General features: G+C 35.9%; 1 protein-coding gene and 1 non-coding gene across 11 annotated transcripts, besides 4 other annotated features; both read right to left on the bottom strand.

Moving 5' to 3' along the window:
• Positions 31,771-32,272: an enhancer, noted in NCBI's record as "H3K4me1 hESC enhancer chrX:83239627-83240128 (GRCh37/hg19 assembly coordinates)". NCBI's record gives its function as "activates a minimal SCP1, AML or CMV promoter by ChIP-STARR-seq in primed H9 embryonic stem cells {active_cell/tissue: H9 hESC(primed)}" and the evidence as "EXISTENCE:reporter gene assay evidence [ECO:0000049][PMID:30033119]".
• Positions 32,273-32,772: an enhancer, noted in NCBI's record as "H3K4me1 hESC enhancer chrX:83240129-83240628 (GRCh37/hg19 assembly coordinates)". NCBI's record gives its function as "activates a minimal SCP1, AML or CMV promoter by ChIP-STARR-seq in primed H9 embryonic stem cells {active_cell/tissue: H9 hESC(primed)}" and the evidence as "EXISTENCE:reporter gene assay evidence [ECO:0000049][PMID:30033119]".
• Positions 91,124-91,624: an enhancer, noted in NCBI's record as "H3K27ac hESC enhancer chrX:83298980-83299480 (GRCh37/hg19 assembly coordinates)". NCBI's record gives its function as "activates a minimal SCP1, AML or CMV promoter by ChIP-STARR-seq in naive H9 embryonic stem cells {active_cell/tissue: H9 hESC(naive)}" and the evidence as "EXISTENCE:reporter gene assay evidence [ECO:0000049][PMID:30033119]".
• Positions 93,535-94,101: an enhancer, noted in NCBI's record as "OCT4-NANOG hESC enhancer chrX:83301391-83301957 (GRCh37/hg19 assembly coordinates)". NCBI's record gives its function as "activates a minimal SCP1, AML or CMV promoter by ChIP-STARR-seq in naive H9 embryonic stem cells {active_cell/tissue: H9 hESC(naive)}" and the evidence as "EXISTENCE:reporter gene assay evidence [ECO:0000049][PMID:30033119]".
• On the bottom strand, positions 105,498-235,651 carry RPS6KA6 (ribosomal protein S6 kinase A6). Of its 10 annotated transcripts, XM_011530917.3 has the most exons (25): positions 234,971-235,351; positions 234,516-234,611; positions 233,915-234,026; positions 233,213-233,322; positions 211,480-211,539; positions 203,227-203,343; positions 195,194-195,275; positions 194,130-194,210; positions 192,630-192,709; positions 182,256-182,362; positions 181,934-181,971; positions 167,037-167,179; positions 164,536-164,606; positions 164,212-164,300; positions 163,381-163,439; positions 154,775-154,877; positions 154,062-154,192; positions 153,517-153,639; positions 152,939-153,028; positions 151,651-151,809; positions 149,189-149,350; positions 144,924-145,000; positions 143,346-143,463; positions 112,123-112,263; positions 105,498-111,554 (listed from the first exon to the last, which is right to left on the bottom strand). In XM_011530917.3, exons 4-25 carry the CDS (start codon positions 233,291-233,293, stop codon positions 111,429-111,431), a joined length of 2,238 nt encoding a protein of 745 aa, XP_011529219.1. In that variant the 5' UTR covers positions 233,294-233,322; positions 233,915-234,026; positions 234,516-234,611; positions 234,971-235,351; the 3' UTR covers positions 105,498-111,428. The 10 variants fall into 10 exon arrangements, with proteins under 10 accessions (XP_011529219.1, XP_016884913.1, NP_001317441.1 ...); XM_017029424.2 differs by having other exon boundaries at positions 233,213-234,026; NM_001330512.1 differs by lacking the exon at positions 234,516-234,611 and having other exon boundaries at positions 234,971-235,087.
• On the bottom strand, positions 272,904-272,980 carry MIR548I4 (microRNA 548i-4). Its single transcript, NR_031690.1, has one exon. It is a non-coding gene; the product is annotated as a microRNA 548i-4 (primary transcript).
• Positions 272,981-288,358: the final 15,378 nt, after the last annotated feature.

The raw sequence follows: 288,358 nt of genomic DNA on the forward strand, positions 1-288,358 counted from the left end.
AATCTCACAAATCACCACTAAAAATCTTACTCATTAAACTAAAGACATGTATTTCCCAAAACCTATGGAAATACAAAATTTTAAAAGGGAACATAACTCAAAATAATAAAGGCTATATACAATGAACTAACAACCAACATTATAATAAATGGGGAAAAAAGTAAAAAACATTTCCGCTAAGAACTGGAACCAGTCAAGGTACCATTTCATCAGTCCTATGTAACATAGTACTGGAAGTCCTAGCCAGAGCAATCAGGAAAGATAAAAGATTGAAATTGGAAATGAGAAAGTCAAATTTTCTTGGTTGGCTAATGTTATGATGTTATATGTAGAAAATTTTAAGACTCCTAGATTTTATTCATAAATTCAAAAGAGTTTCATTATACAAAACTCTGTACAAAATTAGTAGCATTTTTATAACCAGTAATAATCTTTCTCAGTACCAAATCAAGAAGACATATCTACATACCATAGCTATGAAAAAACCCCTAGGAATACAATTAACAAAGGAAGTGTAAGATCTCCAAACTACAAAACACTGATGAAATAAATCATACATGAAAAGTGTCTCATGCTCAGTGATTGTAAGTATCAATATTATCAAAATGATCAAACTACTGAAAGAAATATACAGATTCAATCCAATTCCTATCAAAATATACCAATGTTATTTTTTTCTGAATTACACACAACAATAGTAAAATTCATATGGAACCACAAGGAGACAAAATAGTAAAGGAATTCTAACCCAAAAGAACTAATTTGGAGGCATCAAATTTCCTTCATGATACACCACAGGGCAACAGTAACTAAAACAGCAGGTTACTGGTATAAAAATACACACATATTTTACTTGAAAAGAATAGAAAACTCAGAAATGAATTCGCATATTTTTAGCCAACTGATCTTTGGCAAAGTAGACCAAAACCTACACTGAGGAAAGAACACTTGTTTCAATAAATGATGCTAAGAGAATTGGTTAGCTATAAGCAGAAGAATAAAACTGGACTCATCTCTCTGACCATATACAAAAATTAACTCAAAGTTTTAAATGTAACACCTGAAGCTATTACAAATAGATGTGAAAATTTACTTTTGACATAAGTGAAGGCAAATAATTTACAACTCATGCATAAAAAACACAAGTACCAAAAACAGAAATGGACAAATGAGAGTTAATTAAACAAAAGATGCTGCACGGACAAAGATATAATCAACAGAGTGATCAATAATCAACAGAATTAGAGATAATATTTGTAAACTATGCATCTGAAACTACCAACTCAAAGAATCTTCAAAGAACTTAAACAACTCAACAATGGCAGCAACAAAAAACAAATAATCCCTTTGAAAAGGAGGCAAACTCCTGACTTGGAGACAACCACCATCAGGGGTCGATAGAAACCTCATACAGGAGACCTCCAGCTCGCATCAGGTGGGCGCCCCAATGAGATGCAGCTTCTAGAGGAAGGAGCAGGCAGCAATCTTTGCAGTTCTGCAGCCTCCGCTGGTGATACCCAGGCAAACAGGGTTTGGAGTGGACCTCCAGCAAACTCCCACAGACCTGCAGAAGAGGGGCCTGACTATTAGAAGGAAAACTAACAAACAGAAAGCAATAACATCAACATCAACAAAAAGGATTCCCACACAAAAACCCCATCCAAAGGCCATCAGCATCAAAGATCAATGGTAGATAAATCCATGAAGACAAAGAACAAGCACTAAATATATATATGTATATATATATGTGTGTGTATATATATGTGTGTATAAATGTATATATATGTGTGTATATATGTATATATGTGTATATATGTATGTGTATATATGTATATATGTATATATGTGTGTATATATGTATATATATGTGTGTATATATGTGTGTATATATATATACACACACACACATATACATATACACACATATATATACACATATATATACATATATATTTTCTACCTCTGGTAGAATTCAGCTGTGAATCTATCTGGTCCTGGGCCTTTTTTAATTGGTAGGCTATTAATTACTGGCTCAATTTCAGAACTTGTGATTGTTCTATTCGGGGATTCGATTTCATCCTGGTTTAGTCTTGGGAGGGTGTATGTGTCCAGGAGTTTATCCATTTCTTTTAGATTTTCTAATTTATTTGCGTAGAGGTGTTTATCATATTCTCTGGTGGTAGTTTGTATTTCTGTGGGATCAGTGGTAACATACCCTTTATCATTTTTTATTGTGTCTATTTGATTGTTCTCTCTCTTTTCTTCTTTTTTTAGTCTGGCTAGCAATCTATCTATTTTGTTAATCTTTTCAAAAAAACAGCTCCCGGATTCACTGATTTTTTGGAGGGATTTTTGTGTCTATATCTCTTTCAGTTCTGCTCTGATCTTAGTCATTTATTTTCTTCTGCTAACTTTTGAATATGTTTGATCTTGCTTCTCTAGCTCTTTTAATTGTGATGTTAGGGTGTTGACTTTAGATCTTCCTACTTTCTGATGTGGGTATTTAGTGCTATAAATTTTCCTCTTAACACTGATTTTGTTGTGTCCCAGATATTCTGTCACTTTGTTCTCATTGGTTTCAAAGAACTTCTTTATTTCTGACTTAATTTCATTATTTACCCAGAGTCATTCAGGAGCAGCTTGTTCAGTTTCCATGTAGTTATATATATATATATATATATATATATATATATATATATATATGTATACATATGTGTGTATATATATATGTGTGTATATATACATGTATATATACATGTATATATACATATATATATACATATATATATACACACACACATATATATATACATATATATATATAAAAGGGTACCAGCCACTGCAAAAACACACCAAAATATAAAGACCAATGACACTATAAAGAAACTGCATCGACTAATGTGCAAAATAACCAGCTAGCATCATGATGACAGGATCAAATTCACACAAAACAATATTAACCTTAAATGTAAATGGGCTAAATGCCCCAATTAGAAGACACAGACTGGAAAATTTGATAAAGAGTCACGACCCATCAGTGTGCTGTATTCAAAAGACACATCTCATGGGCAAAGACACACATAGGCTCAAAATAAAGGGATGGAGGAATATTTACCAAGCAAATGGAAATAAAGAAAAGCAGGGGTTGCAGTCCTAGTCTCTGATAAAACAGATTTTAAACCAACAAAGATCAAAAGAGACAAAGAAGGGCATTATATAATGGTAAAGGGATCAATGCAACAAGAAGAGCTAAGTATCCTAAATATATAAGAGCCCAATACAGGAGTGTCCAGATTCACAAAGCAAGTTCTTAGAGACCTACAAAGAGACCTAGACTCCCACAAGATAATAGTGGGAGAGTTTAACACCCCACTTTCAATATTAGATGGATCAATGAGACAGAAAATTAACAAGGATATTCAGGACTTAAACTGAACTCTGGGCCAAGCAGACCTAATAGACATCTACAGGACTCTCCACCCCAAATCAACAGAATATATATTCTTCCCAGCACCACATAGCACTTATTCTAAAAACGACCACATAATTAGAGATAAAACACTCCTCAGCAAAATGCAAAAGAATGGAAATCATAACAGTCTCTCCGACCACAGTGCAATCAAATTAGAACTCAGGATTAAGAAACTCACTCAGAACTGCACAACTACATGGAAACTGAACAACCTGCTCCTGAATGACTCTGGGTAAATAATGAAATTAAGTCAGAGATAAAGAAGTTCTTTGAAACCAATGAGAACAAAGAGACAGAATATCTGGAATACAACAAAATCAGTGTTAAGAGGAAAATTTATAGCACTAAGTACCCACATGAGAAAGTAGAAAGATCTAAAGTCGACACCCTAACATCACAATTAAAAGAGCTAGAGAAGCAAGATCAAACATATTCAAAAGCTAGCAGAAGAAAATAAATAAGATCAAAGCAGAACTGAAAGAGATATAGACACAAAAATCCCTCCAAAAAATCAGTGAATCCGGGAGCTGTTTTTTTGAAAAGATTAACAAAATAGATAGATTGCTAGCCAGACTAAAAAAAGAAGAAAAGAGAGAGAACAATCAAATAGACACAATAAAAAATGATAAAGGGTATATTACCACTGATCCCACAGAAACACAAACTACCACCAGAGAATATGATAAACACCTCTACGCAAATAAATTAGAAAATGTAAAAGAAATGGGTAAACTCCTGGACACATACACTCTCCCAAGACTAAACCAGGATGAAATCGAATCCCTGAATAGCACAATCACAAGTTCTGAAATTGAGCCAGTAATTAATAGCCTACCAACCAAAAAAGGCCCAGGACCAGATAGATTCACAGCTGAATTCTACCAGAGGTACAAAGAGGAGCTGATACCGTTCTTTCTGAAAGTACTCCAAAAAATAGCAAAAGAGGAACTCCTTTCTAACTCATTTCATGAGGCCAGCATCATCTAGAAATCAAAACTGGCAGAGACACAACAACAACAAAAATTTCAAGCCAATATCCCTGATGAAAATCATTGCAAAAATCCTCAATAAAATACTTGGAAATTGAATACAACAGCACATCAAAAAGTTTATCCACCACGAACAAGTCGGCTTCATCCCTGGGATGCAAGGCTGGTTGAACATATACAAATAAATAAACATAATACATCACATAAACAGAACCAATGACAAAAACCACATGATTATCTCAATAAATACTGAAAAGACCTTCGATAAAATTCAACACCACTTTATGCTAAAAACAATAAACTAGGTATTGATGGAACATATCTCAAAATAATAAGAGCTATTTATGACAAACCCACAGCCAATATCATACTGAATGGGAAAAACCTGGAAGCACTTCCTTTGGAAACCGGCACAATACAAGGACGCCCTCTCTAACCGCTCCTATTCAACATAGTATTGGAAGTTCTGTCAGGGCAATCAGGCAAGAAGAAGAAATAAAGTGTATTCAAATAGGAAGAGAGGAAGTCAAATTGTCTCTGTTTGCAGAAGACATGATTGTATATTTAAAAAACCCCATCATCTCAGCCCAAAATCTCCTTAAGCTGATAAGCAACTTCAGCAAAATCTCAGGATACAAAATCAATGTGCAAAAACCACAAGTATTCCTATACACCAACAATAGACAGACAAAGTCAAATCATGAGTGAACTCCCATTCACAATTGCACCAAAGAAAATAAAATACTTAGGAATACAACTTACAAGGGACGTGAAGGACCTCTTCAAAGAGAACTACAAAGCACTGCTCAGGAAATAAGAGAGGACACAAACAAATGGAAAAACATTCCATGCTCATGGATAGCAAGAATCAATATTATGAAAATGGCCATATTGCCCAAAGTAATTTATAGATTCAATGCTATTCCCATCAAGCTACCATTGACTTTATTCACAGAACTAGAGAAAACTACTTCACATTTCATATGGAACCAAAAAGGAGCTGTATAGCCAAGACAATCTGAAGCAAAAAGGACAAAGCTGGAGGCATCACACTACCTGACTTCAAATTATACTACAAGGCAATAGTAACAAAAGTAGCATGTTACTGGTACAAAACAGATATATAGACCAATGGAACAGAATAGAGGCCACAGAAATAACACCACACATCCACAACCATCTGATATTTGAGAAACATGACAAAAACAAGCAACAGGGACAGGATTCCCTAATTAGTAAATGGTGCCTTGAAAACTGGCTAGCCATATGCAGAAAACTGAATCTGGACCCCTTCCTTACACCTTATACAAAAATTAACTCAAGATGGATTAAAGACCTAAACATAAAACCAAAAACCATAAAAACGCTAATAGAAAACCTAGGCAATACCATTCAAGACATAGGCATGGGCAATGACTTTATAACTAAAACACCGAAAGCAATTGCAACAGAAGCCAAAATTGACAAATGGGATCTAATCAAACTGAAGAGTTTCTGCACAGCAAAAGAAACTATCATCAGAGTGAACAGGCAACCTACAGAATGGAAGAAAATTTTCACAATCTGTCCAGCTGACAAAGGTCTAATATCCACAATCTACAAGGAACTTAACCAAATTTACAAGAAAATAAAACAAGCAACCCTGTCAAAAAGTTGGCGAAGGATATGAACAGACACTTCTCAAAAGAAGACATTTATGCAGCCAACAAACATATGAAAAAAAGTTCATCATCACTGGTCATTAGAGAAATTCAAGTCAAAGCCACAATGAGATACCATCTCACACCAGTTAGAATAGCGATTATTAAAAAGTCAGGTAACAACAGATACCGGCGAGGCTGTGGACAGATTGAAACAGTTTTACACGGTTTGTGGGAGTGTAAATCAGTAAAATGTAACATATCATATAAACAGAATTAAAAACAAAAATTTTATGATCATCTCAATAGATGCAGAAAAAGCATTTGACAAAAGCTAGCATCCCTTTATGATTAAAACCCCCAGCAAAATCAGCATAGAAAGACATAACTCAAGGTAATAAAAGCCATCTATAAAAAACTCAGCCAATATTATACTGAATGGGGAAAAGTTGAAAGCATTCCCCCTGAGGACTGGAATAAAACAAGGATGCCCACTATCACTTCAATTCAATATAGTACTGGAAGTCCTTGCCAGAGGAATCAGACAAGAAAAATAAATATAGGACATCTAAATCTTTAAAGAGGAATTCAAACTGTTGCTGTTCACTGATGATATGATTGTGTACCTAGAAAAGCTTAAAGACTCATCCAAATTCTCCTAGAACTGATAGATAAATAAAGAAAGTGAAGTCTCAAGATACAAAATCAGTATACACAACTTAGTAGCACTGTTATACACCAGCAAGAAAGAAGCTGAGAGTTAAATAAAAAAAAAATCAATCCCTTTTAAAACATCAGCAAAAAATAATAAAATAAAATACTTGGAAATATACCTAACCAAGGAGATTAGGTACAAGATTTCTACAAGGAAAACTATAAAAAAGTGCTGAAAAAGATCATAGAAGGAACAAATAATTGGAAACACATCCCATGCTCATAGATGGGTAGAATCAATATTCTGAAAATGTCCGCACTCCCAAAATCAATCTACAAATTCAATGCAATTTCCATCAAAGCACTATCATCATTCTTCACAGCACTAGAAAAAAAAATTCTAAAATTCAAATGGAACAAATAAAGAGCCTCCATATTTAAAGCAATTCTAAGCTAAAAAAAACAAATCTACAGGTATCACATAACTCAACTTCAAACTGTACTGCAAGGCTATAGTTACCAAGAGAGCATGGTACTAGTATAGAAATAAGCATATAAGCCAATGGAACAGAATAGAGAAGAGAAACAAAAAATAAAACCAAATACTTACAGCCAACTGACCTTCGACAAAGCAAACAAAAACATAAAGTGGAGAAAGGACATCCTATACAATAAATGGTGCTGGGAAAATTGGCAAGCCAAATGTAGAAGAATGAAGCTGGATACTGATCTCTCACCTTATACAAAAATCAACTCAAGATGGATCAAATAATTAAATCTAAGACATAAAACCATAAAAATTCTATAAGTTAACATTGAAAAAAACTCTTCTAGACATCGGCTTAGGCAAAGAGTTTATGACAAAAACCCCAAAGCAAATGCAACAAAAACAAAACAGATGGGACCTAATTAAACTAAAAAGCTTCAGCACAGCAAAATAAATAATCAGCAGAGTAAACAGACAACCCACAGAGTGGGGAAAAATCTTTGCAAACTATGAATTCTACAAAGGACTAATAATACAGAATCTATGCAGAACTCAAGCAAATCAGCAAGAAAAAAAATCCCATCAAAAAGTGGGCAAAGGACATGAATAGACATTTCTCCAAAGCAGATATACAAATGGCCGACAAACATATGAATAAATGCTCAACATCACTAATTATCAGCGAAATGAAAATTAAAACCACAATGAGATATTACTATACTCCTGCAAAAAAATGGCCATAATTTCAAAAATCAAAAAAATAACAGATGTTAGTGTGAATGTGGTGAAAAGGGAATACTTTTACACTGCTGGTGGGAATGTAAACTAGTACAACCACTATGGAAAACATTATGGAGATTCCTTAAAGTACTAAAAGTAGAACTACTGTTTGATCCAACAATTTCAGTACTGGGAGTCAACCCAAAGGTAAAGAAGTCATTATATGAAAAAGACACTTGCACATGCATGTTTATAGCAGCACAATTCACAATTCAAAAATGTGGAACCAGCCTAAATGCCCATCAACCAACGAGTGGATAAAGAAAATGTGACATATAGGTAGATAGATAGATAGATAGATAGATAGATAGATAGATAGATAGATAGATATCATATATATATACATATTATATACACACACACATACACACACACACACACACACACCATGGGATACTACTCATTCATATAAAGTAACAAAATAATTGTATTTGCAGCAACCTAGATGGAGTTGGAGACCATTATTCTAAGTGAAGTAACACAGAAATGGCAAATCAAACGTATATTCTCACTTATGAGCAGGACCTAAGCTATGAGAATGCAAAGGCATAAGAATGATAAAATGGACTCTGGGAACTCAGCAGGAAGGGTGGGAGGGGGGTGCTGGATAAAAGACTACACATTGGGTACAGTGTACACTGCTTGTGTGATGGATGCACCAAAATCTCAGAAATTACCACTAAAGAACTTTTCCATGCAACCAAACACCACCTGTTTCCCCAAAACTATTGAAATAAAAATAAATATAAAAAATAAATTAAGTAAATAAAATAAAAGGATGGAAATGATTAACAATGGGCAGTGGGAAGAGTCAAGGCAGCAGTGTACACCATTTTTTCAGCTAGATAAGAACTGAAAGGAAAGTGCGTGCAAGGTCTGCTTCATTTAAAAATTTTTAAAAATAAATAAAAATACCTACACATGTATGTTTATCCCAGCACTAGTCACAGTACAAAGATATGGAATCTGATTAAGTGTCCATCAATGGATGATTTGATAAAGTAAATGTGGTATATAATAAAATACTATTCTGCCATAAAAATAACAAAGTTGTGTGTTTTACAGCAACATGTATAATAGTGGTGATCATAATCTTAAGTGAAATTACCCATAAACAGAAAGTCAAATATCACAAGTTCTCACTTCTAGGCAGGAGCTAAATAATGTATACACATTAACACAGAAAGTGGAATAAAAGACACTGGGGACTCCGAAGGGCAGGAAAGTTGGAAGTGGGTGAGAGATTAAAAATTAATTAATATAATGTACCCTTTCAGAGACTTTTCTGCTATGCAATATATACATGCAACAAATCTGCACTTGTATCTGCTGCATCTATAAAAAATTTAAAAACACTTAACTGCAAGTTCCAAAACCTTAAAGTGCCTTTAAAAAACATAGGAAAACATCTCTTTGGCATTGGTCTTGGTAATAAAGTCTTTGATAGGACACCAAAAACACATGCCTCAAAAGCTACAATAAATAAGTGGTACTTAGATTTGACATCAACAAGATGGTGGAGAAGCTGATATCAGTATATATATATATATATATATATATATGTCTATCTTCAAGATGGTGGAGAAGCTGATATCAGCCCTTATCCCCTCCACCAACTATATATATATATACGTGTGTGTGCGTGTGTGTGTGTGTGTGTGTGTGTGTCTATCTTCAAACCAAAATAACCTAGAAATATTTCAAGGGCTTATAAATAATCTACCATAATAAATTAGTGCAAAAAAAATCCAAATAGAAAGTGTCACTGGTGATACTAATATACCTGAGACACCATATGTGCACCAGAAATAAAGAAGAAAAGTTGAGGTTATCATATCAATCACGGGGCAGGAATAACTATTGTCCCCATTTGCCTGTTCCACAGAGCACAGCAGTTCTTTTACCACTGAAGTAACCAACTAGCATCCCCACTGCAGAACCCCAGAGAGGGAGTCATGGCACACCCCATTTCCACATAAACTGTGACCACTGTTGAGTTAATTTTTCAAAGGAGTCAACACTTCTTCCAACCCCACACATGCCCCAATCCCAGAGCTGTGGCTGCTCCAAGAGGGCCTACTCTTGTGTCATTATTAGCTAGCCCATTAAGAATTCCAGGATAGACTAAATAGTAAGGTCTACCATCACCAAAGAATAGCTCCAATAGCTGGAGCAGACGGCAATATACTCAAAGGCTCAGGCATCAATATAAGGGCACGAGAATGATGAAATATTAGGAAAAAAAGATTACACCAAAAGAAAATAATAATACTTCAATAATGGACCCAGAAGAACTAAAAATCTAGAAAATGACTGACAAAGAATTTAGAACAATCCTTTTGAAGAAGTTTAGTGCACCTCAAAAAATAGAAATACAAAATTAAAGAACATTTGAAAAGCAATTCATGAACAAAATTAAAAGTTTGACGAAGAAGTAGAAACAATAAAGAAACAAATATTACCTGGTTGTGGTCTTTACTTTCTACATTTAGTGTTCCTTTCAAGATTTCCTGTAAGGCAGGTCTGCTGGTAATGAACTCTGTCAGCATTTGCATATCTAAAAAGGATCTTATTCCCCCTTCTCTTAGAAAGCTTAGTTCAGCTGGATATGAAGCCCCTGCTTTTTTTTAAGAATGTTGTATATAGGCCTCCAATCTCTTCTGGCTTGTAGGCTGTCAGCTGAGAGGTCCACTGTTAGACTTTTGTAGGTGACCTTCCCTTTCTCTCTAGCTGCCTTTAACATTCTTTTTTTCATTTTGACCTTGGAAAATATAATGATTATGTGTTTCTTGAGGATGATCTTCTTGTGTAGAAACTTGCAGGAGTTCTCTGTATTTTCCTGAATTTTACTGTTGGCCTCTCCATCAAGGTTTGGGAAGTTTTTATGGATGATATTCTGAAATATATTTTCCAAGTAGTTTGCTTTTTTTCCTTCCTTTTCAGGATGCCAATGATTCATACATTTGGCCTCTTTACATAATCTCATACTTCTTGGAGGATTAATTGATTCTTTTTTATTCCCTTTTAAAAATGTTTTTGTCTTATTTCAGAGAACCAGTCTTCAAGTTCTGAAATTCTTTCCTCAGTTTGGTTTATTCTGCAGAAAGTGGAATAAAAGACACTGGATTGATATTTGAGATTGCATTGTGAAATTCTGGTATTGTGTTATTAACCTCTGTCAGACCCATTAGGTTCTTTTGTATACTGATTATTTCATCCTTTAGCTCCCGTATCACTTATTTCATGATTCATATTTTCCTTAGATTAGGTTTTGCCATCCTCCTGAATCACAATTATCTTCATTCCTAACTGTATTCTGAATTCTATTTCTGTCATTTCAGCCAGTCCAGCCTTGTTAAGAAGTCCTGTTAGAGAACTGGTGAAGTCATTTGGAGAATATACAACACTTTGACCATTTGAGTTACTGAAGTTCTTGCATTGGTTCTTTCTCATCTCTATCAGTGTTCCTTTAACTGCCGTGTAGATTGAGTACAGTCAATAGACTTGTTTCCTGGTTGTTTTCACCTGGTCTAGGAATACAGCTATACAGGAAGGAAAAAGGTCTCTACAAAGAGAATTACAAAACACTGCTCAAAATAATCATAAAAGACACAGATGAATGAAAAAACATCTCATGCTCATGGATAGAAAAAATCAATAACATGTAAATGGCCATATTACCCAAAGCAATTTACAGATTCAATGCTACTTTTATCAAGCTACCAATAACATTCTTCACAGAACTGCACAAAAACTATTTAAAAATTAATGTAAAACCCAAAAAGAGCCTGAATAGCCAACAGAATCCTAAGCAAAAATAATAAAGCTGGAATAAACATGTTACCCAACTTCAAATTATACTACAGGGCTACAGTTTCCAAAACAGCATGGTACTGGTACAAAAACCGGTACATAGACCAATAGAACAGAATAGAGAGCCCAGAAATGAGGCCACACACCTACAACCACCTGATCTCTGACAAATCTAACAAAAACAAGAAATAGAGAAAGACTTACTTTTCAATAAATGGTGCTGGAATAACTGACTGGCCATAAGCCAGGAGACTGAAGCTGGACCCCTTCCTTACACCATATACAAAAATAAATTCAGGATGGATTAAAGACTTACATGTAAAATCGAAAACTATAAAACCCTGAAAGATAACCTAGGCAATACCATCCTGGACATAGAGAAGTGCAAATATTTCATGACAAAGACAATAAAAACAATTGTTAAAGAAGCAAAAATTAGTGGGATCCAATTAAATATAACAGCTTCTGCACAGCAAAAAAAAAAAACTATCAACAGAGTAAATGAACAACATACTGAACAGAAGAAAATATTTTCAAACTACATATCTGAAAAAGGTCTAATCTCAAGCATTTATCAGGGATTTAAAAAAATTTACAAGAGAAAAACAAATAATCCCATTAAAAAGCAGACAAAGACATGAGCAGACACTTCTTCAAAGAATATTACATGTGGCTAACAAGCATATGAAAATAAAAAAAGCTCAGTATTACTGATTATTAGAGAAATGCAAATCAAAGCCACCATTAGCAACCATCTCAAAAAAGTCAGAATCTGTTATTCTTTAAAATCAAAAAATAACAGATGATGATGAGGTTGCTGAGAAAAGAGAACACTTATACACTGTTGGTAGGAGTTTAAATTATTTCCATTATTGTCAAAAGCAGTATGATGATTTTTCAAAGAGCTAAAACCAGAATTACCATTTGACCCAGTAATCCCATTACTTGGTACATACTCAAAGAAATATAAATCATTCCACCATAATGCACATGCACACAATGTTTATTGCAGCACTATTCACAATAGCGAAGACATGGATTCAACCTAAATGCCCATAAATGACAGAATGGATTAAAAAAATGTGGTACATATGCACCATGGAACACTATACAGCCATACAAAGAAAAAGATTATGTCTTTTGTAGGAACATGGATGGAGCTGAAGGCTATTATCCTCAGCAAACTAATGCAGGAACGGAAAACCAAATGCTCCTTGTTCTCACTTACAAGTGGGAGCTAAATGATGATAACTTATGAACACGATAAGGAAACAACATACACTGGAGTCTACTTGAGGATAGAGGGTGGGAGGAGGGAGAGAAGCAGAAAAAATAACTATTGGGTACTGCAATTAATTCCTGTGTGGTGAAATAACCTGTACAACAAACCCCCGTGACATGAGTTTACCTATGTAACAAACCTTCACATATACCCCCAAACCTTAAATAAACAAAAGAAATAAATATAAATTCTAGAGATAAAGAATACAATAATTGAAGAAAAAAATAGAAAGCTTTAACATCAGACTTGATCAAGTAGAACAAAGAGTCAATGAACTAAAGATATGACATTTGAAGTTATCTAATCAGAAAAGGAAAAAGAAGAAATAATGAAGAAGGACTACATCAACAATGAAGCACCATCAAGAAAACAAACATTGCATAGTAGAAGTTCCAGGAGAAGCGAGAGACAAAGAACTACAAAGCAAACGTAAAAATAAATAAATAAGCCTAAAAATTTTCCAGACCTGGGAAAAGATGACATTATTTGACTTCAGAAATAAGATTACCTCCTGTTTACCTCTGCTATCAATGTTCCATGCCACCCTGGTGACTCAGGAGATTATGAGCCTGCTCAACTACACAGTATACCTCTACTACAAATGGACTTTAAGTAACACTAAGTTTACTTATAACCAATAAAATCATGCAGTATCTTCACTACTTCAAATATAGCCAAAAGCAAAGCCAAATGCCCTATTCAATAAACAGCATAGTCATATCCTCATGAAATAAAATGTCTTGCCCCAATAAAAGTAAATTTAAAAATAAGAAGTTACTGTTTTTTGAGGTATGAACAAATAAGTGTAATACCAAAAATATGAAAAGTCAAGTATTATGACCCACCAAAAGAAACAGTATTTCTTCAGAAAAAAAATTCTAACCAAAAAGAAAATCCTCAAAATTCCAAATAAATAGTTCAAAATTTTAATTTTAAGAAAGCTCGATGAGATGCAAGTGAAAACTGAAGTCAATAAAAATAAAATAAAATCAATGACAGATGTAAATGAGAAATTTACCAATGAGTTAGATATCTTTTAAAAAATGAAACTTCTGGGAAATAAAAAATTATAGTGGAATTACAAAATACACGAAAAACATCGATAATAGACTGTACCAAGAAGAAGGAGAATATCAGAACTGGAAGAAAGGTCTAGCTTAATTAATTAAATTAATTCAGTTAGACAAAAATAAAGAAAAAAGAATTAAAAGAAATTAACAAAGCCTTCAAGAAGTATGGGACTACGTAAAATGACCAAAGGTGTAAATCATCAGTATTCCTAATGGAGAAGAAAAATAAAGTTTAGAAAACCTACTTAAGTAAATAATTAATGAAAATTCTCTTACTCTAGCAAGAGACTTAGATATCCAGAAACAGGAGGCCCAACAAAAATCAGAAAAAAATACAATTTAAGATGAAATTCACCATGACATTACACAGTCATCAAACTGTGTAATGTCAATGTGCAATTAAAAAAAAAAAAACCTAAAATTGGTGAGGCAAAAATGCCTAGTCACCTATAAAGCAAATCTCATCAGACTAACAGTGGACTTCTCAGCAGAAACCATATAAGGCAGAAAAGGTTGAGACCTTATATTTAAAGCAGTAAATAAAAAACAGTGCCAAGCAAGAATTCTGTTTCATGACAGAAAAAAACTTTATAAGTAAAGGAGAAATAAGGTATCTCCCAGACAAGTAAATGCTGAGAAAATTTATCACCACTAATTCAGCCCTATAAGAAATGCTCAATGGAGTTGTAAGCATAGAAATGAAAGATCAATATTCACCAATACTAAAACACGCAGAGCATAAAACTCAAGGGTCTCATAAAACAATTATAAGGAGAAAGAGAAAGAAATTAAATGGCACCATGACAGAACTCCATCAAACCACAAAGACAGAGAGAAAGCAAAAGAAGAAACAAACAAACAAACAAAAAATACACAAAACAACTAAATAATACTAACAATATAACCGGAACAAAACCCCACATATCAATATTAACCATGAACACAAATAAATTAAATGCCCACTTAAAAATATATACGGGTGGAATGAATTTTAATAATTATCCAATTATATACTTCTAACAAGAAATTCATATTACATGTAAAGACAAATATAAATGAAAGAGTTGAAAATGATAATTCATGCAAGTGGAAATCATAAGTGAGCAGGAGTAGCTAAACTTATATAAAATAAAAGAGAATTTAAATAAAAAAATGGTAAAAAAAACCAACAGGTCATTACATAATAATAAGGTGGTTAATTCAGCAAGACAATATAACAATCCGATATATATATATATATATATATATATATATATATATATATATATGCACTTAACAATGGGGCATGCAGATTCATAAAACAAATGTTACTAGACCTAATGAAAGAGATAGACAGAAATGTAGTAAGAGTAGTGTAGGTAAGGACCTCACTCATAGCAGTAGAAAGATCAAGTCAGAAAACCAAAAAAGAATCCTTGGACTTAACTTGAACTTTAGGCCAAATGGACCTCAGAGACATATACAGAACATTCTAACCAACAGCGGCAGAATACACATTGTTCTCACCAGCACATGAAAGGTATTCCAAGACAGACTACAAGTTAGGTCACAAAACAAATCTTAATACATTTTTGAAAAATCAAGTAATATTAAGTATTTTCTCAGACCATAGACGAATAAAAGTAGAAATCAATTCCAAGCAAAACTTTGAAAAATATACAAATACACAAAAACAGAAAAACATGCTTCATGATCTTTTGGAAAAAAATAAAATTAAAATGGAAATTTAAAACTTTTTGGAAGTGAATAAACATGAAAACACAGGTGAGTTTGAACCAAGATGGCTGCTGCAGTCCATGACTCTCACGGAGAAGAATGAAAACTGAGTGAATTTTGCACCTTCAACTGAGGTATTCAGATTCTCTCATTGGAACTGACTAGATGGGCAGTTCAACCCACAGAGTTAGGAAAAGCGGGGGGGTGTAAGGACCCCACCCACCCCCACCCTGCCAGGAACAGCATGGAGCCAGGGAAGCTTCCATTTTCAGCCAAGGGAGACAGTGAATGGTTGTGCAACTCTGCCTGAAAAACCACGCTTTTCTCACAGATCTTTGTAACCCACAGGGCTTTGGGTTAGAAGCACAGAGCTGTGTGGAGTCTCAGTGGGGTGGCCACTTAGGACTGCATGAAGACCCAGGAGTTGTTTTGCATACTGTGGCCCTGGAAATTTCCAGCAAAATGGAAGATCCATCCATGTATTCCCCTTGGAAGGGGGCTGAATCCAGGAAGCCAAGCAACGTCATTCTGCAGGCCGCACCCCAATGGCATCCCACAAGTTAAGACTCACTGGCTTCGAATTCTAGGTGGCCAGTGGCAGCAGGCAGGAGACTGCCTGAGACAGACCGAGTTCCTAGGGGGAGGGACAGTGGCCATCTCTTCAGTTTGAGTCAGCCGTTCTAGCCTCCTGGCTCCAGGAAGCCCAGTGGTTCTGGAGCAATTCCCCCATAAAATACAGAGAATCCCAATAAGATACTCCAGGAGAATATCAACCATAAGATATATATATAATCATCAGATTCTCCAAGTTTGAAATTAAAAAAAAATGTTAAGGGCAGCCAAAGAGAAAGGCCAGGTCACCTACAAAGCGAAGTCCATCAGACTAACAGCAGACCTCTCAGTGGAAACCATACAAGCCAGAAGAGATTGGGGGACAAAATTCAACATTTTTAAAGAAAAGAATTTTCAACCCAGAATTTCATATTTGGCCAAACGAAGCCTCATAAACAGAGAAATAAAGTCTTTTTCAGACATACAAATGCTGAGGGAATTCATCACCACCAGGCCTGCCTTGCAAGAGCTCCTGGAGGAAGCACGAAATATAGAAAAGAAAAATTGTTAATAGCTACTACAAAAACACATTGAAATACACAGACCAGTGACACTATGAAGCAACTACATAAAGAAGTCTGAAAACTAACAAGCTAGGATCAGGATGACAAAATCAAATTCACATATAACAACACTAACCTTAAATGTAAGTGGGCTAAATGTCCCAATTAAAAGACACAGAATGGCAAGCTGGTTAAAGACTCAAGACCCATTGGATGTTGTCTTGAAGAAACACATCTCATATGCAAAGACACACATAGGCTCAAAATAAAAGAATGGAGGAAAATGTCCAAGCAAATGGAAAACAGAAAAAAAATTGCAATCCTAGTTTCTTACAAAGCAGATTTTAAACCAACAAAGATCAAAAAATACAAAGATGGGCATTAGATAATGGTAAAGGATTCAATGCAACAAGAAAAGCTAACTATCCTAAATACACATGTGCCCAATACAGGAGCACCGAGATTCATAAACCAAGTTCTTAGATACCTACAAAAAGAGTTAGACTTCCACACAATAATAGTGGGAGGCTTTAACACCCCACTGAAAATTTTAGACAGGTCATAGAGACAGAAAATTTAAAAAGATATTCAGGACCTGAACTTAGCTCTGAATCAAGGGAACCTGATAGACATCTACAAAACTTTCCACCAAAAAAAACCAGAATGTACATTTTTTTTTATCGCCACATGGCACTTACTCTAAAATTGATCACATAATTGGAAGTAAAACACTCCTAAGAAAATGTAAATTAAAAACCCAAAATCATAGCAAAATATCTCTCAGACCACAGCACAATCATCAAATGAGAACTCAAAGTAAAGAAACTCACTCAAAACCACACAACTACATGGATATTGAAAAATATGCTTCTGAATGACTCCTGAGTTCATAATAAAATTAAGGCAGAAATCAAGAAGTTCTTTGAAATTAATGGGAACAAAGAGACAGCATACCAGAATCTCTGGGACACAGCTAAAGCAGTGTTAAAATATATATAAAGCACTAAATGCCCACATCAAAAAGCTAGAAATATGTCAAATCAACAACCTAACATCACATATAAAAGAACTAGACAGCCAAGAGCAAACAAACCCAAAGCTAGCAGAAGACAAGAAATAACCAAGATCAGAATAGAACTTACAAAGATAGAATCATAAGAATACTTTCAAAAAATCAAAGAATGCAAGAGCTGTTTTTTTTTTGAAAAAATTAATAAAATAAACCACTAACTAGGCTAATAAGAAAACAGAGAAGAATCAAATAGGCACAATCAGAAATGATAAGGGGGATATTACCACTGACCCCAGAGAAATAAAAACAACCATCACATGAACTAGAAAATCCTGATGAAATGGATAAATTTCTGGACATACACACCCTCCCAAGACTGAACCAGGAAGAAATTCAGGCTCTGAATAGACCAGTAATGTGTTCTAAAATTGAGGCAGTAATAAATAGCCTACCAATGAAAAAGAGCTCACGACCAGGCAGATTCACCAATGAATTGTACCAGAGGTACAAAGAAGAGTTTGTGCCATTTCTACTGAAACCATTCCAAAGAATTAAAAAGAAGAGACTCCTCCCCAATTAATTTTATGAAGCCAGCATCATCCTGATATCAAAACCTGGCAGAGATACAACAAAAAAGAAAACTTCCGGCCATTATTTCTGATAAACATCAATATAAAAATCCTAAGTAAAATACTGGCAAACCAAATCCAGCAGCATATCAAAAAGCTTATCCACAACGATCAAGTTTCATCCCTGGGATGCGAGGTTGGTTCACCATACACAAATCGATAAATAAAATTTATCACATTTACAGAACTAAAGACAAAAACCACACGATTATCTCAATAGATGCAGAAATGGCCGTTGATAAAATTAAACATCCTTCGTGTTAAAATCTCTCAACAAATTAGGTATTCAAGAAACTTACCTCAAAATAATAAGAGCAATATATGACAAACCCACAGCCAGTATCATTCTAAATGGGCAAAAGCTGGAAGCATTCCCCTTGAAAACCAGCAAAAAGCAAGGATGCCTTGTATCATCACTCCTATTCAACATAGTATTGGAAGTTCTGACCAGGTGAATCAGGCAAGATTAAGAAATAAATGGTATTCAGATAGGAAGAGAGGAAGTCAAATTATCTTTGTTTGCAGGTGCAACAACCTTGTGTCTAGAAAACCCCACATTCTCAACCCAAAAGCTTCTTAAGCTGATAAACAACTTCAGCAAAGTCTCAGTATACAAAATTGATGTGCAAAAATTGCTAACATTCCTACACACAAACAACAGGCAAGCAGAGAGCCAAATCATAAAAGAACTCCCATTCACAATTGCTACTAAGAGAATAAAATACCTAGGAATACAGCTAACAAAGGAAGCAAAGAACCTCTTCAAAGAAAACTACAGACCACTGCTCAAGGCAATCAAAGAGGACACAAATAAATACAAAAAAAATCTATGCTCTTAGATAGAAAGAATCAATATTGTGAAAATGGCCATAGTGCCCAAAGTAATTTATAGATTCAATGCTTTCTCCATTAAACCACCATTGACATTCTTCACAGAATTAGAAAAAATTATTCTAATATTCATATGTAACCAAAAATATGCCCAAATAGCCAAGACAATCTTAAGCAAAAAGAACAAAGCTGGAAACATCATGCTACCAGACTTCAAACTATACTACAAGTCTACATAACCAAAATAGCATAGGACAGGTACAAAAACAGACACATAGACCAATGGAACAAAATAGGGAACTCAGAAATAAGACCACACACCTACAATTATATGATCTTTGACAAACCCAACAGAAACAATGAATGAGGAAAGTATTTTCTATTTAATAAATTGTGCTGGAAAAACTGGTTAGCCATATGCAGAAAATTGAAACTGGACTCCTTTCTTACACCGTATACAATAATTAACTTAAGATGGAGTAAAGACTTAAATGTATAATGCCAAATTTAAAAAAAACCCTAGAAGAAAATCTAGGCAATATTTTTCAGGACATAGGCATGGGCAAAGATTTCATAATGAAAATGCCAAATGCAATTACAACAAAAGCTGAAATTGACAAATGGGATCTAATTGAACTAATGAGCTGCTTCATGGCAAAACAAACAAAAAACCTATCATCAGAGTGAACAGGCAACCTACATAATGGGAGAAAATTGTAGCAATCTATTTGTCTGACAAAGGTCTAATATCCAGAGTCTACAAGGAACTTAATATACAAAACAAAACCAAATCTATTAAAAAGTGGGCAAGGGACATGAACGAACACTTCTCAAAAAAAGACATTGATGTTGTTAACAAACATATAAAAAAAAGCTCAATATCACTGATCATTACATATATGTAAATCAAAATCACAATGAGATACTATCTCATGCCAGTCAGAATGGCAATTATTAAAATTTCAAGAAACAACAGATGCAGGTGAGGTTGCAGAGAAAGAGGAACACTTTTATACTCTCAGTGGAAATGTAAATTAGTTCAACCATTGTGGAAGAGAGTGTGGTGATTTTTCAAAGATCTAGAACAAAAAGTACTATTTGACCCAGTATCCCATTATGGGGTATATACCCAAAGGAATATAAATCATTCAATTGTAAAGATACATGCACACACATGTTTATTGCAGCACTATTGATAATAGCAAAGACATGGAATCTACCCAAATTCCCATCAATGATAGACTGCATAAAGAAAATGTAGTATATAAACACCATGGAATACTATGCAGCCATAAAAAGAAAGGAGATGATGTCCTCTGCAGGGACATGGATAAAGCTGGAAACTGTTACCCTCAGCAAACTAACCTAGGAAGAGAAAACCAAACACCGCAAGTTCTAACTTATAAGTGGGAGCTGAATGTTGAGAACACAGGGACACATGGTAGGGGAACAACGCACACTGGAGCCTGTCAGCAGGGTGGTGGGAGAGAGAGCCTCAGAAAGAATAGCAAATAGATGATGGGCTTAATACCTAGGTGATAAGTTGATTGGTGCAGCAAACTACCATGGCACATGTTTACTTATGTAACAAAGCTACCCATCCAGCACATGTACCCCAGAACTTAAAATATAAGTTGAAGAAAAAATGAAATCATTATATAACAAAACCTTTGGGTTTTTTTGCACTACAGTAAAAGTAGTGCTAAAAGGAAATTACATAGTCTTGAACGCCTACATCAAACACATTGAGAAAAACCAAATTAACAACTTAACATGACACCTCAAGGAACTGAATCAACAAAGACAATCAAGCCCAAAGCTAGAAGAGGAAAATAATAATAAAGATAAGAGCAGGACTAAATAATATTGAGTCCAACAAAGTGATACAAAACATAAATGAAGACAAATAAGAAAGAGGTGGAGTAAGATAGCAGAATTGAAAGCCCCACCGATCATCCCCTCCACAAGGACACCAAGTTAACAACCTACACAGAAAAAAACAAACAAACAAAAAACACCTTTATAATAAACAAAAGTCAGGTGAGTACTCATAGTACCTAGATTTAACTTTGTTTTCCTGAAAGGGGCACTGAAGCATATTAAAAGAAAAACTTTAGACAAATTCAGTTTAATTGATTTAATTGAGCAAGAAAGAAATGAATTTGCAAATCAGCCAGCCTCCAGAATCACAGCAGATTCAGAAAGACTCCAGGGATGCTTCATGAAGAGAGCAAATTTATAGACAGAAAAAGAAAAATGACATACAGAAAATGGAGGTAAGTTTCAGAAACAGCTGGATTGGTTACAGTTTGGTGTTTGCCTTATTTGAACACAGTTTGAACAGTCAGTGACCTATGCGTGGTTGAAATATGGCTACTAGGATTGGCTGAGACTCAGCTATTGCCACAAAAGCATACTCCTAAGTTAAGTTACGGTTTGTCCAAAAGGACTCAAGTATGGATGTCTCAGGCCGTATTTAGTTCAATTTAACAATATCCCATTTGGTCAACCTCTCAATTTACAGAGATTGAACAAAAGTTTAGTCATTGATGCCACTCTCTGTCACCATCCTAAAATAGTTGGTCTCAGAATGGAATTCACAAGTCTTCTTTAGCTGCAGTATGTAGTTTACAAGTCTTGTTTTGTGTCATTATGGAATCACAAATCACAGCTTTGTACCAACTGAATGATTCTTTGTATTCTTGCTGACCTAAAGAAATGGGTAGAATGGAGTGAGACCATTCAATTCACAATGGATGGCTGCATGCAAAACATTTAAGACTTGAAAGAATACAGTGCATCAGGAGGACTATTATGATTATCAAGAGGAGAATATGAAAACGCCAAGGTGTATTCCATAACAAGAGTTATGAAAATTAACTGAACCAAATTAAACAAGATAAGATTCAGATAATATAGGCAACTCAACAATACTAGGGTCTAATTGGTCATAGTCCTTGTTTGGAATGTGATAGTGATTAAGGACCATAGTTCACTGTAAAGTGACCTGATTTAAAGAAGTACTCATCTTCATCGTTACTCTGGTAACACAAATCATAATAACCTGGAAACCTACTAAAAGAAATATAATGATTAGAAACACTTGAAAAACCCAAGCTTACCATCCACCACTCAAGATGCCTGCCAACCAACTGTTAGTTGCTCCTGTAAATATATCATGTGTTCCTTTCTCCTGAGCAATTTCTTTAATGTGTTTGGTGGCAGTGTCTAAGAAAACAGCAGTATTAACCACCTTTTTGATTAAGCTTTTTGTAGTAGTAAAATCAGAAGAGAGATAAGTACAACATTTAGTTTTGTTCAACACCAAACATGAGCCCCCAGCTTGGGCTAAAAGAAAATCTAAAGCTGCATGATATTCTATTATGTGTTTTTGTTGAATATATGTGTTATCGTCTACATTTTGGGGAGTAGTTTCTACCAGCCTGAAACCCTGGGAGGTCTGACTTGCTACAAAATCCAAAATTTTTCCCAATTTATAAATTAGCTGTAAATTCCATACAGCTGGCACCCCACTACCACCAAAAATGAGCTCCAAAGGAACCCATTGAGGAAATATTTCCTCAGTGAAAACAAGTTTATCCTCATCTATTTCAAGGCTAGTGATAATTTCAGTTATTGATCATTTTGACTTCCAACTATAAGGGCTATTATGGGAATAATCAGGGGAAGCTATTCGAAAGGCAGGAGTGATCCAGGCCAAATAACAAGATCCAAACCAAAGAAAAGGCAGAATAAATAAACAGATTCTCCACAGACTCAATATAGGCCCTCAGGGGTTGAAAAAGAGGGCCACCTAGTTACATTTGAGCAAGAGTCAGTCAGGTTTGTTCATCCATAAATCTGTAGCTCCTGAACAAGATCAAGTAGGAAATTTACTTTTTTGTGGCCCCTTTATAGCATGTTGTAAGGGTGTATAACAACATCTATTAAAAAAAAAAGACCAATGGATCTAATCTGGTGACAATATACAAGCAATTACTTGTACCAACATAGGTAATACTCAAATCTTGAGTGTGTTATGCCTGAAAGCACAATATATCTTTTGCAGGCATCACTTAAATTGATATTTTATATTTGGTAATAATTGAGTTATCAATTGCAAAAGAGTGTTGTTCTTAGTGAGTATAGGAAAGCAAGTAGCAGTGATGTTTAGAATATCAAGAATAGCTTCCTATTCTTTCCTTGGAGTTTAGGGTGACTTTTACTGGGAACACAGAGAGGCATTTGCATCAGTGGAATTGTTTCCTGATTTTTTGATATTAAGCCATAAACTCAACAATTACTCTGGTTTTGTGCTACAGCATAAGCTTAGCCTAAAAGCATCCACTGATTATGGTCCCATGGATTTTCCTGTAGGGAAAATGAAAGAATTGGGGTGATAAAAAATGAGAAAAAAATAAAGCTTTTATGATGATAGAGAAATCTTGATCTATGATCTTGGGAAAGCGGTCCACCACTAAGATGCCATCTCCTTCTGGGGAGAGATTTCCCTGGTCATCTTTACCTTAAAGTATCTAACAGGTGTACAGATTCAGGAGTCTGAAGGGGCCCTGCTGAGTTGTGAAATGTGGATCCCAGGTTCAAGGAGCTAAGAAATGCTGTGTTTGGTTGGAATTTAATAGATTTTTCACAACATTTGGAGCTTGCAAATTAAGTTCATTTTCTAAGATCTGATCTGATGAAGGTTCTACCAGCTTGGCTGCTGCTGCTACTGCTTTTAAACAATTTATATGCCTTAGCTACTGAGCCTAATTTCATGGTGTAGTATGCACTGGGCCTATGATTACTACCATGATCTTGGGTAAGGACTCCTTATGCCTAATTGTTACATTCATGAACCAACAAAGTAAAAGGTTTTGTGTAATTTGGAAGTCGTAAAGCTGGGGGCTGTTGTAACGTCAATTTTATTTGGATAAAAGCCTGATCATGACTATCTTCCCTAGGTAAAGTCTCTGGTACAACATTTTTAGTGAGCTCATACAATGATGAAGCCATTAAGCAAAAAATTTGGAACCAAGGATTTGCAATATCCTGCAAGACCAAAGAAGCCTCTTAAATGTCTTCTGGTTGCAGGCCAAGGAAAACTTTGAACAGCTTTTATTCTCTTATTTGAGAGGGAAACTCCTTCAGTAGTCAAGTCACGTTTTGAATACTGGACTTTTTCTCTTGAAAACTGAAGTTTTTCCAGTGAAGCCTTGTGACTTTTATATGCAAGTTGCTGTGAAAAGTAAACTGAGTCAATTTCGGAGTGCTCTTTAGTGGGAGAACATAACAATAGCTCATCTACATACTAAACGATAGTAGAATTTTGAGAAAACTGTAGTGTGATTAAGTCCTGATTCAATGCCTGGGAAAAATATAAAATGGCTTCAGTAAACCCCTGTGCCATCACAGTCCAGGTATGCCACTGATATTTCCAAGTAAAGGTAAACAACTATTTATTCTCTTTATAAACTGGAATGCTAAAGGAGACTAAGTAGAGATATATTACAGTACAAGTATGCTTGAAATTAGTGAGTACATTAAACAATAAAGTATTAGAATTTGGGACTACAGGAAACCTTGGTATTATAATTATATTAATTTTACATAAATCTTGAACAAGTATCTAACCTTGTCTATTTGGTTTTTTAACTGATAGGTTTTTAACTGGTAGGGAGTGCTATAAGGCTATTGTAGAAAAATTATGAGTCCCTGTTTAATTAAATTATTTTACAATTGGTGAGAGCCTTTGAATTCATTTGGGTGTTAGTGAGTATTGGGGTAATTTATGCAAAGGTTTAGAATAATCTATTTGGACTCTCACAAGTTCCACACTTTTAATTTTTCCTATATCAGTTGAGGAAGAGGCTCATAAACTTTTAGGTATTTTTGAAAGATTAGGGGTATTACAGGCCTGAGTTTCAATCTTATCAATTTCTGCCTGTAAATAGCATAAAAATTTTGGTTCAAGAGTATCAGGAAACCCTAAGATTATTTCTCCCTTTGAGGAAAATTGTACGTGCCCTTTTAGCTTTGAAAGTAAACCTCACCCTAGAAAATTTATTGGAGCAGCATTACATAGAAAAAAAAAAGGATATTTTTCTGAAAAGATCCCCAAAGTTAATTGGATGGTTTCAGTTATGGGAACCTTTTGAACTTGATTTGAAATCCCCACCACAGAAATGACCTTTTTACTCTGAGGGATTTGCTGGCTCATTAAAGTGGAGCTTATGGTAAATAGGGTAGAGCTGGTATCCACCAGGACTGTACATGACTCCACATTTAACCTCCTGTATAACAATCAACTCAAGATGGAACGAACTCAGATCTAAGACCTGAAACCATAAAAATTCTTGAAGATAGCATTAAGAAAAACTCTTCTAGACATTGGCTTAGGCAAAGAATGTATTACTTAGGACCCAAAAGCAAATACAACAAAAATAAAAATAAATAAATGGGGCCTAATTGAACTAAAAAGCTTCTGCACAGCAAAAGAAATATTTAGGAGAGTAAATAGAAAACCCACAGAGCAGAAGAAAACAGTCACAAACTATCCATCTGACAAAGCACTAATATCCAGAATCTACAAAGAACACAAACAAATCAGAAAAAAAAAAAAACGTATAAAAAATTAGGCAATGGACGTGAAAAGACAGTTCACAAAAGAAGATATACAAACAGCCCAAAAACATATTTAAAAAATACTCAACATCACTAATTATCAGGGAAATGCAAATTAAAACCACAATGAGATACCACCTTACTCCTGCAAGAATGGCCATAATTAAAATGTCAAAAAACAATAGATGTTGGCATGGATGTGGTGAAAAGAGAACACTTTTTTACACTGCTGGTTGAAATGCAAACTAGTACAACCACTATGGAAAACAGTATGGAGAGTCCGTAAACAACTAAAAGTAGAACTACCATTCAATCCAGCAATTTATGTACTGGGTAACTATCCAAAGGAAAATAATTTATTATATGAATAAGACATAAGCACATGCATGTTTATAGCAGCACAATGTGCAATGACAGAGATATGGAACCAACCTAAGTGCCCATTAACCATCAAGTGGATAAAGAAAATGTATATATACACCATGGAATACTACTCAGGCATAAAAAAGAAAAAAATAATGGCATTTGCAGCAATCCGGATGGAGTTGGAGATAATTATTCTAAGTGAAGTAATGCAGGAATGGAAAATCGAATATCATATGTTCTCACTGATAAGTGAGAGCTAAGCTATGAAGATGCAAAAGCATAAGAATAATATAATGGATTTTGGGGACTCAGGGGAATGTGTAAGAGAGGAGTGAGGAATACAAAGCTACACACTGGAGACAGTGGACACTGCTTGGGTGATGGGTGCACCAAAATCTCAGAAATAACCACTAAAGAACATATCTGTGTAACCAAAATCCACCTATTCCCCAAAAACTATTGAAGTAAAAATTTAAACAAAAAGAAAAAAAATCTGTGGAAAACTCTTCTGGAGTTTTCATTGGCCTACACAAGGAAATCATGATTAAGACCTCAGAAGCACAAGCACCAAAACCAAAACACAGATAAATGAGATGTAATTAAAATAAAATGCTTCAGCATAGGAAAGGAAATAATCAGTAGAGTGAACAGACAACCTGCATAATGAGAGAAAATATTTGTAAACTATGCATTCAACAGGAGACTAATATCCAGAATTTATAAGGAATTCAAACAACAACCATAGCAACAACAAAACAATTAACTCCAAATAAATGGTTGAAAGACATGAACAGATATCTTTAAAAAGACATAAAAATAGCCAAAAAGCAGCTGAAAAACTGCTCAATATCACTACATCAGAGAAATGCAAATCAAAACCACAATAAGACATTGTCTTAAACCTGTCAAAATTATATTATTAAATAGTCAAAAGGTAGCAGATGTTGGAAAGGATGTGAAGAAAAGGGAATGCGTATATACTGTTGGTGGGAATATAAACTACTACAACTTCTATGGAAAACAGTATGGCGATTTCTCAAAGAACTAAAAATATAACTATCATTCAATTTAGCAATCCCACTATGGGGTATCCACCCCTCAAAAAATGAAATGTTATATCAAAAAGATACCTTGGCTAGAAACAGTGACTTGTGCCTCTAATTCCAGAAATTTGGGAGAGGCTTGGTGATGGAATATTGTCTGAGCCAGGATTTTGAAACCAGCCTTGGCAACTTACACAGTTTGGACATTTGTCTCCTCCCAATCCCATGTTGAAATGTAATTCCCAGTGTTGAAGTTGGGGCCTGGTGGGAGGTGATTGGATTATGGGGATGGATTCCTCAAGAATGTTTTAGCACCATCCCCTTGGTGATAAGTGAGTTCTCAATCAGTTAGTTTACATAAGATTTGGTTGTTTAAAATGTTTTGAAACCTCCCTCTTCTCTCTCATACTTCCACTCTCGCTATGTGATACAACTACTCTCCCTTTACCTTTCACCATGATTGTAAGCTTCCTGAGGCCCTCAACATATGCAACACCAGCATATGTTGGTGCCATGCTTCCTCTGCAGCCTGCAAAATCATGAACCAATTAAACCTCTTTTTTAATATAAATTACTAGTCTCAAGTATTGCTTTATATCAATGAAAACAAACACAGAAAGATAGCAAGATCTCATCTCTACATGCTGGGCATGTTATTTCACTCCTGTAGTCTTAGTTACTTGGGAGTCTGAGGTGGGAAGATTGATTGAGTGCAGTTGTTTGAGGTTAACAATGAGCTATAATCACATGACTGTCCTGCAGCCTGTGTGACAGAGAAAGACCCTGTGAGAGAGAGAGAAAGAGAGAAAGAGAAAGAAGAAAGAAAGAAAGAGAAAGAAAGAAAGAAAGAAAGAAAGAAAGAAAGAAAGAAAGAAAGAAAGAAAGAAAAAGAAATCTGCACTTGTATGTTTATCACAGTACTATTAACAATAGCACAGATATGGAACCAACCTAAATTTCCATCAATGTTTAATTGGATAAAAAAGTGATCAATCTTTGTATCTAACAATCAATCTATCTAAATACACACACACATGCACACACACACACAGAGACATCTATGTATCTATCTATCCAAACACACGAACGAACACACACACACACACACACACACACACACAGGAATACTATTCAGCCACAAAAAATAAAATCATTTATTTTGCAGAAACATGAGTGGAACTGGAGGCCATTATCTTAGGTAAAAAACTTAGAACAAAATGTCAAATATATATTCCTACTTATAAGTAGTAGGTAAATAACACACACATATGGACATAGAATGTGGAATAATAGACATTGGAGACTCAAAAGTGTTCAGGAGTGGAAGAGAGTAAAGAATGACCTTAAAACTTAAAGTATAATAAAAAAAAGAATGAGAAATTTCTTAGTGAGTACAATATACATGATTTGAGTGATGATTACACAAAAAGCCCAGATTGTACCACTATGCAATGAATCCATGTGACAAAACTATACTTGTACTCCTTAAATTTCTACACAAAAAAAAACTTTTTAAAAGCCAATTTGTTTTCAGTCTTTTATTTTTTATTCAAAAGTAGGTCACCATGTAAATAGTCTTGACCTGTCTCATCCTTGACAATTTAAGTCAAATAAAGTCACCCAAGTACCTTACAACATCTGGTACATAAAAAAAGTTACAAATACCAAGTAACTCATGCAATTTATTCAGTCCCATTTCTACCTTAAAAAAGAGCCCTAGCACCCTGATAGTGACTCGTGTGAGAAGTCCACACAATTCAGTAGCAGAATCATCTCCCACTTAACTCTCAGCAATGGGGACACTACCGCTAGTTCTCTACTGGAGCAGTAAAAGTTACCTTGTGCACAAACTTGCTGAAAATGGGAGATCCAACCAACACCCATTCTCTGCCATCATTGCTCTGGAACTCCCAACTGCAGGATATTTTCAGCCAGACATCCTGAATCCAAAAAGAACTAAATGTAACTAATATCTATATTAAAATTTAAATTCTGATAGATTTAAGAGCAGTGGGTCATTTTATGGACTGGGTTTTGGTCCAGTATTGCCACAAATTTATTCATGCTGTATTCACTCCCACTTAAAATGTAATCTTCTTCATGAAGTAGTACATTTGTCTTTTTCTATTATTTAATCCATGGCATTTAGAAGAGTGTCTAAAGTACTCAATAGCTTCTATTTAGCGGGAATGGTAAAATGCAATGATCAGCTAAATAGCTCCAGTTGAGCTGGGCATGACTGTCTACCCCTCTCCAACCTGTATGTTCATAGTTCCTCTATGATCTTCCACCCCATTTCCTGGAAACCTACACTTTACACTTTACCTGGAAGTACTACCATCAGCACTGTGTGCAGGCCCAAACAAGCCTCCACTTTATTTTACTTCTTTCTTGTCCCTTTTCGTTATTTAAATTATAAACAAACCAGTATCTATTAAATAATTTTTTAAACCAGAAAACAGAGGCCATTACCTCATGCAGTTAGTGTGAATATACAGTGAGCCCTACATCCAGAACATTTGAAACTACCAAAAGGTGCATATTGCAAGTTCAAAGCCAAAGCTTTCAAGATTCTATAAATATAAACAGGTAATATAAGCTAATTTACTACCCTGCTCATCTTGTGCTCTCCATTACCCCTAAACAATCCTGGGGATCTACATTGATACTGCTGCAGATTAAATCCAGTCACTTTTTAAGGCTTTGGGGATCACTACCTCTCCGGTTGATCCCCAATTAATTCTGTAGATCCCAATATTCTGAAAACAAAACTGGAGACATTTACAAGCTTGTATTCAAATAAGGCAGGGTAGAATAAAGCAGATGCCCTTGCCAGAACATCTTGCAGATTTTAAGTACAAAAATAACAATGTTATTACATATTATAATTGTACTAGTTCATTCTCACACTGCTATGAAGTAATATCCAAGACTGGGTAATTACATAAAGGAAAGAGGTTTAATTGACTCACAGTTCCACATTGCTACGGAGGCTTCAGAAAACTTACAATCATGGCAGAAGGCAAAAGAGAAGCAGGCACCTCTTCACAGTGTGGCAGGATGGAGTGAATACAAGCAGTAGAAATGCCAGATGCTTACAAAACCATTAGATCATGTGAGACTCACTTATTATCACGAGAACAGCACAGGGGAAACTGCCCCCATGATCCAATTACTTCCACCTGGTTCTGCCCTTGATATGTGCAGATTATGGAGATTACAATTTAATGTGAGATTTTTGGTGGGGACACAGCTAAACCTTATCAGTTATTATTATTTAAAAATAGTTAAAATTTATTAAACCTTGACTATGCTAGGAACACTTTTGAGCACTTAATATAAATTATGTTTTAAATTTTTAATTGTGCCAAAATATCCATACTATAAAATTGATCATTTTAAGCATGTGGATAATTTTAAAGATGTAGGTCAAAAGGTATGAAATTGTAGTTATGTAGGATAAATAAGTCCAGAAATCTAATGTACTGCATAGAAATTATAGTTATATTCTATAATGATTTGCTAAGAGAGTAGATTTTATGTACTCTTACCCCCCCACACACACACAAAAATAACTTTTTGAGATGATGAATTTGTTAATTGGCTTGATAGTAGTAATCATTTTACTATGTATATGTATATCAAAATATCATATTATACACTTTAAATATATACAGTTACAAATAAAAATGGGGAGCGCACAGCAAAATGGTAGACTAGATGCAGTCAGGAAAAATATCTACCACCAAGAGATTGTGAAATTGTGAAGACTGCATGGCAAGCAGATCTTGAGAAGAAAGGCATTGAGAGTGGACAGAGGAAGTAAACAGATACTGGGCTAAAGATGGAGGAAGCTGGAAACTTTGCCAGGACTACAACACACTGGCCCCCAGTGATTCCTGGGAAAGCAATTAGTGGTACAGGTGTGGAGTGATCTACTCTTGGCATGGACTTCTGGTATCCTAGCAACAGAAGTAGCCATAATCTCCACAAACACTTGGGCTGGCAGGGAGGGCTCCTTAGAGATATGGTACTGCAGGACTTCAGCCTGTGAAGAGCAGACAGGGTTTGGTGTAGGAACATCTGCAGTGGAGCACAGTCTGGAAAACCCATTCCCCAAAGCTTGCCATGCTCTCCTAGAAAACTTTAGCCTTAGGGGAACTGTTGGACCTCAACAGAGCAGGGCAGTCTTGCTCATGAAATGGGTCAAGTCAGATATAAGCACCCCTCTACCCGAGGACCTCTCCTGTGGCCCCATTGTGGCCATGCCCACTTGAAATGGAGCCCTGGATGCTCAACTGGCATTCTTCCATAGCCTGCATCAGTTTCTTCACCAGCAGATTGCACCTGACTATAAGAGAGCATCAGCAAAGTGGCCCTTGTCAACATATACAAGCCTACCAACACATATTTCCCACCACAGCCTGCCCCACACCACTTTGCCCACATGCACTCATCCATAGCCACCTCCTTCACCACTTTCCCCTTTTATGGGCACACAGGGAGACCTTTCCTCTCCTTCCACACTGGCATGCATGTGTGCATGCACTGTACTGCACCACTGACGTTGGCATGAGCACAGACCTCCTCAATGCACAAACATTGCCAAACAAATGTTCACAGAGAGGCCAGCGGCCCTTCTCTCTGCCCACCAAGCCCCTCCCTGCTGCCACCACCAGCACAAATGCACGCACAGAGGCTGACGGCCCTGAGCTCACCAGCTCTCCATCCGCATGCCAATGCCACCACTGGTGTAAACACAACATGGAGATTGCCAGCCCTGCCCCACATTCCATGCCACTAAGTTTACTCATATTAATTTGTACATGGAGGCCAGCAGCCCTGCACCCACTGGCGGCCCACCGCAGCTGGTGGGTGTGCATCCTGCCACACTGCTGCCGTAGCTGGCACATACCAACAAGCATAGATTCCATTGCCACTGCCCTGACAAAGAGCACTTTGGCTAGCGCCACCCTTTGGAGTGTTGTGGCTAGCTTTCTGGGAAACCTTGGCTCATCCAGTGCAGCAAGTTGCTAACCTTGAAGGGCCAGAGAACAAACATGGGAGCCCAACACCAGTGCCACAGAGTTAGAGTTCAAAGCCAGAAGTGCTGACCTGTGCCTTGCCCTCTAAAATATTTAAGAAATGAAGCCAGTTGGCTGAACTAACCCTGTACTGCAATTAAACTCCCAAGGGAATCAAAGAAGATAAAAGCAAAAGAACCCATCCAAAGTACAGCATCTTCAAGATTGACTGAACATCAGCTCATACAGGTGAGAAAAAAATAGTGCAAGAACTCTGGCAACAAAAAAAGCCAAAGTGTCTTCTTACCTCCAAGCAACCACACTAATTCCCCAGCAAAAGTTTTTAACAAGGTTGAGATGGCTGAAAAGACAGAAATAGAATTCAGAATATAGATAGGAACAAAGATCATTGAGATTCAGGAAAAGGTCAAAATCTAATCAAAGAATTCTAGGGAATATAATAAAAATATACAGAAGATGAAAGATGAAATGATCATTTTAGAAATAACCAAACTGATCTGATAAAGCTAAAGAACTTACTTCAAGAATTTCAGAATACAATCACAGGTATTAACAGCAGAATCCACCAAGCTTAGGAAAAAAAATCAGAGTTTCGAAGACCAGTTCTCCAAAATAACGCTGTCAGAAAAAAAATAAGAATAAAAAATTAAAGAAGAATGAGCAAAACCTCTGAGAAATATTAAATTATGTAGAGATACCAAATCTATATCACATTGGGATTCCTGAAGGAGAGAGAGAGAAAGCAAGCAACTTGGAAAACATTTGAGACTATTATACATGAAAATTTATTCAACCTTGCTAAAGAAGCCAACAATTTAAAAATCCAGAAAATGCAGAAAACTCCTCCAAGATACTACATAAGGTGACCATTCCCAAGGAACATAGCTATTAGATTCTCCAAAATTGAAATAAAAGAAAAAAATTGTTAAAGGAAGCTATAGAGAAGGGAAAGATCAGCTACAAAGGGACCCCACCAGGCTAACAGGGAATCTTTTAACAGAAACCCTCCAAGCCAGAAGAGATTGAGGGATTGTATTCAGTATTCTTAAAAAAAACAAATTCCAACCAAATAATTAATATCCATCTAAACTAAGCTTTCTTACTAAAGAAGAAAAAAAAGATCCTTTTCAGCAAGCAAATGCTAAGAGATTTTGCTACCACCAGACCTGCATTACAAGAGGTCCTGAAGAAAATGCTAAATCTGGAAAGAAAAGATTATTCCCAGCCATCTCAAAACACAATTAAATACATAGACAATTAACACTACAAAGCAACCATAAAAACAAGTCTGCATAATGGGCAGCTAACAAGATGAGGACAGGTTGAAATCCCTCTATATCAATATTAACCTTGAGTGTAAATGGGCTAAGCACCTCAATTAAAAGGCATGGAGTTGCAAGTTGGATAACGAAGCAAGACCCAGAGGTATGCTGTCTTCAAGAGACCCATCTTACATGCAGTGACACACATAGACTCAAAGTAATGAGATGGAGAAAAATCTACCAAGTAAACAGAAAACAAACAAACAAAAAAAGGCAGGGATTGCTCTTCTAATTTTAGACAAAACAAACTTTAAATGATCAATGATGAAAAAAACAAAAAGGGGCATTACATGATTGTAAATGGTTTAATTCAACATAAGATCTAAGTATCCTAAATACATATGCACCCAATATTCATAAGAGCACCCAGATTCATAAAGTAAGTTCTTAGAAATCTACAAAAATACTTATATAACCAAATAATAATAGTGAAAGTCTTCAACACACCACAGAGTATTAGTCAGATCATCAAGGCAAAAAGCTAACATAAAGAAATTCAGGACCTGAACCAAATTGACCTAATAGACATCCCCACAATTCATTACCCAAAAACAACAGAATGCACATTCTTCTCATCTGTACATGGCACATATTCTAGAATCTATCACTCAATCAGCCATAAAACAATCCTGAGAAAATTCAAAGAAACCAAAATCAAACCAACCAAATTATCAGATCATAGCACAATAAAAATATAAATTAATGCTTACAAGACTGCTTAAAACCACAGAATTACATACAAATTAAGCAACTTGCTCCTGAATTATTTTGGGGTAAACAATAAAATTAAAGCAGAAATCAAGAAATTCATTGAAGTTAATTAGAACAGAGATAAAATATATCAGAATCTCTGGGACACAGCTAAAGCAGTGTTAAAAAGGAAGTTTATAGGACTAAGCACCTAAATCAAAAGTTAGAAAGATCTCAGATTAACAACCTAATATCATACCTGAAATAACTATAGAAACAAGAGCCAATCAAACCCGTAGATAGCAGAAGACAAAAAATAACCATAATCAGAATTGAACTGAAGAAAATTGAGACAAATAAAACCATAGAAAATATTAATGAATCTAGGATTTGGTTATTTGAAAAAATAAATAAGACAGACCACTAACTATACTAATTTAAAAAGAGAGAAGATTCTAATAACACAATCAGAAATTACAAAGGAGGCAATACCACCAAAGCCCCAAGAATACAAAAAGACCCTCAGATACTACTATAAACACCTCTAGGTTTATTTGCTAGAAAACCTAGAAGAAATTCATAAATTCATGAAAACATGACCTCCTAAGATTCAACCAGGAAGAAATTGAATCCCCAAACAAAGCAATAATGAGTTGCAAAATTAAATTAGTAATAAAAAGCCCACCAACAGACAAAATCCCAGGACCAGACAAATTTCCAGCCCAATTCTACAACGTGTGTAAAGAAGAGCTGCTACCATTCCCACTGCAACTATTCCAAAAAATTAGAAAAATATTGTAATAGTTTCAAAAGGAATTGGACACCTACCTAACGCATTCTATGAGGCCAGCATCATCCTAGTACCAAAACCTGGCAGGGACCCAACAAAAAAAAGACAACCTCATGCCAATATCCTTCATGAAAATAAATGCAAAACACTCAACATATGTAACATGTGCAAATCAATAAACATAATCCATCACATAAACAGGAACAATGATATAAACTACATGATTATCTCAATAGATGCAGAAAAGACAGTCAATAAAATTCAACACCCCTTCATTCTAAAAACGCTCAATAAACTAGGTATTGATGAAACATGTCTCGAAATAGTAAGAGCTATTTATGACAAACCCATAGCCAATATCATACTGAATGGGAAAACTCTGGAAACATTCCCTTTGAATACTGGTACAAGACAAGGATGCCCTCTCTCACCACTCCTATTCAACACAATATTGGAAGCTCCGGCAAGAGCAATCAGGCAAGAGAAAGAAATAAAGGTATTCAAATAGGAAGAGAGGAAGTCAAATTGTCTCTGCTCACAAATGACATAATTGCATATTTAGAAAATCCCATCGTCCCAGCCTAAAAACATCTTAAGCTGATAAGCAACTTCAAAAAAGTCTCAAGATACAAAATCAATGTGCAAAAATCACAAGCATTCCTATACACCAACAACAGACAAGCAGAGAAACAAATCATGAGTGAACTCCCATTCATAATTGCTACAAAGAGAATAAGATACCAAGGAATACAGCTTAAAAAGGTCGTGAAGGACCTCTTCAAGGAAAACTACAAACCACTGCTCAAGGAAATAAGAGAGGACACAAACAAATGGAAAAATATTCCATGTTCATGGATAGGAAGAATCAATATTGTAAAAATGGCAATACTGCCCAAAGTAATTTATAGATTCAATGTTATTCCCATCAAGCTACCAGTGACTTTCTTTGCAGAATTAGAAAAATCTACTTTACATTTCATATGGAACCAAAAAGAGCCCATATAGCCAAGACAGTCCCAAGCAAAGAGAACAAAGCTGGAGACCTCATGCTACTTGACTTCAAACTATGCTACAAGCCTACAGTAACAAAAACAGCATAGTACTGGTACCAAAACAGATATACAGACTAATGGAACAGAACAGAGGTCTCAGAAATAACACCACACATCTACAACCATCTGATCTTTGACAAATCTGACAAAAACAAGCAATGGGGGAAGTAGCCCCTATTTAATAAATGGTGTTGGGAAAATTGGCTAGCCATATGCAGAAAACCGGAACTGGACAACTTCCTTACACTTTATACAAAAATTAACTCAAGATGAATTAAAGACTTAAACGTAAGACCTAAAACCATAAAAACCCTAGAAGAAAAATGAGGCAATACCATTCAGGACATAGGCATGAGCAAAGATGTCATGACTAAAACACCAAAAGCAATGACAACAAAAGCCAAAATTGACAAGTGGGATCTAATTAAACTAAAGAGCTTCTGCACAGCAAAAGAAACTATCATCAAAGTGAACAGGCAACCTACAGAATGGGAGAAAATTTTTGCAATCTACCCATCTGACAAACGGCTAATATCCAGAATCTACAAGAACCTTAAACAAATTTACAAGAAAAAACAAACAACTCCATGAAAAAGTGGATGAAGGATATGAACAGACACTTCTCAAAGGAAGGCATTTATGTGGCCAACAAATGTATGAAAAATAGCTCATCATCACTGGTGATTAGAGAAATGCAAATCAAAACCACTTTGAGATACCATCTCATGCCAGTTAGAATGGCAATCATTAAAAAATCAGGAAGCAACAGATGCTGGAGAGGATGTGGAGAAATAGGAACGCTTTTACACTGTTGGTGGGAGTGTAAATTAGTTCAACCATTGTGGAAGACAGTGTGGTGATTCCTCAAGGATCTACAACCAGAAATACCATTTGACCCAGCAATCCCATTACTGGGTATATACCCAAAGGATTATAAATCATTCTACTATAAAGACATATGCACAAGTATGTTTATTGCAGCACTATTCCCAATAGCAAAGGAACCAACCCAAATGCCCTTCAATGATAGACTGGATAAAGAAAATGTGGCACATATACAACATGGAATACTATGCAGCTATGAAAAAGGATGAGTTCATGTCCTTTTTGCAGGGACATGGACGAAGATGGAAACCATCATTCTCAGCAAACTAACACAGGAACAAAAAACCAAACACTGCATGTTCTCACTCATAAGTGGGAGGTGAACAATGAGAACCCATGGACACAGGGAGGGGAACATCACACACCAGGGTCTGTCGAGGAGTTAGGGGCTAGGGGAGGGATAGCATTAGAAGACATACCTAATATAGATGACAGGTTGATGGGTGAAGCAAACCAGCATGGCACATGTGTACTTATGTAACAAAACTGCCTGTTCTGCACATGTATCCCAGAACTTAAAGTATAATAATAATTTTTTAAAAAACACAATGAGATACCATCTCATACCAGTCAGAATAGCTGTTATTAAAAAGTCAAAAAATAACATATGCTAATGAATTTGCATAGAAAAGGGAACACTTATATCTTGCTGGTGGGAATATCAACTAGTTCAGCCATTGTCGAAAGCAGTTTGATAATTTTTTGAGTAATTTAAAACAGATTCCCCTTTCAACCCAGCAACCTCATTATTGGGTATTTACCCAAAGGAATATAAATGTTTCTGTATAAATACACATACACTCATAGGTTTATTGCAGCACTATTCACAATAGCAAAGACATAGAATCAACCTAAAGGCCCATCAGTGGTAGACTGGATAAACAATGTGGTACATATACACCATGGAATACTACACAGTCATAAGAAAGAACAAGATGAATTCTTTTGCAGCAACATAGATGGAGCTGGAGGCAATTATCCCATGTGAACTAATACAGGAACAGAAAACTAAATACCACATGTTCTCACATATAAGTTGGAGCTAAACCCAAAGAATAGAAAAACAGATGCCAGGGCCTACTCGAGGCCAAAGGTGGGAGAAGGGTGTGGATAGAAAAACTACCTGTTAGATTCTATGTTTATTATCTGTGTGACAAAATAATCTGTTTACCATTTCCCCATGGCATACACTTTACCTACGTAATGAACCTGCCCATGTACCTCTGAACCTAAAATAAAAGTTAAAAATAACAATAATAATAATAAATAAACATAAAAACAACCTTCATAGCAACATCCAGACATGTTTAAACAAATATCTGGATGCTGTTTCCTAGCCAAGGTGATACATGAAATCAAACATCACAAGTTCATCCCTTGTTTACCTGGCACTTACATACATCGTATTAAATTATATTTAACATCAAATAATGATAATTGCAAGATCATGATACCACCTAACGTGATACAACCATTATATACACAACTGAACATACACTAGCCCCTTCTCCAGGAAAGGATGAAAAGTCCTTTAGTTACATTCATTCTTCTACTTCATGGTCTATAAATTATATACTGTGATGTAAAGTTAACAATACTTAAATACTATAGTATAAACTCAAAAATCTTCTAATACACATGCACATGTATTCACAACAAATTAAGAAAGAAATACTCATAACAATTACAGTTCTTTCTGTAACTAATGACTAGCCATAACTGATTTTTATAATTTCCTTCTTCCACTAAACAATCCAAATTCCCTTTTTACTCAGCAAGCACCCCAGCTGGCCATGGCTCTTTACCTGATGGGGTGACACAAACTTTCACTTCTGAAAAACCTTCATTCCTGAAAGAACTGTTTAACAAAATTACAAATCAACATGCCCTTTGACAAACCCAACTTATAAAAATATATTCTATAGATATACTGTCATGATATTAATTATAAATTTATAAGATTATTTATTACAGCATTTTTATAGTAAAGACAACCTAAATTACCATGAATGGGGAACTAGTTAATATGGTTGTACCAAATGCCAATAAAATTAATGGAGTAAAGACCTCTAAAAAGTCTCCACTCAATAAAAGCTATAAGAAACTGGCAAAATTTGTCAGGACAAACTTTTTCCAAATTCTAAAAATTGTTCAGAGGCCTGCAGCAATTTTGGGAGCATTTATTCAGGAAATAACTTTAAATTAGCCATTGTAAGTACTTCTAAAGGACTAAAGAAAACTGTGTCTACAAATCTAGTTAAAATGGCATCAGTCCCCAAATTAATCTACATATTCAAGGCAATCCCTATCTAAATTCCAATGGCAGAGATGTGGAGAAATAGAAAACCTCATACATTGCAGATAGGAACATAAAATAGCACAGTTACTTTAGGAAAAGAGTTTGGCAGCTCCTCAAAGTATTAAACATAGAATTACCATATTCCACACCTAGTTATATACCCACAATAATTTAACACACATGTCTACACAGAAATATTTACACACTGATGCTTATTATAGCATTATTCATAATAGCCAGGAAAAGAAAACAACCTAAATATTAAAACACTAATAAGTGGGTAAGCAAAAAGTAGTGTATCCATACAAAGGAATAATATTCAGCAATAAAAATAAATGAGGTATGATATGTATTGCAACATGGAGAAACCTCAAAAACATTACACCAAGGGAAAAATAAAAATAGCCATTTATGTATGAATTCATTTACATAAAATGTCCAAAATAGGTAACATCATAAATACAAAAAGTAGATTGGTGGTTTCCAGGGACTGTGGGGGCAGGGGAAAAAATACTGAGCATGAAGTTTCTATTTGGGGGGATAAAATATTCTGAAATTAGTGGTAATGCTTGGATAATTTTATAAATACACTAAAACCACTGAATAATACCATTCTAACGGATTTTTTTGATGTATGAATTATATCACAATGAAAATATTCAGAGGAAACATTAATAAATTATTGTACAGCCATATAGTGAAATACTGAGCATCCATAAAAATGAATGACATCATATTCATTATATTGACATCATATCCAAAATGCACTAAGTGTAAAACTTAAAGTGCAGAGGATTTTTACAGAAAAAGTGGGCTAGGGAACATGTACATACATGTATTTATTATATGGATGCATGTACATGTACAATGTATGTAAAAGGAATTGAGAAACTTAACATTGGATGCCTGTGGCAAGGGGAACTGAATAATTTGAGACATATTTGCCATGGGGACTTTTCAATAGACACACTTTTGTTTTTTTTGAAATTTAAATATGTTAATACTTTGGCCTATGCAATACTAACAATTAAAATTCAAATTATCAATTTTATTGTCAAAATATATGCAGTTAAAAGCCAATTATAAAACAGAAAAATATTTGAGCAGTTTATACAAACCAATAGTAATAATATTGACACCCAATAAAAATATATAAAAGATAACAGATAATTTTTAGAAGAGAAAATACAAAAGAGATATACATTTAAAACTCTTAAACATTATTAGTAATCTAAAATCAATAAAGCAACTTATTTTTATCTTTCATGTTTGCAAAGATTTTAAAAATACCACCAATACTACCAATATCAATACCACCAATGTATTCACCAATACAGTAAGGAGTATGAAATCTCGCATACTACTTGATATGGTTTGGATCTGTGTCCCTGCCAAAATCTCATGTTGAATTGTAATATTCAGTGTTGGAGCTGATGCCTGGTGAGAGGTGATTGGATCATGGAAATGGTTTCTCATAGTTAAACACCATCCCACTTGGTGCTGTTATCATGATAGTGAGTTTTTGTAAGATCTGTTTTTTTGTTTTGTTTGTTTGTTTGTTTGTTTTTGAGATGGGTTCTCACTCTGTCACCCAGGCTGGAGTGCAGTGCCTTGATCTTGGCTCATTGCAACCTCTGCCTCCTGGGTTCCAGCAATTCTCCTGCCTCAGCCTCCCGAGTAGCTGGGATAACAGGCATGCACCACCATGCCCAGCTAATTTTTGTATTTTTAGTAGAGACGTGGTTTCTCCATGTTGACCAGGCTGGTCTGGAACTCCTGACCTCAGGTGATCCACCTGCCTTGGCCTCCCAAAGTGCTGGGATTACAGGTGGGAGCCACCATGCCTGTTTTTTTTTATTTTTTTAGACAGAGTCTTGCTCCATCACCCAGGCTGGAGTGCAATGGCGCGACCTCAGATCACCGCAACCTCCATCTCCTGGATTCAAGCAATTCTCATGCCTCAGCCTCCTGAGTAGCTGGGATTACAGGCGCACGCCAGTTTGTAACATTTTTTACATTTTTTTCTTAGAGTTTTTATCTCTCTGCTTACATTACCTATCTGTTTTTTCATTTTGTCTACTTTTTCTATTAGAGGCCTTAGCATGATAATCACAGTTATTTGAAATTTCCAATGTAATGCTTTCAAAATTTCGGCCATATCTGAGTCTGGTTCTGATGCTTACTTTCTCTCTTCAAACTATTTTTTCCTGGTAAAGCAGTTTGTAATTTCATTGTTGTTGAAAGCTAGACATAATGCATTGGGTAAAAGGAACTGAGTTAAATAATATTTGAGTGTGAGGTTTTAAGTTTATCTGTCTAAGAGTAAAGCTGTGTTTAATATTTTCTTTACCTGGAAGGGTCGGATGCTAAAATTTCCTCTGGTATTCTAGTTTTTGCACCCCCCCACCTTTTTTGTCTTTGGATTTATCTAAAGATTCCTTCTTAAATAGCATCTGAGCCTTACATTCTTTCATTTATAATTCCCTATTGTTATATGGGAGGCTTATTGGTATGATGGTAAAGTGTAGGGGAGAGAAAGTAGTCTATAATCCTATGATTAGGTCTCCATCTTTCCATCTTTTAGTAAGCCTGTGCTTCTGGACTGTTTCGTTCACAAGTTCTTCTTGACTGTTCCCCAACATCCAGCCTCAAGTTAAGTAAAAGGCTAGAAGGAATTAGAGTTGAGTATTTTCTTTCTCCCATGTTGGCTATACTCTGGCAAAACCCACCTTGCTTAGGCGCTGATAAAATACTTTTTTTGAGGGCAGGCTTTTTCAAGAAAAACAGATTGCATTTTTAAAAAATGCTTACTTTTCCCCTTCTTCTGACCAAAGCATAAAAGGCTTTTATTCTAATCTTCATGGTGAGCACCAGGTGGGGACCTCCTAAGACCCATTACCTAGAAGTTTTTATCTCTCAAGGTGGTCCATGCTCAATTTCCAGCAATTAATCAATTATGCCTTAAAAGCTCCTACCAGGATCCAGCAGCAACTTTTTATTCCAGGAAGCCAGTATTCTTTGTATACACCAAATTCTCCAGTTTTAGGGGTCATGACTTGCTCTATAACTTCAATTCTCTGACAAATCTAAGAAGAGTTGCTGACATCTGGTTTTTTCAGCTGTTTGCTTGTTGTGAGAAGAGGAGTGACAACTTTCAAGCACTTTGCATTTCAGACCTTACCCATTGTACATTTTATCAGTTTTATTTTTCTATTTTAAAAATAATGTTTCTTTCAAAAAAAATTGGAAAAAACAGGGCTCAAACACCCAACACAAAATAACTGTAAACCTTTCCTTATTTGATAAACGTTTTAAGGGTGCTTTATTTATTTATTTACTTACTTACTTACTAGAGATGAGGTGTGTGTTGCCCAGGATGGAGTCCAATGACTATTCATAGTGTGATCATAGTGCACTACAGCCTCAAACTTCTGGGCTCAAGTGATGCTACTACCCCAGCCTCCTGAGTGGCTGGGACTACAGGGATCCATCACCATTCCTGGCCAGATACTTTACTTTTTAAGTACAAAAGAAATATGCTCATAGAAAAATTTCAAGTGGTACAGAAAATGAAATGTGAAAAGTTAATATCTTCCTCAATTTTCTTTTTTCAGAGATAATTACTATGAGCATTGTATTGTGTGTCCTTCAAAAATTGGTCGGTGCATACATAAGTGTATTTATCATGTTTTATATCAAATGGATTATTCCATATTTAGTCTTCTACAATTTGTTTTTTTTAAAAAAAATTATAGTTGAGATTATAGCATACTTACAGATTTATATTTTGCTTTTTAAATTTTGTATTATAAATATTCCTCTTCATATTTTAACCCTTAATAGGTATCATAATAGTTGTCTTCGTTATATAAATATACTGCAATATACTTAAGCTGTCTCGTTGAGCATTCAGTTTTCTCTTAATGTTTGCTCTTCAATCAATTTAACAAATATTTATTGAGTATTTATCAGGTGCCAGTTCCTGTACATGTCACTGCAAATACAACAGATATATATATCTGTACATGTACACGTGTGTTTGTGTGTGTGCGCATGTATGTGGACTTCATGAAGCTTAAATTCAAACTATTATAAATAATGCTGCAACAAACAACTTTGGGAATAAGTATGCCTCTGCCATGTCTTTCTTTTGCATAGCTACTTAAAAGTGGAATTCCCAAGTTAGAGGATATGAATATTTTAAGGTTTGAATATAAATTGCCAAATATCTCGTTACAAAAGCTGCATCATTTTATGAGCTTGTACAAGTTACACAGGCAGATATCATGTCATTCTTACTATATCACTATATTTCCACCACCTGAGATAGTGCCTGTCACATATTAGGTTGTTAATACTTGTTTGTTTAATAAATGAACAAAATCTCATTAGCAGTCCATAAGAAAGTGGCTATCTCATTTTTCTTTCCAATGATGTGGTTGAATAGTTGAAGGTGTATTTTGGAGACAGTCTACCTGGATGGTATTTCTCCTCTGCTTGATATTAGCTGATAACCTTAGACAATTTACTTGACCTTTCTCTGTCTTAGTTTTCTTATCTATAAAGTGGAGCTAATAATAATATAACGTTATGGGGTAGTTGTAAGGATTAATAGATTAGAATTTTTGTTAATCTATTAATACATATTAATGCATGTGTGTATGTATACGTTCACCAATGTATATTTCCAATATATATTTTGTGAATAATCTATTTATGCCTATATCTTTTTTCCTGTTAAAAAAACAGTATCTTAGGGTTTCTCTTAGTGATTTGTATAAATTCTTCATTTTAAAAAATCAAGCAAACAAACCTTGGGCTCTGATGTCAGAGAATCAGAGTTTGAATTCTGACTGTACCACTAACTTTGTGAGTTTGAGAGAGTTAACTAAACATTCTATGTCTTCATTATGTCATCTCTATCATGAAGATTATAAGAATGTCTACCTCAAAGGGTTTTTATAATTGTTAAATTACTCATACTTACAAAGCACTTTTAGAAGTTCCAAATATGTATTAATGGCTTAATCAATGGTAGTTATTCTCACCTCTTACCAAGATAACTGTGATCTTCCTTCTGTTTCCAAATCACTCTCCGTCCATATTTCATCTTCTATACTGCTTTGAGACTCATCTTCCGAAAGACAGATTTGCTCATTCTCTTTCTCCATCTCTACTAAATAATCTCTATCTCCTCATCACTACTAAATTAAGTCTAAATTCAGCATAGCATTTTAAGGCTTTCCACTCTCTTATTACAAATTACCCTTTCAGCCTTGTCTACATGAATGCCTACTCCTCCAACTTGGGCTCCTTGCTGTTTTGTGAATGTGCTTGTCACTTTCCCTTTTGTACACACTTACTTAAGCTATTCTTTCTTGCTTGAAATACTTCTCATTTTATTTCTACCTAGCAAAATTTATGCAAGTCTGGCTCAAATGCCATCTGTTCCAAGCAAAGTTTCTTGGTTCCTCCAAATGGATGGATGTGCTTAGTGCCTCACCTAAAGTAAAACTGCAGCATTTGCATATGTGTGCTATCCTTTATGAGACAATAAGCTGCTTAAGGCAGGAACATTGTCTTTTTTTTCTCTACAGGGCTAAGCACTCAATAGGTGATCAATATCGACTTGTTAAATTGAAGCCCTGATATTTATAACTAGAATACTAGACTAATTCCTAAGCTTATTTCTTAGAATTCTTTGTTAAGATACTTTGATTGAAGGCAGGGGACTGTTGAATGTGTCCTAGAACAAAGAAGATAGAAAGCTTGCTGAAAATATTTTTAGACATGTATTTCTTTGATCAAAAATATTTATGGAGAACCTACCGTGTATGTATAAAGTGGTTCTTTCATAAGCATAGTCTTTTGTCCTAGGAGCTTACAGGTTTCCAGTCTAATATGTTTCTTTTCATTCGACAGACAAGAGAGAAAGAACAGGTAAGCAGACAAGAAAGAATTAAAAATTGCTGAAAGTTTTACAAAAATGCAATAGAGTTGGAGTAAAACAAACACAAAACAAAAATGTTACTGAGATGCCCAGATACAGAGAAAACCATAAACTTTCTCCCTTTTTTTCCACGTGGTAGCCTAGGCTGAATCACTCGTTCATCTATTATTTATTCATTTGTGCTATTCAACAAACCTTTACTGGGTGACTATTATGTGGAGAGCTGTGCTTAGTGGGTAGGAAAGACAGGGAGCTCATAGTCTGTGAGCTTAGGTAGCTACATTAATAACAATCATACAAGGTAGACAGCATAAAGAGTGTGTATTCTGGGAGGTCAAGAGAAGCAGGACTCACTGGGCTATAGCAAAATCACAGGGAAAAGTAAATCATAAAGGTCATTTTTGCTACCACACGGCTCACTGTGGGAGTTACAGAATTTATTAGAGGCACCTCCAATTGGCATTTGGGCAGTTTCTGATCCTTTTGGCCATCTATTGTCCTGTTAATTGTTCTCCAAAGTGGCATAAAAAGCACTGGAGATAGCATTTTAGTTTTGTTGTTTTCATTCCTAAATTTGAATTCATTATATTTTTTGGCCATGTTTTTCCTGATTCTCTGATTTTCTCAATTTTAAAGTGGTAATCAGTCAGAAAAATATATTTTTATATACTGCACAGCTTTTTTTGCTTCATTGTTGGTGTTTTTGTCATTTATTAGCTCTGTGGCCTTGGATAATTTACTTTACTCTCCCAGTCTGCAAAATGGAGAGAGTAATAACACCTGCTTCATAAGATTGTTTTGAAAATTTAATGGCATGACTATAAAGTGCATGGAAGAGTGTGTACCCAATAAGCATGAGTTATCTTCCTTCTGACTCTTTTCATAAGATTCAAAGAAGACAGCGTTTAGGAGTCAGAAGATGTCAACTACTTATGTGATGCTAGTCAAGTCATCAAACCACTTCAGGTCTCAGTTTTCTCATCTTACAATGTTGTTGGGAAGGCTCCAGGGCAAAATGGATGAGAATTAAAAAGCACTCTGCAAAACCATAGTGCACATGGAAATGTAAGTTGTTATTATTTGAATGCTGAGCAGTGCTTCTGGAATAACAAGGAAGCTATCTGGTAATTGTGATTCTGAAAGTGCCCTTAGTCAGGCTTCTCCCCTACTAAATTTATTTCCTAATAGAATGAGTTAAACCTGCTGTTGTTGCTAATTAAAATGCTCTTATAGCTTAATGAAGATATCAGCTGCCCTGTGTATGTGTTGGGGAGGATAATTGAGGGGTATGAGTGAGTGTCTAGAATGTCAATCCACTGTTTTAAACACTTCATTTATTGGAAAAGTTTGAATTTCAGGCCATTTTTTTCCTCTAAGTTATGAACTCAAAATATCTGAAACAGATCTCAATCAATTTAGAGAGTTTATTATGCCAAGGTTAAGGACATGCCCATGACACAGTGTCAGGAGGTCCTGATGACATGTGCCCAATGTGGTCAGGGTGCAGCTTACTCTTATACATTTTAGGGAGACATGAGACATTAAACAATACATGATGTATATTGGTTCAGTTTAGAAAGACAGGACAACTTGAGGTGGGGGCTTCCAGGTCATATGTAGATAAGAGAAAAAAGTTGCATTCTTTTCAGTCCTTGATCAGCCTTTCACTGAGTACACAACTTAGTCTAGCTCAATGAATCTGTATTTTTACATAAACAGTAGGGCAGAGGAAGCAATCAGATATGCATTTGTCTCAGGTGAGCAGAGTGATGACTTTCTGTCTCACACCTGTGAAGATAAGCTATCAGTTTACATTGCCAGGGTAAAATTCAACAGAATTGTTTTAGGGTAAAGATTTTGAGGCCCACAAGATATTTCCTGTGGGAAAATTGTGAAAGAGTCATGTAGCTTTTTAAAATCTTTGTAGCTATCTTATTTAGGAATAGAGTGGGAGGCAGGTTGGCCCAACCTCGCAGTTCCCAGTTTGACATTTCCTTTTGCTTAGTAATTTATTTTCCTTCTATACCCTAAAATTAACAGCCATTCAGGAAACTTTCTGTGTTTTGTCATTCTGTCCCTTGCTCCTGGGGCAAAGTTTCTCATATGCTCCATGCATTTCTTACAAAATTGCCTCTCAAAATGTAGTCTTAACATTACCTGTATCAAAATCACCTAAGGGCATGTTAAAATGACAATGCACAGGCCCCACCCCAGGCCTACTGAATGAAACCCCCTAGCAGTAGTACTGTCAAAACTGCATTTTAAAGCCTGCCCATTTGATTCTATATATGATAGCACTGATGACTGCCTTAAACTAATTTAATAGAAATAATTTCTTAAAATACACAAACATGGTAAAAAATATTAAACAGTTCAAAAGAGTTTACCCTGAAAGGTAAACCTCCCATATTTTCCCTGCTCCTCTGTCCAGATACAACTGTGAACCCTGAATATCTGAGACAGGTTAATTGAGAAAGTTTATTTTGCCAAGGTTGAGGACATACACCCATGAAAGCTTCAGGAGATTCTAATGACATGTGCCCAAGGTGGTCAGGGCACACCCTGGTTTTATTCATTTTAGAGAGAAATGAGACACCAATAAATATATGTAAGATGTACATTGGTTGCCTCCAGAAAGGCGGGAAAAGCAGAAAGGGGGCTTTCGGGTCACAGGTACCTGAGAGACAAATGGTTGCATTCTTTTGAGTTTCTGATTAGCCTTTCCAAAGGAAGCAATTAGATACACATTTTCTCAGTGAGCAGAGGGATGACTGAATGGAATGGGAGACAGGTATTCCCTAAGCAGTTCCAAGCTTGACTTTACCCTTTAGCTTAGTGATTTGGGGGACCTAAGATTTATTTTCCTTTCACATTTTCCCCATTTAAAGAAAATATTTTGGAAAAAGCATTTTAAAAGAAAATGAGTCACCGGTCTCAGGTTTTGTCTGATCTCTCAAGTCTAGAAAGGTTTATTCCTAGATGGTGTGAAAGAAAATTAAATTTTGGGACCCCAAACTCATTTAGCCAAAGGGAAAGGTCAAGCTGGGAACTGGGTCACACAAACCTGCCTCCATCATTTGGTTCCTAAATAAGATGGCTACAAGATAAAAAGCTACGAGTCTCCCCCATATTTTGCCCACAAGGAAATTCCTGGTGAGATGTTGTAACTTCACTAGGGCAATGCAAATTGATAGCTTATCTTTACAAACACCCTGGCCTGTTAGACACAAATGCATATCTGATTGTTCTGCTGCCCCATTTTGTCTGTGTTATCTTATGTAAAATGCAGATTTCACACATTTTTCCTTTGCCCCTTTTGTTATGTGAAAACTCTTTGCTTTCCAATATCCTGCCCTTTCCCCTTTAAATTTGGAGCCCTCAAAATCATCTTCAAAGAAAGGCATCGATCTGTCTCCCAGGTGTGTCCTTAACCTTGGCAAATAAACCTCCAAAGATGACTGAGACTTGTCTCGACATTTTCTTTGACTGACATCTGGTAACCACGGAGGGATCCTGAGTGAAAGTGACCTGGCCTACAGCTATTAGCCTCTTGGTGCTTCGTACTGGCTTGGGCACCTTATAGCTCGAACCAACAGGATGAATTTGCTGAAGTTTGGGACCTATTTCCTCCAGGGGTTCCTGATCTTCCAACAGTTTTTGATTGGGGGTCTGAAGTTTATTGGCTGTTAAAAAAAATCCTTTTTTTGTGGGAGTTTTTCCACCTGCTTCCACCAAGAAAGGCAAGCTCATCTGCTTCTGCAACGGCAGAGAGTGGTCTCCAGCTTGGAACCCATCACTAGGTAAGAAACTGGTTTGAGATTCTGTCTTGCAAATTCTCTAAATGACTAAAATTAGCATTAACAACCAGCTGGTGTCAATTTCCTGCTTATACTTAGAGTGCTCAGAAATCATACATTTTGTGTGATTATTATAAGTTTTGCTTAACTGCTTTGTTGTTTGTTTCTGTTTTTGTGTATGTGTATATTTGTATGTTTCTGTCCTTTCCCCTATCAGATTTGACCAACTCAGAACACTCTAGCTCATGAGTGTGGAGTCTCCCACTCCAAAGAAATAGAGCACCTTACTCCCTTCATTCAGCCTTTTGGGGCATTCTCAGGCAACTGAGAATCTCATGAGGGTGTCTAGGAGAAATGCTCCCTAAGACATGCAGCAGCTCTAAATAAGTTTCCCTTTCAGAAGAACATATTTAGTGTCTAATCTCAGCCAGCAGGTGCATATAAGGAGCCGACCCCTCTCACACCTTAGCTCCTGGCACATTTGTGCCAGGTAGCCACGACACAGGTGGACCAAACCGGTTCAGAGGGGAACAACCTTGAAAAGCTAAGTTCGCAAGCAGCACATTTTGGGTTTGACACATGTACTGCCTTGGTCAAATCCAAAGAGGAGCTCTAAATTATGGGAAACAAGGCCTCTAAGACCCCAGCAGCTGAGGAACATAAAGTTTCCCCTTTAGAACCTCTGGCCGAGTATATGCAAAATACTTAGGTGAACTGTCATGCAGATATTTAACCAAGTGGACCACTATAACTAAAGCAGATTCTAAGTTACAATGGCCTAAATAGGGATCTTTTGAGATACCCAAATTAGTGTACCTGTGAACCAGTATGGATAATGCAGGCACAAAAACTAAGCAATCAGAATGGAAGAGTTATTTTCAGTGGTATTTGGAGAGTAGTAAGAGGCAAAGGTAAACAAGCAGAAGGTAAACAAGCAACTTGGAAATGCTAATCAAGAACTCTCTAATTTTTCTTCTCTCTTAAAGAAATCCTCAGAGTCCCTTACTTTCCCCTTGGGACCCCTCCCTCCTCCACCTATACTTGCACTCTACCATGACCTCTCTGAACTTCTGGGGCAAGATTTGTTTTCCCCTTCTGCATGTTTAACACTTGCTCAACAGGAGGCAGTTGGGAATCTGACTTCAAAGACCCCATCTGCTGACAATTCCCTGACAGTCCCAATGGCCAGTTTTATCCCAGATATGTGGAAAAGGGGGATTCCACAGGGATTTCTCTCATGATTGCCCCTTTTTGAGAACAACCAGTAACAGATAGGGGAACCCCAGTGACTGTTTACCAACCCTGGTCAAAGGCTGAATTACATGGCATAGTTAAAGCATTTCCTGACCCCCATAAAGATCCAATTGGGTTTGCCCGAGAATTTGAGCTTATTAGAACCTATGACCCAGGTCATTCTGACCTTTATCAGCTAGTCCACATGTTGGTCTTAGAAGCTAAAGCTAAGGAATGGCTGGAGAAAGCAGAATGGTCAGACCCTATAGCAGACTTGACTCCTGAAGGTCCAGTAGAGCCCCCAACAACCAGCGCCCCCCTCCAAATCCAGGAGACAGGCATAAAGATGCGTAGGAACGAGCAGCCACTCTGTTAAATATTATTCCTTCAGTGTTCCAAAGGGTTGTGGATTGGAATAAAATCCAAAAATGCCACCAGAACACAAACAAATCAATTTTATATTATTTCATGTTTTGATAAAACTTTAAGACACTCTTGCGGGATGTCAACTGATTGCTTTGAAAACAACAAAAATATACGTTATCGAATGCAAATTTCTTACATGGACTACATGATGATTTAGCCACCCTTATAAAATGCAACATGACCAGCTGGGCCACAGCCAGAACTAATTAACCAGTTAACTTAGCTGACCAATTATCCTGCACTACAATAAAAAAGAAAAAACAGAAGATTGCTCGAGTTATGCATTTAAAGCTAAAGCAATTAACTTCTCAACCGCTCAGCGTCAGATAGATTTTAGGCTCCCTCGGTCTGAGAACCCTTCCCTCCCAGTCTGCTACTACTGTAAAAGACCAGGACACCTTAAAACAGATGGCCCTAGGTTGAAACAAAAGAAAAGGCAGGAGAATGAAACTCAGGAAGACTAGGCATGCTCTGAGGAAGTACAGGGGTTTCACCTTTCCAAATATTCTACCCTGACAAACAAACTGGGAGAGGTTAGTATAATAATAAACCATGAGCTTACAAATGCCTTAATTGACACAGGCATGACTATATCTCTGATAAATTCCACCTTATTTAGAAACCCCATTCCTCGGAGTAATAGAAGAATTAACATGGTTGGTGTGTCTAATAAAACAATCTTATGTTTTAAGTCAAAACCTATACCTTACTATTTCATCAGGTTCAGCCCCCCCACCACAGGCTCTAAGTGTGACAGGCTCAGTAGGTCTCATATCTTTTTTTTTTTTTTTTTTTTTTTTTTTTTTTGAGACTGAGTTTCACTCTTGTTGCCCAGGCTGGAGTGCAATGGCACAGTCTTGGCTCACCACAATCTCCACCTCCCGGGTGCAGGCAATACTCCTTCCTCAGCCTCCCAAGTAGCTGGGATTACAGGCATCCACCACCATGCCTGGTTAATTTTTGTATTTTTAGTAGAGATGCGGTTTCACCATGTTGGCCAGGCTGGTCTCGAAGTCCTGACCTCAGGTGATCTGCCCGCCTGGCCTCCCAAAGTACTGGAATTACAGGTGTGAGTCACCATGCCCGGCCTCCATATCTTTCTTATATGCCCTTTGGCCCCTGTCAATTTTTTGGGCCATGATCTCCTCAAAATCCATAATGCCCATGTCTCTTTTTCATCAAAAGGTGAACTTTTATTAGAATTTGAACCAGGGGACCAAAAATACCAAATTCAAAAACGTCCTGACATTGTTCCACAGTTTAGCACTAGTAATGTTAAAACATCATCTTGTGACCAGGAAAATAAAATGGAGACAGAGGAGGAAATTTTAGGGGAGAATAAGAGACGCTGGAATAAACATCAGAAAACAATAAAACTCCTTTTAGCTTCCCCAATTTTCCTATTAACACCAGAAGTGGGATACTTGCTCAAGGATGTCCCCTCCCACTTATGGTCTCAGTCAAATACAGATATAGGAAAAATATTCTCACCCACTCAGGTAAAGGTAGAGATAGATAAACCCAAAGAAACCCCTGTCCAAGCTTAAACAATACCTTCTATGAAGAACGCCGTAGATGGAATTACCCCTATCATACAAGATTATCTGAAAAAGCTGCTGGCTCATTATTCCCTGCACAAGCCTCCGCAACTGCCCTATATTCCCCGCAAAGAAACCAAGTGGGAGAGGATGGAGGTTTTTGCAGGACTTGCGTGCAATAAGCTATATCGTAATACCCAGGCTCCCAGTAGTTCCCAACCCACACACCCTTCTATCAGCTATACCCACTACCAGCCAGTATTTCTCAGTTGTGGATCTCTGCGGTGCCTTTTTTAATATTCCTGTAGATCCAGAGAGCCAGTATTTGTTTGCCTTTACTTGGAAAGAATGACAATATACGTGGACTGTAATGCCCCAACGGTATACAGAAAGTCCCACTTATTTTTCCAAATATTAGAAGCTGATTTAGATAATATAATTTTTCCCCAGGGCTCAACAATCATTCAGTACATGGATGACCTTCTTCTTTGTTCAAGCACACTATGTTCCTCCCAGGAAGATAGCCTATATTCACTCAGTCAGCCACCGAGGGACACAAGGTGTGAAAAGACAAACTTCAGCTATGCTTACCTCAATTTAAGTATTTGGGTCATATTATCTCAGTCAAAAGACTGAGTATTAACCCTGACAGAGGGAGAGAAATTGTAGCTCTCCCAGTGCCCGTCACTAGAAAACAACTTAGAAGAATTTTGGGCCTGGCAGGCTATTGTAGAAACTGGATACCGAATTTCTCCCTGATGGCTCAACCTCTGTCTGCATACCTAAAAAATGAACAATATCTGATCCCATCATGTGGACTCCAGAGAAACAATCAGCTGTACAACAAATAAAGGAAATTCTAACTAATGCCCTAACCTTAGGGCACCCAAACTACAAATTGCCTTTCTCTTTTTTTGTACACAAAATTGGAGGTACTGCATCTAGGGTACCGACCCAGAAACACGGTGATCAGCAGAGACATATAGGCTATTATAGCCAACAGCTGGACCCTGTGGCTTGAGGGCTGCCTCCTTGTGTGAGAGCAATAGCAGCCACAGCCCTTCTGTACAAGTCTGTTGAAGAAATAATTATGGGTTCCCCCCTCACCATTTTTGTGCCACATTCTCTTGAGACCCTTTTAACTCTCATCGTACTAACATCTGTCTGTCAAACAGTTAGCCTCTTGTGAAATTTTGCTTTTATCATCTTCCAATATTACTATTTCCTGCTGTAATAATATTAACCTGGTCACTCTAATGCTGGGTCCTGCCGACAAAACCCCTCATGACTGTGTTCTGATGACTGACAGACTTCTCACCCCAGGAAAGACCTACAAGAGACACCACTGGATAATGCTGAGATAGAATGGTATACAGATGGGTCTTATATAAGAGAAGAGGATGGAAATTTTACAGCAGGATATGCTGTGGTTTTATTACTAGAGGTAATTGAAGCCAGTCCTCTTCCCCAAGCCAGATCAGCTCAAGCGGCCAAATTGATTGCCCTGACCCGAGCTTGTCAACTGGCAAAAGACAAGACTGCAAACATTTACACTGACAGCCACTATGGGGTTGCTCATGACTTTGGGATACTATGAAAAGAGAGAGTATATTTAACCTCCTCAGGGCAACCCATAAAAATGGACAACAAGTATCACAGCTGTTAGAAGCTATTCTAAAACCAAAATGTTTGGCAATTATAAAAATTCCAGGTCACTCAAAATTAGACACCACAGAAAGTCATGGTAACAAATTGGGTGATGCCACTGCTAAAAGAGCAGCATCCAAGCCACCAGACCCAATCCAAGAAATGGCCATAAAACCCGAAACACTTAGAAACATGTTGAAAGAAACCAAGAACATAGCTCCTACAAAGGAGAAATCTACTTGGAAACAGGCAGTGGCAGCGGGATACTTGTCTCCTGAAACAAATATGGTGTGGACCTAATAATAAACCCATTATTTCAATGGGATTTCAGGTGCCCCTTATGGAATATGTCCATAATCTAAACCACTGGAATCCAGATAAAATGATATCCTGGTGTAAACAATATTACTGGAAACCATCCTTCACAGTGGCACAAAAAGTTTACTCTCAATGTGTTATTTGTCCCAAATATAACCCAGGAAATCCCCTCCATGGGGCCCAGGGTCATTTTTCCCTCCTGGCTGAAACTTTTGAGGTATGGAAGCTTGATTTTATCCAGCTGCCATCATCTCAAGTTTACAAGTATGTTTTAGTAATGCTCTACATGTTTTCCCATTGGGTTGAACCTTTTCCCTGCAGGCAAACAACAGCCATGGCAGTTGAAAAAATCCTACTAGAAAAAAAGTACCCCACTGTCGGGAGTCCCCTGTGAACTTCACAGTGACAGGACAACTCACTTTACTGGCCAGGTTTTTCAAAATACTTGTAAAATTTGACCCCTATTTCAACATCTCCATTGTGCCTACCATCCCCAATCTTCAGGCCTGCTGGAGAGGACCAGTGGAATAATTAAGACACAATTGGCTAAGTTCACAGAGACATTTTACCTCTCCTGGCCCAAAGCTCTCCCCCTAGTGCTGCTTACACTCCAATCCACCCCTTTCAGAAAACTTCAGCTGTCCCCTTTTGAATTATAACGGGAAGGCCCATGTGTGTGAGAACAAACATAACCAACCAACTTTTCTCAAGAGAGATATATTGCAATATTGTGAGGGACTTATTTATCACCTTAAAAAAAGCCAATATTTGGTAAAGAATTTCACAGTGTGCTTCCTGAAGATAAGGTACCTGGTCACAATCTGCAACCCAGAAATTTTGTCTATTGGAAAAGACATCTAATAAAGGATTCCCTTCAACCCTGATGGAAGGGCCCATACCAGGTACTATTGACTAATCCCTGTGCTGCAAAATTAGAGGGTATATACTCATGGATTCACATCTCTCATCTTATAAAGGCACAACCTCCTGAATGGACTGTAACTCCCACCAAAGACCTTTGCCTCCAGTCCACTAAACATCGACCTTCAACCCAGAATTAGAAGCAGATGACAGCTGATGTGGACTGCTTAAACCCAAGACACAGGACCAGGCCTGTATATAAATAAATGCTTATGTTTGTTATACAATTACTATTATAATTATTGTTCTAGATATACTGTCTACTGCTTTCTCGTAAGGAACAGGGTAATCCGGTTGTCTGATTTAACACACTTTAGTAACTAAGATGAAGTTCACAGCCTTGCTATTATTAATCATGTATTTCTACACCTTCTTGCCAGTGTCACCCACTGATGCCCATGAAACAAACCTGTTTGTACAATGGGCTCAGGATTATGCAGACAGGTTACAAAAGGACACTTGCTAAATATGCAGAATCATGCCTCTTTCCAGGGGCTCCTGGATAGAATACCAAAAATTTATTACAGAAATGGTCTGAGGCTCTGTTCCAAGATGGCAGAATAGGAACAGCTCTGGTCTGCAGCTCTCAGCATGATCAATGAAGAAGACAGGTGATTTCTGCATTTCCAACTGAGGTACCTGGTTCATCTCATTGTGTCGGGTTGGAAAGTGGGTGCAGCCCACGGCGGGCGAGCTTAAGCAGGGCGAGGCATCACCTCACCCTGGAGGCACAGGGGGTAGGGGGATTTCCTTTACTAGCCAAGGGAAGCCATGACAGACCGTACCTGGAAAAAGGTACACTCCCACCCAAATATTGTGCTTTTCCCAGGGTCTTAGCAACCAGCAGACAAGGAGATTCTCTCCCGTGCCTGGCTCGGCAGGTCCCACGCCCACAGAGCCTTGCTCACTACTAGTGCAGCAGTCTGAGATTGAACTGCGAGGTGGCAGCCTTGCTGGGGGAGGGGAGTCCACCATTGTTGAGGCCTGCGTAGGTAAACAAAGCAGCCAGGAAGCTCAAACTGGGTGGAGACCACTGCAGCTCAGCAAGGCCTACTGCCTCTATAGACTGCACCTCTGTGGGCAGGGCATAGCTGTACAAAAGGCAGCAGACAACTTCTGCAGACTTAAACGTCCCTGTCTGACAGCGCTGAAGAGAGCCATGGTTCTCCCAGCATAGCATTTGAGCTCTGAGAATGGACAGACTGCCTCCTCAAGTGGGTCCCTGACCCCCATGTAGCCTAACTGGGAGAAACGTCCCAGTAGGGGTCTACAGACACCTAATATAGTCAGGTGCCCCTCTGGGAAGAAGCTCCCAGAGGAAGGATCAGGCAGCAATATTTGCTGTTCTGCAATATTTGCTGTTCTGCAGCCTCCGTTGATGATACCCAGGCAAACAGGGTCTGGAGTGGACCTCCAGCAAACTCCAACAGACCTGCAGCTGAGGGACCTGAATGTTAGAAGGAAAACTAACAAACAGAAAGGAATAGCATCAACATCAACAAAAAGGACACCCACACCAAAGCCCCATCTGTAGGTCACCATCATCAAAGGCCAAATGTTGATAAAACCACAAAGATGGGGAGAAAACAGAGGAGAAAAGCTGAAAATTCTAAAAACCAGAGCGCCTCTTCTCCTCCAAAGGATCGCAGCTCCTCACCAGCAATGGAACAAAGCTGAACGGAGAATGACTCTGAGGAGCTGACAGAAGTAGGCTTCAGAAGATTGGTAACAACAAACTTCTCTGAGCTAAAGGAGGATGTTCGAACCCATCACAAGGAAGCTAAAAAACCTTGAAAAAAGATTAGACAAATGGCTAACTAGAATAAACAGTGTAGAGAAGACCTTAAATGACCCGATGGACCTGAAAACCATGGCATGAGAACTATGTGATGCATGCACAAGCTTCAGTAGCCGATTTGATCAAGTGGAAGAACGGTATCAGTGATTGAAGATCAAATTAATGAAATAAAGTGAGAAGAGAAGGTTAGAGAAAAAAAAGAGTAAAAAGAAAAAACAAAGCCTCCAAGAAATATGGGACTATGTGAAAAGACCAAATCTACGTTTGATTGGTGTACCTGAAAGTGATGGGGACAATGGAAACAAGTTGGAAAACACTCTTCAGAATATTATCCAGGAGAACTTCCCCAACCTAGCAAGGCAGGCCAACATTCAAATTCAGGAAATACAGAGAACACCACAAAGATACTCCTCAAGAAGAGCAACCCCAAGACACGTAATTGTCAGATTCACCAAGGTTGAAATGAAGGAAAAGATGTTAACAGCAGCCAGAGAGAAAGTTCAGGTTACCCACAAAGGGAAGCCCATCAGACTAACAGCGGATCTCTTGGCAGAAACCCTATAAGCCAGAAGAGAGTGGGAGCCAATATTCAACATGCATAAAGAAAAGAATTTTCAACCCAGAATTTCATATCCAACCAAACTAAGCTTCATAAGTGAAGGAGAAATAAAATCCTTTACAGAGAAGCAAATGCTGAGAGATTTTGTCACCACCAGGCCTGCCCTAAAAGAGCTCCTGAAGGAAGCACTAAACATGGAAAGGAACAACCGGTACCAGCCACTGCAAAAACATGCCAAATTGTAAAGACCATCAATGCTATGAAGAAACTGCATCAATTAATGGGCAAAATAATCAGCTAACATCATAATGACAGGATCAAATTCACACATAACAATATTAAACTTAAATGTAAATAGGCTAAATGCCCCAATTAAAAGATATAAACTGGCAAATTGGATAAAGACTCAAGACACATCAGTGTGCTGTATTCAGGAGACCCATCTCACGTGCAGAGACACATATAGGATCAAAATAAAGGGATGGAGGAAGATCTACAAAGCAAATGTAAAGCAAAAAAAAAAAAAAAAAAAAAAAGGAGGGGTTACAATCCTAGTCTCTGATAAAACAGACTTTAAACCAACAAAGATCAAAAGAGACAAAGAAGGCCATTACATAATGATAAAGGGATCAATTCAACAAAAAGAGCTAACTATCCTAAATATGTTTGCACCCAATACAGGAGCACCCACATTCATAAAGCAAGTCCTTAGAGACCTGCAAAGTGACTTGACTTAGACTCCCCGCAATAATAATGGGAGACTTTAACAACCCACTGTCAATATTAGACAGATCAACGAGACAGAAGGTTAACAAGGATATACAGGACTTGAACTTAGCTCTGCACCAAGCAGACCTAAGAGACATCTACAGAACTCTCCACACCAAATCAACAGAATGTATGCTCTTCTCAGCACCACATCACAATTATTCTAAAATTGACCACATAATTGGAAGTAAAGTACTCCTCAGCAAATGTAAAAGAACAGAAATCACAACAAACTGTCTCAGACCACAGTGCAATCAAATTAGAACTCAGGATTAAGAGTTCTAACTCAAAACCACACAGCTAAATGGAAACTGAACAACCTGCTCCTAAATGACTATGGGGTAAATAATGAAATGAAGGCAGAAATAAAGATGTTCTTTGAAACCAATGAGAACAAAGACAAAATGTACCAGTATCTCTGGGGCACATTTAAAGCAGTGTGCAGAGGGAAATTTATAGCACTAAATGCCCACAAGAGAAAGCAGGAAAGATCTAAAATTGACACCCTAACATCACAATTAAAAGAACTAGAGAAGCAAGAGCAAACAAATTCAAAAGCTAGCAGAAGGCAAAAAATAACCAAGATCAGAGCAGAACTGAAAGAGACAGAGACACAAAAGCCCTTCCAGAAATCAAAGAATCCAGGAGCTGGTTTTTTGAAAAGATCAACAAAATTGATAGACTGCTAGCAAGACTGATAAAGAATAAAAGAGAGAAGAATAAAATATATGCAATAAAAAAATGATAAAGGGAATATCACTACCAATCCCACAGAGATGCAAACTACCATCAGAGAATACTATAAACACCTCTACACAAATAAACTAGAAAATCTAGAAGAAATTGATAAATTTCTGGACCCATACACTCTCCCAAGACTAAACCAGGAAGAAGTTGAATCTCTGAATAGACCAATAACAGGCTCTGAAATTGAGGCAATAATTAATAGCCTACAAATCAAAAAAAGTCCAGGACCAGACAGATTCACAGCAAAATTCTACCAGAGGTACAAAGAGGAGCTGGTACCTTTCCTTCTGAAATTATTCTAATCAATAGAAAAAGATGGAATCCCCACTAACTCATTTTATGAGGCCAGCATCATCCTGATACCAAAGCCTGGCACAGACACAACAAAAAAAGAGAATTTTAGACCAATATCCCTGATGAACATCAATGCAAAAATCCTCAATAAAATACAGGCAAACCAAATCCAGCAGCACATCAAAGAGCTTATCCACCACCATCAAGTTGGCTTCATCCCTGGGATGCAAGGCTGGTTCAACATAAACAACTAAATAAATGTAATCCATCACATAAACAGAACCAACAACAAAAACCACATGATTATTTCAATAGATGCAGAAAAGGCTTTCGACCAAATTCAACAACTCTTCATGCTAAATACTCTCAATAAACTAGATATTGATGGAACATATCTCAAAATAATAAGAGCTGTTTATGACAAACCCATAGCCAATATCATACTGAATGGGCAAAAACTGGAAGAATTCCTTTTGAAAACTGGCACAAGACAATAATGCCCTCTCTCACCACTCCTGTTCAACAGTGTTGGAAGTTCTAGCCAGGGCAATCAGGCAAGAGAAAGAAATAGAGTATTCAATTAGGAAAAGAGGAAGTCAAATTGTCACTGTTTGCAGATGACATGATTGTATATTTAGAAAACCCCATTGTCTCAGCCCAAAATCCCCCAGCAATCCCATTACTTCATATATACCCAAAGGATTATAAATCATGCTGCTATAAAAACACATGCACCCATATGTTTATTGTGGCACTATTCACAATAGCAAAGACTTGGAAAGAACCCAAATGTCCATCAGTGATAGACTGGATTAAGAAAATGTGGCACATATACACCAGGGAATACTATGCAGCCATAAAAAAGATGAGTTCATGTCTTTTGCCGGGACATGAATGAAGCTGGAAACCATCATTCTCAGCAAACTATCACAAGGACAGAAAACCAAACCCTGCATGTTCTCACTCATAGGTGGGAATTGAACAGTGAGAACACTTGGTCACAGTGTGGGGAACATCACACACCAGGGCCGGTCAGGGGGTGGAGGCCTGGTGGAGGGATGGCATTAGGACAAATACCTAATTCATATGGGACTTAGAACCTAGATGATGGGTTGATAGGTACAGCAAACCACCATGGCACATATATACCTATATATCAAACCTGTACGTTGTGCACATGTACCCTAGAACTTAAGGTATAAAAAAAATGGTCTGGTATTCTTAGTGCTGGCATAACAAAGGGCAGTATTTATAGTTGGCTCATAAAAAACACTCTTAAGGAGAAGGGACATGGGAAAAGATTTTCAATGCAAAGGACCATCTCATTAGCTCTCACTTACTTTAGCATTCTCCCAACTAAAACAGAAGGTGGTAACCACGCCCCAAACAATGGCCCATTTTCAAAATGAAATAATGCAAATTTGGGATGGATTTATCTGGCTCACCCCTTTGACTGGCCAACTCAGCCAAAATGCTCCTTTGTGCTGGGATCAAAGAAATCACACCAAGGACCTATGCCTAAACACTACGTGAGATATGGGGTGGATATCCAAAAGACATGGTGACCACATTATCATATTACAAGACACTGACTGGCATGCCATCAATTGGGTGCAGTGACCAGGTATTTATTGGCTAGCTCCAAATGAAACATGTTGGTTTTGTGGCACTAATTTATGGCTGCGGTTACCTCCAGGGTGGCTAGGATAATGTTCCTTAGGTTATGCTTGGGCACAAGAATAAGTAATTCAGACCCTGCCAAAACCAGCAAACCTTTTTCATTTAAAAATCTTGTTGGACACGTTTGGTATTCCAATGGTATAATCATTTAGCTTCAATATTTATACCACAGATAGGTATTTAAGATGTTATATGGCATATAGAGGCCTTACTGAATTACACTCAAAAGGCCACATGAGTATCTATCTCTTTGCTAAATGAAGAGGTCATGCTTATGAGGAAAGCTGAGCTACAAAACTGTATGGCTTTAGAAATACTAATGGCAACACAAGGGGGGAATTGCGCCATCATAAAAACTGAATGTTGTGTGTATATTCCAGATGAATCAAAGAACATAACCCAACTTATGACTGATATGAAAACCCAGATAACCAAACTGCCAGATCAAAAACCATTACTGATCGATTGGTTGAGCAGTTGGTTTGAACCCTGGGGAACTCAGTGACAGAAACTCTTGCTTATAATATTAATAATAATAATGATTTGTGTTCTGTCCTGTTTTTACTTACAATGTTGTTATTGTATGTGCTTGCAAATAAGTCGATGTGCAACTGGAAGGGCCAGGGTAATAATTGCCCAGAAAATTGCTCTAAATGAGGAGGCAGTGATATAGCCTAACCCAGCTTCTAGGTTTGCTTTCCTGTTGTTGCCATAAATCTGGCCTAGATTCATATATATATACGTATATATATATATATATGTATGTATATATATATACATATATATACGTATATATATATATACACGTATATATATATATATATACACGTATATATATATATATATATATATTTTACCTTCATGGGACAAGACTTCCTAGAAATGAGCCCTCATAGTGATGTGGGACCTGAACTTATAGGAATGAGACTACCTGGTTACATGAGACCTGAACTTCTAGGAATAAGCCTTCCTAGCAATGTGGGACTTGAACTTCTAGGAATGAGCCTTCCTAGTGACATGGGACCTAAACTTCTAGGAATAAGCCATCCCAGCAATGAGAAACTAGCAAAAAAAGGAGAAAAGAAACAACCTGAGGCCAAGAACTCATATTCTTTTTAAAATGCTTTTCTCCAAAAGATTCTAAAGAAAAAGATGGGAGGGGGCAATGTGAAAGGAAAATATATTTTGGGACCCCAAACTAATTTATTAAAAGGGAAAAGTCAAGCTGGGAACTGGGTCACGCAAACTTGCCTCCACCTTTTTGTTCCTAAATAAGATGGCTGCAAGATGAAAAGCTACCTGCCTCTCCCATATTTTGCCCACAAGGAAATTCCTGGTGAGCTGTTTAAAACTTCACCAGGACAATGCAGACTGATAGCTTATCTTCACAGGTGCAGTCACCCTGGCCTGCCAGACATAAATCCGTATCTAATTGTTCCTTACCCCATTTTGTATGTGTTATCTTATGTAAAATGCAGATTCCACACATTTTTCCTTTGCCCCTTTTGTTTATATGAAAGCTCTGTGCTTCCCAATATCCTTCCCTTTCCCCTTTAAATTTGGAGCTCTCAAAATCATCTTCAAAGAAAGGCCATAGACCTGTCTCCCAGGTGTGTCCTTAACTTTGGCAAATAAATCTCCAAAAATGATTGAGACTTGTCATGTTATTTTCTTGACTGACAATGGATATGTCGCAAGTTATCAGAAAAGCTCATTTTAGCAGGATGTGAAGTCTTATGTCCTATGAAGAGAAATTAGGGGAAGAGAGAAAAACAACAACAAACAAAAGAACAACCCTGGAAAATTGAGGCCACATTACTCTGGAGTCCATACACAAGTAGGCAGGTATAAAAGTGGCTTATGTACGTAAATAGGTTGCTGTTATTTTCTTCTGAAGTTTAATTTGTCTAGCTTCAGTCTGCAGGGCTTTAAGAAAGCACAGCTTAGTTTTCAGTGGTTTAATATTAGAATAAATGAGGGAAAAAAATGAAAGAAGAAAAAATAAAAACAATATTTTGGATACTTGTAGCCATTTAAAGTTGGAATGAAGTCCAAATTGTAGAAAATAATAAAAATTGAAAAACATTAGGAAAGACTAGAATCTAACAACAGATATACTATAATTTTTGAAACTTTTTTTGTCTCTCCAGTTTTTTATTTTTACTGAAGACAAGTCATAGTAGGACTGATTTGCTATATTATACTTGGCCAAATTATTTATATAAATTGCAGCAAGAATAATTATTATTCACATGGGCTTTTTAAATTGGCTTTGATGGAACTTTGTTCCATAGAAGGAATCTCAGATAAGACTTTTTAAAGTTAAGCCCAGCCATGGATTTGTACCATCAAATATCTATGAGTTGGGTAAATTCCTCTTCTCTTGGGGTCCCAAGAAAACTTGGGGCTCCTGGGCCTGTCAGAAAGTGATATTTTTTACTAACCACATATCAGGAACCCTGTACAAGAACTGTGTAGACAAGGTGTGAGGCCAGTTTTCCCAATGGGCTTTTATTGGCTCTAAAAATCAAATTTGATTCCTTAAAGGAAAGCACACCATTCCAGTCAAAACCTTAGTAAAATAACGAGTTCTTCCAATTGTGTCCTGTTACAAATAAAAACAGATTCTTATTGCACTTATGCAAATAACTATATTGCCATAAGTTAAGAATACTCAGATAGTTTCCAAATTCTGGAGAAATCAGGTAGAGAGAAATATGCTCCAAATTTTGTTCACAGGAGTATACTTTACTTAATTGTTAAAAACTGTCAACAACTCAAAAGTTTTCTTGACTCTGGAAAACAAAACGAAGGATGAGCAACATTTTAAGACAAAAGTCAAAAAGATTACTTCAGTCTTCTATTAGTTCAATCCATGAAGTTAATTCCTGTTCTGCTTGATATTCATAAACATTTCAACTCTCCATGAGTCCTGAAAGTTTCTCCTCTATTCTGATGTCACAATCTCCAAAATTATCAGAAACCGCATTCAAGAACACCTGTTAGAGTTTTATAGCTAATTATAAAACCAACTTCTAAAGAGGACCAAAACAAGACAACAACTGTCTGTGGATAACAAAAGGTTTTAGGGCAGCCATAGTCAAAGACACAACTTGCAAGAAAATTTGTTACCTCTGTGGCACACAATAATTTAATGTAACGATTATAATTATTACTGATATCATACACTAAGTTATATTAGAATTATAAGAGTTTCCCATAATTGTGGAACACATAGCAATAACTGGCACATAGCAAATAGCCCAAAGGAAACAAAACACCATTTCATATTTGACAATGCTTCCTGTATGATTTTTAAACCAAATAAGCCAAATATGTCATTTTTGGATTAATTAGGTCAGAAAATACATAATTTATAATTTGATTTTGGAAAGTTTGTCAAATATCAAAGGTTTGAAACACTTGATATCACAAAATAGGATCACAGGTCATTGTAAAATAAGTCATTTATTTAACCAAAGAGATAACTCAAAGATCTCAATGAAAAGGCAAAAAACTTCATTCTTTAAAGAGCAGACATACTTTTCCAAATAATAAGCCCTATTAAAAACAGCATGAAGCAAATTAAATTTGTTTTTCAAAATTTTATAAATAATCTATAAAATTTTAATCTTGACTCTAAGGTATAACTCTCATAAGCCTTTTATAACCTTTATAATCTTTATTAAGGAGTCAGTTAATACTTCAATAAAACCTTCTTAATCTGACACTGGGGATCAAATACTGATCTTGCATCAGTGTGCCTTTGACATTAATAGTTCATTTATAGAAAAACTGAACTTACTGTATTCCTATAGATCAGCCCTTACAGTCGCACATGCCGACCTCTTCCACAATAGTCTCTTGGTCTCGAGGTGTTGAATAGCTTTAATTTCTGGCCCTGTGTCTCGGTTTATTTTGATTGGCATCTTCTACTAGGCCTGAAGATGAGGCTTTAATTGCCGTCAGTGTTTAAGATTTAGCAGTAATTAATGTCCTTTTGAGACCCATGAGTCAAATCCCTGTAACTCACTGTCACAAGGATTTAAAAGCACATACAGAAAGATATACTGATGTAATAACCTTAATTAATTTTTGTTTAATCTCAGTTATTTTCTAAGCAAACAAAAACATAATAATAATGGCATAGGAATTATTTTAATAAAACATGAAATATTTTAGGCCAGTTACCAAAACGCAAAAGAAAAGACCTTCTGCAGTGCACAGAGTATGATGTTGCACCTTCAGATCTTTAAAAAAAACATTGTTAGCATCAGGCAACAAAAAACAGAACCTGAGGCAAAAAAAAAAAAACAAAAAAACCTTATATGAACTGAAAAGGAGTTGAAGGAGAGTGTTAGTATTTTACGCCTTTAAAACAGGAGAGAAAACTAAAAACAGTGAGATGCAATGAAACTTGAACTTTACGTTAAAAAAATTAAAATCTCTTATAATTCATTAAGAGTAAATAAATCCCTTAAGAAAATTTTATTGTTCTAACAAATTCTTCAGTATATAAGTGCTTTTTTACATCAAACTCAATCTCTGGAAAGACCATTATAATTTCCCTTTAATTATAGACAAACTTGATCATATAAATGATGGAGATGGAGATTCACTCTTGTCGCCCAGGCTAGAGTGCAATGGCATGATTTCTGCTCACTGCAACCTTCACCTCCTGGGTTCAAGTGATTCTCCTGCCTCAGCCTCCTGAGTAGCTGGGATTACAGGTGCACAACACCACACCCGGCTATTTTTTTATTTTTTATTTTTTAGTATAGATGGGGTTTTGCCATGTTGGCCAGGCTGGTCTCAAACTCCTGACCTCAGGTGATCCACCCAGCTCAGCCTCCCAAAGTGATCAGATTACAGGCGTGAGCCACCATGCCTGGCCCCATACAAGATTCTGTCTAATATAAAATTATTTTTCTTTAAGTTTTTTTACCAAAACATACCTCTTTATTTTTATAACTTTATTTATATCTCCCTTATTTCCTGGTTCCTTTTACATTGTTTTATACATAACCTTTAAATAAGCTTTGAATTACACAAAAATAATTCACCTATTTAAAAAGGACACATTTTGTTTTAGAAAAAAGTTTTCCTATAATATATACTTTATCAGAAAATACCCCAAAAATAAAATATCTTTTATTTTATTTAAATTACTTTAGATTCTAAATTATGAGAAGTTTGTCTACAAGTATTTATCCCATTACATTTACCTAATTATTTCATTTTAATCATTTACCTAGATTATTTATGAAAACTGTGATAGTCATAATTTAAAATTATAAAAGCACCATTGCAAAATTATAACTCAGACAGTAAAAAAGATCTGACCTAACTCACTCCATGTTGTCTCTAACCTCCAAGCTGTCTTTATTCACTCCTGGGCATAGGCTGAATCAACTTTGGGAGGAACTTAGTTTATAGTTTAGCTTTGAAACAAAGACAATGACAGTCCTTTCTCAAAACAAACCTCCTTTCTGCCTGTGGACTAGACTGCCTAAAGCCAAAAGTTATAGTAATTTATTAAATAATTCAAGATGTAGTTATTTCCATTAAACCAATATCAATGTCTTATTAAAAATTACACAAGCAAAGATCATTCTGTTGGGGGCTGGGATTATAGTTTTGTAACCTTTATGCCCAGTTTTGACACCTCATAGTACTTGGAAAGGATAAGAATAAAATTGCTTGATCAATAAATGCAAACAAAAATATATGCTGGCAATTTTTAAGACATTTCTAATATTACTTTACCAATAATTTTAAAGACAGCTCATTTATTAAAGATTTTACTTAAGTTACATAAACTTGAAAAAGCATTTGACTAGTCTTTCCATTTTACTGATAAAGCATTTAAGAGCTTTTATTTTTTCTTAAGCAAATAAATTAGAGCTCTTTTATATATTTTGGTTAGCGAAACATTCTGTACACAACACTTAAATACATAGACATATTAGGCATGCCGATAGAAGTACATCTTATAGGTTCATAAGGCCTCCTTTTATTTTATTTTATTTTATTTTATTTTATTTTATTTTATTTATTTTATTTTGTTTTATTTTTTTGAGATAGAGTCTTGCTCTGTCACCCAGGCTGGATTGCAATGGTGTGATCTAGGCTCACTGCAACCTCTGCCTCCCAGGTTCAAGCAATTCTCTTGCCTCAGCCTCCCAAGTAGGCTGGGATTACAGGCATTTGCCACCAAGCCCAGCTAATGTTTTTTTTAATTTTAGTTGAGACGGGGTTTTGCCATGTTGGCCAGGCTGGTCTCAAACTCCTGACCTCAGGTGATCCACCTACCTTGGCCTCCCAAAGTGCCAGGATTACAGGCATGCACCACTGCGTCCAGCCTTTTGTTTTTTTCTCTCTTAGACTTGTAAACTCTTGGTAACCTGTTTCATTACCCTAGCAGTTGTTAGCTAAATAGCCTTAAATCTTCATATTGAAGGAAACAAACCTTAGGTGAAAAATCAGATAGCAAAAGTTGCATCTCAAGGTACAGAGAAAAAAAGTCTGGTAGTGCTGGAGAGATTAATGGTGGATATCAAATCAAATATACAATTATAGAAATCTATCACAGGATTATATAACGAGCCCAATTTTATTTAGATAGGGACTACCTATCTTTCCACTGAATATCTGAGCTCTGGGAAGAGCCCACACTGAAACCATCGGTCTTCAAAAAGGAAGAATTATATGAGCCTTGACCACGCGTGCTAGCAAAAAGGTGGACTTCTTCTTATATAAGCAAAACCCTTTAAGTAGTCCAAATAAAAAATCTTTCTTATTTTTTCTTTTGCTAGCTGCTTTTCTCCCCCTACCACACCACTTTTGTGTGTGGGGAGAAGGTGGAATTTAGCCACTTCAGAGGCCTTCTTCCCCATAATTTGGACCTTTCCTTTGGATTTGATTAAATCAGATAGAGTTGGTCAAAACTAATGGAAAAAAAGACTGAAACAACAAAAAAACAGAAACAAACAATCAAAGCAGTTAAGCAAAACAAACAAACAATCACACAACTTATATGATTACTGAGTGTTGTAACAGTAAGGTGAAATTAAGACAGGTTGTTAATCTTAACTTTAGCCAAGAAAAATCCCAATTCAGTCACTTACCTAGGGATGAGTCTCAGGCTGATGACTGCTCCCTACCATCCTAGAAGAAGGAAAAAACACACTCTTCTTTATTGGAAGTGAGCTCAAATTCCATAAAGGAGTTACCTGCCTTCCATTATCATGGAAGCAGGAAAACTTGCCTTCCTTGTATTGAAAGCAAGAAATATTGCAAAGACAGGAGTTGTACAGCAAAATAAACTTTAGATCTCGACCAAATTTGGGGAGATCATGGATTCTCTGAAGGCGAAACCTTCAGGCCTTAGCAAATTGTCCTGTTGATTTGAGCCATAAAGATAGGTCAACCTCACACCAAGCACCAATAGGAGATTTGTGAAAGGTCAGGGGTATCTCCATTCAGAACCCCTTTGTGGTTACCAAAATGTGAACCCCAAATATCTGAGACCCATCTCAGCCAATCATCCTAGGCTAAGTTTAGTACAATGTCTGTCATAAAGTAGATGCCCAAAATGCTTTTTTTTAAATTGACATATGATTCTCATATTATATAATTTGTGCATTTGAACTGTAAAATTCAGTGGTTTTTAGTATATTCACAATATATAATCACGTTATGTAATTCACATTATATAATCATAACCATTATCTAATTTGAGAACATTTTTTATTATTTCCAAAAAAACCCCATACCATTAGCAGAACCCTTCATTCTTTCCTACCCCCATTCTCTGGCAAACACCAATCTACATTCTGCTTCTACAGAGTTGTCTATTTTGAACATTTCACAAAAATAAAACCAAATAATGTGTGGCCTTTTGTGTTTGCCTATGTTCACTTAGTGTGTTTCTATGGTTCATCTTTCTTGTACCATGTATTAGTACTTCATATCCACTTGCTGCAGCACCATTTATTGAAAGACTGTTCTTTCTTCCATTGAACTGTTTGAGCATCCTTGTTTCAAATTGATTACAAATATATGAATTAAATTTTGGGCTTTCAGTTCTATTGCATTCATCTGTATGTCTATTCTTATGCCAGTACCACACTATCTTCATTACTATAGCTTTGTATTAAGTTCTGAAACTAGAAAGTGTGAATGCTACAATTTTATTCTTACTTTTCAAGATTGCTTTGGCTATTCTGTCTTTCTTTCATTTTTATATAAATTTTAGAATCAGATTTCAGTTTATGAATAAAAGTCAGCTGGGGATTTAATAGGTCTTGTGTTGAATTTGCAGATGAATTTGAGGGAAGATTGCTATCTTAACAATATTAAGTCTTTCAATACATGAACATGGGTTGCTCTTCCATTTTTGTAGGTCTTATCTAATTTATTTCAACAAAATCTGTACTATTCAGTGTTCCTGTCTTGCACTTCTTTTGTTAAATTTATGATTAAGTATGTTGTTCTTTTTGAAGACTTTTTAAATTTTTATTTTAGGTTTGGGGTACGTGTGAGGATTTCTTACATAGGTAAACTCATGTCACAAAGGTTTGTTGCATAGATTTTTTCACACAGATATTAAGCCTAGTACAGAATAGTTATCTTTTCTGCTCCTCTGTTTTCTCTCACACTTCACCCTTAAGTAGTCCCAAGTGTCTGTTGTTCCCTTCTTTGTGCTCATGAGTTCTCATTATTTAGCTCCCACTTATAAGTTAAAACATGTGGTATTTGGATTTCTTTTCCTGCATTAGTTTGTTAAGGATAGTAGCCTTCAGCTCCATTCATGTTGCTACAAAAGACACAACCTCATTCTTTTTTATGACTGCAAAGTATTCCCTGGTGATTAAGTACCACATTTCCCTCATTTTATCTGTCATATATGGGCATTTAGGTTGATTCATGTCTTTGCAATTGTGAATAGTGCTGTAATGAACATTCACATGCATATCTCTTTTTGGTAGAATGATTTATATTCCTCTGGGTATATACCTCGGGATTGCTGGGGCAGATGTTAGTTCTGTCTTTAGGTCTTTGAGAAATCACCATACTGTTTTCCACAATGGTTGAACTAATTTATACACTCACCAAGAGTATATGAGTGTTCCCTCATCTCTATAATCTAACCAGCATCTGTTTTCTTTTGTTTGTTTGTTTGTTTTTACTTTTGGTAATAGCCATTCTGACTGGTGTGAGATTGTATCTCATTGTGGTTTTGATTTGCAATTCTCTAATAATCAGTGATATTAAGCTTTTTTCATATGCTTGTTGCCTGCATGTATGTCTTCTTTTGAAAAGTGTCTGTTCATGTCCTTTGCCCACTTTGATGGGGTTCTTTATTTTTCTCTTGTAAATTTAAGTAGCTTACAGATGCTAGATACTAGACTTTTATTCAGATGCATAGTTTGCAAATATTTCCTCCCAATATGTAGATTGTCTGTTTAGTCTGTTCATAGTTTCTTTTGCTGTGCAGAAGCTTTTAAGTTTACTTAGATCTCATTTGTCATTTTTTGGTTTTAGTTGTGATTGCTTATGCCGTCTTTGTCAAGAAATATTTGCCCATTCCTATATAAAGGATGGTAGTTCCTAAGTTGTCTCCCAGGGATTTTATAGTTTTGTGTTTTACATTTAAGTCTTTAATCCATGTTGAGTTGATTTTTTTATATCGTGTAAGAAAGGAGTCCAGCTTTAATCTTCTGCATATGGCTAGCCAGTTGTTTTACCACCATTTATTGAATAGGAACGCTTTTCCCCATTGCTTTTTTTTTTTTTTTTTTTTGGTCAAATTTGTCACATTATTTTTGGGCTCTCTGCTGTGTTCCATAGGTCTATGTGCCTGTTTTTCTACCAGTACCATGCTGTTTTGGTTACTAAAGCACTGTAGTATAGTTTGAAGTTGGGTAACATAATGGCTTCAGCTTTGATGTTTTTGCTTAGGATTGCCTTGGCTATTCAGGTTCTTTTTTTGGTTGCATAAGAATTTTGAAATAGTTGTTTTCTAGTCCTGTGAATAATGTTGTTGGTAGTTTGATAGGAATAGCATAAAATCTGTAAATTGCTTTAGGCAGTATGACTATTTTAATAATATTGATTCTTTTTTATCTATGAGCATAATTTTTTTATTTCTTTGTGCCTTCTCTAATTTCTTTAAGCAGTGTTTTGTAATTCTCATTGTAGAGATTGTTTACCTCCCTGGTTAGCTGTATTCCTAGGTATTTTATTCCTCTGTGGAAATTGTGAATGGAATTGTCTTCCTGATTTGGCTCTTGGCTTGGCTGTTGTTGATGTATAAGAATGCTAGTAATTTTTCTACATTGGTTTTGTATCTTTGCATCCTGAAACTGCTGAAGTTGTTTATCAGCTGAAGAATCTTTTGAGCCAAGATTATGAGGTTTTCTAGATATAGAATCATGTTGTCTGCAAACAGGGATAGTTTGACTTCCTCTTTTTCTATTTGGATGCGCTTTTTTTTCTTTCTCTTTCCTGATTGCTCTGGCCAGGAATTCCAATATGATACTGAAAAGAAGTGGTGAGAGAGGGCATCATTATCTTCTCCCAGTTTTCAAATGGAATCCTTCTAGCATCTGCACCTTCAGTATGTTGGCTATGGGTTTGTCATAGATGGCCCTTATTTTTCAAGGTATGTTTCTTCAATACATAGTTTATTAAGAGTTTTTAACATAAAATGGTGTTAGATTTTATCAAAAGCTTTTTCTGCATTTATTGAGATAATCATTTGGTTTTGTCTTTAGTTCTATGTGATAAATCACATTATTATAATCGATTTATGTATGCTGAATCTACCTTTTATCCCAGTGATGAAGTCTTCTTGGTCACGGTGGATTAGATTTTTGATGTACTGCTGAATTTTGTTTGCAAGCTTTTTGTTGAGGACTTTTTATTAATGATTCAATTTTGGAGATTGTTATTGGTTATTGGTCTGTTTGGGAAATCAATTTCTTTATGGTTCAGTCTTGGGATGGTGTATGTGTCCAGGAATTTTTCCATCTCTTCTAGGTTTTCCAGTTTGTGTGCATAGAGGTGTTCATAGTAGTTTCTGGTGGTTATTTTTATTTCTGTAGGGTCAGTGGTAACATTCCTTCCTAATTTCTAATTGTGTTTATTTGGATCTTCTCTCTTTTCTTCTTCATTACTCTAGCTAGCAGCCTATCTTATTAATTTTTTCAAAAAACCAACTCCTGGATTCACTGATCTTTTGAATCATTTGTATGTGTGTGTGTGTGTCTTGAATTCCTTAAATCCAGCTCTGATTTGGTTGTCTCTTGTTTTCTGCTAGGTTTAGTAGCTATGCATTTCACTCCTTAACACTGTCTTAGCTGTGTCCCAGAAACTCTCATTTGTTATACCTTTGTTCTCAATAGTTTCAAAGAACTTCTTGATTTTTGCCTTAATTTCTTTATTTTCCTGAAAGTTATTCAAGAGCAGATTGTTTAATTTTCATGTAATTGCATGGTTTTGAGTGATTTTCTTAGTATTAATGTCTATTTTTATTTTGCTGTTGTCTGAGAGTGTGTTTGGTATGATTTTGATCATTTTGCATTTGCTGAGTATTGTTGTATGTCTAATTATGTAGACAATTTTTTAGAGTATGTGTCATGTGGTGATGAGAAGAATGTACATTTTGTTGTTTTGGGATGGAGAGTTCCATAGAGGTGTATCAGATCCATTTGTCCAGTGTTGAGTTGAGGTCCTGAATATCTTTGTTAATTTTCTGCCACAGTGACTTATCTAATGCTGTCAGTGGATTGTTTAAGTCTCCCACTATTATTTTGTGGAAGTCTGTGTCTCTGTGTAAGTCTCTAAGAACTTGCATTATAAATCTGGGTACTCTTGTGTTGGTTATATATAAATTTAGGAGTTACATTTTCTTGTTGAATTGAACCCTTTACCGTTTCTTGTTGAATTATGAAATACCCTTCTTTGTCTTTTTTTTAATTTTGTTCATTTAAAGTCTGTTTTGTCTGCCATTAGGATTGCAACCACAGCTTTTTCCTGTTTTCCATTTGCTTGATAGACGTTCTTCATTCCCTTAATTTTGAGCATATGGGCGTCATTGTGTGGGAGATGGGTCTCCTGAAGATAACATACCATTGGTTCTTGCTTTTTTATCCAGCTTACCACTCTGTGTCTTTTAAGTGGGGGCATTTAGCCCATTTACATTCAACGTTATTATTTATATGTGTGGATTTGATCCTGTCATTGTGTTGTTAGCTTGTTATTGGGCAGGCTTGTTTGTGTGGTTGTTTTATAGTGTCACTGGTCTGTGTATTTAAGTGTGTTTTTGTATTAGCTGGTAGTGGTCTTTCCATATTTAGTACTTCTTTCAAGATCTCTTGTAAGGCAGGTCTGATGGTAACAAAGTTTCTCAGCATTTAGTTATCTGAAAAGAATCTTATTTCTCCTTCACTGAGAAAGCTTAGTGTGGCTGGATATAAAATTCTTGGTTGAAGATTTTTTTTCTTTAAGAATGTTGAATATAGGCCCTCAATCTCTTCTGGCTCGTATGATTTCAGTTGATGCTATTGCAAATAAAATTGTTTTTAAGAATTTTTTGGAGTGTTCATATATAGAAATAAAATTAACTTTTGTATCTTGATCTATTGAGGAACGTTGGTAAACTCACTTGTTAGCACTAAGAGTTTCTTAGTTGATCTTATAATCTTTTCTATATACAAGCTCACGTGATCTGCAAATAGAGGTAGATTTTCTTCTTCATTACCAATCTTAAATTATTTGTATTTCATTTTACTTTATAATTGGTCTAGCCAGAATCTCCAGTACAATGTTTAATAAACATGATGAGAGTGTACATCCTGTCTTGTTCTGGAAATTATTTTGAAAGCATTCAGACTTTCATTGTTAAATATAATGTTAGGTATGGGTTTTTTGTACATGCTATTAATATCAGATTGATAAAGTTTTTTTCTATTCCTAGTGTGTTGAGATTTATGTTTTGGCTTTTTTTTTTTTTACCATTAAAGCATGTTGGATTATGCCAAATGCTTTTTCTGTGTCTATTGAGATGATCATAATATGTTATGTAACATTAATTGATTTGCATATGTTGAACCAACCTTGCAATCCAGGAACAAATACCACATGGTAATAGTGTACAATCTTTTATATGTATGTTTTTGGATTTGTTTGCTATAGTTTTGTTTATGATTTTTATGTAGGTATACATAAGGAATATTGGTTTGTAGCTTTTTTTTCCTTATCTGACTCTAGCATCTGGATAATACTAAATGAGTCAAGTAGTGCTCTTTTCTCTTCTATTATTTGGAAGAGTTTGTAAAGAATTTATATGAAGTATCATTAAAATGTGTGGTAGAATTCACCAGTGAAGTCATTCAGGCCTACAGATTCTGTGGGGGAGGGGGAAATTTTTTAAATTACTAATTTAATCTCTATATTTTTTATTGTTCTATTCAGAATTTTTCCTCTTGAGCCAGTTTTAGTGGTTTATGTATTTCAAGGAATTTGTTCATTCTATCCAAATTATCTAATTTTTCATCAGGCAAAAATATTCTCTTATAATTATTTTATTTCAGTAAGATCAGAGGTAAGAGCCCCTCTTTCACTCCTGATATTAATAATTTAAGCTTTCTTTCTCTTGGTCAATCTAGCTAAAAGTTTTCTCATCTTAAAGTCTTTTCCAACAATTAAGTTTTGGGTTAATTGGTTTTTCTCCTTTTTTTGAGACAAAATCTTACTCTGTTGCTCAGGCTGAAGTGCAGTGGTGTGATAAGAAGTCACTGCAGCCTTAAACTGCTGGGCTCAAGTGATCCTCCTGCCTCAGCCACCTAAGTAGCTGAAACTATACATATAGACCACCACACTTGGCTAATTTCTTTTTAATTTGGTAGAGATGGGGTCTCACTATGTTGTACAGGCCAGTTTCAAACTCCTAGACCCAAGCCATTCTCCTGCGTTGGCATCCCCAAACACTGGAATTACAGCATGAGACATAGCACCTGACCTTTTCTAAATTCTCTATGTCATTTAAGTCGCTCTCATTTATTATTTCCTTCTTTCTGTTTGCTTTGGGATTTGTAGTTTGCTTTTTTTTTTTGTCCCATGTCATACAAATAGAGGACTAGGTTACTGATTTGAGGTCTTTCTTCTTTTTTATGTAGATGTTTTGAAGCTATACATTTCTTTTTAAGCATTGTTTTCACTGTATCCCCTAAGTTTTGTATGTACTGTTTTTACTTTGAGTTCAAAGTATATTTTAATTTCCATTGTGGTTTATTTTTTGACTCATTGATTATCTAGGTGCACATTTACACATACTTGTAAATTCTCCAACTTTCCTTCTAATTTATTCTACTGTGGTCCAAAAATATACTTTGTATGGCTTCTATACTTATAACTTTATTTATTTATTCTTTCATTCATTCATTTTAATATTTTCACAATGGTAACATTTAACATGAAATATACCCTCTAAACACATTTTAAAGTGCACAATACAGAGGTTGGCAGAGCAAGATGATGGAATAGAAGGTTCTGCTGATCATCCCTTCACCAAGCACATTAATTTAACATCTACATAAAGACGCATCTTCATAATAACTGAAAATCAGATGGGCACTCACAGTACCTGATTTTAATTTTATAACACTGAAAGAGGCACTGAAGAGGTAGGAAAAACAGTCCTGTATCACTGACACCACCCCAACCCTGCCCACTGCAGTGGCAGTGGCAGTGAGGTGTGGAGAGTGTTTCCGTGCACTGGGAAGAGGAAAAATTTAGAAATTGAGGAATTAAACTCAATGCTGCCCTGTTATACCATAAAGAACCACCAGACCAAACTCAGCTGATGCTTGCTCACAGAGGGAGCATTTAAACCAGCCCTAGCCAGAGAGGACACATGGATCCCAGTGGTTAGAACTTGAGTTCGCAAAAGCCTCACCACCACTGGCTAAAGGGCCTTGGGGTACTAAATAAACATGAAAGGCAGTCTAATCCACAAAGATTGCAATTTCTAGGTGAGTCCTAGTGCTGAACCAGGCCCAAAGGGATTAGACTGGGGGGTGGAGATGACCTACTGAGGCACCAGTTGAGGCAGTTAAAGGAGTGCTGGCATTACCATTCTTTGAAACACAGGCTGCAGACCTTATAGTTCAAAAAGACACTCCTTACCGCTGCTTGAGGAGAGGAGAGGAAATAGTGGGGAAGAGTTTCTCTTGCTTCGAAAGGGCCAGTATAAGAATTATTGACCCTAAAGGGAACATAGAGGAGACATCAGGGTAGACAATTTGTTTAAAATAAGTATAGAGAACTTCCAAACCCTACAGAAAGACATCAATATTGAATTACAAAAAGGTTATAGAACACCAAGAAAATTTATCCCAAAGACTACTTCAAAGGCATTTAATAATCAAACTTCTAAAGGGAAAGGACAAAAGTATTCTAATAGCAGCAAGATAAAAACAAAACACATAACTTACAGTGGGGTTCCAATACATCTGGCAGGAAACTCTTCAGTGGAAACCTTACATGTCAGGATATGGAGAGGCAAAAATTTTACCCTAGAATAGTACATCTGGCAAAAATATCCCTCATACATGAAGGAGAAATAAAGACTTTCTCAAACAAACAAAAGCTGAAGAATTACATCAACACCAAACTGTTCCTACAATAAATGGTAAAGGGAATACTTCAGTCAGAAAAAAAAAACAATAATATGCAATAAGTTTACATAATTAATCAGTTATAAGTAAAAACTACAACAATTTTTGAACATATACACAGTACAATAAGATTACAATAGAGACCACAAAAAGTTAAAAAGTGTGTGGACAAACTTAAGGTGTAAAGTTTTTCTTAGTTTTCTCTTTGCATGTTCGCTTGTTTGTTTATGCAAACAGTGTTATGTTGTTATCTGCCCAAAATAGTGGGTTATAAAATAATATTTGCAATTCTCATGGTAACCTCAAACCAAAAATACACAGAATAAATACATGGAGAATAAAAATCAAGAAACTAAATTTTATGAAAAGAGTAAATGACCATCACTAGAAGGAAGACAGTAAGGAAAGAAAAAAAAAGAAAACCGCAAAACAATCAGAAAACAAATAACAAAATTAAAAGAGTAAGTTCTTACTTATCAATAATAGCATTAAATTTAAATGGACTAAACTCTCCAATAAAAATGCATAGGGTGGTTGAATGGATAAAGAAAGAGACCAAATGATCTGTTGCCCACAAGAAACACACTTCACCTATAAAGACACACATAGACTGACAATAAAAGGATGGAAAAATATTTTTCCTGCTAATGGAAATCAAAAACAGAACAGGAGTAGCTATGCTTATATCAGACAAAATAGATTTCAAGACAAAAACTGTAAAAGGCAAAAGTAACCATACAATGATAAAGAGGTCAATTCCGCCAAGAGGATATAAAAATTTTTAATATCTATTCTCTAACATTGGATCATCTATATATATAAGGCAAATATTGGTAGAACTAAAGAGAGAGAAGGACTCCAATGTGATAATAGCTGGAGACCTTGGCATCCCACTTTTAGAGTTGGACAGAACTCCCAGACAGAAACTCAACAAAAAAATTTGCCTTAATCTATATTATGGAACAAATGAACTCAATAGATATTTACAGAACATTATATTCAAAAGCTGAATAATACACATTTTTTTCCTCAGCACATGGATCATTCTGAAGGATAGACCATATGTTAGGTAACAAAGTAAGTCTTAAAACACTCAAAAAAAATGAAATAATATCAAGCATCTTCTCTGACCACAATGGAATAAAAATAGAAATTACAGAAGAACAATACTTTTGGAAACTATGCAAATACATGGAAATTAAACAATATGCTTCTGAATGACCAGTGTGTCAATGAAGAAATTAAGAAGGAAAGTGAAAAATTTCTTGAAATAAATGAGAAAGAAAACCCAACATCCCAAGACCTATGTGATACAGCAAAAGGAGTACTAAGAGATACATTAATAGCTATAGAGCCTACATCAAAAAAGAAAAGCTTCACAGAAACAACCTAACAATGCATCTTAAAGAACTAGAAAAGCAAGTGAAAGCAAATGCAAAATTGGTAGAAACAAAGAATAAATATCAGAGCAGAAATTAATGAAATTAAAATGATGAAAGTAATACAAAATATTAATGAAATAAAAAGTTGGTTTTATGAAAAGTTAAACAACATTGACAAACCTTTAGCCAGACCAAGAATAATGGAGAGAAGATCCAAATAAATAAAATCAGAGATGAAAAACAAGACATTTCAACTGATACTGAAAAAATTTAATAGATCATTTGTGGCTAATGTGAACAACAATATTCCAATAATTCCAATAGAAGAAATGTACAAACTCCTAGACACATAAAGCCTACTAAGATTAAACCATGAAGAAATCCAAAACCTGAACAGACAAGTAACAAGTGGTGAGGTCAAAGCTGCAATAAAATACCTTCAGGTAAAGAAAAGCCTTGAACCCAATGGATTCACTGCTGAATTCTACCAAACATTTAAAGAAGAACTAATATAAACACTACTCAAAGTATTCCAAAAAATGGCAGAAGAGGGAATACATCCAAACTCATTGTACAACCAAGTATTACGTGATACCAAAATCAAAGACACATTAAAAAAAAAACAGAAAACTACAGGCCAGTATCTCTGAATAATATTGTTGCAAAAATTTGCAACAAAATACTTGCAAGCTGAATTCAACGATACATTAAACAATGATTTTCAGGTCCCAGTGGGATTAGTCACTGGGATGCATGGATTGTTCAACATATACAAATCAATTAATGTGATACATCATATTAACAGAAAGAAGGACAAAAGCCATATGAATATTTCAATTGATGCTGGAAAAGCAATTGATAAAATTCAACTTTCTTCATGATAAAAGCAATAAAAAACACTGGGTGTAGAAAAAACATATCTCAACATAATAAAAGCCATATACTACAGACTCACAGCTAGTATTATACTGAATGGGGAAAATCTGAAAGGCTTTTTTCTAAGATCTGAGATCTAACATAACAAGAAGGCCCACTTTCATCATTGTAATTCAACATAGTATTGAAAGTCCTAGTTAGATCAATGAGACAAGAGTAAGAAATAAAGGACATACAAATTGGAAAGGAATAAGTCAAATTATCCTTGTTTGCAGCTGGTATGATGGTACTTTATTTTTAAATATGACACTTTATTTTTAAATATTTTTTATTTGTATAATTTTTAATGTTCAATTGTTGTGGGTACATAGTAGGTATATGTATTTATGGGGTACAAGAGATGTTTTGATACAGGCATGCAATGTAGAATAATCGCATAATGAAAAATGGAGTATCCATCCTCTCAAGCATTTATCTGTTGTGTTAAAAACAATCCAACTATATTATTTTAGTTAGTTTAAAATGTGCAGTTAAATTATTATTGACTATAGTCACCCTGTTGTGCTAGTAAATACTATGTCTTATTTATTCTTTCTATTTTTTTATACCCATTAACCATCCTCACCATCACCCCCCTACCCCTGCCCCACTGCCCTTCCCAGCCACTGGTAACCATCCTTCTACTATGTCCATGAGTTCAATTGTTTTGATTTTTAGATTCCATGGTATCTCACATTTTTATATAAAAAGCATTTGCTAATGGTCAGCAGTATTGTTACCCATTTCAAGTTATAGGTCTATAGTTTTTTCTGAAGGTTTCTAACCATTCAGGCCTCCTATTTACAAGTTTTTCAATACAATTTATTTTACATTTTCTGTCTTGCATCATCTTCTATTTCCTGTGTTAATATAATCTTTTAAAAAATTTTGTCTAAATGAAGCTGTAATAGGGCTTTTACTTCTGACACATTCAAGAAAGTACAAATTGGTCATGTAAGCCAATATTTAATGACAAAATTTGGATATGTTTTACTTATGTGTCATCTATCTTTCAATGTGAAATCTTCTAAGGAATACCCTATAAATTAATAACTAATGTGTCTTTTCTGGCCTGGCGGCAATCCAGTGGCTTTAAGGCCTTAACCAAGGAATATCTGAGAAGAAACTCACAAACTATGAACAAACATATTTACATAATACTGCCAGGGTAATGGCTACAGGGAAGGTAAGTACTGTTTTCATTTGTATACCTGGACTTGAAATTACAAGAATGCAGTTACCTGCTAGATATCCTTACTTCATTAAGGCTCCAAAAGCTTGAACTTTGCAAATATCTTGGGGAAAGGAGAAGCAGGAGCAAAATACCTGGAGAAGAACAATTTAGTATACAGAGTATTAAAGTTTGCGGAAGGCATATGGGTCATCAGGGTCAGGTAAACATTTTTTGCTACATTTTATGATACTGGAAGCCTTAGATAATGATTTTCGGATAGCTTTATTTGCACAAAATGACTATGTAAGTGGTGTGATGGAATGACAGAGGGAGAAGGAAAGACCACTCCTTAATGAAAAAAAAATTCCTTCACTGGCCAAACCAGGTGCTTGAAATGCAAATGGTTATTAAGATTGAACTAGAAGTGAGTGCTGGAGAGAAACAAATTGCAGTGGTGCATTTATCAGGTTAATCTGTTGTTTAATAAGACTAGAACCTGAAACTCATGGTTTAGTTAGAGGAATAGAGATAAGTCTAAGCCTAATTTGAGGAATTATGTAAATAGAATGGAGTTTCTAGGAAGATGGTCCTACTAGCTGAGGGCACTGGGTTTAAAGGGGTGGGGACCTCTCAAGGTGAGGCACAGGTTAGAAAGAACATTGAAAACAAAGGTGTTTCACAATTTTACAAAGGGTTGGCCCTTATGATCTTTTCCAGAACTTGTGACTCTGAAAAATAATTCACAGTTCACTTGTCTAGTAAAACCACCGTAATGAGTATCATAAAAATCTCAAGTCAGAATCTTGAGTTAATCCAATATCTTTTCACATTGTGAAGAAACTTTGAAGCATTCACATCACACCTCCAAGATATCCAACTTGTGATTTTCACTCTCTATCCACTATATCCTATCCCTCTTTCTTAACCACCCCCACTCCCACTCCACCCTCACATTTACATCCCGTGCCTTGCACATTCCTTATTTTCCCACTAGATTATTCTGCTTCTGGCCTTGTTTTTTCCTCCTATTCAGTCTATATATCAAGGTTGACTATTTCAACAATGTACTCAACACCTCTCTAGATTCCCTTTTTTACCCTGGGCCAATCCAAGTAACCTCATTTCTCACTTTGGTCCCCTAGGTTATGGAGCACCCTAGAAGTCCCAAGCAAGGCTCAAAATGTCTTTTAGAAAAAAACAAACAATCAAACCAACTCCCTTCTGCATGAGAGAATAGCCCAAGGCAAGGTTTTGGGGACAGAGCCCTGAAGGAGTCAAGAGAAAAATATTAAAAGTAAAGGATTGTGAAAAGAGAGGGTGAGGGGGCTCCAAGGATGCCAAACATTCTGCTGTTTAGGATTGGGGAGCTAAAGAATATATGTTGGAAATAATTGGCAGAACCCACTTCTCTGGTATGGAGAGCTTCCATGCACATGGTTGCACTTTTTCTCCCAAACCTTACCCTAGCCTAAGTTTCAGGGCCAGGGAATGCTAAAACAAGGAGGAAGAGGTAAGTGGGATTTCATTCTTCTTAAATTACCATCGAAATTATTTATTTCCCAAATATAAGTAAGCTAAGGGGAATTGTTTCTAAAATACAACCTTTCTCCAAAAGCAATAACACACCCAGGAGATGTAGTAAAGGGCACTAACTACTGAAGGGGAAACTCTGCTTACTGGTTTATTCCTTAGAAAAAAGAAATACAGATAATTTTCATTTCCCTCTCCCACACAAGCTACTATTTTGCTTATTAGACTGATGAGGGATAACTTACTCTTCAAAGCTCAGTGTCCTGAGCCAATCTCTACTTTGCAGTGACTTTCACTGGTGCCTAAGAATGAAGAATTTTGCTTCTCAACCAGAGCTGAGTGTGCTTCCCCCAATCCTCAAATTTAAAGAAAGTTTTATTTGCTTAAAAAGATGCTCAATTTTTTCCATGTCCATTTCTTCTCTCTTTTTCTAATTTCTTTAAATTATTTTTTACTGTTTTTATTTTCCTGTGGTGAGGAGGAAAGAAGAATACATTCAAGAAAACATGATTATCACCGTGAATCTTTCTTCCACACTGACCATTGGCTGTTCTCGTAAACTGGAGGGGTATTATTTAGGAAGGAGAAATATCAGGGTCTTTTGTCATTAACAGTTATATTAAACCAATCCCTCTGTAGCCACAACACCATGCACACAGAGTAGGTACTCTAGCACATAGTCTTACAGGATTTTACTAGCAGTTTTTAATCTGTTTTGTTTATTGCTACCAACTAGTTCAGTAAAATTTGATGAGAAAGTTCTCAATGGAAAGCTTATCCAGTATGAACTCTCCAAAAATTATGCCACTTCTTAAAGTAATTTCTGATTCTGATTTTATAACATGTACAGCTCTATAGCACTTGTAAGGCAAATTTTTAATTAAACTTTTTATTTTGAAGTTATTGTAGTTTCACATGCAGTTGTACAAAATAATATGGAGAAATCTTATGTATCCTTTATCACTTTCCCTGAATAGTAACATCTTGCAAAATTATGGTACAATATCACAACCAAGAAATTGATATTGATAAAGTCAAGATAGAGAACACTTAAATTACCATACCAGTTTAAGTGTCACTCTGTCCCCTAGGTTGGAGTGCAGTGGTGCTGTCTTTGCTCACTGCAACCTCTGCCTCTGTGATTCTCATGTCACAGCCTCCCTAGTAGCTGAGATTACAGGTGCATGCCACCACGCCCAGCTAATTTTTGTATTTTTAGTAGAGACAGGGTTTCATCATGTTGGCCAGGCTGGTCTTGAACTCCTGATTTCAAGTGATCTGCCTGCATTGGCCTCCTGAAGTGCTTGGATTACAGGCATGAGTCACTGCACCTGGCCTCCCATGTTGGTCTTTTATAGCCACAGTCACATCTCTCTTGCCTACTGCCAGTATCATCTCTAATCCCTGGAAACAACTGATATATTCCCCATCTCTATAATTTTCTCATTTCAAGAATGCTATATAAATGGGCTGGGCATGGTGGCTTGCACCTGTAATTCCAGCACTTCGAGAAGCTGAGGCAGGTGGATTACCTGAGGTCAGGAGTTCTAGAACAGCCTGGCCAACATGGTCAAACCTTGTCTCTACTAAAAATACAAAAATTAGCTGGGCGTGGTGGTGCACACCTGTAGTCCCAGCTACTAGGGAGGCTGAGGCAGGAGAATTGCTTGAATCTGGGAGGCAGAGGTTGCAGTTAGCCGAGATCGCACCACTGCACTCCAGCCTGGGCGACAGAGCGAGACTCCATCTCAAAATAAATAAATAAATACATACATAAAAAAGAATGTTATATAAATGGAATTAAATTATAGACTATGTAACATTTTAGAATTGGTTTTATTCACCCAACATAATTATCTGGAAGTTCATCCAAGTTGTACATATCATTTCATTTTCTTTTTTAAATTGCTGGGTAGTATTCTGTGGTATGGATATTTGTTTACAACAGTGTATGCATTGAAGAACATCTGGATTGTCTGCATTTTGGGGCCATTATGAATAAAGCTGCTACTAACGTTTGCATGCAAATTGTTATGTGAATATAAGTTTTCTGGGATAAATCTCCGGGAGTGAAATTGCTGGGTCACATGGTAGTTGCATGTTTAGTTGTTTTAAGAAACTGTCAAATTGTTCTTAAGAGTTCCTATATCTTTTTAAATTCTTACCAGCAATGTATGACCATTCCAGCTTCTCTGCATAACACCTTCTTATTGTACCTGTTCTCATAGGTATGTGTAATAATATGTCATTGTGATTTTTAAAAATAGATTTAAGGGTAAAAATGCAGTTGTGTTACATGGCTATATTGCATAGTGGTGAAGTCTGGGCTTTTAGTGTACCCACCATCTGAGCAGTATACATTGTACCCAATAGGTAATATTTCATCCTTCACCCCTTTCCACACTACTGCCTTTTGGAATCTCCAATGGCTAATGGTCCACTCTATATGTCCATATGTACCCATTGTTTAGCTCCCACTAATAAGTGAGAACACATGGTTTTTGACTTTCCATTTCTAAGCTGTTTCACTTAGAATAATGGCCTTCAGCTCTATCCATGTTGCTGCAAAACACATGATTTCATTATTTTTTATGACTGAATAGTATTCCATTGTGTGTACGTACCACATTTTCTTTATCCAATTATCCATTGACGGACACTTAGATTGATTCCATGACTTTGATATTATAAACAGTGCTGCAATAAACATTTAAGTGCAGATGTCTTCTTGATATAATTTCTTTCCCTTTGGGTAGTTATCCAGTAGTGGCATTGCTGAATTGAATAGTGGTTATATTTTTAGTTATTTGAGAAATCACCATACTGATTTTCAAAAAAGTTGTACTAATTTAAATTCCCACTAACAAGTGTTTAAGTGTTCCTTTTTCTTTGCATCCTCACCAACATGTTTTTTGACTTTTTAATAATGGCCATACTGACTGATGTAAAATAGTATATCATTGTGGGTTTAATTTGCATTTCTCTGATGATTAGTGATGCTGAGCATTTTTTATATGTTTGTTGGCCAGTTGTATTTGTTCTTTTGAAAAATGTCTGTTTGTGTCTTTGGCCCACTTTGTAATAAAATATTTGCTCATTTGCTTGTTGCTTTGTTTTTGTTCCTTGTTGATTCTGGAGATTAGCCCTTCGTTGATGAATTGTTTGCAATTTTTTTCATTGTGTAAGATATTATTTCTTGTGCAGTGTAGAAGATTTGTAGTTTAAGTCTTATTTGTCTATTTTTTGTTTTGTTGCATTTCATTTTAAGGACTTAGTCATAAATTATTTGCTTACTTCTTTTTCTGTGCAGAAAGTTTTAGTTTAATTAAGTCCCATTATTAGTCTATTTTTTGGTTTCATTGCATTTCCTTTTGAGGACATAAATTTCCCTTTTGGTCATAAATTATTTGCATAGGCCAATGTTCAGAAGAGTTTTTCCAAGATTTTCTTCTAGTATATTTATAGTTTCAGGTCATACATTTAAGTATTTAATAAATGTTTAGTTAGTTTTTTATATGGTGAGCGATAGGGGTCCAGTTTTATTATTTTAATTTTTCCATCACCATTAACTGAATAGGATATCATTTCCCCAGTGTATATTTTTCTTTACTTCATCAAATGTCAGTTGGTTGTAAGCATGTAGCTTTATTTCTGGGTTCTCTATTCTGTTCCATGGGTCTATGTGTCCACTTTTATACCAGTACCATAATGTTTTAGTGATTATGTAGCCTTGTACTATAATTTGAATTCAGCTAATGTGATGCCTCCAGCTTTGTTCTTTTGGCTTAGGATTTTCTTTGGCTCTTCAGGCTCTTTTTTGGTTCCATATAAATTTTAGAATCATTTTATAATTTTGAGAAAAATCACATGGTAGTTTGATAGGAATTGCATTGAATCTGTAGAATACTTTGGGCAGTATGGATATTTCAGAAGTATTGATTCTTCCAATCCATGAGCATTTAATGTTTTTTCATTTGTTTGTGCCATCTATTGTTTTTAGACCATCCTTGCACTGCTATAAGGAAATACCTGAGACTGGGTAATTTATGAAGAGAATAGGCTTAATGGGTTCATGCTTTCACAGGCTGTACAGGAAGCATGGCTGGAGAGGCCTCAGGAATCTTTCACTCATGGCAGAAGATGAAGGGAAAACAGGCATGCCTTACATGACCAGAACAGGAGGAAGATTGAGTGGGAAAGGTGCCACACTTTTTAAACAACCAGATCTCTTCAGCACTCACTCACTGTCATGAGAGCAGCACTAAGGGGGAAATCCACTTCAATTATCCAATTACCTCCCACCAGGCCTTACCTCCAACATTGGGGATTACAATTCAACATGAGATTTGTGTGGGGACACAGATACAAACCATATCATTCTGTCCCTCTCCTCTCCTAAATCTCATGTCCTTCTTACATTGCAAAATAAAATCATCCCTTCTCAACAGTCCCCCAAAGTCTTAACTCATTCCAACACTAACTCAAAATTCCTCAGTCCAAAATCTCATCTGAGATAAGGCTAGTCCCCGCCACCTATGAACCTATAAAATCAAAAACAGTTTGTTACTCCCAAGATACAATGGGTGTATAGCCATTGTGTAAATACTCCCATTCCAAAGGGGAAAAATGGCCAAAAGAAGGGTGCAACAAGCCCTATGCAAGTCTGAAAACCAGCAGTTCAATCATTAAACCTCACAGCTCCAGAACAATTCCTTTGACTCCATGTCTGTCATCCAGGGCACATTGATGCAAGGGGTGGCCTCCAAAAGTCTTGGGTTGTTCTGCTCCTGTGACTTCATAAGGTTCAGTCCCCACAGCTGCTATCATGGGCAGGCATTTAGTGTCTATGGCTCCTCTAAGTGCAGGGTTCAACCTGCTGGTGTATTTACCATTCTGGGGTCTGGAGTATGGTGGCCCTCCTCTCCCACCCTCACTAGGAAGTGCCTCAGTGGGGACTGTGTGGGGGCTCCAATATCACATCTTCTCTGTGCATTGCCATGGAGGAGGTTCTCCATGAGGGCTCCACCCCTGCATCAGGCTTCTGTTTGGACATCCAGGCTTTTCTGTACATCTTCTGAAATCTTGACAGAGGCTCCCAAGCCTCAACTCTTGCACTCTGTGCACCTGCAGGCTTAACGCTACATGGAAGCTTCCAAGGCTTATGACTTGCACCCTCCAAAGCAGCGGCTTCAGCTGTACCTTGGCCCCTTTCAGCCACAGTTGAAGCTCAATTGCTTGGGATGTGGGGAGCACTGTCCCAAGGCTGCACAAGGCAGTGGGGCCCTGGTCCCAGCACATGAAACCATACTGTCCTCCTAGGCCTCTTGGCCTGTTATGGGAGGGGTTCCTACCCTGGTCTCTGAAATGCTTTCAAGGTTTTTTCTCCATTGTCTTGGCTATCATCATTTGCCTTCCATTTAGTTATGCAAATTTCCACAGCCTGCTTGAATTCCTCCCTGAAAATGAGTTTTTCCTTTCTACAACATGGCTGGGCTGTAAAGTTTACAAACTTTTGCACTGCACTTCCTTTTTAAATATAATTTTTAGTTTTATCTCACTTATTTGCTCATGAATATGAGCATAGGTTGCTAAAAACTGGCAAGCCACATCTTGAGTGTTGCTGCTTAGAAATTTCTTCTGCCAGATAACCTAAATCATCACTCTCAACTTCAAATTTCCAAAGATCCCTAGAGCAGGGGCACAATGAAGCCAACTTATTTTCTAACATATAACAAAAGTAATCTTTTCTCCAGTTCCCAATAAGTTCCTCATTTCCATCTCAGACCTCATCAGTCTGGCCTTTACTGTCCATATCACTACCAGCATTTTGGTCATAACAAGTCTCTTGGAAGTTCCAAATTTTTCCTCATCATCCTGTCTTTTTCTGAGCCTTCCAAACTCTTCCAACCTCTGCCCATTACCCAGTTTCAAAGCTGCTTCCACATTTCCAGATATCTTTACAACAATGCCCCACTCCTGGTACCAATTTTCTGCATTAGTCTGTTCTTGCACTGCTAAAAAGAAATACCTGAGACTGGGTAATTTATGAAGAAAAGAGGTTTAATTGGCTCATAGTTCCACAGGCTATACAGGAGGCATGGCTGGGGAGGATTCAGGAAGATTTCAATTATGACAGAACTTGAAGGAAAGCAAGCATGTCTTACATTGCTGGAGCAGGAGAAAAAGAGAGAGGAGAGAGGTGCCACACACTTTTTATACAACCAGATCTCATGAGCACTCACTCAATATTATGAGAACCAATCACCTCCCACCAGGTCCTACCACCAACATTGGGGATTACAATTCGACATGAGATTTGGGTGGGGACACAGACCAAAACCATGCCATCTATGATTTTTTTAATCAGTATTTTGTAGTTATCCTTGTAGATACCTTTTATATTTTTTGTTATATTTCTAGGTATTTTTTGGTAGCTATTATAAATGGGACTGAGTTCTTAATTTTGTTATTTGCTTGAATGTTATTGGTGTATAGAAATGCTACCAATTTTTGTACATTTATTTTGTATCCTGAGACTTTACTGAAGTTGCTAATCAAATCTCAGAGTCTTCTATAGGAGTCTTTATGGTTTTTTAGGAATACAATTATGTTTTCAGTGAGAAGAGATAATTTGACTTTTTCTTCTATCTGAATGCCCTTTATTTCTTTGTCTTGCCTAATTGCTCCAGCTAGGACTTCTGGTACTATGTTGAATAGGAGAGCTGAAGGTAGGCATCTTTGCCTTGTTCTAGTTCTTAGAGGGAAGGATTTCACAGTTTCTCCAATCAGTATGATGCTAGCTCTCGTTTTTCATATATGGCTTTTATTAATTTGAAGTATGTTCCTTTCATCCCTAGTTTGTGGAGGGTTTCATTCATGATGGGATGCTTGGCTTAATCAAGTGTTTTTCTGCATCTATTGAGTTGATTATATGCTTTTTAAATTTAATTATATTTATGTGGTGAATCACATTTATTGGTTTGTGAATATTGAACCGTTCTCCCATTCCTGAGATAAAATCCACTTGATCATATTGCATTATTTTAATGTGCTATTGAATTTGGTTTGTTAATATTTCGCATCTGTGTTCATCAGAAAGTTTGGCCTATAGTTTTCCTTTTTTTCTTGTCCTTGCATGGCTTTGTTATAGGGATTATGCTAATTTCATAGACTGAGTTACAAAGCATTACCTCCTTGATTTGTTAGAACAGTTTCAGGATTGGTATCAGTTCTTCCTTGTACATTTGGTAGAAAGCAGCTATCAATGTGTCTGGTCCTGGACATTTTTTTCTTGGGAGGTTTTTTTTTTTAATTACTGATTCAATTTTACTACTCATTATTGGTCTGTTCATTATTTCTATTTCTGGTTCAATCTTGGGAGGTTGTATGCTTCCAGGAATCTATCCTTTCACTCTAGTTTTTCTAGTTTATGAATGTATAGTTGTTCATAGTAGCCTCTGATGATCTTTAGTACTTCTGTGTTGTCAGCTCTAATGTCACCTTATCATTTCTGATTGTGCTTATTTGAATCTTCTCTTTTTTGGTTAATCTAGGTGGCAGTCTTTTCTTTTATTTTTTCACAGAACCAACTTTTCATTTTGTTGACCCTTTTTTTGTCTTAATTTCATTTAATTCCACTCTAGTCTTTGTTATTTCTTTTCTTCTGCTAGCTGTGGGTGTGGTTTGTTCTTCTTTTTCTATTTTCTTGAGGTGCAGCATTAGGTTGTTAATTTGAGTCATTTCTATCTTTTAAATGCATGCATTTATTGCTATATTATTTCCTCTTAGCACTGCTTTTGTTGATCCCAGAGGTTTTGGCATGTTGTATTCTTATTTGTGTTCCTTTCTAAAAAAAAAATTATATCCGCCTTAATTTCATTGTTGACTCAATGATTATTCATGAGAAGGTTGTTAAATTTTCATGTATTTGTATATTTTTGAGAGTTCCTCTTGGAATTTATTTCTAGTTATATTCCATTATGGTCCAAGAGGATTCACAGTATCATTTCAATTTTTAAAATAAAATTTATTGAGACTTATTGTGGCTAGGCCCGTATCTTCTAGAGTCCAATTAAAGTCCAGTGTTTCTCTGTTGATATTCTGCCTCAATTATCTGTCTATTGCTGTCAGTGTGGTCAGTGTGGTTTGAAGTCTCCCACTATTTTTATATTACTATCAATCTGTTTTCTGAGGTCTAGTAGAATGTTTTTAATGAGTCTGGGTGCTCTGGTTTTTTAGTAGCTTGCTATATAATCTTGTTATATAAGAAGAGTTGAATCAATCTCTTTATATAATGACCTGTGTCTTAGTTCATTTTACATTGCTGTAAAAGAATACCAGTGGTTGGGTAATTTATAAAGGAGCTTCCTGAATTTTTGATTTTTTTTATTTAAGCTATCTATTTTGTTGAATAATTTTTTCCTTTATTTCTTGTATCTTTTTTTGGATTTCCTTGCATTGGGCTTCACCTTTCTCTGGTCCCTCCCTTATTAGCTTAATAACTAACCTCCTGAATACTTTTTCAGGCAAGTCAGGAATTTCTTCTTGGTTTGGATCCATTGTTGGTGAACTAGTGTGATTTTTGGGGGGTGTTTTTGAGCCTTGTTTTGTCATATTACCAGGGATGCTTTTCTGGTTCCTTCCCATTTGGGTAGGTTCTGTCAAAGGGAAGATCTAGGGCTGAAGGCTGCTGTTCAGGTTTTTTTTTTTTTTTTGTCCCACAGGGTGTTCCCTTGATGTAGTACTTGCCCCCTTTTCCTGTGGTTGTGGCTTCCTGTGAGCTGAACTGCAGTGATTGTTGTCTCTCTTCTGGATTTAGCCACCCAGTGAGTCTACCCAGCTCCTGGCTGGTGCTGGGGGTTTCTACACAAAGTCCTGTGATGTGAACCATGTATGGGTCTCTCAGTCATGGATACCAGTGCCTGTTCTGGTGGAGGTGGCAGAGGGTGCAATGGACTCCATGAGGGTTTTTAGCTTTGGTGGTTTGATGCTCTATTTTTGTGCTGATTGACCTCCTGCCAGGAGGTGGCACTTTCCAGAAAGCATCAACTGTAGTAGTGTGGAGAGAGACTGGCAGTGGGTGGGGCCCTAGATCTCCCAAGATTGTATGTCCTTTGTCTTCCACTAGCAGGGTGGGTAGGGAAAGACCATCAGGTGGGGATGGGGTTACGTGTGTCTGAGCTCAGACTCTCTTTGGGTGGGTTTTGCTGCAGCTGCTGTTGGGGATGGGGTGAGATTCCCAGGTCACTGTAGTTGTGTACCTAGGAGGATTATGAATGCCTCTGCTGAGTCATGCAGGTTGTCAGGGAAATGGGGAAAAGCCAGCAATCATAGGCCTTACCCAGCTCCCACACAAACTGAAGGGCTGGTCTTACTAACACCATGTCACCCACAACAGCCCTGAGTCTGTTTCCAGGTGGAGGTTGGGCTTGAAAACTTGCCGGAGGCTTTCTGCCCCCAGCTGTGAAAGAAAAGGACTTTAGTTCTTACCCCGCCTGTGAAGTCTGCAAGCAGAATTCGCACCCTTTCCCAAGGTCTGGCCAGGAGGCTTCTCGCCCCACTCCAATTGTTACAAAGTTGAGCTAAGGAAGTCCTTCTCACTGGTGAGGTTTTATTGCCTGCTCCTCTGGCCTCCCTCCTGATGGATCCCTGTGATGCCAAGCAATAATGTGCTGCCTGGATTCAGTGAGCTCCCAGGGACTCACTGCTGCCTCCTCCACCCCTGTATTTCGCTAGGCTGGGCTCTCTAACTTGACTCAGCTCCAGGTAACGTCAAGAACTTCTCCAAACAGAACTTCAGCTTCTCTAGTGGGGGTGTGTGTTCAAAAAACGGGGGTCTCCCATTCCCACTTCCACAGCTGGGGCACTATCAGTATTTGAGATGTCTCCTGGGTCCTGCAGGAGCAGTCTGCTGCCTTCAGAGGGTCTGTGGTTACTCTCAGGATTGCTGGTTTGTTCTTGCAGTCGATCTGGAGCTAAAATTCACAGTGCAAGCCTTTGCAATGCTGCTCTATCTGGAGCTGCAATCTAGTCCTACCTCCTGTCTGCCATTATCTGCAGAAGCTCCAGGACTACATTACAATGTGACATTTGGAGGGGACAAATATCCGAATGATAAAAACCATTTTTTTAACTTTTGTTGATTTAACGTCTGTTTTATCAAATATAAGCATAGCTACTTCTTCTTGCTTTTTGTTTCTATTTGTGTGGAATATATTTTTGACCCTTTAAATTTGTGTCTGCAGTGTCTTTACCAGTTAGCTGAGTTTTTTATAAGCAGTATATACTTGGATTCTGTTTTTTTGTTTTTTTTTTAAATCCATTTCATCAATCTGTGCTTTTCAGTGGAGCATTTAACACACTTACATTCAAAGTTAATATTGAAATGTGAGGTTTTGTTCCTGTCTTAATGTTAATTTTTACCTTGTTCCTTTGTAGTCTCAATTGTGTAATTGTTTTATAATATCTGTTAGTTTTAAACTTTTGTATGTTTTGATGATTGTGGGTAGTGACCTTTCACTACAATGTTTAGAAGTCCCTTGAGCATTTCTTGTAAGACTGGTCTAGTTGTAATGAACTCCTTTAGTGTTTGCTTAAGTGGAAAAGGTTTTATTTCTCTTTTATTTATAAAGCTTAGTTTAGCTGAAACAATATTCTTGGCTGAAATTTTTTCTTTTAGAACGCTGGAAGTAGAAACCCAGTCTCTTCTGTTTTTCTTTTAGGTTTTTGCTGAGAAATCCACTGTCAGTCTGATAAGACTTCCTTCATTGGTGATTAGACACTTCTTTCTTGCTGCTTTTGGATTTTTTTTTCCTTCACATTGATTTTGGGTAGAATGAAGGCAATATACCTTGATGAGGTTCTTCTTGCAATATATCTTCCAGGAGTTCAGGTGTTCTCTGAGCTTCTTGCATCTGGAATTCTAAAACTCTGGCAAGACCAGGGAAATTTTCTTGAATTATTTCCTTCAATAGGTTTTTTATACTTTTTATTTTTTTCTCCCTATGGAATACCTGTAAATCATACTTTGGATACTTTGCATAATCCCGTATTTCACAAATGCTTTGTTCATTTTTAAAAATTGTTTTTCTTTATTTTTATCTGACTGGGTTAATTCAAAACACCTGTCTTCCAGCTCTGAAATTCCTTCATCTGTTTAGTCTAGCATATTTTTAAAGCTTTAACATGTGTTTTATAATTTCTTCAAAATTTTTTTGTTTCTATAAATTCTGTTTTCATTTAAAAATATTTATGTCTTCTTTCATATTCTGAATTGTTATTCTGATTTCTTTGTGTTGGTTTTTAACTTTCTCTTGGATCTCACTGAGTTTCCTTCCAATCCATATTTTGAATTCTTTATCTCTTATTTCAGAATTCTCATTTTGATTAGATCTATTGCTAGAGAGGTGGTGATGCTTTGTGGGGATCATAACACTATGTTTTTTCATACTGCCAGAGTTCTTACACTGGTTCCTTCTCACTGTAAAAGCTGTCTCTTCTTATTTTTTAATTTACTTTCATTTCCCTGGAATATGTGACTATAATGTTTGTTGTGCATGGTCATTTGGCTTCACTCATTATAGATAGGTGTTGTGGAGTGGCTTTCTCAAATGTTTCATGTACTAGTGATTTACTGGGCATATGAGCAGGCACGCTGACTTCTGAAGTACCAGGATTGTGGAGGTCTCAGAAAGCTTCTTTCTTTCCTTAGTACTGTGTGCTTGTGTCAGCAGGTTTTGTATTGGGTTGTGCAGTTTAATTTGTAGGCCAGTAGGTGGCGCCCATGGTAAACGCCACCTGCAGCTGAAACAGATGGGTATGTGTTTGATCTTTGTTTATTGGGAGGTGCGCTGTTGTTTCAGGTGATGGGTGCTGGGCGGGTCTGTGGAATGCTCTGGTGCCCTGAGTTCTTGTCCCCTCACACCTCAGGATGGGCTTGAGAGACAAAGATAGAGCTGGACTACCATGCTTGCCCACAAATACGCCAATGACAAGCAGCGTAGGCACCAACCCTGATGGGGGTGGCAGTGGAAGTTCTTTTTGAAATGTACCAAGGTCTCCACACAGTGGGAGGGTGGGCACCAGCTTAACATCCAAGGGAAGAAGGGATAAGATCTGTTTTTCTATCCTACCTCTGTCCCAGGAATCATGACTCTTAATTCAGTCAGACACTGTAGTCTATCTCTAGGCCACAATGCAGCTAATAGCCACAGAAAATGATTGTCTCACAGTTCTTCATGGAAATGGCTTCAGGGAGAATCCTCTTTCCTAAGCATAATACAAATATCTTTGTGGGTCACCTTTTCTCCAATGCAGGAACACTGCTGCTTTGTGTAGAGACAGAAAAAGGCTGTACATTTTGGCACATGCGGGTTGGTGCCAGCTGTGATGGTGTTGGCTGTTTGGGTCAGTCTGACCTCAGATGTTTGGGGGAGTGATCAGGTGCCAGTGGTGATAAAGTGGTCTAGGCAATCCCTCAGTCTCCAGGCCCCCAAATAGTATGTTCTGTCCCAGAGGGACTAGATCAGGGACTGGACTAGTAGACTTTTCTTCACGTGCTGATTGTAATAGGGACAGGTGGACTGGTTGCCAAGATACCAGTAGAATGCTCAGGCAGGAGAAGAGTAGCTGCACTGCAGGCTCACCACCAGGGAAGGCAGACCCCTCTCACTCAGAGCTATACAGGCAGGCAGCTGTGCAGAGGCATGACTTGCTCACACCTCTGTCTGGCCGCAGTGGTGACAGTATCTGTCCCTGGTGTGTGTGTGAAGGTGCCTGGTCTCCCCACTCCCCTCCAAGCCCACTGGTGACAGCAGTGGCAGTGTCAGCAGCAGCCCCAGGGCAGAACACAGGCAGATGGGACTGTCAGGGTGGTGCTGGGCAGCAGCTGTTCAGGGCTTAAGAGTTATAGGACTCTAAGTGAATTCAAACAATTACTATGTGCAACTTACAGGCAGCTTCCCATGTTTATCTGGAGGCCTGTGGGAGTCAAAAAGCTCTCCGGTAATTATGATTATAAAACTTCATGGCAAAAGTGTGGAGCACTGAGTGTGAGCACCCCTTCTCAATGTCAGGGAATCTCGCCTGGCTCCATATCAATCCCAGCTCAGCAGTTTGCCTGGTTTTACTCTCCTTTGCTTTCTGTAATTCCCATTGCTTTCCCTGGTGGATTCCAGTGTTCTCTCTTAGATAATCAATTATAAGTGTGAATATTTACTCACTATATTGATTCCTCTCCATGCAAGAGGTGTCCACTAGCTGCATCTAGTCATCTATCTTGAATCAAAGCACTATTGTGATTTTAATTTGCATTTTCCTAATGGCTAATGATGTTGATTCCTTTTTTTCATCCCTTTATCTGTCATCCATATATCTTCTTCAATTGAAATGTTTCTTCATGTCATTTTTCCATTCATTTTTTTTCTGGCTTTTATTATTATTTTTTATTATACTTTAAGTTCTAGGGTACATGTGCACAACATGCAGGTTTGTTACATATGTATACCTGTGCCATGTTGGTGTGCTGTACCCGTTAACTCGTCATTTACATTAGGTATATCTCCTAAAGCTATCCCTCCCCCCTCCTCCCACCCCACAACAGGCCCCAGTGTGTGATGTTCCCCTTCCTGTGTCCAAGTGTTCTCATTGTTCAATTCCCACCTATGAATGAGAACATGCGGTGTTTGGTTTTTTATCCTTGCGATAGTTTGCTGAGAATGATGGTTTCCAGCTTCATCCATGTCCCTACAAAGGACATGAACTCATTCTTTTTTATGGCTGCATAGTATTCCATGGTGTATATGTGCCACATTTTCTTAATCCAGTCTATCATTGATGGACATTTGGGTTGATTCCAAGTCTTTGCTATTGTGCATAGTGTTGCAATAAACATACGTGTGCATGTGTCTTTATAGCAGCATGATTTATAATCCTTTGGGTACATACCCAAATGTCCATCAATGATAGACTGGATTAAGAAAATGTGGCACATATACACCACGGAATACTATGTAGCCATAAAAAAGGATGAGTTCATGTCCTTTGTAGAGACATGGATGAAGCTGGAAACCATCATTCTCAGCAAACTATCGCAAGGACAGAAAACCAAACACTGCATGTTCTCACTAATAGGTGGGAGTTGAACAATGAGAACAATCGGACACAGGGTGGGGAACATCACACACCAGGGCCTGTCGTGGGGTGGGGGGAGGGGGAAGTGGTAGCATTAGGAGATACACCTAATATAAATGACGAGTTAATGTCTTCTTTTGAGAAGTGTCTGTTTATATCCTTCGCCCACTTTTTGATGGGTTTGTTTGTTTTTTTCTTGTAAATTTGTTTGAGTTCATTGTAGATTCTGGATATTAGCCCTTTGTCAGATGAGTAGGTTGCAAAAATTTTCTCCCATTCTGTAGGTTGCCTGTTCACTCTGATGGTAGTTTCTTTTGCTGTGCAGAAGCTCTTTAGTTTAGTTAGATCCCATTTGTCTATTTTGGCTTTTGTTGCCATTGCTTTTGGTGTTTTAGACATGAAGTCCTTGCCCATGCCTATGTCCTGAATGGTATTGCCTAGGTTTTCTTCTAGGGTTTTTATGGTTTTAGGTCTAACATTTAAGTCTTTAATTCATCTTGAATTAATTTTTTTATAAGGTGTAAGGAAGGGATCCAGCTTCAGCTTTCTACATATGGCTAGCCAGTTTTCCCAGCACCATTTATTAAATAGGGAATCCTTTCCCCATTTCTTGTTTTTGTCAGGTTTGTCAAAGATCAGATGGTTGTAGATGTGTGGTATTATTTCTGAGGGCTCTGTTCTGTTCTATTGGTCTATATCTCGGTTTTGTTACTAGTTCCATTCTGTTTTGGTTACTGTAGCCTTGTAGTATAGTTTGAAGTCAGGTAGTGTGATGCCTCTAGCTTTGTTCTGTTGACTTAGGATTGACTTGGCAATGCATTGCCCATCCTTTTATTAGATTGTTTTGGTTAAGTTTTTAGAGATTTTTAGAAAACATATTCTACTTAATAGACCTTTTGTGAAACATGAGGTTTGCAAAATATTAGTTCCCAAAATATAGCTTGTCATTTCATCCTATTATCAGGGTCTTTTGTAGACTAAAGTTTTATTTTTTATTTTGATGAAGTTCAATTTATGTATATTTATTTCTCCTAAGGACAATGCTTTTGGTGAAAAGACTAAGAAACCTTTACTTAGTCTTAGATTCTAAAAATTTTCTATTTGTTTCAAAAAGTTTTATATTTGTATATTTTTATTTAAATCTACTATGAATTTTGATTTAATTTTGTATAATGTGTGAGATGTAGGTGGAGGTTCTTTTTATTTTTTTCTCTTCTTTATTTCTTATTTTTACATATGAGTTTTTTTTGTTTGTTTGTTTTGCCTATACGTGTCTAGTTGTTCTGGCTCCATTTGTTGAAAAGGCTATCATGCCCCCATTGAATTGTTTTTACACCTTTGTCAAAAATCAGTTGAACATGTATGTGTGGTTCTATTTCCAGATTCTCTATTCTATTCCAGTGATCTGTGTGTCTATCCCTCCACCAATACCAACAGTCTTTGGTACTGTAGCTACATAAGTCTTGAAATCAGGTGAGTGGGTCCTTCTTACTTTATTCTTTCTTTTCAAATTGTTCTTGCTATTCTAGTTCCTTTGATTTTCCACATAAATATTAGAATAATTTCATCTATACTATGAAGATTTTGCTGGAATTTTGATAGGCATGTTATTAGACCTGTAAGTAAACTTGGGGCAAATTAACATCTTTATTATTTTAGTTTTTAAATCCATAAACACCATATTTCTCTTAATTTATTTGATCTTTTTATTTCTTTTATTGGTCTTTTGTAGTTTTCAGCATACACACTTGTACATGTTGTTAGATTTCCAACTCAGTATTTCAACTTTTGAGAGATTGTAAGTGGTATTATACTTCTAATTATGATGTCCATATGTTTATTGGTTGTATATAGAATAGAAATGCAATGGATTTTTATATGTTGATCTTGTGTCTGCCATAGTGCTACTCATTTACTAGTTCCAAGAGGAGTATTTTTTTTTTTTGCAGATTCCTTAGGATTTTCCATGAAAACAATAACGTCACCTTCAAATTGACAGTTTTATGTTTTTTCTTGTTTTATTTCACTGATTAAAACTTCCTTCATTATGTTGAATAACAACAGTGAGAGTGAACACATAGAAATCCTTGTCTTGATCCCAATCTTAGGAAGTATGTTATAGTTTTTGTAGATACTCTTTATCAGATGAAGAAAGTTCTCCTCTATTCCTATTTTTCTGATAATTTTATTCATAAAAATGTATTAAATTTTGTCAAATTTTTCTTTGCATCAGTTTATATTATCATGTGATTTTTCTTCTTTTGCTTGTTAAAATGGTGAATTACTTTGATTGATTTTTGAACATTGAACCAGCCTGGCACTCACAAAATAATCCTCACTTGGTCATGCTATGTAATTATTTGTATACATTGCCAAATTTTGTTAATATTTGGTTAAGGAATTTTGCTTCAATCTTCATGTAGTTTTGGTATTTTGGATCTTATTTTCAACTATAAATTTTATAGTTTTCTCTTTTTTTGTATTACCTTTGTCTGCTTTTGGTAGCAAAATAATTCTACCTTCATAAAAGAAAGTGAGTAGTGTTTTTTAAATTATGTGGTTAATTCACTGAATAGTTATAAAACTGTTGAGATTATCTATTACATATTGAGTGGGTTGTGGTAGTTTGTGCTCTTCAAGAACTTCGTCCATTTCATCAAAATTGTCAAGTTTGTGTGTGTAGAGTCGTTTTTAGTAGTCCTTACTATTCCGATGCCTGCAGGGTATGTATTTATATTCCCTCTATCACTGTTAATGTTGATAATTTGTGTTTTCACTTTTTTCTCTTTGGTAGCCTTGCTAGAAGTGAATCAATTTTATTTGTCATTTCAAAAAATATACTATTCTTTTCATTGATTTTATCTATTGTTTCCCTGATCCAATTTTATTGATTTCTACACTTATTTTTATTATTTTTCTGTCTGCTTGGTTTTATCTTATTATGCTCTGCTTTCTACAGGTTATTTGGGTGGAAGCTTATTGATTTGAGACTTCCTCTATTTTAAGGTATGCATTCAATGCTATTCATTCCTCTCTAAATATTGCTTTGTGTCCCACAAATTTTGTGCTACATTTTTTAAAATTAAGTTTACCGAATATTTGTATTACATTTGAGACTTTTGTTGGGCCCATAAACTGCTTAGAAATGTGCTGTTTTCTTTGCAAGTGTTTGTATATTTTTCTGTTATATTGCTCTTGTTGAGTTCTAGTTTGATTTCACTGTGGTCAGAGAACACTCTCTGTATGATTTAATTTTTTAAAATGCGTTGAGTTTGTTTCATAGATCAATATATAATCTATTTTGGTATATGTTCTGTGAACACTTGAAAAGAATGTTGTATAAATGTAGATTAAATCATGTTGGTTGATGGTGTTTGTGAGTTCTTTTATAATGCTGCAAATTTTCTTTTTAGTTGTTTTCTTAATTATTGAGAGATATATGTTGAAATATCCAACTAAAATCATACTGTAATTATGAATTTTTCTATTTCACTATTGAATTCTATTAATTTTTGCTCCACATATTTTTTATCTGTTTTACTAGGTGCGTACACATTTAGGATTGCTATGTCTTCTTGGTGGATTTCTTAATTGTGGTGTAATGTCCTTTCTATTTCTTTGCTCTGGAGTCTATTTTACCTGATATTAATATAGCCATTCCTGCTTTCATTACTTTATAAATAATATATCTTTTTTTCTATCATTTTACTTTCAATCAGTCTACGTTATTCCCATTTGGAATGGCTGTATTTACCCAATGCCTGTACCCCCATTGTATCTAGGAAGTAACTAACTTGCTTTTGATTTTACAGGCTCATAGATGGAAGGGACTTTCTTTGTCTCAGGTGAGACTTTGGACTGTCGACTTTTGAGCTAATGCTGAAATGAGTTAAGACTTTCTGGGACTATTGGGAACTTGTGATTGGTTTTGAAATGTGAGGACATGAGATTTGGGAGGAACCAGAGGTGGAATTATGTGATTTGGCTATGTCCCCACCTAAATCTCATCTCGAATTGTAACTCCCACAATTCCCATGTTCCATGGGAGGAACCCAGTTGGAGGTAATTGAATCATGGGGGCGGTTCTTTCCTATGCTACTCTCCTGATAGTGCATAAGTCTCACGAGATCTGATGGTTTTAAAAATGGGAGTTTCCCTGCACAAGCTTCTCTCTTTGCCTACTGCCATCCATGTAAGATGTGAGTTGCTTCTCCTTGCCTTCTGCCACCCCAGCCACATGGAACTGTAAGTCCATTAAAGCTTTTTTTTTTTTTTTTTTTTTTTTTTTTTGTAAATTGCCCAGTCGAGTGTGTCCTTATCAGCAGCATGAAAATGGACTAATACAATGACTTAACAAACTATCTTGGTTGGGTTACTAATTCATGGTGTTTGTCAAATACAAATAATCAAAGTAAGGTGAAACTTTTAAAGCTGCTATATTATCAGAGAATTCTCAAACTTTGTAAGTAACCTGTACTTATTCAATCCCTAAACCAGTAGATTTCAGATTTGAGCATGCATCAAAATTACCTTGTTAAACTACGGATCCCTATATACCAGAGTTTCTGATTCAATAGATCTGAAGTAGGCTCAAGAATCTGCATTTCTAACAAGTTCCCAGATGATACTGGTGCTGCTTGTCCAGGGGCTACACTTCGAGAACCACTGGCCTAAGTCAATCTCTAGTTCCTAGAGGCACCGAGAGAAAGCAGGCTGCTAATGAGAGCAGCTTTATTAAGATAATCCAAATGCCTATCTCAGATGTGGCCATGGAGGACAATGAACATACTCCAAGGTAGCAAAACCAGAGGCTCACAGGTTGGGTGACTGAGGGTCTCATTCCTATTGCTAGGGCAATACATCCTATTCCAGTCCAGAAGTGTGTCATGTTTTATGGACTGAGGACCATAGAGTGTTATTTCCCATTGTCTCATAATCCAAATGAGAAATTTTATTGCAATAATTTTGTTCTCTCTCCACCGCTGCACGTTGAGGTAGTTAAAATTTCGCTACTTTTTTATGAGGCATAGACAAGTTGATTGTAAAGTTCATATAGAAAAATAAACACAGAAGAATGGCTAGGAAAACACTGAAAAGGAAGGTCTTGAGGCAGGAGAGAACTAGCCCTGTCAGATATTTAAACAGTCTACCAGAAAGCCTCCATAAGTCAAACAGTATAGCATTGGAACATTGTACAGATAAATCAATGCGATAGAATAATAAGTTCAAGGGGAAAAAAAGCCAGCTACATATAAAAGTGTAGTGTATGAGAAGGGTAGTATTTCTCAAATCACTTTGACAAAGTTAGTGTTTTTACAACTGGTGCTGGAAAAACTAGATAGCCATTTGGAAAAGGATACAATTAGATACATTCTTAACACCACACAGGAATAAAACCAAAATAGATGATACAGCTAAATAAAAAGTATAAAACTATACAAATATTAGAAGAAAGCATATTATTCTACAATTTACATATTGAGAAAAGCTTTCTAACTATGATTAAAAATCTGGATAGAATAAAATAAAAATATAATTTTGATTACATAAAACAAGTTTGAAAAATTTGCATATAAGTACCATAAGTAAAGTAAAAAACAAATGACAATCTGGGAGAACAAATTTGCAACATATATCAGAGATAAATGGTTAACAGCCCTAATTTACAGAAAAGACTTTTGAGAGTTGAGGAACAGAGACCAAAATCTTTTTTTAATTTATACTTTAAGTTCTGGGTTACATGTGCAGAACGTGCAGTTTTGTTACATAGGGATACACGTGCCACGGTGATTCGCTGCACCCACCAACCCATCACCTGCATTAGGTATTTCTCCTAATGTTATCGCTACCCTAGCCCCCCAACCCCCCAACAGGCTCCCTGTGTCCATGTGTTCTCACTGTTCAACTCCCACTCAGGAGTGAGAACATGTGGTGTTTGGTTTTCTGATCCTGGATAGTTTGCTGAGAATGATGGTTTCCAGCTTCATCCATGTCCCTGCAAAGGACATGAACTCATCCCCTCTCATGGCTGCATAGTATTCCACGGTGTACATGAGCCACACCCTCTTAATCCATTCTATCATTGATGGACATTTGGGCTGGCTCCAACTCCTTGCTATTGTGAACAGTGCCACATCTTATAGACACAAAAATATGAAAATATATTCAACCTCACTCATAATAAGAAAAATACAAACTAAAACTACAATGAGGTTCCATTTCTTACTCCGCAACTTGGCAAAAATATCAAAGCCTGTCAATGCGCTCTGTTGGTGAGCCTAGGGAAAATCAGGTGCTCTCACATACTGCTGGAAAAAATACAAAATGGCATAATACCTATGGAGGGGATTTTGGCAATAGCTAACAAAATTACATATGTACTTATCCTCCAATAGAGCAATCTCAATTTCAGAAATTTCTCAAAATGATACATCAGCAGTATGAAAATGTATACACATAAGGTTATTATTTATTGCAGCATTATTTGTCATTGTGAAATATTGGAAATTACCTGTCAAAGCACAGGAGTTTGGTTGGATAAACTATAGCACATATACACAATGAAGTACTATGCAGCTGTAAAAATGTATAAGGAAGCATACATATACATCTGCTTATCTTTGGATTAACACATAAAGCATGAACCCCAAAACAATGAAGTTGGTTACCTACAAGGAGTGTGGGAAAATGGGGTGGGGAAGATAAAAGAAGAAAGTGACAGTTCTCTGAGTATACCTTTCTGTATGGTTTTTACTTTTGAAAACATGTTAATATGTTGTCCATATTCAAAAAACAAATCAGTAAGAATAGAAAAGTGGGGCTAAAACTGAAATCAAATGTAAACAAATAAACCCAACTAAATTTCAAATGGAAAACACAATGATACTGAAGAGAAACTACAACAACAAAAACTTATCTATAAGTAAGTCAGCCATCATCCCTCCCTGAGGGAACTGTAAATCACCTAGTTCTTTGTTCTGAAGTTACATTACAAAAATGGATAATTCAGGTATTCTTTTCAGGCAATGGTGGTATATGCATTATACGTAGGCGTAGGCATTTAAAAATTGTACATATGAGAAGGATGCCGAGTAGCCAAAAGGAGAATCGGAAATGTAGTTTGCTATCCACCATCTATTTGCCCTTATTCTGGTTACAATGCATTACTTTCTTTCAGAGGGATCACCCCTTTTCCCACTTTCAGTTCAATTATTTCTTATGGAGTTTACTCGACCCCGAGGAGCTACACATGAGAGAGGAGGTAAAGTTTTGACCTGCTATTGCCATCTTGCCATTGTAATGCCTGAGAATGGGCCAGCATTGAAAACAGATCTGAGAGATGGAGAAAAAAATGTCCCCATGACTTTGACTAAGATATGAATCCCCTATGCTTTTTAAACCAGTTTATCTATGGAACTAGTACTTGCAACCAAAAAATGTACTAATGGATTTGCTGCAAAATCATAGTTAAAGACATTATTCCAGTTCCATGCCCCTTGTAATAAGGTTCTTCTTTGTTAAATGCTTTAAAAATCTTAGGAAGCAAAAAGTATCTGTTGAAGAATTAGCATTCTTCCTCTCACATAATTATGTAACCTGCTAAATTTCTCTTCTTGCCTTTCCTGTCAGGAAGCTCAGAGTTAAATTAATGTTCAAGTAAATTCCTTATTATCCCTGGCTCTTGGCGTACTTTTTTTTCCTTTAATTTTCATGATTTTGTGTTTCACTTTAGCATCCTTATTGTATATATGACTGTTACCATAAACAACCTTGAATCTCTTTTAGAAAGAGAATAAAATCAGTGTCTGGCACAGAAACAGAATACACATTTGTTCAGTAAAAAAAAAAAATGCATCTATTAACAAAGTATTTCTGTCAGAAACGGAACGATCAGAGATGTTACATATGGTGGTGTACTTTACAACACTTCCTTTAAAAAAAAAAACAAAAAAGTGTAGAACACTGTACCTACATTCAGAAAATATACCAAATGTATCTGAGAGTCTTAAAGCAAAAGGAAAGAAAAAGGCAAAACCTGGGTTCTAACCTATGCTTAGGCATGGAGGTGGGGCAGAGGGATGAGGAAATAACAGACCTAGAAATAGGTTGCTTTGTGCTTGGGTAGAGTAGGTTCTAGGTTCTAGAAGAAGCCAATAGTAAAAGAATGTAAACTCTATCTTCAGAAATATGTCCCCAGCAGTTTCAATCTGTTTGTTTGTTCAAGAGGACACATGGGGACTCATGGGAGAAGCAAATTGTGGTCTGATACTTCTATCTCTCACTTTGAGGTACATCGAGGGTACCTCGAAGTTAACCATCCTGGCTAACATGGTGAAACCCCATCTCCATTAAAAAATACAAAAAAAAAAAAAATTAGCTCGGCGTGGTGGCGGGCGCCTGTAGTCCCAGCTACTCGGGAGGCTGAGGCAGGAGAATGGCGTGAATCTGGGAAGTGGAGCTTGCAGTGAGCCGAGATCGCGCCACTGCACTCCAGCTTGGGCGACAGAGCGAGACTTCGTCTCAAAAAAAAAAAAAAAGAAAAAAAAAAAAAAGAAAAGTGTATCATGTTTAGTTTGGTAAGCCTAAATTATTTAAGGGTCTCACTGACCAAAAAAATGCATTACCTATTTTGGTAGCTAATGCTTAAAATACAACTGCAGAATGTAGTAATACTTTCATAAGAATAAGGTTTTTAAAGTATTATGTATAAATGGTGATCAGATATTTTATTAAGGGGCTGGGAGATGGAAGACATGAAAGCAAAAGCAGAAAAGAGATTAAAAAGAGGTGGCCAATATGCAAGCAATTTTTGCGCACTTACCAAAGTTGGCCTAGTGTCAGTCCTGTTTACCTTTAAGAAGTTGATTGAGAGAAACAGAGGAGGTACATGGTGCTTTTGATTACCGGGCTCCAAATGCATTTTTGACCCGCATATGAAATAAAATTTCTGTGTATATGTACAGCTGTTATAAATTAACACGGCATACACGTGTGACTTTTTTCATAAATTTCTGTTACTCTACTTGATTCTGAGCTTTAAAAAATGTTGCCAATCTTTAGAGATTAAAATTTTAATTTTTTTTGCTGTAGAAAAGGTTGTCACCTTATCTAACTTGCAAACAAATGCATTTTCCTGATAAATCCTAAAAATACTGTAAGCTTTAATGTTCATTTTATTGAATTTCCTTGCCTTATGAGAATATTAGAAAAGTTGGAAAAATACCAGAGTTTAGGACATATCAGGGTATATGCATGAAAAAGCAATATCCTGAAACACCTGTTACACCTGGCCCCTGAACAAGGTGTATCATTGCCAATGAATTCTGCAATTAGCTGGATGTGTTTAATAAAAGCAGACACAAAATTTTATATCCAAAAATGATCAAGCGAGGTCAACGGTAAAAATGTTAGAAAGTTGCAGCCTTTTTATTTGGTACCCAGAGAATGCCAGTAATTTAACATATCTTGAGAACTGTTGCTCACAGAGTTTTAACAAGAACAAAAATAAATATAACTTCTATGTCTTCTTTGGCATGTTGTAAATTCAAAATGATAGCCATTTCTTTAGCAGCATTGTGAGAGAAAGAAACATTGTAAAATGAACTACTGGATTTGGTCTTACATGATAAAAAACTTAGTATAATAAATGAAAATTTTAATGTCAAAAAACCAATGGTTTAAAGAAAACATTAATAAAATAAATGGTAACATAAAATTCATAATATAGTCAGAACAATAAAATAGTTTTTGAACACTGGGGATTGTTTAACTGCAGCTTTGAAGTTTTTAAGTACACGTAAATCAAATTCACACACAACTTTTATTTAATGCCATTTCAGTCTTCAGAAATGCAATGAAATGTCAGTATATACATATATATTTAATATCAGAAATAAGTTTAGGAATTCAAAAGTGCTTGGGATGTGTTGGCAAACCAATTTTTTAAAAAATGTGGCTATAGCAAACTGTGGTTGCTTCATAAAGCCTATGTAACTCCCAACTACCAACAGTACTTCCTGTTTTTTTTTTTTTTTATCAAACAGAAAAACCACCTTCTCCTTTTTTTTGTACTATGGAATTTAATGCAAGATAAATTCTAACTTACAAACCATGCTGGAATTTGGATATTTAAGGTTTAATGTGTAACTTTTTAAATGGCTGTTTCTTTTCTTTTTTTTTTTTTTTTTTTTTTTTTTTTTTTGTGAGACGGAGTTTCGCTCTTGTTGCCCAGGCTGGAGTGAAATTGGCACAATCTCGGCTCACCGCAACCTCTGCCTCCCAGGTTCAAGTGATTCTCCTGTCTCAGCCTCCTGAGTAGCTGGGATTACAGGCATGCGCCACCACACCTGGCTAACTTTGTATTTTTAGTAGAGACGGGTTTCTCCATGTTGGTCAGGCTGGTCTCGAATTCCTGACCTCAGGTGATCCACCGCCTCGGCCTCCCAAAGTGCTGGGATTACAGGCATGAGCCACTGTGCCCGGCCGGCTGTTTCTTGATAGACTGCTTTCCTGCTGTTAAAAATAATTTTATCATACTAAAAAACAAAACACTACATATTTGTTATAAGCAGCAATTTCAGAGAGAATGAATTTGGAAAGAGAAAGAAAATGTGACCTGAGCAATATTAGTTCATAGGAAAGATAAAAGTAACCTAATCAGTCACATTTTGACAATTTTTTAATAAACGAATGCAGTTAGTACATTCTCTATAATTGTCCACGTAAAATTAAATGCTTAATACCTTTTGAAGAATAAATTATTAGTTCCCATAACTAGACAGTTGGAATTACAGCAAAACAGTCATCCACAGAAGCTCTATTGTCCAGCGTTTAGAAATGTGAATACAAAGCAAACCCTAACTTGGCAATTACATATATATATTTATTTATAAGCATTTAGCTAAAATTTATTTAGTGAATAATTGAAACATACATAATTTGCCAATATAATGTAAGCTTGGATTTCCATATTCTAAAACTTTTGTTTTTCTAAATATTTCAAAGAAACTTATGTCTATAATTTAATATATTCAAGTATAGTTCCCTTTTCTCTTATGTATTAGCAACCAAACTGAATTTTAGGTGATCAAGCATAACATTTTATTGAAAGTATATGATGGAATTCACTACACTGTAAGACTAAAACCAGGAACAGTGCATCCATGAGTATAATGTATGTTGTGAATAATCACTATCAATGCCACTATATTCCCACATAAAAAGGCAAATAGCCCACTATTGATTTATTCTGCTAATTTCAACAATCATTGATCTTGAGGTACATGCCAAAAATGCCTGAATAAGCTTTGAAATGTAAAACAAAAATGTTTTAAAGAAGTTTAATTGCAGTTGGCCAATATATACTTAATATGGCTTGCATTTTTTTTTTTTTTTTTTTGAAATAACATTGTGACTTAAAGGATTTCTAGGTCCTAAAATCTGGAAAAGGGATCTGGAAAAATTTGGACTCCATGAGTAGTTTGGATTCAATCTCTCTGTGCTTTTTTTTTTCTTTATAACAGGAATGGGATGGGGGGTGGGGGGAATAAAACTTCTTATGCTATATAGGTCATGTACTGTGAGAAACAAGAATACAAAACTATGGGTTTAAAAACAACATATACAGAAATAATCGCCAATCTCTGTCTACCTCCACATCATTTTGTCATAGAAGTTCATTGTGATTAAAAAGTTTAAAAGTTTTTAAGAGAAAAGGTAGATTGAGAAGTAGAAAGGAAGTAGGAAGGAAATTGTGCAAAAAAAGAAACAGTTTATTAGATACTCTGACCCTGGGACACACTGTTCCTTTCCCCCAAAATATTTTCCGTGATAGGAACTGAATTTAAAATTATCACCTTGTTAGATTGCCTGAAGATCCAGCAACTAAAAACTTGATTAATGCACAACTTCCTTAAAAAATGCCAATTAACTATTAGCCACTGACAGAAAAATGTAAATTAATTTAATAAGATAGCTTTCCTTTCACCTTTTTAGCTGGAAATGTCTGTTCTGATAGAATGGATATCCTGATTTGGGGAAGAGGAAGAGGAAGGAACAAGGAGTAAGGATCACACAGAATCCTTCTGGGGATAGGGTAAATTTCGTTGATGGAGTATTGCTGTGAGGTGCTCAAATAAGATAGATAGCATGAAGGGGCTGGAAAGCCAGGAGAAAGAGAATGTACAGAATACCACAAATATGCTTTGCCCACTTTAAAGCCTAAGTTTTCTTGTGGGCCTTAGGGCCAAGATAAATGGTTGTTTTCCTTCTTCATATATGAAAGACCTCTATCTAGAAAATACTAGTCAATCTGTATGGAAGTTTCTCTGGGCAGTACTATTTTAACATGTTGTTCCAATGGGCAGACATTATAAATACCAAGCATCTGTTCTTAAGGTTGTGGGTTGCCTAAACATATGGAATCCCTTTGAGCCAAACAGAGGTGCTATCAAAATTGTTTTATTATATTGAATTACCAATGACAATAAATTACAAAAAACACTGTTTTAGACATTGCTGAGTCTAACAAAATAGGCTGAAGTTTGATCTTTGTGAAAGGACTTGAAACCATTGTTTTTTCCCACAAAAATCCCCATCACCAGCACTGCATTCGAATTTTCTTGAAAATTGTTTCCTGAGTTTATTCATGGTAGTATGTGCTTAAGGACAACAGGTTGTTAGTCTATTTGAGCAAACCTGATGTTTTCTCTAAGAAAAACAAATTCAATATCCTCCCCCTTCAAGAACAATAAAACCCCAAACTGTGCTATCATTAAATACTACCAAAAACCATTAACTAGAAAAACACAATGCAAAATCATTATTCAAGAACCCATTAGAAACCACAGTATTCTAAAGTCTTATAGAAAAGATGTGTTTTTACTAGTTAAGCATTGATAGAAGTCCCATCAAAAAAATGTTCAATCCAAATCTGCATTTTTGGCTATGGAGTTCTAGCCAAACTGGACAGGATTAGGCATCCTTACCTGGGCTCCTTCTACAAAATGACAGTATGTTTTGAAGCTCTCCCATATAATAAGGTTGCCCCCTACTACTGTGGTTAAGCTAGCATATTTGAGTTTTTCACTAGAAAACTCTCAAACAATTATCGGGTACATCCAGTAGCATACCTGTATCTTTTATACACTGTCAGTCCTCACTGGGTGATCAGAAATCATGCTGTTCATTGCTTAATTCTTATAGTGTTCCTTTTATGATAGGACTGTATGGCATGACCTTTCTGAGCAAGCTAATTTAAAATTAATTAAGACTGTCTACTTTTTAAAGCCATTGATTATAGAAAACCTGAAAGTTATTTTGTAATCATTTTTCATTTTCTGATTTCACTTCCCCTAATTTTATTACTTAAAATGCATCCATGGAAATAGTATCTCTGTCCTGAAAACTTCAACACCAAAATCACACCTCTGAGTTTGACTTATCGATTCTGATAGGAAGGCATAACAGCACTAGATAATGACAGAAGGAAAATAAGTCAGAATATATGCTTACAAACTGTTACATGCAAGTACATATAGTAATAAAGCAAATGAGAAAAAAAGCCAAAATGGAACATAAAAAGCCATAAGACATGATACCTAACTACTTCTAAGTAATTATTTTTCATGTGGCATAAATTGTTATTTAATCTCTTTCAATTATTTCCAAAAGATACCTCAAAATAAGAATACATACTTTAATATATCACACCCAGGAAACAGATATTTGTGCATGGGGTATAGATTATTTACATTACAAACAGAATATGTATAGTTTCTTTTATTAAATACCAAAGTTACGAGTTTCCTAGCCTAAATTGTATAATTCAGCACTCAGTAATCAACTTTCTCTCTGAATAAAGCAAAATAAAATACATAGCAAATAGTACACCTAACACGCACAAGTAGTTCACTTATATTCACTAAAGAAAACTGTGATATCCTCCAGTTTACATTCATGAATTCTTTCTGTCAGTAGTAGTAGTAGTAGTAGTAGTAGTAGTAGTAGTAGCAGTAGTAGCTGCTGCTGTTGTTGTAGCAACGGTATTTTCTTCAACAACGTGAAATGATTCTTTAGCATTTCATCATTTAGAGAAAAGAATACATACTACACAGTGGTTCTGAATTATACATTAAATAAGACCAATTTGGCCAGTTTTTTATAAATATGATTTTAAAATGTGCTCAAATTTTTTGTAGACCATTAATATTATTCATATTTAAAATGTTAGTTTATCTTCATGAAGTAAAATGATTAAGTAGCATTGTCTAAAGTTTACTGTAATACAATATACTATATCATGTGTGCTATATGCACAAGTCCACTACAGCAAGATGTCAACTGTATTATCATAGGATTCAAGGTAGAATGATATGCTACACTGTACTTCAAAGCACATCGAAGTCAGAAAAACAACAGTGTAGTTCATTTATAAAGGGGATAGATGATGATTACAATCCAATTGGTTAACTTGAAAGTCAGTTTATATAACACCAGGATAGTGTCAACACCACATACTTCATTTTCAAAGGCTTAACTATGACCTATTTATAAGATTACACCAACAGTATAAAGCCTTTGGAAAAAAAAAAAGTTTCACTTGTACTAAATTTCCATGATGTAAAATTTACAGAAGCCTTATAAAAACCTTTATTTCTAAATGAGGCCACTTATTATGGATAATATACAGATCTGCCTGCACACATTATCTGAGATATAATTCTTCTATAAAAACTTTGGCACCAACTATATCAAGAATTCATATATTAGCACAAATGTATTTTGCTCTGGCACCAAACCACTATGTTTACATTTTAGTAACTACAGTGAGTCAAATGAATGGAGTCCTTTGGTTTTACGGAATAACAAGCTTTTATAATAAGTTTTTGTTGTTTTTCTTTCATTAGAAAAAGCCTATCCTTCAGGATCTGATGTTTAAAAATACTAACATTGCTTGTCATTATACTATTATATATGTATACTGATTGTTGGTAATGACTCCCCAAACCATAATTGTATGAAACAAGAAAAAAAATATTAAAGTAACTTTATTTGAAAGGAATTTTAGAAGCTTGTGTGCAGAGAAGTTGTGAGGACCTGGTGGACACCAATTATATGCTTAAATAAACACTTGAACACTACTGCAAACACATAGTATGAATATTGTGGACCTGTGAATGGTTTTTTAAATCTCACTTCCCCTAAAAATGGGGATTTAATATTACTTAATATTCAAGTAATTTAGCAGACAACGATGCCTTTGATAAGAATAGGAAAAAAGCCACACATTTAATTTCATCTTCATCCAGTTTGGCCTAGGAACACCACAAATCTTACAGGCCAGTTGATGTTCGCTTTTTCATGCTCCGTCGCTGGGCTAAGCTTGAAGCAGCTACAGGCTCTAGGACTGGTTGAAAGGTCTTGTGAGTCAGGGCAGAGTATGTTGCAACCATTGCTCCCTAAAGTAATGAGAAAATGCCACAAACTAAGTACAAATTCTGGAGTTAAAAAAAAAAAAAACTTTCACATGATATCATGAGACATATATCTAGAACAAAATGTTTTCCTAGGAAAATAATTGAATATATTAGATCTGTGCACTGATGAATCAATATTACTTGTATGTTTTTCATTTCAATAACTATGCTTTTTACAAAAAATTGTTAAAACACTAACATTTAAAACCTTGATTCAATGTATATGGATATAGGAATGGTTTCACGAACAGTTATAAATTAAGAACTAACAGCAATCTTTTATTTCAATATGAAACTTGCATTTAGCCCAATCCTAATTCCAGCATCTCTCAAAAGCACGGCAGGTACAATCAAGAAATTTTTATTGTTTCATCTGAAAGGCAGTAGTAAAGTAAGCTAAGAAAAGTACATGGTTGTTAATTTAAAAAAATCTATCTTTAAAAAATAAAGATATTTTAAGGAATTATTTAAGTGTCATCAGCAAGTGGCACACAATGGGTTTATTAGGTATCTGATATCTCGAAGGCACATAAAAGTATGTTTGTTTTACCTTAACAACATGTGACACATCATTTCTCTTTGGCTGATCATTTGGCAACTGGTCTCTGTGAGTTATCCATGAGTGCTTTAATATTTGTTCAGCAGTATACCGCTGATGTGGGTCCATATGAAGCATATGGGAAAGCAAATCCTAAATTAAAAAAAATGTGTGTGTATATATATATACATGTATACATACATAATTTTACATTTGCTGAAAATGTGACAGCATCAATAGCCTTGCAATCTGTTTATTTCACCTACATTTATGCAAAGTAAAATCTATACTCTACACAGTTAACTCTCAAGAGAATCTTGAGAGATATTTTTCAATATATACTAAATCCTTATACACCACTTTTAAATCGGAAGATGCCAAATCTGTGGAATTGGATGTGTGATTAGTGACGGAGGAGGAAAATGTAAAATGGCAGAAGTTATCCTGGAATATGCTAAATGTTCAGCAGGAGACAGGAGCTATTGAACTTTGCTGTTAAGCTGGGCCCCAAGGTGTAAGGGTATGTGTACACAGATAAAACATAGAAGGGAGGGTCCCATGTAGTTAATCCATTCAATAAATGGTGGCTTACTATATAACATATTAAGAAAGCAAACCATAAATCCAATGTTAGCAAGTGGCTTCTATCATAGTAGTCCCCAGTGCATTTTAAGTTTTTCATCAAAGTAAGTGTACGTTTGCTTATGTTATCTCTGTTGCAATTAAAAAAGTTGTAAATTTAATATAACCTCACAGGAAAAGTTTTCAATATATTAAGAGATGTAATACTTTTAAATAAACTGTCTCTCCCAAGTATCTTTTAGAGAAATGAGAAGTAAACTCCTTAATAAGCATTTTCGGAGAATCTGGCAAGATGGCCGAATAACAGCTCCGGTCAGCAGCTCCCAGTGAGACCAAAGCAGAAGGTGGGTGATTTCTCCATTTACAACTGAGGTACCCAGTTCGTCTCACTGGGACTGGTTAGCCAGTGGGTCCAACTCACGGAGGGTGAGCAGAAGTAGGGTGGGGCATCGCCCAACATGAGAAGTGCAAGGAGCCAGGGGACCTCTCTCCCTCAGCCAAGCAAAGCTGTGAGGGACTGTGCTACCCAGCCCAGATACTACACTTTTCCCATGGTTTTTGCAATCCACAAATCAGGAGATTCCCTGGTGTGCCTACACCACCAGGGTCCTGGGTTTCAAGGATAAAACTGGGAGACAATTTGGGCAGACAGTGAGCTAGCTGCAGTTTTTTTTTTTTTTTTCGTAACCCAGTGGTGCCTGGAATCCCAGCGAGACAGAACCATTCACTCCTCTGGAAGTGAGGCCGAAGCCAGGGAGCCAAGTGGTCTTGCTCAGTGGGTCCCACTCCCACGGAGTCCAGCAAGCTAAGAACCACTGGCTTGAAATTCTCACTGCCAACACAGCAGTCTGAAGTCAAACTGCGACAACTGAACTTGGTGGCGGCGGGGGCGGGGGGGTGTCCACCATTACTGAGGCTTGAGTAGGCGGTCTTCCCCTGACAATGCTAAGGGGGCCGGGAGGTTTGGACTGGGCAGAATTTACCATGGCGCAGCAAAGCGGCTGTGACCAGACTGCCTCTCTAGATTCCTTCTCTCTGGGCAGGGCGTGTCTGAAAGGCAGCAGCCCCAGTCAGGGGCTTATAGATAAAACCCCATTTCCCTGGGACAGAGCACCTCGGGGAAGGGGCAACTGTGGGCGCAGCTTCAGCAGACTTAAACTTTCCTGCCCGCCAGCTCTGAAGAGAGCAGCTGATCCTGACAACGATTCTCCCAGCACAGTGCTCTAGCTCTGCTAAGGGACAGACTGCCTCCTAAAGTGGGTCCCTGACCCCTGTGCCTCTTGACTGGGAGAGACCTCCCAACAGGGGTCAACAGACACACCATACAGGAGAGCACCAGCTGGCATCAGGCTGGTGCCGCTCTGGGACGGAGCTTCCACAGGAAGGAGTAGGAAGCAATCTTTGCTGTTCTGCAGCCTCCACTGGTGATACCAAGGTGAACAGGGGCTGGAGTGGACCTCCAGAAAGCTGCAGCAGACTTGCAGAATAGGGGCCAGACTGTTAGAAGAAAAACTAACACACAGAAAGCAACAACTTCAACATCAACAAAAATAACTCCCACACAAAAACTCCATATAAAAGTCATTAGCCTCTAACATCGAAGGCAGATAAATCCACAAAAATGAGGAAAAACCAGCACAAAAACGCTGAAAATTCCAAAAAATAGAATGCCTATTTTCCCCCAAATGATCGCAACTCCTCTCCAGCAAGGGCATAAAACTGGACAGAGAATGATATTGACGAATTGACAGAAGTAGGCTTCAGAAGGTGGGTAATAACAAACTCCTCTGAGCTAAAGGAGCATGTTCTAACCCAATCCAAGGAAGGCAAGAAACTTGATAAAAGGTTAAAGGAACTGCTAACTAGAATAACCAGTTTAGAGAGGAACATAAATGACCTGATGGAGCTGAAAAACAGCAAGAGAACTTCGTGAAGCATACCCAAGTATGGATAGTTGAATTGATCAAGTAGAAGAAATGATATCAGAGATTGAAGATCAAATTAATGAAACAAAACATGAAGATTAGAGAAAAAATAATTAAAAGGAACGAACAAAGCCTCCAATAAAATGTGGGTCTATGTGAATCAAATCTACGATTGACTGATGTACCTGAAAGTGATGGGGAGAATGGAACCAAGTTGGAAAACACAATTCAAGATATCATCCAGGAGAACTTCCCCAACCTAGCAAGACATGCCAACATTCAAATTCAGGAAATACAGAGAACACCACTAAGATACTCCTTGAGAAGAGCAATCCCAGGACACATAATCATCAGATACTCCAAGTTTGAAACAAAGGAAAAAATGTTAAGGGCAGCCAGAGAGAAAGGTCGGGTTAACCTACAAAGGGAAGCTCATCAGACTAACAGTAGATCTCTCTGCAGAAACCCTACAAGCCTGAAGACAGTGAGGGTCAATATTCAACATTCTTAAAGAAAAGAATTTTCAACCCAGAATTTCATATACAGCCAAACTAAACTTCATAAGCAAAGGAGAAATAAAATCCTTTCCAGACAAGCAAATGCTGTGAGATTTTTGTCACCACCAGGTCTGCTTATAAGAGCTCCTGTAGGAAGCATTAAATATGGAAAGGAAAAACTGGTACCAGCCACTGCAAAAACATCAAAATATAAAGACCAATGACAATATGAGGAAACTACAACAACTAATGTATAAAATAACCAGCTAGCATCATGATGACACGATCAAATTCACACGTAACAATATTAATTTTCAATGTAAATGGGCTAAATGCTTTCCATAAACAGAACCAATGACAAAAACCACGATTATCTCAATAGACGCAGAAAAGGCCTTCAATAAAATTCAACACTACTTCATGCTAAAAACCGCCATAAACTAGGTATTGATGAAACATATCTCAAAATAGAGCTATTTATGACAAACCCATAGCCAATATCATACTGAATGGGCAAAAGCTGGAAGCATTCCCATTGAATACCAGCACAAGACAAGGATGCCCTCTCTCACCATTCCTATTCATCATAGTATTGGAAGTTCCAGCCAGGGCAATCAGGCAAGAAAAAGAAATAAAGGTATTCAAATAGGAAGAGAGGAAGTCAAATTGTCTCTGTTCACAGATGACATAATTGTATATTCAGAAAACCCTATCGTCTCAGCCTAAAAACTATTTATGCTGATAAGCAACTTCAGCAAAGTCTCAGGATACAAAACCAATGTGCAAAAATCACAAATATTCCTACACACCAATAATACACAAGCAGAGAGCCAAATCATAGTTAAATTCCCATTCACAATTGCTATAAAGAGAATAAAGGAATACAACTTAACAAGGGACATGAAGGACCTCTTCAAGGAGAGCCACAAACCACTGCTCAAAGAAATGAGAGGACACAAACAAATGGAAAAACATTCCATGCTCATGGATAGGAAGAGTCAATATCGTGAAAATGGCCATAGTGCCCAAAGTAATTTATAGATTCAATGTTATCCCCATCAAGCTACCACTGACTTTCTTTGCAGAATTAGAAAATGCTAATTTAAGTTTCATATGGAACCAAAAAAGAGCCCATATAGCCAAAACAATCATAAGCATAAAGAATAAATCTGGAGGCATCATGCTACCTGACTTCAAACTATACTACAAGGCTACAGTAACCGAAACAGCATGGTGCTGGTACCAAAACCAATATATAGACCGATGGAACAGAACAGAGGCCTCAGCAATAACACCAAACATCTACAACCATTTGATCTTCGACAAACCTGACACAAACAAGCAATGGGGAAAGGATCCCCTATTTAATAAATGGTGCTGGGAAAACTGGCTAGCTATATGTAGAAAGCTGAAACTGGACCCTTTCCTCACACCTTATATAAAAATTAACTCAAGGTGGATTAAAGACTTAAATATAAAACCTAAAACCATAAAAGCCCTACAAGAAAACCTGGATTATACCATTAAGGACACAGGAATGGGCAAAGACTTTATGACTAAAACACCAAAAGCACTTGCAACAGAAGCCAAATTGGACAAATGGGATCTAATTAAACTAAAGAGCTTCTGCACAGCAAAAGAAACTATCATTGGAGTGAACAGGCAACCTACAGAAGGGGAGAAAATTTTTGCAATCTATCCATCTGACAAAGGTCTAATATCCACAATCTACAAGAAACTTAAACAAATTTAGAAGAAAGAAACAACTCCATCAAAAAGTGGGCAAAGGATATGAACAGACACTTCTCAAAAGAAAACATTTATACGGCCAAAAACATATGAAAAAAAGCTCATCATCACTGCTCATTAGAGAAATGCAAATTGAAAACACAATGAGATAACATCTCATGCCAGTTAGAGTGGTGATCATTAAAAAGTCAGGAAACAACAGATGCTGGCGAGGATGTGGAGAAATAGGAATGCTTTTACACTGTTGGTGGGAGTGTAAATTAGTTCAACCATTGTGGAAGACAGTGTGGCAATTCCTCAAGGATCTAGAACCAGAAATACCATTTGACCCAGCAATCCCATTACTGGGTATATACCCAAATATTATAAATCATTCTTGTATAAAGACACATGCACATTTATGTTTATTGCAGCGCTATTTACAATAGCACAGACTTGGAACCAACCCAAATGCCCATCGATGACAGACTGGATGAAGAATAAATGGCACATATACAACATGGAATATTATGCAGCCATCATGTCCTTTGCAGGCACATGGATGAAGATGGAAACCATCATTGTCAGCAAACTAACGCAGGAACAGAAAACAAAACACCAGGTATTCTCACTCATAAGTGGGAGTTAAACAATGAGAACACATGGATACAGGGAGGGGAACATTAAAAACTGCGGCCTGTCGGGGGTTAGGGAGAAGGGGAGGGAGAGCATTAGGACAGATACCTAATGCTTGCGGGGCTTAAAAACTGAATGACGGGTTGCTAGGTGCAGCAAACCACCATGGCACATGTATACCTATATAACAAACCTGCACGTTCTGCACAAGTATTCCAGAACTTAAAGTAAAATTAACCAAAAAAAAACTGTTCTAATATAGAAACAAAATCATCGTATGCAAACGTTTCATCAATCACAGAAGCAGTGAAACTAAAGACTCTAAGTAGTACTATCAGATTCTGAAGAATAACGTAATTGGTTGAAACCATGTAAGGGACTAGGGCAACCAATCAAAAGCCATACTGGGGAAACATGTGCAAAAATAAATGGACAATTAATACTAAAAAGAAGATAACAATGATTTCAATGAAACAAACCTAAATGGTTATTGGAAAAATGAAAAAATTTCAATAGTCCAAGGATTTCTTCTTCTGGTCAAGATGAAATACCAAGGACTGGATGTACCTATCTGCCCGAAACAACCAATTAAAAAAAAACATAAAATATATAATATGTCAACAGTTTTCAGGATATCAGATGTTAGGCAATAAAGGAAAGTGATTCCTAATAGTGGGAAACAATCAGGTTAGCATTGTGATTGCTTCAGCTTACCAACCTGAGAGAGTTTTCTAGCTGCTGTGCAGGTAAGGGAAACTCAGGTGAAGCCTTGTGGGTTTGAACTGAGGAGATAGAACTGAGACTCAGGGGAGACCAAGGCAGACATAGTTAGCAGGACAGGGTATGAGAGGGGTGTGAGGAGCAGAGAGAGAGAATTACAAGGCTCTATAAAAGGTCTCACTAAATTATCTAGCAGATTACTACTGATAAAGACGTGGGGAAACAACCCAAGACCTTGGAAAGAACTATCTGAAAGCACTGGATGAAAATCAGGACTCACACAGGTGGGGTGTATTGCCTGTTTCCACCCGCCAAAATGGAAAACATCATAATTGATGAAGTATATTACAGAGTATTTAGAAGCACCTTGCCTAAATAGTGAGTAGCCCTAGACTAAACACTAGTCTGGTCCTGCCTAAAAAAATTTAAAAGGAGGACCCAAAAGTATGAAACTGTTTCCAGTAACTTAACTGCTGCCCAGAATAAAGTTCAAGCATACTTATAGGAAAATGAAGAGCAAACTAAACCTAAAATTAGAAGAAAATAAATAATAAACATCAGAGAAGAAATAAACAAAATAGAGAATAAAAAAAATGATAAATGAAAAAGAGTTGGTTTTATGAAAAGATAAACACAATTGACAAACCTTTAATGGGACTAAGATAAAAGAGAGATGATTGAAATAAATAAAATCCAATGGAAAAGAAGACATTACAACTGATACCACAGATATAGAAAGAACTATGAGACTATTACAAACAACTATATGCCAACAAATTGGAACACCTAGAAGAAATTGATACGTTCCTGGATATATAAAATCTACCAAAATTGAATGGACAAAATAGAAAATCTGAACAGACCAATAGAAAGTAACAGGATTAAATCAGTTACAAAAAGTCTCCCATCAATGAAAATCCCATCATCTGATGCCTTCACTGCTGAATTCTTAAGAGCAAATACCAATCCTTTTCAAACAATTCCAAAGGATTAAAGAGGATAGAATCCTGCCAAACTCATTGTATGAAGCCAGAATAACCCAACTGTTCTAACCAGACAAGAACACAACAACAAAAACTATAGGCCAATAGCCTTAAAGAACATAGATGCAAAAATCCCCAGCAAACTGAGTTCAACAGCACATTAAAAACATCATTTAACATAATCAAGTATAATTTATCTCAGGAATAAAAGGATGGTTCAACACATGCAAATTAACACATAATACATCACATCAACAGAATCAAGGACAGACGCCATATGATAAATTTAAAATGCAGAAAAAGCATTTGATAAAATTCAACATCCATTAATGATAAAAAACATTAAACAAATTAGGTATAGAAGAAACATACCTCAACTTAATAAAGGTCACGTATGACAAACCCACAACTAATATCATACTGAATAGGGGAAGGTTGAAAGCTTTTCCTGTATGATATGGAATAAGACAAATATGTCCACTTTTACCACTTTTATTCAGCATAGTTCTGGAAGTCCTAGCCAGAACAATTGGGCAAAAGAAATAAGGGGCATGCAAATTGGAAAGAAGGAAATAATACTGTTACTATTTGCAGATGACATTATCTTATTTATAGAAAACACTAAAGATGCCACCAAAAATTGTTAGAATAAACAAAGTGCAGTAAAGTTGCAGGATACAAAAGCAACATACACAAATCACTAGCATTTCTATATGACAAGAGTGAACAGTCTGAAAAAGAAATTGAGAAAGCAATTCCATTTAGGAGCTGCAAAAAAATAGAGAGGAATAAATTTAACCAAGGATGTGAATGATCTCTACAATGAAAACTATAAAACACTGATGGAAGAAACTGAAGAGGATACAAATAAATGGAAAAATATTCCATTTTCATGAATAGCAATAATTAATATTGTTGATATGTCTATACTACCCAATCTACAGATTCAATGCAATCTCTATCAAGGTATCAATGGCATTCTTCACAGACATAGAAAAAATTATAAAATTCGTATGGAAGCACGAAAGACTCCAAATAGCCAAAGTCATTTTGAGCAAAAAGAACAAAGCTGGAGGCATAACACTGACTTCAAAGTATTCTATAAAGCTATAGTAACCAAAACAGGATGGAGTCAGCATAAAAATAAACATATAGACCAATGGAACAGAACAGACAACACAGAAATGTATTGATGCTCTTACAACCAACTGATTTTCAATAAAGGCAGCAGGAACACACATTGGGTAAAGGATGGTCTCTTCAATAGATAGTGCCAATAAAACTGGACATCTATATGCAGAAGAATAAAACTAGACCAACATCTCTTACCATATATAAAAATCAACACAAAATGGATTGAATACTTAAATGTAAGACCTGAAACTATAAAACTACTAGAAGAAAACATGGGGGAAATGCTTCATGACGTTGGTTTGGATAAGAATTTTTGGGCAAGAATTCAAAAATACAGGCAAGAAAAGCAAAAATAGACAAATGGGATTACCTCAAACTAAAAAGTTACTGCCCAAGAAAGGAAATAATCAACAGAGGAAAGAAACAATCTACAGAATAGTAGAAAATATTTGCAAAGTACATATCTGAAAAGGGATTAATATCCAGAATATATAAAACATTCAAACAACATAATAGCAAAAAAATACATAATTTGATTAAAAAGTGGTCAAAAAATCTAAATAGACTTTTTTTTTTCAAAAGAATAAATACAAATATCCAATAGGTATATGGAAAAATGCTCAATATCACTAATTATCACAGAAATACAAATCAAAACCATAATGGGATATTATCTCACCCCAATTAGAATGGCTAGTACAAAAATGACAAATGCTGCCATGGATGTAAAGAAATGGGAAATGCGCTATACTATTGGTGGGAATGTAAACTAGTACAGCCACTATGGAAAACTGCATGGCATTTCCTCAAAAAATTAAAAACAGTACTAACATATGATCCAGCAGTCCCACTACTGGCTATTTACCCAAACAAAATGAGAACAGTATATTGAAAAGATATCTGCACTCCTATATTTACTGCAGCACGATTCACAATAGACAAGATATAAAAGCAACCTATGTGTTCACCAACAGATAGTGGATTATAAAATGCGGTAAATATAAACAATGGAATACTATTGGCCAAAAGAAATGCTGTCATTTGTGGCACCATAGATAAACCTGGAAGACATTATGTTAAAGAAAATAAGCCAGACACAGAAATACAAATACCACCTGATCCACTCATTTGTGGAATTTACAAAAGCTGATCTCATAGAGGTACAGAGTAGAACAGTGGTTACTAGGGAATGAGGAGGTTAGGGTTGAGGGAGGGATGGGGAGAGATTAGCAAATGGGTACAAAATTATAGACAGATAGGAGAAGTAAGTTCTGGTGCTCTGTTGCAGAGTAGAGTAAATATAAATAACGATACTGTATTATACATTTCAAAACAGCTAAAAAAGAGGATTTTGAATGTTTTCATCACAAAGAAATGCTAAATGTTTAAGGTGATGGATAAGTTAATTATCCTGATTTGAACATCATACAATATACACATGTATTGAAACATCACACTATACCTCATAAATATGTACAATTTTTATGTGTTAATTAAAAATAAATCTTAAGAAAAACAAATTTGACATTAAGAAAATAGAATACTTATAGGAATTTAAAAGTATCTAGCACCCACCAAGGTAAAATTCACCGTATTTGGTATCTTCTCAAAAATTAGTGGGCAGGCAAAAAGCACAAAAATGAGGAGAAAGAAAAGAATCAATCAAAACTGACCCAGAACTGACACAGATGTCAGAATTAGCAGACAAGGATGTTAAATAGTTATTATAATTGTATTCCTGATGTTCAGAAATTAAGTAGAGATAGAGAAGATATAAAAAAAGACTCAAGGCCGGGCATGGTGGCTCACGCCTGTAATCGCAGCACTTTGGGAGGCCAAGGCGGGTGGATCATGAGGTCAGGAGCTCGAGACCAGCCTGGCCAACATTGTGAAACCCCGTCTCTACTAAATATACAAAAATTAGCTGGGCGTGGTGGTGCACCCCTGAATCCTAGCTACTCAGGAGGTTGAGGCAGGAGAATTACTTGAACCTGGGAGGCGGAGATTGCAGTGAGCCAAGATTGCGCCACTGCACTCCAGCCTGGGAGACAGAGCGAGACTCCGTCGCAAAACAAACAAACAAACAAACAAACAAACAACCTCAAATCAAACTTCTAGAGATAAAAACTGTGAGATAATAAATAATGAAACTAAATCAAATATACACAATAGATACTTTCCAAAAAGAAACACGAGAGTATAGAACAACAAAAGAGCAGTTTGAGTGAGCTGTGAGACAACTTCACATGGTCTAATATATATATGCAGTTGAAGTCCCAGAAGAAAATTGGGAGCAGAAAAGAATATTTAAATAAATAATGGCCCCCAAATGTCCAAATTTGATGAAAACCATAAATTCACAGATACAATAAGGTCAATAAAACCCAAGTACAAGAAAAATCAAGAAAATTTCATCAAGGCACATCAAACCCAAATCACTCAAAACCCAAGACACAGAGAAAACCTTAAAAGTAGCTAGAGAAAAAAGGACATGTTACATGTGAAACAAGGATAACAACAGATTTCCTGTCAGAAAAAAAAAATTCAAATGGGAAGACTATGGAGCAACATATTTAACATACTGAAAAAAAGTCAACCAATAATTTTATATTGTGTGAACATATCTTTCAAAAATAATGGCAAATATTACACGTCATAAAGAAGGTCATTTCATAACAGAGGGGATAAGTAATCAAGAGAAGAAAATTATAAATGTTTATTCATGTAAAAACAAAGCGTCAAAATACATGAAGCAAAAACCATTATAACTGCAAAGAGAAATACACAAATCCATGATAGCTGAAATGAGAAAATAGACATCAGTATAGATTACAGTGGTTAATAGCAGATATTAACCAGTTAGTGAGAAAATATTATAAGAAAAACCTTGTGCCAATGTGTTTGACAATGGACAAATTCTTTGAAATAAAAAAATGCCAGTGCTCACTCAAGAAGAAACAACTAACCGAAATAGCCATATACCTTTTTAAGAAATTGAATTTATAGTTAAATATTTCCAACAAAGAAAACTGTAGGTCCAGATGGCTTCACTGATGAATCCCAACAAACATTTAAGAATAAGAAATTCTAATTCTAAATAACTTTTTTCAGAAATTTGAAGAGGAGGGAATGTTTCTCAACTCATTTAAGACCACTATTACACCAATATCAAAATCAGACAAAGATACTTACAATAAAATAGTACATCCACATCCCTCATGAACACAGATGCAAAAATTGTAAGGAAAATTTTAGCAAATCAAATTTAGCTATATATAGTCTATTATGATCGAGTGGTACTTAACCTGGGAATAGAAGGTTGGCTTAGCATTTGAAAATAAACGTAATTCAAATGTATATCAATGTAACAACAATAAAGAAAATCATGTGATTATCACAGCAGACATAGGAAAAGGCTTAGACAAAATCCAACATTCATCTCCAATACAAATTTTCATCAAACCAGAAACAAAATGGAACTTTTACCTAATTAGAAGCATCCATATAAAACCCACAGCTAACATCATCCTTAATGGTGAAAAATAAATGCTTACACTCAAGATCAGGAACAAAACAAGAATGTGCATTCTTTCCACTTCTACAACACTATACTGGAAGTTCTAGCCATTGAAAATTAAGAAAAAAGACATCCATATTAGAAATCAAGCACTAAAACGTCCTTATAAAAACTATTACCATCTATGTAGAAAAACTGATAGAATCTAGAAAAAAGCTACTAGAATTCATAAGTGAGGTTAGCAAGCTTCTAACATACAAGATCAATATAATCACATTTCTGCATACTAGCAACAAAAGAAAATAAAATTTTAATGCCATTAATATTAAAAACAAAATATTTGGGGAAAAGATATGATAAAAGATGTTTAAGACCTGTATATTTAAACGTATAAAACATTGTTGAGAGAAAGTAAAGACCTAACTGGAAAGAGATACTGTGTTTATAGATAAGAAAAGTCAATGCTGTTAAAATGTCAATTCTTCCCAAATTGATCTATAGCTCCATCACCATCTCATTCAAAATCCTAGCAGGCTTCTTTTTCTGATAGAAATTGAGAAGCTGATTATAAAATTCATATGGCAATGCAAAGCACCCAAAATAGCAAAACAACAACAAAAAAACTCAAAAAACTCTGAAAAAGAAAAAAGTCGAAACACTCATGGTACCTGATTTCAAAATTTAATTATAAAGCAACAGTAACGAAGATAGTATGGTAATAGTGTAAAGACAGACAAGTAGATCAGTGAAACAGAATAGGAAGTGTAGAAACAGAACCATGGATATTTGGACAATTGATATAAATACAAATGCAATTTGGTGAAGAAAGGATATTATTTTCAAAAAGTGGTACTGGAACAACTGCATATTCACATGTAAAAATGAACTTTGACCATATGTTGTACCATATATATATATGTTGAATCAAAAAAGAACATTGACCTAAAGATAAAACCTAAAATGATACAACTTCTAAAAGAAAACACAGGGGAAAATACAGATGCTCTGATTTATTAAGGGGTTACACCTTGAAAAATACAGACTACTGATTGTTAACCCTCATGATCACATAGCTGACTGGGAGCTGTGGCTGGCTGCAACTACCTAGCATTGCCAAAGAGTATTTTACTGCACATTGCTAGCCCAGGAAAAGATAACAATTCAAAGGTTCAAAGTAGAGTTTCTATTGAATGTATATTGATTTCACTCTATCCTAAGTCAAAAAATCATCAGTCAGTCAAACCATCATAAGTTGGGAAACCTCTGTATTTGAAATCTTGCATAAGGCAAAAGTTTATTAGCTCTAATATCAAAAACATGATATACGAAAGAAAAAGAATAATCTTTATCAAATTAGAAATGACTTCTTTGAAAGACACTTAAGAGAATTAAGAGACAATCCATAAAAAGAAAATAATTGCAAAGCATAGATCTGACAGAGAACTTGCATTTAACACTCAAAAACCCAGTGAAAAAGGGAAAGGTAAAAGATAAATGGATGGCAAATAAACACATGAAAAATGCTGAACATCATTAGTCACTAGGGAAATGCGAATTAAAACTACTTTCAAATAGTATCACACACCTTTTAAAATAGCTAATTTTTTTAAAAAGGATCATATCCAGTGTTGCCAAAGATGTGGAAGAACTAAAATTTTCATATGCTAATGGTGAAAATGTAAAATAGCTCAGATAATTTGTAAAACAATTGAGTGGTTTCTTAAAACATTAAACACATGACTCAATCATTCTGCTCATAGGTATTTATACAAAAAAAAAAGATATACACACATAAAACCACTGGCACATAGATATTCATAGCAGCTTTATTGGTTAACAACACAAAACAACACAAATGTCCATCAACAGGTGAACAGATGAACAATGATGTATCCATAAAAAGAAATATTATCCAGCAATAAAATAGAATTAACTATTGCTGTACTTCAACAACATAGATAAATCTCAAAATTATTATTAAATAAAAGAGATCAAAAGACTGCAGACTTATGATTTAATTTATAAACATTTAAAAAAATATACAAACCCGTAGTGGCAGACAGCACAACTGTGTGTGCCAGAGAATGAGGTGGGTGGAAGATTATAAATTGAAGATATAGGGCAGGAGGGAGGGAATTACAAAACAGCATGAGGAAATGTTTAGTGGTAATGGATATGTTCATTATCTTGATTTTCATGATGGTTTCATGGGTGTGTATATATGTCATAACACTATATACTATACATGCATTTCATTTGTTATCAATTCTACCCCACTATAGTTGCTTAAAAAAAAATAAAAAAACTCAACAGTCTAGCATATAAGTTCTTGAGGGCTGATAAGATGGCCGAATGGGAACAGCTCCAGTCTGCAGCTCCCAGCTAGATCAACACAAAAGGTGGGTGATTTCTGCATTTCCAACTGAGGTACCCGTAGTTGATCTCATTGGGACTGGTTAGACAGTGGGTACAGCCCACAGAGGGCGAGCTGAAGGAGGGTGGGGCATCGCCTCACTCAGGAAGCGCAAGGGGTCAGGGAACTCCCTCCCCTATCCAAGAGAAGCCGTGAGGGACTGAGCCATAAGAAACGATGCATTCCAGACCAGATACTATAATTTTCCCACCGTCTTTGCAACCCACAGACCAGGAGATTCCCTTGAGTGCCTAAACCACCAGGGCCCTAGGTTTCAAGCACAAAACTGGGCAGCCGTTTTTGGGCAGACACTGAGCTAGCTGCAGTTTTTTTTTTTTTCTTTTTCATACCTCAGTGATGCCTGGAACGCCAGCAAGACAGAACTATTCACTCCCCTGGAAAGGGGGCTGAAGCCAGGAAGCCAAGAGGTCTAGCTCAGCAGATCCCACCCCCACAGAGCCCAGCAAGCTAAGATCCACTGGCTTGAAATTCTCGCTGCCAGCACAGCAGTCTGAAGTCAAACTTGGACACTTGAGCTTGGTGGGGGGAGGGGCGTCCACCATCATTGAGGCTTGAGTAGGCAGTTTTCCCCTGACAGCGTAAACAAAGCCACCCGGAAAGTGAAACTGGGCAGAGCCCACTGCAGCTTGGCAAAGCTGCTGCAGCCAGACTGCCTCTCTAGATTCCTCCTCTCTAAGCAGAGCATCTCTGAAAGAAAGGCAGCAGCCACAGTCAGGGGCTTATAGATAAAACTCCATCTCCCTGGGACAGAGCACCTGGAGGAAGGGGCAGCTGTGGATGCAGCTTCAGCAGACTTAAACGTTCCTACCTGCCTACTCTGAAGAGAGCAGTGGATCTCCCAGCGCAGCGCTCGAGCTCTACTAAGGGACAGACTGCCTCCTCAAGTAGGTCCCTGGCCCCCGTGCCTCCAGACTGGGAGACACCTCTCAGCAGGGGTCAACAAACACCTCATACAGGAGAGCTCTGGCTGGCATCTGGCAGGTGCCCCTAACACCTCATACAGGAGAGCTCTGGCTGGCATCTGGCAGGTGCCCCTCTGGGATGAAGCTTCCAGAGAAAGGAACAGGCAGCAATCTTTGCTGTTCTGCAGCCTCTGCTGGTGATACCCAGGCAAACAAGGTCTGGAGTGGACCTCCAGCAAACTCAGGCAGACCTGCAGCAGAGGGGCCTGAGTGTTAGAAGGAAAACTAACAAACAGAAAGGAATAGCATCAACATCAACAAAAAGGATGTCCAGACAAAAACCCCATCCGAAGGTCACCGACATCAAAGATGTAAAGGGAATGGTAAAGGGATCAATGCAACAAAAAGAGCTAACCATCCTAGATATATATGCACTCAATACAGGAGCACCCAGATTCATAAAGCAAGTTCTTAGAAACCTACAAAGAGACTTAGACTCCCACACAATAATAGTGGGAGACTTTAACACCCCACTGTCAATATTAGATCAACACGACAGAAAATTAACAAGGATATTCAGGACTTGAACTCAGCTCTGGACCAAGCGGACCTAATAGATATCTACAGAACTCTCCACCCCAAATTAACAGAATATACATTCTTCTCACCACCACATCACACTTATTCTAAAATTGACCACATAATTGAAAGTAAAACACTCCTTAGCAAATGCAAAAGAATGGAAATCATAACAAACAGTCTCTAGGAAAACAGTGCAATCAAACTGGAACTCAGGATTAAGGAACTCACTCAAAACCACACAACTACATGGAAAGGGAAAAACGTGCTCCCGAATGGCTACTGGGTAAATAATGAAATTAAGGCAGAAATAAAGAAGTTCTTTGAAATGAATGAGAACAAATACACAATGTACCAGAATCTCTGGGATACAGCTAAAGCAGTGTTTACAGGGAAATTTATAGCACTAAATGCCCACAGGAGAAAGCAGGAAATATCTAAAATCGACAATCTAACATCACAATTAAAAGAACTAGAGAAACAAGAGCAAACAGATTCAAAAGCTAGCAGAAGACAAGAAATAACTAAGAGCAGAACTGAAGGAGACAGAGACACGAAAACCCTTCAAAAAATCAATGAATCCAGGAGCTGGTTTTTTGAAAAGAATAACAAAATAGACTGCTAGCCACACTATTAAAGAGGAAAAGAGAGAAGAATCAAATAGACACAATAAAAAATGACAAAGGGGATATAATCATTGATCTCACAGAAATACAAACAACCATCAGAGAATACTATAAACAACTCTACACAAATAAACTAGAAAATCTAGAAGAAATAGAGAAATTCCTGGAAACATACACCCTCCCAAGATGAAACCATGAAGAAGTCGAATGCCTGAATATACCAATAACAAATTCTAAACTCGAGGCAGTAATTATAGCCTACCAACCAAAAAAAGTCCAGGACAAGACAAATTCACAGCCAACTTCTACCAGAGATGCAAAGAGGAGCTGCTGCCATTCCTTCTGAAACTGTTCCAAATAATAGAAAAATAGGGACTCCTCCCTAATCTTTTTATGAGGCCAGTATCATCCTGAGAGCAAACCTTCCAGAGAAACAACAACATATCCCAGATGAACACAGATGCAAAAATCCTCAATAAATACTGGCAAACCAAATCCAGCAGCACATCAAAAAGCTTATCCACCACGAAAAAGACAGCTTCATCCCTGGGATGTAAGGTTGGTTCAACATATGCCAATCAATAAATGTAATCCATCACATAAACAGAACCAATGACAAAAACCACATGATTATCTTAACAGATCCAGAAAAGGCCTTCAACAAAATTCAACACCCGTTCATGCTAAAAACTCTCAATAAACTAGGTATTGATGGAACATATTTCAAAATAGTAAGAGCTATTTATGAGGAACCCATAGCCAATATCATACTGAATGGGCAAAAGCTGGAAGCATTCCCTTTGAAAACCGGCACAAGACAATAATGCCCTCTCTCACCACTCCTATTCAACACAGTATTGGAATTTATGGCCAGGGCAATCAGGCAAGAGAAAGAAATAAAGGGTATTCAAATAGGAGGAGAGGAAGTCAAATTGTTTCTGTTTGCAGATGACATTATTGTATATTTAGAAAACCCCATCATCTCAGCCAAAAATCTCCTTAAGCTGATAAGCAACTTCAGCAACGCCTCAGGATACAAAATCAGTGTGCAAAAATCACAAGCATTCCTATACACCAATAACAGACAAAAAGAGAGACAAATAATGGGGGAACTCCTATTCACATTTGCTACAAAGGGAATAAAATACATAGGAATAGAACTTACAAGCGATGTGAAGGACCTCTTCAAGGAGAACTATAAACCACTGCTCAAGGAAATAAGAGAGGACACAATCAAATGGAAAAACATTCCATGCTCATGGATAGGAAGAATCAATACCGTGAAAATGGCCATAGTGCCCAAAGTAATTTATAGATTCAATGCTATTCCCATCAAGCTACCATTGACTTTCTTCACAGAATTAGAAAAAATTACTTTAAATTGCATATGGAAGCAAAAAAGAGCCTGTATAGCCAAGACAATCCTAAGCAAAAAGAACAAAGCTGGAGGCATCACGCTACCTGACTTCAAACTATACTACAAGGCTACAGTAACCAAAACAGCATGGTACTGGTACCAAAACAGATATATAGGCCAACGAAACAGAACAGGGGCCTCAGACATAATGCCACACATCTACGACCATCTGGTTTTTGACAATCCTGACAAGAACAAGCAAAGAGGAAAGGATTCCCTATTTAATAAATGGCATTAAAAAATCTGGCTAGCCATATGCAGAAAACTGAAACTGGATCCCTTCCTCACACCTTACACAAAAATTAACTCAAGATGGATTAAAGACTTAAACGTAAAACCTAAAACCATAAAAACCCTAGAAGAAAACCTAGGCAATATCATTCAGGACATAGGCATGGGCAACTACTTCATGACAAAAACACAAAAAGCAATGGCAACAAAAGCCAAAACTGACAAATGGGATCTAATTAAACTAAAGAGCTTTTGCATAGCAAAATAAACTATCATCAGAGTGAACAGGCAACCTACAGAATGGGAGAAAATTTTTGGAATCTATCCTTCTGACAAAGGGTTAATATCCAGAATCTACAAGGAACTTAAACAATTTTACAAGAAAAAAACATGCATGATGCGCAGGTTTGTTACATAGGTAAACGTCTGCCATGGTGGTTTGCTACACAGATTAACACGTCACTTAGGTATTAAGCCCAGCATGCATTAGCTATTTATCCTGAGGCTCTGCCTCCCCTGATCCCCATAACAGGGCCCAGTGTGTGTTGTTCTCCGACATGTGTCCATGGGTTCTCATTGTTCAGCTCCCTTATACGTGAGAATACTCAGTGTCTGGCTTTCTGTTCCTGAGTTAGTTTGCTAAAAATAATGGCTTCCAGCTATATCCATGTCCCTGCAAAGAACATCCTTTTCATGGCTGCATAGTATTCCATGGTATATATGTACCACATTTTCTTTATCCAGTCTATCATTGATGGGCATGTGGGTTGATTCCATGACTTTGCTATTATAAATAGTGCTGCAGTGAACATATGTACGCATGTATCTTTATAAGAGAATTATTTACATTCCCTTGGGTATATACCCAGTAATGGGATTGCTGGGTCAAATGGTATTTCTCATTCTAGTTCACTGAGGAAACACCACGCTGTCTTCCATAATGGTTGAACAAATTTACATTCCAACCAACAATGTAAAAGTGTTCCTATTTATGCACAGCCTTGCCAGCATTTGTTGTTTCTTGACTTTTTAATAATTGCCATTCTAACTGGTGTGAAATGGTATCTCATTGTGGTTTTGATTTGCATTTCTCTAGTGATCAGTGATGTTGAGCTTTTTTACCTATATTTCTGGCTACATAAATGTCTTCTTTTGAGAAGTGTCTGTTCTTCTCCTTTGACAACTTTTGAATGTTTTCTTGTAAATTTGTTTAAGTTCCTTGCAGATTGTAAATACTAGACCTTTGTCAGATGGATAGATTGAAAAATTTTTCTCCCACTCTGTAGTCTCTCTGTTCACTCTGATGATAGTTTCTTTTGCTGTGAAGAAGCTCTTTAGTTTAATTAGATCCCATTTGTCAATTGTTTGCTTTTGTTGCAACTGCTTTTGTCATTTTTGTCATTGAAATCTTTGCCTGTTTCTATGTCCTGAATGGTATTGCCTAGATTTTCTTCTAGGGTGTTTATAGTTTTGGGTTTAACATTTAAGTCTTTAATCCATCTAGAGTTAATTTTTGTATAAGGTGTATGGAAGGGGTCCAGTTTCAATTTTCTGCATATGGCTAGCCAGTTCCCCAGCACCCTTTATTAAATAAGGAATCCTTTCCCCATTGCTTGTTTTTCTCAGGTTTGTCAAAGATCAGATGGTTGTAGATGTGTAGTCTTATTTCTGAGTTTCTATTCTGTTCCATTGGTCTATGTGTCTGTTTTCGTACAAGTATCAAGCTGTTTTGGTTACTGTAGCCTTGTAGTATAGTTTGAAGTCAAGTAGTGTGATGCCTCCAGCTTTGTACTTTTTGCTTAGGATTGTCTTAGATATTTGGGCTATTTTTTGGTTCTATATAAATTTTAAAATAGTTTCTTCTAATTCTGTGAAGAATGTCAATGGTAGTTTAGTGGGAATACCCTTTAATCTATAAATTGCTTTGGTCAGTATGGCCACTTTCATGATATCGATTCTTCCTAACAATGAGCATGGGACGTTTTTCCATTTGTTTGTGTCCTAATTTCCATGAGCAGTGGTTTGTAGTTCTCCTTGAAGAGGTCCTTCACTTCCCTTGTTAGCTGTATTCGTAGGTGTTTTATTCTTTTTGTAGCAATTGTGAATGGGAGTTCATTTATGATTTGCCTCTCCGCTTGCCTGTTGTTGGGGCATAGAAATGCTAGCAATCTTTGCAAATTGATTTTGTATCCTGAGATTTGCTGAAGTTGCATCAGCTTAAGAAGCTTTTGGGCTGAGACAATGGGGTTTTCTAGATATAAGATCAAGTCATCTGCAAAGAAAGAAAATTTGACTTCTCTATTTGAATACCCTTTATTTTGTTCTCTTGCCTGATTGCCCTGGCCAGAAATTCCAATTATATGCTGAATAGGAGTGGTGAGAGAGGGCATCTTTGTCTTGTGCCTGTTTTCAAGGGGAATTCTTCCAGCTTTTGCCCATTCAGTATGATATTGGCTGTAGGTTTCTCATATTATTTTCTTAACATTTTGAGGCATGCTCCTTTAGTACCCAGTTTATTGAGCATTTTTAACATGAAGTGATGTTGAATTTTCTGCATTATTGAGATAATTGTGGTTTTTGTCTTTAGTTCTGTCTATGTGATGAATCACATTTATTGATTTTCATATGTTGAACCAACCTTACATCCTGGGGATGAAACCAACTTGATTGTGGTGGATAAGCTTTTTGATGTGCTGCTGAATTCAGTTTGCCAGTTTTTACTGAGGATTTTTGTGTTGATGTTCAACAGGGATACTGAACTGGAGTTATTTGTTGTTGTTACATCTCTGTCAGGTTTTGATATCAGGATGAATCTAGCATCATAAAATGAGTTAGGGAGGAGTCCCTCCTTTTCGATTTTTTGGAATATTTTCAGAAGGAATGGTACCAGCTCTTCTTTGTACCTCTGGTAGAATTCAGCTGTGAATCCATCTGGTCCTGGGCTTTTTTGGTTGGTAGGCTATTACTGCCTCAATTTCATAACTCACAATTGGTCTATTCAGGGATTCAATTTCTTCCTGGTTGTCACAGGAGGGTGCATGTTCCAGGAATTTATCCATTATTCTAGATATTCTAGTTTATGTGCATAGAGGTGTTTATTCTCTGGTGGTTGTTTTTATTTTTGTGGGATCAGTGGTGATATCCCCCTTATAATTTCTGATTGTGTCTATTGTCTATTTGATTCTTCTCTCTTCTGTCTAGCTAGTTGTCTATTTTATTAATTTTGTTTTTTAAAAATCAGCCCCTGGTTTTGTTGACTTTTTGAGGGTTTTTTGTGTCTCTATATCCTTCAGTTCAGCTCTGATTTTGGTTATTTCCTGTATTCTCATAGCTTTGTGTTTGTTTGCCCTTGGTTCTCTAGTTCTTTCTGTTGTGATGTTAGGTTGTTAATTAGAGATCTTTCTAACTTTTTGATGTGGACATTTTGTGCTATAAATTTCCCTCAACACTGTTTTAGCTGAGTCTCAGAGATTCTGGTACATTGTCTCTTTGTTTTCATTAGTTTCAAAGAACTTCTTGATTTCTGCCTTAATTTCATTATTTATCCAGGAGTCATTCAGGAGTAGTTTCTTCAATTTCCGTGTAGTTGTGTGGTTTTGAGTAAATATCTTAATCTTGAGTTCTAATTTGATTGTGCTGTGGTCAGAGGACTGTTTGTTATGATTTCAGTTTTTCTTTTTTTTTGCATTTGCTGAGGAGTGTTTTATTTCCAATTGCGTGATCAATTTTAAAGTAAATGCCGCCTAGCAATGAGAAGAATGCATATTCTGTTGATTTTTGGTGGAGAGTTCCAAAGATACCTATCAGGTCCTCTTGATACAAAAATCTTCAAGTCCTGAAGGTTTTTGTTAATTGTCTGTCTTGATAATCTGTATAATATTGTCACAGGAGTTCTAAAGTCGCCCACTATTATTGTGTGGGAGTCTAAGTCTCTTTATAAGTCTCTCAATAACTTGCTTTATGAATCTGGATGCTCCTTTATTGGGTGCATATATATTTATGATAGTTAGTTCTCCTTATTGACTTGAGCCCTTTACCATCATGTAATGCCCTTCTTTGTCTTTTGATTTTTTAAAGTGTATTTTGTCAGAAACTAGGATTGCAACCCCTGCTTTTTTCTGTTTTCTATTTGCTTGGTAAATTTTCCTCCATCCTTTTATTCTGCGTCTCTGTGTGTCTTCGCAGGTGAGATGGGTCTCTTAAAGACTGCATACCATTGGGTCTTGACTGTTTATCCAGCTTGGCATTCTGTGTCTTTTAATTGAGGAATTTAGCCTATTTACATTTAAGGTTAATATTGTTATGTGTGAATTTGGTCTTGTCATTATGATGCTAGTTGGTTATTTTGCATACTTGTTTATGTGGTTGTTTCATAATGTAACTGGTCTGTGTACTTCAGTGTGTTTTTGTAGTGGCTGGTACCAGTTTTTCCTTTTCATATTTAGTGCTTCCTTCGGGAGCTCTTGCAAGGCAGGCCTGGTCGTGAAGAATTCCCTAAGCATTTACTCATCTGAAAGAGACCTTATTTCTCCTTCGCTTGTGAAGTTTATTTTGCCCAGGTATGAAATTCTGGGTTGGAAATTCTTTTCTTTAAGAATGTTAAAATATTGGCCCCCAAGCTCTTTTGGCTTGTAGGGTTTCCACAGAGAGGTCAGCTGTTAGTCTAATGAGTTTCCTTTTGTAGGTGACCTGGCCTTTTCTCTCTGGCTACCCTTAACATTTTTTCTTTCATTTCAACCTTGGAGAATCTGATGATTATGTACCTTGTGGTTGATCTTCTGGTGGAGTATCTTACTGGGGTTCTCTGGATTTCTTGAATTTGAATGTTGGTCTTTCTTGCTAGGTTGGGGAAGTTCTCCTGGATAATATCCTGAAGTGTGTTTTCCAACTTGGTTCCATTCTCCCCATCTCTTTCCGGTACCCCAATCAGTTGGAGGCTTGGTCTTTTTACATAGTCCCATATTTCTCTGAAGTTTTGTTTGTTTTCATTCTTTTTTCTCTATTCTTGTTTGCCTGTCTTATTTCAGAAAGATAGTCTTCAAGCTCTGAGATTTTTTCCTCTGCTTAATCTATTCTGCTACTGATACTTGTGATTACGTTGTGAAGTTCTTGTGTTTTTCAGCTCCATCAGGTCACTTATGCTCCTCTCTAAACTGGCTATTCTAGTTGTCAGCTCCTGTTACCAGCTATTGTGTTATCATGATTCATAGCTTCTTTGCATTGGGTTACAACATGCTCCTGTAGCTCAACAAAGCCTGTTATTACCCACCTTCTGAAGCCCACTTCTGTCAATTCAGCCATCTCAGTCATTTGAAGGGGAAGAGGTCCTCTGCCTTTTTGAGTTTTCAGCATTTTTGCATTATTTCTCATCTTTGTGAGCTTACCTACCTTTGATCTTTGAGGTTGCTGACCTTTGAGTGAGGTTTTTGTGGTGTCTTTTTCGTTGGTGCTGTTGTTTTGTGTTGTTTTCTGTTTGTTGTTCTTTTAAAAGTCAAGCCACTTTTCCATAGAGCTGCTGTGGTTTGCTGGGGGACTGCTCCACACCCTAGCTTTCATTGATTTTCCCTTACCTGGAAGTATCACTGGTGAAGGCTGTGAAATAGCAAAGATGACAATCTGCTCCTTACTCTGGGAGTTCTGTCCCAGGGGGATACTGACCTGTTGCTGACCTGTATGCTCCTGTAGGAGGTGTCTGGAGATCCCTGTTGGGAGGTCTCACCCAGTCAGGAGGGATGGGATCAGGATCCCACTTTAAGAAACAGTCTGGCTGCTTTTTGGTAGAGCAGGTGTGCTGCATTGGGGGAACCCTTCCTTGTCCTGACTGCTTGGCCTCCCCAGAGACAGCAGGCTGGAAAGACTGAGTCGAACAACCTGCAGAGATGTTGGCTACCCCTTCCCCGGGGGCCCTACCTCAGGGAGAAATCAGAGTTCTGTCCCAATAACCTTGGCTGGAGTGGCTGAAATTCCCATAGGGAGGCCCCGCCCAGTGAACAGGGATAGATCAGGGTCCCAGTTATAGAAGCAGTATGGCTATGATCTGGCACAGCAGCTGTGCTGGGTTGTGGGGGACTCTTCCTCCTCTGGACTGCCTGGACTTCCCAGAGCAGGCAGGCTAGAATGGCTGTTGACTGAACTGCAGTAACTGGTGCCACTCCTCCCACCAGGGGCTCCATCCTAGGGAAACATCAAATTTCTCTCTATATAACCCTGGCTGAAGTGCTGAAGTCCTCCAGAAAGGATCTGTCCAGTGAGGAGAGATGGATTGGGGTCCCACTCAAAGAAGCAGTCTGGCCACAATCTGGCACAGCTGCTGTGCTGCTTCATCAGGGACTCCTCCTCGTCTGGACTGCCTGGACTCCTCGGAGCTGGCAGGTTAGAATGACTGACCCAACCAAACCAGAGAGTTGGTGGTCACCCCTCCCCCTGGAACTTGGTCCATCTCAGACCATTTCCAGCCTGTTGCTGCTGGTTGGCTGGAATTCCAAGCCAGTGGGTCTTAACTTGTGAGGTGCCATGGAAGTGGGGCCCACAGAATGATGCTGCCTGGCTCCCTGGATTCAGGTCCCTTCCTAGGATAGAAGTATAGATGGGTCTTCTGCCTTGCTGGAATTCCTGGAGCCAGAGTATGCAAAACTCTTGGGTCTTGGGTCTCTGTATGTGCCTCAGCAGCTGCCCCACTGAGACTCCTCACAGCTCTGTATATTGAACCAAAGGCCCTGGTGGCATGGGCTCATGAGGGAATCTACTGATCCATGGGTTGCAAAGATCCATGGGAGAAGCACGGTTCTCTAGGTGGGGTCACACAATCGCTCACCACTTGCCTTGGCTGGGGGTTCCTTTGTCTCCGTGCCACTCTGAGGTGTGTCATCACCCCACCCTGCTATTCTTTCTCCTCCATGGGTCGAGTTGTCTGCCTAGTCAGTCCCAATACACGAAACTGTATATTTCAGTTGAAGGTGCTGAATTAACACACCATTTTCACTGCTCTCCATGAAAGCTGTGGACTGCACCTACTTATAGTTGGCCATCTTGGCCCCTCTCAATGTACTCAGGTTTCTTATTTTTAATGTCCATTTTAAATGGATAAAAGCCAGCAAAACTCTAAATACTTTGAACATACATGAATATAGGAGCATAGCAATTTTCCTATTCTCACAGTACTCAAATTTAATTCCAAATTAAAGTTTGGAAAATACTGATTAATAATTCATCACTTCTATTTTCAATGTAATCATGTATCTGAGGTAAAACTTTTTTATTACTCATTCTGTAAGCATGTTTAATTGGTCAAATGTGTAACAATTCATATATCCTCAGTATAAATGAATAACTTCCATATATACTTCAGCAACACCTGCTCTGATCACAAATAATAATAAATAATTATCTTTCAGAAAAAACAAGGGTTGATTTCTGATTATTGCATTTGCTAATGTACCTTCCTAGCTTGGCTTAGATAGTGTAGTCTTTCACTAGTATAATTTGGCATGAGGCATTTGAAAACTGTGGTACTACTATGAGTTCTAGATGAACTTCAATATATTATTTTAACTGTAAAACTGCTCTGTAGTACAGATCATGTAAAGGATAATGTATTAGTCCATTCTCACACTGCTATGAAGACAGACCCAAGACTGGGAAATGTATAAAGAGGTTTAATTGACTCACAGTTTTGCATGGCTGGGACAGTCTCAGGAAACTTACAATCACGGTAGAAGGAGGAGCGCAAGCAAGGAAGTCAGGAAGGGGAATGGACGCGGGGGAACTACCAAACACTTATAAAACTATCAGATCTCATGATAACTCATTCACTATCACGCGAACAACATGGGGGAAATTGCCCCCATGATTCAGTTACCTCCATCTGTTGTCTCCCTTGACACATGGGGATTATGGGGATTACAATTCAAGATGAGATTTTGAGTTTGGACACAGCCAAAACATATCAGGTAATAAGGTTCTGTATACCTCATGTCCATTACTACAGAAACAAAGTGGGTCAACAATAATAGCTTTCCTTCGAGCCTTCAATTGTTAAAGGGTTACAGACCTCTCATTCCTCCATTTAATCTACATGAAACAAGGTAATAAATCCTTTTTTCCTCTAGGAAGTTTTCCCTAATGTGAGTGGATTGAAAAGAGTACTAAACTGAAAATCAGTTCCAACTCTGCCACTCATTAATGTGTAAGTTAAATTCTATATGCCTTGGTTTATTTATCTGCAAAATGATGAGGTGACGGACTACTTGCCTTCTAGCTCTATAAATCTATAACCTGTAAACACATGAAAAAAGCATCTTCTATTAAAAGCGACTTCAAGCCAAAATGAAAAATAAATATTTATGTAAAATCTCACTGCTTACTGCAAATTATAGTCACTCACAATAGGACAACATGTGTATAAAATGTATCAAAAACACTTGCTGTGTAAATTAACAATGCAAGATATACCAGAAGAAATGATTAGCTTATGAAAAAGTATCCAATTGAGTACTCATTATGCTAGATGTGATAGAAAATGCAAAATAAGTATGTTATTTAAGGCTTCCTAAGTGTGAAGAACAAAAATATACCCAAGTGAATATATGACCAGGCAGAATGTAGTACATGCTCTAATAAAGTACATGCCAAATAGTAATGGGAAAACAGTAGAGGAAAAGTAGAAGAAACAACAGATGCTGGTGAGGCTGTGGAGAAACAGGAATGCTTTTACACTGTTGATGGGAACATAAATTAGTTCGACCATTGTAGAAGACAGTGTGGTGATTCCTAAAGGATCTAGAACCATAAATACCATTTGACCCAGCAATCCCATTACAGGGTATATACCCAAAGGAATATAAATCATTCTATTATGAAGATACATGCACGTGTATGTTCACTGCAGCAGTATTCACAATAGCAAAGACATGGAATCAACCCATATGCCCATCAATGATAGACTAAAGAAAATGAGGTAAATATACACCATGGAATACTATGCAGCCATAAAAAAGATCATGTCTGTTGCAGGGACATGGATGGAGCTGGAAGCTATTATCCTCAGCAAACTAACGCAGGGACAGAAAACCAAACACTCCATGTTCTCACTCATAAGTGGGAGCTGAACAATGAGAACACATGGACACAGGGAAGGAAACCACACACAATCAGGACCTGGTCCTGTTGGGGGAGGGGCAGGAGGAGAGTGAGCATCAGGATAAATAGCTAATGCATGCAGGGCTTATTACCTAGGTGATGGGTTGATAGGTGCAGCAAACCACCATGGCACACGTTTACCTATGTAACAAATCTGCACATCCTGCACATGTTTCCCAGAACTTAAAATTATAAAAAAATTATACTTTTCAAAAAAAAAATATTCAGGGAACCATGACCTCACCAAATAGACAAAATAAAGCACCAGGTGCTACATGAACAGGTGCTCAAAATAACTAACCATCTGGAAAATGGAAATCAAAACTGCAGTGAGGGCTGGGCACCATGGCTCAAGCGTGTAATCCTAGCACTTTGGGAGGCTGAGGTGGGCAGATCACGAGGTCAAGAGATCGAGACCATCCTGGCCAACATGATGAAAGATCATCTCTACTGAATATACAAAAATTAGCTGGGTGTGGTGGCACCTGCCTGTAATGCCAGCTACTCGGGAGGCTGAGGTGGGAGAATCGCTTGAACCTGGGAGGCAGAGGTTGCAGTGAGCCGAGGTCACGCCACTGCACTGCAGCCTGGCGACAGAGTGAGACTCCGTATCAAAAAAAAAAAATGCAATGAGACATCACCTCACTCCAATCAGAGTGGCTACTATCAAAAAAATAAAAAAATAAGTGTTGACAAAGATGTGGAGAAATGGGAACCCTTACACACTGCTGGTGAGAATGCAAATTAGCACAGCCATTATGGAAAACAGTATAGTGGTTCCTCAAAAAATTCTACCATATTATCCAGCAATCCCACTGCTGGATATATATCCAAAGGAAATGGAATCAGTATGTAGGAGAGCTATCTGTATGCTCAGGTTCACTGAAGCATTATTCACAATAGCCAAGATATGGAATCAACCTAAGTGTCTATCAACATATGAATTGATAAAGAAAATATAGTGTGTATATACACAATGAAACACCATTCAGCCATAAAGAAGAATGAAATCCTATCATTTGTGGCAACGTGGATTAACCTGGAGGACATTGTGTTAAGTGAAACAGCCAGGCACAGAAAGACAAATATCACATGATGTCACTTATATGTGGAATCTAAAACATTGTTCTCATAGAAATAGACAGTAGAATAGTGGTTACCAGAGGATGGGGAGTGGTGGGTGAGGAGATGGTGAGAGATTGTTCACTGGGTACAAGTTAATCTTTTTAAAAGAGACAAATGAAGAGGCAATAAATAATCTATGTCTGATGGGCAGCAAATGTCACAGTTCTCACAACTAAAGTGTACTAGTTTAAGAGGTTATGGGAAACTGAACAAGTTTACTTTCATGCCTAGTTTAAAACAAATGTAAGCAGTAGAACTGTTAAAAGGTACATGAGATAGTTTCTTAAAAGGTTCTCATAGCTCCTACAAAAGTTTCAAAGACAGAACTAAAGTCACCCGATCCATAAAAAGGGATTATCTAAGAGACCTTATGAGATATGTCAACACTATCCCTAATATCTTATGCTATGAGAAGTTTTCCAGATTACCAGGCTAAAAGAGACGTAAGAATAAAACCAAGCTTTAATATGTATTATTACTTAAACACCAGATAGGCCTAAACATAAAATACATGGAACACAGAAAACTGAAAATTTGAGCACAATTGGCAATGTTAAGTCCCCATCTATTTCAGCAGATTTTTTTTTGCATTTTTAAAATAGATCAGTTTTATTCTGCTAATTCCATAAAAAACAATGTAAACACAAGCATTCTGTACATCTTGCTAGTGAATTCACATAACGCTTAGTTCCCTAATCCTTTGACCTCCTCAATTTCTCCAGTTATTTTCTGTTTGGACCACTGGCCACAGGAGTGGAGTGGGGTTGGGGCTTAGGAGAGAACAATGTGGCTTTTTGGTATGACTTGTTGTATTGCTTGCCCTTTCAGCACACTCCCGTTACTCCTAACACAAAGTTTGAGATTTAAGCCCTTAAACCTACAGGAATCACCATCAGCGTTTTCTTTTTCTGTTTGTTTGTTTGTTTGTTTGTTTTGCATAGGGATTACTGGGTTAGTAATAGGAGACTGGTATAGAAAGTGGTGAGGAGCTGAAGCCAACAAATTGCTTTAAACACAAGATGAAAATGCTCTGTTCTGTCCACACAAAGAATCACCTAATACTGGTATGAGGCATCTCACTTAGCTGTGGAGAAGTCCTTGGAATTATAGCTCAGAAAGACATTTCCAGCCTTAAGTCAGTAAACCTTTTGGCAATGGGCTAACTGCCTTAAAGGGAAAAAAAAAAAAAAAAAAAAAAGAGTTCTACTTTAAAGATTTTGCAAGTGGAGGCCTGGTGTGGTGGCTCACGCCTGTAATCCTAGCACTTTGGGAGGCCGAGGCAGGCGGATCACGAGGTCAGGAGATCGAGACCATCCTTGCAAACACGATGAAACCCCATCTGTACTAAAAAAAATAAAAAACATTAGCCAGGCGTGGTGGCGGGCACCTGTAGTCCCAGCTACTTGGGAGGCTGAGGCAGGAGAATGGCGTGAACCCAGGAGGCAGAGCTTGCAGTGAGCCGAGATCGCGCCACTGCACTCCAGCCTGGGCAACAGAGCAAGACTCCGTCTCAAAAAAAATAAAAATAAATAAATAAATAAATACATAAATAAATAAAAGACCTTGCAAGTGGAGAACTTGTTCTACAAAGATTCTTGGAAATGTTAACGGAGATAACTGACATGGGTAACTGTGAGCCAACCAGGAACTGTCAACAGCCTGATCTCAGCAGATATTTTTAAAAGGAACACAGGAGATTCATATGCATGGCTTTAAACATTAAAATTGATCCTTGGTAAAATGTATTTTCTGAAGCATAAACTGGATGACTAGAAAATACATATTTAATGAATAATACTAGTAGTTCTAATCACATTACATGGGGAAATTTTGCAAATTACAAATAAACCAAATTGCATAGAAATGAATTTTGGAGTTATAAGGAACCAAAGAAAGATTAGCGCTCAGTTTTCCTGGCTTCCATTCAAGTGTTCCTTCTACTATAGCACACAGCATACTCATACTAAGGTTAAGATCCAAGAACAATCCCTTGTCTGTTTTTCTAATGTTTAAAAGTTAGGGACAAATCCCCAGTTTATTTATCCTGACAATAATCAGGATGCTGGAGTTACTTTGCAATGTATTCTACAAACTGGCTAGTGTTCTTGAGATAATTAGCACATGTTAACTATAAGCAATTACTTTTGTCATAAAATGTGTTCTACTTCAAATTGTAGCTTAAAAGCTTCTGGGACCTAAAAGCCACATGGTGACAAGTGATAGTTTTCATTTAAAACTTAAAATTTAAAAATTATAAATGTAAGAAATTAGTTTTCAAGCCTGGGTTGACTATTTTTTCCCCCAAATAAATAAGGCCAGTTATGCTGAAACTTCACTAATATGGCAGCCACTGGCCACATGTGGCTATTAAGTATTAAAATGTGGGTAGTCCATATTCACACGGCTTTAAGTATAAAATATATAGTACATTTTGAAGACTCAGTAAGAAAAAGTAAAGAATATCTAAATTTTTATATTGAATAGTATTTTGGATATATTAGATTAAACAACACATATTATTAAATTTAATTTCACTTAAAAAATTTAATGTGGCTACTAGAAATTTTTAAAGTGTATTTGCCTTGCATTATATTTCTACTGGACCACTCTAAGCCATCAGGAATGAATATCCAGGTGCCACAGATACATAGTCCATTCATTCTCTAAGAATAAGTTAGCATTATAAAAATTGTCTACATAATCAAGTCAATTTCTGAGCTAAAAGAAAATGATATGGAAATACATGGTAAATCTAGAAATAAACTTTAGTTGGCTTTAAATATACCCTGTTTCCAAAATTTACATTTTTGGTTTTGGTTAATACAGGAACTAGTTAATATTCCCTGCACATATGTAAATTGATCAGAAAGGAAGGTGGCCCAGAAACATGGTAAAACCAAAAGTTATCCTTTGTACACTGTTCAATTCACTCATAGATGTGTTAATTCAAAACACTTACATATGACACCATTAGATACTCTGCAAACACACACTAAGCTATAACTTAGGGATTTGAGCAATTTAACATGAATGCAACAAAACAAAACATTATAATTTATACCTTTGCTCCGTCTGAAATATTGTCCCAGTTTCCACCACTCAAAGAGAATTTTCCATTGCCTATACGCAGCAGTATCTCTTCAGGAGTATCATTGGGGCCATTAGCAAATGGAGTGTAGCTATTAATAAAATAGATTTTAATAGACACTAGAGGGTAACATACCCAAACAATGAAAGAGATACATATATTTACTACATGCAAATATTTACTTCAGTGAATAAGAATATCATCTCATATTTCCTTTCACTGTTAAAGTCAAATTTTATATTTCAAACCATAAATTTAACCTTAATAAAATGTTTAATAAAATGGAGAATCTTGTTTACATCAATTATTTCTTTTGTCTCTGATTAGCTAATCAATGTAAAATAAAATAAAGGTGGCTTTTCATGTAAAGCTTCAGTCTTAAAACTAGACAACACTAAAACACACATATTCAAGGCATAGGTTAGCAAACAAATATACCTAGTAAAAAGAAAATGTTAATTTCATATATTCATAATGTATTTATTGTCTTGTTTCAATTTATTCATTAACATTTCATCATTATCATCAGTGGAAACGGTTATCATTACTTTTTATTAATATCTATGAAAACTTGGTTGGTTAAATATGTATATCGACACAAAACTCCATAGCCATTACATTTATTATGTAGATCAATCATGTAGATTAATTGTGCTTGACATGCAAACTTTAGCTACCCTTAACTTCAGTATTTACTGTTGTCTATAACTAAATATTTTGCATAAATTTGTAATACCTAAAAGTATGTGAAATGTACTGAGATGTGTAATTAACACCAAGCCATTAAACAATTTAGAGTCACCATTTTTATAACATATTTATAGAGCTCTTGGTATGTCAAGCATATTTAAACTATACTAAATGCACTCTTTAAAATATATGTCTAAGTACATTATAATTACTTGCTAAACTTGGCCATTTTCTCTATCACAACCCTCTTGGAATAATTTCTACATCCATAAGTTTTCACTTCTAAATAAAAGTGCTACTCATTATTGAGAGTAAAATAGTACTTGTATTATTTGTAAAGTATCAACATTAACATAGTCCAATTGTTATTACATTTGTTTTGAGCTTTTCTTTATCCTTTCAAGGGAAGGTAGTTGTGTGTGTTTCTGCAGTTTAGTATTGTTACTACTTAGATTTGCACAATCTTACTAAATCTCTAGTGCCAGAATAGTTAGAATTCAAGTGCTTAAAAAAAATCAACTCAATATCAACAAGTTCAGTGGGCAAGTTGTTGGTGAAACATGCAATTATTTTATGATTAAATAAATATTTTCAAGATTAAAATAGAAATGCACTTTATTTTTAAAAGTTTTAGTTCTGGGTGACAACTGCCTTTTAAAATTATTATGTCATAAATTAGTAGTGCCTCATTCTACACCTTGCTTTATGTTTTTTAATTTTATGTGTAACAATCAATATTAATATTTTGAAATGTAAATGTCATTTTCCTTAAAGTTATTTTAATCTATTCTCTTTCTAGATGAAGATATACAGATGAAATTCAAATAACAATGTTAATGCTTTTGAATATATGTTTCTTACCCAGCCAACATTGTGTAAAAAAGGACTCCTAAACTCCAGATATCACAAGCAGCATCATATCCCTGTTGCATAAGAACCTAAGAAAGAAATACTCATTATATGGTGTTACTCAATATAAACTCAATTTTCTCCCAAAGAAGTTGTTTTACTTCTAATAATCTCACAAAAGTTCATAATATAAAAACTTCAATCATTTTATGCACTTGTAGTAAAGACATAACCCCTGACACCTCAATGAGTTTTCTCTCCTCCTCTTAGGAAACCAGATATAGAGAAATCTAAACTTAAGATTAACATGTACAGAGATTTTAATGTATACTATATACAGTACTAAGGCTTTTAATTCTGTCACTGATTCTGTGAGGTAGACAATATTCCAATTTTGAAGATGAGGAAACTGAAGTGAATGTTAAGTAACTTACCCAACATTACAAAACTAGTAAGTAGTAGAACACGAAGTCTTATTTAAGCCTGTGTTTTTAATATCTATGATAACTGCCTCTTTACTACACAAGATATGGCAAGATAATATATAATCTCACAAAAGCAGAATGAATTTATATTTTACCATACAAGGTCAATGTCTTGAAAACAGCAGTATATTTCTGGACCACAAGTACACATTTGAAAAATACTGAATGGCTTCATTATTTTTCATACAATAATTTAGGAAGCTGTTTTTTGGGGCCAGTGTTAATAAAAATCAAATAATACATTTGCTATGTATTCATGTGAGATTTAGCTACGAAGTTAATAGAGTTCGTTAGAAAAATAAAGAGATGAAATGAGGCCATTTTCTTTCCATTTAGAAAAACAAGCCCATTGCTAAAGCCTCTAGGCATAGGAACAAAATAGAAACATTATTAATGCATTAACACTGGGGATTATATAACCACCAGCATGAATTTCTCATCTATAAAAGGCTAAAAATGTTAGTGTTTGGCTTTGACAACTGCCAAACATGAGTAAAGAGTATATAACAAACTTAAAATTTGAAATATGCTTTTTTCCTAGTCTTAGTGTATTCATAAAAACACACATATGTGCAAAATTAAGAGGGTAAAGAGGATATAAAAGCATAATTGGCTTATTTAAATAATACAAGTAGGGAACTATAAAGTACTTAACAAATAACAAGGTATAGCTAAACCACTCATATCATGGTAAATGTTAACTTGGCATACTCTAGTAAAACATAGACTTCTAGTGATTTTATTCCCTTATCTCTTCATTTTTCTCATCACATCTTACAGTTCCAATCATCACCATGTTTTCCCTGATTCCCTTAGGAAGCTTTTTAAAGTTTCCCAAGTGATCCAATGCATAGCTAAGGTTGAGGGCCACTGCACAGAAACTACTTGGACAGGTGAGAATTAATCAAGTCAGCTGTAGGTACCATATACTCCTATAACCTTCCTAGTTATGAGGACAGACTTGCGCAGGAGGTGTCATATTGCTTAATTAGGGCCAAACATGAAAAACTTGTTTTAGGTAAAGAAGAAACAGTCCACTTTTTTTCTAGAGCTAGTCTCAATGCCCTAGTGAGCATATAATCATAAAAGAAACAAGGCAGAGCGGTAGGATGAATGAAAGAGTACAGAGGTTATGTTTCACACCTTTTTACTTGTATCAAGTTAAATACAAAGATAGAAGTCACAATTAAAGTAGTCAGTGGCATAAGTCTCTCTCTCATTTGGCTTCCCAAGTCAGCAGAAAGTAACATACACAGAGCTCCTCATTCCTGTTGCTCAAATCAATTAACGTTTGGGGCAAACTATATGACAGCCCAGAGAAAGAGCAAAGGAGAGTTAACTTCAAAATTAGTTTATAAAAAGCTACAGACACAGTATCCCTCAACTTTTTTGTAAGCCCCATTAATTCAGGAACTTCTTTAACCTCAGTAGGCTTATAATAACAGTTGAATAATATAACGTAGTGGATTTGCCTTTATCGAAGAATAAAATATTTTAGAGATATATTCACTTTTTGCAACATAGGTATAGTAGAAAAGCACATCTACCTAATAAACCCCAAGAGGTTGATCAAACTGATGCATAATCTAAAAACTAAAAGAATATTTTCTCCTTATTGTTAAGCTAAAATTGCAATAATCAGTGTAGCTCTTAGCAAAAACTTTATGCATTGTGAAATAATGAATGTATACCCCCATAAATGCCATTTTTTATTGAAATGTCTGTATCGATATTTGAATCTTTCCAATTCTAGTTTAAAAAAGAATGCATTTTTATATTTTACTAATACCTTTTGAAAGCGTCTGAAATTTCAGAAACAAACCTCACTAAAAATACTCTCTGTGGTTCATTAATAACAATTTACAAATATATTATTGATTCCTAGCATGGGCTTCATCACTCAAAAATAAAACTTTCAAAGTATTTTGAAAATACAAATACTAGTCAAAGGTAGTTCAAGCACTAGTTAGAGAGAAGTGGTCTCCAGATGCCCACCTGAAAACCTTCACTATTACAATGGTAAAAGTGTCTTACTACAGTGTACGTCTGTTGGGAAAAAAACATCAATGGGCTGTATTCTACTCTCTGGGTTTGATTACCTAACCATTAATCTAAAACTGTTTACCTAACCATTAATCTAAACACGGACATATTATATATTTTTCATTTTAATGTCTGTTGTTGATATGTTCATATGGTACATATTCACCTTAACATTTTTCCAGTGAGAAGTTGCCATAATACTAAGTAGTTTAGGTCCACAAGATTAAGTCAATATTAAATATTTGGCTATTAAAATGGTTATTCTATACTCTGCTCTTATGTCTACTGTATAAATCTGTTAGAATATTTATGAGGACCTTTATGATGACCATATATGCTATACATAACAGAAGAGCACTATCTCAAATATTCTGTCCTCCTATAAAACCACTGAAATGTCCTAAAAAGGCTAATTTTTTTATGTGCAGGCTATTATCTCATACACCTTAGGGCAGTACAATATGTTGTAACAGATAAAAACTTGTACATTATTTTATGAATTTTATTAAAATATAGATTAAATCACATTCTCCGGATACATACATAATTTCTTAGTCAAATCTCTTATCATAAAAAGCTTATAAAACAGATGTTCTGCCTGTTCTTCAATATCAGTATAGTATTTTCTATATTTCTATTTTCATTATTAAAGTTATTTTTATAGTAGCTACTTTAAAATAAAGACTGATTTACATTAAAATACAAGTGGCTTATTGTTAATATATCTGATGTGCAATATTTCCCTGAAAAAGCTAGTATTTGATATAAAAATAAAATCATAAAATATATAGAAGATAGGAATTCTTCTCAAATTATTTTACTCTGCTTCTCCTTTGATTGACACATCAATTTTTTCAAATCTGAAGAGTTTTAGGTATTTTGATTTTCATTGAATATGTAATTACATGTCAGTATTATCCATAACATATAAGAACAGCTACTGACTTGACAAAGAAAGCTTATAAAGAACTTATATGGCCAATGCCATCTCTTGATTCATTTTTCCCCAACTTCACTTTCACTGCTATGGAAATTGCTACTGTCAAAGCTCTCATCCCCATGGTTAGAATGAATGTTACAGCTTCCCAAATGTGAAATCTGTACCACAGCCTCCCCTTTCCTGACTCTTCTCCCTAAGAGCATCACCTTTCCTGATTCTTCACCCTAATATTTAGATATAAATATTATTTTCCAAGAAAAATCCCCACGGCTTACAAAAACCCCTGTGTGGCTATTTTCTCCGGGAGTTAGAAGATCCTAAAGACAATCGAGGATAGCACTGCCCTTATATGTTATTTATAATGCTAATCTATATAAATTACCTAATGTTCAGTACAATTTAACATACCTGATGAATCTATCCTAGCTTTGTTATTAAGTGAATGCTGGGTCTTGAATAAGTCATTGAAGTACCTCGAGCCAGTTTCATCATTTAGAATACATAATATATTGAAGCTGTGGCTATCTTTTCCCTACCTCCCAACTCTAAAATGATATGATTCTGAAATTAGTATATAACCCAACAGAATAGAATAGCCTGATTATTACATTCTGGTTGGTTTTAGATGCTAGTTACCAGTGTAAATATTTATATTAGGGGCTATGAGAATTCCCTGATTTAAAGAACTTTAAAACTGAAAAGGGCAAGGTAACAGCTTTTATCTGCCTACCATAACATTCATATGGCATCATATAGATTCAACTAAAGGAAAAGAATGAAAGGCAAATGGTGAAGTTTTTAAGGAATACCTCAGGTGCAACAAAGTTTGCAGTGTAGCATGGAGTTAAGAGAAGTCCATTTTCTCCTCGAAGTTGTTTTGCAAACCCAAAATCACATATCCTGATTGAATCTGCACTGGCTGATTCATCCATGTATAAAATATTACTAGGTTTAAGATCACGATGAACAACCTTGAATATAAAGGAAAAAAGCATTATATCTATATAATTAACTAAATATCTGAGAAATAAAACATTATATCTATATAATTAACTAAATATCTGAGAAAAAGAAACTTTCCAAATTACAAAATTTTGAAAATGACATTTTGCTCAAGCTTAATAGCCTAAAATATACACAGGAAATTATGTCTGTCAGATAGATGTTCCAGTTTCTATTGTCTCAAAAGCCACTAGTTTTGTTAACCATTTCTAATCTCAATATATCTAAGCTCAATTCTCAGATCCACTTTTGGACATGCCATAATTTATATCACTTAGCATTATACATAACATATAAGAACAGTTCCTGACTTACAAACTAAACTAAGTTTAGACTTAGTCCATAATGGACTAAGACCCTACTCAACACCCCCCTCCTTGAAGTAAACAACCATAAAACCTGGATATAATACAAAAATCAACTATCTGAAGGCACTGGAGAATGAACAGAAGCAGATATACTCTGATGAGGAGTACACACTTTGTTGAAGGAGGGAACACAGGAAACCATACAAGGAGGTTTCCATATCTGTGGCTTTTAGCCTGGGTTTAAGTGCAATCCCTATGGTACACAGTGGTGGTAAAGACATGTGGAAAAACCCTCAGACCTTCTGGCTTAGAGGACCAGAAAGGAGATGCTGGAAAACTCTGAATGCTGAGTGGAGGAATATTATAAAGGAAAGAGCCAGAACTGATCCTTGTATCAAAAATGTGTGGAACAGGATCAAAATAATTTGTATAAAGACAAATAATATGAACAAAAACCAGAGCTGCTGGCCCCAAAACTAGTTTTCAGTTCAAGCCCAGCCAAGAAAATTACCCACTTAAACAAATGAAACAATAATAACTATTGGAGAAAAATAATGAAATATGAAATTCTCTATAACTGATTATTATAATGCTTAGGATACAATCCCAAATTATCTGTTATACAAAGAACCAAGAAAATAGAACACAGTCTTAAGAAAATCAATAAATTCTGATTCCAAGATGAACCATGCTAAAACAGATAAGGATTTTAAAGTGACTATCATAATGATCCTCAACAAAGTAAAACAAAACATGCTTTCAATGCATTAAACTCTCAGCAAAAAAAGGGAAGTCTCAGCAGAAAAATAGAAACAATAAAGAAGAAACAAATAAAATGTAGGACTGGTAAAAAAAAATGCTGAAATTCCCCCATGTGATAAGTTCCCTACTAGTACTCTCTATTTCATGTAAGTTATCCTTATCTTTAATCAGAGTTTACTATGCTAAAGCTCTTTAAGGACAAGGACCAGGTCTCACTCATGTTTGAATCCACAACACTTTTTACAATGCCTGGCCTGTAGAAATGCTCAATATGTGTCTTATTAATTTAGTTAATTGAAGTAAGAACCTGAAGGTTCATACAATAATAAAGAAGAGACGCCTATGATGCTTTTCTCAAAAATTCTCTTCATGCTTTATTTTAGAGAGGGTTGGTAAAGACAATCAAATAATTAAATTATAAAAAGCTACTGTTTAGCATTATATATTAAAAAATACTGAAAACACACTTTATTAAACCACACACAAAATTGAGTACTATTTTTACTAATTATAAGAGGGGCTCATGCAGAGTTTTCATTATGTCAATTCTAAATTGCCATTTTAAATTTCTTTATTAAGTTGGTACATATCTACTATTACAACTGATTCAAACTTAAATTTTTAAATTACTCCCTACTTTGTTTTTTTATACAGTTATATATATTAAAAGTTCCCTTTTTTTGTAACTCAGTTCATTTGCCTTCTTTATGAAAGGACAGGAAGCAAAATAACAAGCCTGCCCCTTCACCACAAAATTTAATATAGTAATACTTGAAATGTTTAGAATACACATTTCTTACTGTATTTAGGGAAGGAGCTGGCAAGGTTCAAGATACATGTTAGGTAATCTGAACTTTATATGTTAGGTAACTTGAATAATAGTCACTGTATGTCTTTGGTTAATTCTTTTATGTTTGACTTTTAAGTCTAAGTTTCATAATTTCAAGGTCAAAGTTAGGTACATTTATATAATTCAAACCGCTTTTTAAATGAATATGCTATTAAATCAGGGCCAATTGGCAGAGAGAAAATAATTATTTCCTAAATCCATAAACTTCACTACATTGTGAGTTCTATTAGGATATTCTCTATAGAAATATATGTGAATAAAAGCAACTTATTTTAGGTGGCATCATCTCCTATATTTTCATGAAGATATAGGTCCCAGAATAGAAAGAAAAAAGTTAACTACAACTTACTCCTTGACAATGAAGATAGTCAACTGTCTTACTTATTACATATAGTATATCACTAGCCTCCCGTTCCGAGAAACATTTTTGTTTGAGAATACGGTCAAGTAACTCTCCTCCTTTCATTAAATCCGTAACAAGGTAAACATATCTACCATCATCAAAGACCTACAAAAGAACGCAGTTTTAAAATGTTATTATTTATAATTACAATTCTATAATTCTTAAATTAGATTTTAATTATATTTACCTTTCTACTAGACTTCCCTCTAGTATTAGAAACAAAAAAGACATTATTCCTTTACTCTTAATGCAGTACAGGCTGTACTAAAGGTTGAATTGGCTAAACAGTCACCTACACAGTCCCATGAAACCATGTTAAACATATAATTTTATTGCCTTTTGAAGTTATAGGTTGCAGTTCATCAAAGAAAGAAATTAAAAAATAGAACTCTGTGCCTCTCAAATGACCTCTATCTCAATTTTTTTACTGTATTATAGCTACTTCTCTTCCCCAAACGTAAGCTTCTTTCTGAAAGTAAATACATTATTTATTTTTTATACCCTTCCCTCAGTTCATTATCTGATTTGGTATCTTAAATACTGGTTGAATTCCAATAGTATACCAAGGAAAACAAATAAGAAAAGTATTTATACACTTTTCACTCAGGGCATGTATGATAAACACACACACACACACACCACAGTAGTTTAAAGATTACAAATCAAAGTGCATATCATTTTCTGACACAAATTGATCAAGGTGATAGTTGACTTTTCTGTCTTGTATAAAGAGAAAAGAACATTATCTCCTTATGTGAAAAGTGAGCATTCAGTAACATATTAATGAGTTATACATTCATTTTACAAAACTATAGACTAAGACTATTTCACTCCAGAAACAATCCATAATGCTATAGCCAATTACTATACAATCAAGAAAGTAAAATATTCAAGAATTTGGCAGATCCCCAGTCTCCTGTATCTTCTGTATTGATAGCACTACAGAATAATAATTGGTGTTAGCTACAATGTTAACTAGTTAACCAGCCAGAATATATTCATGTAATGAGGAAATTCTCATTTACCAATCATCATAGTTATTTTTGATATTCTATAAGACTAGAAGTATAGAATCATGGGAAAAAAAAGAATTAAAGTGGCAATTTAAGAGTCCTGAGATTTTTGAGGCATGAAAATAAATATGCTAAAGACATTAAAAGTTTCAATAAGAAAAATAAAGTTCCAATTCATAACTTCATTAGCTTAGCTGATACCTAGATTTAGAAATACCTACATCCTTCAAAGTAATAATGTTGGGATGTTGTCCATAGCGCATCAATATTTCAATCTCTTCTGAAGGGTCTCGCTTACTTTTGTCAATGATCTAAGAAATACGAAAAAAGAAAAATATCTGAGGCAAACAAATTATTTTGTCTAAAATGAGTATTTTCCATTTGGTTATATTTTTGAAGAAATGCTTAAAAACTCAAGAACAATACTTACCTCATATTATTTTAACATTTAAAAACATAAGTAAAAAACTTAACAGAAAAAAATAAAATTTTAACATTATATCCTATTTCACTGAAATTGTACCAATGATGACGTGATTGTAATTATCACAACTGCTCAATCTTAACATAATACATGTATAACAAAATTATTCAAATGCAAAAATTCATGAAATACACTGTTCCTACATAACAAAGGCTTGAAAAGAAATTCAAAAATGAAAATATTAAGTCTCAGAGTTCTTTCTCATCATCTTATCTTTCCTATCTTCATTTACTCCACTGAAAATGTTTGTCAGTTGACTCATAATTTAAATTACATGCATAAAACAAACAAGAAAGCTAGGCTCAGAGACAATACCTTCACTGCAAATTCCATGTTGGTAGTTGCATGTATGCATCGCTTGCAAACAGAGTAGGAGCCAACACCAATATCCTCCTTCAATTCATATACTTCACCAAATTGTGCAGCATTTCCATTTATCTGTTTATTTTTAAAAAGTAAAATACTAAGGAGAATGAAATATTTTCACATTTTCTGTCTTTTGTCCTAAATATACATTCATCTTAAGCCTTAAACTAGAATAATTCATTCTACAGAAGTTTTATCGACATTTATAAATGGCGTGAACCAATCCTTTCTTGATACCCACAGGCAACATAATAAAGCAACTAGCTTATACATCACCCTTCTATTTTATTCAAAAGAGGCCACATAAATATAATTAAAAGTTACCACTGTCTGCTCTTTTCCAAAACACACAGGGACATATTTAATTCATGATTTATACCAATAGATAAACAAAGAAGTTAAAAATCACTTTAAAAAAAACGATTAAAAATACATCAGCAATAACAGAGAAATAATTATCCCAAAACTGAATAATGTGATTAAGTGGAATTTACCTGAACAATTGGTAATACATTTGCACTTGTGATAGGAGTGATTTTATATTCTTCTGCAATAGAAGTTGCAACAAAGCTGAATCCTTTGAAGAGCTGATGAGCATTTGCACTGGCTGGCAAACCGGGAGAATCTAATGTCCAAATAATTACATTTAATTATAACTACACACAGAATTCTATGATATAAAGTGTCAGAATTTCTTTAACTATAAAGGAAACCATTAAATGCTACTAACATATTATATATTTGATTTATTATATATTATCTGTCTCCTCCCATCTGTATACATGCTCCATTTTAGTCAGTATTTTTTGTCTGTTCTTTTCACCACTGCATCCTCATTGCTTAGTACATAGTAGGTATTCAATATTTCTTGAGTGTATGTATGAAACTGTAAAAGACAGAGTAATATATCTCACGTCTTACCTCCTACCCCATCCTGTAAATCATTAGCATGCCAAAGGACTTATAAAACAAAGAAATAAACTTGCCACCCTTTGACCAAGTTCCTTCCTTCCTGATAAATATTTCCCATTTAAAACATCTACTTGACAGCTGCCCAAGCAATGTTTTGTATAGGATCCATATTTCCCATGGACAAATCAACTCTCTGCAAATTTACCATTCTTTTAGTTTTTACTTCACAAGAAAGTTTATTTTTAAACTATCTACTTAAATAAAATCTCTGATTTTACAGATAAACATGCATTACCTTTAGGTGTTTTTGCAGTAAATTCAGGATCAAAACAAAAAGTATCATCTGGTTTTCCAGAAGCAGGTTTGAAAGGAGGTTGAACTTCTCTTTTATATAATTTCTAGAAGGGACAACCAGATAACACAAAACGTATTAAGACTTTAAAAATTATTATACTTTGTAAAACAAAGCAGAACATAATATTCACAGTCCATAATAGAAGACTAACAATTTCATAGTTTCAGATAACTGTTAACCAAATTCTAAAATTTTGAGAGATAATGTTCAAGATGTAATGAGGCCAAGAAACATAGCAATGATGCCACAAGCTGAATTCACAAGGAATGCTCAATTTTGGATATCAGAAGTTTTTGAATGCTCATTGATAATATAACCATGCAAATACAGCACAGTAATAACTAAAATGCTCAAGGCTTTCAAAATCAATAATTATTTTTAAAAAGTGCATATTTCATCTAAAATATTGTTTTCACATAAAAAATATACGTTAAATGTACTGTTTAGGCTTGTATCAGATAATTGAAAATTTAGTCGTCTAACAATCTATCTTGCTAAAATCTATGCTTTTGAAAGGCATAGAAAATTTCTAATAATATATAAAAGCCACTTCTTTTGAAATCTATTTTTTAAAAAGCTTACAGTCCCACAGTGGGGAAAAATAAATAGGGAATTACTTTTGAGTAATTTTTATGTATTTAAATATGTAAACATGACTTTTAGTTCATTATGGCTTACTAGAAACAGCTAGTGGGCTAGTGGATGCCTCTCTCATGGTGAGGAATCAAAATAGCAATAAATATTGACACTTCAAGTAGATTTTCTAAGAGGCCACACTAGAATTCATCAGAGAAGTGATGGAATTGGGAATCACAGAAAGAAGAGAACAAAGCCATGCCGTCAGGTGAACTGAGACTGGTGTGGAGCCAGGAGATCTTCGATGCAGGGAAGGGAAGATTGAGTGAGAGACCCCCAGGATTCCACAATTCTGCCACAGACTTTCAATGCTAACCATAGGTAAACCCCCTTGAATCCCCTAGGCCTCCAGTTTAATACACGGAGCTGCCTGGAATCTGTGCAGAGGTACTGCTCAAGCCCATGTGGAATCCCATGGACTTTTGATCCCTGAGCAGCCTGGCGCCGGCTGCTGCCACCTCACTAGGCAGGGAGCAGGGAGGCTGGTACTTGTGCACACCTCAAAGACAGATACTGCAGCTGCAGTACAGAGGAGTGAGCAGAATGCACGCTGCAAAGACTGCCGGTCTCAGCTGTTCCCTTCTAAATGAGGCCTCCCTTCTTCAGTGTTGGGTCTACAGCACAGCTGCCCTGCCCTTACATGTATATACTGGCCACAGCCTGGTGTTCTTCTTAGAGCCCAGCCCCCAGAGGCTCGTGACCCGCTCTTCAGCTCCCTCAATAGCTGCGCCCAACACCACCATCACACTTGCCACTCCTGGGCCAAGGAGACAGTGGGGAAACTGGGCACCTTTGTGTGCCCACCAAAGTGAAATCCACTGCTGCTCCTTCAGGAGGGAAGTGCAGGTGGGCCAAGCACCCCATAGCTGCCAACCTTCATTGCTTCAGCTGAAGGGGTCTGCCTTCCCCAGTGAAAGGCCAGCAGCCCAGCGGCCCTGCTCCCAACTATTTCACCTGTTACCTGGAGGCCTTCTGAGAGCCTAGCCCCCCATAGGCCTGTGATGGGCCTTGGGACTTCGACCACATAAGCATTCTGCAGGCCATTCTGAGAGCCCAGACCCCAAAGCATGTGATCAGCCATGGGAATCCCACCACCAGAGCGTTCTGTGATAATCTGAGAATCCTGTGGGCCCTTTTAAGAGACCAGCTCCCACAGGCCTGTGATCAGCCATAGGGACCCAATCACCTGAGTGTTTTGCTATATTCTGAGCATTCTGTGGGCGCTCCCGAGAGCCCAGCCCCACAGGTCTGCAATATGCATTGATGCACCAACTGCCTGAGCATTCTGCAACTGCCTAAGTGTTTTGTAGGCCCTTCTGAGATCCCAGCCTCCACAGGCACATGATGTACCCTAGGACTCCCACTTCCAGAGTACTCTCCCTGCCTCTGCTTGAGAGTTCTGCCTGTGACTCCAAGAACCAGCCCATCACTCCCTATCATAGCCAGCAGCAGGAGTCTAGAGACTTAACAAGTCCACTGGCCTGGTCCTGGTCCACTTCTTACAGGACTCATACATGCTGTCTCCTGGGCATTCTGGGGGATAAGGAATTGGAAGTTTGCCTAGTCCTGTCTACCACTGCTAGTACATGACCATGCCTCAACCTGGGGTCTGAGCTCAGAGGGACCCAACCAGACGATACTGCCACAGCTAATACCCAACTGTGTGTGCTAAAAAGTGGAGCCCCTCTGTGATATCTACAGAAAGCAGAAGCATTACCCATTGGCAAACAGGTGAGTCACAAAGCTGTGTGTATTGGACTGATTCAGGAGGTTCCACCCAGAAACAACTCCCATAGACAAGTGTCTTCTGTGGCTATCAGCTATACTGCGGTCTGGAGATACACGGCAGTTGTGGATCTGAACTGAGAGCCATGAGCTCTGAGTCAGGGGTGTGATAGATAAATAGAACATATTGCTACCTGTCTAGGATGTGAAGCTAGTCTTCCTACTCTCTGCTGAGACCTTGGCACTGCTCACCAGGTACTCCCCCAACCATGCCTGTCAGGGCTGGCTCCCCAGTTCATCATTGGGGTATTTGTGTGCAAGCCAGACAATCAAGCTCTGCCTAGCTCCCTTTCCCCTCACCCCTCATGGGACAAAAAGGTCAGGGAACCTGGCATTCCACTGTCCAGCCCATCATCTGAAACAACATAGAGCACCACACAATAAACAAATATCAAGTGCATACCGATCTGCTTTTGCCACAGCTGGCTTGTACTGGTAAATGCCACCTACTGCCCTATAGATTGAACTGTAAAACCCAACATAAAAACCTGACTAAGAAGTGCACAGGCCTATAGAAACAAAGCCAAAAGACTTCTGGCTACTTCCCAACCTACTCTACAGTCACACCCCCCAAGAGGGGCGGCGGCAGGGGGTGAACCACGTCCACATGAAAATAAATTCAAAAGTAATATGTGACAGCTTCTACAGATAAGAAGGAACCAACATAAGAACTTCAGGACTACGAAGAAAAAGAATGTAATGACATCCCCAAAACGTCACAGTACCTACCTAGCAATGAATCTTAATCAAATGAAAACTTTGAAATGACAGATAAAACATTCAGAATATGGATTGTAAGGAAGCTCAATGAAATCCAAAATAAAGTCAAACACATACAAACAAACACAAAGAAATCAGAAAACAATTCAGGAGATAAAAGATAAATAAATATATATATATATATATATTTAAATTCTGGAAGTGAAAAAAAGATGAAAGGAATTTCAAAACAGAATTGAAAACTTTAATAACATACTAGACCATGCATAAGAAATAATTTTGAGCATGAGGGCTGGTCTTTTGAATTAAATCAGATAAAATTAAAGAATAAATAATTTTTAAAAAATGAACAAAGTCTTTGAGAAATATGGGATAATGTAAAGTGACCAAACTTGCAACTTATAGGCAGAAAGAAAAAAGAAAAGAAGTTTGGAAAGCATAATTGAGGAACTAATTCAGGAAAATATCCCCAATCTTGTTAGAGACGTAGATATCCAGATATAAGCAATTCAGAGAACACCTAGAAGACACTACAGAATACAAACATGACCGAGGGATATAGTCGCCAGACTATCCAAGTTCAATGTGAAAGAATAAATCATAAAAGAAGCTAGAGAAAAGCATCAAATCACCAATAAAGGAAATCTCATCAGACTGACAGTGGACTTCTCAGCAGAAATTTTAACAAGCCAGAAGAGAATGGGGACCTAATTTTAGCTTCCTTTAAAAAGTGCCATCCAAGAATTTTATATCCAGCCAAAATAAGCTTCATAAAATGAAGAAGACATAAAGTCATTAACCGAAAAGAAAACACGAGAGGAACTTATCACCATTAAACAGGCCCCATAAAAAATGCTCAAAGACGTTCTAAAGATGGAAACAAAAGTATGTCACTCACCATCATAAAGGCACACATAAGTAGAAAGCTCAAAGATCCTATAAAACAATCATACAATTGAGAATCCAAGGCAACTAGCTAGCAAATTATGACAGGATTAAAACCTCATATATCAATATAACCTTCAACATAAATGCCTAAATGTTCCATCCAAAATACGTAGACCAGCAAGTTGGGTAACAGACAAAAACCAACCATCTGCTGCCAAAAAGAGACCCACAGAATAGCTAAGCACATCTACAGACTTAAAGTAAAGGGGTGGAAAAAGATATAGCATGCAAATAAAAAACACAACAAAGCCGAAGTAGCCATTCTCATATCAGATAAAACAGACTTTAAACCAGCAACAGTAAGAAAAGGCAAAGAAAGGCATTATATAATGATAAGGGCTCAATTAAACCAAAAGATTTAATTATCCTAAATATATATTCATCCAACACCAGAGCGCTCAGATTCAAAAACAACTACTAATAGACCTAAGAAAAGAGATTGATGGCAATACAATAATAGTGGGGGACTTCAATACCAAGTGACAACACTAGACAGGTCATCAAGGCAAATGTCAACAAAGAAACTCTGGACTTAAACTGGACTCTAGACCAAATGGATGTTTACAGAATATTCTAATCAACAACTACAGCATATACATTTTTCTCCACCGCCCATGTAACACTCTCCAAAACTGAACATATGCTTGACCATAAAGCAAATTTCAATACTTTCAAGAAAATCAAAATCACATCAAGTATCCTATTGGACCACAGTAGAATAAAATTAGAAATCAATACCAAGGGGAACTCTCAAAGCTACACAAGTACATGGAAATGAAACAAGTTGCTCATGAATGACTTTTGGGTGAACAACAAAATCAAGGCAGGAATAAAAAAATTGAAATGAATGAAAATAGAGACAGAACATAACAAAACGTCTGAGACACAGCTAAAGCAGTGCTAAGAGGAAAGTTTTTAGTGTTAAATGCCTAAATCAAAAACACAGAAAGATCTCAAATCAATGACCTATTGTCAAACTACACGAAAGTAGAATAACAAGAAAAACCAAACCCAAAGCTAGCAGAAGACAAAAAATAACTAAGTCTCATTTCGCTGAATAAAATGAGATTGCGACCAAAAAAAGGATCAACAAAATGAGAAGCTGGTTCTTTGAAATAATAAACAAAGTTGATAGACCTCTAGATGGTTTAACCAAGAAGAAAAGAGAGAAGATTCTAACAAGTACAATCAGAAATTGAAAAGGGCACACATTGCAATGAATACCACGGAAATATATATAAAATATGATCAGTGATTACTATGAACATGTATATACACACAAACTAGAAAAGCTAGATGATGGATAAATTCCTGGAAACATACAGTCTCCCAAGATTGAACCAGGATGAAACAGAAAACACAAACAGACCAAAGGAACAGTGAAACTGAGCCAGTAATAAAAAAATGTTCCATCAAAAAAAGCCAGGACCACACAGGTCTAGAAACAAGTTTTTCCAGACATGCAAAGAAGAGCTGGTGCCAATCTTACTAAAACTGTTCCCAAAAATTGAGGAGTTGGGAATCCTTCCTAATTAATTCTACAAAACCGGTATCATCCTGAGAGCAAAATCAGGTAAGGACACAACCAAAAAAGAAAACTGCCAGCCAATATCCCTGATGAATATAGATGCAAAAATCCTCAACGAAATACTAGCAAACCAAATCCAACAGCACATGCAAAAAATAGTTAATCATGATCAAGTGGATTTTATTCTAGGGATGAAAGGATGGATCAACATTTACTAATCAATAAATGTAAATCACCACATAAACAAAATTATAAACACAAATCATGTGATCATCTCAATAGATGCGGAAAAAGCATTCGAGACAATTCAACATCACTTGATGATAAAAACCCTCCATATAATAGGCATAGAAGGAACATACTCCAACATCATACCAAATGCAGGAAAGTTGAAAGCATTCCTTTCAAGAACTGAAACAGGTCAAGGATGTCCACTTTTACCATTCCTAGTCAACACAGTACTGGAAAGTCCTAGCCAGAGCAATCAAGCAAGAAAAAGAAATAAAATACATCCAAATTGGAAAAGAGGAAGTCAAAGTACCTCTATTGATTGATGATATAATATGATACTGAGAAAACAGAAAAGACTCCTCCAACAGACTCCTAGACTTGATAAACAAATTCAGTAATGTTTAAAAAAATAAAATCAACATACAAAAATCAGTAGCTTTTCTATACAACAGTGATGTTCTAACTGAAAACCAAATGAAAGTTCTAATTAACAATCTCATTAACAACAGCCGCAAAAAGTAAAATACCTACAAATACATTTAACCAAGAATGTGAAAGAGTTCTACAAGGAGAACTATAAAACACAGATGAAAGAAACTAGATCAAATGGACAAATGGAGAAACATCTCATGCTCATGAATTGAAAGAATCAATATCATTAAAATGACCATACCAGTCCAGGCACAGTGGTTCACGCCTGTAATCTCAGCACTTTGGGAGGCTGAGGCAGGAGAATCGCTTGAACCCAGAAGTTCCAGACCATCCTAGTCAACATACCGAGACCTCATCTTTACCAAAAAAATTTAAATTAGCCAGACACGGTGGCATACACCTGTATCCCCAGCTGCTCAGGAGGCTGAAGTGGGAGGATTGCTTAAGTCTAGGAGGTCAAAGCTGCAGTGAGCTGTGATTGTGCCACTGCATTCCAGCCTGGGTGACAGAGAGAGACGCTGTCAAAAAACAAACAAACAAACAAAACAACAACAAAAAAAAACATACTGACCAAAGCAATATCCACATTCAATACAATTCCTATCAAACTATGAATGCCATCCTTCAGAGAATTAGAAATAACAATCCTAATGTTTACACAGAACCAAAAAACAGCCTAAATAGCCAAAGCAACCCTAAGTAAAATTAACAAAGCCAGACGCATCACATTTCCTAATTTCAAATTATACTACAAGGCTATAGTAACTAAAACAGCAGAGTACTTGTACAAAAATAGACACATAGATCAATGGAACAAAACAGAGAACCCAGAAATAAAGCTGCATACCTATAGCCATCTGATTTTCTACAAAATCTACAACAATAAACAATGAGGAGAGAACACTCTATTCAACACATGGTATTGGGAAAATTGCCTAGCCACATGAAGAAGAATAAAACTGGACCCCTATCTCTCACTGTTTACAATAATTAACACAAGATTGTTTGAAGACTTAAACATAAGATGTGAAACTACAAAGGTCCTAGAAGAAAACCTAGGCAAAACTCTTCTGGACATTGATCTATACAAAGAATTTATGACTAAGATCCCAAAAGCAAATGCAACAAAAACAAAAGTAGACAAATTGGACTTAATTAATTTCCTGCACAGCCAAATAAATAATCAATAGAGTAAAAAGATGACCTACAGAATGGGATAAAATATTTGCAAACTATGCCTCTGACAAAAGACTAATATCGAGATCTGCAAGGTACTCAAACAACTCAACAGGTAAACAAACAAACAAACAAACCTATTAAAAGGTGGGCAAAGGATATGAACACGCATTTTACAAAAGAAGACATACAAGCAGCCAACAAACATGGAAAAATGCTCAATATCACTAATCATCAGAAAAATGCAAATTAAAACCACAATGAAATATGATTTTATATCAGTCAGGAGGGCTTTTATTAAAAAGTTAGAAAATAACAGATGTTGGCATGGATGTGGGAGAAAACAGGTACACTTATACACTGTTAATGGGAATGTAAATTAGTACAACCTTTATGAAAAACCATATGAAGATTTCTCAAAGAACTAATAATCAAAAAAATTTGACCCAGCAATCCCACTAATAGGTATGTACCTAAAGGAAAATAAATCATTATATAAAAAGGACACCTGCACTTGTATGTCTATCACAGCACTGTTCACAATAGCAAAGTCATGGAATCAATCTAAGTGTCCATCAATGGTTAATTGGATAAAGAAAATAGGTATATAGACACCATGGAATACTATGCAGCCATAAGAAAGAATAAAATCATTATCTTTGCAGCAACATGGATGGAGGTGGAGATTATTATCCTATGTGAAATAACTCAGAAAATCAAATATCCCATGTTCTCACTTATAAGTGGGAGCTACACAATGGATACACATGGACATACAGATGGAAATAATAGACACCGAGGACTCCAAAAGGGGAGAAGTTAAAAGGGAATTGAGGGTTGAAAAATTACCTACTGGTCACTGTTTGGTTGATGGGTACATTAGAAATCCAAACCCACCATTATGCAATACATCCACGGAAAAAACCCACAAATGCACCCCCAGATCTAAATTATTTTTTTAAGAAAAAGAAAAATAAATATGTATGTAAATATTCCACTGATTTGTTATTTAGATTAAAAGCAATAAATCTTTAATATCCTGTGTTGGTCATATGAAGTTATTCAATAACAAGCTTTCTACTTAACTTACATCCCAGTCAATATTTGCAAAAAACAGATGTCTTTTGATTTCTTCAACTCCTTCTGATCCTATAAAAAAAAGAAATGATATTTTATTTTTATGATTTTTTTTAGTCTTGCTCCCTGGCTTCCAGACTGCTATCTGTAAACAGGAATACACATATTTCATACATTCCTTGAAAAGAAAAATACATGATTTCTTATCTGGCATTTTATTAGCTGGTCCTTTCATTTTACTGTGATAAAAAATAACTAACATTCATATTGAACTACAATAAAGTGTCTCCCAAATCAAATCAAATAGTATTAAACATAATACTTAAACTTAAATACATATTTTTTCATTCCTAATTTATCTTATGACCTCATATTTATATGCCAAATTGAAAGGTACAAAGGAATAAAGTGACACTGAAATTTTCACACAAGGGCATAAATAATAGGATCGCATCTGGATACAGGGAAAGGCTACCAGAAAGGGGTCAAAAAAGTAGTTACAGAAACATAATATTTACTTTGAAGAATATTGGGGGGGGGCAAAATATCTATCTTCAAATATATAAAAGATTACCTGTACAAGGGAGAATCTGTTTATTATTTCAAAAGAAGTAACCCATAATATATACATAATAATAGGTTGAACAGAAGCTTTCATTAACTAGACTACTTCAGTTTTAAATCATGGACATAACAGAGTTTACTTTGTCTGAAATGCACACACAAAATGAAAAATTCTACGTATAGAAGTAATGTGCTCAAATCAAACAAGAAAACATAAAGATTTAATTATCCTCCCAAAACATGCAGTTACTTCTATAAAAGCTAAGAAAATAAGCAATACCCAATCTATTTGCTGGATTCCTTTTGAATAACATCCTTAGAAGACTTTGTGCTTCAGCACTAAGAAATTGAGGCATTCCAAGTTTTGCTCTGAAACAGAGGATTTTAGAAAGTTTCACTTAAATTTAGCCACATTTTTGATTTGAAAAATCTCAAAAAGAACTTTTAAAAGTGCTTTTACAAGGGTACAGTCCTGTATATGGTAGAAGGGAACAAGACAGTGAGAAAAAGGTACTCTTGTATTATTTTAAAACCGCAATAATTTTTTCAAAACTGAAAGCAAGAGATTTTTTTCCCAAAAGAAAAACATACTGTTTACACTTACTTTAATATCATATTCATGGTCTCATTTCTGTCTTTACCTTGAAATGGCAGAGTACCAGTAAGCATTTCAAACTAAAACAAACAAACAAAACACACCACACAATTAGAACACCTTAGAATATATAATAAGATTCTCTAGAAAAAAACTGAGACTTCTATATAATCATCAAATTGTAAGATCTACATGATAGTAGATCAAAATGGGACCAGAAAACTAGGTCACTTAAAGAAATATACTTCTGGTATCCCACTCTCTCTCTCTATATATATAGCTCAACTGATGGTGACCTGTAGCAGATGAAACCAACCAATTCTTCCTCAGTTCTAATTCGGCTATGTTCTCAAAGCCAAAGCAATTTGAAAATACACACAATGCATTTTCTGTTAAAACAAATATACTCTTTTGAAGAGAATGTTTAATAATAAAGGAAAAGGAAAAATAAGCAGAAAAGCATTTCAAATTCATACATGCCCAAGAAAGATTTAACCATTCTCATTCCCTCCACTGCCCCCAAAACAGGAGCCAAAAAAGAAGTAGAAGCAGCAGAACACACCACCACCACCACCCCCTGCCACACACACACATGCCAATAGCTTTAAAAAAGAAACATACACCTTAGTTGTACACAGAAGAAGGAAAACATTTTCTCAAAGAGAACTGACTGCAATGTGACTAACTAGAACATTAAATAATGGTATAAAAAAAGACTACCTCTAAAAATCATTACGGTACATTAAAGAGAAGTTTTTGTATCACCAGTATTTAAATCTCAAACTTAGATTCAATAATGGCTTTGGCCTTAGTCTTCTACTCATTTATCTGAACTCACAATCTAAGTGAGCTTATACATTCAAGTCTCTTCTGTATCTTAATGTCTCCCAAAATCTGCTGTTCAAGGCTTAATCTCTCTCAAACTCCAGCTTTCCTTCCCAAATCTTAAGTAATGGTACGCCACCAAAGACTGGAGGAGTAGAGGTGAGAACTTCAGGGAGAGAATGAAGGAAGGATCGTATATAGGACTCACATCTTCCCTCAAAGAAACTACACGTTGGGTAGTTAATATATACGTATTAAGGTCTCCAAATGATTCTGATTCTCTCTCCACTACCCCTCCTAGTTTATCACCACCCAGTGGTGAGTCATTAACCTACAGTAACCTATGCTACATGTTAAAAATTATTTTTTCCCACTTCCAAAACCAGCTGTCCTCTTCAGCTATCTCTTCTATTAACTTACCATTCTTTGAACCCCCTAAAGCTCACAAATTTTATAGGCATTTTTATCTTTGACAATTCATTTCTTTTTGATCTGTGTCATCTAATTTGCTACCAAGGTTAACAACTGCTTACTTTGAAATCTCTATAATCTTACAATTGTCTTTAAAGATCTCTTTTGTCTTCCTATTTCTAGTTTCTTCCATTACAATCCACTTACAAGGCTAATCCTCCTAAAATACAATTTTCTCTAATTTCCAGCCTGTTTAAGAATCTAAAAGTTTCCTCCTACCCAGAGAATCATGTATAAATGCTTATAGGTTTATAGCTTCACTTCCTCCACCTTTGCCCTCTTTCTCCACTTCTCTAGTCAAACTGGTTCTCCAAGTCTTTGCTAATATGATCACAATAACTCTCCTTCTTGACACACAACTATTTAAATTTTATCCATCCTTCAGGGCTTAATTTAAGTTCCAACTCTTTCAGTTTGCCTACATCAGCTTACATTAAATCTTCCCTGAACTCCTAAGGTACTTCTTGAGAGTTTATTTAGCTACTCCAATTGAAAAAGACCAAATATTTTACTTAGAATCAGTTCCTACCCCACAGGCCTCCTAATATGTCAGGCTTATAAGAGACACTTAACATGCTGATGTGTCATTTGATGTGCTACTCAGTGATAAATGGACAAAATGGATCAGACCTCCAAAGCAAATTATATCTAATTCAACAGCTATTTATCTATCATCCTACTGACTACTGCAAATTCTATGCTTAATCTCATACCAAATTAGTCAGTCTGTATTAAGCATCTACTGAAATGCTCACTATGCTTGATACTATGGGAGATGAAAAGTAGTATAAGACATGATTCCTCTGCTCAACAGGTTTATAACCTTTCTAGGGAATACATGGAACAATCTGACAATAAGACACTATATGGTAAGGTGCTAAGTTCTGTAACATTCAATTAAAATACCATGTAACTGATAAACTCATCATTCTGAAATATAGAATCTGACAGACCTTTTCATAAGTATCAAATATGAATAGTTTATAATAACAATGCTGTCATTTACCTTTTTACTAGCAACTTTAAAATAAATCAGAACACCAAAATCTTAATTTTTATTGTGTAACAGCTAGCCAATCACAAGGTTTTTGGTGTTAATTATAAATTATCAGAACCCCTTTCTGACCTGCTAAATCCCAAAATTTGAATTAAAATAAAATTATAAGTAATATCAATCACAGGTTGGCATAATTAAAACAAATAATGCTACTTACCATAAGAACACCATATGACCACCAATCAGCACTCTGGGAATGGCCTCTCCTATTTACTACTTCAGGAGCCATATACTCTACTGTACCACAAAATGAGTAAGCCTTCTTTTCTTGATCTACTGACTCCTTGCTGAGTCCAAAATCTATAATAACAGTATTACCAAAAAATGTGTCTGAAAAACTTCAGAAAATAGAAAACGTCAAAAGAAACAAAATAATGTATTAAACATTACAATTATTTATGGATGGCCTACAGTTACTCTTAAGAAAGTTCCTGTGAGATCAATAAGAGAAAGCAGCCTGTATTTCATAACAATACTCTTTAAGGTCATTTAAAGATCCTTCCATGAAATCTCATCCTCAAAATACATGCTTTCAGGTCTACACTAGAATATAGTGCAAAAAATGTGAGGGAACAACAATTAAATCAAAGCTGCCGTATTGATCTAAGTTTTAAAATAGACTAAGACAAAACAGAAATAGTAACTTATACTTTTTAAAATATTAAAAAAGCAAATTTTGCTTTGGCTTTGGTGAGCTTCCATTTTTGTTCAAAGCCTTCAAGGAGCTAAAGATGTCAATAATAAAAATCAATCTTATTTCTTGGTATTACTAATGAACAACTGGAAGACGAAATTTAAAAAGTACCATTTATAATACCACCAAAAATATCAAACATGAAATCTACAGGTATAAATATACATCTACAGCTATAAAATATATATGCAAGAATTATATGCTGAAAACTGGAAACACTGATGAAAGAAATCAAAGTAGACCTAAATAAATGGGAAGTTATACCATGTTCATGAATTGGACGATTTAATGTTGTTAAGGTATCAATTCTCCCCAAACTGATATACCAATTCAATGAAACTTCAATAAAATCCCAGCAAAATTTCTTTTGTAGAAATCAATAAGCTGATTCTACAATTTGTATAAAAAAGTCAAGAAAATAAAATAGTCCAAACAATTTTGAAAAGGAAGAAAACAGTTGGACTTACACTACACCTGACTTCAACACTTACTATAAAGCTACGGTAATCAAGATAGTGGGGTACCGGAAAAAGGTTGGACATATATATCAATGGAACAGAAGAGTGTACAATGATAGACTGACATATACAGTTAATTCTGCTATAATGCTTCTTTTGAAAATGCAAATTTGTTCTAATGCAATTGATATCTTAGCAAACAATCTAAGTATAACGTGAATTTCACACTGGCTTATCAGTGATTTTGTCTGCAGGAAGCGTTACATGAGCACAGAAAACTGAATCAGCTGAGCTTAGGAAAGTAGAAATACATAAAATGCACATATGCACACACCTCAAACATCTACCAGCTAATTCACTGTATTTGTTATGAGCCACTCCTGTCCACCTCTAGCGTTAAAATTTTCCTTCCAATTCCAGATAATCTAACTTCCACTACATCATTATAACTTACAAACTGTAACTTTTCTGACACCCACTTCCACAAGCAAACTTCGGGTCTTTTTCAAGGTAAGGAACTGTATTTATTGCAGTCTTTATGTATTTCTTAATCATTTAGAACATACAGAACAATGCTACCCTTTTTACTTTCTTTTCTTTTGTGTATCACTGATCAAACATTTTAAAGTTATGCCCCTTGCCTCCTTTTCCCCATAAGTTCTGTGGTTTATATACTATGGATTTATGCATACTGCAGTGATTTAGATCACATATGTCACACTGTAACAGAACTGGCTCTATATTGTCACTTAATTTCTTGCAAAGGTGCAAAAGCAATTCCATGGAGAAAAAGCAGTCTTTTCAACAAATGGTACCAGAACAAGTAGGATAGAGATATAGAAAAATTCATCCTCATACCATAAATAATTAACTCAAAATGGATCGTAAACCATGTAAAACCTAAAACTATAAAATTTACAAAAAAGAAAATAGAAATTCTTTGTGATCTTGGGTTAGACAAGGATTTCTTAGATACATCAAAAGTATAATCCATAAAAGAAAAATAATGACAAACTGGACATCATCAAAATAAACAAAACTGTTCTTCAGAAAATGGTATTAAGAAAATGAAAAAGAAGCTACAGGAGGAAACGATGGAGCAAGATGGCAAAATAGAAGCCTATACCATTTGTAGCTTCTGCAGGAACACCAAAGTTTAACAACTCTCTGCACACAGAAAAGCACCATCACAAGAATCAAAAATCGGGTGAGTAATCACAGTACTTAGTTTTAACTTCATATTGCTGAAAGAGGCACTGAAGAGGGTAGAAGAGACAGTCATGAATCACTGATGACACCCCTTCCCCATGCCCCAGCAGCAGCCATGCAGTGAGGAGAGTCTTTGCAGATAGGGGAGGGAAAGCTCAGCAACTGGGGGGCTTTACATTGAATTCAGTGCTGCCCTGTTACAGCAGACAGCAAAGTCATGCTGGCCTCAGCCAGCACCCACATATGGAGGAAGCTTTTGTTATTTTTTTTAAGTTTTTTTTTTTTTTTTTTTTTTTTTTGAGACAGAGTCTTGCTCACTGCAACCTCCGCCTCTCGGGTTCAAGTGATTCTCCTGCCTCAGCCTCCTGAGTAGCTAGGATTACAGGCGCCCGCCACCACGGGCAGCTAATTTTTTTCGTGCTTTTAGTAGAGGCAGGGTTTCACCATGTTGGTCAGGCTGGTCTCGAACTCCTGACCTCAGATGATCCATCCACCTCGGTCTCCCAAAGTGCTGGGTTTATAGGCATGAGCCACTGCACCCGGCCAGAGGAAGCTTTTGGACAAGAACTAGACAGAAGGGAATTGCCTGTCCCAGTGGTCTAAATTTGAACTCCTCAGCAAGCCTCGCCATCTTGGGCCAAAGTGCTCTGGGGTCCTAGGTAAACTTAAAAGGCAGTCTAAGATGCAAACCCTGCAATTCCTAGGCAACTACTAGTGTTGAACTGGAATTAGAGCCAGTGGACTAGGGTGGCATGTGACCTAGGGAGATACCAGCCAGGGTGGCTAAGGGAGTACTTGTGCCACCATTCCCCCAACCCCAGACAGCACAGCAACAAAAGTGACTCCTTCCTTCTGCTTAAGGAGGAAGGAACAAAAAGTAAAGAGGACTTTGTCTTGCATCTTAGATATCAGCTCAGCCATAGTAGGACAGGACACTGGGCAGAGTTGTGAGGTTCCCATTCCAGGCCCTAGCTCATGGATGGTATTTCTAGACACATCCTGGGCCAAAAGGAAACCCACTGTCTTGAAGAGAAGAACCCAGTCCTGGCAGGATTCATTGCCTGCTGATTAACGAGCTCTTGGGCCATGAACAACCACCAGCAGCAATATACCCAGGTAGTACACCATGGGCCTTGGGCTCTGAGAAATGCTGGCTTCAGGTGTGATCCAACAAATTGAGAGCTGTGGTAGCTACAGAAAAAGATTCCTTCTGTTTGAGAAAAGCAGACAGAAAGGTAATGCACCTTAGGTACCAGCTCAGCCACAGTGGGGTAGGCCAATAAGCAGGCTCTTGAGGTCTCTTGAGTCTGAGCCTAGGCTCTTGGATATAATTTCTGGATCTGCCCTGGGGCATATGGGAGCCCAGTGCTCTGAAGAACGAGTTCCCAGCCTGGCAGCATTCACCACTTGTTGACTGAAGAGCCACTGGGCTTTAAGTGAACATTGCCAGTGGCCTGGCAGAACCCCTGCTATGGGCTGCTGGTGCTGATGGCTATAGGGAGAGGCCCTTCTCCCTGTGGAGAGGGGAGGGAAGTGCAACAAAGATTCTGGATTATGGTCTGAGTGCCAGCTTAGCTGCAGTAGAATAGAACTTCAGGTAAATTTCTAAGGTATTTGACTCTAATCCTTGGCTCCCAGACAGCATGCCTGGTCCTGCCCGGGGCCTGGGGGAACTCATTGCCCTGAAAGGAAGGACACAAACCTGTTTGGCCTTAACATCTGCTGACTGTAGAGCACTATGGCCTTGAGTGAAAATAGGTTTTACCCAGGTAGTAGTTATAGTGAGCCAAGGTCGAGACCCAGTGTTGTGCTGGCTTCCGGTTTGATTCAATGCAGTCTGTGTGGTGGCGGCCATAGGGGTGATTGCATAACCACATCCCCATTCCAGGTGGCTCAGCACAGAGATAGACTCCATTTGTTTGGGAGAAAATAATGGAAAAGAATGAGGTTCTCTGACTGGTAATACAGAGAATTCTTCCAGAATTTATCCAAGGCCACCAATGGGGTACCTCTAGGAGCCTATAAAACCACAGCATTATTGGGCTTGGGGTTCAACTCCCAGCGAATACCTGTACAGTCTTCTCAAGAAGGACAGGTACAAACAAGCCCGGAGTCCAAGACCAAATTAAAAATCTAACTCATCAATGCCCATACACTCCCAAGCATCTACAAGCAGCAAGACCATCCAGGAAAACATGACCTCACCAAATGAACTAAATAAGGAACCAGGAACCAATTCTGGAGAAACAGATAGATATGCAGGCTTTCAGATAGATAATTCAAAATAGCTCTGTTGAGGAAACTCAACGAAACTAAAGATAACGAAGAGAAGGAATTTATAATTCTATCAGATAACTTTAATAAAGAGATTAAAATAATTAAAAAGAATCAAGTAGAAATTCTAGAGTTGAAAAATGCAACTTGACATATCAAAGAATGCATGACAGTCTCTTAATAGAAGAACTGATCAAGGAGTGAAAATAATTTGTGAGCTTGAAGACAAGCTATTTGAAAATACACAGAGGAGACAAAATTAAAAAAAAAAAAGAATAAAGCATGGCTACAAGATCTAGAAAACAGCCAAAGAGGGGCAAGTCTAAGAGCTACTGGACTTGAATAGAAAGTAGACAGAGAAAGACGGATAAGAAGTGTATTCAAAGGGATAATATCAGAGAACTCCCCAAACCTAGAGAAAGAAATAAACATACAAGTGCAAGAAAGTTATAGAACATCCAACAGATTTAAACCAAAGAAGACTACCTCAAGGCATTTAATAATCAAACTCCAAAAGTTCATTGATAAAGTATCCTAAAAGCAGCAAGAGAAAATAAACAAATGACATAATGGAGCCCCAATACACCTGGCAGCATACTTTTCAGTGGAAACTTTACAGGTTAGGAGAGAGTGGCATGACATATTTAAAGTGCTGAAAAAAAATTACTTTATACTATTATAACTGGCAAAACATATTTTTCATGCATGATGGAGAAATAAAGATCTTCCCAGACAAACAATAACTGAGAGATTTCATCAACACCAGACCTGTCTTATAAGAAATGCTAAAGGGAGTTCTTCAATCTGAAAGAAAAGTATGTAATAAGCAAGAAGAAATCATCTGAAAGTACAAAACTCACTATAATAGTAAGCATAAAGAAAAATGCAGGGAATATTATTATGCTGTCATTGTGGGGTATAAATTCCTCTTAAGTAGAAAGACTAAATGATGAACCAATCAAATAATAACTACAAAAACTTTTCAAAACATAGTACAATAAGACATAAAGAGAAGCAATGAAAACTTGAAAAGTGGGGGGATGAATTCAAAGTGTAGTGTTTTTATCAGGTTTTTTTGCATGTTTGTTTGGACAATCAGTGTTAAGTTTTCATCAGTTTAAAATAAGAGGTATTAGATCATATTGGCAAGCCTCATGGTATTCTCAAACCGAAAAACATACAACAGATATGCAAAAAATAAAGAGAAAAAGGCTGGGTGTGGTGGATCATGCCTGTAATCACAGCACTTTGGGAGGCCGAGGCGGGCAGATCACAAGTTCAAGAGATTGAGACCATCCTGGCTAACACGGTGAAACCTGTCTCTACTAAAAATACCAAAAAATTAGCCAGGTGTGGTGGCAGGTGCCTGTAGTCCCAGCTACTTGGGAGGCTGAGGCAGGAGAATGGCGTGAACCCGGGAGGTGGAGCTTGCAGTGAGCCAAGATTGCACCACTTCACTCCAGCCTGGGCGACAGAGCAAGACTCCATCTCAAAAAATACATAAATAAATAAATAAAGAGAAAGAAACTAAATCACAGCACCACAGAAAATCACCTTCAGTAAAAGGAGGGCAGGGAGGAAGAAAACAAGGAAGAGAAGACCAGAAAACAACTAAAAAAATGGCATGAGTAAGTCCCGATTTATTAATAATAACATTTTATGTAAATGGACTAAACAATCAAAATACACAGACTGGATGAACCATGAAAAAACAAGAAACAATGATCTGTTGCCTACAGGAAACACACTTCACCCATAAAGATACATACAGACTGAAAATAAAGAAATGGGAAAAGATATTCCATGCCAATGGAAACCACAAAGGAGCAGGAGTAGTTATATCATACAAAATAGATTTGAAGGCAAAAATTATAAGAAGGGAAATGGAGGTCATTATATAATGATAAAGGGGTCAATCCTGCAAGAAGATAGAAAAATTATAAATATCTGTGGACCCAAAACTGGAGCAACCATATATACAGAGCAAATATTATTAGAGATAAAGAGGGATATAGAACTCAATACAGTAACAGCCGGTGACTTCAACACCCCACTTTCAGCATTGGACAGATCTCCCAGACAGAAAACTCAACAATGAAATATCGAACTTAATCTGCACCATAGAAAAAGTGGACCTAATAGATACTTACAGAACATTTCATCCAAAGGCTGCAGAATACACATTCTTCTCCTCAGCACATGGATCATTCTCAAGAATAGACCATATGTTAGATCACAAAACAAGTCTTAATATATTCAAAAATCTGAAATAATATCAAGCATCTTCTGTGATCACAACTGAATACAACTAGACGTCAACAACAAGAGGAATTTTGTAAACTATATAAACACATAGAAATAAAACAATATGTTCCTGAATGACCAGAGAGTCAATAAAAAAATTAAGAAAGAAATTTAAAAATTTCTTGAAATTAATGATAATAGAAATACAACATAAAAAATCCTATGGAATACAGTGAAAGCAGTACTAAGATGGAAATTTATAGCTGAAAGTGCTTACATCAAAAAAAAATTCAAATAACTTTATGATGTATCTTAAAGAACTAGAGAAGCAAGTGAATTGAACCCAAATTAGTCGGAGAAAAGAAGTAATAAATATCAGAGCAGAAATAAATGAATTTTAAATGAGGAAAATAATATAAAAGACCAATGAAATAAAAACTTGCTTTTTGAAAAAACAAACAAAATTGATAAACCATTAGCCAGACTATCAAAGAAAAACAGGGAGAAGACCCCAATAATTAAAATTAGAGATGAAAAAGGAAATATTACGACTGATACCACAGAAATTCAAAGGGTCATTAGTGGCTACTATGAGCAACTACATGCCAATAAATGGGAAAATCTAGAGAAAATGGACAAATTCCTTGTCACGTAAAACCTACCAAGAAATCCAAAACCTGAAGAGGCCAATAACAATTAGTAAGATCAACATCATAATAAAAAGTCTCCCAGTAATGAACTGCCCAGGGCCTGATGGCTTCAGTGCTACACTCCTCCAAACATTTAAAGAAGAATTAATACCAATCCTGTTCATAATATTCCAAAAAATAGAGCAGGAGGGAATACTCCCAAAGTCATTCTATGAGGCAAGTATTACCCTGATACCCAAACCAGACAAAGATAAGACAACAAAAAACTACAGGCCAATATCTCTGATGAATAATAATGCAAAAATCCTCAACAAGATACTAGCAAATTGAATTCAATAATACATTAAAAAGACTGTTCATCATGACCAAGTGAGATTTGTCCCAGGTATGCAAGGATGGTTCACCATATGCAAATCACTTAATATGACACATCATACCAACAAAAAGAAGGACAAAAACCACATGATGATTTCAACTGATGTTGAAAAAGCACCCAATGAAACTCAACATCTCTTCATGATAAAAAAAAAAACCCTCAGAAAATTGGGTATAGAAGGAACATGCTTCAACATAATCAAAGCCATATATGACACACCCACAGTTAGTATCATACTGAATTGGGAAAAACTGTCATCCTTTCCCCTGAGACCTGGAACACAATGAGGATGCCTGCTTTCACTACTGTTAATCAACATAGTACTGCAAGTCCTAACCAGAGCAATCAGACAAGAGAAAGAAAAAGGGCATCCAAGTGAGAAAGGAAGAAGTCAAATTATCCTTTTTTACTGATGGTATTATCTTACATTTGGAAAAACCTAAAGACTCCTCCAAGAAACTATTAGAACTGACAAACTCAGCAAAGTTGCAGGATACAAAATGAACACACAAAAATCAGTAGCATTTCTACAGGCCGACAGAGAACAATCTGAAAATGAAATCCAGAAAGTGATGCCACTTACAATAGCTAAAAATAAAATCAAATACATAGTAATTAACCAAGAAGTAAAATATCTCTACAATGAAACTACAAAACACTGATAAAAAGAAATTAAAGACATGTAAAAAGGAATGTACTAAAATGAGGCAAGAAATTGAGAAAGACACACAAAAAATGGAAAGATATTCCAAGTTCATGAATTGAAAGAGTCAATATTGTTAAAATTGTCCATACTACCCAAAGCAATCTACAGATTAAACACAATACCTTTCAAAGTAGAATGAGATTCTACACAGAAATAGAAAAAAAAGTCCTAAAATTTATATGGATCCACAAAATACCCAGTATAGATAAAGCTACCTACACAAAAAGAACAAAACTGGAGGAATCACATTATCTAACTTCAAATTATACTACAAAGCTATAGTAACATGGTACTGTCATAAAAACAGAAACATAGAACAGGGAACAGAATAGAGAACCCAGAGATAAATCCATGTATCTACAGTAAATTCCTTTTTGACAAGGTGCCAAGAACATACATTGGGTAAAGGACGGTGTGTTCAATAAATGGTGCTAGGAAAACTGGATATGCATATACAGATGAATGAAACTACATCTCTAGCTCTTGCTATATACAAAAATAAAAACAAAATGGATTAAAAATTTACATCTGAGACCTTGAACAATAAAACTACTACAAGAAAACATTGGATAAACTTGCCAGCATATTGGACTGGGCAAAGATTTCTTAAGTAATAGCCCACAAGCACAGGTGATCAAAGCAAATATGGACAAACTGGATCACATCAAGTTAAAAAGCTTCTGCACGGCAAAGGAAACAATCAATAACATGAAGAGACAATTCACAGAATAAGGGAAAATATTTGCAAACTGCCCATCTGACAAGGGATTAGTAACAAGAATACATAAGGAGCTCAAACAACTCTACAGGAAAAAGTCTAATAATCCAATTAAAAAATGAGCACAAGATCTGAATAAAAAATCCTCAAAAGAAAGCATACAAATGGCAAACAGGCATATGAAAAGGTGCTCAACATCATTGATCACCAGAGAAATGCAAATCAAAACTACAATGAGATATAATTTCTCCCTAAAATGAGGCCTTTATTCAAAAGTCAGGCAATAAAAAAATGCTGCCAAGGATGGAGAGAAAAAGGAAACCTCATACGCTGTTGGTGAGAATGTAAATCAGCACAACCACTATGGAGAACAGTTTGGAGGTTCCTCAAAAAAAACTAAAAACAGAGCTACCATATGATCCATTAATCCCACTGCTGGGTACAAACCTAAAAGAAAGGAAATCAGTACAATGAAGAGATATCTGTACTCCCATGTTTGCTGCAGCACTGTTTTTAATAACCAAGATAAGAAAGCAATCTAAATGCCCATTGACAGACAAATGGATAAAGAAAATGTGGCACTTATACACAACAGAGTACTATTCATCCATAAAAAAGAGTAAGAACCTGTCATCTGCATTGTGAGTGGAACTGGAGGTCACTGTGTTAACTGAAATAAGCCAGGCACAGAAAAATAAACTTATGTTCTCACTTATTTATGGGAGATGAAAATTAAAATAATTGAACTCATGGAAATAGAGTAGAAGGATGGTTACTAGTGGCTGGGAAGGGTACGGGGGAAGGGACTTAGGGGATGAGGGATGGATAATGGGTGCAAAAAATAGTTAGAATAAATAAGACTTAATATTAGCTAGCACAACAGGGTGAGTATAGTCAAAAATAATTTAATTATACATTTTTAAATAACTAAATGCATATGATTGGATTGTTTGTAATATAAAGGATAAATGCTTGAGGTGATGTATATACCCCATTTACCCTGATGTGATTATTAGGCATTGCATGCCTGTATCAAAATATCTCATACAACACATAAATATATACACGTATGTACCCACAAAATTTAAATTTAAATTTTAAAAAATATAAAACATTCTAGGCTGAAAACCAAACAAACAATCCAATTTTTTAATGGGCAAAAGATCTGAATAGACACTTCTCAAAGAAATAAATATATGAAAATGTGCTTAGTGTCATTAGTTATTAGAAAAATACAAAATAAAACCATGATAATTCTACCTAATGCCTATTAGAATAGCTAAAATAAAAAATACTAACAATACAAAATGCTAGTGAGGATACAGATCCACTGGACATTGTGGGTGGGTATACAAAATATTACAACCACTTTGGAAATCAGTTTGAAGTTTTCTCACTTAGTTAAATATACTCAACATATGATCAACTAATCTCACTCCTTATGTATTTACTTAACTGAAATAAAAATTTATGGTAAAAAGAAAACCTATACATGAAGTTTTACAGTGGCTTTATTCATCATTGCCCAAAGCAGGAAATAACTCAAATGCCTCCTCATTGAGGAATGGATAAACAAATCATGGTACCACCATAAAATGAAACACTACTTAGCAATTTAAAAAAACACTCACTGATACAGCCAACAATATGGATGAATCTCAAATGCCCTATGCTAATTAAATGAAGCCAGTCTCAAAAGGCTGTATACTGTATGCCTCTGTTCATAATTACATTATGGAAAAAGCATATATACAGGAACAGAAAGCAGACTGGTAGTTGGCTTGGGGTAAAGGGAGGACTGACTTATAAGGGGAGAATTTGGGGGAGGAGGGTTATGGAACTGTTTCATATTTTTATTTTGGTGATAGTTACAAGGCTGTACGCATTTGTCAAAACTTACAGAACTATACATACAACAAAAGTGATTTTTAAAAATTAAACTTTATATTTTGAGATGATTGCAGATTCGCATGCTGTTACATGAAAAACTACAGGGATCCTGTTTATCCAGTGTTTCCCATGGTAAAATCTTGCAAAACTATAGTACTATAACCACAGCCAGGACACTGACATTGATGCAGTCAAGACACGGGATAGTCCCAACACCAAAAGACATCAGAAGGATGAGTTTTAATATATGTAAAGTATACTTTCATTTTAAAAATAAAAAAGTTTATAAGCCCTATATTGCTTGTTTACAATAAAATATCAACATTAACACTTAATTTGAGGTCCCCTCAAAACTGATTTTCTAACTATGCTCAACATTTTCATTTAAAAAAATCACTTATTCTTAGATAATAGCTTAATGTATTTTAACTTTTGGTATAATTTTTAAAAATCTTTTCACTGTGCCACTATGTTCTCTCTGTATACTGAAACTTGTAAACTCTGCACATTCCATTTACAAAAGTAAATATAATTAACATCTAGTCTTCGAGGTCAGTTCAGCTGAATATAACACAGCTTGTGGAGAAGAACACTAGTTTCTTTGGCCATTCCAGAGAGAAGGGGGGAGAGAAGAATTTTCTCATTCTTCTGTTACCTTTCAGAGATTTATGCCAATCCACAGAGTTCCTTTGCCGTACTATTTCTGACTAAACTGTTATTTAACAACTATAATTTGCTCAGCAATCAACTGACGAAAATTGTACAACTATAAAACTAGCTACAAGATTAGACAAGCCATATGTTATACAGTGGTTTTTCCAAATCACTAATTTGAAAATAAAAGAAAATGTACAATTCAACTACATAATGGAAGGGTTATTTTGGGGGGTAGGTTTGAGGGTCAGTGTTTCACATCTTTGTAATCTAAATGACTCTTTTCTAAGACTTTAAACTTTAAAAGCACACTCAGAATATAATAATTTGATGAATAGTTACTATAAATAAAAGCAATCTCAGTGATTAGTTTGCAAGTAACTATAAAAACTACATAGAATTATTTTCTCAAGTATACATTTTTCTCTTAAATACTCAGCTCAAGTACTGTGTGATTTACATCTCTGACCACTGTATATTTTTCTTCCCTCTCTTTGTAGAAGTTGCTTCTGAATTATGTCTCTCAGAAAACACATTATAGGCTGGGCACAGTGGCTCACACCTGTTACCCCAACACTTTGGGAAGCCGTGGCAGGATGATTGCTTGAGGCCAGGAGTTCAAGACCAGCCTGGGCAATATAGCAAGACTCCGTCGCCACACACACAAAAAATAGCTGGGTGTGGTGGCATGTTCCTGAAGTCCCAGCTACCCAGAAGGCTGGGGTGGGAGGATGGCTTGAGCCCAGGAGTTAAAGGCTGTGATAATAATAATAATTTAAAAAAAGGCTGTGATAAGATGTGATCCTGCCACTGCCCTCCAGCCTGGGTGACAGAGTAAGACTCTGTCTCTTAAAAAAAATAAAATTTAAAAAATGCAACAGATTATAGCAACCACAGTTCAAATAAATTCTGTATTCGAGCTGTACTTTTTAATGGGATATTATGATGAAATAATTTTTCTAAAGAGGCAAGTCATATTATAAAGTTATTTTTATATAAACTATACAAGGGATTTTATACAGACTATGAAAAGGATGCAGGATTTCAGGAAAAAAACTTAAGTTTTATAATATAATAATATATAATATAAATAATATATTAGCAAGGATGTAGATCTTTGGGAATATCCACTCTCATCCACTCTCATTCTACTGATCTGTTATAACAATCATAATCTCAGAACGAGGCCAATCAGACTCAAAGCACAGTTACAACAGGAAACTTTCTATAGTCCATTGTAATTTCAGAGTAGCCTGTCATTCCAGATACTAGGTCCATTCCTTATGTCTGGAGAATTTTTAAAGTGGACTAGTGAAAAAAAAAAAAGTATTGCCATTCTCCTGCAATTATTTTTGGAAAACAGAATGCTAGCAAACACCCTCCCTAGGAGAAAGAAAGCAAACAAGAAAAATTAAAGAGAAAGATAAAGAATATAAAATAAATCAAAAGAAACATTATAAAAGAACTCTTAAACCCATTTATGCCTAGTGTTCCATTATTGGAACGCTAAGCATGTGGGAGTTATTTATATTCTACTGCTCAAGGTCATCATCAAAGTCTGACTGCAAAAATTCAAAACATTGCAGCCTCAGGCATAAATGGGTTAAAATACTTGCTGTGAGTGGTCATACTTTAACCAACCTCATTGGAATGCTGTCGGGGTAAATCCATAAATGTAGTCATTATAAAACCTTGAATTAAGGTTATAATCATAAAACTGTAAATTATCTAATATTTATTATTGTACACATTCTTTAAAAGAAATGTTTGTGCCATTGCAAGGAAAATAAATTGAATTGTTAAAAAAAATTATAAATCACATTTCTTCCTGTTACATGCTTTGTGTCCCTTGCTTATAAATTAATATTGATCCTATCTATTCTTCCCTCCTCAGACAGTTTAAGTCTCTAAAATCTATCAAAAGCAGAATTAAAATGAGAACACTAAATACAAATAAACTTGGCATCATTATTTACGTAATTAACCTTAATGTAGAGAGAGAAAAATAGGTTTTTTTCTACTCTTTTTCCCACCTCTCTTTCTCACCTCTGACAAAAGAGGTATACTTTATTAAGCAAAAATGAAAAGAGGAATTAATTTTTAATTATCTTTTTAATTGCTATAAAATAAAATTTATGTATTATATAAAAATCTCAAAACTCTACTGTTCCCTACTGTTATTTTCCTTTCCTTTTTCTCTTTAAATATCTTCGAACCCACATCATTTCTTTTGTACATGAAAAAGATAATCAGGCTGTGAATCAATAAGAGTCACTAAACTTTATTTGAACTTTTTCATATTTATGTCAGCTTTTGAGGTAACTGTTTGATATTTTATTTTTGCATTGATGCAGTATACACAGGAATTTAAAGCAACTTACCTTTAAACTGTACCTATTTAAAATTATCTGTAAAGACTACATCTTCATCTTATCTCTGTTCAAGCATTCAAATAATAAAATACAGAATTTACTATCTATTGAAAACACATGTAACGTTTTTAGACTGGCTCGCTCAGCACAATGCCCTTGAGATTCATCCAAGTTGCTGGATGTCTCAACAGGTCTTTCCTTTTTACTGCTGAGTAGTATGTCATCATATGGAAGTATGACAATTTACATTTATCCATTCCCCTTCTGAAGGACATTTAGGTAATTTCCAGTCTTGGGCTATTACAAATAGAGTTGTTATGAACATTCATATACAGGCTTTTATGTGAACATAGGTTTTTATTTTTCTAGGATAAATGCTCAGTAGTGTGACTACTGTATGATTCTATTTCTATATCACTCTCAAAATAACAAAATTATAGAGATGTAGGACATATAAGTGGTTGCCAGGAGTTAGGGAAGGTGGAGGGAAGGTTGTCACTATATTTCAAATGTGATGACTACTTGTGATACATCTTTCTGTCTAGACTCAAACTAAGATGATGTATTGTTACCTAGAAAACGATCATTTCTTATTCAGGATAAGTGTATCTAATGTACAATTTTTTAATATTACAATTAGAACATATTGAGAGCAGTCTAACCATCAAGTAACATTTAATTCACTAAAGAGACAAATAAATTGCAAATCAAATTCAGAAAGAGAAAAAAACAGGCTTAGACAAATTTATATTAAAATAATAAAAAATATGAATCAAGTGGCTAAGGGTATAATAAGAAAATCTGCATACCTGTTAATTTGATATGTCCTATTTCATCAAGCAAAATGCTGTAAATCAAAATTCACATTCAACAAGATGGAATAAAATATTTTACATAAAACATTTACATAAAAATCATAAAACTAAGATAGGTCAGTATCTATTTAATATATGTAAAAAATTTAAATGATTAACTTAAAGTCAATGTACGTCTCACAAAGATTACTTTTTACAAATAAGTTTCATATAATTCATATAGAATTCCCTATAATATTTAAAAGATCTAACAGAGTTTGACAAAAAGCAGTTCCAGAAATACAGACAACATGAAAACAAAAGAATACAGCTTTACTTTTCTGGCTTCAGGTCTCTATAAACAATTCCTAATTGGTGCAGATGATCCAAAGCAAGGGCCAGTTCTGCGAGGTAGAATTTCACATCTTCCTCTGTAAACAGAACCTAGAACAAAATAATGATTTATCATTTGATCTTTCTTTCAATATTCAGTATATTTAAAAATACTTCTTTCAAAATGAGTAGACAGACAAATCTAGGAAAATAATAAGATAATAAGCACAGTCAATTCTTATTTGACTGGCATAATTATTGGCAATACCAGAGAAATAAGATTTCTATATAAATGAAACTAAACTCTTTAAGAATGTGTCTCTTCGATATTAACCATTTTAATGTAAATCTTTCTGAAATATTATGTTGTTTGTATATCTTCTCACACGAAATGCAAAGAACAAGATTCACCTTTTATAAAGTGACTTTGCCTCATAATACCAATATTAATTATAGTAATCTGCTATAATATAGTAACCCTTAGGGTATTTGAAATATAGAAGTTATTTTGTTTTAGCTCTGAGAATTCCACTATTTATACCATTCTCTCTTTTACTGTCTAGTATCATTTCTCAGAAATTTCACTTTTAGGGGCTCTACAAACCCAAAGCTTTTACTACACTGCCACAAGTTGTTAAATTAGTACCCTTATCTTACACACAATTGTGAACTCATCTCTGACCTAAGGGGTGGATCCAAGCCTCTTCTGTTAGTAATGTATACGAGTGTAATGGCACTGTATTAATCATTTTGTGTCTGGAAATACGGCTGCTATGATGAAGTGAAGAGTAATGAACTTGAAATCAGAATTGGCAGTGTAATATCAGACATGTCACTTAGCCCTTTGGGCCTCAGTTTCTAAATCTGTGAAACAGGACAATAATATCTGCTGTATATACCTAACAAGGTTGTCGTAAGAATCAAATCAGTTTATGTGGAAAAAAAGCTTTGTAAACTTTAAAAAACTATATATATAACCATATGGTACTATTATTATAGGTTTACATCTAAATTCATTCACTAGTGAGTATTCATTTACACATAGAACTGGACACTAATCAGCCATTAGATGTAATTTTTAAGGTTTAGCAAGAACTCCGGATTGGCAAAATCAAATATTTTTCTAAAAATGGGTTATTTTCATAAAGAAACCTCTGGATTATTAAGAAGGCTCAAAATTGCATAAAGTACATGTCATAATAGCTTACAACCTGCTTGCCCATTTAGAATTACGGCCACTGCATTTCACAATGCAGATCCAGGTTACTAGTAAAATTGCAGAGAATTAGTAGTTAATAACTTCTGATATGCTAACTACTTTTTAAAATGATGAATAGAAAAACAAAGATTGTTTATTATCTAAGTTTTGGGAGCATTAATTTGAATATTATAATGGTAAAAATATAAAAACATCACTTTCACTTGACTTTTTATTAAGAATAAAAATAACTGTTGCCTATTCAACTTCTAACCAAGGATAATAAGAATGTTCTCTGAAAGCTAATACGTAAGAAAACCCTAAATAAAAATTATTTAAAACTAAATTAGAAAAAAACTTTGCCTAGTTACAGTTATGCAAGCCTATCACCTTGTCATGAGGTTGTCTTGGTAGAAAGCCTCATGATAGATGCAAATAAAACATTACTAAGTAGCAATTATGTGCCAGGCACTGTACAATCATTATGTTATTATAGCTTCCAAACTCTATGAGGTAGGTATTAGGAACACCTTGCAAATGGAGAAAGAAACTCAGAGTGATTAAGTAACTTGTCCAAAATAACACAGCTAGTTAAGAAGGAGGCCCAAGACATGAACTCAGGGATACTTGTCCATAAGAATGAACTCTTTCCCAGAAGCCACTTCTGCCACATGCTGTGATGCAATGTTTGCTTTTCTAAAAACAAATTTTAGGTTTACTACCAATAATGCTTTCCAACCCACTAATCGTCCTACTCATAAATTGCCCCCCCTACAAAATGAAAATTATCCTAAACTCCAGTACTCTTGAGTAAAGCACTTTTAATATTTTGTCATCTGCTTTTCAAATTTTTTGTGCATATCTGTGTGTGAATGTGTCCATGTGTATTTTAATACAGTTGAAATCACACTACTGTATAAGTACTATTTAGTGACCTCATTTATCCCCAGTTAATACTATATCATAAGCATTCTATGTCTTTAAAACTTATTTATAAATAGTTTTCAATAGCTGCACAATATAACCATACCAATTTACTGTAATTTACCTAAACATTCCCCTTCTTGACATTTAGGTTATTTCCATTTTTTCTCTATTTGAAATAACTCTGCAATATGCATATGTACATCTTACTGATATTTATGATCATTTTCTCAAAATGAATTAAGAATTTTTTTTTAAAAATGGAATGCTGGGTCAAGGAGCATAAATAGTCCAAGATTCCTGACATACACGATAAAATTATTTTCCAAAAAGGTTATAGTAATTTCCACTCCCATCAGCAGTTTACGAAAGCATCTGTCTTACCACATCCTTGATAGCATGGAATATACCCTGTAAAAAGCCTTTTCAAATTTGATGTGTGAAAATGGCATTATTTTTTAAATTTAAGTTTTGATTTTTAGGCTGAACATTGTTATTCATGTTTAGTAGTCTTTCTACTTTTTTGTGAATTATCAGTAATGTTTGTGCCTATTTTCTATTACTGACTTACTGTTTTGTCAATTGGTACAAGTCACTTAAATGTTAAAAATGTCAGTTTTCTATCATATTAGCTGCAAATATTTATCCAATTTTGTGCTAGTTTTTGATGTTCAGTAATCCTTAATTTTTGCTAGTCAAATGTATGATGATTTCTGTATGATTTTTCCTTCATTATTTTAATGTTTAAGGAGACATTCTCCATCCAATGGTCAACAAAATATTTAGCTGCATTTTATTATAGGGTAATTGTTTTTCAAGATTTAGCTTTTTTATGTAAGTAAGATTTATTTTTGTATATGGTAGAGATGGCATTTTAAAATGATTTTTGGAAATATTTAAGCAATTTCTCAAATACTGTTTATTGAACAACCTCTTTGCCACAATTTGTGATTCTTCCTTTATCATAATGATATAGGGTAAGTAATCTATAACAGGATATTTTTGGGCTATACAGTATGTTTCCAATCTTGTGTTGATACTATAATGTTTTGCTTATGCACATTACCAAGTTTTAAACAAGAGAATTTGGGGAGGCCAACGCGTGAGGATCACTGGAGCCCAGGAGTTTGAGACCAGCCTAGGCAACATAGCAAGATCCCATCTCTACTGAAAAAAAAAAATAGCCTGGTATAGTGGCGCACGCTTCTGTAGTCCAAGCTATTCGGGAGGCGGAGGCATGAGGATTGCCTGAGCATGGGAGGTTGAGGCTGCAATGAGCCAGGATAGTGCCACTGCACTCCAGCCTGGGGACAGAGCAAGACCCTGTCTCAAAAAACAAACAAACAAAAATATTATTTCTTTGCATTTGTTTACTTTTCCAAGGAAACTATAAAATAATTCTGTCAACATCAAACAAACAAAAATCCCTATTGTGGCTTTATTTGGAATTTTGTTAAGCCAATAAATTAATTTTAGAAGAACTGACAGCTTTACAATAATCAGCCATTCATTCTACCACATTTTCTTGAATAAGGAAAATAGAGCACAGCTTAAGAGTTCTGTTTGTTTACCTGTGTATTTGTGTGTGTGTGTGTGTGTGTGTGTGTGTGTGTGTGTGTGTACATTCTGAGGAAGGGAAATTTGGGTAGGTATCTTTCCCTTTAAAATACAAATGACATACATTATAAAATTCTTTAAAACATACAAAAATGTATTTAAAAAGTCTTTTTCTAAGGTATAAAAACATGTCCTCATTTTGGATTAACAATTTTTTGTACACACAAGTGAAGTATAACCAACAAACATCTAATTATTAATAAGCTGTCTACAGAAGTAACCATTGAATCATTTTTTAAAAGGCTGCTCAATCAATGTACTAATTTATCATCTTTTGGGTAACGCATTTAAAATGCTTGCTCTTACCTAATATTCCAGACTTAGGAATCAAAACTTACTGACTGCATCTCTGTGCTAGTATGGGTTTAGATAGTCCCACATCGAGAATGGAGGTCTGAAGAGTTTAAAAGAAAATTAGAAATGACTACAAGAATTTCTCAAACATATTTGTGACACTTCTAAAATCTAACGCAAGAAATCATGAATAATGGAGCCTTATTATACTGTTGTCCTTCTATGCCTTGGTACCAGTTTTTAACAAGGTCCTTTAAAGACCCTCCTTAGAAGGGGGTCCTAGACAATCCTTTTCAGATATTGAATTATGTTCTATAGTTAATAATATACCAATAACACACCCTATGCTCACGCATGGCACATTCTACACTGGAGGTAGACAGATATAAGCCAGAGACCTTAGCCACTTAAGCACTGGCTAGCATACCAGAAACACACTGTTCCTTTATCACAGCAAGTTCCAGAGCTCTGGGAATCAACAGTAGCTCTCCCACATTCTACACTGTAAATTCTGGAAGTAAGACATTGAACTACTATCACCCAATTAAAATGCTACTCCCAGACTACTACTTAAAGAAAAATGAAGCAGACAAAGACAGGATTTAATCTCATGCCTGAAAAATCTAAAACACAGGACAAAACGTATGAAATGATACTTTTAAGACATTGGACATCAGGCAACAAAGGACACTGAATACTGAGAGACAGGGGACAAATGACGTATGCCCCACAACTGCCTTAGCTTACTACCTGGAAAGAGTTTCCAAGTGGTAGTACAGGGAGGGCTAAGTCAGGTGGAGCCTGAAAGACTTCCTGAGTAGATAAGCCAGAACAGAGAGTCTTAGAGAAGGAGGACAAAATTCACAGGATGGAGTATTAGAGAAGAGAAAATTGCACAAAGAGAACTCTGTAGATATGCAGACAGTCTCCTTCAAGTATTCAGTGGAGAAATACTCAGCACATATGAGTGAGGACATTACCCTAAACCAGGAAAACAACGAAGGGTTAGAGGAACCAGTCGATGAACTCACGATGGGCCAGGAATAGTTCCTGTTGCCTTCAGCCAGAGCAGAAAATCTCATAATTCATAGGACATCAGATAAAGTAATCAGAAGGATTTTGCTTCAGTAGTGGAGCAAAATTAACCCGACTGAAAGCTGTGTTAGTCCAATCTAACGAACTTTAAAAGACCTATAATAATCAAACTAGTTTTATATCTCAGAACAGAGATCAATAATAGTTACAGAAATACAAAAATGTTCATCACCTTAACAAGCTAAATGTCACAATGTCTGCCATCTAATAAAAAATTGTCAATCATGGGCCAGGCACTGGGGCTCATGCCTGTAATCCCAGCATTTTGGGAGGCCAAGGCAGGCAGATCACTTGAGGTCAGGAGCTTGAGACCAGCCTAGCCAACATGGTGAAACCCCATCTCTACTAAAAATACAAGAATTAGCCGGGCTAACTGTGCACCTGTAGTCCCAGCTATGCAGGAGGCTGAGGCAGGAGAATCACTTGAACCCGGGAGGCAGAGGTTGCAGTGAGCTGAGATCACGCTACTGCACTCCAGCCGGGGCAATAGACTGAGACTCCATCTCAAAAAAAAAAAAAAAAAAAACATACATATATATATATATAGTCAAACATGGATCTGAGGAAACTACCCAAGCCCAAGCCCAGGAAAAGAAAAACCTTAAAAGATTAAAAGAAAGAACCCACTCAGCTCACAAAGGACTGAGATAGCTCCTCTTCCCAAAAGTTAGAATGAAAAGCCTCATAATTCAAAGAGTCTTTGTTAGAGTATAAGAAAGGACATGCTTCATACTGAGGAAAAATTAATCTTAAACTAAATACTTCCCTAGTCCCACATGACAAAGCTTAAACACAAGGCCCAAAATGATCAAAGTGTTTACAAGAAAATGAACTGCATCCTAGAAAAAAGCTAAATACTATTTATATGAAAATAAAGGTATCTAGCATGTAAGAAAATTAAATCCACCATGCCTGCTATCCAGTAAAAATGACTATGCAAGTATGATTCCATTGAAGTACAAAATAAGGCACAGACAATACTTAAACAAATGAGTATGTCTGTGTTCCAATAAAACTTTATTTACAAAGAAAAATAACTGGCCAAATTTAGCCTGAAGACCATATTTTCCTGACCTCTGAGTTAAAACTTATACTACAAATCCTAAGGTAACTATTAAATTACACAACAAAGTGTTATGGATAATATCTACAAGACAACAGCAGAGATAAAAATGAAATTGTAAAAAAAAAAAAAGTAATTAAAAAGAAGCCAGGAGAAGAGGGAAACAAGAACAAAGAACAAATGGGACCAAAAAAAATCCCAAATAGCAAGATAGTAGATTTAAATAGAACTACAAAAATAATCATATTAAATGTAACAGGTCTAATATCCCAATTAAAAGACGTGGACTCTCAGATTGGATTAAAAAACAAGGAAACTATGCTTCCTTAAGTACCACACATTAAAATATAAAGACACACATAGGCTGAAGTTAAAATATGGAAAAAGATATACCAAACTAACACTACTTTTTTAGAAAATAGTTGGTGTGACCATGTTAGTATCAAATAAGATTTTGAAGAAAAGAACATTACCAGGGATAAAGTCAGTCATGTCATATCATAACGATGAAGGGGTCTATTCATCAAGAGGGAATAATAAACCTAAAGGTTTATGTACCTAATAACAGAACTTTGAAATATATGAAACAAAAACTAACAGAAATTCAAGAAGAAATATACAAATTCATAATTAAAGTAAAAAGGTGTCAATCCTTGTCTCAAAAATTTGTAGAATAGGCAGAAAATTAGAAAGAATATAGGCAATTTAATATCACTATCAAACAACTTGATCCAGTCCACATTTATAGAACCTTCCACCACCCAAAAATAGCAGAATACACATTCTTCTCAAGTGGACATGGAACATTTACCAAGATACACGACATTCTGAAGCATAAAGCAAATATAAGTTTAAAAGAATTAAAGTCATACAAAGTATGCTTTATGACCACAAGAACATTACAGTAGAAATCAACAATAGAAAGATATGTGAAAGAATGCCCAAATATTTGTAAATTAAGCAGACTTCTAAATATCAATGGGTCAAAGAAATAGAAAGGAAATCATAAAGTACACTGAACTGAGAGAAAATAAAAATGATGCATATCAAAACTTGTGAGATGACCCTAAAGCAGTATTCAGAGGGGAATTTATAACACTAAACACCTACATTATTAGAAAAGAAAGGCCTCAAATCAATAACTTCAGCTCCCATCTTAAAAACCAGAAAAAGAAAAGCTAATACATAAAATAAGCAGTAAAAAAGATTAAAGCAGAAAACAATGTAATAGAACAGAAATAGAATACAGAAAAATCAATGAAACCAAAAGCTGTTTCTTTGAGAGTAATAAAATTGATAAATCTCTAGTGAAGCTAAGCAGAACAAAAACAGAGCAAACATGAATTACCAACATCAAAAGTGAGAGCAGTGACATCACTAACAATTCCACAACTACAAAAAGGACAATAAGGGAATATTATGAACATTTTTATGCCAATAAATTTCATAACTTTGATGAAATAGACAAATTCCTTAAAAGACACAAGTTAGCAAAGCTCACTCAAAAATAAATAACCCAAGTCTATTACATAAATTGATTTTGGAGTTAAATACTTTCCTATAAGAAAAACTTCAGGTTCAGATGCCTTCACTGGTGAATTCTATCAATCATTTAAGGGCAATTTATCATTGAATCTACATAAACTTTCCCAGAAAGTTAAAGAGGCAAAAACTACACCCAACTCATTCTATGGAGTCAGAATTACTCTAATACCAAAAATAGACATAATAATACAAGAAAATCATAAATATCCCTCATAAAAATAGATGCAAAAATTCTTAAATATTCAGCAAATATCGTCCAACAATTTATAAAAAGGGTAATACATCAAGACTAAGTGGGGTTCATCCATAAATGCAAGGTTGGTTCAACATCTGACTATCAATCGATGTAATTCACCACAGTAAGACTAAAAAAAATTATAATCTCAATAAATGAAGAAAAAGCATTTGAATAAATCTGAAATTGATTCCTGATTTTTTATAAAACTCTCAAAAATAGTTACAGAAAACTTTCTCAACCTTTGAAATCTATTTCTAAAAGCTGCTAGAAGTATTAAGTTTGGCTAGACTGTGGGAAACAAGCTCAATACACAAAAAATCGGTTGTGTTTCCATCCAATTTAAAATTGAAATTAGGAAGTCAATTCTATTTACAATAACATTAAAAACAGGATTTACTTAGAGGTAAATCTGACAAAAGAATTGCAAGAATTACACTGAAAACAATACTGCGAGAAATTAAAGATGACCTAAATAAATTGAGAAAGATACCACGTTCATCAATTAAAAGACTCAATATTACTAAAATGTAACTTATCTGCAAATTGACCTATACATTCAATAAAATTCCAACCAATATCCCAGCAGGACATTTTTGTACAAAGTGAAAAGCCGATTTTAAAATTGATATGGAAATGCAAAGGACCTAGAAGAGCCAAACTTTCAAAAAGAAAAGCAAAGCTCAAGGACTCGCACTGCCTCACTTCAAGACATATTATAAAGGTACAGTAATTCAGACAGTGTGGTATTGTCATAAAGATAGACAAATGGATCAATGAACAGAACAGAGTATCCAGAAATAGGCCTTCATATATATGATCAACTGGTTTTCAAGAAAAATGTAAGGTAATTCAGTGAAGAAAAGACAGACTTTTCCAATAATGATGCTATAACAACTGGCTATCTATGTGAACAAATGAAAAGGACTTCTGCACATACCTGTAACCATATACTAAAATGAACTCAAAACGGATCCTAAATCTAGATGTAAAATGCAAACTACAAAACCTCTAGAAAACATAAGAGAAAATCTTTAGCTGTGATTAGGCAGATATGCCTTACAAAGGACACTAAAAACACAATTAATAAAGGGAAAAAATCCTATAAATCAGACTTCACCAAAATTAAGAACTTCTGCTTTTCAATACACTGTTAAGAGAATGAAAAGACAAACTATAGACCAGAAGAAAATATTTCCAAATAACATATATGATCAAGGACTTACATCCAAAATATATGAAGAACTCTCAAAACTCAATAAGAAAACAAACAATCCAATAAAAAAAAACAGGCTAAAAATTTAAACAGACATTTTACCAAGAGGATAGATGGCAAATGAGCTCATGAAAAGATGCTCAATGTCATTAGTCATTAGTGTGATGTAATTCAAAACCACAATGGGATACCACTAAAAACTAATCTAATGTTCAAAAATTTTAAAAGACTGACCATACCAAATGTTGGCAAGGATGTGGAGCAACTGAAACTCTCTTACGCTGCTGGTGGGAATGTAAAATTTATATAATCACTTTGGAAAACAGTTTGGCAGTGTCTTTAAAAGTTAAACATATACCTAGCACATGACCCAGTCATTATACTCTTAGGTATTTACCCATGAGAAACGAAAACATATGATACAATCACTTGTACATGAATGTTTATAGCAGTTTTATTAGTAATATCAAAAACTGCAATGACCCAAAAATCCATCAACAAGTGAATGATAAACAAATCATGATGTATCCATACAATCAGTAATACTACCCATCAATAAAAATGAATAAACTATTAGTACATACAACATAGATGAATCTCAAAGTACTTATGTTAAGCCAGACAAAAAAAATGAATATACTATATGATTCCATTTATATAAACTCCTAGAAAGTACAAACCAAATAGTGACAGAAAGCAGATTCAGTAGGGTTAGGGCAGGAGGACGGCATCACAAAGGGACACAAGAAAACTTTCGGGAATGACAGATATGCTAATTATTCTTATTGTAATGATGGTTTCACAGTTATATACAAATGTAAAAACTTATGAAATTGTATACTTTAGTATGTACAGTTTATTGTATGTCAATTATACCTCCATAAAGCTATTTTAAAATGAATAAACACTACTCCCAGAGGTGTTTAGGTAGCTTGAGTAGCCAAAGTCCTAGGCTTGCCCGTATCTACTTTATCCAGTTATTCATATTGTTCTTTTGCCTAAGAAAATAATGAGTAGCACATTGAGATGATAGAAAATGCCATTAACAGGCACATTACCAAATACTATGCAATGAAACAGAGTAGTTACCATTTAAAATTTCAATAGGAAAAATGTAATTAGCAGAAGAACAAAAGTGATTTTTCTTAGTTTTGTTTTAAGAAAATACAGTAAAAATGTACAGATACTTACCTCTTTGGATAATCTTGTGAAAACATCTCCTCCCCTGAGAAAATCCAGTATTAAGTACAGTTTCCCTTCAGTCTGAAAGGCTAATTAAAAATTAGAATATAGTAACAGGATAATCTCAAAGGCTTAAAAAGCTTAGTATGCTTTTAAATTAATATATGTTTAGAATTTTACAGTATTTACTCACATGGTTCATTAATGGATAACATCTCAAAATTAAACCCAGTGTTTAATCCAGTGTAGAAATAGCTATAAACCCCTTCCCAGAACATAATCACCCTTGAATGTGGCTTTACACAGAACTTCTACCACCAAAAATTTCCTAATTTATGAAGCATGTTATACTGCAATTGCCTAAACTTAGCCTATCAAACCTACTGAAAATCTACAAATTCTATAAAGCTGAAGAAAAATGCCACTTCCTCTATTAAACTTTCCAGGATTTCCCCCTTTTCACATTTTTCAACAGCTTCCTCAACCTCTTCTTTATTGAAATTACTTGCTGCTACTTTTCAGATCTTATTATATTTATACCTCCTTAATAGTACTTATTCCATTTTGATTTATGCAATTAATTTCTTTACATCTCTGTGTTCTCTATAGGTTATAAATTTCTTGAGGTCAAAAAGTGTTTCACTTCTATAGCCCACTGAATTTAATACAGTATTTTTGCACACAATAAGTGTTTACTGATGGACCTACTACAGACACGGGAAGGTCTTTAGATGTTACTTTTTTTATTCTGTTAGTATAACAAGGAGTAAAAGAATAATGGGTGGAAATTTCTTATGGGATTTTAATAGTGATAACTGGGTATATATTTTAATGTATTATTTGTCAAAATTACACTAAGAATAAAATCAACAGCTGCTACTTTTTTAAATATAGAAAAATGGAAGTGACAAAGTACACTATATCAGAGGTAGATAGACGATAGATAAATAGATAGAGTTGATCTCAACCATATGTTAAATTAGCAATGGAGCCATGATTCAAATTCAGAAATGTCTAACTCCAAAGCTCATGTTCTTTCCATTACATCTACTGCTTCTTACTGGTAGTCCTCTCCCATTAAGTATAAAAAAATAACTCAAGTAGACTAACATAACTACATGGTCCTCTGGAATATAACCAGGAAACAGATAAGTGTGGTCATTATGAACAAGCAACTGAATGTTTTACGTAAATTATCACAATAGTTTATAGTCTAAGATTATGAAGTTACAGCCTAGCAAAGTACATAAATACTACCAGACAGGTAAGTGAAAAACACTATCTTGTTACTTTAAACAAGTTAATCAACTTAGAAAAATGAAGGACATATAACTAATAACTAAATACTGATATTTATTTCAGACAAATACATTTTACGTAGCTGAATATACTAAGTCTAAAGTATTTATTTCCTGTTATAGTATTGTGTGAAAGGAAATCATAATTCTCTAATTCCATATTAATAAATAAGGATTAAAATAAATAAAAGAATAAAAAAAGATTACATACCATAGTGCAATTTGACAATAAATGGATGATTTACTTCCACCAGTATATCCCTCTCCATCTTTGTCCGAACTCTGTCTCGAACTAAAAATTACATAAAGGTACAATATATTGCTCTCTTACATCATTTCAGTTAAGAGTCCATCAATAATTTACCAAACAACAAATATAAAAATACAAAACGTAACTTCCTAAATGCCGAAATTTGCAGTTTTCATATTCCTAGATAATGACCATATTCTCAGAAAGCAAAAATATTCATTACATCTAGAGACAGGTTAAGGTGGCATAAACAGGTATGTAGCTAATATGCATTTATTATGTGTTCATCTTTTGTTGTTGTTGTTGTTGAGACAGGGTATTGCTCTCTTGTCCAGGCTGGACTGCAGCGGCACAATCTCAGCTCACTGCAACCTCCACCTCCCAGGCTCAAACAATCCTCCCATCTCAGCTTCCCGAGCAGCTGGAACTATAGGTGCATGCCACTACACCTGGCTCATTTTTGTAATTTTTGTAGAGACAGGGTTTCACCAGGTTACTCAGGCTGGTCTTGAACTCCTGGGCTGGGCTCAAGGGTTCAGCCCACCTCAGCCTCTCAAACTGCTGGGATTATAGGTGTGAGCCACCATGCCCGGCCTATTAATCTCTTTTAATTGTTCAAATGAGTTTACTGATTAAAACTGATCATAAGCGGTATTTTTATCACACCCTAAAAGATAGTGTGTGCAAATGGTTGTGCTTTCTCAATATGTAATACTGACACAGATAGAAAAGGAAAAACCAAGAATCTTGAAAGAAGAGAATATATCCTAATTAAGTTAATAAGTTTAAATTAAATGAAATATGTCACTTTTTCTAGCATCAAATTTTTACGGGGGTGCACTCTCACTAAGTTAAGGCATATGCCAATATCAAATCTAGTAATATTACCTACAGGTTAGAAAAACTGCCACAAATACCAATGTTAAAAATAGCTACATCTATTCACCTTATGCAAGTAATACACAGCATATTTCTTAAACTACACTTTGTCAAATTCTATTTTAATAAACTTTCTAATTTTCTACCTTTTAAAGAGGCTTTTTTTAACACCTTCATTGCATAGAGCTGCCCAGCATCAGGACCGGTCTTCTTTCTAACAAGAAAAACCTAATAGAAAATTGAACAAAAAAAAAAAGGAAAATTCACATTTCTAGTCATTCTTGCTCTACACAAACACACCAGCATACACTTATATCCTTGCATTTTCTCTAATTTTATAAACATATGCCTTCCCATAGAGGGAAGGGAGAGATAGTGAGAGATTTGTTGAAGGATGCAAAATTACCCTGATCTGATCCCCATACATTATACGTATTGAAACTTCACTATGTACCCCACGAATATGTACAACTATTTGTCAATTTAAAAAAATAAATGAAAAAAGTTATACCTTCTCCTATAAATTATTCTATAATTTACATTATTATTTTCTCACTTTTCTTAGATTTAATTTAGTTTTTAATCAAAAAAACTGTTATGATTTAATAAATCATAATGCATATAAATACTACTATAGAAAGGAAAATTTTTAAAATAGATGACCTGGTACTGAACTTTGAGAATTTTGTGATGTAAGAGATAAATAACATAATGAAAGACAAACTTGAGCTACATACCTCCTTTTAAGACCCAGGCCCACTTTTTGTTACCTTAATAAAGAGCAAACAAATATTATGACCCTATATACCTTAATTAAATATGCTTTATTGCTAAAAAATGCTAATGATCATCTGAGTCTTCAGTGAGATATAATCTTATTGCTGGTGGAGGGTCTTGCCTCAATGTTGATGGCTGCTGAGTGATCAGGGTGGTGGCTGCTGAAGGTTAGGGTGGCTGTGGCAATTTCCTAAAATAAGACAATGATGAAGTTTGTTGCACAGATTGACTTCCTTTCATGAAATAATTTTCTATAGAATTTGATGGTGTTTGATAGCATTTTATACACAGTAGAATCTCTTTCAAAAGTGAACTCAGTCCTCTCAAATCCTACCGCTTTATTAAAGAAGTCTACGTAATATTCTAAAGCCTTTACTGTCATTTCAACAATGTTCATAGCATCTTCACCAGAAGTAGATTTCACCTCAAAAAAACTATTTTCTTTGCTCATCCACAAGGAGCAACTCCTCATCCATTCAAGTTTTATCATGAGACTGCAGCACTTCCGTCACATCTTTAGTTCCACTTCTAATTGTCTTGCTATTTCCACCACATTTTCAGTGATTTCCTCCAATGATGTCTTGAGCCCCTCCAAGTCATCCATAAGGGTTGGAATCAACTTCTTCCAAACTCCTGTTAATGTTGATATTTTGACTTCCTCCCATGAATCACAAATGTTCTTAATGACATCTAGAATAGCAAGTCCTTTCCAGAGGTTTTCAATTTGCTTTGCCCAGATTCATCAGAGCAATCACCATCTACAGCAACTATAGCCTTACAAAATGTATTTCTTAAATAATAGGGCTTGAAAGTCAAAATTATTCTTTGTTTCATGGGCTGCAGAATGGATACTGTAATAGCAAGCATGAAAACAACATTAATCTCCTTGTACATCTCTATCAGGGCTCTTGGGTAACTAGGAGTATTGCCAATGAGCAGTAATATTTTGAGAAATGTCTTTTTTTTTCCCTGAACAGTAGGTCTCAACAGTGGGCTTAAAATACTTAGCACACCATGCTATAAACAGATGTGCTGTCATTCAGGCTTTGTTCTATTTATAGAGCATAGGCATAGTAGATTTAACATAATTTTTAAAGGCCCTAGAATTTTTGGAATGGCAAATGAGCATTGGCTTCAACTTAAAAGTTCCAGGATCACTAGCTTCTATCAAGAGAGTCAGCCTGTCCTTCCAAGCTATGAAGCTAGGCGCTGACTTCGCTCTAGCTATGAAAGGCTAGATGGCATCTTCTTCCAACAGAAGGCTGTTTCTTCTACAATTAAAACCTGTTGCTTAGTGTAACCACCTTCAAGAGTTACTTTAGCTAGATCTTCTGACTAACCTGCTACAGCTTTTACATCAGCATCTGTAGCATTACCTTACACTTTTATGTTACGAAAATGGCTTCTTTCCTTTTTCTCTTCATGAGCCAACCCCTGCTGGCTTCAAACTTTTCTTGTGCAGCTTCCTCACCTCTCTCAGCCTTCACAGAATTAAAGAGAGCTAGGGAATTGCTCTAGATTAGGCTTTGGCTAGAGGGAGTGTTGTGGCTGCTTTGATCTTCTATTTAGACCACTAAAACTTTCTCCATATCAGTAATAAGGCTGTTTCACTTTCTTCTTATTTATATGTTCACTGGAGTAGCAATTTTAATTTCTTTCAAGAACATTCCTTTGCATTCACAACTTGGCTGTTTGGCACAAGAACCTTAGCTTTTAGCCTACCTCAGATTTTGACATGCCTTCCTCACCAAGCTTAATAATTTGTAGCTTTTGATTTAAAGTGACAAATGCAGAACACTTCCTTTCCCTTGAACACTCCAAGGCCACTATAGAGTTATTACTTAGACCAATTTCAATATTCTTGCAGGTCAGGGAATAGAGGGGCCCAAGGAGACAGAGAGAGATGGGGAAACAGCTGGTCAGTAAAATAGCCAGAACACACACACCAGTTATCAATGAAGCTCACTGTCTTATGTGTGCGTGGTTCATGGCACCCCGAAACAATGACAACACTAACATCAAAGATCACAGACCACAAAGAACCATAACAGATATAACAGTAAGGAAAACATTTGAAACACTGCAAGAATTACCAAAATATGAGACACGGACTATATAGAGAATATATAGAGAGGATATATATAGGATATATATATAGAGAGGATATATATAGGATATATATATATAGAGGATATATATAGGATATATATATATAGAGGATATATATAGGATATATAGAGAGGATATATATAGGATATATATATAGAGGATATATATAGGATATATATATAGAGGATATATATAGGATATATATATAGAGGATATATATAGAGAGGATATATAGAGAGAGGATATATAGAGAGGATATATATATAGAGGATAGATATATAGAGGATAGATATATAGAGGATAGATATATAGAGGATAGATATATATAGATATATATAGGATATATATAGATATATAGGATATATAGATATATATAGGATATATAGATATATATATAGCTATATAGGATATATAGAGATATAGATATATAGGATATATATAGATATAGATATATAGGATATATATAGATATATATATATACACACACACATATACATATATATACACACATACATATCTGTGAAGCGCAATGAAGTGAAGGATATCTGTGAAGTGCAATGAAGGGAAGCATAATAAAAATAAGTATAGCTGCATCAAGAAAATGACGTCAATGTGGCAAATATACATTTGCCTAAATTCAATTATTTGCTGGAAAGCTCAGATTCTACCATTGACAAAAAGAGTATCAGTTGTTTTTCTATGAACAGGCTCACTCCATTCATTTTTGAGAAAACACCTACGAAATAAGCATATTTAGGTAACCATAGTTTATTGTCCTTTCAAGGAAAAGTGGTGATCCATAAAAACAGTGGTTGGTTCAGCTCACAACTCAAAAAATTTGCACAAGTCCTCTGCCTTGAGACAACCATTCTATTTTGTTACGTGGCTAAGGGGCTTCACATGTACTTCCTATTTCATCGCATATTATTCAAAAGAAGGGTATTCAAGGATTGAGATTTAATAAATGTAATAATTGTTAATGTCTCATCAAGGACATTCTTAAACTGCATATGTAATAAAATGAAGACTACAATGACTACTGGTACCATTTGAAGTCACTGCCTTGATTGGCCAACATGCCAGCAGTTGTACAAACAATATCTTAGGATGACTGTGAAGTAGTTTTGACTTGAGGACTCCCTGAAAAGTCTTGGGATTGTCCAGGGGTACGGAGACCACAATTTCAGAACCACTCTTACAAAACATAGCCCTTAGTGGGATTGTAAAGAACGGAATATGAAGAGTGAGAAGAGGCAAGCAAGGAAGAAAGAAAGAGTCTAGGCTTTCTGAAGACACTGTTGCATAAAGGAGCCACTTTTTTCCCCTAGTTCTTCTAATATTCAGTAGTATCCCAATATGGCATTTAATAGGATCCATCATTCGCAGTCTAGAGAAGTAACCTGTTTAACACCTGATCTGTTTTTTCTTTTTTTTCAGGTCTTATGAGTGACTTTCCTAGCATGAGAAAATATCGTATCTCACTGCCCCCTTCCCAAAATCAACTACAAAAGTAGTTCTTTTTCCATCCCATTCTTGTCTATTGCCTAACATTTCTCAACCTTCCCAAGGCTATGTTTATTGATTTTTACTATTATAATGTCCTTCTTTGTCATCTGAAACTCTCCCTCCTCCTTCCACCTCACTTTCTTCAGGTTCTGCACCATTCCAAAAGCTTGACAGTAGTAACAACCTAACTTGAAATAAGGTGACAATGTACTTATCTGTGATCTATTTCTTTTTTCCTAAATCATCCTTGAAAAATTTCCCTATCCTGGTATAATAAAGTTGTGCTATATCACCTTATCTTCCCATATATGTACTCATTAGTTATTCAATCAACAAATTAACAGTCATTAAGCACATATTCTGTATCAGACACTGTGCTGGACACTGGGGGATACAGAAATAAACTGTGAACTTGAGGACAGAGAAATTTGTCAGAAACATCATGCCCTTTAAAGAAATAGATACAAGTACGCCATGGACTAAATTATGTCCCCTCAAAGTTAATATGTTAAAGTCCTAACTCCCAGTACCTTGGAACATGACTGTATTTGAGGATAGGGTGCTTAAAGAAATAATTAAAGTAAAAAAGTTGTTGCATGGCTTCAAACTAGTGGACCTAAAAACGTATCTATATTGATAAGAGGCTTCTTTTCAGTCACCCTAATCCAATCATGGGAAATTGTCCAAAAGAATGGGTGAGTTACTCCAATATAATTTTCTCTCAATCACATGGACGTTTATATTTTCCTATAAGAATATTCAGTAACTGCAGTGAACTAGAAGATCACACATATTTAAATGCTGTTTGAAGAGAAAGAACCAACTTCAGGAAATTTTAAGATGTAAGCATATGTTTTTAAAAACTATCACTTGAGAGTTGATCACTTATTTAAGAGTACAAGTATTCGATATTTTCAAAAATTCATTTTTAAGTCCTGTACTTAAAGTCTTTACTATCACAAAAGCAAAAGTATTTTTTTATAATCCACAAATATTAAAATGTATGTTTTATATAAATATTATTTGGCACATGATATATAAGGACGACTAATCAGACAATTTCAAAGGTATTTTCATGTGTTTGTGTTTTAAAATAATTAATGTAAGTTGTTTAGTATACCTTTCAACCCATACATTAATGATCATTAATAGCATTATACTTGGTGTGCTTAGGACAGAATTGTATATGCACCTTTCATGATAATAATGCATGCTTCCTTAAACTACAATTTTAAGTTGACTTTAGCAGGGTTCCCCCACTGTTAAATAGACAATAAAAACATTTAATGTTATAAGGCTTTATATGGGCTAAAATCCCATTTACTGCATTTTAACAATGGAACTTTTGAAGAAAAACTTAAGACTCTGCAGCTCAAAGTCTCTTGGAATTGCTCCTACACTTATCTGATTCACAGCCTTGGCCAAATTCCTGAATAGGTTCAGCATATAACAAGTCACACCTACACAATGCCTCCGCAAATGATGTAACACTGACAAGCAAGTATGTTCATATCCTAGGGGGAAAAAAAAGCCACCTCCTTAATATTTCTTTGGTTGATGAACTACATAAAGATCACTATTTTGTACTTTAATATTAGGAATTAAAAGGTTTCAATGATATTCTTCTTAAAACTAAATCCCAGCACAGACAAAGCTAAGATTTCCCTGAATTTAAGCACTACATTGACAACTTTTCATCATGTTGCTATATTTAACATGATGTTATTGAATATATTTCATTATGTTATACAGTATTTTCTTTAAGAAAACCCATGAGAGAAATTTCTCTGGTCTGTTTAATCCGTTTCCACCTTTAAAATACTGTCAATTATAATACACTCAAATATATTAGCTTCTTTATAATGGCTGCTAGAAAACTTAAGTCTAATTTTTGACCTACTAGAAAAGGACTTACAGACCCTTATGTCATGCTTTTGTGAACAGAGTGTACTCCTGGCTTCATCTAATCTTTCCTGCTCTGAGCTTTCTGTTTCCATCATCTTCACTACTTATTTTTAATTTTATTTAATATTCATCTATGAAAGCCTTAAATCCTTTCTGGAACAAAGCTGAAGATAAACAAAAGCATATATGAGTAAATACATACATCAAAAGACAAAGCAGGTAATTTTAATAGCTTGAAATGTTTGCCTGGTGAGATTTTATTTAAGTCAAATATTTAAGCATTTATACATCTGGAATATAAAATAACTTCATCTCTGTTCTTCTAAAATTAACACCATAAAAATAGCTATAAAGTGCAAAATAGCTAAAAGAATATTACACTTTTAGAAACTTTAAAATAAAGTTGTATATAATATACATGCCTACTCTACAGATCAGTTCTATAAACATTCCCCACCAACTTCATCACCACCACCACCACCACCACCACCAATCTATTAACAGTTCCTTCTAGTTTTTCTCTCCTCAGAACACTGTTCAAGTCCTATCTCCCTGTCTTATATATCTCCTGTACCAATTCACTGCCAAGCCATAATTCATCTCAGTTTGTCTTTTTTGTGTCCTGAAAATGTTTCTTTATATTTCACGTTATATTCTATAATGCATAAATATCAGGTTACTTTAAGATGACATCTATTTTATAGTCACTAATACTGCTTATACATTGTTGTGAACACACTGAGCGTTCAATAAATGTCTTTCCTTGGGAGGCTAACGTGGGAAGATCACTTAAGGCTAGGAGTTCGAGACCAGCCTGAGCAACACAGCAAAACCTTGTGTCCAGAAATTTTTTTTTTTAATTAGCTGGGTGTGGTGGTGCACACCTGTAGTATCAGCTCCTTGAGAAGCTGGGGATGAAGGATCACTTGAGCCCAGGAGATCAAGGCTACAGTGAACTACAATCATGCCACTGCACTACAGCCTGGGTGACAGAGCAAGACCCCATTTCTAAAACCCAATAAAATAAAAATGTCTTTATTTTAAAATGTTCCAGAGCACTATAAATAACCTATGCTCAATTGCCTTATTTTTCCCCTTTAAAACTAAATCTCAGCCACTTGAAATTAGTAGTTTCTCTTTATCTTTCTCCCCTTAAATTGCGGTTTTTCTAAATTGCTGTTTTTCTAAAGGCTGTTACTATGTGTATGCAATAATTTTCATGTATTAGATGTTAGGTATATAAAGGTCAGGAACCAGACCTATACACTTCTTTTCTAAAACCATGTTATTAAGTGCTTAATAAACAACTTTAGTAACGACTATAATAGTTATTCTTACTCAATTTTGCTTTCTGCCTTGAAATGTAAGCTCTCTGAAGACTTAAATAAACCACATATCACCCAGTAACTACCCTTGTTCTACTTTACACACCCTTGTTCTACTTTAACAGATGACAGACGAATTCATACATGAATTAAGACATAAATTCTGATTTCTGTGTCATAGCTAACAAATGTAGATTAAATCACCAGGAGAAAACAAGCTGTATTCATGCCAGCATGGGAACAAGGAGATAGGAATACCATTTTTTACAAAAATCAAGCTACTTTGATTTAGGCAGCTAATAAAGAGTATGCTATATTTTTCCCTCAAGAAATCAGTAAGCCTAGGGAATTGGAAAACCTTGATTGTTACAGAGAAGTACAAAGAAATGGTAATAAAAGTACAACAGAAATGAAAGGAATAAAATTAAAGAATTACCTTTGTGAGCATCCGTTCAGAAGTTTAGAAACGACTCATTAATCAGATTTCTACGTATGTGTTCACTTTTTTTGCTAAATGTTTAGAAGAGGAACAAATGGGGAAAAAAATTATTCATTACCTTTCCAAATGACCCCTGACCAAGAACCTTGAGCAACTCAAACTGTGCAGGATCTGCTTTCTCATAGCCTTCCTTAACATGATGAGTAATAGGGATTTCTTTAACAACTCCTTCATCCTGTAAAAAGAAATCCAAACAATACTTGAATCCATTTTCAACATCTTCTGATTAGTTCCATTTAAAATCAGAAGTCATAATAGAAATACCCAACTCCCTCAATGTAGCAGAGAGTTTTATGGGCTACCAGTATCCTTATTTCCCTGTTTTCTAACACATACAGCACACACAGATGCACCACCACCACCTTCCCTACTACATAATTTCATGTAAATAAAATGTAAAAAGAAATCTATGCTTCAGCCTTCCCTTCCAGCTTGGTAGCAATATAATAAAATTGTTAACAACAGTCTCAAGACCCTTCAATGGACTGTGACTAATGAGGTAGAGGCAGAAAAAGTCAAAATAAAACCTTGTAAATTGTGGGGCATGACCAAAAAACGTGACCTCAAGAGCTTTTTTAAATAGTATTTCACTATACTATTTTAAATGTTTAAATGGCCAACTAACCACATCAATGAAAAAGAAACTGGCAAAGACCAACAAAATCTGCAGAGCCCCAACAAATGTTTCCAGGCTATGGCCCGTTTACTGAAATTTTATACATAAATTATATGCCAGATTTCGTACCACCTGGGTGAAGCAGAAAGAAAGCCACCCAGTGAGTGGTTCTTCCCCTTGATGCAGGACTCCACTCAGCTGTGATGACTACATTCAAGTGAGCTGTAATTAATACTAGTCCCTACAGAAGCACAATAGCTAGGATGACAGACGTATATCACAAAATAACAGAGTTGGAAGGGATATCTTATCCAACTCTCTGACTGTATAAAGAAGAAAACTAAGACCCACAGAATTTAACTTTACATGACTACTTAATCACAATGTCTATAAATCTTGGTAGCATTCCATTATAGCATACTAATTTTAGCCTGGATGCCAAGAATGTTCTCAATCTATTCACTCTTCAATTAACTGATTAGTCAATGGTGATTGAAGCCAAAGTGAACAAGAGTATGGTCCCAAATGAGCTAGACTTCATAGCAGCTAAAATAACTTCCATGGAATATAGGTAGTCAGGCATTCACTATCTCAAGGGGGGTACCTAGGCAAAGAAATTTTAATTGTAGGTGTTAGGAACTACCAGCAAATCAACAAGAAATGAAGAATAACTGATTTTGAAAGTATATCAGATGTTTCTTATACATCAAAATAGTATTTCACCAGACCCTTTTAAATAGTGATGGTAATTTATAAATGTTTACTGAAAATAAAAATTAAATTAAAATCAATCGGCTATGGAAGTGAATTTCCCTATTTGAAAGAGGTCCTTTTTTAAAAAAGTAAACAACCTTTTTTAATGCAAATATAGATGCTTTGTAGCTGACATTTGGGGACTATATTAAAGTATAATATATCTGTATGCACCTATAAGCTAAGAAACCTTGGCTAAATCACAAATCACTCTCTCCTTCAGTTTTCTCACATGACAAAGGGGTTTTGTTAGATGGGTCTCTAAGGTCCCCTCAATGTCTGTGATTCTATACTGAACACAATATAATATTTTTATGTTCAAGAAGGTACTTCAGGTCCCTGCTTATGTTTAGATTATCACTATAAGTATTGGCATCAGTTTTTTTAGAAGTGTTCAGAGTTAGGAAACAAATTGTACTATAGTTAGTTTCACCAAACCTAAGCAGGTTTTCCAAATGAAAATGTTTGTCCAATGCCCTTTTAACTTTTATTAATAATGCTCACATGCCCATCCTCTAAAATGCAATGTCTTTCAATTTTCAGCAGCAGTACTCTAAAAAGCTCCCAATATGAAAATGCAACTAGATGAGAAAAATCACTTTTCCCAGGAGACAGCCAATGTAAAATGTTACACTGTGTCCGAACAACTAATTACCATGTCTTTCTTTCCCACTGGACTGTGGGCTTCTTAAATGCAGGTATTACACCACATTGATCTCTTTATTCCTAATGCTTAGCACAATACTTTTTTGATCTCATGAGAGCAGAAAGACAAAGAAATCTGCTCAATATTATAAAAGAAACAGGAAAAAATATATACTTTTTAAAATGAAGACAGTGCTTACCACCAAAAAATAGGGCAACTGTGAGATGATGGATGTTAATTTGCTTAACAATCATAATAATTTTACAATGTATATGAAAACATCCCATTGTACACCTTAAATATATACAATAGAAAATAAAGATTTTAAAGGTAAAATTAAACAATAAGAAATCTCAAAATTATTCTTAAATATAGTCTACAAAACAAAAAATATATATACCCACGATTTCTTTTTTTAAATATATAAAGGAAATAAGGAAACAGGAGATTCATTCTGGCTAATGAAATTGTGTCAGCTTTGAATATAACCAACTTTGTGATAACAATATTTCTAAATAAAATAAGCATATCTTCCCATACACTGTGAAGAATATAAACTTCTTCCATATTATCCATTGTCAGTATTTTTATTACACTGTGCTGAGTATGTGTTGTACTCAACACAAATAAAGGACACAATAACCCCTGAATATTAACCTAATGCTTAGCCATTTGCCTTTTTAAATAAAGACATATGTTCCTAGGCCAACAACTACCACATATTATATCACCAAATTATGACTACTGTGCCTTTACACAGACAATTTGTAATGCCCTGGTTGCCCATAAGAATCACCTGTAGAAGAAATATTTATTTACTGCACTTGTTTGGGTCCCACCCTCAGAGATTGTGGTTCAGTAGAACTACAGGAAAACGTAAGCATGTGTATTTTTTAAGCCTCCCCAGTTGATTCGGACACATGGCCAGGATTGAAAAACAATATTTGGGTGCTTCTAAGATTTATAGTTATACAGATACATAATAGATATACACACAAATACATACACATATGTGCATACATGCGTGCACACACATATACACATGTGTGTATGTGTTTATATATAGCTACTTAACACTTTTATCATTTCTACGCCACTAGCTCTTTTTTACTCTCAAAGTATGTGATACCCTCCTGTGTCACCATTTCCAATACTTATTCTGTCTTATTCTATCTGCTCCCTGCCCCATTCTTGTCTATTGCCTAAAATTTCTCAGCCATCCCAAGGCTATGTTTATTGATTTTTACTATTATAATGTCCCTTTTTGTCAACTGAAACCCTCTTTCTTCCCTCCACCTCCCTGTCTTCAGGTTCTGCACCATTTCAAAAGCTTGATAGTAGCAGCAATCTAGCCTGAAATAGGTGGTAATGTACTTATAAGTGATATATTTCTTTTTTCCTGAGAGTAAATCATCCTTAAAAAAATTCCCTATCCTGGTATGATAAAGTTGTGCTATATCACCTTATCTTCCCATATATGCACTCTTATTATTCACCCAGCAAATCAACATTCATTAAGCACATATCCTATTATCAGACACTGTGCTGCACACTGGGGATACAGAAATAAACTGTGAATTTGAGGATAGAGAACTTTGTCAGAAACATCACATCCGTCAAAGAAACAAAAAGCTACAAGTATGCTATGGGCTAAATTATGTCCCCTAACAGTTAATATGTTAAAGTCCTAACTCCCAGTACCTCAGAACATGACTGTATTTAGGGATAGGGCCCTTAAAGAAGTAATTAAGGTAAAATGAGGCCATATGGGTGGGTTCTAATTCAATATGACTGACATCCTTATTTGAGGAGGAAATTAGAATACCTACACCTACAGAGGAATGACCACGTAAAGGCACAAGGAGAAGACTCATCTATAAGCTAAGGAAAGAGGATTCAGAAAAACCAACCCTGCCAACACCTTGATCTCAATCTTATAGAATGCAGCATCTTGGGAAAATAAATTTCTGCTGTTTAAGCCACCCATCTGTGGTTATTTGGTTAGGGTAGCCCTAGCAAACTACACATGGTACATAATCTTAGCTGATCTTTGAAAATAATGTTGCTACTGTGAAATGAAGATTTAATAACCTCTAAATAAGGACCCCTAGTCTTTCTACATCAAATAAAAAATCTGAATCTGAGGCCAGGATGACTATTAATTAGGTTTTATTATTTTTTTGCGACCATAAAGTAATCAGTGATATACAGAAAAAGTATGAAGGCTCAACCACAACCAAAATAGTATGTTCTGACCTCTATAATCTGTGATCATCTTTTTAATCCAGAGGGCCAACAGTGCTGTAACACTGGGAAAACACACTGTTAAAGTACAAAATGAACTGTCAAATCTACTATTGCTCCATTCATTTGATAACTGATTTGTTTAGGAAGATGGAATCACCTGTTAATTGAAAAGAGAAAAAGCTGATGACAACCTAATAGCAATATACTATTATAACTCAATTACAGCAGTTTTCATATGACTGTGGAACTAACCTCCAGAAAACAAATCAAAACAAAAGAAGTATTTTTAAAGCCTGAACTTGTTCATTTTTATTTAATAATAAAACATTCATCTATTCAAACATCAGCTTTATTTGTAGGTACACAGGCCAGCTTGGTGAAAAGATCACCCTAAAAATCCAAGAATCATTTAGTTGTGGATTTGCTGAAACATATATGCAAAGACCCAGAAGAGCAGCTCGATATACCCTTCTCATTCAGTGAATAATATGGGGTCATTGAAAACCATGTCAAATATTAGTGTACTTTGAAAGAAAGCTAAGCGTAATACCAATATAAATGCCAAAATGCCATGAGGGTGAACTAAGCACATCAAAATTATGTACACAATGGAAGGTATCTGCAGAACACTTAGTTTTGTAAAAGTCTGCATTATGACTGAAAACCAAAGAATGCCGGCAAACTAGTTCCCACTTGGTTTGGTTTATTCTACTTACGAGGGTCAGCTCCTTAGTTCCCTCATCTACAAATTGGCAGTAATACTTACTCTATTTCAGATCTCAGTTATAAGGATCAACTGAGAACTTTGAAAACCACAAAACATCCATAAAAATTGAAGTTACTGAACTTATTTGTACAGATGTTCCTGGACTTATGACAGTGTTGTCCCCATAAACCTATTGTAAGTTGAAAATTCACTTTCAACTTACAGTGAGTTTATCCAAACTTAATCCTATTGTAAGTTGAGGAACATACTGAATATCACTTTTGCACCACTATAAAGTTGAAACTCATAAGTTGAACCATCCTGAGTCAGATACTCTCTGTAGTACTTATCTTTGCATACCTGATGGTGCAGCATAACTCGACTTTATAGTGGCTGACCAACATTTTTTAGTTGAACAATAATTATTCATCTGAGAGTTTTGCATATCTGTAGGACAAGGTTTCCAGTTTTTTAAGTAACTGAATAGAAATTAGAAGTAAACATCAGCATTGCAAGAGAAAAAATACTGAAGCATACTAAGGCTAAATGTGCATCAGAATAGAAAGACAAATAGAGGAAAAAAAAATCCACCATACAGAAAGCAGGCATTCTCAGCTTGAAATAGCTCCTACCTGTGGTTCCACTGAGTCTAAGTAAAACACACTTGTAAAAAAGTATTTTTGAAAGAATTCTTAACAGACACATGTCAAGAATGGTTTTTAAAATAAGAAATTCAGGGCTTAAAAAAATCAGGATATCCAGCATTGTTTTTCAAAATATACATTTTCAGTTCACTATGACATTTACATCTCTGCATAATAAAAATATAAATCACTTTAGAGACTAAACATGTTGCTGACCTTGCACTAATGTAATCAACAAAGAATCTAATTGCTAACTGAATATTCTTTGAAATTTTTAAGATATTGATAGCATTAAAAATATGTATTTTATTTCAGAAAAAACAGATACTGGGTAGAGTTTTAAAAATAAATACCAATGGATCATAAACTACCAAATATAAGGCAGTTATGCTTATTTTGACAACAAATAAAAAGTTAACTCATGTCAGCCAACTACTAAAGGAGACAAATCATAACAAACTTTTTCTAACCTTGACATTGCTGAAAGAAGTAGGATACTAGGTGGTGAAATGTGATATTAGATATAGTTTATCAGCAACCTGTTACCTAATACTTACCATCACAGAGCAGTCTCTACAATCCTACACTATTTTAAAACAGTAAAAAAAAAAGCCAACCACAAAAAAACACATGACAATCACAAAGAAAAAAATCGTAGCTGTATATTTAAAAAATTTAAGGGATAAATACATATGGTGTTTTTAATCACTCATGTAGTTTTATTGACACAAATTGAGTACTTTAACCATCACACACCCAAAGTACATGGTTTCAAGTCCAGATAACTCAGGCCACAAACTAAATCAAATCCTTGGAAGTGATTCTAGGTCCTTTACTCTCCAAAATTTCACACTCTACCTTTTAGCCACTGAAGTTGATTGCATAAGGTAGATCATGTAAGTAACTAGCACTGTATATTTTTACTGCCTTTCCACTAAAAACTGAACTTCCTGACTTATCTTCTACTAAAATTATAAAGGTAAATATTTGCCAATCACCCTGTGTATGTGTCCTTGAGTTTATGCACCACACACACTGTTCCCCTGTGGTGTAAGCCATGATATCCTTGTGAATTTATTAATGCTAAAATATAATAAGCAGCCTTCTCCTTCTCCACTGCCTTTAATAGTTCCTTATACTCCTTTATCTTTTATAAACTGGCAACATTAATATTACTATGCCTATTAGTCCATATGAACTGTAGACAAATCTCTAGATAATGGTTTTGATAGTTTACATTTAATTATACTCAAAATTACAATATATTATTAATATTCAGTAAACTGCAAAAGCTACAAAGACAACATTGTATCTCTCATATTGTCAATCAAAATTAAAAGTGTTGTTACATGGTTACTAACTGCAGAAATAGTTACATAGAACATTTCAAAGGAGAGTTTTGGACAAACCCAATTTAAATCCCTCTGCTGGTTTCTATCTGAGCTAATTCCAATTATGAACAAGTTTTGGTGGAGGGGTCATCAAAGTTGATTTCATCCACAACCAAATAGAAAAAGGATAATGTTCTCCTCATCTTCTACTTCTTCAGGTCTACATAATATATCTGACCTAAAAGGAAGCATACTGCCCTAAGTCTTGATTCTGCTACTAGCTACTTTTATCACCTAGTATAAATCACAGACTCTCCAAGTTTCAGTAGACTAATCCATACAATGAAGTATTACATAATATCTCTGAGGTTCTTTCCAGCTTAAAAAATCTATAACTCGGCCGGGCGCGGTGGCTCACGCCTGTAATCCCAGCACTTTGGGAGGCCGAGGCGGGTGGATCATGAGGTCAGGAGATCGAGACCATCCTGGCTAACAAGGTGAAACCCCGTCTCTACTAAAAATACAAAAAATTAGCCGGGCGCGGTGGCGGGCGCCTGTAGTCCCAGCTACTCGGGAGGCTGAGGCAGGAGAATGGCGTGAACCCGGGAGGCGGAGCTTGCAGTGAGCCGAGATTGCGCCACTGCAGTCCGCAGTCCGGCCTGGGCGACAGAGCGAGACTCCGTCTCAAAAAAAAAAAAAAAAAAAAAATCTATAACTCTATGAAAATATCTATAGAAATAACAACCATAAAATAACAACATAAATGTAGATGCTGATTTAGTCAGATTCTCCCTACAAATCTTAAGAATGCTCTCTGTAAAACTAGATCTTGTAAAATAAGACTCTAGTATCTAGGCATTACATAGAATGGTCTAATGGCTAAGCAGTCTTTAAAACTAGTTAGAAACTTCTGAAATAATTTACACATAATCCTTTCTAAAAGCCAGGAAATTGATTTTAAATGATTTCAAGTTATGCTTATACAGTTCAATATTTCCAAGTCAGATATCCTTTCTACCCTGAGGTTGAAGATAATCTTCTCAAAGGATTCTATATTTAAGTATAATAATTCAGTTACTCATACACTGGCAACTGAAAATTTTATCCATTACACTTAAAATGGGTGAATTCAATAGCATGTAAATTATGTCTCAATAAAGCTGTTTATTTTTAAAAATGCATGCATAAGTATTTCTGTCAGGAAAACCTGTCCTATATTTTAAACTGCAGTTGAGTTATTAATAATTCCATTTGCTTATTACCAACTTACCTGAATATATTTGTTTGATAGGAGCTTTTCTCCTTTCCCTGTATTCTTTTTCCTTATATGCTAAAAATGTGGCTTAATAAATTAACATAAATACTTACATGACAAGAATCTGCTTCTCCCTCTTCCATTGGCTCATCAACCATTTTAAGACCATTTACCTGAAAAACATTGTTCAAAAATTGAGGTTCAAAAGTATTAAAACAAGAGTGATAACTAAGAAAAATATAACCCTAGGCATTTCCTTCCACAATCTAACAAGATCCACACTTACTGAAAAACAAAAGGACAAAGGACACATAGAAGTACTTAGAAAAGGAACACTATTAACATGGTTCCCAGATTATCCTTGAGAAACTTTGATTTTCAGAGCTTTATGCTTAATTTCATATTGTTTAGAGTTTTGCAATAACAGATAACTATACACTAAGTATATAACCTATGTACTTTCATTAAATTGTCCCCAACCAAGTATTTATGACAGGAAAAAAAATGCCACAGAAATCTACCATGGGGGTATATTCAAAGCAAATTATAATAAGAACAGTTTTATATAATTGCACTGTTGTGAATTCCTCTTTCATTCAGTTAATTAAACATCATGACATACTATACAGAAGAAAAAATAAACTATAGGAGAAAGATGTAAGTAATCATGGAAACAAAACAAGTCAACATGCAGAGCTCAGTAGGTAATACTACTCATTCTTTAACAACTAATTCAAGAAACAGTAAAGTAGAAGACTTAGATCAAGGTTCTACAAACTATAACCCATGAGCTAAATCTGACCTCTTGTCCGTTTCTGTAAAAATTTTACTAGAACACAGCCAGACCCATTTGTTTCCATCTTATCTATGGCTGCTTTTGCACTACAACAGCAGAGTTGACCAGTTGTGACAGAGACCCTATGTCTGCAAAGCTTAAAATATTTCCTATCTGCACCCTTACAATCTGCCAAACACTGAACTAAGATGTTTGAAAATTAGGCAACAGGAAGACGAACTAGATAAAAAGGATTTTTACCACTGCCCATTTGTAAGTCAACAGAAAAAAAAATTAAAAAGTAAATTAGAGTTTCTTGTGACAGTCAAAATGAAATAAGCTCATAAGCCTATCTCCCCCTATTATAAACTAAAATCCTTATGTAGAATACAAAAAGAAACTACATAAGAACTCTGAAAATGAAACAAAAACAAATTAATTAGGGAAGATCAAAACTTGAAAATTAACTCTGATGAATTCCCTAGGTTTATTTTCTACCTTTATCTCCTGAATTTGAGCAGAGGAGAGAATGAGTCACAAAATTACACAGTAGACATCAACAAAAATTCCAAGAAAAATCCCATTTTCTAGACAAAGGACCAGGAAAAGACGCACTTTTGAGCCTGTAAACATAAGGAGAATCCAAGATTCCCCATGTACACACTTTCTCTTTTTTGATGCTGAGTCCAACTCCAAGGCAAGCCCTGATCAAGAGAAAATCTCTCTCTCTGGCCAGAGGAAGCAGGAAAAGAGGTCCCTTTTATAAGAAAAATGTGAAGGTAATCCCTGTTATTTTTTTTGCACTCTCTTCTTTACTTCATCCAAAAGGCAGCTCCAATAGTGTAAAGTTATATTCCAGCATAAAAAGCTAAGACTCTGAGAGAAACTCATATTTGTGGCCAGCAGAACAGAATAAAGGGCCCATGGGAATTGAAGAATGTGGAAGAAATCAGAGAGGATAGAATGAAGAGAGCAGATCCCCTAATTCTGTGTATGAACCAACACAAGTCCTGGTCACAACAAAAAACTGCATGTGTGCAGAAAGGACTAAAGAAACATAACAAAGTCTTTGAGTACTGAACTACAATACCAATAATTGCTCGTCTCAGACTAACCACTGAATTAGCACATCCAATGAGTGGCACATGCAGAGTGCTGACCCAAACTCTCTGAAAACTGAATTAACATTGGAACCATTATCCAGAGAGGACAAGACATAACTTTGGAGTCAACCTAACTAGGTAGATTGCCTGCTGAAACAAACAAATTATCAACAAGTATCAACTCCAAGATGGCTCCAAAGTTGAACTATCTGACAAGAATCTTAAAGCAGCTACTATAACTATGCTTTTCTGGATAAAAATAAACACACCTGAATGAAATGATAAAAGGTTCTCAGCAGAGAAATAGAAACTATGAAAAAAAACAAATGTAAGTAATTCTAGAACTAAAAATCATATGAAAAATTTTAAAAATACTGGATAGACTCAATAAAAGAATGCAGGTGGCTGAGGAAATAAACTTTAAGACAGATCAATAGATGTCATCCAATATGAAGAAAAGAGTGAAAATGATGAAAAATAAACAGAGCCTCAGAGACATATGAAACACTATGAGACATTCTAAAATCCATGTCATTAACATCCCATAAAATAACAGAGTAATACTGAAAAAATCACTTAACGAAATAAAGGCAATTTCATTCATATGAAATAATGAAAACAGGGAAATGTATAGAGACAGAAAGCAGACTAATGGTTGGTTGGGGTGAGGTATGTGGAGATGGAGGTCATAACTAAAGGGTACAATGTTCCTTTTTGATGTGATGAAGAACTTTTAAAATTTACTGTTGTGATAGTTGTACATATTTGTGAATATAATAAAAAGTATTGAATTGTATATTTTAAATGGGTGAATTATATGTTATGTGAATTCTATCTCACTAAAGCTGTATTTTCAAGATAAATAATGGCTGAACATTTCCCAAATTTGAAAAAAAAAATTACAGTTTCAAGAAGTTCAGTAAATCCCAAACAGAATAAAATTAAAGAAATCCACCCCAAGACACATCTTAAGTAAACTACTTTAAACCAAAGGAAAAATGGGGAAAATATTGAAAGGAGTGAGAGAAAAACCACACATTACATAAAGAGGAACATCAAACTGAATGACTGCAGATTTCTCGTAAGAAATCATGGAGACCAGAAAACAGAGAACATTAACCCGAAATCAGTGGAAACATGTTAAGACACAAATCTGTACATACATTTTTACAGCAGCTTTATTTATCATTGTCATAAATTGGAAACAATCAAGATGGTCTTCAACTGATGAGTGGATAAAAAGAATACTACTTTTTACTCATCAATAAAAAGAAGAGAACTGTTGATACTTGTAACAACATCGATGAATCTTAAAAGCGTTTCTGCTAACTGAAAGAAGCCAAATCCAAAAGGCTAAATACTGTATGACTTCATGTATAAGATACTTTGAATAAAGCAAAACTGTAGGGAAAGAATAAAGATAATTGGTTCAACGGGTTGGGGGTAGAGGAAGACGAGTATCACTCAGCAATAAAAAAGAATAATATACTGATACATTCAACAACATGGATGAATCCCAAACACATTGTAAATAAAAGGTGCAAGATTCAAAAGGCTACATTCTGTAGGATTCCATTTATATGTTATTCTGTAAAAGGTAAAACTAAAAGGAATGGAGAAGAAATTAGTGGTTGCAAGGAGTTAGGGATAGGGAAGAGGCTGACTACAAAGAGGCATCACATGGGAAGAGTGTGTGTATGTGTGTGTGTGTGCTGGGGAGGGTGGGTCATCGAACAACTCTTTATCTGGATTGTGATGATGGTTACACAACTCTATACATTTTTTAATCTCAGAACCCTACATGAAAAAGAGTGAATTTTACTATATGAAAAATTGGAAACCAATTTATTAAAAAGTAAATTAGCATTATTTACTCAACTAGCATCTCTATTCTAAAAAAAAATCCCATTGAAAACCAGCAATGGTCAATAAAGTCAGTAATGATGTCTACTTTGCTAACGGATCCATCAGTCATTATCTTATTTGATCTCTCTGCAGCATGTCACAGGTGACCACTCTCCTATTTGAGTCTTTAGCTTCTGTAATACCATACACTCCTTTTATTTTACTCCAATTTCCTTTGCTGCTTTTTTTCAATACCCTTGAAACACTGTAATTCCTCAGGAAATGGACTAGGATCACCTTCTCATCCCACTCCACATTCTTTCCCCACGCAGCTAATTTACTAACATGATTCACGTTTACTCAGTGACTAACTCTGAGTTCCTGATCCATATATCCAACTGCATACTTGACATTTCCACATGTTTATCTCAGATGTCTCTCAAAAATAACCAATACAAAAAGGAATTCTTGACCCCTGCTTCATATCTGCTCTTTCTTCAGGGTTTCCCATTTCATTAAATGATAACACCATCTACCACCTTAGCTCAACAAAACAGACTATGTGGGATTAAAAAAAGAACTGTGACAGATTCATTGTAAGCATATAGAAAGAAGAGCATTCGGAAAACAGTCCAGAAATCAATATTAAGACAGAATCGTGATAATTAAATTTTTGCCATAAAATGACTCTCAGAATTATCCATAGAAAAAAGGATTATGCATAGGAAGAGGATTATCCATAAAAAAAGAAAAATATTGCTTTCCTCTGTTACCTTAGTTACTGGTTACTTCCTATTCATATCATCTTATGACTAATTTATCATGAAGCTGTGGGTCTGAAGGAACTAGAAATAAAATGAATGTGAATGAGTCAAGAAGATCACTCTATCCTGGAAATTATCTCAGTCAGAAATGGCCTTTAGAAACAGAACACTCCATTGCTCCCATCTCATCTACCCTCAAGGTATCAGGTTTTCAATATAAGAATATTCATCCTACGGAGAACCACAGTGTATACTCATTGATACTTACTATAATTTAAATCACTTTCATCCACATAAAAACAAAAATAATTTCTGAATTCTCTGGGATAATAAATCTTTATTTCAAAAATAAAATTTGTAATTTGAAAAGATAAGCAGACATGCTGCTTTCCCCAATTAAGTGCCAAATGAGAGGAAAAAAATTCTACATATGATTCTGGAATGTTTATCATCAACAATAAAGGTAGTAATAATTTACTCAGATATTTCAAAATCCAAGTGAACAGACTCTCGTACCAGGGCTTAGAGAAGACTACTTTAAAAATTCTTTTCACATTTTATCAGAAAAGACTTAAAGCACTTACAAATATGCGGGACAAACAGAAATCCTAAACTGAGTTGCTGTACTCATCTGATCCCAGAAAATCACATAGGTCACTTCAAATTTATCGCTTTCTTACTATTATTGACCAAAGCAACTCATCAAGGAAAACTGAACTGAGAAATTAAAAAAAAAAAAATCCCTTTCAGATCCTTGGAATTGGAGGTGGTATGGGATAGTGAACATATGAATACAAATAGTTTAGTAAAAGAGTTTACTGTTATCTATGATACATAAACCTGTTCCTTAGTGTTACACAAAAGGAGGAAGTTAACAGAGCTTGTAGCTTGGTGCTGAAAGATATATTGAAACTTAGAAGTAGGCCCACATCTAACTAGAATAAAATCTACTTTTTCCTTATTTGTGTGCACCTCTGAAGAAGAAAGTAGAGAGATACACATTTCCGAAGAAGACAGTAGAGAGATACACAAATAAGAACTAGATAAAAAGTGAGAATAAATATGGGTGATGCAAATGATTAACAAAACATACACAGGACAGCAGTTTCCACAATAAATTTGACAATATTATATATTTTCAAGTATTCTCCAGGATCCCCAAAATCAACCTAGTAAAAAAAAATATTGGCCAGGTGCTGTGGCTCATGCCTGTAATCCCAGCACTTTGGGAAACTAAGGCAGGTGCATCACCTGAGATCAGGAGCTCGAGATCAGTCTGGCCAACATGGTGAAACCCGTCTCTACTAAAAATATAAAAATTAGCTGTACATAGTGACACACGCCTGTAATCCCAGCTACATGGGAGGCTGAGGCACAACTGCTTGAACCCAGGAGGTGGAGGTTTCAGTGAGCCGAGATTATGCCACAACACTCCAGCTTGGATGGCAGAGTAAGACTCCTTCTAAAAAAAAAAAAAAAAAAAAAGAAAATATGTCTCTCAAATAAGCTTTACATTTACATATTAGTCACTGATAGCTTTTGTAAAGAAGACTTCTTCTATTCAATTTTTTCACTTTATTTAAATAACAAAAGTAAATTAGAGCTAAAGATAAAGGTGGGTCCACATCTACCTAAAATAAAGATCCGGCCAGGCATAGTGGCTCACGTCTGTAATCCCAACACTTTGGGAGGCTGAGGCGGGTGGATCACCTGAGGTCAGGAGTTCGACACCAGCCTGGCCAACATAGTGAAACCCCATCTCTACTAAAAATACAAAAATTAGCTGGGTGTGGCAGCATGCACTTGTAATCCCAGCTACTGGGGAGGCTGAGGCAGGAGAACTACTTGAACCCAGGAGGTGGAGGTTGCAGTGAGCCAAGATCACGCCACTGCATTCCAGCCTGGGCGACAGAGTGAGACTCTGGCTCAAAGGCAAAAAAAAACAAAAAACAAAACAAAAAAAATCTATGCCTATATATTAAGCCCAGGACAAAATAAAACAGAGAAAGAAACCTACCAATTAAGCAATGTGTTGGACACTCTAAGATAGGCCCCCATGATCCTCACCTCTTGCTGTTTATGCCCTTCTATAATCCCCATCCCCTTGAATGTGAACATGGCCTATCACTGAATTCCAACCAATAGAATATGGCAAAGGCGATGAGATTTTACATATATGATTACACTGTGTCATATAAGACTCTAGAGGCTTTCCTTGCTGACTTGATTGAAGTAATTAAGTGACCATGTTGAGAAAGTCCCCATAACGAGGGACTGTGGCCATCCTCTAGGAACTACAGGCAGCCTCTAGGAGTTGAAAGCAGCCTCCACTCAACATCCAGCAAGAAGCCAGGGCCCTCAGTCCTGCAACCACAAGGAAAGGAACTCTACCAAGAATCTGAGGGAGTGTAAAAGTAGATTATTCACCCAGTCAAGCCTCTATATAACAATGCAGAACAGCTGAAACCTTGATTACATTTTTGTGGGAATCGAAGCAGAGGACCAAGCTGACCCATGTGTTGATTACAGCTTGGTAGGGCCCTAAGCAGAGGATCTAGTTGAGCCAAGCCCAGATTCCTGATCCATAGAAACTGTGAGATAATAAATGTGTCTTGGTTAAAGCTGCTAAATTTATGGTAATTTTTTGCAGCACTAGGTAATACAATCAAAAGTGTCTATGATCAAAAATTCTCCCCTGAAACAGACTTTCCAGAGACAAATTTTACAGTTTAATCATTTTAAAATAGATCTTTACTTATTAAACTCACATATTTGTTCTCATTTGGTAGAAATAAAACTGTAAACTATATACTAGTAAGTGACCCAGGACAAATGTTTAAGTGGGGCCAAATTTTTAATTTTAGTTTCAATAAACTTAAAATTGAGCAGTTCTATTTTTGTCCTTTAATCCTGCTTTCCGAAAAATCAATCACTAACTTAAGCACAGTATAGAGAACGTAATTCCTTTTTTTAAAATTTTATTTTAAGTTCTGGGATACATGTGATGAACGTGCAGGTTTGTTACACAGGTATACATGTGCCATGGTGGCTTGCTCCACCTATCAACTCGCCATCTAGGTTTTAAGCTCCACATGCATTAGGTATTTGTCCGAATACTCTCCCCGCCCTTTTCCCGCCAACCCCCGACATACCCCAGTGTGTGATATTCCCCTCCCTGTGTCCATGTGTTCTCATTGTTCAAATCCCACTTATGAGTGAGAACATGTGGTGTTCGGTTTTCTGTCCCTGTGTTAGTTTGCTAAGGATGATGGTTTCTAGTTTCATCCATGTCCCTGCAAAGGACATGAACTCATTCTTTTTATGGCTGCATAGTATTCCATGATGTGTATGTACCACATTTTCTTTATCCAGTCTATCACTGATGGGCATTTAGGTTAGTTCCAAGTGTTTGCTGCAATAAATAGTAGTGCAATAAACATGCGTGTTTATATATAGTGTTTATATATAGTGCTGCAATAAATAGGGCTGCAATAAACATACGTGTGCATGTGTCTTTATATTAGAATGATTTATAATCCTTTGGGTATATACCCATTAATGGGATTGCTAGATCAAATGGTATTTCTGGTCCTAGATCCTTGACGAATCACCGCAAGAACATAATTTCATATTCCTTTAACAATCAGGGATATCTCAGTATCTTAAGAACTAACCCTCTCAACATGAATTATCAACAGCATGGCTTTGTTGAAATGGAAAGTAAATCCAGAATATATCCTGGAATTTACTTTTTCAAAATAATTCCACCATACATAAGGATGTGGAGAAATTGGAACCTCTGTGCACTGTTGGTGACAACGTAAAATGGTATAGCTGCTATAAAAAGCAGTATAGCAATTCCTTAAAAATTTAAAATAGAATTACCATATGATCTAGCAATCCCACTTCAGGGTATAGAACCAAAAAAATCGAAAGCAGGGTCTCAAAAAGATATTTGTACACCTATGTTCATAGCAGCATTATTTACAAATAGCCAAAAGGTAGAAGCAACCCAAGTATTTATCGACAGATGGTAAGTTAAACAAAATGTGGTATATACATACAATGGAATATCATTCAACCTTAAAAAGAAAGGAAATTCTGACACACGCTGCAACATGAACCATGATGATATTATATGAATTGAAATAAGCCAGTCATAAAATGACAAATACTATATGGTTCCATTTATATAAGGTATCTAGAATAGTCAAATTCATAGAGATGGAAAGTAGAAAGGTGGTTGCTGGGGCTGGCAAAAAGGGGAGAATGGAAAGCTTTTGTGTAACGTGTAAGGAGTTCTAGTTTTGCAAGGTAAAAACAGTCCTGTAGATTGGCTGCACAATAATGTGAATGTACTCAACACTTTTGAACTGTATTCTTTAAAATGGTTAAGATGGCAAATTTTATGTTTCATATATATATTTATATATATAAGACAATTTAAAATTTTAATGCTAAAAATAAGATTAGTAATACATCACATCAGGTAAATTTCTTGTCATGTGCATCTAGACTTAAAGCTCCTTGAGGAATGATGCTGTGTTTCATTCATTAGGCAGGCATAGTATGTCATGAAAACAGCAATTCTTCAGTGTCAAGCAGACCAAGATTCAAACTCTAAAGCTCTACTTTTACTGCCTTTGAAAAGTTTATTAAGCTTTCTTAGTTGCAATTTCTTCATCTGTAAAATGAGCAACCTAGGATTGTCAGGATTCATACAATGTTCCTAAAGCAGCTGGCACAGTGTCTGACATGTGCTCAACAAATGCATGATGTGTGAATGTTTTTCTGATAAAAACAATACAGAAAAAAATAAAAACATTTTAGCTAATAATTCATCAGAGGTGAATAATGCTGCCTGTATAGAGAATAAAAAATATGTGAATCAAAACTTACTGCCATATCACTATCATAATAGTATTGACTCAATAGTCTTAATTTAGTTTTTTTGTATCATTTATTTATTTTTTGAGATAGGATCTCGCTGTGTCGCCCCAGGCTGCAGTGCAGTGGCAGTGCGATCACAGCTCATTGTAACCTCAAACTCCTAGGCTCAAATAATCCTCCTGCCCCAGCTTCCCAAAGCACAGGGATTACAGTCATGAGCCACAGTGCCCAGCCCTAGTGTAGTTTTGATATGTCATACTGTTGTGGAAAGATCACTTTTAAAATTATGATAGGATCACTTTTGGTCAACGTGAAATGAATCTCCCAAACCAACCCATAAAGGTATATACATACTCATGAACATACTCTTTGCTTTAAGAAACACAAATTGGAGAGAAATAAAAAAGTATCTTTGTATATTTTTACTATAACACACTTTATCAATTTATCTAACAGTCTTTTAAGCAAGACATTTCCAAAAATAAGATTTAGTTGGTTTGTTTTTTTGGATTCACCAGGCAAGTTTTAATTTGTACTGTGTCTTTTATACTACCAAATATTTTCAAAGGTTTATTAATATCTATGGTCATTTCCCCAAAACACTTTAATCTTTTTGAACTTTTAGATTAAATTATATAGTTAACATACTGCTTATGAGAAATCTGATAACAACTACAATACTCATTTTAAATGATTTACTTTGATCCTTTCTGGCTTTCTAATTATACAATATTCTTGTAGTTTGTACCTCAAGAAGTTTGAAATACACCCACCTAATTATTGTCACTGCTTCAGGGAGGACTTAAGAAAGGGCAATTATGTTTCAAATCAATTTAAAAGAGATGTCTTTTTTTTAAAAGAGTCTCAGAATGGGACAAGAGTATACAGCCTCCAAGCGATTACTTTAGTCAGGTATTTAAATGCAATCATGAGGCTCTGTTGTAAAAGCAGTTAGCTGGTAAAACATATCCATGTTCAAATTAAGGCATAAAACCAAGTCCAAAGTTAAATATGAATGATCTTTGGAGTATTTGCCATTTTGAATTACCTGTGCTTTTGAATGTCAACTCATCTTTATCAAGACTCAACGTTAACACTTTCCCTTTTTCCTTCCACCTTACCCTATGAAGACTTCTATCAGTAAACACTGTGTTACTTGTTAAGTGTCTCTTCCATCTCTCTATCATACTGTAATCTCCTGGAGGAAAGGGATCTCATCATATTACTCTTGGTTACCCCAGTACCTAGCATAATATCTGGAACATAATAGACACTGGAAAAATATTTACAAAATGGAATGACTAAAATCTGGGATCTAAATGAATAAAATTTATAAAATAACTTCAATAATAAGCAATGGCCATTATTTTTCCTTCGATTTTTATTAGTTTTCTTACTAAAAATGTTTAAAACCAACTTTCAAACATAATTTCATGACGAAGTTACAGTAAGTCATTTTACTTCCCATTTCTGACTCTTAAATGCTAACAGCAAAGAGGAATTCAGCTTTTTCAAAATCACATTAAAAATATATTATTTGGGTTAGTCATAAAATTGTTTTCAAGAAAAAAAATGTTAGAAATTCTTTGTATTTCATATCTTGCATGGAAATCACATTATGAACCTCAGTATACGTGGGAGATTGGTTCCAGGACCTCTCGTGGATGCCAAAATCCACAGATGCTCAAGTTTTGTATATAAAATGATGTGGCATTTGCATATAACTATGCACATCCTCCTCTGTACTTTAAATGATCTCTATTATTTATCTGTTAAATCTCTTCCTCTATATTTTAAATTATCTCCACTAACAACTATTTACATGGCATTTATACTGCTAGGTATTACATAGCAATAATGTTATCTCTATTAACAGCTATTTACATAGCATTTATATGCTAGGTATTACATAGCCAAGAGTAAGGGGAGCTATGCAAAGCAAGAATACGGCACAAACTGAACTGCCATACATACCGAGGCTCTACTTTCTTGATGGCTTATTTGAGTAGGAGGAAATCGGGTATTAATATATTAGAAAAGCAAAAGGGTGGGAAAGATCTATTAGTGAACCTGTGAATAATGCCACAGGAGTATGGAATTAAAACATTAACAACCAAAATATTTTTAAAAATCTTTCTATAAGGCTAAATTTGTTGGAATTTGTGACATAATATATTGTCCTTCAGTTCAGATATTTCTTTGTACATTATGGAAAAATGCGTAAATACACAGTTAATTAGTTTTCAGTTATCAAGACAGAAATTGAGAGCAATAACCAAATGAACCCTATCTAGTAACACAACACTATACATATTTAATCATAATTTGGTGAGTGCATGCAAAATAATATTTAGAACCAATTAAAAAAAATCCAATTATCATCATGCTTTTAAAAAGGACTAGTAGTTGTACTACTATTACTACTGAGTTACTACTGAGTCACTGAGTAACTACTGTTACTACTGAGTTAAACTAAGTATGTCAATATTGCATAAACATTAGAAGGTATTTCCAGAACATTTGAGTTTTTACAACCTTGTTTCAATGACAGAAATGCAGCTTCCTGGTTTCTATTCAGGCAGGAATTTGTTTACTCTGCTTAGCTGAAATCAGAGCTAATGACTTTATTGGTTTTGAATAGCTCCAAAGTGTTCCCAATGCAAAGGCACTGGCTGTCTGGCCAGTCTCATATGGGCTACAACACATGCATTTGGGAAGTTTACTTTCCAAAAATATAAGTATTCATGTGGTATAAATGAAGTCATGTACATATGCAACCTGAATACACACATGACATTCTGAGGTAGTAATTCTCACTGTTGTAACCTCTTCAAGATATGAAGTCTATATAATCACATTAAAATACTACCTTTGGGGTATGAATTAAGTTTAAATTGTCCACTGAGTTATATATCAGGGTTAAAGAAGTACTTTGTCTAGAACACCTAAATCTTTAGTCATTTTTTGAAAGGAAAAAGAACTTTATTATTCTTGACAAACATTATATACAAAGTACAATTGTGTTACTTCTCAAAATAATCATAAACATGTTAATTCCCATTTTATATGTGAAGAAACTGATTAATTAAATAACACATACCTAAAAACACACAGCAAGCTAGTGACAGGATAAAACAACTTTATCCCAGTGAGTCACAGTTCCTAAATGTCCTACACCATATTACTCTATTCTTTCATCACTTCATAAACAATGGAGAATAAAGGAAAAAATTTAAAAACTAAAATGGGTTTATATGTGGAAAAAAGTCAAAAATAGACAGCTATTACACAACCTTAGCTTGAGGTCAAATTCTACCTGATATGTGTGGGTTTTTTTCCATTAATAAATGTTTGCTGTCAAAAAACTACTCAGAGAAAATCACAAGTCAATAGACTACAGAAAACAGAAGCTCAGTGAATAAAGAAAATATAAGTTCAGCAAAAGCAGTACCATCCTCTTGAGAAATGAATACGAAAAAAAGACAGCCTTACTACAGCTAATCAAGGAAGAATAAAATGTTTCAAAATTCAAGTCACAGGTAGAAGAAGATGGTCAAAAAGGAGAAATGTGTATTTGTATATAAATACCTTTAAAGAAGAAATACTAATAACTGCATAATTATATATGATACTTAAATATCATTATACAATAGTTGATTTTTTTAACTTGCAAGCCTGTTAATCTTCAATAACTCAGATTGCAGATGTGATATATTTAAAAATAATAACATTTACTGAGTGCTTACAATGGAAAAGACACTCTTCTAAGTGCTTTACATATATTATATGCTACTGTTATCCCCATTTTACAGATAGAGCGACCAAGTAAACTACAGAGAAGTAACTTGTCCAAGGTCACACAGTAAATAAATAAAGAGCCAGAATTTAAACTCGGGCATTCTAGCTCTAGGGAACCAGCTATTATCCTCTATGGTATTCTGAATTTGTAAAGAATCTGAGATGGCTAACCCAACTGTTTATATTTCCTTAAGTTTAAAATCAACTTAATTAGCACAATATTCTCAATACAAACCCAACCTACATTATTCTCATATTTCCTCTTTCACATAGGAAGACATGAGGCACTGAGTATCATTAACCAAGGTTAAAGAAGGTAGTTTTAAAATGTTTCTCAAAGAACGAATATCATTCTCTTCTTAAAACCAAAAGGAATATACAACAATTATTTGTCAATTTTAAAAACTAAAATATAAATTTTTTGAGACAAGGTCTCGCTCTGTCACCCAGGCTGGAGTGCAGTGGCACAATCATGGCTCACAGCAGCCTTGACTTCCCAGGCTCAAGTGATCCTCCCACCTCAGCTCCACAAGTAGCTGGGACCACAGGCATGCACCACCACACACAGCTAATTTTTTATTCTTTTTAGAGACAGGGTCTCACTATGTTGCCCAGGCTGGTCTCAAACTCCTGGGCTCAAGTATTCCTCGCACGCTGCCTCCCAAAGTGCTGGGATTACAGGCATAAGCCACCGTGCCAAGCCAAAATAATTTTATTTAAAAAGAGCAAAATTAAATCTATGTTAATGATGGTTACCAAAGCTCCAACAATCCAGGCTCCCATTTTCTTGGCAAAGAGATAGTTTCTAGAATATGAACTGAAGCTTATTCAGTCTTGTAGCTTTCATGTCTAATACTAAGCAACTAACAGGTCACAAACTGCTATATAAAAAATGTTAGGGGTAATGTACAAATATGGGGGAGGAGATAAGCAGAGAAGTATCACTGCAGAATGAGAAAGTTCACATAAAACTTCTAGCACCATTAGGTTTCCTCATCTATAAAAGGGTCTAAGAACAGTCACTTAATGTTTTGAAAATTAATGACTGCAAAGAAAATATATCACAGAAATTATTTTGTTTTTTAACAAAGAATATTTCACTAAACCCAATACAGAAACAACCTCAAGAATTTTATTAATTGTATTAATTAATTTTATTAACACCATATATCTATGCTCAGTAAGTGCAATTCTGAAGTTCCACAGGACTAATTCATTAAAATTATTATGAAAACTACACATATGTGACAAAATGATTTTTGATATAGTACAAAGGCAATTCAATAGAGAACAGGTAGTCTTTTCAACAAATGGTGGCAGAGCAACTGGACATACCTGTGTAAAAAAGTAGACTTCTATCACACTACCCACCATATTCAAAAATTAACTAGAAATGGATCAAAGACCTAAATTAAGAAATATAACTAAAAAACTTCTAGAAGAAAACTTAAGGGAAAAATTCTGTAACTTTGGATTAGGCTAGGATTTCTTAGATACAACACCAAAAACACAATTCATAAAAGAAAAAAAAAACTGATAAACTGGACTTCGCTAAGATGAAAAACCTCGACTCTTTATTAAGAGAATGAAAAGACAGACCATGTGGGAAAAATATTTGGAAATCGGTATCTAATAAAGGACTTGCATTTGGAATATAAAGAACTCTCAAAATTCAATAATAAGAAAACAACCCAACTTGAACAATTTCAAAAAATTTGAAAAGACAACTCATCAGAGAATATATACGGATGGCAAATAAGCATATGAAAATATGCTTAGCAACATGTGTCATTAGGGAAATGCAAGTTAAAATCACAATTAGATACCCCTACACTCCAATTAGAATAGCTATTTTTTTTCACTTAATCTGACAAGACTAAGTGCTGGCAAGTACTCAGAGCAGCTGGAATTCTCACGCAGCAACCTCACTCCTAAGTGTTTACCCAATATAAGTGAAAAGTTATGTCCAAACCGAAATTTTCATACAAATGTGTATAATGGCTTTATTCATAATCACCAAACACTGGTAACAACCCAAATCCAAATGTCCTTCAACTTATTAATGAACAAATCAACTGTGGTACATTCACATAACAGACTAGTGCACAGCAATAAAAAAGAAAGAACTACTGATACACATAATATCATGAATAAAGACCAAATAAAATCAAATTAATATTGTTCATAGATATGAAGTTGCTGAATGACCATGTCTTTTTTGAAAATCCGTATTGACTGACCTCCCTTAAGAGATTCTATAAGTATTCACTTATTCCAATGTAATTGCTCTACAAATGATAAACACAATAAATGTTTTATGATTGTGCCAGAAGGTCTAGAGTTACTCTTCTCCATCTGTAAAATAAAGTACAAAATCATACACAAATTATCTTATATATGTTCTATCATTCTTGTATATGTCTCTATAATCAACATATGGTTTTCTGCATATGCCCATTAAGTTTGAAATGTAATTGTTTCCAACAGCATTCATTCATCACTGCATCTACTCCAGGTGAACAATCATGAATGCAAAATATTTTTATCAAATCAGACCTAATGGCTTATCTATTTCCCTTAATTTTGAATTTTGACTATTCTCAATTAGTACAATTTCTTTAACACATACACCAAACCTCTCTCATTTTAAGAAAAACTAAAAGTCATTTGAAACCTGACATTCAGTCCACATTTCCCCTCATATGACGTTTTTCTCCTTTGTTTTCTGAAGTTCTGTCCACTCTGATCCTTTAAGTAGAGTAATAAATCCCTATACCTCAACTCTTATCAAGCTTATGATTTTTAGGATAATTCATGTTCCATTTTCACTTATGTCTTAATGACTAATTTCAACTGTAGTAACTGAAAATAGCAAAAATGTTTTATGTAATAATTTCCCCAGAATCTTCAGAAAGAAAGTGCAAATTTCAAGTTCTGCCTTTTTGAAAAAGGTAGCAACTTTCCCCCTAAAATTTCCTCAGATTTTAAAAGCTGATCTTGTTCTTTATTTTTTTATTTTTTTGCATTTTTTCTCAAAATTCAGTTGAGTGTATTTGTGTGGCTCTATTTCTGTGTACTCTATTCTGGTCTACTGATCTACGTGTCTATTCTTCCACCAATACCACATTGTCTTTATTATAGTTACATAGTAAAACGTAATATCCAATAGAGTAATTCCTTATTTTATTTTTCTTTTTCAAAATTGTTTTAGAGCTTCTAGGTCTTGTACTTTTACATATACATTTTAGAACATGCTTGTCTGTTTACAAAACAAAACAAAACAAAAAAACAGACTTGCTGGGATTTTGTTGACATTTATTTAACTTAAATAGACAGGCATGGCTATTGAATCAGCACATCTGACTGCTGATCTAATATGGTTGCTAACAACGTATCTATATTCTCTCCTTATTTTCAATATTGTCCTTAGGGGGGAGATAGCAATGTATAGAGGAAAAAGCATGAATTTAAAATAATCTAGGTTCAAATTCCAGACGTATTTCCTACTAACTTGCATGTATCTTTCTATTCTGTTAAAAAGACATAACTGTCTTACCAAGATGTTTTGAAGAATGAATAAAACTGAGATAATCTATGATGCATCTAGTACTAGCTGGTACATAGTTCATGCTCAATAAACGCTATTATCTCTTTCTCCCTTAAGATTCGATACCTTTAAATGGAATGGATTCCAACGTTTTTTCAGGTTAAAAAATTTGTATTGGGTGTTTAAATTGCTATATTTCCTCTTAAAGTTTGTCTTCAATCACTTTACAGGAGAGGCAGAGGGATTTCTTAGTAATAATTACCCATGGGTTTTGAAATTTTTTGTTAGAGATGTAATGGGATATTTGTCATTCAAAACAGAGTCACTATCTCCTTACTCAGCTAGTAAAATGGGTGAACAAGTTATTTAACCTCTTAGTTATATGGCTGAACTATATCAAAACTAGCTACGGTACTAAATTTTGTTTTTAATGCTACTGGAAAAGCAAATTCCTCAAAACTAAAGAGCAAGAACATACAGGGCAGTTCAAACAACCCAATTTGGCTCCAGTCATATCTTAAAACAACAACAAAATAAAACACACAGAAAAATATCACAATTCACAGATAATTTACTGCAGAGCTAATTGCTAGCTTACAAATTAATATTCTTTTTTTCCTATTGAATAATGACAACTACGTGACTATTTCTTTTTTTACTTTGGCCTAGAGCTGTGGTTTTTAACCCTGGCTGTGCATCATAAGCATCTGGGGAATAGATGCCCAGGCCCCCTCTAGATTAGTTAAATGTGAATCTCTGAGTGGAACACTGGCATGGATAATTTTTTTACACTCCCAGGTAAATATAACACACAGCCAGAGTTGAGAAAAACCAGCTAAGAAAACTCAAGGCCAAATTTATAATTCAACTATATTTTAAACATGTCATAGACCCTTACAGCCTGCTTATTTGTGCTCTATTTTACCCTTCATCCCCTACCCTCCACCCTTTTCATATATCTCCTACTTTGTTTTCCCTTATCCTCAATATCAAAATAGTTATCAGATTATATTTCCCATATACCATCTCAAATGCTTGGTAAAATGAAGCAAATCACAAGTAACACACATGCACTCTACTCCACCTTCCCTCTTTCTCTGTCTCTCTCTCTCTCTCTCTCTCTCTCTCACACACACACACACACACACACACACACGTGCACACAAAACTACAGCAGGACCTGTTTCTAATGTAGAGATACAGATTAAAATCTAGCAGTGAAATCAGTTACAGAATGTCTCCAGGGCAATTTAGAAAACGTCTCTTATCTGCAAAAGCCAGATTTAGCTCAGCTCTCTAAATCTCTCTCCCATCTAACTCCTTTCCTACCTAAAAACAAACAAAAATAAAGAAAATACACAACAAAAAAAAATATTGGCAGCAACAGTAAATAATCCTTGGAAATAACATAAATGAATAAACATTACATAGCAAATTCTGACAAAGTACTGAAAGGCTTATACCTCAAGATTCCAAGTGCTTATCAAATCTTAAGAACCGCTGCTACATACAATGATAGCACCAAGAAAGAAATTACAGGAAGGGAAAAAAATCTTGCATTTCCTCATCAAAATTCTAGATGAGAGAGACTATGAGAGGGTAGGTACTAAAACAATATGGCCCAGAAAAGCAACTACACTATCAGTAGGCCTTATCATGGAACACAGAGGTAATGATTAGCTCTCTTGATGAACTAATCAAGGTAGGGAAATATAGAGGACCTGCCCTGAAGGAACTGACCTGAATATTTCCAGATCAGACTGGCTTAAAGAAAGATTGACTTGGAGGAACTGAGAAGGCACCTGTGGCAGGGAGGGGCCACTGCCCTCTGACTCCTCCCCGCTTGTCTATTCCAAATAAACCTGGTGAAAGCATAGAAAAAATACAGATGTCCCTGCTCTCCTTCCACATTCCAGAAATAAGTACTGGTCATTATTTTCAGAATAGGACTCTGTACTCACGGCTGCTGACTACTGAAGATGAACATTGGTGAAACAAGAATTACAGGCCTAAGGCCCATTTAAAAAGAATTAAAAATGTTTTAGCTAGTAATAAGTGTATTCACCTTTGGTAGTAAAGAATTTAAGCATTCTAAGCACGATCAGAAACCTTCAGAGTGGAATGCTATTATTCAATACAATATTAGAAAGGGGAGATTTCATTTTAGCTTTCTATCTCCCTATACTGCAAAGATCTATTTATTTTTATATTAGTCTGGTGGCTAATACAGAGACTTATATTGGCAGGTATGCATTAAATACCTGTTACATTGAATTAATTCCTACCAGGACGCTTCTAATCTCAATTGTTTGTTATTTCTTTTTACTCTCCAACATCTAATCAGTTACCAAATTGTAACTATTCTACCTCTGCCAGGTCTCTCCCATCAGTCATCTCTTTTCTACCCCTTCTGTACTAGTTCAAAAATCTCACTACTACTTCCACTAACACAATAGCCTCCTAGCTGGAATTCCCCACCTTCCATATCTCCCCCATTCCTCACTACCGTCAATTATTTTTCAAAGCACAAATCTAATAATGTCACTCATGTCCTCAAAAACCTTCAGTGGCTCCTATTTATGAGATAAAATTGAACCCTTAAACTGGCTTAAAAAGTCCCATTCAACCTGGGCCTAGCTTACCTTTAATACATTCCTTATCTCTCACTATATCCCCTCTCCCACATCACAGACTTACAACAGTATCAGATTCTTCCTTCTTTCAGAACATTTCCATGCCTTTTCTTATATTGTGCCCATCCACGTGAAATATGCTCCTTTCATCTGTCTGTGAAAATATTATCACTTTCTAATGCCCTGCTCAAATTCCACCTCCTTCACAAAGCCTTACCAGATCCATTCCTAAACCACCACCACCCCCACCACCACCACCACCACCCCATTGTTGATAATCTTGTGCCTTTTACAATAACAATTTCCATACATGCCTGTCTTACTACCTGAATGTAAACCTGTGGGGGTAGGGTGGGACTCTGTGGTATATTTTTAGGCATTTCACATTACAGCACTATGTACAGCACTGCCTTGTACTCAATAAATGCTTCATGAATTGAACCAATTCCTACCATGACAAGAGTTCAGAATTTTTTTAAAAAATTAAAAATTTCAATGAAACACCTCATCAGCCAGATATAATAAATGAAATTATCTGTCTCTTCTTATCCTTCCACTGTTTCTAAATATAACTTTGTATTTTATCTCTGGATCACCCTATCTGTGATTACAAACATTCACAGTGAGAGCACCACTATACTTAGATGAAATGATCAAATTTAGGAAGGGGTCTTAAGAAAAACTGCTTACGAAATGGAAGGCTGCGGCTAAGGCCATGGTTATCTGAATCCCAGGATTTTAACATAGATGACAATAGTTCAGACTTTAGGGGCATGGGAAGAGGCATGATGACTGTGGGAAAAGAGAAGGAACTATTGTGTACTAGAGACTAAGTGCAAAACATCTTGCTAAGTTTATTAAACCCAGCACTGAATTTTCTTTACATAACAACTCTTGAAGATGTTTTTTCTCCAACTTATAGACAAAGAAAGTGAGGTTCAGAGAGGTTAGGTAACGTGGATTGTGTCACATCATGAGTATGGCATGGAGCTCGGACAAGAACCCAGATTTACCTGCCTTCAAAGCTGTTCTTTCCTCTATTACTATAGGGTCTCATGAAAATTAATTAAAACTAGAAGTTTTTCCCAAATTGGTTTTATCAGTAAACTACATACTCTCAAAACTAATTTGTTTAGACAGGCATGGTTGTGAGCACCTGTAGTCCCAGCTACTCGGGAACCTGAGGCATGAGGATTGTTTGAGTCCAGGAGTTCGAGGCCAGCCTGGACAATGTACAATGACATAGAAAGACCCTGACTCAAAAAAAAAAAAAAAAAAAAAAAACTAACTTGCTTAAATAAAAACAGCATTGCTAAAGAAATAATATAAAAGTACTACACGTTTACTATGATATGAAATGTGAAAATTACATCATCAACTTGATAAAGAAGCACTTGGTTCCTCACCAAAAAACAAACAACTAAGCGAACAAACTGTAACATGCATGGCATTAAATCATGAAAAGTTCACATTAGTCAAACAGGTTGTTCTTTATGATCCTTGCCCAGGAATGACCAATACCCATCCCATCTCAAGTAAAACCTCTTTCTTGATCCTGACAGAATCCAGTCAAAAGCTTAAATTGTGACTGCGTGAGGGGTGATGCCCTTTGAAGTTCCTATTCCCAGTAGACCTCATTGAGACAGTCCCTGCAAGAGCTCTCACAATCAGTTTCTTGCTTACCCTATTTCCCCTCTTCTAAGAACTCTCTTCCCAGAAACCAAAAGATTCCAGGTTTCCCCTTTTCAGGCCCATTCTCTACCTCTCACTGGAACCAAGCTAGTTATTGGTTGAAACCTGACACATTTCACCACAGAACAATTTTACAAACAGTGGTTAGGCTCGGCATCATTATACCTCGCTATTATGTACTGATCTAAAAATATAAGTACCCTTAATAAGTTTTTCCTGTGGGAAAACATGTTAAGAGTCTCAAACAACCAATTTACACACTTCTGAATGATAATTCAAAGGTTAACAACTGTCCATGCAAGCAAGACAGGTAAAAGATACAAAAAGACTCCAAAATATATGGTAGTGTCTATAATCTTTAATCTTACCAGATTCAACACACACAGAAATGGACGGAAATTATTTCTTTTGACATTAAAGTTAACAGATTCTTACCTACATTTTCTTTAAGGATTCTAGCACATTTTAAAAATATATATTCTACAACAAAAACACTCTTAGTCCTAAAATTATCACAATTGAGGGTTGTAGAGCTTGTACTCAAAATTAGCATTTTTAAAGCCAACATCAACAAATTTGTAATTAAAATATAAATTATCAAAAGTAAACTTGTTTACTTCTTATCAAAAGAATATAATTAAAAACAAACAAACTCTTCTAAGTACTAAGTGGGTCTGTTCAAATGTAGCATTTAGTTTTCACCTATAATATTTTTTATTAAGTAACTTGCAGGGTTAAATCTAACCAATCATAACTGTTTTAGAGAAAGAAGGCAGAAATACTATCTTCACCACATTACCTTCACCTTTCGTTTTACTTCATAGGGATTAACAATTTCCACTCGAGTATTTTTCCAAATTGCTGAGGTAGAGAGACCCATTGTTAAATCTCTACAATACCTAAAACATACTGCAAACAATAAAAAAACCATATGTGGTAATTACAATTTAAAACATACTACATTCAAAGTTAACAGAAATAATAAAATAGTAGGCATGCAAAAGGATTCCCACCTCCCATCCCATCCTTATATCAAAGCATTTAACTGTTTTTATAAACTAAATGCCTATAAGTTCAGTAAGTTACATACATGAATATAACAAAGTTCCTCTCCCCTTCAATAGACTTGCTAGACAATTGTGCAAACAGTTAGCATTCCCACATTTCAACAAGAAAGGAACGCCTATTCATTTATCTTGTTCTTACGAGATGTAAAATATTAAAACGTATATTGGAATTGCTTGGTTTACTAGTAAAATATTTCCTGTAAGTATAGAGGGTTCAGATTTAGGGTACTTCTGAATTTATTTCCACTATATTCCTTACCACATGTTATTCTAGCATGTAATCTTAACCCCAGTTTAGTTGATAAATAACAAAAAAATTTAAAGAAAAAAAAACAAGGTAATCATACAACAGCCAAATGTGTATTTTTTTTAAATGGAGCAAGTACTTGAAGACAAAGTTGCACCCTTTAGATGTCGAGGATTGAGAGTCTTACCTCAAAATATCCTACTGTGAATCAATTTCACCAACTATTTTTAGGAGGTGTATGGTGGCCTCTACTGGAGTAGTACGCAGTCGATTAAGTTATCAGAAAAGGATCCAACTTTCTATCACAAAAGACACGTTTTTGTGTTTAAATGCTGCCCGCTTTTATAACAACAATAAAAACAAAGCACCTGTGTACATCTAAGTTCTCACTGCACAGCTGACCAAAGCCCAACCAGAACAGTTTCAGAGTAAGAAGAGTGGGAAGAGAGGTGAACCAAAGTATTTTGGTTGAACCTCGCTAAGTCTTACCAAAGATTCGACTTATTTATAAGGGCTGGGGTTTACTTTGCGTCTTCTTTTACAGACCAACGGGGCAGGGACAGCGGTTGTGGAAAGGAGAAGGGGTGGAGCAAGAGTGCAGTAGAATCAAGGGGACCTGAGAGGAAGCAGTAGAACATCACCTGAAACCTGGCGACTGGAGATAGGTCGCCAGTGTATCTCGACATGGGTCATTACAAGGAACCATAACAAGCCACAGAGAAACGAGAAAGCTGTTACCAGGGAACACTCGTGCCTATGTGCAAATGTCCCCAGAGTTACTTAGTCACCTTGGTGTGTTTGTTGCACTGGGTTCGTAAAGCGTCCGGGGTTCAACAGCGAGCTGGAGTCCGCAGCTGTCCCCCAAAATGTTCCCAGCCAGCAAACTAGGCGCGGCGGAGAAAAAGGGACGCGCGGAGTCAGGCACAGCACCCCGCCAGTCCCCCAGTTCCCCTTCGGGTCGGAAAGTGAAGAAACTTAGTCACAACAACTCTGGCGTGGCCCGCCAGGCAGGCGCTCCGCCCAAGGCCGAGCCCGGGCCCAGGCTGCACTCACTCCGCAAGCCCGAGCCCGCCGTCTCATCCCCGCCCGCTCCCCAGCGAAAGGGCAGTGGAGGCAGCATCAAGGGGGCTTGCCCGGGAGCCCGCTTCCCGGCCCTACGCCTCTCCTCTCTCCGTCCCCAGCCAAGGTCTTGAGGGGAAGGAGGCGGGGGTTGGCTCCAGCCCGTCTTGGCCACCACACTAACCTCGCCGCTGCTCGCGCCGCCGCCGCTGAACACTTCCATTTCTCGGTCCCAGGGCTCGTCCTGAGGAGCGAATGGTAGCATCTCCCCTTCAGGAGCACTCAAACAGGAGCTGCCGCCTACCGCTGGCGCGGCCGCGCATCCTGTCTATTGAACTGGCCCGCCGCCGCCGCCGCCGCCGCCGCCGCCGCCGCGACCCCCAGCCCCGCCTTCAGCGAGCGCTGCCCTCGCCGCCGGGTCTCTCAGAGGCTGGGAGCTGGGGGTCGCCGCCGCCGCCGCCCGGTGATTCCCATAGAGAAGACAACTCTGTGCTGCCTCTCCAAGAGCTGCCGCTCGGCTCGCGCTCACCACTGCCACCACAACGACAGCCGCTCGGTGGTGACTCCCCCAACACCCCACTTCCTCGGGTCCCCTCCCCGCTCCCTGCTCTGTCAATATGGCGGCAGCGGCGGCGTTACCTGTGCGGCGCCTGGACCCCCCCACGGCGGCGGCACAGCGGCGTCACCCAAACGTCAATGGAGATTCCCCAGCTTGGGGTGAAGGGGGCGGGATAGAGGGGCGGGGTGGATGCGGGGGACCGCGTGGTGGGTGGTGGGATAGAGGGGAGGGGGGCGTGCTGGGCTGGGGAGGCGACTGAACAGTAGTAAAAGCCCCTGCTAGCGCCTCGGTAAACCTGCCCACTCCACGGAGCATGCGCAGCGCTCTTCACACATGCTCAGCAGGCCCTCTCAAGTCCACGGAGCAGCATTGCTGGCGGGCGGCAGGATTCTCAAAAAGGATGCTGGAACTGGGGGACCCTCCAGAGCACTTGAGGAATCAGGGTAAGGGTAGGACTCCAAGAGTATCTCTTTGCAGGGCTCACGAAGAGCAGGTGTCTTATATGCCAAACCACGCCCATTTCGATACTTAGTGACAAATACTAGGGCAGGGATTTTAGTACATCATACATTATCCTCCTAGAAGGTAAAGGCAGGATAACCCCCATTTAAAAAAATAAATATACCTGTCCTCTCTAGCCCCCACCTTACTTGTCCCTCTCAGGATGCTCCTGCTGGTTGCCTTCACACTATTGATAACACACAATGTTTCTCTTCACACATGCACACACACAGGCAAACATATGCCACTTAATGAACTCCACTTGTGGCAACAAAGGCATGATTCCGAAGCTAGCCCATCCTCCAGCCCCCTCTGAGAATGTTGGGTCTGTAGTGACAATAATCATAGTTTTTAGTACCTTCTTCAAAGCGAGCTTTACTACTTCGCTACTCTAAGCCACACATTGTACTGGGAGCTGGCGATATAACAGAGATAAAGTATAATCTTATACGGGGGATAATCAAGATGCTTCTCATCAAAACACTTCAGAGCTGAAAGTTTAAAAGTTATTCCACATTTGACACTTCAAAGACTTAAAAGAGCAACTGTAACAGCGGCTAAACCAACTCAGGACCTTGGAGAGGTTTCTAACGTTCATAAAAGGCACACCACCCCCTTTACCCTTCTACACCTAGGGCTGTTGACCTATGCCCTCCATTTATTTCATCATCTGGTCTCAAGAGCTAATGAAGCAAAGCTGGCCACAGAGATTGCACTGAATTACAAACAAGGATAACTGATAATGTCCTCTCACTTACTCTGCTGAAAATCTCGAGGAGAAAGTGAGCTTAACGAACAGGGTTCTCTAAAAGTCAAAGCTTCGAAAGTAGTGGGTGCATGGGGCTATAAATCGTGAAAATGTGTGAGAGTGTGTGTGTCTGTGTGTGCACGCACACACCCATAAACTCATATTTGGCTGAACTGACAGTATTAACTAGGGCCAACTTTTTTTCTTTTTCTTTTTTTTTTTTTTTTTTTTGAGACAGAGTCTCATTCTGTTGCCCAGGCTGGAGTGCAGTGGCGCGATCTTGGCTCACTGCAACCTCTGCCTCCCGGGTTCAAGCGATTCTTCTGACTCAGCCTCCCGAGTAGCTGGGATTACAAGCGTGCGCCACCACGCCCGGCTAATTTTTGTATTTTTAGTAGAGACAGGGTTTCACCATGTTGGTCAGGCCGGTCTCGAACTCCTGACCTTGTGATCCGCCCACCTCAGCCTCTCAAAGTGCTGGGATTACAGGCCTGAGCTGCTGTGCCTGGTACTGCCAACCTTTTGAGCGCTGGGTCTCATCCATCCCTTCTTGCCTACTCAAAGGCTTTGTTCTGCAACCCGCCCCCCCACTAACATCATCTATTTTTTTCTCTCTACTGGATCTCTCCCGTCAGCAAAAACATGTTATTGACAGCTTGCTTGAACACTTGCTGGCATTTGATGTAAGTTCATGACTTACTCTTTCTTTAAACATTTTCTTTACTTGGCCTCTGGAACGAAATAATGTTTGTTTTTCTCCTACATCATTGTTTCTCTTATACATCTTTCTGTCTCCTTTACTGGATCATCCCTCCTCTTCCCAATTCTGCCTATTGGAACTTCAAGGTTCAGTCCCACCCTCTTTCTTTTTCAGCGTTCTAGGTATTCCCATATCCCATCCATACCTGATATGGTTAGGCTTTGTGTCCCCACCCAAATCTCATCTTGAATTGAATCCCCATAATCCCCATAATCCCCATGTGTCAAGGGAGGGACCAGGTGGAGGTAAGTGAATCATGGGGGTGGTTTCCACCATGCTGTTCTCATGATAGTGCCTGAGTTCTAACAAGATCTGATGGTTTTATAAGGCGCTCTTCCTTCCTTTGTTGGGCACTTCTTCCAGACGCCATGTGAAGAAGGTACCTTGCTTCCCCTTTGCCTTGATTGTAAGTTTCCTGGGGCTCCCCAGCCATGATGAACTGTGAGTCAATTAAACCTCTATTTTTTAAATAAATTACCCAGTCTTGAGCAGTTCTTTATAGCAGTATGAAAACAGACTAATACAATAAATTGGTACCAAGGTAGTGGGGTGCTGCTATAAACATACTGGAAAATATGGAAGCGACTTTCAAACTATGTAACAGGCAGAGGTTGGAACAGCTTGGAGGGCTCAAAAGAAGACAGGAAGATGTGGGAATGTTTGAAACTTTCTAGAGACTTGTTAAATGGCTTTGACCAAAATGCCGATAGTGATACAATGAAGTCCAGGCTGGGGTGGTCTCAGATGGAGATGAGTAATTGTTGGGAACTGGAATAAAGGTGACTCTTGGCTATGCTTTAACAAAGAGACTGACGGCATTTTGCCACTGCACTAGAGATCTGTGGAACTTTGAACTTGAGAGAGATCAGTTAGGGTACATGATGGAAGACATTTCTAAGAAACAAATCATTCAAGAGGTGACTTGGGTGCCCTTGGAAACATTTAATTTTATGCATTCACAAAGAGACGATTTGGAATTGGAACTTATGTTTAAAAGGGAAGCAGAGCATGAAAGTTTGGAAAATTTGTAGCCTGACGATGTGATAGAATAGAAAAACCAATTTTCTGAGGAGAAATTCAAGCTGACTGCAGAAATTTGCATAATTAACGAGGAGCCAAATGTTAATCGCCAAGATAATGGGGAAAATGTCCCTAAGGCATGTCACTTTAAGATCTCATTATATACAAAGAAAAGTTGGCCTGCTAATAACAACTTATTAGTCTATATAGTTGAACATAATTAAAATGCCTTTTATTCTGATGCCCTGTTAAGGAATCAGACTATGAAAATGGGCAAATTTGGAGGTGTCTACAAAAGATTATATATGTGTATATATATATATCCATATATATATATCCATATATATATATCCATATATATATATATCCATATATATATCCATATATATATCCATATATATATATCCATATATATATATCCATATATATATATCCATATATATATATCCATATATATATATCCATATATATATATCCATATATATATATCCATATATATATATCCATATATATATATCCATATATATATCCATATATATATATCCATATATATATATCCATATATATATATCCATATATATATATCCATATATATATATCCATATATATATATCCATATATATATATCCATATATATATATCCATATATATATATCCATATATATATATCCATATATATATATCCATATATATATATCCATATATATATATCCATATATATATATCCATATATATATATCCATATATATATATGGATATATATATATATATCTTACACACATACCACAGAGAGAAAGAGAGACAGAGAAAGGGAGACAGAGAGGCAGAGTATTCATTTAGACTGAGAACACATGCAACAAGTGATAGATTTCTAGGTTACCTGTGGTCAATAAGTCAGATATAAGCAAGTTGAAATTAGGAAAATAGGTAGACATTGAAATGGGCAGAGTTTTTGCCCAGGGTATCATGACACCTTTGGTACACATGGTCTAGTACCCTGGATAGCTCCCTGGAAGATAATTTGATTTGAGTCAAAGCCTGGCCTCAAAAAGAGAGCCTTTTTTGGACTCAGAGTCCCACCCCTCACTAGGCTTCTGAATATTAAGGGAGCCCATACACACATTTACGTAAATTTGAGTCTCTGAAAAATAGAAAGTGGAGAGTTATTTCAATATCCCAAGTAACATTTGGACCTCCATTACATAAAAGGGGCACATATTTTGGCCTAATTTGGACCAATGTAGGAGTATACATATTCTCCAAGTAGGCCTACGACAGAGTCCTTATACAAAACGAGATGTTTAAAACCAAGTGTTGGTTTTCCACACTAAAACTCAGAATTACTTTCATTATTTTCATTCTGCGTTTAGTGATTCAAAGTTCATTTGGATACTAAATTTTTTTGTGAGTCAACCTACTAGGTTTGAAAGGTTTTAAAAGTAAATGTTATACAAAAAGTTTCAAAAGTAAATGTTGTTCAAAATAATCTTATAATCTCGTAACATTTTCAAAAAACTAGATCCTATATAACCATAAAAATTATACAAAGGCAACACAGCTTCTACCTAACTTGCCTGCTGTTTACATCTTTGAGTATGATCTAGTATACTTGAATGGAAATTTAATTAAAACAAGATTAAAACCTACACTTAATTGAAGGTCCAACAAAGACATTACTTATCTTAAAAATGTTTTCTTGATTTTATTGATACATAATAATTTTACATATTTATGCAGTACATACTATATTTTGATACATGCATAAAGTGTGTAATTATCAAATCAGCATATTTAGGATATCCATCACCTCAAAGACTCATCATTTCTCTGCACTGGGAACGTTTCAAATCTTCTAGCTACTTTGAAGTATACAACAAATTACTAACTATAGTCACATGATTGTACTCTCAAACACTAGAACTTATACCCTTTATCCATCTGCATATTTGTACCCATTAACCAACACCCCTTCACACCGCCACCCTTCCCAGCTTCTGAAAACCGTCATTGGACTCTTTACCTCCATGAAATAAAAATTTTAGCTCCCATATATAAATGAGAACATGCACTATTTGTCTTTCTGTGCTTTGCTTATTTCACTTAACATAATAGCTTCCAATTCCATCATGTTGCTGCAAGTCAGAGGATTTTATTCTTTTTGTGGCTTAATAGTACTCCATTGTATATATGCACCATATTTTCTTTATCTGTTAATCCATCAATGGACACTTAGGTTGGTTCTGTATTTTGGCTATTGTGAATAGTGCTACAATAAAAAATAAAATAGGGGTGCATGTATCCCTTTGATATACTAATTTCGTTTCAGTTGGTAAGTACCCAGCAGTAGGATTGCTGGATCATATAGTAGTTCTATTTTTATTTTTTTGAGAAACCTCCATACTGTTTTCCATGAGTGCACTAATTTATATTTCCACTCACAGTGTATAAGAGTTCCCTCTTCTCTCCATCCTCACCAGCATCTGTTAATTTTTATATTTTTGTAATAGCCATTCTAACTGGGGTAAGATGACATCTCATTATGGTTTTCATTTACATTTCCCTGATGATTAGTGATGTTGAACATTTTTTTCATATACCAGTTGGCCATTTGCATGTCTTCTTTTGAGAAATGTCTGTTCAGATGCTTTGCCCATTTTTAAGTGGGATTGTTTGTCGGTTTGCTGTTGAGTTTCTTGTATATTGCAAATAGTCATTCCTTGTTGGATAAATACCTTGAAAATATTTTCTCTCATTCTAAAGTTTGTTTCTTCACTCTGTTGATTATTTCCTTTGCTTTGCCTGTGTTATCTAAGTCTTTGCCCTAAAAATCTTTGCCTTAACCAAGGTCATGAAGTGTTTCCTCTACATTTTTTTTCTAGTAGCTGTATAGTTTTGGGTCTTATTTTTAAGTCTCTAATCCATTTTGAGTTGAATTTTGTATGTAGTGAGAGATAAGGATCTAGTTTCATTCTTCTGTATATGGATCATGGATATACAGTATTTCCAGCACCCTCTTTTGAAGACAGTGTCCTTTTTTAAATGAATGGTCTTGGCACCTTTGTCAAAAATCAGTTGATTTTAAAAACATGAATTTATTTCTCCACTTGCTGATCTGTTCCATTGGTCTACTGTTTGTTTTTATACCAATACCATGCTGTTTGGGTTACTATGGCTTTGCAGCATAATTTGAAGTCAGGTTTTCTGATGCCTCCAGCTTTGTTCTTGTTGAATATTGCTTTGGCTATTTGGGGTCTTTAGTGGTTCCATATAAATTTTAGAATTGTTTTTATTTTCTATTTCTGTGAAGAATATCATTGGTATTTTGATAGGGATTACATTCAATCTGTAGCTTGCTTTGGATAGTATGGTTATTTTAATAATATTAATTCTTGCAATTCGTAAACATGAGATGTCTTTTCATTTGTTTGTGTCATCTTCAATTTCTTTTATCAGTGTTTTTTAGCTTTTGCTGTAGAGCTCCTTCTCCTCGTTAAATTTATTGCTAGGTATTTTATTTTTTTGTAGATACTATAAATGGAACTGCTTTCTTGATTTCTTTTTCAGATAGTTCACAATTGGTGCATAGAAATGCTACTGACTTTTTAATGTTGATTTTGTGTTCTGCAACTTTACTGAAATTTTAATCATTTCTAAGAGTTTATCGATGAAGCCTTTAGGCTTTTTTCCCCCACAATTGAGACAGAGTCTCACTCTGTCCCCCAGGCTGGAATCCAGTGGCGTGATCTTGCCTCACTGCAACCTCTGCCTCCCAAGTTCACACAATTCTCCTGCCTCAGCCTCCCGAGTAGCTGGGATTACAGGCATGCACCACCATGGCCGGCTAATTTTTGTATTTTTAGTAGAGACGGGGTTTCGCCATGTTGGCCAGGCTGGTCTCAAACCCCCAACCTCAGGTGATCCATCGCCTTGGCTTCCCAAGCTGCTAGGATTTCAGGTGTCAGCCACCACTCCCAGCCAGCTTTTAGGCTTTTCTATATATATGATCATATCAGCTACAAATAGGGACAATTTGACTTTCTCATTTCCAATTTGGATGCCCCGTCTTTCTTTCTCTTGCCTGAATGCTCTTTCTAGGACTTACAGTATTCTGTTAAATAAGACTGGTAAAAGTGGGCATCTTTGTTTGGTTACATTTCTTAGAGAAAAGGCTTTTGTCTCTTCCACATTCAGTGTAATGTTAGCTGTGGTTTTGTCATATATGGCCTTTGTTATGTTATGTTCCTTCTATGTCTAATTTGTTGAAAGTTTTTATCATGAATTAATATTGAATTTTATTAAATACGTTTTCTCCATCTAAAATGCAGATGATCATATAGTTTATGTCCTTTATTCGGCTAAAGTGATGTATCTTTTTTTAATTTACATATGTTGAAAAATCCTTGAATCTCTGAGATAAATCCCACTTTATAATGGTGTATTATCTTTTTCATGTGTTCTTGGATTCATTTTGCTGGTATTTTGTTGATGATTTTTGTACCTATGTTTATCAGGGATATTGACCTGTAGCGTTTTTTATTATAATTATTATCATTGTATCATTGACTGGTTTTGATATCAGAGTAATGGCGGCCTCATAGTATGACTTTAGAAGAATTTCCTCCTCTTTAATTTTTTGGAATAGTCTTAGAAAAATTTGAGTTAGTTATTCTTTATAGGTTTGGTAAAATTCATCAGTAAAGCCAACCAGATCTGGGCTTTCCTTTGTTACTAGACTTTCTAATACTGATTCAATCTTACTACTCGTTATTGGTCTGTTCAAGTTTTTCTATTTCTTCCTTATTAAATCTCGATAGGTTTGTATGTGCCTAGAAAATTATCCATTTCCTCTAGGCTTACCAATTTCTTAGCATATAGTTGTCGTAATAGTTTCTAGTGATCCTTTCTATTACTGTGGTATCAATTGTAATGTTTCCTTTTTCAGCATTGATTTTATTTGGGGGGATCTTCTCTCTTCTTCTTTTTGTTTAATCTAGCTGGTGGTTTATCCATTTGTTTATCTTTTCTTGAAACCATCTTTTCATGTCATTGATCCTTTGTATTTTTAAAAATCTTTGTTTATCTTAGTTGTCCTCAAATATTTGTTACATCTTTCCTTCTACTAATTTGGGGTTAGGTTTTTTCTTGCTTTTATAGTTCCATGAGGTGCATCATTTGATTGTTTCTTAGGGATCACTTTACTTGTTTAGTTTCTTTTTTATTTTTACCTTTTGTGGGTATATAGTAGGTGTATATATTTATGGGATACATGACATGTTTTATTACAGGCATGAAATATGAAATAATAACATAATGGAGAATGGGATACCCATCCCCTTAAGCATTTATTCTTAGTGTTACAAAGAATCCAGTTACACTTTTAATTATTTTTAAATGTACAATTGTTATTGACTATAATCACCTTATTGTGCTATCAAATAGAAGGTATTTTTCATGCTTTCTAACTATCTTTTTGCACCCATTAACCATCCCCAACTCATCCCTGGCTCCTCACTACCATTCTCAACCTATGATAACCATCTTTCTGCTCTCTATGTCCATGAGTTCAATTGTTTTGATTTTTTGATCCCACAATTAACTGAGAACATGCAATGTTGCTTTTTTTGTGCCTGGCTTATTTCACTTAATATAATCATCTCCAGTTCCATCCGCGTTGTTGCAAATGTCAGCATCTCATCCTTTTTATAGCTGAAGAGTACTCCATTATGTGTAAGTACCACATTTTCTTTATTTATTCATCTGTCGATGGACACTTAGGTTCCTTCCAAATCTTAGCTATTGTGAATAGTGCTGCAACAAACATGGGAGTGCAGTTATCTATTCAATATACTAATTTCCTTTCTTTGGGATGTATACCCAGCAGTGCAGTTGCCAAATTGTATGGCATCTCTCTATATATAGTTTTTTGAGGAACCTCCAAGCTGTTCTCCCTAGGGCTTGGAATACTATGCAGTCATAAAAAGGAATGAGAATATGTCCTTGGCAGGGCCATGGATGGAGCTGGAAGCCATTATCCTCAGCAAACTAACACAGGAACAGGAAACCAAACACTGCCTTTTCTCACCTGTAAATTGGAGTCAAGTAATGAGAACACATGGACACATGGGATGGGACAACAGACACTGCGGCCTGTCGGAGGGGGTCATTGCGGGAAGGGAGAGCATCAGGAAGAATAGCTTATGGATGCTGAACTTAATACCTAGGTGATGGGATGATCTGTGCAGCAAACCACCATGGCACATATTTACCTATGCAACAAACCTGCACATTGTGCACATGTACTCCTGAACTTAAAATAAAAGTTGAAGAAAAAAAAACACTTAAATGAAAGAACTGAAACTTTTAAAATACCAGACAAAAACTTAAAGAAAACTCTGGATATTGTTGTAGTCAAGGAATTCATGACTAATACCTCATAAGCACAGGCAACAAGTACAAATATAGGCAAGTGGAACTTAAACTATAAAGCTTCCACCCAGCAAAATAAATAGTCAACAGAGTGTATAGACAGCCTGCAGAATGAGAGGAAATACTTGCAACCCCAGTGAGATATCATCTGGCAGTAGTCAGAATGGCTATTATAAAAAGTAAACAAACAAAAAACACCAAAAAAACCTAACAGTTGTTGGCAAGGATATGCAGAAAGGGAAACACTTATAAACTGTTGGTGGGAACGTAAATTAGTAAGACCTCTATAGAAAACAGTATGAATATTTCTTGAAGAACTAAAAATAGATCTGCCATTTGATCCAGCTCTCACTACTACTGGGTATCTACCCAAAGGAAAATAAATCATTATATAAAAAAGATACTTGCACTTCTATGTTCACCACAGCAATATTTACAAGAGCAAAGATATGTAATCAACATAAGTGTCCATCAACAGGTGATTGGATTAAAAAAATGTGGCATATATGCACAATGGAATACTACTCAATCACAAAAAAATGAAGTCATGTCTTTTGCAGGAACATGGATGGAACTGGAGGCCATTATCTTAAGTGAAATAATTCAAAAACAGAGTGTCAACTACCACATTTTCTCACTTATAAGTAGGAGCTAAATAATGGGTATGCATGGACATACAGTATGGAATGAAAGACACTGGATACTCCTTAGAGTGGTAGGGTGAGATGAAGGTGATGGATGAGAAGTTACTTAATGGCTACAATATACACCATTTGGGCAATGGATATGCTATAAGCCCAAACCACTACACAATCCATCCATGTAACAAAACTGCCCTTGTACTCCTTAAATTTATACAATTTATTTAAAAAATAAATTTTAAAAATTAAAAGAAAGATAGACAAATAGGTCAATGGATTATAATACATTCAGAAATAGGCCCAAATGTACATGGCCAACTGAGATTTTACAGAATTGGAAAGGTAATTCAGTGGAGAAAGAATAGATTTTTCAACAAAGGGTGCTGGAAAAATTTGGATATCCATGTGGAGGAAAATGAAGTTTGATCCATTGCTTGCAATATATACAAAGAAAAACTCAAAATGGATTATAAACATAGGTACAAAACCTAAAATATATAACATTTCTAGAAAAAAATAAATGAGAAGAAAATTTTTGTGTTCCTTGGATGGGTAAAGATTTCTTAGATTTGGCACTAAAAGCATGATTCATACAAGCAAAAACTAGACTTCATCAAAATTCAAAATACCTTCTCTTACAAAACACCATTAAGAGAATGATAAGATAGGCCATAGAAAGAAAAAAATATTTTCAAATCTTATATCTGAAAAGGATCTTGTATCCAGAATACATAAGAAACTCAAAATTTGGCCAGGCGTGGTGGCTCACGCCTGTAATCCCAGCACTTCGGGAGGCCGAGGCAGGCAGATCACGAGGTGAGGAGATCGAGACCATCCTGGCTAACACGGTGAAACCCCGTCTCTACTAAAAGTACAAAAAAATTATCTGGGCGTGGTGGCAGGTGCCTGTAGTCCCAGCTACTCGGGAGGCTGAGGCAGGAGAATGAATGGTATGAACCCAGGAGGTGGAGCTTGCAGTGAGCCGAGATCATGCCACTGCACTCCAGGCTGGGCAACAGTGCAAGACTCTGTCTCAAAAAAAAAAAAAGAAAGAAAGAAAGAAAGAAAATAAAAGGAACTCAAAATTCAATAATTATGAGAAAAACAACTTGTAAAATGTATAAATGATTTGACAAACACTCCACCAAAGAAGATGTACCAATGGGAACAAACCATGTGAAAAAATGTTAAACACCATTAGCTATTAAGAAATCCACATTAAAACCACAATAGGACATCATTGTACACCTATTAGAATGACTAAAAGGCAAACAACTAGGAAAAAACTGAAAATATTAAATATTGAAGAAAATCAGTATCAGCTGGAACTACCTTAACTTTCTGGTGGGAATGCAAAATGGTGCAGGCACTTTGGAAAACAGTTCAGAGGTTTCCTACAAAGTTAAACATACACTTATATAACCTAGCATACCATTCACAAATATTAGCTGAGGAGATGAAAATGTACATTCACACAATAAATTTTGTGTGAATGTTTATAGCAGCTTTAATAATAATTTCCAAAATCTTGAAAACACCAAAAATCCTTCAACTGTAGAAAGGATAAACAAAATGTGGTACATCCATTCAAAGGAATACTACTCAGCAATAAAAAAGAATAAACTACTGGTACCTGCAAACAATTGGATGAATTGCAATTACATTATTTCAAGTGCAAAGGATGGCCTTGAAAAGCTTCATACTCTGCGATTTCATTTGTATAACATCTTAGAAAATGTAAACTGTAGGGCCTAAAAACAGACCAGTGGTTGCCAAGGGTTGCAGATAAAAGGCAAGGGTTTTGTTCAAAGGGCCACATGTTTTGGGGTTGATACAAATGTTCTGTGGTTGTGGTTACATGATTATATGTGTTTATCAAAACATATAACTGTATCCTAAAAATGTGTTTTATTCTACAAAAAATATTCTTCAGTAAACCTCACTTATAAAATAGGACATCAAACAAGCCAAAAGAATGGAAAAATGCACATAAATGCACAAATTATGAACAAAAGTGAAGGGTAATGTTAAAAGGCTTGAAGGTAGAGGAGTACAAATAGATTTTGCAAAAGGACGTTTTGAGGTTCAAGGAGAGTATTTAAAGGTGAGGAAAACTTTGTGAGCAAACTAGCTCTGGTTCCCTTTGTTATGGGTGGGAGTGTTTATGTGCCAATTATAGAAGAGTATCTCATATAGTTTTTACTAATAGCCTATAATGTCACCTGATTTTTCCTCCCTCAAAAATACTGAGTTCCTGTCATCCTAGAGTATCTATGCAACATATTCCCTGCAATAATGCAGAGCTTGTGAAAATGGTGAGTCCAGAGTGATTGTCTTGATATGCTATACCCTAAGGTCAATTGCTCCACCTGAACAGATTTTGATCAATACTCTCAGAAAGAAGCACATGCAAATTTGGAAATTTTAATATCTATATGTGTTATTTGGAGGTGGCAAAACATACCTTAGATTGCTTTAGTAAATGGCAGAAAAATGACTTACATTTCTTAAATACATTTTACTCACATTTGGTAAACATATACAAGAGGAATGGAAATCATTATTTGAGTGCACTTAGATTCCTTTTATCTGGAATGTGTTTAAAATATATGTGGTAAAAACGTATATTTGGGAAATGTAATATATTTAAAATGTAATATTCATATTCAGTATCATAGAAATGAACATAGTATTTGTTGTATGTGTAGATACAACAAATACTAATGTTGAAAATACTTGCTTAAAGTAAAAGCAAATACATTTATTGCATGTGCACTATGGAAAGGTTATACTGCTTCTCAAATGCTGCTATTTTCAGTTTCTTATGATCACTTGGGCCTGTGGTACTAAGTTTCTGATTACTAGATTATTACATTTTCACATTATCACAATTTGCAGATGAACATGTTTCAGAAAAAGAGCAACATTCTAAACTTCTTCAAAGAGAAAAGATAGCCATAATACCAGTCTGTTTAGTAACTAACACCCCTCCCAACCAGGTGGCTTTATGCCATTGCAAGTTATCCTGTTGTTGCTTAATCTTAATTATACATATTTTTTGGGGGGAAAGTAAATTAATAGTGAAAGAGTTAGAAATATCTATTAATATTTTACATTTATAATTTATTTACCCTGGCTATACCCAAAAACAATTGGAGGCACCACATTGTTTATATTCACTGGAGCAAAGAAATGGGCATTAAATAAATGACTTAAATTAATAGAAGTTAAATTATCCACAGACGCTATCCATTCTCTTTATTTGGAGTACATCTAATTGTAATAACCAGCTGGTTGCCTTCACAAAGTCCCACCTCCCTCACCCTCCCTTTATTCTTTTCCAAATTCCCTCCCACTTCTGCCTTCCCATTTTCTTCTCTCCCCACTCTGGATTCAGACTCCATTAGCCCCTTTGCACTCCCTATTGACTCTCTTATCTCATTCCTGCCCCCTCAATAAAACTGTCCTTCTCCCTCCTTTGCACTGTCTCCTTAACACCCTCATTCCCTTCATACCAGGCCCAGCCCCCATCCCTTTGTCCCCTTCTCACTCATGCCTTATATCATCCCTAATATCCTGTCTCCCAGCCCTTCTACTTTTAGTCTATCCTCTGTTTTAGGGAACACTTACTTACTACCTTCCTAATACTACTTTGATTAACACCTACTAGTTACTACTATGCCCTCTGGACATTTTTACCTGCCTTCTAGTCTTTTATTATATGCAGCTAAGTTTGTTCCAAAGTGGCTATCTCACTTTACTGAGCATGTTAAACTCCAGCTACTCACCTCTCATGGCATATGGTCCGTGGTGGTTTTGACTAAGTTCACATTCTTACATAAATCATATGTTCTGATTGTCACTTCCCTTAGTTCAACTTCTTACATAAACAGTGATAATCATATGTTCTGATTGTCAATTCCCTTACAATAGAATATCATATAAACGTGGTGCTAGAACTGCTGAGTATGTCTAATAAAAATGCTAAGGAATTATTTAGAACATATTGTATGGAGTCATTAGAATTTATTTATTTAATCCTTGCATCTCCGTTAACTTCTCAAATAATGATACTTATCACTCCTAACTGTCTTACTCTGATATGGCTATCTATCTACTCAGGCTTGATTAATATCACCTATTTATTGCATGTGCACTATGGAAAGGTAACAATGCACTGTTGATCTCACCTTAATTAGAACCAACACTCTAACCTTTATCGGGAGCACAGGGCTCTGTTTAGATTAGATGATTTTCATCTAGCATAGATGCTAATATGCTTGCAATTTTAAAAACATTTTTACTTTTCTACTTGTACTTCTAAAATAATCTGCATTTTGATTTACACACCTAATAAATAGAAGAGAATTAGATCCATTGTATATAGTGTGTCCCACTTACTTGAATAAAGATTCTGATTTAGAAATATTAATTCATCATGATAAATAATCCTATCTTGTTTTCAGACATAAAAATCAAACTGCCAGAAAACATTTACTTAACCTGACTTTATAAGACTTATATAAATGAACTCTGTATTATCACTGATGCGTGCTCTGGCAGGTCTTTTTTATTTCAATCGTTGGGAGGAATAACTTGTTTATAGCTAATGTATTTATGATTATTTCATGCTTTAGTCTGCTCTGGAACTGACTAAATAAGATGAAAAGGTGTAATTTATAGAAACAAAATTATGATTAAAATATCAGAATATAAAACTCAGTTTACATTGTCAGTACTTTTCCCCATTGAGCCTGAGTTGTTAGTGTCTCTAAATGCCCCCTGAATCTAAAATAAAAGTTGAAATTATTAAAGTAATTATGTGATCCTGCAAGGAGTCTGGCTTGACTCAAAAGGATAACAAAGTGACAACTTCCACCTCCTTTGACTCCCGTCCAGTTCCTGTCAGAATTTTCAGAATCTTTTTTCACTATATCGGATTTAAGGGTAGGCTCAAGGCAGGAACTACTGGACTAAGGAAGGCATAGACTCTTATCCCCAAATGCTGGGACTCTTTATAGCCAGAACAGCTCACTTGGTGCATAGTGTATAAAGAGAAGGATCTTAGCCATCCTGTTGCCAGCAACATTTGGCTACAAAGTTCTTTCAGCATAACTCTTCTATTTGGGAAATACCCTCATTGCAACATTTGGTCCAGAATCATCTGCTCCTTTTGCAAAAACCTCTGTCGAGCAAAGATACCTCTGCCAAACCCCACCTTCTATCCCTTTACTTTCACTTCCAGCCCATTTCTTCTGAGAAAACCTTATTGCCATGGAAATTTCTTTACTATCTGTTCCCTCCAGACATAATCTCTATCAGACCTAATCAAGCCTACTACTTTTGATTATTCATTTAAATTATTCTCTTTCTTGACTACCCTAGTTCCAACTCCACAGGAAAGATCCAAGTAACCATCCTGGATGCAAGCCCCTGTTATATCTATAGTTATTCTGTGTAACAATAGATTAGTTGCTAACAGCCTTGTTTTAGCCCCATGATTTATGAGATCTTTCTTTCACAATGTCTTCAGTGAGTATAAGAATCCTTAAGAGCTTCATTTTGATTCTGCTCTGTTCACCTGAGCCTTTCCTGCATAATTGATACTCGTTAGCCCCTACTGCCCTACTGGGGGGTGCTGTGCTATTCTGACAGTTGTAAATTTTATTAAATCTCTGTCACTACAGCACTCTTCTTGGAGAGATGTTTTAAAATATCGAGTTTTGAGCCCCTTTTTTTCCTTATTACACATTTTTTGGTACCATTTTACACCAGTAACTACAAAAGCCAGCTTAGAATTTCTGTCACCTTTTCCCCTTTCCTAATAAGCTTGCTTTCACAAGGATAGTTTAGTATTGCCAATTGTCTTCAAACAATGCCTTTTTTTTCAAAAATCTACAGTATACTATATTTTTCATTAATTAGCACTATGGCTGTTAATATTAACACAACATAGAAGTTGAGGATTTAGGCAGTTTTCTGAACAAATGTTACTTTTGTAAATATTTAACACCAATATTTTCCTAGTTTCAAGCAAAACTTGAATTTTGCTTAAAATATCCAGGTGCTATAATTGAGGCCAAAGAGGTCACCTTTTTGTTAAATCAGGTGGATAATTACTCTAATTCTCCAGTTTACTTTGCATGAAGCAATTAACTGAGAAATTTCCACTGAAAATTTCAGTGAAAAGAAATAGTCAAAAGTGAGTGTTGAGTATCTTCAAGCCCAAACAAGTAGCTAATTGCCTGAAGTCACTAGTTGTTTAGTTAGCCAGCCTCGGTTATTGAAATATAACCATGGTGAAATTGGAAGAAAGAAAAATAAACATCCCTTTATCATGCCTACCACAGTGCTCAATCATATATACTTAGAGTTAGTAGCACGATCAAAATTCTATCTTTTCTTCAATTTATCATTTTACTTCTTAAGGTAAGTTTATGTTGTCAACATTTATGTCAGTACAGAATAAAAAATGGCTTGAGAGCAGCTTAGCCATTCACTTTATTTGAGCCAATTTTCACAAACATCTGCTTTGGACATGAAGAAAGATTCTAGAGGTAGAAAACTTAGCAAGAACTACAATAATCTAATAAATCTGAAATGTGATGATTAACTAGAAATATTTTCACATATATCATTTCTATTTTGCTAGAACACAGCCTAGAAAGTCAGGATAAACAAATGACAAATGTATAGGCATACTGAAAACTGGAAAAAAGGTTGGTGTTAAATAGTGTCAAATGTAAAAGAGAGTCTGGGAAATCTTAACATCTATGAAACCCTCAGGGGTTAAAAACACCCCTGAGGGCAAATGATATCAAAATTATGAGAAACAAAATGAATGATTGGGAGTCCAATTTTCCCCTTTGAACTGGTGGTTGAACCTTAATTCACAAGTTTCTATTACTTACAAGGTTTTGCAAAATTCTAATAGACCCACTTAGCCATATATGTGGCCAATCTGTACTAAAGTCATTTCATAAAGGTAGCTATTTGCATTATTCAGAGAAATCTCAAAGGGGAAAATTTTAAATCTATCTTTACTTTTAAATACATCTACTTTTTTAGTATTGTGGAGTGAGGAGAAATGTTACATAAAAAATAAACTTCTGACTTGCCTCACTATAATTAAAGCTTATCTCATCTAGTCTGACTTGGATGGAAATGTTGAACAGCTGTCTGATCCACCCCTTCTACCCCAATACCTTTCCAACTATTTGAAGACTTGTGGTTAAGCTAATCCTTCAGTTCTCTTAAATTTCTTTTACAAGGGCAATTTTCTACAACTTTCAAAGGAATCACTTTGGCTAGCTTACCCTGGCCCTTCTCTAAATGCCCCCTGAATCTAAAATAAAAGTTGAAATTATTGAAGTAAAAAGATAAATAAATACTCCACGTCTCAGTTAGACCATAGATGCTGAAAGTGAATACATTATTCCACCTGGAAGACATGACAAAAACCTAATACAGAATATAGCAAGATTACATCTCAGCCCCTTCATGCTATTAATATATCTATATATAAGATAGTGTTCACATTTACAACCATAGGGCATTCCATTACTGGCTTTTTTTTTTTTTTTTTTACCTATTACTCCCACAGGCCTAATGCAGTTATTTGCTATACTTATATATAATGAATCCAGGACCATCTTGTACTCATCTGTAATCTGGTATTCTTCCCTCAGTGAACTTACTTTTAATTGACTTTGTCTTGATTATTTTTACCCATTTCAACTTGTCAAACTTGTTTAGCATCCCAATCTTATCTCACTTCCCCAAACCTCTATACTGACAAAAGCAGAATTCTTTGAGTATACATTCCTTAAAGAAAGTCTCAAACATGATACACCTATTTGATGAGTCTGCATACAGTCATGACACTAAGACATTCAACATTCCTACCCCTTGTTCACTGCCTAATAAAACCCAAAGCCTTGTTTATTGATGTTCTTACCTGATTCTCAGGTCTTTGCTAATGTTCAAAGAATGGATGCAACAGCACAGGCTTAAACTGGAGTCAGCTCTACAGCCAGATGCTCTACACTGTGTCCTTCTAAAACTCATTGCACCTCAAAATAGCTACTATCTGTAAGTGTTTTCCCCCTGGAGTACAACCTGGAAAAAAAATGTGAGTCTGGCTGGAACAGTGGTAAAGCTGGGAAACAAGGCAACTCAGTACATGAGGAAGGGGAGGGGACAGAATGGGGACAGAAGTTCCCAGAATAGGAGATGTCACCTTAACTCTCGCTCTCTGGGGGTCCAGAGATAGCTTTATGCTGACTGTAATATACTACAAAGATAAACAAACAAATAACCCAGCAACTCTTTAGGCCAGTTCTTTCTCTTGAACAAGAGGAAGATAATGCGAAAGAAAGGGTGAATGAGACTTCACCCCTTACAAAGTGTAGGACTTACATATTCCTCAGGCACAGAAGGGAAAATAGGCCAACTTATTCCCTCTTCCTTTATTTTCTCCTGGGATGTTCACTTATACTTTCTTACTTAAATTCCTGGTATTTCCATCTTAGAACTGTCTCTGTCCCTGGGCAGTTATCAGCATACATATACCCTTCCACCTCAGCCCGGACCTTCTGGGCCACCAGCCAATTGTCTATGTCCCCTCTATCAATAATTAGATTGTGCCTAATCATACAGCATTTAGATGCTACAAATATCAACATGAGTAATTAACTTGGACTGTGAACCCAATTTACAGCATTCAATACATATTAAGTCATAATAAACTAGTATATTATTATATCCATGTAAGTTTGTGATAAAATTAAAAAAATAGATTATATCAAAGTATTTAGGGTTTGTGGAGATTAAAGTATTTATGTGTTGAGAAGATACTTGGCATTTTAATTTCCATAGTATAGAAGTAAGTGAAATTAATTTGGAATCTTAAACACTTGGATTTATGTGGGACAGAGGACAGCTGAAGCCTGACATTTAATTTTTATTTTATTCATTCCTAATTTATACTTAATTCTAAAAAGGATTCAATGCAGCTGACATTGAATTGGGGGTGTGCTATAATCAATCATATATTAAATAATTCCATTCAAATATTTTTAAAAAGAATGGTTCTAATATATTTGCACCATTTCTATTTTTATTTAAATGCCCCCAAATAACTAGGTTGAAAAACAATTTTTATCCCTTTTAAGAAACATTTAGTGATGAGAGAAATTGCAAGGCATATTTCTGAAAGGGCAGATCTTCATTCTAAGGAATGGATATGTGACAGAACATTTTTCTCCATCAAAATAATGTCTCCCTATCTCTTTCCTTTTTCAGCTCTCTTCAATACTGTAATGTAATTTAATATAATAGAAAAATAGTGTTCTTCCTATTAGAGGTAAATAATCATTACTACTGTATAATGATATCTTTTTTTTCTCATTTTTTAAAGGTACTCTTTGAAAACATTTTTTCCCATTAGCTGTTAGAATCAATTACCAAGACACCAAACTCATGATTGTTAGTCACCCTGGACTGAGTTAATAGTTGACAATAAGCATTGTGGCTGATATGAATAAAAACAACAAAAATAGCATCCAATTTTATAGATGAGAGTGGTTAGTTTTGAAGAAGAATAAAATGCAGGAAGAAAAGGAAAAAAATCTAGGTAATATGCTCGATTCTTCACTTAAGTTACCTAATTAAATCATGAAAATTCTATAAAGTAGGTATCATTATCCCCATTTTGCAGATAAGAAAACTGAAGTTCAAAAATGTGAATTGCCCACAACTAATTAGTGGCATAGCTCAAACTGGAATTGAAATCTGTTTGAGTCCTAAAGCTGTGCCCTTAATCACTACTCACCACTGTGGTAAAGGGAGAACATAATGAAGAATGAGGTACAAAAACAAACTAATTTCCAATAAAAGTGGCTACTCATTCCTTTCCTCACTGTTCTTCTACTCTGCCCCAACAATAAAACAAAATAATATAGTTTCTCTATTCAGTGCCAATGTATATTTACATAGCTGAACTGCTTCTAAATGAATTGTGTTTATAAAAATTGATGAAGATTTTTGCATTTCCACATTCAGAAATAAGTGTTTGAAAAAATGATTTCTAAGTACTAAGGTTTAGAACTGTTAGTTAAAAGCATTAAATATCTTTAGTATTCCAAGCCCCGAAACTAGCCTGTGTGTTTATAATATAATCATTGATACTGCCATGTAAACTCTTGGGAACCTATTCCCAAAAAATAAAATTAAAGAAAAACATTGTGAGGGTAAATTATAAATTATTAAACATGAGCTGACATGGATGTAGCATTAGTATCCTAACACAAATGCACAATGCACAATTGACTAAAGGTCTTTATTGGCTCCGTATGTTAGTTGATGGCTTGATGGATTTGGTGAATAACTAGAAAATTTTACAGCCAGAGCATGTATGTAATAATAATCAAATATTTGAATCTTTAACAACTTCCTAGAGGCATAGGTCTTCCCAAACCAGAAAAACAACCATTATTTAATCTTACTACTCCCTCTAGCTATCACCTTATTTTATTTTTGTTTCATGGTCAAACTTCTCAAATAATCTACATGAGCTTATTCCTCTTTCTATATAACCTCTCCCTCTAGATATCACTTTGGTTTTATTTCTGCTCCACCTCACTAGGGCAACTGCTTTCTCACAGTTTACCAGTGACCTTCTTGTTAAGAAATCCACATTCTCTCTTCACGGCATGTTGTTGCCCATCACTTCCACCTTGAAATTTTGTTTCATTGACCTCCATACCACTATCTTTATTCTTTTCCTTTCTCGCCATATACTTATTCTTTATTAACGTCACTGGTTACTCTTCCTTCTACACCTTTCTGTGGACTTATTTTCCAATGCTCCTGCTCTTTTTTCCTTCTTTACCCTAGAAATTTCATGCATTTTAATGGCTTCTATGACATCTGTGTTGATGACAGCTGAAACGTAGCAGGAAAATCCGCGGACAAAACCACTCAGACACCAGGTTAAAGAAAGAAGTGGCTATATTTGGCTGGGAGCGTCGGCAGACTTGCATCTCAAGAACGAAGCTCCCCAGAGAAAGAGTTCCTGGCCCTTTTAAGAGCTTACAATTCTAAGGGATCCACATGAAAGAGTCGTGATAGATTGAGCAAGCATGGGATACGTGATGAGGTGCGGATGGTGAGCAAGGCAAGTATTTCTCCATACCATTGTCTGTGATCTATAGGTAGCACAAGTGGTTAAGGTGGGGGTTAATCTTTAACCTACAGGCCTGGCCAGTGGCACCAATCAGTCTGTTATTTTTCAGTTTTTACTTCCTCCTTTTCTTTGAAGACAGGAGACAGTAAGAGAAATGGCCTCTCTCCTCAAAGTTAAATCTTCAGGCTACCTCCACCCTCATAATTCCTGCTGAATATGTTTACTTGATTATTAATTATTACATTTGTCAATTCCAAAATAGAATTCATCATATTTTCCAAATAAATATCTTTTCCCTGTCACCTCCATCACTTGTAACATTCTCCCATCTATGATTTATCTCTTTTCTTCACTTGTTACATCAAGTCAGCCACAAAGTACTACCAAATTCTCTCTTTGTCACTGTTCTTATGCCTCTAAGTCAATTGGACACACCTGTTCAAGTTAGAGCTGGACCAAAATACAAAGCTACTACCAGCACTTTGCATTATGGCTCCAGAATTTACCAAGTCTAGAACTCATGCTTTTGCTCTACTACTTGCTCTGTCATCCCAGATACTTGCATATTGGCCAGTTTTCTCTCCCAGTTCTCTTCCACTAAAATATTAGTTTCAAGGATTTAGCATTTTATATTTAACATTTGTTCCTTTCCAGGACATGATTTCCATCTTTTCCCTTCTGGTAAGACTGTATAACATACTCAGTGGCCCTGCCATGTGATAAAAATTACTGATGTTTTGACATACTTTAAGAACCTAGAAACTATGTAATTCTACTGCCTGCCTGCTTGCTTGAACTACAACTCTCTTGGAAACCCAATCAGGGGAAAAATGGAATAGACTATTCCTGTCTTAACTTCTCTATACAGCCTAAATCCCACTATCAAATATTTCAATTATTCTTTTGACCATTTCCTCACCTTTCTTATTCATTGTCCTTATGTAGGATCCACATGATAAAATCCAAGCAATGTATCAATCCAAATGTCCACCTCTCTGGCCCTACTGTGCTGAGCTCCTGAATGTTGTTGGAGAAAATTACAAATTAGTCTACTGCAAGTTCTTGGTCTTTAATCTGAACTTGCTTCCAATGCCACCCAGTTATCTTCCTATTGTTCTCTCTTAATAACAGCTCTTTCAAACCTTCTCTACTTTCCTACCACTACTACCCCTCTGCCCCACAGTCCCTTCAGATAATTTCACCTCTTATTATGTGGAAAAGTTAAAAACCATCATAAGAGAACCCTTCAGATGTTCTGCCCTGCCACCTATAAACACCCCTGCTCAACACTCAGGCTCCGTTCCTTTTTCTGTAACAATAGAAGAGGTGATCTACTCTAATACAAGGCTAATACTTCCACATATACTCTTGAACCTATTGTTTCCTGATGTCTCAGATTGCCATCACTTCATCAAGTCCCCCATCCCAAGCATGCCTGCTCTGTTTCTCTCTCCTGAATCTTTGTCCTTTCCCTCCCTACCATATCTTCCCAACAGCACTGAAACATACTTAACTCTCCATCTTAAAAAAAAAAAGGCTCCCCTTGATTTGATGCCCACACTACTTACTGCAAAAATCTTTGATTATGCATAATAGCCAAGTTTCATTAAAGAGTTGCCTATCCTAATTGTTTCAATGTCCACTCATATCATTTATTCTTTAATTTACTATAATATTGTATCCACTTCATTGATTCATTGACATTGCCAAAGTCAGTAATGACCAATGTAATATCCAGTGGTCACATGGACCTTTCCCTCTTACTGAAATTCTTTTGGTTTCTAAGACACTATCCTGCCTTTCCTCCTATCTATGTAGCTGCCGCTTCCCTGTCTTTTTTGGGGGGGAGATCACTACTTCTTTCAACAGTCCTTTTTTTTTCCTTGTTGTTGTTGTTGTTGTTGTTGTTGTTGTTTTGAGGTGGAGTCTCACTCTATTGCCCAAGCTGGAGTGCAGTGGTGCCATCTGGCCTCACTGCAACCTCCGCCTCCTGGGCTCAAGCTATTCTCCTGCCTTAGCCTCCCTGGGATTACAGGCACATGCCACAATGCCCAGCTATTTTCTGTATTTTTTGGTAGAGACGGGGTTTCACCATGTTGGCCAGGCTGGTCTTGAACTCCTGACCTCAAGTGATCCACCTGCCTCGGCCTCCCAAAGTGCTGAGATTACAAGCGTAAGCCACCGCACCAGGCCCAAAAGTCCTTTAAATGTTGATGTTTCTTAGTGTTCTATCCTCAGTCCTTGACTTTTTTCATTTTACATTCTCTTCCTTATGTAATCTTATTCCTATATGCTAATAAATCACAAATTTAATCTCCGGCCCAAATCTCCCTTTTAAACTATGAGATATCTCCCACTTAAACTTCCCTCAGGCTACTCCATTCAACATATCCCAAACTGAATTTGTCAACCTCTATCTTTAACTTCAAATTGCCAGAACTGCTCCTCCCACTTTGTTTCTCCATTGCCAGTAAATGATCTCATCATCCACCTCATTGTCGTAACCCAGAAACCTAGATGTCAACTTTGACTATTCTTCACAGAACTTCTCAACATATCCTAGATGGTCAGCACTTTCACAACACAGTCCTTTTGCAAATAATGCCTCTCTGCCTGAAATACGCTGTTTTCTTCCTCTTTACCTAGGACATCTCTTACTCATCTCACCCAGATTTCTTCTTGAAGACTTTACATTAAGAACCCCTCCAGGACTTTACTCTTCTGAGTTTCCATAACAGCCTACTCAAAACTTTGCTGTGATATGTACCCGATTGTTTTCTTCACTTCTCTATGTTCCCCATAAGACTGTAAGTAATGTGAAGGTAGAGGCTTGTGCTTTAGTCATGTTTGTATCTATGCACTTAATATGGTACAACATTGACACTTAAAATGGGGTATTGAATAACATTTTAAGGGTTTATCAGAATAAAATAGAAAATATCAGAAAGAAAAACTAGAGAAAAGTATCAAAACGATTTTGGTAAGAAGATGTAGAAGTCTCCAAACTATGGAAAATAGAGATTTTTCCTTCATCTCTCAACATTAACACATTTTAATCACCTTTTAGTCTAATTATTAAACTATAGTGTTAATTGTAGGATTATCAGAAAACACAGATAATTTTTTTTATTATTATACTTTAAGTTCTAGGGTACATGTGCACAACGTGCAGGTTTGTTACGTATGTATACATGTGCTGTGTTGGTTTGCTGCACCCATTAACTCATTTACATTAGGCATTTCTCCTAATGCTATCCCTCCCCCATCCCCCCACCCCATGACAGGTCCCAGTGTATGATGTTCCCCTTCCTGTGTCCAAGTGTTCTCATTGTTGAGTTCTCACTTATAAGTGAGAACATGCAGTGTTTGGTTTTCTGTCCTTGTGATAGTTTGCACAGAATGATGGTTTCCAGCTTCATCCATGTCGCTACAAAGGACATGAACTCATCCTTTTTTATGGCTGCATAGTATTCCATGGTGTATATGTGCCATATTTTCTTAATCCAGTATATCACTGATGGACATTTGGGTTGGTTCCAAGTCTGTGCTATTGTGAATAGTGCTGCAATAAACATACGTGTGCATGTGTCTTTATAATAGCATGATTTATAATCCTTTGGGTATATACCCAGTAATGGGATGGCTGGGTCAAATGGTATTTCTAGTTCTAGATCCTTGAGGAATCGCCACACTGTCTTCCACAATGGTTGAACTAGTGTACACTCCCACCAACAGTGTAAAAGCATTCCTATTTCTCCACATCATCTCCAGCACCTGTTGTTTCCTGACTTTTTAATGATCACCATTTTAACTGGTGTGAGATGGTATCTCATTGTGGTTTTGATTTGCATTTCTCTGATGGCCAGTGATGATGAGAATTTTTTCATGTGTCTGTTGGCTGTGTAAATGTCTTTTTTTGAAAAGTGTCTGTTCATATCCTTTGACCACTTTTTGATGAGGTTGTTTGATTTTTTCTTGTAAATTTGTTTAAGTCCTTCATAGATTCTGGATATTAGCCTTTTGTCAGATGGGTAGATTGCAAAAATTTTCTCCCATTCTGTAGGTTGCCTGTTCACTCTGATGGTAGTTTCTTTTGCTGTGCAGAAGTTCTTTAGTTTAATTAGATCCCATTTGTCAATTTTGGCTTTTGTTGCCATTGCTTTTGGTGTTTTAGACATGAAGTCTTTGCACATTTCTATGTCTTGAATGGTGTTGCCTTGGTTTTCTTCTAGGGTTTTTTATGGTTTTAGGTCTAACATTTAAGTTTTTAATCTATCTTGAATTAATTTTTGTATAAGGTGTAAGGAAGGGATCCAGTTTCAGCTTTCTACTTATGGCTAGCCAGTTTTCCCAGCATCATTTATTAAATAGGGAATCCTTTTCCTATTGCTAGTTTTTGTCAGGTTTGTCAAAGATCAGAAATTTGTAGATGTGTGATGTTATTTCTGGGGCCTCTGTTCTATTCCATTTATCTATATCTCTGTTTTGGTACCAGTACCATGCTGTTTTGGTTGCTGTAGCTTTGTAGTATAGTTTGAAGTCAGGTAGTGTGATGCCTCCAGCTTTGTTCTTTTGGCTTAGGATTGTCTTGGCAATGCGGGCTCTTTTTTGGTTCCATATGAACTTTAAAGTAGTTTTTTCCAATTAAACACAGATAAATTTTAAAAAGAAATTGTCCCACAATGGTATCATTACTCATTTCAGATTATTTTTAAACATCTTCATGATTAAAAGTTGTGATGAATATTATAACGAATTCCTGTATATCTTATGATTATTACTTCTTGAGAACTCTTAGAAAAGTGGAAAAGAAAGTCAGAAGAGGAGGTTAGAGTGATGCAATGTGAGAAGGACTCAACCTGCTGTAACTGGCTTTAAAGATGGAAAGGGACCATGAACCAAGGATTACGGAGGCCTCTATATGTTAGAAAAAACAAGGGAACTGCTTCTCCTCTAGAGCTTCTAGAATGGAAGACAGACCTGCTTCCACCTTGATTTTAGCCCAACAACAGAAGAAATAATAATAAGAAAAAGTCAAATACAAGTTACTTGTGAAGGAAATCTTCCTGTACAGTTGGTCTGCCTGCTACCAGGGATCAGGAGCAAAGGAGGTAGAACCTGAAGAAGAGGGTTGCCAATTCATTTTTGACAAAAGCACCAAGAACATACTTTGAGGTAAAGGCAGTCTCTTCAATAAAAAATGCTGGGAAAACTGGATATTCATATGCGGAAGAATGAAACTAGGCACCTATCTCTCACCATATACAAAAATCAAATCAAAACAGGTTAAAGACTTAAATGTAAGACCTGAAACTATGAAGTTCCTAAATTGAAATTTGGGGAAATGTTTCATAACATTGGCCTTGGCCAATGAGTAAGACCTCAAAAGCACAGGCAGTCAAAGCAAAAATGGACAAATGGGATCCCATAAAGCTGAAAAAAACTTCTCACAACAAAGAAACAATAAATAAAGAGTCAACCTACAGAATGGGAGAAAATATTTGTAAACTATTCAACTGACAAGGGATTATGAACCAGAATATAAAGGGAACAAAATTAATAATAAAAAACAAATAATCCGATTAAAAGTAGGCCAATAATCTGAATAGACATTTCTCAAAGACAACATTCAAACAGCCCATAGGTATATGAAAAGTGGTCAACATCACTAATCATCAGAATAATGTGTATCAAAAGCACAATGAGATATCTTCTCACCCCTGTTAAAATGTTTTTTTTTTTTCAGAAAAATAAATAATAATGGATGCTGGTGAAGATGCGGAGAAAGAGGAACTCTCGTACACTGTTTGTGGGAATGTAAATTGGTGCAGCCATGATGTGTAGTCACTTCATACAGTACAGTATGAAGGTTCCTCAAAAAACTAAAAATAGAACTATCATATAATTCAACAATCCCACTTCTAGACATACATTCAAAAGAAGGGAAATCAGTATATTGAAGAGATATCTGCCCTCCCATGTTTATTGCAGCACTATTCACAGTTGCCAAGATATGGATTCAATCTATGTGTATATCACCAGATGAATGGATAGAGAAAATATGGTATATACACACAATGAAATATTACTCATCTATAAAAAATAGTGAAATTCTGTCATTTGCAACAACATGGATGGAACTGGAAGAAGTATAAGCCAAGTACAGAAAGATAAATATTGCATGTTCTCACTCATATGTGGAAGGTGAAATATTTGAATCATGGAGATAAAGAAAGGCTAGGAAGGGTATTGAGGAGGAGGGGTAAAGAGGGAATGGTTAATGGGTACAAGAATACAGTTAAATAGAAGGAATATAATCTAGTGGTTTGGTAGCACAATAGGGAGACTAAAGTTAACAATAATTTATTGGATATTTCAAAATAACTGAGGAGTGGATTCGTAATGCTTCCAACACAAAGAAATGAGAAATGTTTGAGGTGATAAATGTTCATTACACATAGTCTGCTTGTATCAAAATATCACATGTACCCCATAAATATGTACAACTCTTATGAATTTATTAAAATTTTAAAAAAATTTAAAAATAGAGGCTTCCCAGTTAAATTTGAATTTCAGATAAAAATGAGTAATTTTTAGTACAAGTATATCCAATGCCAATGCTAAATATTTTGGATATATTTATACTAAAATAATTTTTATATGAAATTTAAATTTAATGGATAACCTTGTATTTTATCTGGCAAACTTTATTAACTGGGCATCCTGGTAAATTTTAGCTAAATCTGATTCTCCTACTGAAGGATTTAACTTCATGGTGTTACCATGTTAAGACCTCAAATACCTTTTTCATTTCTTCCCAAAAAGAAGTTGTGTCCCAGTGAAGCTGTGTCCCAGTGTCTCATATATGAGAAGCATTAGCATATGAAATTGTGGGGGAATCATATTGGGTGTCAAAGCCAACATTATAGAGGAATGTTGGCTTAGGCCCAGTGCTACAGTACAAATTCAGGCAAATCAGCTCCCCTCTTTGAATTCTAGTTTTCACATATTCAAATGAAGGGATTTGGATAAGATCCTATAATTAGTGAATTAATTCTTGGAAGTAACGTGATGCAGTTCTATTGCAAAGGATGATAGTTTTACGCTTGAATGGGCAGAGCTGACACTGACACCTGCACAGGTGGCTCCCTGCCTGGAACATGGACGCTGCTTCCATTACAGCAGGTGGTGCATGGCCATGCACAGCAGCTCCAGGATTTCAACCTCTCATCGGCACTCTGCTATTGGGTTCATCCCGTGAATTAAAAAAAAAAATTAATTGCACTTTTCAGTTGTGTAGCTTCCATTTGGTCATTTTAAAAATAACTTCTATTTCTTTACTGAGGTTTGCTATTTTTTAATTTGTTTCAAAAGAATTTATTATTGATTTTTGGATCCAATTTATGATGGCTGCTTTAAAATTCTTGTCAGATAATCTCAACGTCTGATTTTTCCTGGTGTCAGCTTAAGTTGTTTGTGGTTACCTCATTCAAATTGTGGTTTTCCTGGCTTTTGGCATAAAAGGTAATTTTCATTGGTGAAAAAAAAAAAAAGAACTCTTAGAGACTCTACAATCTTTCTCACATAGTTTTCATTCCCATGGGTGTCTTTTTTTCAACGTAATGTTTAAAAAGTTGTTTTTGGCCAACCAAGATCTGTCCTGCTATAAAACTAAGGATTTTTTTCCCTCTGCAAATTTTCCATGGTCATAGAAGATAAGTGATGAGTCTCTCCTTTTTCTTTACATAAACTGCCTTCATTTTCTTGTGGACAGAAATTCCTTATCCTTCTCTTCCTCAGACAGAATAGCCTTAATTATGTTAGGGCTAGTCTCCTTCTTGATGAGTATTTGGGTCCATTTTCAGGAAAGTTCCTCCAGTTTTCCCAAGTCTTAAACCAAATAGAATGCTATTTTCAAAAAGTAAATGAGCTAAAGAGCCATTTGATAATAATAAAAGATATATTCAGCTTAGAAGATGAGAACCTGCATTTTAACAAAGCACCAGGAATGCTTTTGTTTTTTACAATCCTCTGTTCAGGACCACACAGAAGCAATGTCCTTTTTTCCTTGTTAATTCATGCCTGAAAATGAGGTGTTCAGGGGTTAAAAAACACCAATGAATTACTCATTGTATACAATTTCCAGCTCTTTATCAATGTCACTCTTTTTCACAGCCAGATTTCATGCAAAGTCAACATTTTAAAGTTTAATAATAATAGATTTCTGCAAGTTAATCCTGCTGATTCACTCTACTTGGTTGAGGCTGATATTTTCCCCTCAATTTCCATAGCTACCTAGACCATAGAGACAAAAGTTTCTCATCATTTCATAAACTCTCTTACACATGGCTTTTCACTAAGCAGTCTGCTAACCCAAAGAGGTTGATAAAATTGTTTCCAATTAATTTATATTATATTATACTCCACTCATTCTCAAGACTTCTCCTTGAATTTATATTCAATGTCCACAGGAGAGGACAAATGTCTTTGCCTTCTGTAAGCCAGGCTGTTTTCTATCTTTTTCCCCTGTCTATAACCCTGAAAACAAGTGGACTCGAAAGGGAGAGGAGGTGGCTATGACAGCTAAATGTCATCTTTTACTATCATGGCCATCCTCTTCTCAACAGACACTGAAGAAAATAGATGCCATAAATAAAAGGACAGTACATTAGAAAAAGGCTACTGTGCTCAGCTAAGCTATAAATGAAGAAGACAGGCTTTTTGGCCTTGTGTATGTGTCTTCTTTCTCTCCCTCTTCTCATCTGGACCATACCCCTATGATGCCTAGGCCCAGATTGCCTTTGCATCATCCTCCCAAATGCCCAGGTTTCCCTCCCAAACCCATTTGGCTGAAAGAGCCATCTATTATCTGGACCTTTCTCCTCCTATATCTCATTAGTAACACTCAATTATAGTGTTCTTTCCTCCCAAGGCCTTGCTAGGCGATTGAAACTGATCTGAGAAAATAACTCGGGCTAAGATATTAATAAATGATAATGACCTAATGAGTTTCTGTTCTGAGGTAGCAAATGAGGTCCATTACAGGAGCATTCCACATCTTCTTAACTCCAAAGTGTGACACTTTTAGGCACTATGGAAGATTTTGAGAGATAAATTTGGGGCTTGCTCCAGTACCCTTTAAATCACATGCCACAGGCAGCAGCAGCCAGAATCTCTGGAGCTTCTGTTACAGATTGATAGCAGTCACACACTCTCATTTTTCTCCCCTTTTAATTTTAACCTATCAAACCCCATCCCCTGTCAGATATGATCAATGACAGAAAAGAACCTTTATAGTTTATAAAATATTGCCCGGGGACATCTCCTCCCTTTCTTCCCCTATCTAATAATGTGATTCTCCCTGTTTGGACAAGTGCTTAAGTGCCTGAACAAAGAGGCTCATGTTATTAATTATGTATGTATACTCAAGGGCTTCTGCAATGGACTTAAAAAAAATAAACTGAAAGAATAAGTAAACCAGTAAAAGGATCATGTTGGTTAGCACTTAGGGGCAAATAGACACTCTGGGTTCAGTGCCCCTTTCAATCCCACACTCCTGGCAATACCCAATTAGTGCATGTGCATTGCAAAGAAAGGCCAAATGAGAATGTGCTTTGCCAGGCCTCTGCACAACCCTTGCAGAGGTTCACTCACAGTTATACTAATCAGATCATTAGGTTGCACTCCACAACTTACATACATGCTAGGCATGGCATTTTAAAATGTTGATATCACTGATAAATCCAAACCCATTTGAGAACTTCTCGAATGCACTATTAAAAGCTCTAACGTTTAAAGTATGTTTAATTATTTCCCATAAACATAATTCTGAAAGCTCTTTTTGTTTATTTCAAGGGAAGAAAATCAATTTTCCCTCTGCTGTTGCTAACTCAAATACTGGATGGGAAAATTATATTTATACTTATTTTTTATTACTTCACCTTATATTTTTCTGTCTTTAGATCTCATTGACATAGCACTAATCATAGAAACTCTAAAATGAAAAGGCATACAGATCATCCAAACAGGGTTTTTAAAGGAAAAATATTTGGTAGCATCAAGCACAACAATTTCTCCTGAGTGATGAGTTAAATGGAATTATTTATAGACTGCCACCCATTGCTTTTAAAATTACTTCTGTTTTTATACTTGCCATGAATCACTATTATCTCTCCATCTCCCTTTCTGTCTCTAGGTCTCTTTGCTCCTTCATATTCACACCTACACATTCATTCACAGTCCACATTGTCAGAGACTAAATGATTAATCTTTGCAGCTGCTGAGTCATCTGAGTCAGCTAGAAGTGCTAGAACCCTTCTTGCCCATCTGCCTAATTACTGACCAAGCACTGAATCAGAAATTGCAGTAAGTAATCACATAGAAGACACAGAAGATGTCAATTCTCTTAGGAGAGGATGAATAAATAGGCAGAGATCGTGAAATATGTTTCCTTTGGATTTTAGCTGATGTACATATTTAATGAGCAGCTTCTTACAAGCCAGCCATCGGATTTTCACCTGAAATCTGGGGTGCATTTTGCAGCAGCATTTCTTAGAACCCAGAAAAAAGAAATGATATACATTGCTGCAGTGAAAATGAAAATGCTCATACACACATGAATAATGTTTTTCTCCTCTGAGTGGTATATACTAATTCAGGATATGCGGAATCATTTACTGATGGATGTACTGATTTAAACCGAAAACTCCTTTAAAGTTAATTACCTATCTACATTCCTGAGGAATATTATGATATAGCCATGAAGGCATATGTTGTTGTCTTCCTTGAAGAAATATTCCCACAATTGGCAAAATCTCTTAGATTTGTAATCAAATTAGAAATCTGGCCGGGCATGGTGGCTCATGCCTGTAATCCCAGCACTTTGGGAGGCAGAGGCAGGTGGATTGCTTGAGCTCAGGAGTTCAAGACCAGCCTGGGCAACATGGGGAAACCCTATCTCTACCAAAAATACAAAAATTAGCCGGATGTGGTGGTGCACACCTGTGGTCCCAGCTACTGGGAAGGCTGAGGTGGGAGGATCACTTGAGCCTGGGAGGTGCAGGTTGCAGTAAGCCAAGATCATACTACTGCACTCCAGCCTGGGTAACAGAGTGAGACTTCATCTCAAAAACAAAAACAAACAAAAATACATCTGGTGTCACCCCTGATTTGACAATTAAATTAGAAAACATAAAAATTGCCTAGCTCAGTTTTTAATACCAATAAGCTCAGTGAGAACACAAACATGTATTCCAAGGGTTTCTCTATTTGGTAATGGATGAAGTTCAGCTTTCATTTTAGTTGGAGGCTTTGGGTATCCAGCCTGGCAGAAACTGCTGTGGTTTTAGGAGAAACAGTTGTTTTGGGGATAGATATAATGTTTAATTGGTCGCTAGATTTTATTGTTTACATGACTATAGTCCCTGGGCTGACTTAAAGAGTGGACTCTGAAGTAAGAAGCAGAGGGGTTTCAGAGGAAATACTGGATTGAAAATAGAGACACCCAGTTCTCACACAATACCTACCTCCTACCTCTTTTCTCCTACTTGCAGAGTGATAGAAGAAAATCAATTACCTACACTGTGCCTACTACTTCACATTCTATAAAAGTGGCCAAAGAAGTGCTCTGCTCCACATCTTAATTAGATACTTTTACATATCCAATCTGCATTATATAATGAATAAATATTTGTTGACAAGAGTGTCAATTTTCAAAGGAAATCACAAGCTCCAAGCTGAATCTTCATACTGCCATTTTGATCCTCTGGCTTTGTCTTCTCAAGTTACAAATGGGGTCTATCCCCTAAAGCTGTAGGGAAAAATCAAAGGGATCATACTTGTAAAGCAGTAATAACAAAAGAATCGAAGGATAAAGCTGTCCACAAACCAGAAACCCTTGTTTCTGAATGTGCATAAATGCTCAGTTCACTGTATCCAGATATGAAGGTATAGAGGGAGGAAGATAAAGCAGTTCATTATTCATCACTTAAGGCAGTCATAAAAAGGGACACATTTTCATTAACAGTGGTTTGAATCGTTAGAAAACCTAAACTACTCAATTCATATTCAGTGCTTGCTCTACTCTACTGTACTAAGTGAATACTGGATTGGAGTGGGTGGTTGCTGTTAAATAAGATTCCAATTGAGAGTTTATTTTTCTGTGAATTCAAACCAAGAGCTCAAAAACTTCAGAGGTAGTTAATTTTGATCAATCTTTTTTTGTAGTATAAAGTTTGAAATTCAGCCCAAAGATTTCAGATGTTTTAATAATCCATCTTATCTAACAGTAACTTCAAAGCTGTCACTTCTTCCCCGCTCACTTTTTCCCAGATGGTGTTGCCTAACATATTGCTTTCCATCCACTCCATTCCTTGTACCTTCATTTTCACGTCTTCCCCCATCCCCACACTCTTTATTTTAATGTCTTCTCATTCAAGTCCCTTTGCAATCTACTCTGTAGTCCTTGAGCTTTGAGATGCTTCATTTCCTTTTTCCCCCTCTTTATGAATATATTTTTTCTTTATTTTATTCCAGAAAAAAAATATTTTGGAGAGTAAAGGTAGATAGAGAGGAAGCACCAATATTTTATTTCTTTTCTAGTCTTGGTTATTTATCTATCTATCTATCTGTCTATCTATGTATCTAGCTATCTATCTATTATAAATTTCTAACTCTCCTGGTAATAAATTTTTATCTCCATTTCTTGTATAGACCATTATTCTCTTTTTTGTTCTTGGAATTTATGTTATTTATCTTTACAATTTCTCCAACAATCCCTTCTACCTCTTATCATGCTTTTTTCCTACTCTTAAAACCATCCTATCATTTTAATCCATTTTGCAATCTGTAACTTCAAGCTATAATGGTTTACCAATCAAGAGTTTTATGTCTCCTTTGCTGACATGTTCAATCTAGGCAAACTGGTTTGGTTAAAATGAAAACTAATTTAAAAATAAGAAAACAAAGACGATCTTTCTAGTAATTTTTAATAGTATGTTTTTGTCAGTATAAGTTTTGACTGAACCCTTTTTTTAAGGAAAATGATGATAAAGATTCCTGGAGATATTATCTTAGTCAACTTTTATGGTGGGGGGCTAATATATTATTCACCTTGCATCATCATCATTCACAATCCCTTATAGATAACAGTGGGTAGGATAGAACAGGAGGAGTCAGTATGCTATTTTATTTTCCTATGGCTTTCCTCCTTTTGCTTTTCCTTTCTTAATGGGGTTCTTACTCATTAATAAAGCTAATAATACCACTAATAATAACCATCCTTTCAAAATATGACATCCTATAGGTCATTTGTCCTAGGTCAGCTCACCCCTCCCCCACAGTTAGATAATATCTACCATTAGATTTCAAAGCCTCACCTGGATGGTCTCCAAGCCACGTAGATCAAGGGTTGAAAGATCGACATGTAGGGCAGTTTCCTCAATCACATGTTCCTCTCTAAGGCTTACAAATAGGCTCAGTGGAGGGATGCTGCAAGCAACAATCTGGTTGGAGGGAGGTACTCATTTAACGTAGCAACTCATATTCCCCTGAACTCCTGCAGTTATCACAAAACTTTAGTGAAATACCCATGGCTCCTCATCATAGAATGGTTGCCATTTTATTCCCTTTAAGATGATTTTACAATCCCCAAAGCAAGAAAATAAAATGAATGTGTTTGAAGTCTTGATTACTGTGACAAAAATAAGAAGAGGAAAAGCAAAAATTAAAGTTGTTGCTTTAATCAAAAGTCAATCTCACACTGTTGGCAGTGAAATAAGTGTTACTATCCAGTCATTAGGCACCACAGAAAAAGTTCAAGTGCCACAACAACAATAGTCTCAGAGAGGTTTGGGAAATACAAGTCACCCAATCACCCAGTGACATTTCCCAGGATTCACATTAAATAGACAAGAGGAATGGAATTATGCTATTCTTATTAAGCCACTCAACTAGAAAATGACAAAATAAAAGATAAGCCAGCAAAGGATCCCCACAACTCCCCTCAATACCCTCTTTGCATCCCTATTAAGTAGAGGAAATTAGATAAAATGAACAAAATGCTGCAGCTGGCAGCAGGCCACTGAAGAAGGAAACTTGCTAACTACAGCAAAAAATCAATGCTATTAAACAGGAGGTTGCAGAAGAATGGGGATTTAACCAAACAGTAAATAAAGAAGCTCCTAAAGCTGATTAATTAGAAGATGGAGCTACTGCTTGGAATGATGAAAGAAAAGAGCAAGTAGTTCCTGTGAAAGAAAGAATATATAAATGTTTGACATAATGGAAAACCATATTAATCTTACCATGAACTTATTTAGGGATACTAAAGCTCTATTGGAAACAATTCGTGTGATACAAACCTCCGAAAGTCACATATGATAAAATTTGTCAAGTATTAGAAGTATTCCAAGGCCAGGTATGGTGGCTCATGCCTCTAATCTCAGCACTTTGGGAGCCCAAGGAGGGAGGATTGTTTGAGGCCAGGAGTTCGAGACCAGCCTGGGAAACATACTGAGACCCTGTTTCTACTAAAAAAAAAAAAAAAAAAAAAGCAACACTTTTTTTTTAAAGAAGAGAATTCCAAACAAACCACAATGAATCTATTTTAAACTCTAGTTATTCTCTGTTTAAGTACTTATTTAAAGGTTGTGTTCAGAAAGCTGAAAGTACAGGCTAGCCTAAAGCCTACAAACAGAATGTTGTGTCCCATATTAATAGAGATTATGGATATCACAGCACTATCCACAAGTGTTAATAAATAACCTTAAATAATTTTTGAGACAGGGTCTTGGTCTGTTGCCTGGGTTGGAGTGCAGTGGTGTGGTTATGGCTCACTGCAGCCTTGACCTCCCAGGCATAAGTGATTCTCTCACCTCAGCCTCCCAAGTAGCTTGGACCACAGGCACATGCCACCATGCCTGGCTGGTTTCTTTATTTTTTTGTAGAGATGGGGTCTGGCTGGTCTCAAACTCCTGGGCTCAAGCCATCCTCCTGCTTCAGCCTCCCAAAGTGCTGAGATTAAAGGTATGGGTCACCACACCCAGTATAACATATTTATATCTTATACTTTCATATGTTGAAAAGTTGTTGTGGTTATTATTATTTTTGATTGGTTCAAATTTAGTTTTCCAGAGTACTGCCTGCCTACCACTGATGTTTATTCAAGGCCCAAGGACTCTTTAGACAGCGGGTGATGAATCCTGCCAGAACTGGGTCCTTCCCTTCAGGGCTGCGGATTCCCTTCTGACCCAGGGTAGGTCTAGAAATGTTGTCCAGGAGTTAGGGCCTGTCATGCGGGCTTCAGGACTCTGCTTGATGTTTTATTATATTGTGGCGAAGCTGGTATCCAAGTTGTAAGAAAGACAAAGTCCTCTTTACTCCTCCCTCTCCTGTCATCAAGGGAAAGGAGTCTCTCCCAGAGCTGTGAGCTAGGCTGCCTGGGGTGGGCGGATGGGTGACACAAGTACTCCTTTGGCCACTCCAGCTGGTGTCTCACTAGGTCCTGTGTACCCCAAGTCCACTGGCTCTGAGCCAAGCACAGCACCAGGACTTGCCAGGGAATTGTAGTCTTTGTGACTTAGGCTGCCTTTCAAATCTATTTAGGACCCCACTACTCTTTAGCTAGTGTTGGTGAGGCTAGCTGGAACCCAACTGCTGGGACAGATGACTCCCCTCCGGCTATCACTGTTCTAAATGCTCCCTCCGTGGACACCAGCTGAATCCTGCCCTGTGTTGCTTTCCGCTGGACAGGGCAGCACTGAGTTCCAATGAGAAGTCCCACAAGTACATAGATTCTCTCTCTGCACCACGGAGCTGGCCGCTGCTGGAGGATGAGGGAGGGGTGCACATCAGCAATTCAAGACTGTCTTTTCTGCCCTCTTCAGTGCCTCTTTCCTTGATACAATGTTAAAACCAGGTACTGTGATCACTCACCTGATTTTTGGTTCTCATGAAGGTGCTTTCTCGTGTGGATAGTTTTTTGATTTGGTATTCCTGTGGGGGTAGAAAGGGAGGATGATCGCTGGTGGGGTCTATTGGCCATCTTGCTCTGCCTCCTGTCTCTATAAGAGTCTTGAATAGACTGTTTCTTTCAAGTTAATGTCCACAACTCCTGAATGGTCTCAGATATAACTGATTCCTGGAAGCAGGTTCCCTCGGGTCTGAACAAAGGTTAATTGAGAACTGGAACACAGGTTCTAGTTACCCTGATGTGAAAAGCCCCAGGGCAAGGCAAGCAGCCCCATGCAGAGCACACCGGCCTGCACTGCCCTGCTCTTATAGGTTGGTGCAATAATATTTGTGGTTTTTGCCGTTAAAAGTATGGCAAAATCCGCAATTACTTTTGCACCAACCTAACACATAATTCTTTTAAATAAAAATTGGGATTTCACAGAAGCTCCAGCCTCAAAGGGCAGGAGCCAAGCTAGGAATAAAGGGAAAACAAGCCATCTGTTTAAAAGAGTATTCACATGGAAATTCCAATAAGGATTTCTAGAAGACTCAAAATAAAAGCTATCCTGATTACAACTGTTCCAAGTTGAGTATTGGGAGGACATACACTTGATTGTAAGATTTTGGAATTTAGGGCAAGAATTTGGGAAACAGCAAAATAGTATAGTGCTGAAACAATGTGCTTTAAGCAAAATAAAAAGTTGTTTAACAATTATTCAAACATTACCTACTAGAGAATGTGAACAAGAATTTACTATCCAAACCCACTAGCCATCTAAAAATGCTGAGCTCTGAATTGCTGTATAATTTGTAATACAAGGTGCTCATGCCAATACCCAGAGTTACTGCAAAACATTTCTTGGTAATATTGTAAAAACCAGCAGCAGGCAGCACTGCTTCAAATTTCACCATGTGTACACTTACCATCTACCAAACAATTCTAGAGAATACCCCCTCAAACTGTGACAAGACTAACATTATGAATGATAAACAAAGGACATTTTAAAGTAGCCAAAATAAGCACTTGCCTATGTGCTATGATTTAAGAGGCATTGGGAAAGGCACATGCCTCAAACTACATCCTTCATTAATGGTTGAAATCTCATCTTACCAATTTCTTAATTTAAAGATTTCAAAGCTGGTATGTTTCCACACTTCTCTTAGCCCTAAATTAAGATGTAATTGTTGCCGAGGAGGGCCAAGGGCTGATCTTTTTGCAGTCATTAGTTATTAATATGTAGTACTTTATCAGATATACTCACAAATATGACCACTAGTTGAGAGAACTTCATTCTATGTTGGAAAGTGCCCCTAGGGCAAGATTACAGCTGGAAATGATATTAAAATGAAAAAGAGAAGGAAAACTTTGCTTACTTCATTTGTCATTTTGCCAAAAGTTGGTCCTGCTTATAGATATGGACAACAGATAAAGCAAAATTCTTGTAAATGCAGAATAATAGTAGAATTAAGGACATGGTGTATGAGTTAACATTGTAATCAAAAAAAAAGAACACTTACTCCATAGAAGATAATGTAGAAATGGTACTTGGTGAAAAGATAGAGATTTGAGTGGAGAGGAGAAATATTTGAAGTGTCTCATTTATACAAACATCTACTTCTCAATGTCAATGTAAGCACTACTTAGAGGAAACATGACGAAGATGAGGTTGGAGTTTGGGGCTTAACCCTTTTCCCGTTTACCCCGAGAATATGCGCTGGCAGCGCTTGAGGCTGGATCGTTTACCCTGAGATAACTTTGTCACAAAATACCTCACTTTTATTGTTGTTTTCGCATCACTCTAGTATATGGACTTTGGAAACAAAGGACATCATTCTATTTATAGCATTCCGTTTTTAGTGGTGATATTTCCATTTACAAAATATAGTAATTCACCGTCACTGAAAATGTCAAATCCTAGAAAATGTAGCATTCCTAACACATGATGTTAACATCTTTCTCAAATATTTGTTGGCCAAATATTCATTTAATTAATCTGATTCTTCTGAAATGGATGATTCTGATGATTCAGACAATGCTGATATTAGTTCTGTTTAGAAATAACTCCAAGAAAAGGTTTTATATTTTATTTTCACATTGAAAATTAGTCAGATTTGCTTCAGCCTCAAAGAGGGTGTTTATGTAAAATTAAATGAGCACTGGCACTGAGCTGCACTTGCTTTTTATAAACAGGAAAAGGATACTAGAAATTGTTTGGAAATGTGATAGAGGTTTACAAAGAATCTCAACTTCCTTTGGTGACCCTTGACTGCCTATATATAGGAATGGAGAAAACATACAAGAAAGATCAGACTACTCATGACAAAGTATAATATGTTTCACCTGAAAGCTGTAATTGAACCAATGGCTTTCACATGAAGGCAGAAAAGAGCTAATATTGAGAATTTAATTGCCCCCAAATTGTCACTCTTGAAGTAAACCTTTTAAAGAAAGTATGCTTATAATCTGTGTGAGGATGTTAAGAAAATGATTAGTTCAACACCACTAAAACAAAGAGCAGGATATGATGAATTCATTCCTTGATTACACTATAACAACCTAATAGCAAAATCAGCCTTGAAAACTGAGTTTCACTTTTCTGAATTATATCGACTTAGCCAAAATTTTAAATGTAAAACAACATCAAATTATCTTAAGGCTAAAAACAGATAGATTGCTAAGTGACACTGAAGGATTTGGTGAGTTAGAATAGTGATAGTCATTAAAAATTACACTAAGACCAAATTATTTTGACATTCATGAAAAATATCATATACCTTTTAGAAAAACTAAAGGATTCCATTTTACTTTCAAAAAGTAAAATAATTGAGGCTCATATTTAACTTAAATATACATGTGAAAATTTCTAAATTATATTTGGCCAAAATAAGGGTAATGGTCCTAGTATTCATCATCAAATTAAGAGAGAATGACACATGAGAAACACAGGGTTGATTTAAAACAAGAGGCAAGACCTCACCATATTTGGTTCGCCAGCAATTAGCTTTCAAACAAAGCTGATAAAAGAATTCTATGACTGTGTCTGATCATCACTATATGATTCACTGAGAAGAAACTATAACAACAAACCAATAAAATTTGGTCAAGGGAAAAAGGATTTTGCCATTAAGCACAATCTCTAACACAGTGAAATAATCAGATGTAGCTATGTCACTTAGTATCTAAACTTTATATAGTACTTTCACAGTCTGCAAAGCACTTTCACAAACATCATCTCTGTTCATTGGTTTAAGATTGGTTTCCCACAGATTAAGCAATGTACACAAGGTCACAGCAACAGAGCTAGAACATAAAACCTGACCTTCAGATTCCAAGTTCCTCTCACTCTGCTATTTTATAGGTGTCTCTTAATAGATACATTTTAAAAAACTTTTATAAAACAAATAATTAAGTATTTAGCTTTGGCAAAAGGATGGATACATTTCTAGACCTCACCTTGGTAACTAGATTCACAAATCCTGGTAACAAATCATTGTTGTTACTGACAATCTAAAATGTGGCAATTATAGATAAGTTTTCATCTTATTAGGGTATTTCTAGTCCAAAAACAAATCACTGTAATAATACTGGGCAACTGATTTTATGTTATGAAAAACTTACACCAGATTAATCTGAGGGTTTTTGATTATGTGTCGATCACCATAACGACAATAACATAAATCAAAGAACACCAATTTTCCCATTCTAGTTAAACAGAGAGCAATACTGCACCCTCTTATGAGATAGCTTCTTCTTGGGTACTTCTATTTGGATCCAGGTAAAGGTAAATTCTTCCATTTTCATCACTGATAATTCAAGAGGAGTAGGGGCTCCAATAACAAGTCTGCCCTTTACTAATTTGTGACCGTAGATGAGTGACTTCATATCTGTAAGCTTTACTTCTCTCAGTTGTGAAATGGGGATTGTAGTGGGGATGAATGGCTATAGGTTATATGAAAACACCTTGCATGTATAAAATTAATTCTTTTACTAGTGTGTGGATCAGAAAAGAGACACCATCTTGACTTTAAACAAGAGATAAGAGAGGGTAGAACTAAGACATTTCCTCTCATTGTGAGCATAGCAGAATTGAATATAGTTGGTCTTAAAATAACATGAAGTATTGGTCCTCTTATACTTGGGCCTCTGCTGCTAAGAACCCATGCAGAAACCATGAGGCAGCGAGTAGGAAAATGTATCAATCAGAACAAATTTATGTACTTGCCTTTCATTAGGTTTTTTTGTTCTGTTTTGTTTTGTTTAATGTTTTCCAAAACCAGCCACACAAGCTAGATCTGTTCTTATAATATTTTGAGGCCCAAAATTTGGAATAAATTAGCTTCACTCACTAGTTGTTCAAGGTTTTTTTTTTTTACTATTATATGAATCTTTCTAATTCCTTCTCTATATACACAGGAAAATGTCTAAAAAGCAACAAATTCCTATTTCCAACATGTGTAGAAGTTTCATAAAATCTCAGTAATGAAACCAAGATCCCATCTTACTACTATGAAGTTATTTGTACTCTTCAAGGCCTAAAACTTCTTAACAAACACGACACTTGTAGAAATTTGCTCATCAATGAGAACACATGGACACAGGGAGGGGAACATCACACACCGGGGCCTGTCGGGGGTGGGGGGCTGTGCGAAAGATAGCATTAGGAGAAATACGTAATGTAAATGACGAGTTGATGGGTGCAGCAAACTAACATGGCACATGTATAACTATGTAACAAACCTGTACATTGTGCACATGTACCCCAGAACTTAAAATATATAAAAAAAAGAAATTTGTTCATACATCTTTGTAAAAAAGCTAAGCTAATTCTATGTTCAAGTACATTTGCCCGAGTTAAAGTTCAGGCAACCTGTTAAAATAAAAAACTTCAATAGAAAGTATGGAATGATAATAACTATACAGACCATCACAACTCCAGAGAATACCTTACTCAACTGGCAATACAAAGCAGTAGAACAAAGGCAAATCTTAATTCCCACAAATTAGAAGCCCGTGAAAGAAGTGCCTTTGGGATTTTATCAGCTTGAAATGACCAAAGGAACATATCCTTTTCAACAGTTAAGTATTGCTTGGAAATTTGCTACGGTAACTGCTCTGAGATGATTCACAAGTAACCTATATTAAGTAGACCACACAGTATGTTATAATTTCTGCACATATTAAGTGACCATCAAGGGAAAATGAATGTAGATAGAATACATCATCTAATCACATGGGTGGGCACACTCATGGATTATACCCAAGTTCACTAACGATTTTTAAGATATCTGATTGATGTGGCAGCTTAGAAAGCAATTGTATCCTTGTAGCTTCAAGTTGCAGAAATCAATTTTGCACTGATTTAACAGATCGCTTTGGCATGAGAAAAACAGAGCAATCAATGGTGATATCAGCAGCCTTTTTGTCATGCTGACCTAAAGGAGTTGGCTATAATCAGTCTGAAGCAAAAAAAAATAATAATAATAAAATAAAATAAAAAAGCATCCACTGCTGCCAATATATTAGCATTAGGTACTCAGCTCAGGTGTTTTGGTGTTGAAATAATCTGATAAAAACAAAAGGAAGAAGCTTCAGGCCTTGAAACACACAGCTAGAAATAAAGACTGTATATATTAAATATGTTAGTGAATTGGTTCTTAAAATGAAAATGAGAGATTTATAGAATGAACATGGGTTTATATTCTAAATAACATATGAAAATGAACTGGAATTGTTAAGAGAAACTCAAAGGGAAATGTTAGAGCTTGTGGCCAGAGAGGTGGAGGGATAATGTTCAATAAAGAATATTTCTGTAATAGATATTTGGAAGAATTGTGAATGCAAGGGAGGCTCACATGCTCCCTTAAACTACAGGTGGGAAAGAAAATGGGAGAAGGAGAAAATTATTTTTATATTAAGTGCTTGGTAGAATTCACCAAGTGTACTTGTAATATAAATGGGAAAGAATATAAGAATTACTATCTATTCCTTTAATACATTTTTTACATTAAGACCACTTGATATACACTATTTCTGAAAGTCTTTGAACACACTGACAACAAAAGTTCATAGTTATACAGGAATGAACCTGTTATATTTTATTTTCATTATTTTTCTTCCCAAAATGCAGCTTCATCACATTGCTCTGAATTTATAGAGTTTTTCTTCTGAGACTCCTGTCATGTCAGATGTAGAATCATATTTCTACCATCCCTATGAAGTAGCTAGAGGAAAGTGGGGAAGGATAGGAAGGAAGGAAAACCCAATTATTTCTGTATAAACACAGCAAGTTTATATAATTTGTAATAATTCAGCCAGGTAATCATAAGTTAGTAAGAAAGAATAGCCAAGAATTCAACTCTGACTCTCCAGATAAAGACAAAGAATGAGAGCAAATGCTCCCTATGGGCATGTATTAGTAGAGAGAAGTAGCATTTCATCCATAATACACTATTTTCTTTATAAAATGTTTTTTTAGATAAAGTGAGATTTGCAGAGTAGCTAACAACAATAAGTATTTGAGGATGAATTTAGAAAACATTGCTTTTTGTCGACTGCTAGTCTAACCTTTCTTGATTGTATAAATTGAGAAGGGTTATGTGAGTTTCAAACCCCAAGGCCATAACCCTCTCAGTTCTAGACAGAAAATCAAATCCCAATATAATTTCATCCATTTAGACACATTTGCATGCCTACCATATGCAAGGCACCATGGACGAAGAGATAAAAGAAACTGCCCATGCCTGCTTGTTTTTAAGTAGCCCATACTATAATAGAAGGGATATCACATAATGGATAGGTTAAACTGGGTCAAGAGACAGGAGGCAGTTAGAAGGCTGTTACAATATTGCAGTAACCCATGTTTAAAAAAAAACTAATTAAAACATGAACTAGTGTGGTGGCAATAGAATTTGAAAGGAAGAGGCACATATAAAAGATGTTTCAGAAATAGACTTGGCAACTAATTTTATGTGATATATGAGAGAGGAGGAGGAAAAGATGACTCCCAAGTTCCTAGTTTGGGTGACTAAGAGAATGATCAAATCATTGATAGAAATAGCTAGGTCAAGGGGAGGAACAGATTCATAGGGGAAACAAAGGCATTTGATTTTAAGCATGATGAATTTCTAACAAAAGTTCTCTAATCTTGTTTCTATCATCCTCAAACCAGTGATCTCTATATTTTGTGTACCCCATCAATACATGTTGGGTATGCACCCTCCAAATTTGTAGGTCAATTATATTAATGTATCTATCTATCTATCTGCAAAATTAGAAAATGTAAAAAACAAGTTAAAACTAACAACAGTTTTATACTGTTTTTATATCCACACTCCAATAGCTTGTTTTGCATAGTTCATTTGGATCACTAAACAATTTAGCTATACCTTGGCTTTTCAACTTGCAACACAGAAAAACAATATTGATTTGCCTAACCCAATTTAGTGACAAGAAATTCAGATTATAGGAAAAAGCATAGTTGCATTTCTAAGGTAAAATATATATATATATGTCCATCATTAATAATGCTCGATCTTTCAAGCTATCGCATCAATTCAAAAGTCAGGGTGATTTCTATAAACTTGATTGGGTTCACATGGACATCTTTTACTAATAAAACCTTACAAAATAGCAAGCTAAGACTCCCCACAAAAGACAGGCTCCAAAATAGAACAGCAGGAAAGTGAGTCCCTGTTGAGCAATTTCTCTTGGCTTTTATATTTTGTGAAGGAAGCATTTGAGAGTGAGGCATATTCCCTTTTAACCTTCACAACAACTTCATGAGGTATTAACCATCTGAAAAAAAACATGCAAAAACCTAGAAACCAAGGCTCAAAAGAATTAAATTATTTGCCCAAGGTCACTCAGCTAGTATGTGCTAGAACTCAGATTTGAGCCCAGGTCTTGACCTAGAGTTATATTCTTTTAGCTAGACCACAGCTGCCTTAAATCCTTTTGACTCCTTTTGTTTTTTAAGACTCTTTCAGTTATTCTGTCAATGCACATTCTTTAAATTTCTGCCTGGTCTCTAACCCAAACTTCAGAAAAGAACGAAACAAGATGATTCTAAAGGGATAGGAAAAAAGACAGACTAATATAATTATTGTTCATCTCATTTTCTTTCCTAACAGACTAAGGTTATATTCTCTCAATTTTCCAGCTTTTATTTCTGTCTATCATACTGACTTCTGGGTCAGTTCTGTGTTAAAAATGGCTGCTTCTGAAACATGAGCTCTGTCTGTTGGAATTTGAGTTCCACTTCTGCGTATGGTCATGAAAGTACAACTACTCTGAAGTCTGAGGACATGTAATTACTCCTGGTTAAATTCAAATAGCTTAAACTGGCAACACAGAGACTATTTCATCTTCAATACACTAGCATGGGTTCACAGACAACAAGTCAGGCCAAACTAACTTCATTTCCTTTTTTAATAGCATGAATAGCCTGAAAGATCAGATGAATGCCTCATCACTAGTATATCTGAATTGAACAAAATGTAATCTCCTTGTTGGTAGGATAGACAAAATGTGGCTTCAGGGAATAGGAGAATTTATAGTTAGGTGACTAACCATTCTCACCAAATATATTAATTAATTCTGTATTGACAACGGTGGAAAATTATAAGCCTCTCCTATTTTATTCACATTGTTATTAGAGTCTCAAATAAAAATAGAAAAATAATCATTTTTAAATTGGCAGATGACAAAACTGCAGGGGAGAGAAACTTTGTCTGATGCCAATCTGAAAAGATGGGTAAAATCTAGCCACATGAATTCTAAGAAGCAATTAATACAAAATGTCTGAATTTAGTTTAAAAAATTAACTATAGAAAGATACCTTTCTTAGCAACAGTATGTATAAAGATATCACTGGAGCTTTTTTGTTGAACATGAGCACAGAGCGCCAGTAGTGAAAGGTAGCTGCTGAAAAGCAAAACCCAAAAATAGAAAACACCACCACCAAAAAGCAAAGCCAATGAAATTTTAAAACCAGGATAATGCCATTTAAAACACTACAGTGTCTGGATCAAATTGTTATACATTTTTCTTAATGAAACATACCATATTCAGTGTGCAAATATCTGGAAGTATGGGCACATTTGAAGAAGGACATTGACAAACTGATATGTGAAGGAAGGCAGAAAACCATCCTTTTGCAAGAGACTGTTGGGTTATATAGGACCCAGTAGCAACATTCAAAATTTTAAGGTCTGTGAAATGAAGATTGGGTTCATTCTCATTTTGATAAGGCATGTATTTAAATCATCAATTAATAGCAGTGTTTTCATTAACTAAACTATGAAGCACATGATGGATAAAGTAATATAATCAGTTTCCCTGGAGTGTAAGTCACTACCAGACTATACGTGATACACTTTTTAGGAAATTTCACTTAATCTTTCAGGTACTATGATAATATGCTCTCATTTAGTTTTACACAATAGTGACCTATCTCAGGAGCTAGAGAAAGTCCAAGTTAGGGCAACTGCCAAATTGCTTTCTACAGTCAGGCAGTTGCTTGATTCTGGAGAGAATCTGAGCTATTCCTGCAGTTGTGGGTAAATTGAAGGGCCACATTAAAACTGTAAAAGGGAAGAGTGGGTAGACACTCTGTTCAGGTATGTCTGTTCTCAGTAAGTTGCCTAAAGGCTGGGTAATCTCTAGTAGGTTGAAGACCTGAGAGAAATCACACTGTGTTCTCTCTCTCTCAACATTTGGTTTATAGGGAATAACGTGGAAAGTCTGAGAGTAGAAGAATCACTTAGAGGTCAGCTTGATGGTACATGTATGAAATAGAGAAAAGACAAGGCCACCTCTGGCTGTTTTGCTTTGGAACAGAGGATAGGCCTGGCTGCAGAAGAAGAATGGGATGTTTATGTGTTTGCATATATACATATGTGTGTGTTTGGATATATATATATATATATATATTTTCTAGGAACAGCTCTGTCTATTGACTTGGAGAGAGAAAGTGCCCATTTTACAGCTCACTTTAACAACCAGAGCAGAGCTTAAAGATAATTATTTGAAGAGAGATTATTGGCTCAATCTGAGTCTCTGAGTTTCTGAGTGCCAAACCTGGTGTCCCCTAGAAATTGCAGCCATGCTTCAAATGACTGGCTGTGATCAGAAACCAGCCTAGTGGCCCTCACAAGGGTGTGAGACTTCTGTTCACTGCCAAAACTCTGCAAGAAGAAAACTGTGTGAGTTTAGCAAGGTTATCAGTTCGAACAGCAGAAATGGGCATTTTCTTATTTGAGAAACCAATAACTAGCAGCTATCTGTTAGGAAAGAAAGGATAGATTTGTTGCTAAAGAAAGCAAAGTTGAATTCTGGAAAGCTAATCAAGTGTACTGAGACAAAGTAGCCCAAGTCCCCAGGAATAACCAGTGACAAATTAGTTTTTCATTCTGCTGCTTTCATGCCTGTTTTAAGAATATTCTTGAAAAACTGCTCACCACAGAGAAGCTGGCCCTTCATCTTCATCCAGAGGCAGTCAGCCTGCTGCAGTGGGAGGGCACAGGACCAGAAATCAGGAGCCCTGCTTTTTAGTTACACCTCTGCCACCGACTTATTTTGTGACGTTGCATAAATTCCTTTACCTCAAACACCACATCTAACTACCTCACAAATACGCTGCAAGAACTCAGTGAAATAATGAATGTAAAAGCACTTTGCAAAGCATGGAGCACTGTAGAAGTATAAGGGATTATTATCCAAGTAGGTTTCATGCCAACCTTTCTGGTATCACCCTCAAGACTTCTTCAGCTTTGGCACAAAGTTCTCAATTCTCTGCTTGCTCCCTCCAAGTCCTACCTGGCTTGGGAACAGAAGTTTTCACCCTCCCTTCTTTTGTCAGCTTTCTCCGTAATGGGGCCTGCTGAATGTAATTATTGTTTATCAGTTCTAATTTCCCCTAGAGAAACCATCTTCCTCAGGAAAAGACTCCACCTTTCTATAAACACCAAGTCTTCAGGCACAACATACTCATGTGGCAGGTGTGATGCATGGGGGAAAGGAAAAGGAAGCAATATACAGCTCCAGGAAAGAAAGCTGTGATTTCAGTGAGACTTTCTTGATGAGCTTTCAGTGCCCAGAATACACACACACACACACACTCACTCACCCACATTCTCTTGATGAAAGACTCAGGCCAGTCTATATACCACAGCAATCAGAAGTCTTACCTGATACCTGCTATTTGCTCCTGAGCCTATGGTGGCCACTCTCTCTTCTCTCTACACCTGTGAAGGTTTTAATTCAGTGCTGTCCATTTATACCCTTCTAAGAGTGGCAGGACTCCAGGAATCTCTGTCCTCACCAATCATAAGTCAGAACTCCCAAATTCCTGGCCATTTCTGATTTAACCCTGTCTAACATGTCAGCTTTCTAGCTGAGGGAAGGACTTAGCCTCAAAAATCAAGAAGCTGCTGGCTTGTGCCTACTGTCCAGACCCTGGACCTGCCTTCCCCAATTCCAATAGACAACTCTGTGTGTCAGTAAGGCAGAAAGAATACTCTGGAGAGTAAGTCTTACAGGCAACATGAGGAGAATGGAGAAGAAGAAATCAAGTCCTACAGAATGAGAAGCTCAAGTGTATAATGGATCCAAAGGGAAAAACTAAGGTCAAAGACCCAGGTGTCACAGTAAAACAGAGGGAACAGGATATGGACAGAGTTAAAATAAGCAGTGAGTTTAATTCAGGCTTGGCACAAGAGTACATACCGAAGCAGGGTCCTAACATGCAAGCAGAATTTGTTAACTTGACATCCTAACTGGCGTGGACAAAAGTGGCGTCTATAGATAAGACATGGGGAAAACTGAGGGTAAAAACTGAGCCTAAGAATAGTACCCTAAGTTCTGATACACCCAGATGAGCCTCCACAGTAGGAATATTTCATATGTCTGAAATTCTTAGACCAGGAGTTCCAATTTTCATCACCTCACCTGGTATGGAAAAACAAGAACCTTACAGAAGAGAGTAAGACTATACAGGGATCAAAACTGAAGTTAAAGCAATGTACAGGACTCTGGGATACTTTTCTGGATCTAACTAAATCTTTGGGCAAATGCTCTATCAGAATAGAATATAGGGTTTGCCTTTCTGATTTGAAGATTGGGATATCTCATTTCATATTCTGTCTTGGAGACATGGCTGTTAGGCAAAATAGTTCTCTCTTTGTCCCTTCATGCTCCTACTGCTTCTTGTTCATTTACCTTATTACTTACTCCAAGTTCAGGCTTATTTGTCCCAGAATATAACTCAGGACTTGGATTAGTATACCACAAAAGAGGTCTGCTGTTGTTAGTCTACTCCCCACCACATGTAATTGGCCAAAGGGGACAAGAATTGCAGGATAAAAAGGCATTAACTCTTGGCAGAACTTCCCATACTAAGCCAGTCCCTACTAGAGGTGTCTTGGGACTACATCCCATGTAGAACATAATTGTCATTCATAAAAACCACAATAAGCATCCCCGGTTGTCCATAGAAACAGGAACAGAAAGACATTTCACAGAGTAGGACCCAGGTGGTAGCAAGATACTGTGCCAAAGGCAAAAGGTATGAAATGGTGACCAGATGTTGCAATAGATTGTGTAAAGAGGATCACAGGAAAACAATTAAATCTTTTCTCAAGTAGCTCCATTTAAAATAATACCCACACACCACACAACTTAAATGCCCATCAACCAATGAGTGGATAAAGAAAATGTGGTATATATACAACATGGAATACTACTCAGCCATAGAATGCAATGAAATAATGGCATTTGCAGCAACTTGCATAGACTTGGAGACCATTATTCTAAGTGAAGTAACTCAGGAATGGAAAACCAAATATCATATGTTCTCAATTACGAGTGGGAGCCAAACTATGAGGATGCAAAGGCATAAGAATATATAATGGAATCTGGGGACTCAGGGGAAGGATGGGAGGGGGATAAGGGATAAAAGACTACATATTGGGTACAGTATACACTGCTCAGGTGATAGGTGCACCAAAATCTCAGAAGTCATCACTGAAGAACTTATCCATATAACCAAAAGCCCCCTGTTCCCCAAAAGCTGTTGAAATAAATTTAATAATAATAATACCCACATGAAGTTTTCCTTGTAGTAACTGGCACAGTGCCTACCTAGCACAGAGCCTGGCACATGGTAGGCAGTCAATAAATGGTGGTTGATTGAATGAATCACAAATTACACACTAAAACAGCCAGGCAAAACTTTTCAAGCTCTAATTATAGCTGTTAAAAGGATGTAAGTTGTAGTAACATTCCCTGTATATTGAATTAACTACTTCAGTAAATCAATTTTCTTAGCTCAAGTTTTATTTTTCCTGTCAGGATTTTAAGGCCTCAGCTTTGTACAACTATTTCCTTAGGTGTAATGGGGGAAATTATCTAAGGCCCACTAAGATTAGAGGGAGGTAGAGGAAATTGGAAGGCAACCAATGAAAGGTAGGAAGGAATCCAAGCGTGTTAGATTGGGAGAGAACTATCCCTCACCTCATTAATGTGACTGTAAAATTTGATCTTGCAAAAAGCAATAGCTAAAAAAATTAAAAATGAACATACTCATGTATTTATCCAGTCAACAATTATTTCTCTAAACCCCCTTGATTTGATTCAGCTTAAATTATAGAAAAATATAATATGGGCAGAAAAATTTTCAGTTTCCAGTCTACAGCATTCTAATTCTTTAATATGCCCTGCTAGATGAAGTAAAAGATTGCTGGGCAAAGGTACAGGCCTAAGTTAAGGCATAGCCTGGTTCTGGAGGCAAGCAGGGTCCAGAGATTTAGAGGCCTGAAGGTTGTCAAGAGGATCACAGATGTACAAGTCTAATTAGTTTTAATATGAGGGCAGCAGCTCTTTGTTTCTGCTTGATTTTAACCTACTGTCTGGGTGTGGTTGTACAGGTGTGGATCACAGTTAAAAGAAATTAAAAAGCTTATATGCACATTCTGCCATTTTCAGAGAGCCAGGGAGAGAGATGGTAGACTCACTCCTCTCTATTTTCATCTGGTCCCTGCTCTAAGTGTAAAATAATAGTCATTTAAAAGTCTCCTGCATGTTAGTATCAACTTTTGGGGTCTATCTTTTTGCTGAACCCATTCTTTTTATTTTCCCAAGTTTGCTGCTTTTTCCATGCCCCAGTTCCTCTTCCACTGGCTGTTTTACTGTGTTTCTCCCCTCTCTGCCCACCCTACCCCCACCCAATTTATTGCCCTTTTTTTGGCTCCCTGAAATGTGTCGGACTTGCAGAGGTATGGACAATTTCTTTAAAGCCATTTTAAACCTGGATCTTTCAGTGTCCTTGGCTCATAGCTCATTTGTAATCACATAAATACCAATTTGACAGGAAAAACTAAGCAGAAAGAAAATCAAATCCAAATGTCGAGAAAAATTTTCCTGCTCATCTTATATTTTTCTAGTTTCTTAATGGTGTTTTTCTTTATTCTAATTGTGGACTATGGAGACGTGAAGGACATTTCTTCTTCTGCATTTTATGTACTGTGTGGCAAGATAGGTCTATTCAGAATGTTCTAAATAACAATATCAAACATAAAATACTATAATTCATTTGTGTTGTGGAGGGCTTATATATTTCTTAAATAAGCACTTCATGAAGAAGCAGTCTAGTGCAGAAGAAAGATTACTGAACTAGGAGTTGAGAAATACATTTGAGTCCCAAATATTTCATATAATTCTGATGTAACTTTAGACAAGTTACTCTCCTTTCCCAGTAAAACAACAACAACAATAGTAAATGTGTATTATACATTTACTATGAACCAAGCAATTGAGGAGTACTTTATATCACATATAACCCTTAAAACATCCCTACATGGTAGAAACTATTATAATCAACACTTTATAGATTAGGTGACTGCAGCTCAGAAGGGGTAAAAAAAAAATGCCCAATATTGTACATAGCCAAAAGGGGCTATACAGGCTTCAGAACTGAAGTCCAAGCAGTTAGTAAGAGTCAAGACTGGTACTCAACCTCAGGTCTGTCTGACTCCAGAGATCACACTTTTAACCAATATGAAGTGCTGTTGCTTTACCACATTCTATTGATCCTTAGTTCCCACATCTATAAAAATGAAGATGTTCTATTGATCTCCAAAGTACCTTTTAGCTCTAACAGATTGAGTCTAGTGTCAAAGGAATATTGAGATCTCCAGTAGTAGCTGAAATGGCAAATAAGAGCCAAAAACCAGGCATCAATTGTTCCCCTCACATCACATGGAAAGAGATCTATCATGCCATTGCTTTTTCTTAATGATATTGGGAAGAAGCAGGAGTGTGTAGCATCAATAAGGTTTTGAGTTACTAAGTCAATGGGAGAGAAAAGCGTAGCATTTCTGTCAGGAAACTAAAGATCTGAGAGAAATCTCCAGCTTCTCGGTTCAGGAATTATTAGGAAAAAATAATTGTTCTCTTTGAAGAGTGGAGAAGACAAGCCCTGCACAAATCGGCAACCAATAACAATATAGAAAAAAACCTCTGAATCTCCTGAGAAGAATTCAACAAGGCTTGACTTTCAAGTAAAGAAAACCTTGGTATATTAATTTCAGTGTCATAAATAATGAATTACCTCCCAGGAGTAACATTCCAGAAGGGAAATTCATTCTTTTGGTTAACATACCAAAAAGACATGGAACACTGGTGAAGCAAGATTTATTTTGTGTAAATATATAATAATCACAATTTATAACATTTACAACTTTATCAGAATATGTGATATTCATACTCTATTATGTAATCATAATC

This window comes from Homo sapiens, chromosome X (genome assembly GCF_000001405.40).
Source record: "Homo sapiens chromosome X, GRCh38.p14 Primary Assembly".
NCBI classification, from domain to species: Eukaryota; Metazoa; Chordata; class Mammalia; order Primates; family Hominidae; genus Homo; species Homo sapiens.

Bases quoted from the DNA above. Each gene is read 5' to 3' on its own strand.
- RPS6KA6 (XM_017029425.2), bottom strand. From the start codon at position 233,344: ATGGTTTTTTTATTGTTTGCAGTATGTTTTAGGTATTGTAGAGATTTA. The intron at 163,440-164,211 runs GTATTGCTTATT...TTTTTTTTATAG, and splicing joins GAATCCAGCAAATAGATTGG to GATCAGAAGGAGTTGAAGAA. The intron at 111,555-112,122 runs GTAAAACAAACA...TCATTACTTTAG, and splicing joins ATGTGTCACATGTTGTTAAG to GGAGCAATGGTTGCAACATA.